Here is a 288,358-nt window from a genome sequence, read left to right as displayed (position 1 = left end):
TTGATTTCCATTTGCATGGAATATCTTTTTCCATCCCCTTACTTTCAGTCTGTATGTATCTCTAGGTCTGAAGTGGGTCTCTTGTAGACAGCATATATATGGGTCTTGTTTTTGTATCCATTCAGCCAATCTGTGTCTTTTGTTGGGAGCATTTAGTCCATTTACAGTTAAGGTAATTAGTGATATGTGTGTTCCTATTCCCATTTTCTTAATTGTTTTGGGTTCGTTATTGTAGGTATTTTCCTTCTGTTGTGTTTCTTGCCTAGAGAAGTTCCTTTAGCATTTGTTGTAAAGCTGGTTTGGTGGTGCTGAACTCTCTCAGCTTTTGCTTGTCTGTAAAGGTTTTAATTTCTCCATCAAATCTGAATGAGATCCTTGGTGGGTAGAGTAATCTTGGTTGTAGGTTTTTCGCCTTCATCACTTTAAATATGTCCTGCCACTCCCTTCTGGCTTGCAGAGTTTCTGCTGAAAGATCAGCTGTTAACCTTATTGGGATTCCCTTGTGTGTTATTTGTTGTTTTTCCCTTGCTGCTTTTAATATGTTTTCTTTGTGTTTAATTTTTGATAGTTTGATTAATATGTGTCTTGTTATGTTTCTCCTTGGATTTATCCTGTATGGGACTCTCTGTGCTTCCTGGACTTGATTAACTGTTTCCTTTCCTATATTAGGGAAGTGTTCAACTATAATCTTTTCAAATATTTTCTCAGTCTCTTTCTTTTTCTCTTTTTCTTCTGGGACCCCTATAATTCGAATGTTGGTGCGTTTAATGTTGTCCCAGAGGTCTCTGAGACTGTCCTCAATTCTTTTCATTCTTTTTTCTTTATTCTGCTCTGCAGTAGTTATTTCCACTATTTTATCTTTCAGGTCACTTATCCGTTCTTTTGCCTCAGTTATTCTGCTATTGATCCCTTCTAGAGAATTTTTTATTTCATTTACTGTGTTGTCCATCACTGTTTGTTTCCTCTTTAGTTCTTCAAGTTCCTTGTTGAACGTTTCTTGTATTTTCTCCATTCTATTTCTAAGATTTTGGATCATCTTTGCTATCATTATTCTGAATTCTTTTTGAGGTAGACTGCGTATTTTCTCTTCATTTGTTAGGTTTGGTGGGTTTTTACCTTGCTCCTTCATTTGCTGTGTGTTTTTCTGTCTTCTCATTTTGCTTATCTTACTGTGTTTGGGGTCTCCTGTTCGCAGGCTGCAGGTTCGTAGTTCCCATTATTTTTGGTGTCTGTCCCCAGTGGCTAAGGTTGGTTCAGTGGGTTGTGTAGGCTTCCTGGTGGAGGGGACTAGTGCCTGTGTTCCGGTGGATGAGGCTGGATCTTGTTTTTCTGGTGGGCAGAACGACGTCTTATGTTGTGTTTTGGGGTGTCTGTGGCCTCATTATGATTTTACACAGCCTCTGTGCTAATCGATGGGATTGTGTTCCTGTCTTGCTAGTTGTTTGTCATAGGGTGTCCAGCACTGTAGCTTGCTGGTCTTAGAGTGAATCTGGGTCTTGGCGTTGATATGGAGGTCTCTGGGAGATTTTCGCCATTTGATATTACGTGGAGCTGGGAGGTCTCTTGTGGACCAGTGTCCTGAGCTTGGCTCTCCCACCTCAGAGGCACAGCCCTGACTCCTGGCTGGAGCACCAAGAGCCTTTCATCCACATGGCTCAGAATAAAAGGGAGAAAAGAAAGAAAGAAAGAAGATAAAATAAAATAAAGTAAAATAAAATAGTTATTAAAATAAAAATAATTATTAAGAAAAAATTTTTAAAAAGTAACAAACAAACACAGACAGACAGCACCCTGGGACAAATGGTAAAAGCAAAGCTATACAGACAAAATCACACAGAGAAGCATACACATACACACTCACAAAAGGAGAAAAAGGGGAAAAAATTATGTATCTTTGCTCCCAAAGTCCACCTCCTCAATTTGGGATGATTCGTTGTCTGTTCAGGTATTCCACAGATGCAGGGTACATCAAGTTGATTGTGGAGATTTAATCCGTTGCTTCTGAGGCTGCTGGGAGAAATTTTCCGTTCTCTTCTTCGTTCCCACAGCTCCTGGGGTTCAGCTTTGGATTTGGCCCCGCCTCTGCATGTAGGTCGCCTGAGGGCGTCTGTTCTTCGCTCAGACAGGACGGGGTTAAAGGAGCAGCTGATTCGGAGGCTCTGGCTCACTCAGACGGGGGGAGGGAGGGGTACGGATGCAGGGCGAGCCTGCGGCGGCAGAGGCTGACATGACGTTGCACCAGCCTGATGCGCACCGTGTGTTCTCCTGGGCAAGTTGTCCCTGGATCACGGGACCCTGGCGGTGGGCTGCATAGGCTCCCGGGAGGGGGTTCTGGATAGTGACCTATCCTTGCATATAGGCTTCTTGGTGGCGGCAGCAGCAGCCTTAGCATCTCATGCCCATCTCTGGTGTCCGCACTGATAGCCGCGTCTCGCGCCCATCTCTTGAGCTTTTTTAAGCGGCGCTCTGAATCCCCTCTCCTTGCGCACCGGGAAACAAAGTGGCAAGAAAAAGTCTCTTTCCTCTTCAGCAGCTTCAGACTTTTTCCCGGACTCCCTCCCAGCTAGCTGTGGCGCACTTGCCTCTTCAGGCTGTGTTAACGCAGCCAACCCCAGTCCTCTCCCTGGGATCTGACCTCTGAAGCCCGAGCCTCAGCTCCCAGCCCCCTCCCGTCCCGGCGGGTGAGCAGACGAGCCTCTCGGGCTGGTGAGTGCTGATCGGCACAGATCCTCTGTGCCGGAATCTCTCCGCTTTGCCCTCCGCACCCCTGTTGCTGTGCTCTCCTCCGCGGCTCCGAAGCTTTCCCCCTTCGCCACCCGCAGTCTCCGCCCGCGAAGGGGCTTCCTAGTGTGTGGAAACCTTTCCTCCTTCACAGCTCCCTCCCACTGGTGCAGGTCCCGTCCCTATTCCTTTGTCTCTGTTTTTTCTTTTTTCTCTTGCCCTGCCCAGGTACGTGGGGGAGTTTCTTGCCTTTTGGGAAGTCTGAGGTCTTCTGCCAGCGTTCAGTAGGTGTTCTGTAGGAGCTGTTCCACATGTAGATGTATTTCTGATGTGTTTGTGGAGAGGAAGGTGATCTCCGCGTCTTACTCTTCCACCGTCTTGAAGCTCCTCCCACTGTAAATGTCTTGACCCTAAACCTAGGAATGGCCAATTTAGTCCTGCTTCTTTGATTTGTAATCCCATTACTATGTTTTGTGCATCCTGCAGTACAAAGTGACAGGTAGCTTTAACTCAATCATATCTGCATGCATGAAATAAGTCTCATCTACAATTACTTTCATTTTAATTAGGTTGTTTCACAGTGCAAAGGTCCTAAAGGTTTTACTTGAATTGTTTATGAATTCAGAAGTAGTCAGTAAAGTTAACTTCTGATTCCATAGAATTACAGTGTTAATCTTAGTTGTATAGGAGCAGACTGCAGCTGCCATCAGCATAATGTGTGTGCATAACTTAGCATAATGCCCTCAAGGTCCATCCATGTTGTCACAAATGGCAGGATTTCCTTCGTTTTTATGCCTGAATAATACTTCATTGTATATATATATATATATATATATATATATATATATATATATATATATACTATTTATTCATTCATTCGTCAGTGGACACTTAAGTTGTTTCCATGTCTTGGGTATTATAAATAGTGCTACAATGAACATGGGGCTGTAGATATCTTTTTGAATTAGTGTTTTCATTTCTTTGGGATAAATACCCAGAAGTGGAATTGCTAAATCATAAGGAAGTTCTGTTTCTAATTTTTAATTTTTTGAGGAGCCTCCATATTGTTTTCCATAGTGGCTGTACCAATTTACATTCCTGTCAGTGATGCACAAGTGTTCTCTTTTCTCCACATCCTCATCAACACTTGTTATTTCTTGTCTTTTTTTTTTTTTTTTTTTTTTTTTTTTTTTTTGTGGTACGCGGGCCTCTCACTGTTGTGGCCTCTCCCATTGCGGAGCACAGGCTCCGGATGCGCAGGCTCAGCAGCCATGGCTCACGGGCCCAGCCGCTCCGCGGCATATGGGATCCTCCCAGACCGGGGCACGAACCCGTATCCCCTGCATCGGCAGGCGGACTCTCAACCACTGCGCCACCAGGGAGGCCCTTCTTGTCTTTTTGATAATAGCTGTCCTAACAGTTGTGATTTTGATTTACATTTCCCTGGTGATTAGTGATGTTGAGCACATTTTCATGTACGTGTTGTCCATCTGTTTGCCTTCTTTGAGAAAATATCTATTTAGATCCTCTGCCCATATTTTAATCAGACTGTTTATTTTTGCAATTGAGTTGTATCATAATTTTTAATTGATTGTCAGACGTGGTATATAGAACAGTAAAAATCAATATAAATATTTACATCTTGAACTAGAAATACCTCTTCTGCTGGTCTGTTAGTGGGGTCAATCTAGTCAAGAGTTGAGCTCATTTTTTTTGTTGTCATTTTTGCTATGGTTATATTCGCTATAATCACCAACTTCAAAATCTTTTGGTGTTACATTGTGTTTAGAAGGAGGTACGTTTGCTAGAGTATTTTTCTCAATGTTCACTTTCCACCCTCAACTTTAGGTCTTCCCTGTGTGCCTGCACATTAGAAAGTGTCTCTTTCCATGTTTTTACACACCCTACATGGTAGACTGTTGTTGCTTGTTACTTGGTGCTCACTAGCCTGGTGGTGGGGAGGTCATGATAGTTTTCTGTTATCCTAGATGAGCCTCAGTCTTTGACAGGCCCTGTGCCCCGCTGTCTGGGGGTGGAGATTTCTCAGTGATCCTGCCCTCTCCAAATGATGAGAGACCTCTAATTATTTGAGTCCAGGATGGTTTCCTGTCCTTCTCCAGGGGTAAGGTTTTTTTTTTGTTTGTTTTGTTTTTTCCCCATTCATTTTTTCCTGCCCCCAGCAACAATAGGTCTCCTGTGCCTTGAGAGTGACAGGACTTGGTGTTCTTTCTCCAGTAGGGTGACCAACTCCTCCTGATTTTTCTGGGACTGTCCCGGTTTTAGCTCTGAAAGTCCTGCATCTTGGGAAATGCTTCAGTCCCAAGAAACTGGCTCAGTTGGTCATCCTCTCTCCCAGTGGCTTAAGGATTTTATTTCTCAGGGAAAAAAGGTTCAGGTGGGGCTTTGTGCCTTTCTTGCAGTGGTGGCTGCTACCCTCCTCCAGGACTGCCCAAGTCCGGAAACATTTTTCCAGTTTCTTGTCCTACCCTAATCTTTCTCATAACCATCTGGTGAGGTACACAAAGAAGAGCCTGTTATTGGGTGCAAACTTCTCTTGAGTCTGCAGCTTCTGGGTGTTTTCTATGTTTATGCTAGCTCACACAGCCTTTAGCAATTCACTGAAAATTTAGCTGAATTCCAATTATCTGCTTGTATGGAGGCCCCATCTTGTGCTCTGCTGCAGGTTTACCAGGTTGTTTCATCATGAAGGCACCCTTCTTTTCTTACATTTCAAGCTAGTTAGTGGCCCTGCAACCTCACCTCTCTGATAGATTCAATATAAGTTATGATTTTCAAGATTATTCACATTTTCTTGTTATTATTGATGGAACAACACTCTTTCTAGCTGCCTACATTCTAAGCAGAAATCAGTACTTGGTTTCTTTAGAAAGAATATATATATTTTAGTTTTGAGGTGTAGTGTTTTATAAATGTCAGTGAGATCAAGTTGGTTGGGAGTGTTGTCCAAATCTTTGGTATCTTACTGAATTTTTAAAATCGACTTGAACTGTCATTTACTGAGAGACAGTTGCTAAACTTCTCAACTATGATCGTGGATTTTTAAAAATTCTTTCAATTTTGCTTCATGTATTTTGAAACTCTGTTATTACAGAGTGTATATACATTTAAAAATATTTTTTCTTGATGACTTGATTTCTTTATTATGAAATATCCACCTTTATCTCTAGTAATACTCTTTGTCTTGACATAAATGGCTATAAATATATATATATATACTTATATATAGTCTTTTAAAAAATATATTTATTTATTTATTTGGCCATGTTGGGTCTCAGTTGCAGCACACAGGATCTTCGTTGTTTCATGTGGGATCTTCATTGCGGCATGCGGGGTCTTTAGTTGCAGCATGTGAACTTCTTAGTTGCAGCATGTGGGATCTAGTTCCCTGACCAGGGATCAAACCCAGGCCACCTGTACTGGGAGTGCAGAGTCTTAGCCACTGGACCACCAGGGAAGTCCTGTATATAGTCTTGATATAAACTGATATAAAGTTGATATACATATAGCCCCACTAGCTTTCTTATGTTCAGTATCTGTGTTGCCTATATTATTCTTCCCTTTTATTTTCAATCTGTGTCTTTTATCTTGACAATACCTTTCTAAAAAACCAGCAATTTGCTTTTTCAATTATTAGTCTGATGATCTGCATCTTTACCTAATTAGTGTTTAGTTCATTTATATTTAATGCAGTTATTAATATGGTTGGATTTAAGTCTCTCATCTTGTTATATGTTTTATATTCATCCCATTTATTATTTACTTATTTATTCCTTCTTTCCTGTTGTGGCAGATTGCATTTCCCAAAGATGGCTACACAAATACACATGTACACACACACATGTCCCATTCCACATTTTTTTTTAACAACGTGAGTAAATTTCTCCAACTGTGAGGAGGGGTCTATGTTCTCTCCACTTGAATTTTGATGAGTACTTGTAACTGGTACAACAATATAAAATGGGAGAAATTATGTCATATGACTTCCAAGGCTAGGATATAAAAAGGATGTAGCCTCTATCCCTCTTGAGATGGTCACCCTTGGAATCTAGCCACCATGCTATGAGGAAGCCCAAACTAGCCCATGCAGAAAGACCACAGTGAGGCGCACATGCAGGGAAAATGATGCCTCCAATTGTGAGCCAGCATCAACTCTCAGACATGTGAAAGAATAAGCGTTCAGGTGATTTTATCCCCCTGCCTTTGATCTTGCAGTTGAATTACCAGACATCATGGTATGGAGACAAGCTGATCCCAGTGAGCCCTGTCCTAATTCCTGACCCATAGAATATATGAGCATAATAAATAACTGTTGCACATCTCTAAATTTTGGAGTAGTTTGTTCACAGCCATAGTAATTGGAACACCTACCTCTTTTGGGGTTAATTAAATGTGTATGTGTGTGTGTGTGTGTGTGCTTTCTTTAGAGATTATAATATGTAACTGAGGAGTCCAGCTCTGGTTAAAAACCTCTATGTGATTTTTCAGGCCTTACCATGGGCAATTACTAAGTCTTTACCTGGCAGGCTTCATGGGGGAAAGCTGCTCTCCCCACATCAGACTTGAGGTACAGACAGTGCATGACAGTCTCTGAAGAAAGTAGCAGTCAAGGACTCAGACCACTCTGGTTCATCATACTCTTCTCATATTTGCCTTCCTTGACCAGGCTTCATCATCTTTTTTTTCTTTGATTTTTATTTTACATTGGAGTATAGTTGATTTACAATGTTGTGTTAGTTTAAGGTGTACAGCGAAGTGGGTCAGTTATACATATACATATGTCTATTCTTTTTCAAATTATTTTCCCATTTACGTTATTACAGAATATTGAGTAGAGTTCCCTGTGCTATACAGTAGGTCCTTGTTGGTTATCTATTTTAAATATCATAGTGTGTATATTTCAATCCCACACTCCCAATTTATCCCTCCCCCCACCCCAACCTTTCCCCTTCGGTAACCATAAGTTTGCTTTTTAAGTCTGTGAGTCTGTTTCTGTTTTGTAAATAAGTTCATTTTGTATCATTTTTTTTAGATTCCGCATATAAGCAATATCATATGATATTTGTCTTTCTCTGTCTGACTTACTTCACTTCGTATGATAATCTCCAGATCCATCCATGTTGCGGCAAGTGCCATTATTTTATTCTTTTTATGGCTGAGTAATATTGTATTACTTTGTATATATGTACCACATCTTCTTAGGTGTCATCATTTTTTTAAATCTTTATCTCAGGCCTTTTTTTAAAGTCTAAGGTCTTCAGACGTCTCTACGGAGGCCTCCTTATGCAAAGAGGAAGGAAACTTCAGGACACTATTTCCCACTCTTAACTCAGCATCCCATTCTTTTTTTACTCCTAGCCCTTTCCCCTTGCTATCTTCTGACTCCAAATTGCTGGGTCCTTTGGGGCTCCCTCAAGGGTGAGACCACTTCCATGTCTGGCTGATCCAACAACCTTCCTTGACCCTTGTCTTGTCCCAGGCACTTTCTCCCATCACAGTAAGTGATCAAAGGCTTAACTCTGCTTTTAGCTTGTTACTTTAATCAGCTACTCTGACACCTGGCAGCTCAGCTCTCTGTCTCCTCCAGCTCAACTGAGCTTCTGACAGTAACTTTAAGTTATTTTAGTCTGCTGGCAAATAATCTTGCATTACTTGAAAAATAGTAATACAGTAATCTTTCAACAATATAATTCTATATTCCAGTCCCACCTTTTTGTCATTATATTTTATTTCTATGTATTCTATAAGCTCCACAGTGCATTTTTATTATTTTTGTTTTAAACAGTCTTTTAATTACATTTAAATACACATACATGTGTGTGCATACATATTAAAGATTTTTAAGGGCTTTTATAATTACCATTTTTGTGGTCTTCATCCTTTCCCACAGATCCAGTTGTCCATCTAGTATCATTTCAACATTTTAACATTTCTTGTAGTGCTGGTCTACTGCAGACATAATCTCTCAGGTTTCTGTTTCTGTTCTTTTTTCCTGGAAAAGTCTTTATTTTGCCTTCATTTTTGAAGTGTATTTTTGTTAGATAAAGAATTTTAGGTTTTTTTTTTTCCTTTAAGCATTTTAAAGATTCATTTTATTGTCTTCTGGCTTACATTGTTTGTGATGGGAAGTCTAATGTTATTTGTGTTGTTTGTTCTCCTGTATATAATGTTTCCGTTTTCCTCTGGCTGCTTTTAAGATTTGCTCTTTATATTTTATTATTATCAGTTTGACTATAATGGCATAGTTGTGGTTTTCTTAGTGTTTGTCTTTGTGGTTTGCTGAGATTCTTGCAATTGTGGCGTGATGTTTTTCAACAGTTGCAAAATTTCAACCATTAGTTTTTTAAACATTTCTTCTGTGCCTGTCTACCTCCTCTCTTTCTAAGGCACCAACTACACATATATTAGAGCATTTGATATTGTCCCACACATCGCAAGTGCTCTGTTCTTCTTTTACACCCTTTTTTCTTTTTGTGATTTCGTTTGGGTACTTTCAATTGAGATGTCCTTAAGTTTGCTCGTCCTTTACTCAGCTGTTTCCATCCTCTGTAAAGTCTATCTAGTGAATTCTTCATTTCTGATATTTTATTTTTTTCTAACTCTTCTCTTTGGTTATTTTTTTCTAGCTTCCATGCTCACATGAAATTCTCAGTCTCTTCATGTATTTTGTCTGCCTTCTCAATAGATCCTTTAGCATTTTTATCATACTTATTATTATTATTATTTTTTAAAAGGCATGTGGAATCTTCCCGGACCAGGGATTGAACCTGTGTCCCCTGCATTGGCAGGTGGACTCTTAACCACTGCGCTGCCAGGGAAGTCCCCATACTTATTATTTATTTATTTTTTTAAAGGACAGTTTATTTATTTATTTATTGCGGTATGCAGGCCCCTCACTGCTGCGGCCTCTCCCGCTGCGGAGCACAGGCTCCGAACGGGCAGGCCCAGCGGCCATGCCCCACGGGCCCAGCCGCTCCGCGGCACATGGGATCCTCCCGGACCGGGGCACGAACCCGCGCCCCCCGCATCGGCAGGCAGACCCCCAACCACTGCGCCACCCGGGAAGTCCCCCCATACTTATTTTTTTTTTTTTTTTTTTTTTTTTTTGCGGTACGCGGGCTTCTCACTGCTGTGGCCTCTCCCGTTGCGGAGCACAGGCTCCGGACGCGCAGGCTCAGCGGCCATGGCTCACGGGCCCAGCCACTCCGCGGCATGTGGGATCTTCCCAGACCGGGGCACGAACCCGCGTCCCCTGCATCAGCAGGCGGACTCGCAACCACTGCGCCACCAGGGAAGCCCCCCATACTTATTTTTTAAATTAACCTTTTACTTTGAGACAATGGTAGATTCACATCAGTTGGAAGAAGTAATATAGAGCGAACACATGACCCTTTACACAGTTTCCCCTATGATAAGATCTTGCAAAATTTTAGAACAATATCGCAACAAGAATATTGACATTGATACAATCAAGATATAGAATATTTCCACCACCACAAGGATTCCCTAATAGTACCCTTGTATAGCCATCTCCCCCCAACCCCAATCCCTGAACCTTAGCCACCACTAGTCTGTTCCCCATAATTCTGTCATTTCAAGACTGTTATATAAACAAAATCATACAGTATCTAACCATTTGGGATTAGCTTTTTAAAATTCATTTCATTCCCCTGTAAATCATCCAAGTTGCATATATCAATAATTCAATCTTTTTTTTTTTTTTTTTTTTTTGCGGTATGTGGGCCTCTCATTGTTGTGGCCTCTCCCGTTGCGAAGCACAGGCTCCGGACGCGCAGGCTCAGCAGCCATGGCTCACGGGCCCAGCCGCTCCGCGGCATGTGGGATCTTCCCAGACCGGGGCACGAACCTGTGTCCCCTGCATCGACTCTCAACCACTGCGCCACCAGGGAAGCCCCAATCTTTTTTTTTAAAAATTGCTGAATAGCATTCTATAGTAGTTGTATCAAAGTTGCTGTCTGATTATTCCACCTTTGGAATATTTCTGAGTCTCCTCCTACTGAATGTTTCCTCTCATGATCATGGGTCAATTTTCTTCCTTCCTTTGTGCCTGTAATTTTTTTTTTTTTTGTATCCTGGATATTTTGCATAAAATAAAAGTAATAGCTAAAATAAGTAATATTTACCTCAAGAAAAGAGCATACTTCTATTTTGTCAAATTGTTAGAATTAGGGGCTGAATCAATCTGATATGTAGTTGAGCTGGCTAGAGATTTTTTTTTGTATTTTATTGTCATGTTGCTAGCTTTTCTAACTGTGGGATATTTCTCCCTGATTTACAATCCTTCTGGAAGGAGTGTCACTAAGGTATTGCTCTGTCATGCCACTCCTGGTTTTCTGAGCCAGGGGAAATCTATTTTGATACTCTGCCTCCATCTTTTGGAAGGCAGCTGCCTTACTTTGTAAAAAGGCCTGCAAAGCCTCAGAGGGATTTCCCTCAGCTCACGTCCCTGCTGTCAGTCTTTGACGTATTTGTCCCTGAGCACATTGTCAAATCCTAGAAAGAGTTGGCAGTTGGAGAAAGACTTACTCTGTGGCTGGAGTTTCTCAGAATTCTAATCTATCAAGCCAGCCCCCACACACCCATTACAAGTGCATTAAATTTTCTATGGATTTCTCTTTATTTTTCTCTATGGGTTTTTGTTGTTATTGTTATTGTTGCTTCGTCATAACTGAAAGTCACCATGTAGGAGTGAAAATTTCTTCTCTTCTATGAGGAGCTTGTCACTTGCTAGAGTTTAATTCATTTAGATTCTTTGCATTCTTGGCAATCTAATGAGTTTAACAAAACAAAAACACTTCTGTATACCTGAAGGGCTTGTCAGTTTCTAGTTTCGCTTAGGACTGGGTAAATCCTAACTACGAAGCTATGAGTATTTTTTTTTCCTAGGGAGCAATATGTCAGCCTTCTTGTTCTCCCTAAAGACTTTATTCTCATTCTTTTGAAAGATCATTCTATTTTTTATGCTCTTGTAGGTAAAATTTTAGATGCCAAGGCATTCTGTTTGCAGGACTCAGGGAGGGGATTAGGAGTATAGTTACCTGTTTCTTACATAGAGACGTTCATCAAGTCCCCCTGTTTTCAACCCCACCTCTCACTCCTATTCTCCATTGTACTTGGTTTTTCAAGGGCTCTAGATGGCAGATTGTGATGTTTTCCTTGGATGTGTTAGTATCATTCATGCATATTTTGACTGCTGCTTCCTCAGCCTTGGATCACTATTGTTATGAAACTTATCATCTTGCTATATATCTTCTAGAAATTTGTTGAACACTCCTAGGAATCTTGAACTTGAAGATTATATCAGGATATTTGCTAACTAACTGGAGAGTTAGAGCTGAATCCCAAGCATCCTGATTCCTGGTCCAGTTTACTTTTCGTTAACCTTATCACTGCCTTATTTCATTCTCCCATATTTCTTTCTGTGTTGAGGTTTACTGAAGGCATTAGTGAAGAATCATCCAAGGAGCCACACTGTAACAAGGATTCAGCTGACAGCTACCCCTGCAAGTGCACTCATGTTGATGAGCCAGCACATAGCTAAAGACCTAACTCCATTTCAGATAGTGCTTCTTTGGACATCACTGGAAGATGAAAAGGAAAACCTGTTTCATTCTCAAGCCTACTCTAGGGCCAATGAAGTTGGTGAGGTGGACCTAGAGCATACATCTTCTCTTGGAGGTGATTATGTAGGAGTCCACCCTATGGGTCTCCTCTGGTCCCTGAAACCTGAGAAGATATTAACTAAACTGCTGAAAAGAGATGTTATGAATAACCCCTTGCAGGTCCAATTAAAACTTTATGATTCAGATGTAACGGTTACCCACATCACCATCACTACTCCAAAGGTCAGCCCGACTTTGGAGAGGTGGTATGTAGCACCTGGTGTCACCCGAATCCAAGTCAAAAAAGGCCACCTTCGGGGAGCCCTCCTTCTCCCTCCAGGTGAGTGGAATTACCCTGGTTATTGTCATCTTTTTTTTTCTTCCTCTTTTAAATCCCTTATCCTCCTAGAAGTTTAGCTTGGATGTGGATAAAATAGAGAGCATTCCTTTCCTGACTTAGAATCAGAGTTAACTTTGGGTCAGAACAAGAACGTGGTGATAACTTCATTCCAACTCTAGTTTTATCTCAGCAATTCTGGAGCCTGTCTAAGGATATAACAGTAGTTTATGGAGTCCCTGCATTATGGGATTTCCATAGCTTTGGATTTATGTGAAATTCATTCACATTGAAGCCTAGCTATCTGAAGACCCACATCCTGATATGGAACTGTATCCCAGCTTCTTTTGAGGGTTCTGTCATGTCTGAGTTTTAATTTAGGCATAGGTCATTGCATGATTGTCACAATAAGCTGATGATATAATGGATTGAAATATGGCAACAAATATAGAGGATGCAAAGAAACTTTATACCCTCTAGTTCCATAAATATTGCATATTTATAGGATATTCCATAAATCAGCAGCTAATATAACATGCTCCCTAATGGCTATAAAACTTTTCAGAACATTCAGTTTCTCATAGTGATCTCAACATACCAAAAAGTGGTTCAAAACATCTATTGGTACATTTCTCAGAGTTTATTGTGGGGACTGAATGAAGCAAAGTTAATTTCCCAGAAGTAGCCCTCAGTAGGTCCAGGTTTCAGGTGTGTCTGAGGTTGCCTTATTCAGACATGTGCTTTGATTTGGGACACAGCCGTCACATCATCAGGAGGTATTCCCCCTCTCTCCCTGCCTTTTTTTTTTTTTTATAGTCACCTTCTAGAACTGAGATGGGTTAAGGAAACCTGAAGTGTTAGAGGTGGTTTCTGACAACATAGAGCGTTAGATGGCGTAAAAGGAAAAAAGCTTCCCTTTGCAAATTCACCATGACCCATGCACCTTTTTGGGTAAATCTGAAAAATTTTTACCCCCAGTATTTAGCATATAGACCACTTTATTGTGTGTAGGGATCAGGAAGTAAGTGGCACAAACCTCCTTGACGCTAATATTCAGTTAAGAATCTGAATATTCAGCTCAGTGCTTTGCGATGACCTAGAGGGGTGGGATAGGGAGGATGGGAGGGAGGCTCAAGAGGGAGGGGATATGGGGACATGTGCATGCTTATGGCTGATTCGCTTTGTTGTACAACAGAAACTAACATAGTATTGTGAAGTAATTATACTCCAATAAAGATCTATTTAAAAAAAAAATCTGAATAGTAGTTCAGGCCTTTCACCTTGGGATGATGTGCTGGTTTAGGGTGTGCTATTTGCGAACCCTCTTAGACATTGTGTGTGCTGGGTCTCCTGATTTGGTGCTTATTCTGTTGGGGTACAGAAAAGGGTTGTGTTCTGTGGAGCCAAAAATGGTTGAGTCAGGTCTCAAAGAAGTTCTTAACAACAACATTTTTCCAGAATAAGAGGCTCAGTAATCTTAAGTACTGTCAATCAGAATATGCAAAAACATCCATTCATGTATTCAAGTGGTATTTTTAAACCAAGATGTATTCAGTATCACTTTATTTCTCCTTTTCTCAAGGTGAGAAAATATAGCAATATTTTGTTTTGACAATTCCCAGTACTCCTTTAAATCAAGTCACTCCTTTCAAATATGGATAGGATCAGGCTTTCTTAGCTAAAATCACTTATACAATAATAGTATATCCCCAATAAGGGTATGATAAATTACTTTCAATATGTGAGCTCTGCTTTATTTTGGAAGCAAGCTGCCTACACAGTGAGTGTAGAATGATACCCTGACCATCCCTATTTTGGTGTAAAATTTCGTCACTGTATAGTCAGATGAGTGTAACAGAGCAGTGTTAAGTCAGGATTTTAGCTAACATAATCATTTCAATACTTTTTTTTTAAAGCCATATACTTCTTTGAGAACCCAATTAAATCTGTGGGTGCTCTCATCAGTAAAATGCACATATAAATGTATAGTCTTGCATGTAATTTCAGGACCTTCGCTGATTTCCTGAAGCCTATTTGTGTAGGTTAAGAAGCCCTTGCCTAATTTCTTTGGCTTTCTTTACTTCAGCGCTATAGATATGACTCATTAAGAGTCCTGAATTCTCTTTGGCTGTAGAAATTAAACATGTCAATGAACATGGTGTCCAGTGAAACTTCTGAATATTATGCTCCATTATATACTCAGTCAGCTTTAATTCTGCCCCAGAAAAAAGGCTGAAAATGTGGAAATTCTATTGAAATTTTATACATTAATTCTAAAATTTGTGATGCATTTCTTCGTGTTGTCATATTTGTCTTCTCTTCTTCTCACCTTCCCTTCTTACTCAATTCTGTGTTTTTTTTTTGTTTGGTTTTGTTTTCAGGAGAGGGCCATTTCCCAGTGGTAATTGATTTGTTTGGTGGTATTGGTGGACTGATTGAAATCCGAGCCAGTCTCCTGACCAGTCATGGCTTTGCTGTCTTGGCCTTGGCTTACTGTGACTATGAAGAACTCCCTTTCCAACTAGAGAAAGTAGATTTGGAATATTTTGAGAAAGATGCCAACTTTCTCCTGAGACATCCTAAGGTAAATTTGACCTTTTCAGTCAGTTTCAATCCCTATTTTTCAATAAGCATGATATTCTGTGACTTCTTTTAACTTCCAAGTATGATTCTCCCTCAGTGAACTTGAAATTCTATTACATATTTGTATTATTCACATGATTTATCTTGTATCCCGTGTCTTCTGCTCAGAAAGATGAAATGCGTAGTTAGCCTGTGTCTGTCATGGAATCAAAGGCATTGGCTTTGGATTCAGACAGAAATGGGTTTCATTTCTGGCTCCATCCCATCTGGTTGTGGGAATCTGGGCAAGTTACTAAGAACCTCTAATCCTCAGTTTCTTCATCTATTAAATAATGTTGTAGTGACACTACTTCATAAGGTTACTGTGAGAATTAAAAGGAATACTAGAAGCCAAGTGCTTATTAGAGTAACAGGCAACACTAAATACTCAATAAATCTGATCAATTATTATTATTATCACCTTCTCTGATAATTATTAAATCACCATACTTAACCAGGTAGATAATCTATTTCTTTGAAGAGTGGGTCAGAATTTTTAGTTACTTGACAGGTCTTAAACATAATGCTATAGTACTTTCTAATCCACATACCTTCTTTAAATTTTAAAATGTGCTTTGCTGCTGTAAGAGGGTTGATGCATGTTAGCCCTTATTTATTGCTAATTTTTTTTCTTAATAAGAAGCAGTCTAAGTAATTAAGAGTCTGTACTGCATCCTTTCTCATATAAGGATCACCAAAGTACTGTGAGAATTGCAATTGTAAGATGAGCAACAATTGCTGACAATCTACTGATGCACTGAATTTTTAAATAGCTTTTTTTTTTTTTTCTTTTTTTTTTTGCGTTATGCGGGCCTCTCACTGTTGTGGCCTCTCCCGTTGCGGAGCACAGGCTCCAAATGCGCAGGCTCAGCGGCCATGGCTCACGGGCCCAGCCGCTCCGCAGCATGTGGGATCTTCCCGGACTGGGGCACGAACCCGTGTCCCCTGCATCGGCAGGTGGACTCTCAACCACTGCGCCACCAGGGAAGCCCTAAATAGCTATTTTTGATGCATATAATGGAATTGTCCTTGGACTATCAAATAGGCATTGTTATCATTGTGCTAGCCCTTTGCTTGGCTTAGATGAGAAATTAAAATGTTATGTGATTCTGCTTTTCACTCTTTTAGCCTGGGTCGCCTTGTAGGTGCTGCGTGACTTTTCTATCATTCTTTCTACCGATATCACACAGATAGCTAGTTAGTGACTAAGCCAGGCCTGGAAACCTGATTTCTTTCCTAGGCTCTGAGTATTTCCATTAAACCTGCTTCACACTGTCTCTTCTGCAGGAGGATAGACCTCAGATACTTCAATTCCTTGAAAGTCTTATTTCTCCATCTGTTGATTTGAAGTGTCTTCTAAGGACTCGAAATTCCCCAATTGAAAATTTGGTGGCAGAAGTTGTAATAAGAGTTAGTGTTCTGCCAAAGGCCAGAAGTAAATTAGATAAAGCCTGCATATATCTGAGTCACCTTTTTTCTGTTCATCCATGTTATACTGGCTTTTACTTTATCTTCCATGGCCAAATCCATTCCGAGTTCTCGTCTCTCCTTGCCATAACTGTGACTATATCTTTTAACTTGATATAGAATTTCAGAGCTTGAAAGTTTCTTTTAACCCAAAGGGCAGGGGGGAGGGTGGTTCAAGCCTCTTCTCTTAATATGCAGGATGAAAAATGGAGTGTATATATGATTCAATTTGTTTCATTTTTTTCCCCTTTACCATAAGAATTTCTCACATTTGTGTCAGCTAGATACAAGTGGTACATTCATTCATATTTTTCTAAATAGTAAAAAAAAAAAAAAACCCCAAACATTACTTAATAAAATGTCTTTTTTTCCTAAGAAAATCTAGGGAATCAGTAAGGCTTTAGAAGAGATGTGACTCTCTGAAACTATCCTTGCATGGGGCCAGTGCTCAAGGAGAATGAAGGCTTTATTTTGTACCATAAAAAACAACAACAAAAACTTTAACTCCTTCTTTTCCTTTGCTCTCCTATACCAAATTGGTAACTAGGAGCTGTATATTCTGCACTCATAACTAACTCATTGTCTTGTTTCCTTTTTATCCCTGCTGGTGCTGCTTAGCTCAGGGCACCATTATTTCTTGCCTGCACCATTGCAATAAGCTTGGCTTTTCTGCCTCCAGTTTTGCAAGTCAGAGTCATAAGACTGGTTTTTTTAGAGCACAGTTATTTTACTCTCTTGCTTAACCATCTCCCAATTTACTAGGCTTCCTAGTCAGGCTTCCTAGCATGTTAGATAAAATTTTCCATAATCTGACTTCTGCGTACTTCTGCCTTATCTTATGCCTCTCCTTAAAATCTGTCCTGATTCCCCTCTGTAGTTAGGAAAAGAGTAAAGGCTGCCTATTAGCATGTTCTTCAAAGACATTCCCTGTCAAGCTGCTGTTTTCTTTTCCAGCCTTATTTTGCTATTTCCCGTCTGATACTCTAAACTCAAGTAATGAAGAGCTACTATGGTTACCTGAATGCACTGCTCCTGAGTTTTAGCATGTGTTCCTCCCATGGTGAATCCATTAGGAATGTTCTGGCTATGTTTCCAGAAAAGTCACTGAGTGTGGCTTAAACAACATCAACATAAGGCATTTTATTCTCTCATGTAACAGATCTGGAGATAGGTGGTTCCAGCTTTAGTTTGGAAACTCAGTGGAGTTTCTTACTGAGGAGACTGGATTGGCATTTCTGTAATTTCCTGGCCTTCTTCTCAAGGTCACAAGATGGCTGTGGCAGTTTCAGACATTAAGTCAACATGCCAGCATTATCAGCAATGTTAAATCCGTAGTATTCAGTCAGTAGAACCTGACATATTCTTGAAGGAGCATTGGACATTAGTTACATATTCCAAAACTCTAGAACTGGGCGCATGGGTGGGATTAGTACGTGCTTTGTTCCCACTGGCCATTGAAGTTCTTTGGTTGTTTGAGATTGTAGGGTTTTGCTAAATGATGGATAGAATCAACATCTCATTTCTATTATTTTCGGGACTAGTGACCTAAAACAAATAGACCTCCAGATATTTCTCTCGCAAAGATGGGTTTATTTGGGATCAGCAGAGAACTGCAATTTGGTGTCTCCACCATGGAGAGCCACGTGCAAGTCCCAACACAGCAAGGGAAAGAGAGCACTTTTATGGAGGGGAAAAGGAAGTGGGAGGGGGAAGAGCTATAGTAAACAGACTCTATGGCTTTTCATTGGCTGAATCATTGCCAGGAAAGAAGAGTATTTCTCCTTCTAGTTGGACTTTGTTGCAGGGCGTGAGAGCTCCCCCTTCTAGTCTCCCAACTCTATTTAATTGAGGTTTCTAGTTTATTTATTTTTTTACATTTCCCCCTTTAGATCAAGATCTTTCTCTGAAAACATCACTGATCAAGAGTCAAGTTTTCCAGTTTCAGCAGCTTTTTGTCCCTCAACGCCAGGAAGGACCTTTCCTGGGTGTAGTGTCTCACACTGGAGGGCAAATGCACAGATTGGAAACCAGTTGAGGCACCATGCAAGTAACAGGGAGGGACAACTGTCAGGCACTTTTAATCTAAAATCCATATGTTATCAAGATCATCTAAAGCATTATGTCATCATCAAAAGTTGGCAAACTTCCAATAGGCCTGGTCTGAATATCTTGGGAAAGTTGTCTCATCAGATGTCACCTGCTTCAATTCTGGGAAATCTTTACTTTCAGGTAACTAGATGATGTGCAGGTCTAGTCAGGGTTTGATGCCTTCTTTAGATGTGTCACATGAATCCAAGAGTCTATTCCTTGGAGTTTGGTGCACAAGGGCCTTTCCTGTGAGGCTGAAGAGAGCTTTTATGGAAGTGTCTTTTCCAGTAGATGAAATCTCCAGGTTACAGAATGTGAATCATAAGGTCCTTGTCTCCCAAGAGTACACTGTGAAAAGATTGCTCTCCCAAAACATAGTTATTTTTAATAGAAGCGATTAGGCCTTTGCAATATTGGAGTATCTCTTCTTTTATCAGCTGTGGGTCAAAAGAAGCAAGAGCCAAAACACTGGGTGTCATTTGACTGTCACAAAGGGTGAGAGTTTATGGGTTCCAAAAAGTATGGATCTGAGATTTAGAAGGACCAATGGCAATGTTTTTGGTCAAAGTACTTAGAGGGCCTATACCAGTTTTGCTAACTGAGTCTTAATAATGCCACTGGTGTGTTCGACTAAGCCAAAGGTTTGAGGGCAGAAAATACAGTGAAATGTGTAAAACCAGCCAAACAGCACAGACTTATCAAAGCACCTGGTCAGTAAAAGGTTTCCTTGATCACTATGAAATTGAAGAGGAGTTCCCCAGGTACAGATAATCTTTTCCAAAAGGGCTTTAGCCACAGAAGAGGCAGTAGCCTGTCTGTAAGGGAAGGCAACAGTCCATTGTGAAAACGTACAGACCATGGCTAAAACATATTTATATCCATGAGGTGGAGAAAGTTGTATGAAACCCATTTGTCAGACCTCGAATGGTCTATTAAGCAGTTAAAAATGTCTGGGAGCAGTATGAACAGGCTTCCCTGGGTTGTATTTTGGGCAAGTGGGACAAGTGAGGTATGCACTTTTCATGGGTTAGTGTTTCTCCCCCAGTATTGATTCATGAATGCTGTCATTTTGTCAGTAGATCAATAGTTTAATGCATGTGCAGTGGTGAGGAGTGGGAATTTTAGAGTCTCTGGTAGGACTGGGTTGTTATTTGGTCTAAACCAGAGCTTTCTCTTTTTATCAAACCAACAATTCTTGAACTTCCAATCTTGTTTTTCCTTTTCTGTGGCCAATTTCTGGACTTCTCTAGCGAGTTTTCTTAAGTTACCACTTGGGGAAATAACGCTTTAGACCATGACAAAGGTTTGGCTGCTGCTGGTCCCTTTAAGACCAGGATTTTTTTGCAGAAATGTCAGCAAGGTGATTTCCTTAGCTTGCAGAGAGTCAGGGTTAGAATGCTCCCAAAGTATTAATAATAGCTAAGGCAGCAGGTAAAAATTTCTGAACATAGGGGCCATTTAAAATTTTATATCTGCTGGAAGTAAGGAAGCCATGTTGCTTCTACAACATTCCAAAATCATGAGCTACTCTGAAAGCATATCTGCTATCAGTATAAATATTGCCAGTTTTGTCCTTGTCTAAAGTACAAGCCCATGTAAGAGTGTATAATTCAGCCTGTTTGGCCAAAGTAGCCATAGGTAAAGATGCTGCCTCAACAACATCAAAAGAGTTGAAGTAGCTTACCCAGCACAGTATTTGCCACTAGCACCTTTTAAATAAGAACCACCAGTGAGCCATGAGAGGTCAGCATTACTCAGAGGATTTTCCTGTAGATCATCATGAGCAGTCAGGAGGTGACCCCTAAAGTTAAGCTGTCAAAAGGGACTTCGTCAGTGATGTAGAGAAGAGTAGCAGGGTTAAGCTTAATACAATATAGAAGAGTTATGTGAGGGGCAGTTAACAAAACGACTTCATGGGGGTGAAGTGGCTGACTGAGAAATGTTGAGAGTGATGAGAATTCAGGAAAGCTTCTAATGCATGAAGTACAAAAAAGGTTAAAGGGGATCCCACAACGATTTTCTCAGTGGTTTTTTTTTTTTAACATCTTTATTGGAGTATAATTGCTTTACAATGGTGAGTTAGTTTTATAACAAAGTGCTTTATAACAAACTGAATCAGTTATACACATACATATGTTCCCATATCTCTTCCCTCATGCGTCTCCCTCCCTCCCACCCTCCCTATCCCACCCCTCTAGGTGGTCACGGACCACCTAGCTGATCGCTCTGTGCTATGCGGCTGCTTCCCACTAGCTATCTATTTTACGTTTGATAGTGTATATATGTCCATGCCACTCTTTCACTTTGTCCCAGCTTCCCCTTCCCCCTCCCCATATCCTCAAGTCCATGCTCTAGTACGTCTGTGTCTTTATTCCCGTCTTACCCCTAGGTTCTTCATGACCTTTTTTTCCCCCTTAGATTCCACATATATGTGTTAGCATATGGTATTTGTTTTACTCTTTCTGACTTACTTCACTCTGTGTGACAGACTCTAGGTCCATCCACCTCACTACAAATAACTCAATTTCGTTTCTTTTTATGGCTGAGTAATATTCCATTGTACATATGTGCCACATCTTCTTTATCCATTCCTCTGTTGATGGACACTTAGGTTGCTCCCATGTCCTGGCTGTTGTAAATAGAGATGCAATGAACATTTTGGTACATGACTCTTTTTGAATTATGGTTTTCTCAGGGTATATGCCCAGTAGCGGGATTGCTGGGTCGTATAGTAGTTCCATTTGTAGTTTTTTAAGGAGCCTCCATACTGTTCTCCATAGTCGCTGTATCAATTTACATTCCCACCAGCAGTGCAAGAGTGTTCCCTTTTATCCACACCTTCTCCAGCATTTATTGTTTCTAGATTTTTTGATGATGGCCATTCTGACTGGTGTGAGATGATATCTCATTGTAGTTTTGATTTGCATTTCTCTAATGATTAATGATGTTGAGCATTCTTTCATGAGTTTGTTGGCAATCTGTATATCTTCTTTGGAGAAATGTCTACTTAGGTCTTCTGCCCATTTTTAGATTGGGTTGTTTGTTTTTTTGTTATTGAGCTGCATGAGCTGCTTGTAAATTTTGGAGATTAATCCTTTGTCAGTTGCTTCATTTGCAAATATTTTCTCCCATTCTGAGGGTTGTCTTTTCATCTTGTTTATGGTTTCCTTTGCTGTGCAAAAGCTTTTAAGTTTCATTAGGTCCCATTTGTTTATTTTTGTTTTTATTTCCATTTCTCTAAGAGGTGGGTCAAAAAGGATCTTGCTGTTGTTTATGTCATAGAGTGTTCTGCCTATGTTTTCCTCTAAGAGTTTGATAGTGTATGGCCTTACATTTAGGTCTTTCATCCATTTTGAGTTTATTTTTGTGTATGGTGTTAGGGAGTGCTCTAATTTCATACTTTTCCATGTAGCTGTCCAGTTTTCACAGCACCACTTATTGAGGAGGCTGTCTTTTCTCCACTATATATTCTTGCCTCCTTTATCAAAGATAAGGTGACCATATGTGTGTGGGTTTATCTCTGGGCTTTCTATCCTGTTCCATTGATCTATATTTCTGTTTTTGTGCCAGTACCATACTGTCTTGATTACTGTAGCTTTGTAGTATAGTCTGAAGTCAGGAAGTCTGATTCCTCCAGCTCCATTTTTCATTCTCAGGATTGCTTTGGCTATTTGTGGTCTTTTGTGTTTCCATAAAAATTGTGAAATTTTTTGTTCTAGTTCTGTGAAAAATGCCATTGGTAGTTTGATAGGGATTGCATTGAATCTGTAGATTGCTTTGTGTAGTAGAGTCATTTTCACAATGTTGATTCTGCCAATCCAAGAACATGGTATATCTCTCCATCTGTTTGTATCATCTTTAATTTCTTTCATCAGTGTCTTATAATTTTCTGCATATAGGTCTTTTGTCTCCTTAGGTAGGTTTATTCCTAGATATTTTATTGTTTTTGTTGCAGTGGTAAGTGGGAGTGTTTTCTTAATTTCACTTTCAGATTTCTCATCACTAGTGTATAGGAATGCCAGAGATTTCTGTGCATTAATTTTGTATCCTGCTACTTTACTAAATTCATTGATTAGCTATAGTAGTTTTCTGTTAGCATCTTTAGGATTCTCTATGAATAGTGTCATGTCATTTGCAAGCAGTGACAACTTTACTCTTTTATTCCAATTTGGATTCCTTTTATTTCTTTTTCTTCTCTGATTGCTGTGGCTAAAACTTCCAAACCTATGTTGAATAAGAGTGGTGAGAGTGTGCAACCTTGTTTTGTTCCTGATCTTAGTGGGAATGGTTTCAGTTTTTCACCATTGAGGAAGATGTTGGCTGTGGGTTTGTCATATATGGCCATTATTATGTTCAGGAAAGTTCCCTCTATGCCTACTTTCTGCAGGGTTTTTATCATAAATGGGTGTTGAATTTTGTCAAAAGTTTTCCCTGCATCTATTGAGATGATCATATGGTTTTTCTCATTCAATTTGTTATTATGGTGTATCACCTTGATTTATTGCGTATATTGAAGAATCCTTGCATTCCTGGAATAAACCCCACTTGATCATGGTGTATAATCCTTTTAATGTGCTATTGGATTCTGTTTGCTAGTATTTTGTTGAGGATTTTTGCATCTATGTTCATCAGTGATATTAGCCTGTAGTTTTCTTCCTTTGTGACATCTGTGTCTGGTTTTGGTATCAGGGTGTTGGTGGCCTCGTAGAATGAATTTAGGAATGTTCCTCCCTCTGCTATATTTTGGAAGAGTTTGAGAAGGATAGGTGTTAGCTCTTCTCTAAATGTTTGATAGAGTTCACCTGTGAAGCCATCTGGTCCTGGGCTTTTGTTTGTCGGAAAATTTTTAATCACAGACTCAATTTCAGTGCCTGTGATTGGTCTGTTCATATTTTCTATTTCTTCCTGGTTCAGTCTCGGCAGGTTGTGCATTTCTAAGAATCTGTCCGTTTCTTCCAGGTTGTCCATTTTATTGGCATAGAGTTACTTGTAGTAATCTCTCATGATCCTTTGTATTTCTGCAGTGTCAGTTGTTACTTCTCCTTTTACATTCTAATTCTATTGATTTGAGTCTTCTCCCTTTTTTTCTTGATGAGTCTGGCTAATGGTTTATCAATTTTGTTTATCTTGTCAAAGAACCAGCTTTTAGTTTTATTGATCTCTGCTATCGTTTCCTTCATTTCTTTTTCATTTATTTCTGCTCTGATCTTTATGATTTCTTTCCTTCTGCTAACTTTGGGTTTTTTTTTTTTCTTTTTTCTCTAAATGCTTTAGGTGCAAGGTTAGGTTGTTTATTTGAGATGCTTCCTGTTTCTTAAGGTAGGATTGTATTTCTATAAACATCCCTCTTAGAACTGCTTTGGCTGCATCCCATAGGTGTTGGGTTGTCATGTCTCCATTGTCATTAGCTTCTAGGAATTTTTTGATTTCCTCTTTGATTTCTTCAGTGATCACTTCGTTATTAAGTAGTGTATTGTTTAGCCTCCATGTGTTTGTATTTTTTTTTTCTTTTTTTGCCGTATGCGGGCCTCTCACTGTTGTGACCTCTCCCGTTGTGGAGCACAGGCTCTGGACACTCAGGCCCAGCGGCCATGGCTCACGGGACCAGCCGCTCCACAGCATGTGGGATCTTCCCGAACTGGGGCACGAACCCGTGTCCCCTGCATCGGCAGGCGGACTCTCAACCACTGTACCACCAGGGAAGCCCTGTTTGTATTTTTTACAGATCTTTTCCTGTAATTGATATCTAGTCTCATAGCGTTGTGGTCGGAAAAGATACTTGATACAATTTCAATTTTCTTAAATTTACCAAGGCTTGATTTGTGACCCAAGATATGATCTATCCTGGAGAATGTTCCATGAGCACTTGAGAAAAATGTGTATTCTGTTGTTTTTGGATGGAATGTCCTATAAATATCAATTAAGTCTATCTTGTTTAATGTATCATTTAAAGCTTGTGTTTCCTTATTTATTTTCATTTTGGATGATCTGTCCATTGGTGAAAGTGGGATGTTAAAGTCCCCTACTATGATTGTGTTACTGTCGATTTCCCCTTTTATGGCTGTTAGTATTTGCCTTATGTATTGAGGTGCTCCTATGTTGGGTGCATAAATATTTACAATTGTTATATCTTCTTGGGTCGATCCCTTGATCATTATGTAGTGTCCTTCTTTGTTACTTGTAGTAGTCTTTATTTTAAAGTCTGTTTTGTCTGATAGGAGAATTGCTACTCCAGCTTTCTTTTGTTTTCCATTTGCATGGAATATCTTTTTCCATCCCCTCACTTTCAGTCTGTATGTGTCCCTAGGTCTGAAGCGCATCTCTTATAGACAGCATGTATACGGGTGTTGTTTCTGTATCCATTCAGCCAGTCAGTTTCTTTTGGTGGAAGCAGTTAATCCATTTACATTTAAGGTAATTATCAATATGTATGTTCCTATTCCCATTTTCTTAATTGTTTTGGGTTCATTATTGTAGGTTTTTCCCTTTTCTTGTGTTTCTTGCCTAGAGAAGTTCCTTTAGCATTTGTTGTAAAGCTGGTGTGGTGGTGCTGAACTCTCTCAGCTTTTGCTTGTCCGTAAAGGTTTTAATTTCTCCATCAAATCTGAATGAGATCCTTGGTGGGTAGAGTAATCTTGGTTGTAGGTTTTTCGCCTTCATCACTTTAAATATGTCCTGCCACTCCCTTCTGGCTTGCAGAGTTTCTGCTGAAAGATCAGCTGTTAACCTTATTGGGATTCCCTTGTGTGTTATTTGTTGTTTTACCCTTGCTGCTTTCAATATGTTTTCTTTGTGTTTAATTTTTGATAGTTTGATTAATATGTGTCTTGGCGTGTTTTTCCTTGGATTTATCCTGTATGGGACTCTCTGTGCTTCCTGGACTTGATTGACTATTTCCTTTCCCATATTAGGGAAGTTTTCAACTATAATCTCTTCAAATATTTTCTCATTCCCTTTCTTTTTCTCTTCGTCTTCTGGACCCCTATAATTCAAATGTTGGTGCGTTTAATTGTCCCCAAGGTCTCTGAGACTGTCTTCAGTTCTTTTCATTCTTTTTTCTTTATTCTGCTCTGCAGTAGTTATTTCCACTATCTTATCTTCCAGGTCACTTATCCTTTCTTCTGCCTCAGTTATTCTGCTATTGATCCATTCTAGAGTTTTTGTTTTTTCTTTTTTTTTGCGGTACGTGGACCTCTCACTGTTGTGACCTCTCCCGTTGCGGAACACAGGCTCCGGACATGCAGACTCAGCGGCCATGGCTCACGGGCCTAGCCATTTCACGGCATGAGGGATCTTCCCGGACCAGGGCACGAACCCATGTCCCCTGCACGGGCAGGCGGACTCTCAACCTCTGCGCCACCAGGGAAGCCCATTCTAGGGTATTTTTAATTTCATTTATTGTGTTGTTCATCATTGCTTGTTTCCTCTTTAGTTCTATGTCCTTGTTAAATGTTTCTTGCATTTTGTCTATTCTATTTCCAAGATTTTGGATCATCTTTACTATCATTATTCTGAATTCTTTTTCAGGTAGACTGCCTATTTCCTCCTCATTTATTAGGTCTGGTGGGTTTTTATCTTGCTCCTTCATCTGCTGTGTGTTTTTCTGTCTTCTCATTTTGCTTATCTTACTGTGTTTGGGGTCTCCTTTTCGCAGGCTGCAGGTTCGTAGTTCCCGTTGTTTTTGGTGTCTGTCCCCAGTGGCTAAGGTTGGTTCAGTGGGTTGTGTAGGTTTCCTGGTGGAGGTGACTAGTGCCTGTGTTTTGGTGGATGAGGCTGAATCTTGTTTTTCTGTTGAGCAGGTCAACGTCTGGTGTTGTGTTTTGGGGTGTCTGTGGCCTTATTATTATTTTAGGCAGCCTCTCTGCTAATGGTTGGGGCTGTGTTCCTGTCTTACTAGCTGTTTGGCATAGGGTGTCCAGCACTGGAGCTTGCTGGTCGTTGAGTGAAGCTGGGTGTTGGAGCTGAGATGGAGATCTCTGGGAGATTTTCACCATTTGATATTATGTGGAGCTGGGAGGTCTCTTGTGGACCAGTGTCCTGAGGTTGGCTCTCCCACCTCAGTGGCACAGCCCTGACACCTGGCTGGAGCACCAAGAGACTGTCCTCCACATGGCTCAGAATAAAAGGGAGAAAAAATAGAAAGAGGATAAAATAAAATAAAGTAAGATAAAATAAAATAAACTTATTAAAATAATTATTAAGGAAACAATTTTAAAAAGTAAAAAAAACAGACAGACAGAACCCTAGGGCAAATGGTGAAAGCAAAGCTATACAGACAAAATCTCGCACAGAAGCATACACATATACACTCACAAAAAGAGGAAAAGGCGAAAAAATAATATATCTTGCCCCCAAAGTTCATCTCCTCAATTTGGGATGATTTGTTGTCTATTCAGGTATTCCACAGATGCAGGGTACATCAAGTTGATTGTGGAGCTTTTTTCCGCTGCTTCTGAGGGTGCTGGGAGAAATTTCCCTTTCTCTTCTCTGTTCGCACAGCTGCCGGGGTTCAGCTTTGGATTTGGCCCTGCCTCTGCATGTAGGTCATCTGAGGGCGCCTGTTCTTTGCTGAGATATGATGGGGTTAAAGGAGCTGCTGATTCGGGGGCTCGGGCTCACTTAGGCCGGGGGGAGGGAGGGGTTCGGATGCGGGGTGAGCCTGCTGCGGCAGAAGCTGGCATGTCGTTGCACCAGCCTGAGGCGCGCCGTGCGTTCTCCCGGGGAAATTGTCCCTGGATCACGGGACCCTGGCAGTGGTGGGCTGCACAGGCTCCCGGCAGGGGAGGTGGGGATAGTGACCTGTGCTCGCACACAGGCTTCTTGGTGGCTGCAGTAGCAGCCTTAGTGTCCCATGCCCGTCTCTGGGGTCCGCTCTGATAGCCGCGGCTTGCGCCCGTCTCTGGAGCTCCTTTAAGCAGCGCTCTTAATCCCCTCTCCTCGCGCACCGGGAAACAAAGAGGCAAGAAAAAGTGTCTTGTCTCTTCGGCAGGTCCAAACTTTTCCCCGGACTCCCTCCCAGCTAGCTGTGGCGCACTAGCCCCCTTCAGGCTGTGTTCACACAGCCAACCCCAGTCCTCTCCTTGGGATCCAAGCTCCAAAGCCCGAGCCTCAGCTCCCCGCCCCTGCCCGTCCTGGCGGGGAGCAGACAAGCCTCTCGGGCTGGTGAGTGCTGGTCGGCACCAATCCTCTGTGCAGGAATCTCTCCGCTTGCTCCTCCGCACCCCTGTTGCTGCGCTCTCCTCCGTGGCTCTGAAGCTTCCCCCCTCTGCCACCCGCAGTCTCCGCCCGCGAAGGGGCTTCTAGTGTGTGGAAACCTTTCCTCCTTCACAGCTCCCTCCCACTGGTACAGGTCTCTTCCCTATTGTTTTGTCTCTGTTTTTTCTTTTTTCTTTTGCCCTACCCAGGTACGTGGGAAGTTTCTGGCCTTTTGGGAGGTCTGAGGTCTTCTGCCAGCATTCAGTGTGTGTTCTATAGGAGCAGTTCCACGTGTAGAGGCATTTCTGATGTATCTGTGGGGAGGAAGGTGATCTCCGTGTCCTACTCTTCTGCCATCTTCTCCTTTCTCTCTCAGTGGTTTTAACTGAAAGAGCTGGGGCCTAATGACTCTAAGGCAAGGCAGGTATCCCCATATTACAGGGTCCAGTTGCTGGCTATAATACCTATGGGTCAATGGTGGTCCCTGTGTTATGGGATGAGTACCCCAAGGGTATTTCCTTCTTTTTCATATACAGAAAGGAAAAAGGGAATCTGATAATTGGGATGCCCCAGGGCAGATAGGTTCTTCAAACTCTCCTTTAAGGCCTTAAAAGCTACGTCATCTGATTTTTCCCATTAAATTGGGCTGGAGTTGTTGTTCTTGAATAAAACATACAGAGGTTTGGCCATAAGAGGGAAATTTGGGATCTCATTTCAGCATAACCAACTAACCCATGAAATAGTCACAGATAGTGTTTAGTTTGGGGTTTTGGGAAACTTAGGACACTATAAAGTCTATCTGGATATAGGTGTAGTTCTTGTTCTGATATCAGATGCCCTAAATATCAAACCTGGGTTTGGACAAACTGCAGTTTTTCTTTGGTAATTTTATGTCCCTTTGAGGCTAAAAGCTTTAGCAAGTGGATGCTGTCTTCCTATGAGGAGGCTTGAGAAGGAGAGCAAAGAAGCAAGTCATCCACATATTGCAACAAAATAGAACCTCTAGGGTAATTTATATCATCCAGATCAGCTTTCAGGATTTGAGAAATAAGGACTCAGTTAAACCTGAGGCATTAGTGTCCCAGTGAATTGTTTTTCTTCCCAAGTGAAGGCAAAAGTTATTGGCTGGCTTCGTCAACTGGGATACTAGAGAATGCACTGCATAAATCAATTACAGTAAAGAATTCACTTCCAGTGAGAATGGATGTTAGTAACATACGAGGGTTAGGAACAACAGGGGGTTGAGGGATAACAGTGTTGTTTATTACTTGGAGGTCCTGGATGAACCTCCATCCTGGGTCCTTAGGTTTTCTCACAGGTTAAATAGAAGTGTTAGAAAGACTAGTACAAGGGATAATGATGTCTTGAGACCTGTAATCTTCTATTATGGGCTTCATGCCTTGAAGGGCTTCTTTACTTATAGGGTATTGATTAATTCTGGGAAGAGGTTTTGAGGGACTTATCTGAATCATGATGGGAGGCATGCTGTAAATTTTGCCAATATCAGGTGGAGATTTTGTCTGTAGGAGGGTGGTAGCTGATTCAATAGGGACAAATAATCAAGAGTTTTCAGAATCAGCTCTAGGACTGTCAGAGCTGAAGCAATTAAAGATGTCAAAGGGTGATTTAAATTACATGTTTGGTTACTTTGATGACTATTGTCAAATCTAGAATTATTACCCCCCTTTGAGATAAAGAAACTCTGCCATGGATACTTCTTTAAGAAGTCTTGACCTAATAAATGGATAAGGGCAGATGAACTAAGGAGAAAAGGGTGTGTATCTCTCAAAGGGCCTAAACAAAAGGGAATATGTTCAGAGATAGGAAGCTCTTGGGGTTCATTAGAGATCCCACTGTTTGAACTGTTTTAGTACTCCAAGGCAGGGACTGCTTTGTAGTAGTGGCGTTGAGTACCAAGATTGTGGTTTCATTGTCAGTTAGGACTGGAAGAGATTCATCCCCAATCTGGAGAAATGTTTCTCCAATTATATTAAGTGGGAAGATTAGGAAGAGCCCCTGTAGTCCCCCTGAGCCCCATTGTTGAGAATTCAGAGGACATTGGAAAGACTGGTTAGAGGGCAGAAGGTGCCTAAAATGCTTAAATTTGTAACAATCTTTTTTCTGACATCCTGGCTCTTTGTGACAATAGCTCTTTGTGGCAAACTGGGAGGGTTTTGGTTTCATTTAGGGACCTTCATTTGGTGGAGTTGAAGATTAAGAATTTAGTGGTTTTTCATTGAGGTGACTCATTTAGAGTGAGAGACAGCTGGTTTGCCAGATTCACTAGACTCTGGAGTGGAAAACTCTAGTTTCCCATCCCATCCTGGTTCTTTTTACTAGAAGGGAATGGTCCTGGTTCAGCCCATTAATAAATATAAAGTTTAAAGCTATCTGAGTGGAATCAACCTCTAAAAGAAGATCAGAATTTTCTTTAAAGATAATCTGAAGTCGATTGTAATAGTCATGAGCAGATTCATCAGGTTTTCAGGTAAAAGCCTGAATTTTGTTCCAATCAACAGGTTTTGAAAAAGTCACCTAGCAATTGCCCAAGCTTGACCATATGTAAGTTAGCAGGTTGGTCTCCATGTTTTACTCTTAGGTGTTGATGGAAATAATCAATAAACAATCTGTAATAGGAATAGAAAAGTTTTATTTGCCAAACTGAGGACTGTAGCCCAGGAGACAGCCTCTCAGATAACTCTAAGAAACTGCTCAGTTGAAGCACGGTTTTTAGCATAGTCATATACCTTATCAGAGCAAAGAACATACATCAAACACGACAGGGGTATATTCCTTCAAGTATCCACAGGAGAGACAGGTTCAGTATATAGAGAGTGAGACAACAGGACCCTGGTGTCTGGGAAGTGAACATTATCTTTGAGGGAGTGTTAATATGTATGTCATAAGAAGGGAGTTTTTTATCCTTATCTTCAAAACAGACATTCTTTACCTTAATGGTTAAAGCAGATGTGTTGTGTGTGTTTGACAGGCTGTTTTAGTTCACACAAAGTTCAAGCTGAACAATGTATAAGCCGAGATGACTTATCCATACCTCAATGTGTGAAAATTTTCTCCATCAGAGGGAACTTTCAGGATTTTCCCAATTAGGAGTTTTCATCTAATGCTGGGCCTGGCCTTCACTGACAAGCATATGAACTAGTAGATATACGTTAGAAAAACCAGGTTGATAAGTTTGAATGACTATATTAAATTACTTACCAAACCTGTGAGGATCTTTGGTTACTTTGGGAAAATCTTTGACTGTGGCTCACAGTTCAGCTTTAGTTCAGGAAATATAAAAAATAAAGCCTTTGCATCCTCAGAAGGCTTAGTTGTAAAGGCACTGGCTCTGATAAGTTCAGAGAAAAAGGGTATGGGGAGAGTTTCAGAAAAAAAGGGAATTTGGTAAGAGAATTCGTATGAATAAATTGAGGGTATAAAGGTGGTGTAGGTGGCTTTGAAGGGAAGGAGGAAGATGGTGCCCGGGGCAGAGTCTGGGCATGAGTGAGGGAGGGAGACAAGACGGCATCAGAGGCAAAGGCTGACACGAAGAAGCCAAAGAAGAGTTTGAGGCTTCAGGATCCATTTTATCTTTTTTAATCATTCATTTGCCTCAGTTAATCTTAAAATCTTATTTTGCAGAGAGGCAATTTTAGACTCCTGATAATGTTAGGAAGTCACTATGGATGAAAAATTAATCAACAGTTGATCTTAAGGAGAAATAGAGAATTTTATTCAAGCCAACCTGAGGATTTTAACCCAGGGGACAGTCTTTCAGAAAGGAAAAGGACTGTTCCTTTTGAGGACTGTTCCGCTTGTTTAGAAGTCAAAGGCACAGTTATATTCTCAAAACAAAGGATCATACATCAAAATGGCACACTGATGTTTTATGTAAAGTTCACCAAAGATATATAGTCCCAAAACTGACACCATTTCTACTAAGATCAGAAACAAGACAAGGTTGCCCACTCTCACCACTATTATTAAACATAGTTTTGGACGTTTCAGTCACAGCAATCAGAGAAGAAAAAGAAATAAAAGGAATCCAAATCAGAAAAGAAGAAGTAAAGCTGTCACTGTTTGCAGATGACATGACACTATTCATAGAGAATCCTAAAGATGCTACCAGAAAACTACTAGAGCTAATCAATGAATTTGGTAAAGTAGCAGGATACAAAATTAATGCACAGAAATCTCTTGCATTCCTATACACTAATGATGAAAAATCTGAAAGAGAGATTAAGGAAACACTCCCATTTACCACTGCAACAAAAACAATAAAATACCTAGGAATAAACCTACCTTTGGAGACAAAAGACCTGTATGCAGAAAACTATAAGACACTGATGAAAGAAATTAAAGATGATACAAACAGATGGAGAGACATACCATGTTCTTGGATTGGAAGAATCAACATTGTGAAAATGACTCTACTACCCAAAGCAATCTACAGATTCAATGCAATCCCTATCAAACTACCACTGGCATTTTTCACAGAACTAGGACAAAAAATTTCACAATTTGTATGGAAACATAAAAGACCCCGAATAGCCAAAGCAATCTTGAGAAAGAAAAATGGAGGTGGAGGGCAGACTCCCTGACTTCAGACTATACTACAGAGCTACAGTAATCAAGACAGTATGGTACTGGCACAAAAATATAGAAATATAGATCAGAACATAGATTTCTGATACAGAATGCAGAAATATAGATCAATGGAACAGGATAGATAGCCCAGAGATAAACCGACGCACCTATGGTCACCATATCTTTTTTTTTTTTTTTTTTTTTTTTTTTTTTTTTTTGGTGGTACGTGGGCCTCTCATTGCTGTGGCCTCTCCCGTTGAGGAGCACAGACTCCGGACGCACAGGCCCAGCAGCCATGGCTCACGGGCCCAGCCGCTCCACGGCATGTGGGATCTTCCCGGACTGGGGCACGAACCCGTGTCCCTTGCATCGGCAGGCGGACTCTCAACCACTGTGCCACCAGGGAAGCCCCTGGTCACCATATCTTTGATAAAGGAGGCAAGAATATACAGTGGAGGAAAGACAGCCTCTTCAATAAGTGGTGCTGGGAAAACTGGACAGGTACATGGAAAACTATGAAATTAGAACACTCCCTAACACTATACACAAAAATAAACTCAAAATGGATTAAAGAACTAAATGTAAGGCCATACACTATCAAACTCTTAGAGGAAAACATAGGCAGAACACTGTATGACATAAACAACAGCAAGATCCTTTTTGACCCACCTCTTAGAGAAATGGAAATAAAAACAAAAATAAACAAATGGGACCTAATGAAACTTAAAAGCTTTTGCACAGCAAAGGAAACCATAAACAAGATGAAAAGACAACCCTCAGAATGGGAGAAAATATTTGCAAATGAAGCAACTGACAAAGGATTAATCTCCAAAATTTACAAGCAGCTCATGCAGCTGAATATCAAGAAAACAAACAACCCAATCCAAAAATGGGTAGAAGACCTAAATAGACATTTCTCCAAAGAAGATATACAGATTGCCAACAAACACATGAAAGGATGCTCAACATCACTAATCATTAGAGAAATGCAAATCAGAACTACAATGAGGTATCACCTCACACCAGTAGAATGTCCATCATCAAAATATCTAGAAACAATAAATGCTGGAGAGGTGTGGAGAAAAGGGAGCCCTCTTGCACTGTTGGTGGGGATGTAAATGGATACAGCCACTATGGAGAACAGTATGGAGGTTCCTTAAAAAACTAAAAATAGAACTACCATATGACACAGCAATCCCACTACTGGGCATATACCCTGAAAAAACCATAATTCAAAAAGAGTCATGTGCCACAATGTTCATTGCAGTGCTATTTACAATAGCCAGGACATGGAAGCAACCTAAGTGTCCATCAACAGATGAATGCATAAAGAAGATGTGGCACATACATACAATGGAATATTACTCAGCCATAAAAAGAAACAAAATTGAGTTATTTGTAGTGAGGTGGATGGACCTAGAGTCTGTCATACCGGCTGAAGTAAGTCAGAAAGAGAAAAACAAATACTGTATGCTAACACATATATATGCAATCTAAAAAAAAAAAAGGTTCTGAAGAACCTAGGAGCAGGACAGAAATAAAGACGCAGACATAGAGAATGGACTTGAGGACACGGGGAGGGGGAAGGGTAAGCTGGGACGAAGTGAGAGAGTGGCATGGACATACATACACTACCAAATGTAAAATAGATAGCTAGTGGGAAGCAGCTGCATCACATGGGGAGACCAGCTCTGTGCTTTGTGACCACCTAGAGGGGTGGGATAGGGATGGTGGGAGGGAGACGCAAGAGGGAGGAGATATGGGGACATATGTATATGTATAGCTTATTCGCTTTGTTATAAAGCAGAAACTAACACACCATTGTAAAGCAATTATACTCCAATAAAGATGTTAAAAAAAAAAAAAAAAGAATGTTATCTTTCAAGGAGTTACATTGCCAGTGTATGAAGAAGGGAAAATGTTGATCTTTATGGTCAAGCAGGAATTCCTGCTTTGAGGCGATTTGCTTAATGTATAATCAGATGCATATTGCACATAGGGAGGGCCCAATACATACAGGGACTATGTTATGCTTGAATTTTCTTGTCTGGACTCAAAACGTAAATTTTATTCCATCACCTCAAAATACCAGTCAGAATAGACATTCCTTTCAGTTCTGTAGATTTTTGAGCTCTTGTAATCCAATTTGGTTTTAAGAAAATTAAGTTCAGGGATTTCAAAATTACCCATAATGGCCATTGATATTCTAAATTGCCTGTGGTCAGGTCAGTCCATTTAGTTAGAAAGTTGCATGAGGAAGAACCAAGGTTTTTAAATATAAAATTGGCTAGAGTCTCAGTGTGGGGGACGGGAGGTGCCCTCAAAATATTTATATAACTGGGATCCCTTTTCTCAGAGATTTTTCTCTAGAGTAAAAGAATAATTTTCCAACAGCTTAAACAATTTACAGCTCAATTTAGACAGCTTGCATTCACAGTGTCTGCAGGCCTAATACCAGCCAGTTCTAAGGGAACAGGTTGGTCCTGGAGGAGCCAGGCCAAAGGCTTCTCAGCTAGTTCCCATGGAACAGCTCCTATTCCAAAGGAAGGGCTGATGGCTGAACTGACTGAGTTTCAGTGAAACAGCCCCTGTACCTGAAGGAACTCAGCTGACAGCTTCTCAGCCAATTTCAGTTGAAACTGTCTGATCTCAGAATCAGATTGAAGTGCCAAAAGAGTACTTGCATACAGAGCAAGGCTTTAACCAGAAAGAATGAAACTTTAAAATAGATCCCGCACACAGCCTGAAGAGCTTCAAATGCAAAGAGGTGTCAACTGAAAAAAAAAAAGAAAAATGAAGAGAAGAAAAAAGAAAAGCACAACCTCAAATTTGAGAATTATGTTTTTGTGGCAGACAAACTGAGGACTTAAGCCCAGGAGCAGTCTCTCAGATAGCTCTAAGGGACTGCTCTGAAGAGGTAAAGGAGAAGCCAGGATATGTAGGAGTTTTGCAACAAAAACCTGGTACATCAAAAGATTACTATTAATTAAAGAAAACCAGACATCTCAAGTTAATGAATTTAGTGCTTTTCTATGTACAGGAAGATGCAAGAGTCTGGGCTCACTGAAATCATTCCTTTGATATGCACCTCAGCTATCTAAAGCCAGCATCCTCTTTGTTTCCATCCCAAGTTCCCTCAGGGCTCTCCATGGGGGGTTGGGGGTGGGCAGGTGCGGCTGTAAATGACTGATGGCTTGATGGCCACAACATCTTTTGTTTACTGATGTGGCAGACAGTGTTCTTATTCCACAGACCACAGGGGCTCGAATCCAGGAGAAAGATGTACCCTCAAACTCCAGGGTCAGCGAGAGAAGCAGTGAGCAATAAAGGGCTCAACCATGGATACTGCAACTCTTTGCTCGCCAGCCCTAGAACCTTTGGGGGTCTCCTCTGGTCCTTGTATGAGCCACCAAATGTTGCTCTAAAACAAATAGAATGCCAGATATTTCTCCAGCAAAGATGGAGTTATTCAGGATCAGCTGAGATTGCAATTTGGGGTCTGGAACCATGGTGAAGCATGTGCAAGTCCCTGCACAGCAAGGGAAGGAGAAGGATTTTCTGGAGGGGAAAAGGAAGATGGGAGGGCTTACAGTAAACAAAGAGCCCAAGGCTTTTCACTGGCTGAGTCCTTGCCTGGAAAGAAGAGCAGTCTTTCTATCTTTTGGGCTCTGCTGTTGTTGCAGGGTGTGAGAGCTCCCCCTTCTGGTCTCCGGATTGTATTTAATTGGGGTTTTTGTTTATTACAGGTTCTTAGCCTGGGTATTAGGGTAGTCTCCATGTCCAAAACAGCAGAGACTGGACTCTCCATGGCTATTCACCTAAAGCAAGTCACAGCTGCTGCACTTATTAACGGGCCCAACTTTATTCTTGACATTCCACAGGTATATCATGGTCACATAAATCAGCTCTGGCCATTCTCTCCTCATTCACTATCCATCAGTACCTTAGGATTAGTAGAGTTACAGCACATTTTTGAGGCTATTAGAGCTGAAGCCAGTGAGACTTTTTTTCTCCCCATTGAAAAGCCCCAGGGACATTTCCTTTTCATTGTGGGAGAAGAAGATATGAATGTCAACAGCAAAGTATACGCAGAGCAAGCCACAGAACATCTGAGGAGACATGGGAAGAATGACTGGACCCTGCTGTCTTACCCAGGGGTAGGCCACCTGATGGAGCCCCCCTACTCCCCACTGTGCTGTGCCTCGAGGATCTCCAACCTCCACCTCTTCATGCACTGGGGAGGAGAGGTGATCCTACATGTAGCTGCACAAGAACGTTCTTGGAAGGAGATCCAGAAGTTTCTCAGGAAACACCTTATTCCAGTTGTTGCCAGTTGTCTCTGAGAAGAGCAGATATTTCTGGAAATACAGAAGCAATAGGATGCTTTACCAGCCTCCACTTGATTTTCATGGAACAATGCTTTTGACCTCTTCTTGTAAGAAGGAAGTTACGGCAAGAGAAGGCAGGAGGACTGCGAATGGTACACTTTGACTTTGGAAAGGGAAAAATGGCTTCCACTTAATCTAATATCATAAACTGAGGCGTTTATATTTTTAGAAATATAAACTTAGAGCTCTGCCTGTTCTAAAATATTTCAGTTTACAATTACAGCAATTCTTAGGGGAAAAAAGTACCAAAAATGAACCACAGAATCCCCTGGCTTGTAAAACAATCATGAATAGAATCAGGTGCTGATGAGTTGATTTCTTCTTTATTTTTAAATTTATTTATTTTATTTTATTTATTTTTGGCTGCATCGTTGCTGTGCATGGGTTTTCTGTAGTTTTGGAGAGCAGGGGCTACTCTTTGTGGTGGTGCACTGGCCTCTCATTGCGGTGGCTTCTCTCACTGCCAGGCACAGGCTCTAAGCACGTGGGCTTCAGTAGTTGTGGCTCACGACCTCTATAGCGCAGGCTCAGTAGTTCTGGCACACAGGCTTAGTTGCTCTGCGGCATGTGGGATCTTCCAGGATTAGTGCTCGAACATGTGTCCCCTGCGTTGGCAGGCGGATTCTTGTTTTTTTTTTTTTATGGTTTTCTACTCTTTTTGTGTGTGTGTGTGTTCACTTTTTTTTAAACATCTTTATTGTAGTATAATTGCTTTACAATGGTGTGTTAGTTTCTGCTTTATAACAAAGTGAATCAGCTATACATATACATATATCCCCATATCTCCTCCCTCTTGCTTCTCCCTCCCACCATCCCTATCCCACCCCTCTAGGTGGTCGCAAAGCACAGAGCTGGTCTCCCCATGTGATGCAGCTGCTTCCCACTAGCTATCTATTTTACATTTGGTAGTGTATATATGTCCATCCCACTCTCTCACTTCGTCCCAGCTTACCCTTCCCCCTCCCCGTGTCCTCAAGTCCATTCTCTATGTCTGTGTCTTTATTTCTGTCCTGCCCCTAGGTTCTTCAGAACCTTTTTTTTTTTTTTAGATTGCATATATATGTGTTAGCATACGGTATTTGTTTTTCTCTTTCTGACTTACTTCAGCCTGTATGACAGACTCTAGGTCCATCCAACTCACTACAAATAACTCAATTTCGTTTCTTTTTATGGCTGAGTAATATTCCATTGTATATATGTGCCACATCTTCTTTATGCATTCATCTGTTGATGGACACTTAGGTTGCTTCCATGTCCTGGCTATTGTAAATAGCACTGCAGTGAACATTTTGGTACATGACTCTTTGAATTACAGTTTTCTCAGGGTATATGCCCAGTAGTGGGATTGCTGTGTCATATGGTAGTTCTATTTTTAGTTTTTTAAGGAACCTCCATACTGTTCTCCATAGTGGCTGTATCAATTTACATTCCCACCAACAGTGAAAGAGTGTTCCCTTTTCTCCACACCCTCTCCAGCATTTATTGTTTGTAGATTTTTTGATGATGACCATTCTGACTGGTGTGAGGTGATACCTTATTGTGGTTTTGATTTGCATTTCTCTAATGATTAGTGATGTTGAGCATCCTTTCATGTGTTTGTTGGCAATCTGTATATCTTCTTTGGAGAAATGTCTATTTAGATCTTCTACCCATTTTTGGATTGGACTGTTTGTTTTTTTGATATTGAGCTGCATGACCTGCTTGTATATTTTGGAGATTAATCCTTTGTCAATTGCGTTGTTTGCAAGTATTTTCTCCCATTCTGAGGGTTGTCTTTTGGTCTTGTTTATGGTTTCCTTTGCTGTGCAAAAGCTTTTAAGTTTCATTAGGTCCCATTTGTTTATTTTTGTTTTTATTTCCATTTCTCTAGGAGGTGGGTCATAAAGGATCTTGCTGTGATTTATGTCATAGAGTGTTCTATGTTTTCCTCTAAGAGTTTTATAGTGTATGGCCTTACATTTAGTTCTTTAATCCATTTTGAGTTTATTTTTGTGTATGGTGTTAGGGAGTGTTCTAATTTCATAGTTTTCCATGTAGCTGTCCAGTTTTCCCAGCACCACTTATTGAAGAGGTTGTCTTTTCTCCATTGTATATTCTTGCCTCTGGCAGGCGGCTTCTTAACCACTGCACCACCAGGGAAGCCCTGAGTTGATTTCTTAAAACTCAAATTAAATATGCTTTTTAACACAACATTGTAAATCAACTATACTTGAATAAAATAAATTTTTTAAAATATTCTTAGATTTCTCATATTTGAAAATATGCTCATGATTCGTGGTTACTTCATTGATTTTGGAAAACTAGACCTGGTAAAAAAATATATTAGTTTAAGACAATATGGAAGCAGGTATGGAGGTAACATTATTGAATCAGCCTACAATCAATAATTCAACAAAAGTTAGCAAAAGAAAATGGTTTTTTGTGTGTCTAAACATATACAGCATTTTGAGAGAGGAGCAATCTGAGATTCACAGAATTTCAATTTAGGATAGTAGTTACGATGGTGTGGATTGTGTGCCTCTAGACTTGGGGCCAGCAGACTCTTTCTAGTAAAGTACTAGATAGTAAATATTTTTGGCTTTGTAGACCATAAGGTCTCTGTCATTATTATTCAGTTCTGCCATTGTAGCACAAAAGCAGCCTTAGATAGGATGTAATGAGTGATTGTGTCTGTGTTCCAGTTAAATTTTATTTATGAACACCAATGTTCATAAATAATTTTTTTTTCCAAGTGTTTACAAATGTAAAAACCATTGTTAGTCCTGGGCAGCAGAAAAAGGGTTGTAGGCTGGATTTTGTTTGCAGGGCATAGTCTGATGACCATGGGTATGGAGCAATGCAAATTACTTTGTCCAAGGTCAAATTTGAGGTATGTTCTCTAAAGGGCAAGTCACAGGCCAAATATTCCTGAGCTACTGAATTGCAGTGGATCGAAGTAGAGGAGATTGATGGATAATCAAGGTGAAAATGAAGCAGTACAAAAGTCTTTTGAATCATTTTGTAGGTATGATGGGGAGCCAATAAATAGAGTAATAGAAGCAACATGAGGACACTTCAGTTTTATCTGCCTAAACTCTTTTTATTTTATCTGCTTTCTGATACCCTCTCTGTTTGGAGTAAAATTATTCCATTCAGTATGTGTGGGGCTGTTAGCCTCCCTCCTCTCTCAGTCACAGAAGTTTTCACATTTCCCAGACCTGGCCAATCAGAATACCTCACTCCTTTAATTATAATAATCATGTAATTGCAATGGCTAGTACCCCCTATGAGTTTTACTATGTATTAGTTATATATGTTACATGCTATATATATTAGTTATATATGCAATATGCTATATAATAGTTATTGTAATGAGTAAAGTCAGTATAATTTTTCTTGTTTACTGTTTTGGACTGTAGGAAGAATGTTGGTGTTTGGCCTGCTGTATATCCTTGATTTATATTTTATGTATTTTTCTTTTAAACCAGGAAGGTTTGGGATTTTTTTAAGTGTTTTTTTCAGCATTGGTAGAAAAGATTATATGGTTTTCTCTGTAGATCTATTAATATGATGAATTATTTTTCTAGTATTGAATCATCTTTACATTTGTAGACTAAAACTCAGTTGGTCATGATGTATTGTTAATTAACAATAAATAAGATCAGACTTTTTTTTGTGGGGTGTTTTTGGTCAAGTATTATATCAATGTTGTACTTGTTTCATAAAAAGAATTAAAAAGTTTTCCTTTTTTCCTATAGCAGTTTAATTAGGACAGAAATTTTCTCTTCTTTAAAAGCTAGTTGCTCTATCCTGGGTATTACATTATTCCTGGCAATTTTTTTAAAAAGACAACCTGGATTTTTATTGATATTTAGTATATTATATCTTTCTATATTATAGTAGATATTTTCAATCCAAATAAATTCTTTATATATGTATGTATACTTTTTTGCATTTTATCAGAAGAATCAGAAACATTTAAGATTTAAATTAAACTATATGATAAAGTCTAAAAAATATAACAAAGTAAAAGAAAAAATCCCAGTTCTGGCATATTAATGTTGCTAGAGTTAAAACAAATGAATTCCACATTAATTTTATTTAATTTTTGAAATTATACAAACAAAACTTTATAGAACATCCTGGCTTTTTTTTTTATTGTGGCAAATAGACAAAACATAAAATTGTCACTTTGACCATTTTTAGGTGAATATATGCTGAATTATACAGTGGTTTTAAGTACATTCATATTGTTGTGCTACCATCACCATTATCCATCTCCAGAAGTTTTTCCTAATTGAAACTCAAAGCCCATTAAACAATAAGTCCCCATTTCCCACTGCCCCAATCTCTGGTAACCATCTTTCTGTTTTTTGTTTCTGTGAATTTAACTACTCTTTATATAAGTGGAAACACACAATATGTGTCCTTTTGTGCCCAGCTTGTTTTACCTTCAAGATTCATTCATACTGTAGCCATGTATCAGAATTTTCTTCCTTTTTAAGACTGAATAATATTCCACTGTATGTATGTATATCAAAATTTTATTTATCCATTCATCCATCAATGGACATTTGGGTTCATGTCACCTTTTGGCTATTGTGAATAATGCTACTATGAATGTTGGTGTATAAATATGTGAGTCCCTCTTTTCAATTCTTTTAGGTATATAAGTGGAACTGCTAGATCATATTGTAATTCTATGTTTAATTTTTTGAGGAACCATCATACTGTTTTCCACTGTGACTACATCATTTTATGCTCCCACTATCAACGCACAGTTGTTTCAACATTTCCACATCCTCACTCACACTTGTTATTTTCTGTTGTTTTGATAGTACCCGTTGTGGCCGGGTATACCTTGAGTGAGGTGGCTTTATTCAGCTGAGGTAATCCCTGAAGAAGGCTGACAGGTAAGATTTATCTCCCAGCAGTACTTCCAGCAACTGGTTTGTAAATCCTTTATTACCGTAGGAGGATCACAGCATCACTGTGTCCACCACATTGGCTTTCTGAGTTGTTACTTATGGATTCCCCCCTCTCTATTTCTGAAATTTCCCTCTCTGCCTCACCTGGAGATTGACCTTCTCAAAGCCATCCCTCTTCTAGTAGGGCTGTCTCTTTCTGAGAGTAAATATTCATAATTTGTTAGATTTATATGTCTTTTAGGTCACTGAAAGTGTGTTTGTTTGTTTTTGTTGTTGTTTCCCATTTGTAATTTACTGATTTTCAGGAGAAGGGAAGATTTAGAACTAAGCAGCCACCATATTCTTATTGAAACTGAAAGTTAGGAAAATTCTTATAATTATCTTCAGGGGTTTTTTCAAGTCTTTGGGACTATTTGGATGTAGCTGGAAGAAGAAAGAGAAATCTAGGGTGATTCCCAGGTTTTGACTCAGGAAACTTGCCGGATGGACAACATTCATTGAGATAAAAAGTGTATATAAAAGAGAATGTCTCAGAAGGTGAAGAATTTGGTTTTGGATATGTTAAATTGGAGATACTTATCTTATGTTCAGGGGGAGATAGAATCTGGTCACAGGAGATATGCCTGAGTTGGAGATATCAATCTGAAGTGCCCAGCATTTAAATAGGAAATCACCCAGGGAGAACATGCAGTATGAGGAGGGATGAGTGTCAAGGAGAGATTGCTGAGAAAACAATAAAATTTAATGGACAGGATAAGAAACCGGAACCTACAGAGAGGGCTAAGCAGGGCTAGTTGGAGAGGGTGAAGACATGCCAGATATGAATCATTTCACAGAAACTAAAGAAAGAAAGTTATAAGAAGCTGGATATGACTACTGTACAGTGTAGGAAACCAAATTCAAGAGGAAGTCTTCAAGAGGAAGACTAAAATGCTTTCATGAGATTTGAAAATTAAAGAATTCGTGGTGAGCTATTTTATTGGGATAGGACAGAAAATAGAGTGCAGCTGGCTGAGTGAATTAGAAAACAGGAGGTAGAGATTATGTGTTGCAAAACTCCCAGGCAAAACAAACTGGCTCATGATTTGTGTTTTGTTTATGGTACATGTTTTGTTTTTCTTATTAATTTTAAGTTAATATTGTTGGCCCTGGAGGTATCTTGGAATGGTAACTGAATCACAAATTAATAAAGAAGAGTTGGTGTGTTAATGTGTATAAGCTTGAGCTAAAAGCATCTGAAATTTAAAAAGCCTTTCTCACTATTGCAGAGATTGGCACTAGCCTTGAGGTACTGTTCAGAAGAAACCCAGATTCCCCAAAGTACACATTTATTACCTCAAAGTCCTATCCCCTAGTTCTTGGTATTTGACCCGAGTCTAAACATCAAGCTCTGTCATTAAAAGATTAACTAAATTGTATTTGTCATTTAGATTTCAATTTCACATGTGTATAAATGACATTATATGAAAAATATTGATCCACATTTTTTCTAATACTTTGGGAAATAACATACTTGTATGTTATTTCAAGTGATCCTTGCCATATTGTCCACTCTATATTTACTAGAGGCTTACGTTTTACTTCTAGAATCAAGAGTCAAAGTTATAATGCCAAGAAAAAAAACCATACTTCCTCTTAGCTTTCAGCAATGGTGGGGTTGTGTGTAAATAAAATCATATTGAGCAGATGCTCACTAAACATTTTTCCTTAAACCCCACAATGCAATATTTTAATTTTTGCTTTAAGGAATCTGATGCATTTTAAAGAAAACTAAAGAGAAAAATGGTCTTTTATATTTACCCATATTTTAATTTTTCTAGTGTTCTTTATTACTGCCTGAATATTTGAGTTTCTGTTTGCTAAGATTTTTCTTCTGTATGAAGAACTTCATTTAACAATTCTGCTGGCAATAAATTCTCAGTTACTTTCATCTGAAAGTCTCTTCATTCTTGAGTGATATTTTCACTAGATAAAGAATTCTGGGTTGACATTACTTTTAAAGATGTAACTCTACTGTCTGTCACCTTACTTCCGTTTCTGATTAGAAGTTAGTCATCAGAATGTTGTTCATCCACATGTAATGTGTCATTTTTCTCTGACTGCTTTCAAAATTTTCTGTTTATCTATGTTTTGGTAGTTAGAATATGATCTTCCTAGGTGTGATTTTCTCTGAACCTGTCTTGCTTGGGGTTCACTTCTTGAGATCTATGAATTAGATCTTTCCCCAAATATTGGGGAATTTCAGGTATGATTTTTTCAAATAATTTCTCTGCTTTATTCTCTTTTCTTCTTCTAGGAATGTGAACACTTGCACTTTAAACTTTTCTCTGGATATTTCCCAGAAATCTCTAATAATGCAAATGGTATTATTTCATTGTTTTTTATGGCTGAGTAATATTCCAGTATGTGTGTGTGTGTGTGTGTGTGTGTGTGTGTGTGTGTATTTTATACTAAGTTTATATATATACACACACACACACATATATATATATATTATATCTTTATCCATTCATCTGTTGATGGACATTTAGTTTGCTTCCATGTCTTGGCTATTGTAAATAGTGCTGCAATGAACATAGGGGGTACATGTATCTTTTTGAATTATGTTTTTTCTCTGGATATATGCCCAAGAGTGGGATTGCAGGATCATATGGTAGCTCTATTTTTAGTTTTTTAAGGGACCTCATTACTGTTCTCCATTGTGGCTGTACCAATTTACATTCCCACCAACAGTGTAGGAAGGTTCCTTTTTCTCCACATCCTCTCCAGCATTTATTATTTGTAGACTTTTTGATGCTGGCCATTCTGGCTGGTGTGAGGTGCTGCCTCATTGTAGTTTTGATTTGCATTTCTATAATAACTAGCGATGTTGAGCATCTTTTCATGTGCCTTTTGGCCATCTGTATGTCTTCTTTGGAGTAATGTCTTTAGAAAGCCCTGAAATAAACCCATGCACATATGGTCAATTAATCTATGACAAAGGAGACAAGAATATACAATGGAGAAATGACAACCTCTTCAATAAGTTGTGCTGGGAAAACTGGACAGCTACATGTAAAACCTACACCATACAAAAAAACTCAAAATGAATTAAAGACCCAAATGTAACACCAGATACTATAACACTCCTAGAGGAAAACATAGGCAGAATATTCTTTGACATAAATTGCAGCAATATCTTTTTCAATCTGTCTCCTAGGATAATGGAAATAAAAACAAAAATAAACAAATAGGACCTAATTAAAAGCTTTTGCCCAGCAAAGGAAATCATAAACAAAACAAAAAGACAGCCTACAGAATGGGAGAAAATATTTGCAAACAATGTGACCAACAAGGGATTAGTCTCCAAAATATATAAACAGCTCATACAGCTCAATATCAAAAAAACAAACAACCCAATCAAAAAATGGGCAGAAGATCCATGTGTCTGTTTTTTGTGCCCGTACCATACTGTTTTGATTATTATAGCCTTGCAGTATAGTCTGAAGTCAGGAAGCATGATAACTCCAGCTTTGTTCTTCTTTCTCTGTTTTGGCTATTTGGAGTCTTTTGTGGTTCCATACAAATTTTAGAATTATTTTTTCTAGATGTGAAAAATGTCACTAGTATTTTGATAGGGATTGCATTGAACCTGTAGATTGCTTTGGATGGTATGGACATTTGAACAATAATAATTCTTTCCATGAGCATTGAATATCTTTCCATTTATTTGTATAAATGTTCAGTTTCTTTCATCAATGTCTTATAGTTTTCAGAGTAGAGGTTTTTCACCTCTTTGGCTAAATTTATTCCTAGGTATCTTATTATTTTTGATGTAATCAAAAATGGGATTGTTTTCTTGATATTACCTTCTTTATAGTTCACTATTAATGTATAGAAATGCAAAATATTTCTGTATATTAATTTTGTATACTGCAACTTTACTGAATTCATCTATTAGTTCTAATAGTTTTTTGGTGGAATCTTTAAGGTTTTCTATATATAGCATCATGTTGTCTGCAAATAAATAGTGATAGTTTTACTTCTTCCCTTACAATTTGGATGACTTTTGTTTCTTTTTCTTGTTTGATTGCTGTCACTAGGCCTTCCAATACTATGTTAGATAAAGTGGCAAGAGTGGGCATACTTATCTTATTCTTTTTTTTTTTTTTTTTTTTTTTTTGCGGTATGTGGGCCTCTCACTGTTGTGGCCTCTCCCATTGCAGAGCACAGGCTCCGGATGCGCAGGCTCGGCATCCATGGCTCACGGGCCCAGCCACTCCGCGGCATGTGGGATCTTCCCGGACCGGGGCACGAACCCGTTTCCCCTGCATCGGCAGGCGGACTCTCAACCACTGCGCCACCAGGGAAGCCCACTTATCTTATTCTTGATCTTAGAGGAAAAGCTTTAACTTTTATTAACTGTGGGTTTGTCATGAATGACTTTTATTATGTTGAGGTATGTTTCCTGTACACCTACTTTGTTGAGAGTTTTTATCATGTATGGATGTTGAATTTTGTCAAATGCTTTTTCTGCATCTATAGAGAAGATAATGTGATTTTTATCCTTCATTTTTTTTAACGTGGGGTATCACATTGACTTGTAGAATTTGAACCATGCTTGCATCCCTGTAGCAAATCCCACTTGATCATAATATTTAATCCTTTTAAAGTATTGTTGAATTCAGTTTGCTAATATTTTGTTGAAGATTTTTGCATCTATGTTCAGGGATATTGGCCTGTAATTTTTTTTTTTTTTTTTTGGTAGTGTCTTTGTCTGGTTTTGGTATCAAGGCAATGCTGGCCTTGTAGAATGAGTTTGGAAGTGTTCCCTCCTCTTCAATTTTTTTGGGAATAGTTTGAGAAGAGAAGGTAGTAAGTCTTCTTTAAATGTTTCATAGAATTCCCTTGTGAAGCTGTCTAGTCTTAAATTTAAAAAAAAATTTGTTTGTTGGGAGGTTTTTTTAAAATTTTTATTGGAGTATAGTTGATATACAATGTTGTGTTAGTTTCAGGTGTACAGCAAAGTGAATCAATTATACACATACATATATCCACGCTTTTGTTGATTCTTTTCCCATATAGGCCTATTGGGAGTTTTTGAATTACTGATTCAATTTCACTAGTGTAGTCAGTATGTTCAGATTTTCTATTTCTCCCTAATTCAGACTTGGAAGATTGCATGTTTCTAGGAATTCATTTGTTTCCTCTAGGTTGTCCAATTCATTGCTGTATAACTGTTTATAATATTCTCTTATGATTGTATTTTTGTGATATCAGTTGTAACTTCTCTTTCATTTGTAATTTTATTTATTGGGTGCTCTCTTTTTTTTATGAGTCTGGCTAAGTTTATCCATTTTGTTTATCCTTTCAAAAAACTAGCTCTTATTTTCATTGATCTTCTCTATTGTTTGTTTTTTTTTTTTTTTTTTTTTTTTTTTTTTTTTTTTTGCGGTATGTGGGCCTCTCACTGTTGTGGCCTCTCCCGTTGCGGAGCACAGGCTCCGGACGCGCAGGCTCAACGGCCATGGCTCACGGGCCCAGCCGCTCCACAGCATGTGGGATCTTCCCGGACCGGGGCACGAACCCGTGTCCCCTGCATCGGCAGGCGGACTCTCAACCACTGCGCCACCAGGGAAGCCCTCTATTGTTTGTTTTTATCTCTATTTTATTTAGTTCTGCTCTGATAGTTATTATTTCCTTCCTTCTGCTAACTTTGGGCTTTCTTTGTTCTTCTTTTTTTTATTCCTCTAGGTAGAAAGTTAGGTTTATTTGAGATTTTTCTTATTTCCTGAGGTAGGCCTGTATTGTTCTTAATTTACCTTTTAGAACTGCTTTTTGCTATGTTCCATAGATTTTGAAACATCATGTTTCTATTTGCATTTGTCTCAAGGTATTTTTTGATTTCCTCTTTGATTTCTTCATGGATCCATTGATTTTTTAGTAGCATGTTGTTTAGTCTCCATGTGTTTGTGTTTTTTCCAGTTTTCTTCCTGTAATTGATATGTAGTTTCATACCATTGTGGTCAGAAAAAAGTGCTTGATATGATTTCAATCTTCTTAAATTTATTTATTTATTTATTATTTTTGACTATGTTGGGTCTTAGTTGTGGCACACGGGATCTTTGCTGAGGCATGCAGGATCTTTCATTGCAGCGTGTGGGCTTCTCTCTAGTTGCGGTGTGTGGGTTTTCTCTTCTCTATTTGTGGCGCGCAGGCTCCAGGGCACATGGGCTCTGTAGTTGTGGCACATGGGCTCCAGAGCACGTGGGCTCTGTAATTTGTGGCATGCAGGCTCTCTAGTTGAGGCGTGCAAGCTCAATAGTTGTGTTGTGCTGGTTTCATTGCCGTATGGCATGTGTGATCTTAGATCCCTGACCAGGGATCAAACCCACATCCCTGCATTGTAAGGCGGATTCTTTACCACTGGACCACCAGGGAAATCCTAATCTTTTTAAATGTATTGAGACTTATTTTGCTGCCTAGCATGTGATCTAGCCTAGAGAATGTGCACTTGAAAAGAATGTGTACTCTGCTGTTTTGGGACGGAATGTTTTGTAGATATCTGTTGAGTCCATCTCGTCTAATGTGTCATTTAAGACCACTGTTTCCCTTCTGTCTGGATGATCTATCCATTGATGTAAGTGGGGTATTAAAGTCCCCTACTATTATTGTATTATTGTCAGTTTCTCCCTTTATGTCTGTTAATATTTGCTTTATATATTTAGGTGCTCCCATCTTAGATGCATCTATGTTTATGAATGTTATATCCTCTTCTTGGATTGACCCTTTTATCATTATATAACGGCCTTTTTTGTCTTTTGTTATATACTTTATTTTAAAGTCTGTTTTGTCTGATAGGAGTATTGCTACCGGAGATTTCTTTTTGTTTTCATTTGCATGGAGTATTTTTTTCCCCTCCTTTAACTTTCAGTCTGTGTGTGTCTTCATTTCTGAAGTGAGTCTCTTGTAGACAGCATATAAATGGGTTTTATTTTTTTAATCCATTTAGCTACCCTATGTCTTTTGATTGGGGCATTTAGTCCATTTACATTTAAAGTGATTTTTTGATAGGTATGTACTTATCGTCGTTTTTTTTTTTTTTTTTTGCGGTACGCGGGCCTCTCACTGCTGTGGCCTTTCCCATCGCGGAGCACAGGCTCCAGACGCGCAGGCCCAGCGGCCATGGCCCACGGGCCCAGCCGCCCCGCGGCATGCAGGACCCTCCCGGACCGGGGCACGAACCCGCATCCCCCACACCGGCAGGCGGACTCTCAACCACTGCGCCACCAGGGAAGCCCCTTATCGTCGTTTTGTTACTTGTTTTATGGTTGTATTTGTAGTTCATTACTCTTCTCCTTTTAGTCTCTTCCCTTGTGGTTTGATTTTCTTTAGTGTTTTGTTTGTGTTTCTTTTTGTTTGTTTGTTTTTGTATCTATTACAGGTTTTTGTTGTGTGGTTACCATGAGATGTGTGTGTGCGTCTCTGTGTGTGTGTGTGTGTATTAAACTGATAGTCATTAAGTTCAAACACATTCTAAAATCTCTATATTTTTACTCCCCCACACCATGTTTTATGTTTTTGATGTCATATTTTACATATTTATATGAATCCCTTCATTGCTTCTTTTAGTTATAGTTGATTTTACAATTTTGTCTTCTAACCTTTGTCCTAGATTTTTAAAGTGGTTGATCTGATGTCTTTATTATATATTTACCTTTACCAGTGAGATTTTTTCCTTCATATATTTTCTTATTTCTTGTTATGGCTTTCCCCCCCACACCCCACTTAAGGAAGACCCTTTAACCTTGCTTTTAAGGCTGGTTTAGTGGTGATGAACTCTTTTAGTTTTTGCTTGTCTGGAAAACTCTCTCTCTCCTTCAATTCTGAATGATAACCTTGCCAGGTAGAATATCCTTGGTTTTATGTTTTTTCCTTTCAGCACTTTAAATATATCAGCCACTCCTTTCTGGCCAGCATAGTTTCTGCTGAAAAGTCAGCTGACAGCCTTATGGGGATTCCCTTAGTATGTGGCCCTTTGTTTTTCTCTTGCTGCCTTTGGAGTTCTACCTTTATCATTAATTTTTGCCATTTTGATTGTGATATGCCTTGATGTGGGTCTCTTTGGGCTCATCTTGTTTGGGACTTTCTGTGATCTTGGAACTTGATACCTGTTTCCTTCTTCAAGTTAGGAAAGTTTTTAGCCAATATTTCATAAAATACATTTTCTGCCCTTTGTTTCTTCTTTTTCTGGGATCTCTATAATGCAAACATTAGCATGTTTGATGTTGTCCCAGAGGTCCCTTAATGTATCCTCATTAAAAACATTTTTTCTTTTTTCTTTTCTGATTGGGTGATTTCCATTATTCTGTCTTCCAGGTCACTTATGCATTCTTCTGTAACACCTAATCTGCTGTTAATTTCCTCTAGCGTATTTTTCATTTCATTTATTGTATTCTTCAGTTCTGGTTGGCTCTTTATAATATTTCCTAGTTCTTTGTTGAAGTTCTCATTGTGTTCTTCTTTTCTCAAGTTTGGTGAGCATTTTTATGACTATTGTTTTGATTTATCAGGTAAATTACTTTTCTCTGTTTCATTAGGATTTTCTTTCCCCCCCTGGGTTTTATTGTGTTCTTTGGTTTGGAACATATTCTTCTGTTTTCTCATTTTGTTTGAATTTCTCTATTTGTCTCTATGAAATTAGGTGAAACGGATACCTCTCTTGGTCTTGAAGGTGTGTTCTTGTGTGAGAGCATCTCTATGCAGTCTGTATGTGCCCAGTGACTTTGGTGGGAGAGCTTGATCTGAAGCAAACACGGGCCAGAGCTTTTTCTGGGGCACACTGAATCCATCACCTTGGTGGGGGTGGGCTGGAGCCTGGGGGATGGGGGGTAGAGCAGGAGCCTGGCATGGGCCAGGGCTTCTCCTGAGTTGCAGTGGTGGCTGCCACCTTGGCCAGGGTGGACTGGAGCCAGGGGGCAGCTAGAGCTAGAGTCCAGTGCAAGCTGCAGCATCTCCTGGGGTGTGCTGGTGGCCATCACCTCGACGGGGGGCAGGACAGGAATTGGAGGGGCTGGGCTGGGGTGTGTGCTGGGGCTGGCGTGGCAGGCCAGCCAGAGCACCAGGCACTTTTCAATCTGCTGCTTCTGTGCTGGGATTGGGGGCAAGCAAGTCTGTGTACATGCCCTTTAAATCAGTCTTGGTTTCCTACAGCCCTTCAAAAAGCCTCAGTGGTTTTCAAAACCAGACAAGGAGGATTGCTGTCTCAGTGCTAGACCCCAGTGTGGGGCTTGAACCCCTTGCTCCTTAGGGAGGATTCCCAAGTTTGTGGTTTCCCCATCCTCTTCTGAGTTGCCCACTGGTGATATGGGTCCTGAGTAGATTGCTTCTCTTCTCCTACCAGTCTCAGTGTGGTTGTTGTCTTTATATGCTCAGTTGTAGAAGAGCTATTCTCCTAGTCTTCAGGTCATTTTTGGAGAGAGTTGTTCTACATGTAGTTGTAGTTTTGTAGGTGAGCTAGGGTTTTCCTATGCCACCACTGATCCTGCCTTCTCTTTAATTTTCTGTAACAGAATCAGGCTTCCTTTCAAACACCTGTTTCCAATGATGATGGAAGGGAAAGAAAACATAAACCAGCTCATTAAAGGTATCTTAATCTTTTCTTGTTTCATACAGCCCATGTTCAGGTAAATAATTAATTTGAAGTTCAGATATTAGCAGAAATGTTTCTATTTCCTTCAAAGATATCCTCTAGGGCCTCCCTGGTGGCGCAGTGGTTGGGAGTCCGCCTGCCGATGCAGGGGATACGGGTTCGTGCCCCGGTCTGGGAGGATCCCATATGCCGCGGAGCGGCTGGGCCCGTGGGCCATGGCCGCTGGGCCTGCGCGTCCGGGGCCTGTGCTCCGCGGCGGGAGAGACCACGGCAGTGAGAGGCCCGCGTACCGCAAAAAAAAAAAAAAAAAAAAAAAAAAAAAAAGATATCCTCTACCCTCTTTTCTAAATCTGGGTGCAAGAGGGCTTGTATAATCTCAGGGCAAGGGTGTGTGGCAGGAACACTAGATCAAATAACTATTCTTGGCCAGCTTCTTAACCTGGTGGAAGTGTAACTCATCTGGTCTCCAGGCATTGACCTTTTGCGTGTATGCATTCGCAGCTCATGGTTGTTCTCTCAGAACGGTCAAGGCCAGGTGGCAAGCTCACTCTCACCCTCTGGGTCAGGTGGTGAAACCACTCAAATCCCCTGGGTTTGCCCCACTTGTCCTTCATTGTCCTTCAAAATTCCCCGAGTGTCAGCTGTGTCCTTTGTAGATCCCTGGTAGAGCTACATACCCCATACCCCGTGCTAAAGAGTCACCTCACACATTGTCATAATGGTCCCCAGGGAGGTTTGATGGCCTTCAACTCTCAGCTGCTTTCCATGCCCATACTTGTGAGAATATGGGAACTTCCTGAACCCTTTCACACAACAGGAGTGCAAAGAGAAACTTATGTGTGCTGTCTTTGCATCTCTCTCTGCTTAAACACACAATATCCTGTTTTACTCTACTTTCCAGAACTCCAAACAGGAAGCAGGACAAAATCTTCCTCTGGGGTTTCCAGTTTCTTGTAATTCATTCTCACTTTTGGTCAAGGCCTAGACCTTTTTTCTAGGCAGGGATGCCTTCTCCCCTAGCACAACAGGTCCAGGGTCTAGGCTTAATGTAATAAAGCTTCAGAGGAAGAATAAAACAATTACTGAGAATATAAACACATTGGGAGGTATTAATAAAGATTTTTCCTTGTAAGTAATAAGTCAGGGTGTACACAGATACGGCTAAACTTATGCAGATGCTACTTAATGACTGAAATATTTTGGAATACTGATCTATGTTAGCCTTCTCATGTTACAGCTAAGTAATAGAGTCTTGGAGAAATTTTTACAATGAATTAAGAGCAGTGCTGGGATCAGAACCTGGGGATGTAGCCCTAAATTTTCTGTTACACTATGTTGAGATTTCTTTCCCATAGGCTGTTAAATTCTAAGGAAATCTGAAATACATTTTGCTGTATTCACTAGCACTGTTTTTGTCTCTGGAGAGCTAGAAACACTTCCATTTCTATGTTTACTCCTATTTAGGGAGTACATTTTTTTAGGTTCTAATGATGATTAGAAATGTTGTTAGGTCTGTCACCAAAAGGGAGTCACAGTTTTCCACTGATTGTGCTGCAGCTCTGCAGAAGCTCAACGAAATCCCTTAAGTACACCTGATGACTTTCACCCACCAGAATGGTCTTCATTCCATAGTCACTTATTTTTGCTGCTTTTCTTTCCTCTCCTTCTAAGGAAACCAGAATATATCATCCCAAAATAGGCCTCTTTGCCATAAAAATACTAGCACTTTAGAAAAACAGCAGCTGCAAGAGAGCCCCTCTGACCCTCCCCCTTTTCTTCCTGAAAGCAGGAGATAAAACTCCCAGATGGAAGGTGTCCTCCCTACACCAGAAGGAAAGAAACATTCTTATCATCAAGGACAAGAAGTTGAGACTGAGATAATTCTGTACAAATAGACCTTGTTAAAAACAATTCTTATCTTCCTTTAGGCTCCCCACATAGTATAATTACTTTTCCACAATTGCCTCTCTTTGTTTAATCTAATATAAAACAGGTAGGTTTCACTATTGCTTTGGGTCTTCATTCCTTGTGAGGGCTGCTGTGTCACATAAAACTTACACTAAATACATGTGTATGCTTTTCTCCTGTTAATCTGCCTTATGTCAGTTAAATTCTACCCTAAAATTATATATTGATGTAATCGAAGAGACAGAGACAGAGAGGGAGAGAGAGGGAAAGAGAGACAGAGACAGAGGGACAGGTATTTTAAGGATTTGACTCATGCGATTGAGGGGACTGGAAATCTGCAGAGTGGGCCAGCAGGCTGGAGACCCAGGGAAGAGTTGATGTTACAGTCCTGGGTCTGAAGGCAGGCTGGAGGTAGATTCCTTCTTCCTCAGAGGACTTCAGTCTTTTCTGCATGGTTCACACCTGCTACTGACAACTGCTAATGCCTCCCTTGTACATGGTTAGCACCTTACTGCCCAGTGCTCCCACCAATGTCCCCACTCTTAATTTGCTATATCCTTTGAGGGTCCATGGAGTGCCAGGTCCCTGGTGTCTTCTGTTCTAGGCAGCAGAGTGAAGAAAGTCTGACTCTGTGCCAGTTTAGCATGCATCTCACTTTATTACCTGGGTGCTGGAGCACCCTTTCCTGTGCTTCTCTTAGAGTCTTACTAAAAACAACACTATTTCTGCTGCGTTCCTCCCCAGCCCACCTCCCATCCTTGGATCAAGTCCTGGGAATTAGTCACTAAGCTGGGAGCCTTGCTAGCCTGCCAAGGTACCTCTCATCCTGTGTAAGAGCTGTGTGCTGAAACAGCCTCCTCTTCTCCCAGACATTCCAATCTGCCCATGACTTCCAATATTGGCCCCTTCTCCTCAAGGCTTATATTTCACTTTTAATACATTTTATTGTACCATTCCCATTTCACAAGTTAGAAAGCTGAAGCCCAAAGAAAGGTAAGTAATTTGCCTGAGGTCAGTCACAATGACAGATGTAAAGGAATCAGGGTTCCAATCTAAGTCTTTCTGATTCCAGAGGCCAGCTACACCTCACTGGCTGCAAGAGATGCAAAAATTAAAAGACATGGTACCTTCCCTCAAGGAGTTCACAACCTGGACGCACAGTCTGCAATTTGTAGCTTGGATCACTTGTAAATTTTGACAATGGACATTGACTGATGGGATTAACAATAGGACAGATTTCAGGGGTTCTGGTCCTGAGGAGGCATTTTTGCATGGGGAGGGCTTTTGCTGTCCTTTCGAAGAGTGGTTTGCAAAACTGGGCTATGCTTTAGAATCTGCTGTTAAAAGTACAGATCCCAGAAACTTAGCCCAAACCTATCAAGTCAGAATCTCCAGCTGAGGGGCCTGGGAATCTTTATTTAACAGACTTGTCAGATGAGTCTGAAACCCAGGCCACTCTGAAGATGGATATTTGGGACTCATCTTAGAAACCACTAAAAAGGCAGCTGCCTAAGAGACCACTGACTTAGAGGAGGAGATAGAGAAGGAATTGAAGCAAAGGAGAAGAGAGCCAGGAGTTGAGAGGAGGAGTCCAGGGAAGAGGTGTAGAAACCAGACCTATGTGAGGAAATAAAAGATTCCTTTATGAAACACCTGGATTGAAAGGCACACCAGCTAAACCGAGCCTCTGCCCAGACACGGTGGCAGCACGTGCTCGTAGCCCTGTCCCTGGGAACTTAAAAAAAAAAAAAAGAAAAAGGAGCAGCTGATGGTTTCTATGGAGACAATTTCAACTTTGAACAGTAGGCTGGGGTATTTTGAACGATATAAATTGGCAAGCAGTAGGCAAGTGTCCAGTGCTTCTAGCCAGCTCAGTAAGCCATCGCGCTCCAGACTGCTTCCTGCAGCTGAATTCAGGGTGAGTCAGGGCTGTCATGGCCAAGTAGAAAAGGTCTGCTTTCTGATTTCAGCAGCAGGGAACCCGGGAAAGCTGCTTTGTCTTTCTGTGTGTGTTTCGCTCACCTCAGTGGGTAGCACAGTTCTCTGAAGAACCAGAAATTACTATCCCAGGTAGTTTATTGTTCAAACACTGATTTATGTCAGATGCATAAACCTAACCAGAAGACTGTTTAGAGGCTATTTTGGAGGTGAAATGCACACTTGGCTGCAAAAGTCAGGGTCCAGCCTAATGTGACTAATGGAGAGATTTTTTTTTAATATACATTTAATTAATTTATTTATTTATTTATTTTTGGCTGCATTGGGTCTTCGTTGCTGCGCATGGGCTTTCACTAGTTGCAGTGAGCAGGGGCTACTCTTCATTGCGGTGTGCGGGCTTCTCATTGCAGTGGCTTCTCTTGTTGTGGAGCACTGGCTCTAGGTGCGTGGGCTCAGTACTGGCTTACGGGCTCTAGAGCGCAGGCTCAGTAGTTGTGGTGCACGGGCTTAGTTGCTCCGTGGCATGTGGGATCTTCCCGGACCAGGGCTCGAATCCGTGTCCCCTGCGTTGGCAGGCGGATTCTTAACCACTGCGCCGCCAGGGAAGTCCCTGGAGAGATGTTTCTTGACTCAAAGAATTTCTCTCTGGGATTTATTGGGAGGAGGAAGTGCTGTGATGAAGGAAGAAAAGCAACAGGATCCTAAAGGAAATGGAATTTTTGTTTCTTGATTGGTAATGGTAATTTTAACTTCCATGGGACCTTGCGCTCTCTTTTATTCTTTGTTTCCTGCCTTCTGATGTGTTGATGTCCCCGCCAGTTCTTGACTGCCCTTCCTCTAACAGGTCAAGGTCTCCCAGGCTTGATCCCCGTCCTTCCCCCTGGGACTCTGGGGAGTCTGAAACCTGCTCAGCAATGTGGCTATCAGCTTTCAGACCCTATCAGGTTGCTTCCATTTTGCTGAGGGCTCCCTCTCCAACCACCAGGAGGCTATGCCTGTGAGAGGCAGCTGAGTTCTTGTTTCTTGCCCTCTGGCTGCTTTCTATCTTTGGTTTCATTGACAGTCTGCAGTGTACATTAACTGTTTCATTGACAGTCCTGCCTTCTGCTGCAAAGAAGTGAGGAACCCTGGAAATTGTATCCCATTGGATTTTGAGGAATTTTCCATCTTCAGAAGTAGCCTATAAATATTCAACTGGGCTTCTGTTCTATCTTCACACTCTCTCTGAGATATGTCACTCAACTTTTTTTTTTTTTTTGCTTTTTTATCTATCATTTATTCTTTCACTTAATTCCTCAAACATTTACTGAACGATCACTATGTGCTGGCACTATTCTAGGAACTGAGAAGTAGAGTGTTGAACAAGGTATAATTCTTGCCCGTGAGGAATACTTTACAATCCAGAGTAGTGCTGTCCAGTAGGATATTCTGTGGTGATGGGAATATTCTATAGCTACATGGTCCAATACAGCAGCCACTAGTAACATGTGGCTACTGAGCAATTAAAATGTGGTTAGCGTGAATGAGAAGCTAAATTTTAAATGTCAATTTCATGCATTTTTAAGTGAATTGAAATTTAAGTAGCTGTACATGGCTAGTGGGTACTATATTGGATAGAGCAGAAAAGGGAGAGACATAAAGAAGCAGATTTTGACAATATCCTCTGCTAGGTTTGTAATGAGATGGTTGCTTAGACTAGTAAATAGGTCGCGGGGTGGTGGTGAAAGACTTTGATTGAATTAGATGATAAAGGGTGTCAAACACAAAGGGAAGTCCAAGTCCAAGACTGACAGGTTCAGCTGGAAAAGAAATAAGGAGCCCCTTTTAGATTCAGACAGTTTATTACTTATATAGGCAGTGAAGGCAAGAGGTGCCAAGGGTGCAGCTCTCTGGGTCCTTGTCTCACCCACCGAAAGGATGGCACTGAAGCAAAAGGAACCAGACGTTTTCAGCAGAGTTGTGAGATATTCAGTGGCTGAGGAGCTGATCCTAGACTGCAGCTCAGTGGTCCTAGAGCCTGCAGCTCTGCCTTAAAAGGGTGTAAGTATGAGACGGAGAGTCCCATGCCTCTCTGGAACCAGGGAGGTGGATGGGAAAGCTGCCTCATGGCAGCCTCCCACAAGATAGGGAGAGACAGATGGGAAAACTGTCTTGTGAAGCCTCTTGTAAAGACTGCTTCTCATGCCATGCTCCTGGGAGGATCACAAGGCATTCCACCCAGATTTAGGTCATATGGTGGTTCAAGCTGTGCCTGTGGAAACATGGAAGATCTCCAGGGTGCTATGGTAGAGCCATTCCCTTGCAAAGAGTCTTAAGTGCTAGGACAAAAGATTTAGACTTTATCCTCAAATGAATCTGGCTGCCACTGGAAGTTTAAAGCACATGAGAAAATTGATTATTTTTGAGTTTTATAAAGATCTGTCTGACAACATTGTCGAGATTAGACTGGGGAGCAAAAACGACTGTCAAGAGAGAGAAAGAATTGGGTAAAAGAATGAGAGTTTATGGGAATGGAGAGGAAAATCCACAATCATTTAATGAATACATGGGATGTGAAGGGCTCCTGTGCAGTGAAAGTGACAAAGACACATCAGACAGGATCCTGCCTTCAAGAAATTTACAGAGTAACAGGAGAGAGTACACACAGCATACATGACTCATTAATATTAGGTTCAGGAATTAGGTGCTCTGAGTGACATGGTAGAGAGAGAGCCCAGAGGAGGGACAGCCCTCTTCAGCTGGGTGTCCCCGTACAGTGTAGGTGCTTCATTGATGATGATGACAATTGAGTGTTGAACAGGATAAGTTTTAAGTCTTCTTACAACTTATTTTGAACATCTGTGAGGGACGGGCCCTGGCAGGCAATAAGCCTTAACAACTAACAAAGATATTAATCCCTATAGCAGTATGTGGATTAGTTGGGATCCAATTAGAATAAGACAATAGAAATGGAACACAGGGAAAGCAGGAAAAAATCATAAAGATTCAGCATGGTGAGAGGTGACAAGGAGAAGGTTTGAGGGCAGGGTTAACTTGCCATATACCACTGGAAATATTAATGGCTGAGTCCTCACTCCCAATTCCCATCCCACATTCTTGTATTTTTATTTTACCTTGTTTTCCTTCTTCCTCCAGAGGGAGATCAGTTGATACTTATTGCTTCAGGAAAGAGAAAAACAAAGATCTTTTCCTGGCCTTTATGTTGCAAAAAGCCTAATAGATGATGTGAATTTCAGAAGTCACAAATGGGTGTATTTCGTTTGGTCCATGCCTTGGGTTGTTTTTTCCTTTGGTTGGTTGGTTGTTGTTGGGTAGTTTTGTGTGTGTGCATTTTTTTTTAATAGAATACATTTGAATGCCTTAGATGGGCAGGTAGTCTTAGGTTCACTGCAGTCTTACATTTTGTTCATCTCTGTCCTGTATCTACAAATTTATATTACCTGCCTGGCCCCTATAGGTATCCGAATTTGGAACCACTGGTATCCATTGTAAAACAGGTTTAGAAGAATGCATAGTAACATATGAACAGGGTCTCCCAACCCCAAGTCTCTGAGCACTGCCACAGTCACAGGGAGCTTCCTTGAGCTCCCAGGAAAAGCAGGATGCTCTGAATTCTGTGATTATATCTCTGCCATCTGGAGGAACAAGGACTCAAAATAGAAATTACTCTGAATCTAGAAAAATAGAAAAAAAATTACATTTCATGCACATGTGGGTTTGTGGACTAAAGTTTACTCCTACTCTTCCATTACTACTCCTGCCACCCTGTACACCAGGGTATATATTTAACTAAAAGCTTCAGAGTTAGGGAAAGGGAAAGATGAAGTTAAGGTCAAAAAAGAAGTAGGAAAGAAAAACAAGAGGGGGAGGCTAGGAAAAGAATGAGGTCTCATATGTCTACCCTCATTTGGGGAAGATAAATAAGGTTTATGTGTAGGGTCAGACGGTACTGGTTAAAATTCTTGCTTCATCATTAACAACATAGGCAAGCTTGGGTAAGTCATTGCACTAGCTGAGCTCAATTTCCTAATTTACAATGTAAGGATAATAATAATTTTTTGTTCCCACAGGTTTTTTGCAAGGGTCAAGAGAAATAATGGTCATAAAAGGGTCCTGAAAAGTGAAAAGGCTTTACTATGTGGATTCATATTACCCAGTGACTAGCCGTTAGTAAGTGCTCAATAGTTGTTTGCTGTTACAGAAAAAAGGGAAATGAGGGGAGAGCTGAATTCCAAAGGCCACTTAAAATTACCAGCCCCTTTACTTGTCAAATAATTGTGATATTTTATTTGTCTTTTCCATTTTCCTGGAGCCATTGCTGCATTTTTTAGTTGTTTGTTAAAGACCATGCCCAATGGAACAGGACAACTTGTATTACCAGCTGATGTAAATTCCACTGATAAGCAGCTTCACGGTAAAGACAGACTTTCTCAGTGTGTGGCCTCTTGTCAAATGACTCAGAAAATGGCAGTTCTCCGTCACTAGTCTTCTGAGTCTTGTCCCTAATCCTGCAATTCCCTTCCTCCAATTTTAAATTTACCTTCAAATTTATCACTCCATTGGACCATCAGACATATTTGTAATGCTTACTGAAATATAAAAGAGTTTCATAATAAGTAACAAAATGAGAAAAATTCCCTAAAAATAATTCTGTATGAAAATTCTCTTCTTACACTATCCACACTTCACAATGTTTACAAATAATGACAAAGTGTCAGGGTGCAGCTGACTACAGTGTGTAAAAATTCATTTTTTGGAATGCCACTTCCCTTCCATATTACACCAATAGAGTTTGTTCACTCCTTTAACTCCGTCCATGGAGCGTAAGGGGAGTTTGGAGGAGGTAATTCAGGAAGGAGAGGCACACATCAGCCCACCATGCTCTTCCCCACATCGAGCTCGCCACTAGCCATCAACAGCCTCCCCTAATCTTGCATCCCAAACTGAGAATGGTCTCAGCCAATTGTACGTGGTCCTTTCACACACCACCCTATGGGGCTGAACAACATGTAAAGGAACAGCTCAGTCACTGTCTCCCTCCATCATTGCATGCACTAGCATCACATCACACTTGAAGTTCAAAAACTGTTTCTCTTCTTTCCAATTAAGAGCTCTTGTGGAAACCCTAGTGACATTTTGCAGAGCCTCAGAGCTCTTCAGAACCCCAGTTGAGAATCCCTGGTGTATAGGTATCAAATCTTCTTTCGTGTATGTGTGTGTGTGTGTGTGTGTGTACATGTGTATGTATGTATGTATTTATTTATTTATTTTTAGCTGCGTTGGGTCTTAGTTGCAGCACGTGGGATCTTTTGTTGCGGCGCTCAGGCTTCTCTCTAGTTGTGGTATGCGGGTTTTTCTCTTCTCTAGCTGTGGTGCGTAGGCTCTGTAGTTTGCAGCACGCGGGCTCTCTAGTTGAGGCTCCCGGGCTCAGAAGTTGTAGCGTGCGGGCTTAGTTGCCCCATGGCATGTGGGATCTTAGTTTCCCAACCAGGGATTGAACCCGTGTCCCCTGCATTGGAACATGGATTCTTTACCACTGGACCATCAGGGAAGTCCCCATGTGTATGTATTTAAATCCTGGATTTTTCTTGTTTCTTGAATATATAAGGGGGTGTTATATAAAGAACAGATGGCACAAGGCTTGAATAAGTCTGAGGTCTGATAGACTTACAATCAATTTCTGAAGAGGTAATCTGTCAAACTTTGCCTTGGATCCCTACCAAATCTTCATGAGGGCACACCCTATCTTGCCAGCCTGTGAAAAGTGACTTTGTTTAGCCCATGTTCCAAAGGCAGTGACTGTGGGATTGCTGATCATGTGGCTGCTTCCTAGTCTTTGGTCAGGAAACCTGAGACACCATTCACAAGCACACACTGGTGACTCATCAAGTGACCTCTCTCTCTCTTTCTCTCTTTGTTTCACGTGCTCTTGGGAGAACGCCTGCTTCTTATAGGAAGTTTCATTATAATCTAACCCCTTGCATATACCTTGGTGCAAATGGCAAAAATCTAGACATAGAATACTAATGACCATTATGGGGAATTTCTGAGAAGTCAGAATCAATAACTTAACACATTTAACAGGAGCTCCAGAAAAATTAGGAGACAAAACAGTAAGCATAGTCAGCTAAGTGCTGAGACCCCAAAATAAAATTCTAGCTCTAAGATAGATACCTTTCAAAGACTGAAGTCTTCTGAAACCTATCTTCTTCCATCTCTCTTTTCTCTGACACTTATTTACATAACACCAGACCTTCTAAATGACCTACCCTTTCTTTCTTCAGGGGTTTCTCAGGATAGGAGCAATCTAATTTCTCTTTGTCCCTGTATCTTTCTCTCTTTCCTCAAACTCCCATACTCTACTGCAAGACTGTCTTTCTGTGATTATCTGGATACAGCTTCTGAATTTTATGGATACAGCCACGTAAAAGGAGTCCAAGGCTAAGACTAGGCTGAGGCAGGAGGACACCTAGAGTGCAAAATTTCAGGACTTCAGGGGCTTGGTCATGCAAGTAAATTTTGCTACCTAGGTGCCTTCTTGCTTCACCTTTAGTCCATACCTTGATAGAGTGACTGGTGACTCTGGGTCTCCATTCCAAATTGGCAAGGGGGGAACATCCCTGGCACATCTTGAATCAGGTATCCAGTCCTGATCCTGTCAGCAACGGTCCCCGGGGTGGAGGTCACATGGTATAAACATAGCTGCTGAGTGTCCATCTCTGGGCTTTAGGGAGCAATTCTCAGATAAAGAGGGACCATGACTTGGGAATAGACTCTAATATTTTATATTACAAAAGCACTATATAAGTAAAGTATTTTAGTTACATTTTTGGTGCTATTTTTTCCTGGCCCTGTTACGAATTTCATAACTCTGAAGCATGTACATTGTATAATTTACTATATGAGTATCAATAGGATTCCTAAAGTTTTAACACATAGTTGCTGCCCTTGAAGAATTTGCAGTCCACCTGGAAGAATAAGACCAGCTGCGGGATGCACGCAGGAATGCAGGAGAGTAGTTATGTTAATTAATTCAATTTGAAAATAAAATCTGTATTGAGTCAATAAATTATATAGAAGTTTTGAGAAGGAAGAAGAATTTGTGGAATAGGGCACGCAAGTACCCCTTCTTAATGATCTCTTTTTGGGAAGAAGGAAACAGAAGATACAGAGAGTTATAGGAAGGACCAGATCAGAAAATACCAAGGGAGCACTGAAATGTCACATGGGACATGGGGTGTTCTTATTCATATTACAGGTCCCATTTCCCTGATACATATGAAAGACCCAGGAAGTTTGAATTGATGACACCTTCTTCTGCCAAGAACTCTGCTGGTATTGAGGGAAAACATTCACAATCATTCTATTTATTCCATATTATTCTATTGACCATGAGTTTTGAAATGGTCAGTAATGCTGGTTGTTGATGGGGGTCAGGTGGGAGGGCGTGCGTCCTTTGCAGAAAATCACTTTCTTAAAAGAAGCACAAAATGCATTTTTCCTTGACCCTCTCTTTCCTCCAAAGACCCCCTTTCAACAGTGAAGAACTGGGCATTAAAACCCCTCTTCTGCCCCTGCACTGCCAGAACCTGTTTATTTTCTCCAGAATCTTTTCTGCTCACAAATCTAAACCCCAAAGCCTTCACTTTGCATTCCTCTGTAAAATAAAATCAAGGATCCCTTGGAGGATCAGGCTTTCTGAGAGGACACGTATTACTACCATTTGTGTGAAGATATTGTTGGAAAAATGATGTATACCTATGTCAAAGTTTCATATGAGAAATTTATTTTAGGAAAATATTGGAAAGGTCTCACTTTTTCCTTTCCCTTGAGAAACTGGTAACCCTTTCTATGAGGCTAATTAGAAAAACACAACTGAGAGATTGCCTTTTTTCCTTTGGCTGTCATTCATTCAGTGTCTCTGATGCTAGTTCATATTTTCCCAGATCCTATTTTATTTTTATTTGTTTATGCCTCCTTTATCTATAAACAGGTTCAAATCCTTTGTGGAATGAGGTATAGAAGAAAGGAGGGAAAGTAAAGAAAGAAGGAATGTACAGGGGGAGGAAGGAGGGAGAGAGTACCCCAAATTTTGCTCCTAAAATGAGGAGAGTGTGAAATAGCGGATCAAATGTATATTTCATTCGCTTTGCTACAAACAATATTTTATATTTATCACTCCGTTGGAAAGCCACAAAAGCAGATCATGAAGTTTTATTTTCCCTTAAAAAGAACAAATAATGGGAACTCTGAAAAGAGCTGGCAGTCCGTCTTACAATGGCAGGGAGGGATTGGAAACTAAAAAAAGAGAAAAGAAAGAAAGAAACAACAGCGTAACATGTTTCTTGTTTATGTAGGTGTGGGAGTTGAAAAGCAGCACTGATCCTTCCAATAAACCCTTAATCATGCATTACCCCCTCGGATCCTAACAAACACCAGTGAAATAGGTCACCTGGGAATGATCTCAACTGAAGATATGAAGCTCAACTTACTCAAAACCACAAAACTAAGATTTCCTACAGTGTTGTAATGGATAAGACAGGAGGCTGTAGTGTCAAACCTAGCTTGAGTTTCAGGTTCTACTATTAATTATTTACAAGACTTTGAGCATGTCACTTAACCTGTTTCCTCATATGTAAAATGAGAATAATGAGTACTGTCTGCACACCCTATTTTCCCTCCTCCAAATGTCCTGTGTATTTTGCACTAGTATCCAGAAATCTGCCTTGGCCAGACCTAATATAAGCCTTGTCTGGGCCTCTTCCTTGGAACTGAAATCTCCAACTCAGAGTTTTCTCTCCCACTGCAGGTCAGGAAATACCACTTGGTCCCTTTGCTGGTTGCCAATGTTCCAGCTGACAGCCACCCCGGCAAGTGCCCTCGTGGATGAGCCCGTGCACATCCGAGTGACAGGCCTGCCCCCACTGCAGATGGTGACCCTCGTGGCATCTATGAAGGATGAGAAGGGGAATCTGTACCAGTCCAGAGCCTTCTACAGGGCCAGCAAGGCTGGTGAGCTGGACCTGAAGCAGGATCCTGCCTTGGGGGGCCACTACGTGGGGGTCCACCCTATGGGCCTCTTCTGGTCTCTGAAGCCTGAGAAGGCTTTTGAGAGGCTGGTTAAGAAAGATGTGATGAACAGCCCCTTTTGGGTCACTCTGGATCTATATGACTCCGTTAATTTACAAAAGTCAGGGGAGATTCAGCCCAGGGCCAGCCAGGTGGTGCAGCGTTGGTTCTCCAGCCCTGAGGTGCAGCGGGTGCAGGTCCAAGAAGGTCGTGTGCGAGGAGCCCTTTTCCTCCCTCCAGGTGAGACTAATCTTTCGTGATCTAGAAGACATGGTTCATGGAAATAAAAACAAAAACAAAGGGCAACAAACTGTTGGAGAACTAGTATTTCCCACAATATTTTTAAAGTAATAAGCCGTTTCGTTGTGCGTGTGAAGGTGGAATTCATTCTGCTGAGCCTGTACTTTTGCTGCTACCTACTTGACCCTCTTGTTACTCTTTCTGATCTCATTCTCTTCTCTTTTTTCTTGCTCTTAGGGGAAGGCCCTTTCCCAGGACTCATTGATTTGTTTGGGGGCATCGGGGGTCTAGTTGAATATCGGGCCAGTCTTCTGGCTACCCGTGGTTTTGCAGTGCTGGCTCTAGCATATTTTGCCTACGAAGACCTGCCCAAGCAGTTGCAGGAGGTGGACCTGGAATATTTTGAGGAAGCTGCCAACTTGCTACTAGCTCATCCCAAGGTATTAAAATACTTTTCATTTTACCTGGCAACATTATAGCCAAAAAAAAACCTCACAAATGTCCGTTCTGCCTATATTACCAGTCTGTTTAGACTTGGGCACAGCACAGTTGAGTTAAAATGCAGATAATAATACATACCGTGTAGGATTGTTGGGTTGATTAGGATCAGCTTAGTGCTTACTGGCACAAAGGAGACAATAAATGGTGGGTATATTATGATTCCCTTCATTTGCTAGTTCAAAAATGTTCAAATATCAGGTATTTCTTAGACTCTATGCTAAATACTTTATATGCACTATCTCATTTAATGCTCATAATTACCGTACGAAGTTAGTACTTTTGACATGGTCCTCATTTTTCAGATGAGAAGGCATACCCATCTCAGTTAAGTAAGAGGCCAACACCCCACGGCCAGTAAGTGACAGAGCCCTTGGGGCAATGTCTTTGCTCCAAACCATTAAGTCATCCTGACTCCCCAACTTACATCGTTCTCTCCTGGAGCCTTGACTCTTCTCAAGAAGAGATAGGAGGTGTTTCCTATTGGAGCATCACCGGTATCCTCATCTTCAGTGTTATCGTCATCATAATCAAATATACGTGTGATTTTCCTAAGCATATTTGGCTCTGTTTAAAGGATTGCCTAGAAGGAATTAAATCCCAGGTAAAATGTTTTCAAGTTAATTTTTTTTTCACTTCAAATTTAACTATTTGTGACATTGTATGAGGAGAAAGGGCAATTGCCAAAATTCAATTTGTAGCTAGATTCCACAGAAGAGGTTCAATTCCCACCTCTGCCCCTTGATACTGTTGTAACCTTGAGTGAGACTTACACTTCCTCAATCCCCGTTTTCTTGTTGGAGGGCCGAGCATATAGTAAACGCTCAATGAATCCACCTTGGGCTTCCCTGGTGGCGCAGTGGTTGACAGTCCACTTGCCGATGCAGGGGACACGGGTTCGTGCCCCGGTCCGGGAAGATCCCACATGCCGCGGAGCGGCTAGGCCCGTGAGCCATGGCCGCTGAGACTGCGCGTCCGGAGCCTGTGCTCCACAATGGGAGAGGCCACAACAGTGAGAGGCCCGCGGACCGCAAAAATAAATAAATAAATAAATAAATAAATAAATCCACCTTGTCACCTGTGCCCATCTGGTTTCTTCCCTCTTCCTTTCCCCACACCATCAACCCATCCCAAAGTGTTTTAGGTTCTTTCTCAGTACATCACACCCTCTTCACCCTCCCTGCCGCTGTCTTAGTCCCTCATCATTGCTCAGCTGTGATGCTGCAATAGTGCATTAATCAATTTCCCGTCTCCAGGTATAGCCCTCCTCCCTCACTTCCCAATCCACTCCTCACGTGGATGGTTCCCAGATGTGGATGCACACTGGATTTCCTTGGGGATATTTTATAGTATCAGATTCTTGGGCCCACTCAGACCTACTGAAGTAGCTCTCAAAAAACTGGATCTCAGAAAGTTCAAATTTTTAAAGTTTTTTTTTTCAGGTGATTCTGATGATAGAAAGGTGCTGGGGATACCACTGTGAGCCAAGTACACACACAGAGTCACTATGTATTTGCTGTTGTTTGTCCAGAATGCCCTTCCTTTCCTCATTCGTCCCTCAGACTTCTTCCCTTCCCTCTGGTCCCTGGGCCCACCACAAAGTTAAGGACTCCCTCCTGTGACCTACTACTTTTCCTAGTGGACTGGGAACTGACATTCAGTTTTTTACAGAATCCAAGTCTTTCATCTTTACACTCCCAATCCTTCCAGGATTAGCCTTTGTTTTAAAGAATATGCAAATCCTTTGTAGCTGTAAAATGCTGTTTAAATATGAATTACACTTACCTAATATTTGAAAGAAACCAGGACACCTCTTTTACTAGCTGGAGAGAAGAATTTGATTCTTCAGAAATCTTACCTGCCTCTGCTCTTGTGATGTCTAATGTTGCTGGTGTATTAGACCCTTTTTGCCTTTATAGAGCTCTGCTTTGGGTGAAGAGTTTTAATTTCTATTTTTTCACTTAATCTTCACAACTGTCCTACAAGGTGGGTAATATTATGACCCCCATAAGACAGTAAGGCTTAGGGAGGGTAAGTAGGTAGTATTCTCTCTCAGTCGCAAAGCTGGTAAACCTTAGTGCCAGGACTCCACCCCACATTTTCAGACTCTTCCCATCATACTAGCTTACTGGCCTGTAGCACAGCTCCTTCTCAGAGAATGTCCTGTAATGGGTTTCCTTTATTTTCTCCTTCAGATCCAAAAGCCAGGAATTGGAGTGATCTCTGTGAGCAAAGGTGCAGAGATCGGGCTGGCCATGGCCTGCCACCTGAAGGAGGTGGCAGCCACTGTCTGCATCAATGGGTCAAATGCCATCTTTGAATTTCCGCTCAGGTACCGGGATCTGGTTATAACACCCGTCCCCTCGCTTCCGGAGCGCATGGTGTTCAACGTCATGGGCGCTTTGAGCCTCCGTAACTACAAGGGGAACCCCCGAGATGCACTGAATCAACACAGTGTGCTTCCTGTTGAAAAGGCCCAGGGTCCGATCCTCTTCATTATAGGGGAGGGTGACGAATGCTTCAAAAGCAGAGAGTACGCTGAGCAAGCCCTGGACCAGCTGCAGAGGCACGGCAGAAGCAGCGGAAAGATGCTGCTCTACCCCGGGGCGGGCCACCTCATAGAGCCGCCCTATTTGCCCCTGTGCTATGCGTCCTGGAGCCGCGGCCTCTTCTGCCCCATGCTCTGGGGTGGGGACCCTGTGGGCCACGCGGCAGCCCAGGAGCACGCCTGGGGAGAGATCCAGAAATTCTTCAGGCAACACCTTGTTCAGAGCAGAAGCACACTCTAAGGGTGATGATAGGGGAGGGGAGACCAAAAAAACTGGATGAGGCAGGGATGTGGGTGGGGGAGGGGACTCCTGATTTCTCTAGATTCACAGTCATCTTGAATCAACTGGAAGGAAATTGGACAAAGTCAAAGAATCAGGTGCATCTGAAATATTTCTAACAAAATTGTATGTGCTTTGAATTTTTGTAAATTGAATCTTGGTTTATATGCACCAGGTACGTTGCTATTTCAAAATTGTGATACCCTTGCAAATTGAATAACCTTTTGTACCCTGGTAAGGGAAACCTTGGATCCAGGTATTGCCAATCTAGATGAATGTCCTGGAACTTGGAAGTCACTTGTGAAATCATTTTCTGTTTAAACCATTGTGAGTTAAATTTGACATTTGATATGAAAAGTTCTGATGCCACCATCAAGGGTAATCCTTGCTAGAGATTTCCAGTAGATACGTTAATTCTTTTTTAGAATAGTGACACTTCTTTTTATTCCTAAAATATATTTCTTTTTTATAATTTTAATCAGGAGTGGGGCTAAATGCTCAAGTGCCTTTGGAGCATTTAGGGAAATTAAATGAGCTATATTTAAAGTGATTAGAAGAGAGCCGGGCACATAGCAATTTCTATATCAGAGTTAGCTATTATCATTTTCATGATGCTTTTCTCCTTTAACCAGTTAATGTGGTGAATTGCATTCACTAATGGACTAATTTTGCTTATTCATCTAATTCTACTAGGTCAGTTTCTCATATTGACTAGTTTGGGCTTTAAAATTTCTTTTGAAGCCAACCTAGTCATTTATATTTTCTCAGAATTTCACCCCTATTTTCTGGAACACATTTTTCTCTTATAATTTTTTACATATCCCCTGTTGTTTATTTGCATGCTTTCTCCTTTTCCTTTCAGTCTGACTTGCTAAATATTTGTCTATTTTATTAATCTTTTCTTAGAATAGCTTTTGGGTTGTTTATTGGTCAAATCTAATTTTTCCTGATTCATCAGCGTATGCTTCTTTGAAATAAGTTCATTCCTTCTGCTGTATTTGTGTTTTCCTGGCTTTTTGATATGCAGTGTTCTCATTTTGTTAATGTCTAAATAGTTTGATTTACTTCCTCCCTCCCCCCACCCTTAAATCCAAGAGTAATTTTACCAAAGTACAAAGTATCATCCTGTAGATAACTTGCTGGTTATAAGGAACCTCACTTTGCAATGGAGAGGTCAGATTGTCTCCACCTGAACCCACTGATCAAACTTAGCATCTCTAAAAATGGTCAATTTGACATGTTGTGTTTCATGACAAGATGTAATGTGGAGTGCCCAGCACTACTTAGAACTATTTCTAACAACACTGTTCAACTTGAAGCTAATCAAGCCCTTAGATCAAACTTCTTATTAATGTGGTAGTTAGTGAACAAGTTAAATGGTACTACAAGGAGACAAACATAGATTGTCCATCATTCTATGACCTGGTCTCTTCACAGGTTAATTACCAACTGACCTTGTCTCTTTTCACAAGTTAATTGCATGAAAAAATTTGGAATTTTTCACTCTGTGGGATTTTGCTTTCCTTTTTACATTGGAGTGAGCTGGGGGATTGTTCAAAATTAAAAGGGACTTAAGAGGCATATCAACCAAATGCTATGTATGGGCCTGGTTTGAACAAAGTAACTGTAAAAAGACATTTAGGGGATAATTAGAGAAATCTGAAATGACTGGATATTAAACGATACTATGAAATTGTTATCTTGTTGGGGTCAAAATGGTATTGGGGTTATGTAAAAAAGTAACTTTTTAGAGATGCATACTGACATATTTAGAGGTGAAGCGTTGCAGTATCTGGGAATTGTTTTAAAATACTACAGGAATATGGCAAATGTGAAAAGTTACTATATCCAGATGATCGGTATAGTGAAGTTTGTTTTCTCTACTTTTATGTATGCTTGCAAAGTTTTCATAATAAAAAAGTAAGAGATATAATCGGTATATTTACTTTTCTGCCCCAACAGACAAGAACTTTAGCATGCATTACATCTTTTCTCCATGACAACCCCATTAATTTCATATTAATTTTTTTGCAATCAATAATTATTATTTTTAAATTAATTTTTATTAGAGTATAGTTGCTTTACAATGTTGTGTTAGTTTCTGCTGTGCAGTAAAGTGAATCAGTCATACGTATACATATATCCTTTTTAGATTTCCTTCCCATTTAGGTCACCCCAGAGCACTGAGTAGAGTTCCTGGTGCTATATATTTGGTTCTCATTAGTTATCTGTTTTATACATAGTAGTGTATAAATGTCAATCCCAATCTCCCAGTTCATCCCACCCTTGGTAACCATAAGTTTGTTCTCTACATCTGTGACTCTATTTCTGCTTTGCAAATAAGTTCATCTGTACCATTTTTCTATATTCCACATATAAGTGATATTATACATTTGTTTTTCTCTTTGACTTGCTTCACTCTGTATGACAATCTCTAGGTCCATCCATGTCTCTGCAAATGGCACTATTTCATTCCTTTATATGGCTGAGTAATATTCCATTGTATATATGTACCACATCTTCTTTATCCATTCCTCTGTTGATGTACATTTAGGTTGCTTTCAGGTCCTGGCTATTGTGAATAGTGCTGCAATGAACATTGGGGTGCATGCATCCTTTTGAATTATGGTTTTCTCCAGATATACACCTAGGAGTGGAATTGCTGGGTCATATAGTAGCTCTATTTTTAGGTTTTTTAAAAATTTATTTAATTTATTTATTTTTGGCTGCATTGGGTCTTCGTTGCTGTGCGCGGGCTTTCTCTGGTTGTGGCGAGCAGGGGGTACTCTTCGTTTCAGTGCACGGGCTTCTCATTGGAGTGGCTTCTCTTGTTGCGGAACACAGGCTGTAGGTGCATGGGCTTCAGTAGTTGTGGCATGCGGGCTCAGTGGTTGTGGCTTGCGGTCTCTAGAGCACAGGATCAGTAGTTATGGCGCGTGGGCTTAGTCGCTCCGCAGCGTGTGGGATCTTCCCGGACCAGGACTTGAACCCATGTCCCCTGCATTGGCAGGTGAATTTTTAACCACTGTGCCACCAGGGAAGTCCCCCTTTGCTTCTTATAAGAGGTTGATGAGGAGTGTCCAGTGGTGATATTTTTCATATCTTCATTTCCAGGTCATGCCATAGACTATCAGTATTCTCCTTACTACTTGAAATAGAGTTATTAGCAACTTTAAATCTAATCAGGTTGAAGAGCCAGTTCCAGAAACGCCAGAACCAATTCAGAAAACTCATCCTTAAAACTCTGTTTCTTTAGAAACACTCTCAGTACCAAAATCTCAGTCAGGGTTCTCTGGAGAAATAGAAGCAACAAGATAAATATACAGAGAGAGAAAGAAATTTATTATAAGGAATTGGCTCAGGCGGTTATGGAGGCTAAGTCCCCAGATCTGCAACCTGCAATCTGGAGACCCAGGAGAGCTGATGCTGTAATTGTAGTCTGAGTCTGAAGTCCTGAGAACCACAATAGTTAATAGTGTAAATTACAGTCCGAAAGCGGGCAGACTCGAGATCCAAGGAGAGCCGATGTTTCAGTATGAGACTGAAGGCAGGAAAAGACAGACGTCTTAGCTCAAACAGTTAGGCAGGAGTTCCCTCTTTTTAAAGGAAGGTCAGCCTTTTTGTTCTATTCAGCTTTCCATTGATTGGGTGAGGGCCACCCATATTAGGGAGGGCAACCTATTTTACTCAGTCTGTTGAATTTAATGTTAATCTCATCCAAAAACACCCTCACAGACATACGCAGAATAACGTTTGACCAAATAACTGGGCTCCCTATGGCTCAGTCAAGTTGATACATAAAATTAACCATCACAGGATAGGTAGTCACTAACTTATTTCCATTTTACAGATGAGTAAACTAAGCCTTGAGGAGTTTTAACATACCTAAGCCCACACAAGTATAGATGACTTTACAATGGGATTGAGTTTATAGTCTTCCTCCAAAACTCATGTAACTATTATTTCACCCACCTGACAGCAGTTATCTACCCAGGCGCAGTAGCTAGGGATGAAATAATCCAATCTTCTCTTGTCTGTTATATTATGGCTTCCACTATAATTGAGGTTGGATGTGATGTCTTTATAATTTTTTAGTTTTGTTAGCTCAACACATAATATTAAAAGACAGACTAGTTCAAAGACAGAGAGCCTTACAATACTTTAACTGATAATACCACACATACAGAAAGAAAAATTCAGACCAACCAGAGGTGTGTTCTGGCCTCAGGGAGAAAGGTTTAGTGAATGTCCATCATTGCCCTGAATGAGAAAAACTGGGTCAGAGAAGAAAATCCACCAATAGAGGAAATATAGATGGGTCAACAATAGAAAAGTTATCTTAGCCATGGGACCAGGACTGTGCAGCAGGCTTTTCCCATGGCTTATTCAATGATCTGTATACACTATTCACCTTAAAAAATTTTTCTTTTCATGCTAACCAAGCAACATTTTAACTAATAAAATGGTTTTCTAGACACCCTGATTACAAGATGGGGTATGGGTAGGGGATGTCAAATTCTGGACACAAATTAGTGATGATTGGGGCCTCCCTGGTGGCGCAGTGGTTGAGAGTCCGCCTGCCGATGCAGGGGATACGGGTTCGTGCCCCGGTCTGGGGGGATCCCATATGCCGCGGAGCGGCTGGGCCCGTGAGCCATGGCTGCTGGGCCTGCGCATCCGGAGCCTGTGCTCCGCAACGGGAGAGGCCACGACAGTGAGAGGCCCGCATACCACAGAAAAAAAAAAAAAAAAAAGAAAAATTAGTGATGATTCCACCATCAATTAATAAATGTTTTTTGAGCTTATATGTGGTGTGATAAAGGTAATATTCGAAAATATATTTACAGGCTTTTCTCATCGCATTTCCTTTTATTTTTCCCCTGGTTCTATCTGAAACTGTGCGTAACGATTAGTCAAATCCATTTCACTTGCCTTCATTAATCAAGGTCGTTTTAACACTTGCATGTCCTCCAAGCAGCTCCTAGCCTAAACAAGATGTTTGCCTAAGTTATTTTCCAGGACCTTGGAGTCTCAGCTGTGTATAGTTCAAGATGAGCTAGTTAAGGGTAGCACCATCGACCCTCCAGCTGGGCAGGTGCTAGTGTCCGCTGGGTGACCTTTTGAACGTGGAGAGGCCTGTAGCTTAGCTACACCTGTGCAGGACCACGATTATCGCACCCTTTCCCAATCACCTTTCACCACTCCCCCCACGCCTCAGCCTTCCCTGCTTCTTTATTGGTCATCCCATAAATAACCCAGCCCCTTGGTTTCTGGGAGGTGGATTTGAGGTTTGTTCTCCGGTTTCTTCTCTTGGCTGCCTTGGGAGTAAAATCTCTGCTTCGAGCCTTGGTGACTCAGCGTTTTGGCTTGCTGTGCCTCCTGAAAAATGAACCTGGCTCAGTAACAAATTTGGTGGGTCAACTAGGAGGTAAGTCCAGATGGGAATTTTGCCTGTTGGTTTGTCGGCCTCTTGCTGGTGCTGAGAGCCTGTGCACGAATCCAAGCAGCTGCCTGGTCCATTTGTAATGGGACCGTCCTTGAGATTTCTCTGGGGAGGTGCCACCAACCTTCAGCACTTAGTTTCGTTTTGCAGTGAAAAAATGGTTTTGGGTGTTTGGGTTTGGAAGATGCCTTTTGGGTAACCTCGTTAAAGAAACACACCTATGCCCAGGTTGTTTGTGCGATCCTGACCCGGTCGTGGGTTGGAGACCCACCTGGTGGGATGTGGGCAGACAGTATAAAAGGTTACAGCCGCTGAGTTACCTGGGTTAAAGGCCCTGGATTTTGTTTTTTGATCTTGTCAGGTGGGGCAAAATCCCTTAAGGCAAGTCCCCACTGGAGGTGTGATTGCTGAAATGGGGTAGCCAATGGGATTGACCTGGGCCCATTCTCGTTTTTCAACTTCAGATTTAATTGGAATTAAACAGTATGTCAACTTATAGAGATGACCCAAAGAGGATGGAAAACTTTCTTTCATCGATTTCTTGCAACCCACAACCTGACCTGGGCCGGTGTTCAAAATTTATTAACCACCCTCCTCACTTCAGAAGCATGTAGAATGGTGCTGGATAGAGCTGGGGAGGAGGCAGGTGAGCTTCATTCAGAAACCCCTGGCGGCCCGATACAGGCTGCTTGCCAGCACAGCCGAACCAACAGTGCATCCTAACTGGGATGTGATGCTGGGGATAGGCCCAAACTTGGACATTATCGAGACTGCATTCTTGCAGGATTGTGAAGAGGGGGCCGAACAGCCTTAATGAAGCACAGAAGGGAATGCAGAAACGGAATGAGGAGCCTTCAGAATTTCTAGAGAGGATCTTTAAAGCCTATGGGCGTATACAGACACAGTCCCTGAGGCCCAGAGAATTTAAAGATGGTTAATATGACTTATTGGTCAGAGGGCCTCTAATACACAAAGGAAAATGCAAAAGGTGGAAGGGGCTTTAGGAAGGGGCTTTAGGAATGCCTATGTCTTAGCTTGCTGAAATTGCCTTTAAAATTTTTAATGGCAGGGACCATGTTTAGGGAAAAGGAACAGTGGAGAATGAAACAACAGGCCACTCTGCTGGAGGCTGCCTTAACACAGAGACGAGCTGGACCCCCACAAAGAACTCAGCAAAAGGTAGGGGGCCCCAGGCCCTAAACTTCTCCTGGAACGGGTTACCCGATAGTGGGTGTCACTCTGGCTTTCTTTCAGTTCTTCACATGTGTAAAACTCGTTTTTGCCCCAGGACCTTTGTACATGCTGTTCTCTTGGCTACTTTCTGTCTATTCATCTCCAACTCATTGTAATGTGTATGTCACTTTAAAGAAGACATAACACTTGCCCTATCTAAATCAGGTCTCCCTTCAAAGCGCTAAATGTTTTGTGGTCCTCCTTTTCTTCCACTTGACCCAAAATTCCATAAGGGTGAGAAGTAGGTCAATTTTGTTGCATATTCCCAGTTCTTGGCATGACTCTTAACACATAATAGATGCTCATTAAATACCTGTTGAATGATTGTATCACTCAATCCTGGGATATTTGGACCAAGAACTAGGATGCAAGCAAGAGATTTGATGTTCATTCCAAAATTCCCATGATAGTAGAAGGGATGACAGTAAATAACAGACAAGTTCTAGTACACATCTTGACTTCAGCAGGGCAAGAATAGTGTAACAGCCTTAAGGCAACCTCCTTAAAACGAACTAGGGCAAGCTGGTATTTGTGTCTGCCTCCAAGACACTTAAACACCCTCGAAGTTCTGGTAGTTGCATATAATAGGGAATTCAAGGCAATTTTTTGGAAACAAAAATGCTATTCCTGTCTCTTCTGCTCTTTAAATCATACCAATAATGTCTGCTTCTCCTCCTGTATATGGGATTATGCCTGCTTGCATTCTGATTCACTGGAGCTACATACAGTCCTTCTGTCTATTATAGTCTAATTAGAGAGATCTCTAGAGTTTACCAAGAGAGGCACCCACATCTTCGTAACCGCTGGGTGCAGTTTCCTCACCCTTATTTCTGTATCTAAATATACTTATCTTTCATTTACCTTCAGGCCCCATGCAAATTCTCTTTATTTCCAAATGAGTCACAGTCTCCTTCAGACAAATTAAGTGGAACCCTGGAACCTGTCTATTTGACAAACTTGGCTCTGTCAGATCCTATTCTGGGTGCAGAATCAAAGAACTGAAAGATGTCATAAATATCCTCAGGGGCTAATAGTCTCATGAGGTTGCTTACGTCCACACTATATCAGCCTTTCTTTTGTTTCTTCCTGCTTCCCTCTCACAGTGAGTCAGACTTCTCAGGCTCCTCTGGGCTTTCTTTAAAAAGAGGAAGAAAAGCTCATTGCAGAATTAATCCTGAGGTGATAGTGACCACTCCTCCTACTTACACAGAGGGCTTTGTCCTGGTTAGAAGGCCCATGTGGGGGGTCTCTAGCCTTAAGAAATGAATCTCAAATGGCAGGCTTCCAAGATCAATATGAAGCCAGTGAAATGACTTGGGGCTAAATCAGGGGTAACACTAAGTTTCCCTTGTCATAATGGGAGGAATCAGACTGGCTCTGTGATCCCAGGGATGTGAGCCCAGAGATGGTCCTTAGTTCCAAGTGCCCCAGTGTCGTGTCCTGTGGAGCATCACTCACTGAAGTCATCAATAACATATCAAGGCCAGGAAATTGGAGTCTGTGGCCAGAGATCTCAGAACACTTCTAATTGGTTCTTCCAGGTCGAAACCAGAGAAAAGAGTAGAAGGGTAACCCTCACTTGGTCAACTTATGTTCTTGGAAATGTGATATCTGGTAGTTACCTATTTAGATGGTCTCCCATTGTGATAAGAAATGGGCAGTGTAAAATCAATAGAGTCTGCCAGTATTTTTCAGAATGTCTTATGAACAATGAAATTGAGCTCTCATTGCCGTTATTAAAAAATTATATATTTAGAAGATGAATCACTCTGAAGTTGGGCAACATTATACTTAGGTAGTTTATACAAGATTGGAAGCCTCAGAACTTGCAAATTATTCCTTCTCATAACTAGAATGCATCTTTCTCATGATGTACTTTGGTCAGCTACACATCTAATTATAGTCTAATACCTAAGTAGGTAGATGACATTGAAAAACCTTTGAAAAGATGTGGACTTGGTTCGCAGACATTTTGGTGTAGTGGAAAGAATGGAATTTGGAGTTGGGCAGACCTGAATTCTAATATCAGTGCTGACGTGTATAGCACTGCCTTGGGGTCATCACAGCTTCTCTGGGTTCCTTGTTTTGAACAACCAGATTATGGTTGTGATGTAGCATCAGGGATGAGTAGGGCTTTCAACACTTTCCTTTCTTGCCCACTTCCCCAACTTTTAGTCAGACTTCACTCAAAAGATGTGTGTGAGTGTATATACATGTAAGTGCAAATAAGTTTAGGCCAGAATGAGATGGGGGATGAGTTTTAGCAGAGGTAACTTTTCCTAAAAATGATTCTGACTTTTTACTGACACCTTAGAAGTATCTATGGGCAAGCTGAAGACAAAGGTAGCTTGCTAGGCATCCAGAATGTGCCTCTGAGTGTCTTAATTTCCAGAATTATTTTGTCTAAACACACACTCCTTCATGAAAGGACATATCAGTCATGCCTCTGTTAGGATTGATCCCATAGGCATGGAACTGAGGAGGATAAACACTTACTGAGGTCACGTCATTGTGACTCTTCAAATACCTTTGCCCAGTGGATGAAGCTTCAAACAAAGGACACGAGCCAAGATACATTTTGTGATAACTTTTTTCTTTAGAAAAAAATATGTACAAAAAAAGCTAAGAAGAACCAACATGGAAGTGTCGAGAAAACGTTCTGATAGATACAGACAAGGGAGCTCCTGCTCTCAAGGAAGTTACACATTAGTTATTACCATGCTAGAAAAATGTGATGCAGTTAAAATTCTAGAACAATTAAAAGCCACAAAGTCAAGCTGTTGCTCTGGGGCTCTAGATTGTAGATGCTCTGATACCCTTTCTGCAAAATAATACTGTGCAAACTGTAAAATATTCATTTTCATATAAAGTCCATACAATATGATCTACAAAACTGAGTTGACAGGGGACGCTGGTACTGGCAGTTTTTTGGAAAGAAGGCTGCAGTGTCACCTGCCAGCCCAAAGACATAATTGCAGAAAGATCTTGAATTTCTTGACCAGGAGAGGCCATTACCTAAGAATCATACCCAACATTCCTGAAATCCAGAATTTCCTGCCATTGTTTATGTAACTTAGGTGATTTTATTAATATGTTACTTTAACTTAGAATGTAATCACATGTTAAGAAATCAGAAAAAGTTCTTTTTCAAAGTAATACTTCTTTCTACACAATTGATTTTGCGATTTACCGTAAACCAACATTGTCTTCCCTGCAACTCAGAAGTTTTTTTATTTTTAAATTCAAAAATTCTGGAGGAGGCAGCAACTGTTATAATAAAAGATTAAACTGAATTATTTCATTTCAGTGTCTATAAAACTGAGAAAAGAAGGTTTGTGTACAAATATCACAAAACAACATCAACCATTGAATAAATGTGGTTCTTCAATGCACACCTGAAGAAGAAGAAAATTTTGTTTAAAATTCTGGCATAAATATATTAAAGCTGACTAAAAAAAAAAAGAAAATCAGGGCAAGCTACATCACTTCCTCATACAAAAAATGTACAAAACATTAGCCTCTAACTAGATAAACATAATACGTGTCTTCACAGTTTGACATCAAGTAACTGTGTGCCTTGAAGTATCGAATTGGAGGGTGATTTAAAAAAAAAAAAAACAGCTTGTGACACGTCAGCCGTTTCAGGTAACTTCGGTCATAGAGGCAGAGTGATTCTGCAAACACAAGCAGATAAAACCTTAGTTGACTCATGCACACACTCTCCCCAGAATATCCTCTTGCTTTCCTGTCTCAAGTTCATTCTGTTCCCACTCCCTGACATGGTCTTCCAAGGACCCTCAAATTGTTACCTCTTCTATTAAAACTTCCCTGATTTTCAACCCAAATAAGACCATGTCTTATATCATGCTTAACTATATTCTATGAAATAGATTTTCAACCCAAATAAGACCATGTCTTATATCATGCTTAACTATATTCTATGAAACATTTGAAGATCTAAAAGTAACTTTAGCTTCATCCCATATCTTTTTTTAACATCGTGGCTTTAATTTTGAACAGTTCTAATCTTTGAAAAATTTCCATATGATATATTCCGAGTCATGAGTTCCAGAGCAATGAGTTTAATATTTTTGGATGCACAAGGGTTTTTGGTTTAAGGTATCTTTGAATTTCTAGAGAATGTGATCTAGATGCTTTTGAAGTTTCTTGATTTGCTTTATAGTCTTGCATGTGGTCTGTTTTCAATGTTTTGTGTGTTTTGAGAAGGATTATATATGTGCCTTAGATCAACTTTATTAATCATCTGTCTTTTACTATATTTCATTTGCTTATTACTGAGAGAAGTGTTAAAATCTATTATTGCAGCTTTGTCCACTTTTCCTTGTAGTTCCATTAATTTTTGTTTATATGGTTTGTTCATAATAACCCTTATCTCTTTTGTTTTATATAACTTATATATAATCCCACCTTTTTTCAGGCCCAAGTCTTTCTCTTTTGTTTGAACTTAAACCTTCCAGTCCATGGGATTGGTAAATACCTTAAGAAATGGTGGCTTTAGATCTAATTTATTATGGGTTTCCAGATTCCTGTTTGTTTTTAGGACACTAGAGATGTATATTCTTGAGAGTTCAACTATGAATTTTAGAAACTGAATATTCCACATTTTTCAAGGTATTTTTATCTCCTATATTTGTGAAAATTGAGGTTTTTATATTTCTTGCCATAATGTGAAAAATTTGTTTTTACTTTTATAATATGCTTTCTTTTTAAATTTTTTGGTCAATAATTTGGTCATTTATATGTTTATAAGAGTCCATTTAAAAGTGGGTGGTAAAGATAAAGTAGTTTAACAGCCTAAGATAACTAACTGGGTGACTTTGGGCAGATTTCTTTAACTCTCTGAGTCTTTTCTTTTTTCTATTTATAATTTGAAGTCTATAATATCACTAGTTCTAAATCAAGGGGTGGTGACCATTAGAATTCCTCTGGGACTATTTTCTTATATGGCTTTGCACCCCAGAATGGCTGAATCAGAATCTTCTGGAATAAGGTCATAGGTATCTGAGTCTTGAGATAGATTGGATCCTCTTTTTTGTTAAAGAAAAAAACATCATCTCCCCCCTATATTGCCCCACCCCCATCAGGAGACTTTATACCACACACAGTGAGTTAACACACTGGCTCATCTCTCATTTCTCTGTTAATATAAACTGTGTTCAGCAAAGACACAGTTGCTCAATGCTAAGCTTGATTACACAGGTGAAAGTTGGTGTGAGGCCACAGGACGAGGATAGCTCGGAGCTTTGGAAACTTGACCATTTTTATTTCATTTGGATTCTGTAATTTTTTACTTTCTGGTTTCTCTTTAGTATTGGGGAAAGATGTTAGAAAATGTACCGTCTCAACCACAGAAGGCAAATACTCAAATTTGAGTTGATCTTTTGGAGAGGAGGAAAGAACACTGAAGCTCTGGGGCTCCCTGTGGCAAAGGGGAAAGGATGTCTCTGGAAGAAGGCAAGGGAGGGTGAGGGCATTCCCTCCCCAGCTAGACAGTCTTCTCCTTGAGGCACTCTGAACAGCTGGATGGATTTCACGTGTGAGAATGTGTGCTTTAAAGGCAGGTTCATATCTTGTCTCAGATCCCACAAGTCCTCCTCCCGGGAAGATGGTTCTATCCCAGAAATTACAAAGGAGCAGCTTCTAGTAGAAGCCATGGCTGCTGCTGTTGCACAGGAAGCTCTCGCCCACAGGGGAAAACACAGGGCATATTTATTTTGGAAGAGCTGTAGCTCAGTGTAAACTCTGCCAGCCCTGTGCAGCTTGGCTCACACACACTGTTCCCTAGAGCATGTTTCCATATTCAATGCTGAGAGTTGTGGATTTCAAAATGGAATTTTCCTCAAACGTCAGGCCGTGTGGTGTACAAGAGCAAGCAGGGCCTTTAGAATTAGATGGGCTGGGGTCTTAATCTTGACTGGGTGACCTTCGGCATGTTACTTAAACTCTTTGTGCCTTACTTCATCTATAAAGTCGAAGAATAATGCAAATTGCAGGATTATTGTAAGGACTGAATGTGGGGGCTTGCAATAATTGCTCATTTTCTCTTCTTGGCCCACAAATAAAGGGTATGTCCTCCTAACTACCCATGTGGAAAGCAGATGCTTGGTTACTTGGATATTGCACAACTAGTATGGAAGGCATCACTTAAGAGGCAATACTTTCCATCCGGCTTCCTGTAGCTTTATTTTGACTAGCCTGCAGAAGTCCTGTTCATCATTACTCATAAACTTCTACTTACCATGGAGTTTCACATATTGACTAGAGCCCAATTGTAGGTTCTCAGTTTTGACTAGAGGGTCTAGTTCAGGTTTTGGTTCTGGCTTGCATCTGTCCATCTATCACATATTTATTTCACCCCTAGTGAATGCCAGGAAATATAGAGAGTAAGAAAGACATGGTTCATATACTTAATCTCTCAGTCCTTGTGGGAGGCAGATATGAGGGGATTACTGACATTAATTGTGAGGGGCAATCACACCTGGGGCCCTGGGGTCCCTTTGACCCAAGCCTGGTATTCACGAAAGGCCTCAAATTGTGCCCAGATGAGAGGATATACATGGAAATAAAGATACATGGACAGATTTGAAAAGTTCAACAACTGCCTGTAGTGAATAATAAACTAAAACATATTTTTAAAGAATTTTAAAAATCTATATTGCGAATAGCAGGTTTTGAAATCAGGTTGGCACTCCATTTTTCAATGTAAGTAGAATCCCCCAAAACATGGCCTGGATGTCTCTTGGCCTGGTCAACTACTACTGGTCCTGAGGGAGAAGAGAGAAGTCTGGAGAAGGCTTCAGACAGAAGGTGATGCTTGAGCAGTGCTGGGTGAAAGGATGGGGCAGAAACAGGGTGCTCTTTGACCAGGACATTCAGGGCAAAGTCGACAGCATTTACAAGGACAGACTGATATGTTTGTGGAACTTGGCAAACATCTCAGCTTGCTTTTTAAATTCACCTTTGTCATTAGTTGCTTCATCTCAAAAAATAGAGGGAACCACTCTGACCTCACCAGGTACAAGAACATAATTAGGGAAGAAAAACTGGGGAGAGTCTATTTCACCATTTCATTACAAGGTTTTATTATTTAGCTAATTCGTCATTCAACCTGCATTAACTGGCTATATATAAACAAACCAGTAGTAAAAATTTCACTATGTTATTTCTAATTGGACCAAGTCAAAATTTTCACCTTAATACAGGTGAAGGGAAAACGAACAAAATACTTGGCACTGGGTTTAATGGAGAGCCCTAAATATTTTTCCCAAGGTGAAAATAGCTTTTTTTTTTTTCTGGTTCATTAATAAAATTAGACTTCATTAAATGTGAAAAGAAGTAGGATAGTTTCTCAGATGTCTGATAGTTACTCTTTAAATAGTGAAATATTTTATACTATATTGATAGGAAGTACATGATAATTCCAGTGGGAGGAGATTTGCTTCTCTTGCGCTGTGTAAAAATGATTTAGTAAGGAAATGCCAAATACAACAAGATTTCAAGATAGACTATTACAGAAAATAAACATTTTAGCAGGATTCAGCTACATGAAAAATGTGTCATGATATAAAAACCCTGTTTTATTATTAGTTATCCCCATTCTGTCTGCTTAAAGAGCCGCTCACCCCAGTTTTCCCACTTGCTGGCCATGTGGCTTGGGGAAGTAATTTACTGTTGCTATTTTCATATTCCTCTCGATCTGTGAAATGGGAATTATACTACTGATTCAGTAAGTTTTTGTTCAAATAAAAATATATTTGTAAAGCACCTAGCAACTGTCTCAGGCAAAAGTCAGTGCTTTATACCATGTTTCAGGGCTCATTTCAGGTGGCAAGTCTTCTCCGTGGCTTTCCCTGCCTTAGAATAAATTTCTTCTTCATCTGTGTTCACAAAGCGCTTCGTGTATCTGATTCAGCATGCCATATTATGGTTACTGATTTATATACACCTTGCCTGATCATCTGTGAGTTCCTTGAGCACAGGACTATGTGGCTAGTTATTCATCTCTGGCATGAAGCAAGGTTCTGGTGTAAATAAGTGATCAGTTAGTACTGTTGCACTGAATTTTTGAGGGTCATCAAAACAGATCCAAAAGGACGCTTAGTTACCTTTTTTAATGTGCTGCCAATTTACATCTATCACTGGATGTACAAAGCATTTCTTTCCAAATGTTGTCCTAGTTACTAAATCAAATGGGCCTCCCCCAAGAGTTGGTGTAAATTTCACAACTGTGTTATTACATTGGAGGTCAAGGTATCCTGAAGCAGTTGGGGTTTAAGTTAGACATGACTAAGAACTTCCTGAGGAAGGGCCAAGCCCTGGAAGGAATTGAGGGAAGCTGTGAAGTTCTTGAGGGCCTTTATGTCAGATTATTATTGTTGCTGGGTGGATTCAGTTATGTCCTGTTTTCAGTAGAGGAATGGATTAGTTGACCTCCAAGATAACAGGCCTGGAGCCTCCAGGTTTGGTTTGCTAAAACCACTTTACTGTACCTGTGCACTTAAGGTTTCCAGAGGGCTTTCTATCCTTGGGAAAGCCATTAGGGGTACTCCACGGGGGTCCTCGGGTTTGGGTTTGGAAGGAGATCCTTGTGTTCCTTTAAAGTTATGGACCACACACATTCCCTGCAGGATGAGGGGAAAAAAGATTGGGGTCAGACTGCAGCCGTCAATGCCTGGCCATCTCTGTGGATGGCAGGCCTTCCCCCTTAGAATGTCGTTGCATAGTGACTTGTGAGCCAGTGGGTAGGGACCATGGAAAGACCTGGGGCATGGTTCAGGCTGTCTGCTGCTGAGCATGTTCTAGGTGCTGAGGAAGCATCTGTTTGATCACCAGATGGCCAGGGATGCTCAGTCTACCCCCACTGAGCTTGTTTCCTCACCTGTAAAAATGGGAGTAATACCTACCTCATAGATTTACAACAATTAAAAGACATGATGAATGTAAAGCACCTCATAATAACAGCTAACATTTACTGAGGGCCACTTATGTGTCTGGTACTGTCCTGAGGGTTTACCTTATTTCATCTAATCCACTCAGCAATCTTATAAGGGAGGTACTATTATCCTCTCCAACTTAGATAAGGAGGCACAGAGAATTTAGATAACTTGCCCAAGGTTACACAGATTTAAACTCCATAGCCTCTAAATCACACCACCGCTGTAGGATTTTGCCACTTAACAAGTGCCAAACATACAGCAAAAATGCAATGTTAGCTAGTCTTTAACTCTTACCTAAGATGATTACCCTTAAGTTCCTTAGCAAATAGTCACATAATTTATTAGTGGCACTTTTATTGCTTCCATTAAAATTCCCTCTCTAAATTACTACCCACTTGTCTTTATTTCCTACTGAGCCCCCTTCATAACTGAGTCTGTTCTAACCATCTTGTCTCTTTCCATACTCTCTTCCATTGTTCTGCATCGTTTTTTCTATATCCAGTGCCTCTGAATCTTTCCTGTAGCTCCTCAAACCCCACAGAACGTTCGCATGAATATTCTCTACCTGGCTCTCCTCTACCTTACTCTCCAGCCCTGCTTAAACTTCCCCCACTCAGGAAATGGGAGAAGTGGAGGGTGTAGGAGCTCTGGGGTTGGAGAGAGCAGGTCAGATTCCTGGCTTACTGCTTGGGTGGCCATTGGGCAAGTCACTTATCTGTGAGCCTCACTTTCCTCTTTTATAAAATGAGGATAAGAATACTGTTAGGGCAAGATAAACAAAACAAACACAGAACTGATTGGTGGTTACCAGAGGGGAAGGGGGGCGGAGGGAGGGCAAAATAGGTTAAGGGGGTCAATTATATGGTGGCAGATGAAAAGTAGACTTTTGGGGGCGAGCATCTGTATACAGATGTCAAATTATAGTGTACACATGAAACATACGTTATAAACCAAAGTTACCTCAGTAAAAAACACTGTTAGGGTTGTCCTGGGAGCACATGATCTGGTGTATATAAAGTGTAGGGCATGTAGGAATTGTTCAACTAACTTCCTTCCCCTTTCCCCCACTTTCCTCTTCATAAGAAACACAAAACCATAATGAACATAGGCCACAAATATGCTCCTGTTCAGACTCTTCTTTTTCGGCCTCCTCCAAGTCTCTGCTTTGGAATGCTTCCGTTCTCTTCTACAAGGTCCGCTCCTCCCATTTCCCAGCTTGGCGAGTGTATATGTGAGGTGTGTACGTGCAGATACAGTGGGGGACAGTGTGGCCTGCCTCCTACCAGACCCGTTCAACAGCAGGTATGGGTCTTACGTAAAGATCATTTGTGGAAAACAAATTTTGACATTCATCATCAATTGGGAAGGCAATACAAGACTTAACAGTAACCAAGTGGTAGGAAAGAGGGCTGCAAGTTACTGAGAGAACACAAGTTGAATGTTAAAGCAGAATTTGTGCATGGGGCCTCGGCAAACACAAAGTTTTTGGATTTCATCCCCTAAAGACCCCATGAAATTGCTTGGAACAGTCAGTACCACTTTTTCTCTTTAGCTGGGGTTGAGCTGGGTCCAGGACTTATGGGAACAGCAAAAGTGTTTCTTTGGAGTCCAAGCCTTCATTTATGTACTATTGATCTCTGTTTGTAAAATCCTCTCTTCTCTTGAAGTCACCTGTATTCTCTCCCCCTTTTAAAAAGCACCCTTAGGGAAATATCTTCTGAGAGCTCAACATCTCAGGATCATCTCAGCACCACTTTTCCTGCTGCTTCATCCAGAGAATTTGCATTTAAGTCCCTCATCTTTCACTTTAGAAAGAAAGACTGGATCCATTAAAAATAATTTTGAATTCAAATGGAGCTTGCCAATTAATGTTCCGAGTAAATGCAAGCATTTTCTGTGTGTGTCTGAGCAGGTAAAAATATTGGGAAACTCTGAGTTAGAGGTTGGGAGAGGCATATGTGCATTTTGTATGTTGGGGAGGACATACATACAGAATCCCCGTATGGAAGGGATAGGACAAGGAGAAGTTAGGTCGTAGGCCTGTGAAATCTATCTGCGTGTGATGTTAGTCTTAACGGGTGCCTTGGACCAGAAAGGGCAGAAGGGGAGGAAGCACATCCAGGCTGTGATGGCATCTGTCTCCTAGGGGAGGCCTGCTGAATGTTATTAGGAGGTTGATTTCATGCACAACATCTGCAGGCCTAGTGATTTACTGTAAATCCTTCTGGGTGTATTTTATTTTATTTTATAAATTTATTTTATTTATTTTTGGCTGCGTTGGGTCTCCGTTGCTGTGCACGGGCTTTCTCTACTTGCAGCGAGTGGGGGGCTACTCTTCATTGCGGTGCGGGGCTTCTCATCGTGGTGGCTTCTCTTGTTGCGGAGCATGGGCTCTAGACATGTGGGCTCAGTAGTTGTGGCATGCAGGCTCAGTAGTTATGGCATGTGGGCTCAGTAGTTGTGGCATGTGGGCTCAGTAGTTGTGGCGCACGGGCTTAGTTGCCCCACAGCATGTGGGATCTTCCCGGACCAGGGCTTGAACCCGTGTCCCTTACATACGCAGGCGGATTCTTAAACACTGCACCACCAGGGAAGTCCCTTCTGGGTATATTTTAAATCCTTGAAGATAATTTTTAAAACTGAACCTCTATGGTATGCCCATGCAATGGAATACTACACAGCAAGAAAAAGGAATTACTGATAACATGCTTACAACATGGATAAATCTCAAAATAATTATGCTGGGTGAAGGATGCCAGGAAAAAAAATACATACTGTATGATTCCATTAATATTAAATCTTAGGGTAATCTAATACAGAAGATCAGTGGTTGCTTAGGAATGAAGGGAAAGGAAGGGTGGGAGAGAAGGATGTATCTGTAGGTCAAAATTGGTCAAATTATACACTTCCTGTGCCATTTATTGTATGCCTGTCATACCTCAAATCTGCAAAAATTTAAAAAAACAATAAAAGTTAACTAGAACCCTTCTCCAGGAAGTATTATGTGGTTGAGAGGCCACTTATAGTGGAAATAAGATGCCCAAGAGGCATGTTCAGATAACAGAGGCCCCCTAAAACGTCTGGGTGTGGTTAGCTGAGGGTTTTCATATTTCTGAGTGGGATATGCAAGTCTGGGCCAGAGTGGAGTTTCTTGAAATGCTGGAGAAGGAGCTGCCTGCTTGCGTCAATACTTCGTTCTCTGTTCTTCCCCCAAGCAACACTTAGCTTATGCTCCCAGTACGTTCTGAACAAGTATTTAGAGAATCATGGTTTGAATGTATGCTAAATTGTGTCTGCCCAGCCCCAAGGCCAGGGTTGAAGCAAGTGGAGCAAGCTGTCCTTCCTGAAGCCATCCTACTCCTGACCCACAGGGGGAATATGCAGTCATATTAATGAAAGAAAGGGCACAGGATACTTGGCGAGTAATTGCAACTCACAAGGTTGGGGCCAGAGGAACTTGGACTTAGACTGGAGTCTGGGGAGCTTGACTTGCCAGGATCTTGGGCAGCATTTCAGAGGGCACCAGAGGGGAAAAAAGTAGAGGGAAGCTGACCTACCAGAAACAGGGCTACAGCAGTGCCCAGGATGAAGCCCGCGATCACATCCGAGCAGTGGTTCCGATACTCAGAGACCCGGTTGAGGCCCATCAGGAAGGCTGTGCAGAGGGTCCCGAGGCACAGCACCGGCTTGGCCAGTCGACTGCTTTTCGTCTTGATTGTGCTTGTGATGTACATCTAGGTTAGGACAGAGACCGGGCAGTGACTGGCAGCCTCTGCATACGGTGTATATACACACATGCACGGACATACACCAGCACACACAAACGGGCCTGCACCAAAGGAAGAACGATGAATGAATGTACATTGGTCTCGGTGCTTTGCATTCTGGTGGGCATGGGAACAGAAATTACAGTGACATGAATGACTGCATAACAATCAGGTTCAGAGCCTGCAGTTTTTATGCAACAAACTAAAGAATCACTTGGGGTATTCGGAAACCCAAGTAAGAATCTCAGATGCCAAATAAATCTTCTATGAGAATTAATTTTATGGAGAAGACCAGGTAGGTGAGTGGCAATACATTTCACTTTTTGTGTCCCCCATAATCCTAGCGGATTCTTCACACTTTCAACGAATATAAAAGCATTGACTGATTAGTTAATTGACTGAATTAGAACTTCCAAACCAGTGTGTCACATAAATGCGTTTCGGTTGTGCTGGGAAATTGATTCTCACAATCCTTGGGATAGCTTGATCAGCCCTATCCATTCATTTACTCCAGCATGTTTTAAAGTAAAATTATCTATGTGGGCCACGACATATAAAAAGTTGGGAAGTCCTGATGTAAGTAAAGGATGATGCAACTTATGACCTGTGAGTTGTAGGTTGTTCTTATTCCATTGTGAGGAGCTGGGTAAGACTCTTAAGTATTTCATAGGCTCAGTTACCAAATGTGTCCCTTGTGGCTTAGAGTTAGGAAGATGTGCCTCTTTCAAACAAGTAAATACTTTGTTACACAACCTTTGGTAATGGTTACAAGAAACCACTAGAGGGCGTAATTGATCTATCATCGCTTCTTAACAAGTGTGCTAAATGAGTTTGCAACCCAGAAAAATAGTCTGCCAATACTTAAATTACAATCTATGGTGTGCTTGTATGGCCTGAGCACATGTAAGTTCACATAGATGCATTTCAAAGTAGTATAGTGGAAACTTAATTTCCTAGAATGATCCTTCAGCGCTGGTGTGAATACAGGAAGATGGGATTTTCTTTGTTACGTGTAATAGATACCTTATAAAACTGTGGTTAGATCAGAGTTACATAAATTAAAGCATATCATTACACCATTCTGAGGCTGTGTAGGAAATGTTACTTAACATCTATACTAGATATATTTAAATTTAGTTTTTTATGCTTCTATATTGTTTTTTAATTATAGCCTTTATAAATCTTTCCTATAAGATTATAAACTTTTTTTTTTTTTTTTTTTGCGGTACATGGGCCCCTCACTGTTGTGGCCTCTCCCGTTGCGGAGCACAGGCTCCGGACACGCAGGCTCAGTGGCCATGGCTCACGGGCCCAGCCACTCTGCAGCATGTGGGATCTTCCCGGACCGGGGCACGAACCCGTGTCCCCTGCATCGGCAGGCGGACTCTCAACCACTGCGCCACCAGGGAAGCCCAAGATTACAAACTATTAATAACATGGGCCAATGGTTAGTTATTATTCTTCACAGCATTAACTAGTACTTAGGAAATCCTTGTTGAGTAATTTCTGAAAGCACACATAATAGGGGCTCGGAAAAATGTTTACACAATTGGAATCTTGTATCAGGGTTTCTGATTATAGTCTGTCTGTGGGACATGATTTGAATTGGATTATATCTGAATCCTTGAAAACGTGCTATATAAGCATCTATTCTGAGTAAGATAACTTCTTTCTTCCCAAGAGAAATTTATATCTCACTTGATGAGACAGTATTTTTTGATGAGTAACAGATTTATTTTTATAATGGTGTTGTAAAAATTGGTTTCAGGGCCTTTCCTGGTGGCGCAGTGGTTGAGAGTCCGCCTGCCGATGCAGGGGACACGGGTTCGTGCCCCTGTCCGGGAAGATCCCACATGCCGCGGAGCAGCTGGGCCCGTGAGCCATGGCCGCTGAGCCTGCGCGTCCGGAGCCTGTGCTCTGCAATGGGAGAGGCCACAACAGTGAGAGGCCCGCGTACCGCAAAAAAAAAAAAAAAAAAGATTTCATACAACGATGACTTGAGTTTGATAAAAATACAGAAAAAGGTGCAAGAATACATTGCTTCATATAACTTAGGTCCTAGATAATCTAGGATACAAAGTGGTATTTTGAAAACTGGTAACTATGCCAAATGCCTGAAAAGACTTTGTTTAAAAAATACCTGGTGTAGATTTTTTTGGGGGGTGGGCAGTAAAGCCAAGAAACCTCACTGAGCTAAACTGGTCTGTTTATAAATCAGACGTCTGTATTATTTATGTTCATGTTTCCTTAATATGGGGGTAGCTGAAATCACTTTTGACATGTATTCATTAAAGAGTAGATCTAAAAGAAATAATTAGGCTTATTTTGGAAAATTGATCCTACAGATGTTATCCTATAAATTGGACAAAAAAGCGCCATTGTTTTAAAGAGAATATTCAGCAATTTCTTTCAAACTCTACTAAGTGGACCAGACCTGTAGTCAGTCACCTTCACTCCACCCTGAATGTACGTATTTGGGGCGATGGCACGGACACACTTCCATCAGAAGCAGACTCAGTAGGGAGTGCAGTGACTGTCGTTGGACGGGAGGGGACATGCTCCGTGGGGGCGGGGCGAGGGCACACTCAGTCTCTGGGAAGACTGCGTAGTTTGAAAGGGGTCTTTCCTCTGCCTTCTCCTACCTCACCTTTCACTGAGAATCACTAGACTAGTCACACCCCGAATATAAAATAAGTTGAAGGAAAAGGGGTGTTTTCAGCCAATAGTCACTCATCCACAGGTAAATACACATGATATCCAGCAGTGGAACCTTTGCACTGATCCCTCTACTTCTATACGCTTGGTTCTAAGGAAACAGAGGTCAGAAAAAGGTCAAATGAGGTCATTTCCAAAGTGGATGCAATTAAAGAGCAGGAAAAAAAGATGGACACCATCATTTCTTCTATTTTAAGATGCGAGACACACTTTGGGCTTTCTCTCTGATGAGAGCACAAAGTTTAGAATATTATACCCCAGTGGGGGCAGTCAAAGCTTGTGTGACCTACGGAACAGTGAGAAGTAAACTTGTGGGTGTTGGGGGTCTTTTAGGATCACCCATCTGTCCTGGCAAAGTGATGAAGAAGAGTATTAGGAGGAGCAGAGGAAAGCCATGTCTTTATCCGGGTTTGCCTCACTGCCCAGGCAGGCGTTCACCCGAGGCACACACCTGCAAATTTGTAGACAAGTGTGAGAAATGTGTGCTGTTCTAGAACCAACCAAAGCTTTGGCAAAGAGTGCTGTTCTGGGCAGTGAAAGAACCCCATACCCGGTGCCAGGAGCCTGGGCCTCCGCTCTGACTCTGTGTTCTTAGCTATTCTCTGGGCCTCAGTCTCTGCATCTGTAAAATGGGAGGATGTGACTAAGTGATTATCAACAGTCTTGCCAGAATTAACATCCTCTGGCAGGTCTTACATTGGGATGTTGAGGGTGGGGGCAACAGCATGATATAATAAAGGAGAAACATATTGTAACATGACTTTAAAAGTCACCAGAAGTAATGAAAGAATGGGGGGGAGGATGGCGGAGAGACCCATCACAGCCAAAACTCCACGTGGGTCATACTCACCGTGGCATATAAGGCGGAGTAAATGCTCAGAGCAGCATGTTTGGAGGGAAAGGACCTCCTAGCCTTCTCTATCACCTCCAGGTCCCCAGTACAGACGTTCCCGTTGTTGATGAACTGGTGGTGCACCCGGCAGTCTGCGCTGGTGTAGTTGGGCTTGCACACCGTCAGAAAGTACGGCGTCAGGTGTCCCGTGACCACTTGTCCGGCGTTTACAAAAATGTCAGTAGCAAAAAGCCCAAAAGCAAATACTCCTATGAGGAGATTTAAAATAATTAGGAAAGGTGACATACCCCATCGATTGGTTTTGTCCCTGAGAGAAAAACAGCGGTGAGAGTCCATGACAACCTATCAGAAAGGTCCTCCCCAGAGTCAAATTGTCCCCTCACCTTTGTCTTTCCAGGGAGTGGTGCCTGCTTCCCAAACCACTGTTTCTTCCAAATTGGTGCAGTCACGCTGCTGTTAGCATTTCATTATTTTGTATAAGTAAATTAGAAGCAGCATGTGCTAATGGAAAGAATTTGAATTTTGGAGTCATGTAGCGCTGGGCTCCAGACCCACCTTTGGTGACTCGTTCACAGTGTAAGTTGTTTACCTTCTCTGAATCTTGGTACCCTTATCACAAAGTGGTTGGGGGGAGTGATACCTCAGAAAGGAGTTGGAAAGATGAAATAAAATATGTGCAAAACACCCGCTGCGTGCCTGGCATTAAGTAGTTACTCAACATTAGTTCTCTTTCCTTCTATAGAAAATACCTTCCCCCTGGTCCTGTTGGAAATGCAGATACTCCTTGGAGGAGTTATCATGGCAGGTGAGAGAATGAGGTTGTTAGGAAGTCGTCCCTAAAAGAGAAAAAGATCACTCTAGAAACCTTGATTTAATTGGATGTTTCATTTGATGTTGGAAACAGAAAATGAGGAGGAAGAGTGTTAAAGATGAATGTTGTTGACTGTATCAAGTTACCACAAACTGAGTGGCTTAAACCAATACAAATGTATTGTTTTACAGTTCTGGAGGTCAGAAGTCCAAAATAGGTTTCACTGGGCTAAAATCAAAGTGTTGGCAGAGCCGTGTTCTTTCTGGAAGCTCCAGAGTGGAATTCATTCCTTGCTTTTTCCAGCTTCTTGCCTTCATTCCTTGACTTGTGCCCCCGCTCTCCCCCTACCTCCCCAGCAATCATATCATACGAGCTCTGCTTCCATTGTCACGTTCCTTTCCGTGACTCACTCTCTTGCTTCTCTCTTATAAGGTTACATTGTCTACCTGAATAATCCAGGATAATCTCAAAACCCTTAATCCAATCACACATATAAATTCCTTTTTGTCATGTAAAGTAATATATCCACAGTTTCTAGGGGTTAGGACATAGACATTTCGGAGCAAGGAAGGTGTTCTTTTACCCACCATGCTGACTTGGCCTGCTTGGCCAAGAACCCCGTGGGTAGGCTATATTTCCTGGATTTTATCTGTTCTCTGGTAAATTCCACAGGAATATAGGATTACCCCCAGCAAGCTTGAACATGAATAAGCAGAATTCCCTATAGGAAGTTTCACTGTGGATCTTTCAAAGCCTATACATACATCTATGGATTCTCTGTGGACTGTTTTCTGTTAAATATATCAAGAGCAGCTGTGCAGAGGCAAGGTACATACAAGTCATTTGAAGAGATAAAGAAGACTTTTCAAGTGTGACTCAATTATGGGAGAAGTTGGCAAGTGTGAGAGGCAGCATTAACCCTTGTAAATGTCAAGGATCTGCTATATTTTCAATTACATTTCTATCCAATTCTGACTTCCATATTCAATGTCTTGAATCTGCAAATTGTGCTGACTTCAGCACCTAAAAGTCAATCCATTAGAGCAGAAGCAAAGACAAGTTTGGCTGAAACCTTCATCCGGTTTCCATTTTGACCTGTATTGATTGTTATAATTTTCTTTTTTGTGGCTTTGCCAGTATGTGCTTTATCAGAATGAGAACTGGCTCTTTTAATACCTTTAGCCGGCTCACATTCATAGCGTCTGACCTCTGAGAGTAGGCATTCACTGGTCATTCGTGGTAATTTTCACCCACAGTTTCTGAAGTCTGGTTAGAAATTTTGTTACATCTTCAAGCAAGATTCTCAAAGACCAGGTCCCTGGCTTTTTCAAGGGGCAGTAAGTCTGTCTAGACATACTTTTCCAGGAAACTAGGGTAACGTGATTTAAAAAGGGAAAAGTGACAGCATTTTCCTCTGGGATTTTATTTGTCAGAATGCTTCCAATTAGGGTGAATTCTTTCTGAGATAGAGGATTTCTAGGCTCCTTGGATAGGTGTCTGAAGTGCCAGGTCCATGGTCACAGTGAATCTGTGACGGGCAAATTTCCACTTTGCTGCCATGTGATATTATTGCTGAAAGTTGCTTTCCCCTCTTCTCTTTGCCTCTCTTGGATTTTGTCTGCTTCTCCTGATGGCTTAACAAGCATTTGCTTTCCAAACATTTCATTCTGGTGTATTTGATTTACCTTCAGAAGGGCAGTCCCGGGGATTCCACTTGCCTGGCATGGGCCATGCCAGCAAAGTGCAGTGGAAGCTGCAGCGGTGATTCACAGACAATGTCAGATCATACGGGGCTTTTGTAAGAAATTCCAGCTATTCCTCTGTTAATCCTGAGCTCCTTGTGTGTATGTTACAAGCTTCAGAAGCCAAACAGAGCTGCTTTTGTCCTCAGAGTCAGGTAGAACACTGTTTATGGTCTCCTGTACTGCAATATATGATTTGAAGGAGATGCTTTTAAAGGGTCTATATATCCTACCTTGGTGTCTAAAATTCTTTAAGTGAGATAATCTTTTTGAAATTTTAACAGATACATTTCTCATTCCTGTAACCCTCCCTAGCTGGTTCTACTTATGGCTCTGCTCCCAATGGTGTTCCTTGTTTCAGCGGAGCTGATCACATTTCTGAATGGATTTATAGCAGACACAAAGTCTAACAGTCAAGCTCTTTTGGCTTGCCAGAGCTATGTGCTTGAGACACGTACTGCTGTTTTTGTTTGGAATTCTGAAAAGACTTGGATGGGAAAACCAAGAGCCATGGTCTATAGAATATGACCATTGAGTTTCTAAAATAAATCCTAGAATGGGGAAGATGGGGCTGAGGGTGTCTCCCAAGGAGACAGAACCCTGCCTGGTCTGGCTGTGAAGGAGTGAAGGGGCACCCCATGCTCCTTGCCACATGCTGGCTGTCAAACCCCAGGGGCAGGGCAATAGAAACCTCCAGAATGATTTTTGGAAATCAAGTTGAAGCATGTCCTGTGCCTCCCAGGAGTGTAGCTCAGGAGCCCTGGACAACTTTTAGAGAAGTTCCACATCCAGCGCAGCATCAGAGCTACAGAAGCCTGCATTAGCAATGTTGGAGGGAGGATCAAGTTGTTTGAGCCCTAGGGTACCTCCATGCCATACATTCTGGCATGGAATGGGCTAAGCACTTGTGAATTCCCACATCCCTAAGGGGTGAGGGGCAGTAGAATGCTGAGAGGACCAGGAGGCTAGAAAAAATGTGGCATTAAGACAGAGACTGGCATCTGTTGATGGTGTTGTCTGTGGTCCCTGTTTTGATGATACAGATCGCTAAGGTAACCTGAGCATGCCTCTTCTTTGTGGCCTAAAAGGATCTGACACCCATCAGGCAAGTCACAGGATGAAGAAAGAGGAAGATGAAAGTGCTTTAAAAAAAAAAAAAAAAAAAAAAAGTCCTTTTTCCCCCCTCTCAGGGTTTTACCAGGATCCCTCTGATCTCAGACAGGACGTCTTTGGACAAATCAGGATCTTTGATCACTAGTAAATTAGGACATGTAGGTGAAACTCTGTGATCTGCCTCTTGCCAAGGAATCAGTGCAGGGTTCTATCCTTTTACTCAACCAAGAATGTAGTAGGGGAAAGCAGTGACATAAGCGGGAAATGTGTATGACAAAGATCTTCTCAGCCAAAGATAACTGGTCAGGATCTCTTTAGGCCTCCCAAACAAAGAGCTGGTCAAAATACAGAAACCAGACTGCTTGTTGCTGAGGAGGAGCCTGTTGCCTTCCACACAGGAGGCCTTCATTAGGAAGCCTAGACCCAGGCCGCAGTGTAATAATTAGCAGGGACTGCTGGGGTGAGCAAAGAAAGGAATAAATTGCTTTTAGCCACAAAGAACCTGTGACTTTAGGTGGAGCCTCTGAACTGAAGGCCAATTATTCCATATTAAATTATAAGTGTATAATTTTCCAGTTTAAAATGGCACTTTGCTAACAGCCTCTAATAGAGCACCTCTCAACTGTCCACTAAAACATAAACAATGACAGTGAAAAAAGATGGAAACTCACAGTGCCAACCTGAAGGGATAATCAGTGAGGGATTTCTGTCTCTCTCTCTCACACACACACACACACACACACACAGTTTTACCTCATGGAAAACCTGAGCTTCTCCTCTGAAGACAAAGATCATGGGAGAAAACCTAGGGAGATTTCCTTTCTCTCCTGTCTTCCCCCTGAATTAGAGATCCAGGATTTAGACTGCTCAGAAAATAAGGATGCTGTCACTCCACTGGATGAGTTCTGCTCTTTGAATTTGCCTGGGACTGTCTCCTCTGCCCCCTTATTCTTCTAACTGTATTTAGAGACACATTGTGGGACAACTAGGAAGGAAGTGGCAGGGGCACTGGCGCTTGTGTCTTGCTCCTGAGAGGAACAGACACGCATGCTGGGCGCCATAGCTTTGCATGCACTGCACTGTCATGGCAGTGGCGGTATGAGGAGATGCCAGTTCACTGGAGCTGAGGCACTCCAGTAGGAAGCCTGCTAATTTGGGATTGGACTTAGCCCTGTGCACACCAACCTGCTCTTAAGCTTAAGCTCTGAAGAGAGGGCCAAGAGCTTCTGTTGAGGAAAACTGAGTGTGTATAGATCTTGCCCCACTTAAGACTGAAGAGGGAGAAATAATCACATATCACATGGGGTCTTGGGGAAAAAAATACTCCTATTTTATTTTTATTTTTTTATTTTTTTACATTGTATGGTCAATTTATATATAATGTCTAAAACAGGTAAATCCACAGATAGAAAGTAGAATAGTGGACATCAGCGTCTGGGGAGAAGGGAAAATAGTGACTGCTAATGGGCATCGGATTTTTTGGGGGGGATGAAGAAATTTTCTGGACTTAAACAGAAAAAAGATGGTTGCTCAACTTTGTGAATATACTAAAACCCACCAAACTGACCACTTTAAAAGGGTGAATTTTGTGGTATGTGAATTGCATCTCAGTAAAAATAAAATAAAAGAAACGATATCTTTGCATATTTGAGATATAGACTTAAATTCATAACTGCTATATATATAAAGCCCTTTTGAGATTATAAAGTTTTTGTTTTTTATTGAAGTATAGTTGATTTACAATGTGTTAGTTTTAGGTTTACAGCAAAGTGATTCAGTTACACATATATACATTTTCAAATTCTTTTCCCTTATAGGTTATTACAAAATATTGAGGCTAGTTCCCTGTGCTATATAGTAGGTCCTTATTGGTTATCTATTTTATATATTAGAAGTGTGTATATGTTAATTCCAAACTCCTGATTTATCTCGCCACTTCCCCTTTGGTAACCATAAATTTGTTTTCTATGTCTGTGGGTCTATTTCTATTTTGTAAATAAGTTCATTGCATCATTTTTTTTTTTTTAGATTCTACATACAAGCAATATCATATGATATTTTTCTTTCTCTGTCTGGCTTACTTAGTATGATAGTCTCTAGATCTATCCATGTTGCCGCAAATGGCATTATAGCATTCTTTTTTATGTCTGAGTAATATTCCATTGTATAAATATACCACATCTTCTTTATCCATTCATCTGTTGATGGACATTTAGGTTGCTGCCATATATTTGTTATTGTAAATAGTGCTACTATGAACATTGGGGTGCATGTATCTTTTCAAATTATGGTTTTCTCAGGGTATATGCCCAGTAGTGGGATTGCTGGGTCATATGGTAGTTCTATTTTTAGTTTTTTAAGGAGCCTCCACACTGTTCTCCGTAGTGGCTGTACCAATTTACATTCCCACAAATAGTGTAGGAGAGTTCCCTTCTCTCCACACCCTCTCCAGCATTTATTGTTTTTAGATTTTTTTTTTTTTTTTTTTTTGCGGTACGCAGGCCTCTCACTGTTGTGGCCTCTCCCGTTGTGGAGCACAGGCTCCGGACCCGCAGGCCCAGCGGCCATGGCTCACGGGCCCAGCCGCTCCGCGGCATGTGGGATCTTCCCGGACCGGGGCACGAACCCGTGTCCCCTGCATCAGCAGGCAGACTCTCAACCACTGCGCCACCAGGGAAGCCCTGTTTTTAGATTTTTTGATGATGGCCATTCTGGCCGGTGTGACGTGTTACCTCATTGTAGTTTTGATTTGCATTTCTCTAATAATGAGCAGCTGAGCATCTTTTTATGTGCCTGTTGACCATCTGTATATCTTCTTAGATCTTCTGCCCATTTTTTAAGTTTTATTTTATATTGGAATATAGTTGATTTACAATATTGTGTTAGTTTCAGGTATACAGCAAAGTGATGCAGTTATGCATATCTTCTGCCCATTTTAAAAAAATTATTTTATTTTTTTAACATCTTTATTGGAGTATAATTGCTTTACAATGATGTGTTACTTTCTGCTTTATAACAAAGTGAATCAGCTATACATATATGTATATCCCCATATCTCCTTCCTCTTGCATCTCCCTCCCACCCTCCCTATCCCACCCCTCTAGGTGGAATATTACTCTGCCAATTATTTTTTAAAATTTATTTATTTTTGGCTGCGTTGGGTCTTTGTTGCTGGGCGTGGGCTTTCTCTAGTTGCGGTGAGCGGGGGCTACTCTTTGTTGCAGTGTGCAGGCTTCTCATTACAGTGGCTTCTCTTGTTGTGGATCACGGGCTCTAGGTGTGCGGGTTTCAGTAGTTGTGGCACATGGGCTCAGTAGTTGTGGCTCGTGGGCTCTAGAGTGCAGGTTCAGTAGTTGTGGCGCACAGGCTTAGTTGCTCTGCGGCATGTGGGATCTTCCCGGACCAGGGCTCAAACCCGTGTCTCCTGCATTGGCAGGTGGATTCTTAACCACTGTGCCACAAGGGAAACCCTCTGCCCATCTTTTTGATTGGGTTGTTTTGGGTTTTTTTGATATTGAGCTGTATGAGCTCTTTGTATATTTTGGAGATTAATCTCTTGTTGGTCGTATCATTTGCAAATATTTTCTCCCATTCTGTAGGTTGTCTTTGTTTTGTTTATGATTTCCTTTGCTGTGCAAAAGCTTTTAAGTTTAATTAGGTCCCATTTGTTTATTTTTGTTTTTATTTCCATTACCCTAGGACACAGATCCAAAAAGATATTGCAGTAATTTATGTCAAAGAGTGTTCTACCTATGTTTTCCTGTAGGAGTTTTATAGTATCTGGTCTTACATTTAGGTCTTTAATCCATTTTGAGTCTATTTTTGTGTATGGTGTTAGAGAATATTCTAATTTCATTCTTTTACATGTAGCTGTCCAGTTTTCCCAGCACCACTTATTGAAGAGACTGTCTTTTCTCCATTGTATATTCTTGCCTCCTTTGTTGTAGATTAATTGACCATAGGTGCGTAGGAAAAAATACTCCTATTTTAGACTAGTATTGTACCGTTATGCTTCTTTTTTGTAACTCTTATCTCAGTAGGAAATTTATATGTGTGATTATTCAGTAATGTCCATCTCTCCCATTAGGATTGTAGAATATGCAAGCTCTAAAGAGCAGAGAACACATCTATTTTTGTTCAACACTGTATCTAAGCACCTAGTATCAAACCTGGTCCATAGCAAACAAATATTTGTGGAATCATGAATCAATTGCTGAAGAAACTTCAGAGAAGATTGACAGAAGAAGAGGGTAAAAGAGCATAGGAGGGCCTCCCTGGTGGTGCAGTGGTTGAGAGTCCGCCTGCCGATGCAGGGGATACGGGTTCGTGCCCCGGTCTGGGAGGATCCCATATGCCGCGGAGCGGCTGGGCCCGTGAGCCATGGCCGCTGAGCCTGCGCATCCGGAGCCTGTGCTCCGCAACGGGAGAGGCCACAACAGTGAGAGGCCCGCATACCGCAAAAAAAAAAAAAAAAGAGCATAGGAACTTGTCCAAATTTTCTAACTCATGTTGGTGTCTCACATCCCTGATTCTGTTGAACATGGGTTTGACATGAAACCACTTGGCATGTATGATGTAGGGACCATTTTTCTTTTTAATAAATGTCACAAAATCCTGCAGGGTGCTAGGTGCCTTAGAAAACAGAGGATAATTGAAAACAGGGGCTTTATAAGTGTCTCAGGAGTCAGAAAACTTGTAAATCGTAATTTGGAAATCAAAGCACTCTCCATTTTCAATGCAGCAAGAATGAGAAAACAACCTTAATTTGGAGTCTGAAGATCCATGCTATATATACAAGAAAGACTTCTTACTGTAGATATTTGTGAAGCACAAGAAATTGGAAATCATGATGCACCTGGGTACAGTTTTATGTAGACATGCACATCTTTGGGACAAATTGCCCCATTTTTGATTCCGAGAAGTTGCAATGGTTGTCAGTTTAAATATTAACACATGGGTACATGAAAGCATGGCTCCTACATATTTTTCATGTGGAGGAACTAACACATAGAATTTAAAAAAAAAAGGATAGGGCTTCCCTGGTGGCGCAGTGGTTGAGAGTCCGCCTGCCGATGCAGGGGACACGGGTTCGTGCCCCGGTCTGGGAAGATCCCACATGCCGCGGAGCGGTTGGGCCCGTGAGCCATGGCCGTTGAGCCTGCGCATCCAGAGCCTGTGCTCCGCAATGGGAGAGGCCACAACAGTGAGAGGCCCACGTACAGAAAAAAAAAAAATAAATAAATAAATAAATAAATAAATAAATAAAATAAAAAAAAAAGGATAGTGGAAAAGACATAAAACAAGTTATCTGGGTTAGGTTGGTAATAGTACTCTCTGAAAAGGGGAGGGGAATCTTACTCCTTCCTCAGCATATGTTCTCAACCTCTTATCAAACATTTCTGAAAGAGGACTGCTCTCCTGTCTATGTTAGCAAAACAATGCAATGAAAGAGAATTCAAGAACTGTGTTGTGTGAGATTAAGTATGGTTGAACGTTTTCTCATTTTCAGAAGTTAATCAGCTTTGTGAATCTTTTGTGTAGTTATTCTACAACGATGTTCAAAAAACATGGAAACACACTCTCAACTCAATTCCTGGCCTTTATTTTAGTGGGAAAATTGATGAAGATCTTATCCCACACAAACAAGTACAAGCAAGTGGCATGTGGTCACCATTTTGACAGCAGAAGGGGGGACATCTAAGGAATTCTTATGTTCACTTTCCTCAAAGTACATTCTGATTCAATCACCAGGTCTTAATTCTAGATCACACCTTTGATCCAAGCACCATTGCAAATGGAATACAAGATACAAAGAAATGAATACAGTTCCTTTTTGCTTTTCTTTTTGCCACATCAAGTTCCCTAGTGGGAAATCTCAGTGGAGAAAGTAATTCTGCTGTTGCAAATGTGCTCTCAATTCAGCTGTGAAGAGCCTTCCTTCAGGAAACAACCATTTCTTTAGAAAAAGAAGACATGGTGAAATGTTTTCTCCGTAACATGTTTTATTCAAACTAGAAGTTTCCTAATGAAGACGTTTTATCTGCAGTTACCATGTTCATCCCATTTCCTAGCAAGGTGTACTGAGCTGATGAGATGTTTAAATAAGACTGCCATGGATACTAGGTAATGATGATAATAATGTAGCCAATACACCGTGGTTAGTATGTACTAGGTATTATTCTAAATGCTTTGAAATATTAGTTCATTTACTTCTCACCACAACTCTGAGGTAGACACCATTATCTCCATTTTACAGATGAGGAAATTGAGGCACAGAGAGGTCAATTAACTTGACCTAGTTCACACAGCTAGTAAGTAGAAGAGCTGGGATTAGACACTAAATAGTTATGGCTCTAAATCCAAACTCTTATTCACGACCCTCTAAGCTTGTATTTTCATGTACTTAAGAAAATATATGGGTAGGCGTCAGGCCATGAAAAAGAGCACTTTAGTTCTCACCCACGCACTGAGAAGAGGCAAGGATTTAGAACATGCTCCTGATGAAATGTTTGCCCTGTCACAACAGAACAAGAATTCCTCAATATCTTAGCCAATAATTTTCCAACAAGAAGATGATAGATTACCTAAGATATGTCATCATTGAATGAGGCACTTTTCTCATCACTTTGAATGAATGAATCTGACTTTGTTTCTATATAATACAAACACCATCAGTGCAAATTGATCTACACACATCAAATATTGTGCTTCAAAAGGAAGTTTCTGACAGAACTAAATACATCAGTTCCTTGGATAGTTAATATTAAGGGTTCACAGAACAAGATTCTTGGGTCTGTCTTTCCTGTATATGTCACAGAAACACCAAAGGCTGACAGCAGTCTACTGGTCTGGATGTCATGGTTTTAATCTGAAGAATAGATTTTATTAAAATCAATCTGAACCTCAGTTACTTTATCTGTAAAAGAGGTTTTAAATAGACCTAAATCACTGGGTTATTAATGCAAATCATAGAAAATAGTTGTAAAAAACATTTTGTAAATTGTGAGATCTATGTAGATATTAGGGACTCATTTTTATAACTGAGGGATGTGGATATCCTCAGTATTTCAAATAAGTTGATTATAAAATTATTCTGAAAACAGGAAAGAGATAAGAGCCCTATAATTCTAACAACCTCAAACATATATTCAACTCTGTGTGTTATTCATCCTTTGTATTAGTAAAGCACCTTTTTTACAATACGATGAGCCAGTGGTGTTTAAAGAATACTGTGTCATTACTATAACTACGCATCGTGGTAAGGGAAGAGGAAGAGTAATCAACCAGAAAAGCCCCCAAATCTTTTTATAAATGAAAGAGCAAACCAATACACTTCTACTCCCCCAAAGCATAAAGTTGCCTGATTTCTTGATAACACGGTTTTATCTCGACAGGAGGGTCTTTACTCTTCAGTCAGGACAGCTCCTGAGGGCTTTCTCTCTCAAGGGTCAGCCTCCTCTCTCCCTCTTGCTGCCTTTCAGTATCTGCTTCTCACTTCCCCTAGGCAGTGTGGATCCAAACGCTGATAGACAAAATCCTGAAAGTTCGCCAGAGGCAATGATAATTTTACAATAAAATGACTGGAGGAGGAGGATACAGATAAGTCTAGAAAGTATACCTAGATACAAACTAAATGTGGAGAGGGAAGATTTTCGATTCCTTACCTACCAAGAAATCTAAAATCAGGCAAGCAAAGCCTGGAGGGCTTCCAAATAACAGCCTTCAAATTCTGCCCTTTCTGATTCACATTTATAAGAATACGAAAATATGAATAAGTATGATTCGTATCAAGCTGTAGATCTGAATCCACCCCCATTCCCACCACCAGACCAGCCTCAGGTTCCATCAGCAGGCAGCTGCCAGCCCTGTTGGTGACCAACCCGTACTGATCTGGTGCTGTTGCCTTCTGCATCAGCATTTCCTGATCACTTTTATTATGTTCTAATGTAATAATTTACATTAGTTTCAAAGCACACACCACTGTATTTTTCTTTTTTAAATTGAGGTGTGAATGACATGTAACGTTATATTAGTTTCAGGTGTACAATGCAATGATTCGATATTTGCATATATTGTGAATTTTATTTTTTTATCGTAGAAGACTTTGAAACTGCCCTTTATCCGTTGTTGGGAGTCATTTCTGATATTCAGACAGTATTTTTGTACCTCGCTGTGCCTGATTTTGGGTATGTAATCTTGCATAACATAAATATTAATAAATCTTTATTAATGCTAATAAATATTAATAAAACACAAATAATAATTTTTTAAAAGTCTTTGAAATACTTTTTAAAACCTTTACAGTAGTGGATTTCGACTGAGGGTGATCCTGTCCCCAGGGGACATTTTGCAATGTTTGGAGACATTTTTGGTTGTCTCTAATGGAGGAGGGGCTGTTACTGGCATCTGGTGGGTAAAGGCCAGGGATGCTACTATGCATCCTACACCCTACAATGTAGGATGTCCCCTCCTCCATACAGAAAAGAATTAACTGGCCCGAGATGTCAATAATGCTGAGGTAGAGAAACTCTGCTTTACAGCAAGTAAGTTCACTGAAATGCCATGAATTTGCACTGGTTAATCTGAAAAGTGCTAGAGAAAGCAGCAATCTTTAGTCCTTTTAGTTAGGCCTTAAGCATCAATCTTTACTTGTCCTTCTAGTTAGTCCTAAGCAGCTCAGTTAGACCTTTTATTTGAGTCCAGCCTCTAAACACTGGTGCTGGGAAGGGCCCTCAGAAAAGCGTCACTTGAGTTTCATGACTAAATAACTTTGCTCTTGACAATTCGAGTAACTTACAGAGTTCTGGGCCAGGAGCCTTGTTTGGGTCTGTAACGCTCTGGTTCAGTGTGGATGACATCCAAAGAGGAGCAGACTCGTTCTCTGCACTGAGCAGAGCAACCAAAAGCAGCCTCATCACAACTTCTTGAGACCTGAGCAGAGCTTGATCCCTGGTTATGCCTTTGAAGTCAGCCAAGGCTCCCAGCCTCAGCATGCCTCCCCTCCCTGCATCCAGAGCCAATCCTGGTCCCTAGTGGGAAGCACCAAACATCTTCGTCTCAAAGTCTCGTGGCTTGGCTGCTCATGGGGTCCAGAAACTGAGGTTCCCTTTATTCCCTAAGATCCATCCTGGCTTTCTCCTCCTCATCTATTTACCTAGGCTTCAAATCTGGTTCTTATTGCTGAGTTCTAGAAATATCTCCACCAACTTATAGGCCCACGCCCTGCCTTGCTTTTGACATTTCTCTTTTAATGTCCAGCCTCTGGACTCGGAACTAAAGTCGGGTGCCTGGGCACTGCAACTGATTTTTAGACTATGCAGCCAAGGTCAACTTCCACAGTTAGCACATGGACCTGGCCTAGTTCACTGGGCACCTAGTTTCCTGGGATGGTCACTGTCCTGCTATGAAGTCGCTGCCAACTCTAGACAATTCTCATTGTAGGGCAGCCTTTCCCTTCCCATTTAAAATTGCATATCTGCCTCCACAAACCCCCTATTTCCTTTTTCTACATGATTTTCCCCCATAACACTTACCTTCTCACAAATACTATGATTTACATATGATTTATGATTTTTAGTTTAATGCCTGGCTTCCCCCACTAGAATATAAATTCAATGAGAGCAAATAAATCTCTGTTTGGTTCAGTAATATGTCCTCAACACCTTAATCAGTGTTTTGCATATGGTACATGGCCAAAAAATTACTTGTTGAAGGTTGAAAATATGATCAGTCCCCCCCATTTATAATTATAAATACAGAATGCAAGTAGAAATGGTCTGATTGAACCAAATGGAGTCTCCTTTTAGATAAAGTACATCTAAATGACTTTCAAAATTGAGAAGGATTTTCTAGTTCTTGAAAAGGCTGAGCTTGTCTCAGGGTATCAATTCTTACAACCATAAAATACTGTGACCTTTGAGGCTGCATTTAAAATATTCATGCTTCATTTAGATCACACTTAATTTATGGCAATTAATTAGCATTACATGAATTAACTGTTTACCATGGTACTTTCTATTCTGTCCAGTGCTACCTAATCCTTAGACCTGACCTAAATGGCCTAAGACTTGCTTGGTATTTAATTAAATTTTTATTGGAAGTAATAACGGAGCAACTGTGTGATCCCAAATGAAAAGCCCATAATAAGCAGTTTCTGGATGACAGGCTATTTTAGGTGCCAAAAGACAATCTAATCTTGGTATATCTGGATCAGTTTTTTCTTTAACTCAAAAGAAATGTATTCAAGAAGTCAAACAAACCAAAAACCCTCATGGAATTCTAATGCTTTTTATTCATACTTTCAGTATTAAATTAAAAAGTTACTATTTCATATTTATAAGAATATGATTACTCAAGTATATTTGTGAATGAAAAAATTTAAATATGACTTCCTTATTTTGTCTTTGTTGCTGAAAAGAGAATGTACAGGTTTATCTCTTTTGAGAACTTAAATCTGTGTATGGTGGTTGTTCCATTTAATGCATACCAAAGGAACTGATGTAGGAAGGGAAGGAATGGAGAGGGAAAAATGAGGAAAAAGAGAAGCCTTAAATATGTATCACTAATTTGACTACATTTGTTTTGATAAAACGTTGGTAAAATTTGTTAGTTCAGGCAATTTCTTTCCTCCCTTCCCACATCATGTAACACAGTGTGAGAAATTATACAACAGTTTAGAAATGGTTACAGAAGTTAACTATGAAGGTTAATAGCTAAAGCCTGGGAGACCAGGCATCCTCTTTTTGTTTGTTTGTTTATTTGTGGAAGTATAGTTGATTTATAATATTGTGTTAGTTTCAGGTATACAGCAAAGGGATTCAGTTTTATATATATATATATTTTTTTCAGATTCTTTTCCATTATCGGTTATTACAAGTTGTTGAATACAGTCCCCTGTGCTCTATAGTAAATCCCTGTTGCTTATTTCGTACGTAGTCGTGTGCATCTGTTCATCCCAACCTCCTAATTTATCCCCCTTGCCCTTCCCCCTTTGGTAACCATAAGTTTGTTTTCTATGTCTGTGAGTCTGTTTCATCCTCCTTATAATGATGAGAACCTTGGGGAAAAAATTTATTGTTGGATTTGTGGATCAGAGGAATTCAATCCTCTCTGTCAAGGTCAACACAATTAGCATTTGTCTACAGGAAGAGATGGTTTAATTTGAATGTTTTCCCTTTGACTTGGCTATTGCCATTTTCTCAGTTAAAAGTGACTTTGACTCTGTGGGGTGGGGTGAGGGGCTATCTGTTCAAGTCCCTGCCACACAGCCTAGAGAAGACAGGGAATTCGAGAGCCGAGGTGCCACTTTCAGCTCTGCTTTCGATGACAAACACTGTGTTAAAGGACTTGGCCATCCTTTGGGATAGCCTCTATTTTTGCCACTCCTCCCAAAATGTCTAGCTCTTTTACTGATTTTAAAATTATACATACTTATGATTTAAAAAAATTGGAAATTACAGAATAAAAAGCAAAATATAAAATTATTCACCTATTAACCTACAACTCAGGAATAACAACACTTAACTTCTACATTTCTTCAATCTCTTTTCTATGGGATACATGTACACACACACAAATACGTACACACACAAATACATGTTCAGATACATATACACACATATGTATCATGTTGCATTCTTTTTATTTAGAAATAATCATAGGTTCCTAGTGTCTTGACTTTTTCCACATAGTGTTACATCATGAATATTTCCCCTTTCATTAAAAATTCTTAAAAAATACCATTTTCTGAGATTGTACCTTATGATGGTTAGCATTATTTGTAAAAATTATATTATTGGATATTTCTAATTTATGTTATGACAAAATAATTTTAGTCCATAAAAATTAATTTACATTTCTGATCATTTCCTTAGGAAAGATTATTTGAAGTAGGATTTGGGGTTAAAAAGGAGGCTTATTTTAAGGCTATTGAAATATACTGTCAAATTGCTGTGCAGAAAGGGTATATCAACTTAGTCTCACTAGAATTGTACTAGAATCCCAAGTTTTTTCTCATCCTTGACAGCATAAAGCATTATTTTTTTAAAAAATATTTTGCTAGTCCACTGACCATTTTTGCAATGCGAAGCTGATTGTATTTGTTGGGTAACACTGTTGATAGTGGGTTCTAGAATAATTACATAAACTGCAAGAGCAAAGTCATGCCATTTCAGCTTAATTAGAATAGTTAGCTGAAACAGTTGTTATTTTCTAATGCCAACTGCATGGTGTGTATTTTGGTGGCTACTGGGCTAGAAAAAAAGACTGTTAAGATCTTTACAATAACATTTCTAATGCATTTTATTACCTTATTTTACTTTAATGTTTTCAAAGGAAACATCTCCATATAAAGGATCTTTACTTCAAGTAATATGTTTTTTTCTCTTATGGAAAAATTTAATCCACAGATACTAAGAAAAAGTTACCCATCTCAAGATAGACCCCTCCTCCCATCTTCAACTCTCCTATATGAAAAGTCAGAATAGGCTTTTGACTTTCTCTTAGAAATTGCCTTATTTATGTACCTTAATCTTTTAGAACTAAGCTGAAGAGAGGTAATAAAGTTAATTAAACAGGAGGCAAGTGAATATTTAAGAATCAGCATTTATGGAAGCAATTTTAGGCAAATCTATGATTTAACAGAGTTTAGTTTTTGCTCTTTACTCCTCCAAAAAAATTATGGAAAACCTACTATGTGCCAGGCATTTTGCAATATGCTGTTGATACAAAGTGAAAAAGATATAGTCCCTGCTCTCCAAGGGATCACAAATTACAGTAGTCCCCCCCTTATCCACGGAGGTATGGTCCAAGACCCCCTCAGTCGATGCCTGAAACTGTGGATCATACCAAATCCTATATATACTATGTTTTTCTAATACATATATACCTATAATAAGGTTTAATTTATAAATTAAGTACAGTAAGATATTAACAATAACTAATAACAAAATAGAACAATTGTAACAATGTACTGTAATTAAAGGTGAATGTAATCTCTCTCTCTCAAAATATCTTGTTGTACAAATTTAATGCCTTTTCTGTCTTAACTAAGCACTTACCATGGCTGTGGCTGTAATTTTTGCAGTTTGAGGTGTGACAGCAGAACTAGCATGTATTACTTTTTTTTTCTTTACGATTTCACAAACAGAAGATTTGTTCTTACTGTTCAACCTCAGCATGTGATATTTTTCTTTCCTTATTGAGAACTTTTACCTTTTCACTTAAAGAAAGTGCTTTACGGCTTCTCTTTCGCATATCCAAATTGCCAGCATCACTACTCTTGCGCTTTGGGGCCATTAATACGTAAAATAAGGATTACTTGAACATAAGCCCTGCCATATCATGACAGTTGATTTGATAACCAGACGGCCTCTAAGTGACCGATGGGTGGGATAATTTGGACAAAGGGATAATTCATGACAGAGCAGGATGGCACAAGATTTCATCATACTCAGAATGGAGCATGATTTAAAACTTATGAACTGTTTATTTCTGTAATTTTTCATTTAATATTTTTGGCTGACTGTGAGTAACTGAAACCACGGAAAGCAAAATCGTGGAATGAAAACTTAAAAGTTAATAATTACCATCATCTATTGAAAACTGGGTGTCAGGCACTTTATTATAGTATTTTTCATGCTTAGAAGATCCCTAATACAGGCATTATTAGCCTTACCCACACACTCACAGTCCTTGGGAACAGTTACTTTATCCCATTTTATATCATATTCTTCATCTGCACAGTTAGAACTATAACCTACCTTATAGGGTGTTGGGTGGATCAAATGAAATTATAAAGTGTCTAGTCCAGTGTTCTGTATAATAAATATTCTCACCTCTCCTCTTGTCTTCCTTGAAGCCACTCTGGTAGCAGGTGACCAAACTCCGGATGTCTTTGAAAGGCATCATTGTTTGGAATGAGTAAACTAGATAGAAGTGACATCATATGGATGAGGGTATACCCAGTGAGCCGACTGCAGACGCCCACAGGTCATTCTGCAAATACCATCAGTAAATGCTGAAGACTATTTTAATGTTAAGGGTTACTTCTTTTAACTTAGGTTTTCTTAGCCCTCCCACTCTACTACTTCCCTAACTCCCATGCCAATGTTAGAAGTTACTGCATATTTTTAAAAAATTTTATTGAAGTATAGTTGATTTACAATGTTGTGTTTAATTTCTGCTGTACAGCAAAGTGATCCAGTTATACATATATATTCTTTTCATATTCTTTTCCATTACGGTTTATCACAGGATATTGAATACAGTTCCCTGTGCTACACAGTAGGACCTTGTTGTGTATCCATCCTACATATACTAGTTTGCATCTGCTAATCCCAAACTCCCAGTCCTTCTCTCCGCCCCCCACCCCACAACCACAAGTCTGTTCTCTATGTCTGTAAGTCTGTTTTTGTTTCATAGATATGTTCATTTGTGTCATATTTTAGATTTCATTTATATGTGATATCATATGGTATTTGTCTTTCTGGCTTAGTAGGATAATCTCTAGGTCTATCCATGTTGCTGCAAATGGCATTATTTCATTCTTTTTAATGGCTGAGTAATATTCCATTGTGTATATGTACCACATCTTTATCTGTTAATCTGTTAATGAACATATAGGTTGTTTTCATGTCTTGGCTATTGTAAATAGTGCTGCTGTGAACATAGGGGTGCATGAAGTTACTGCATATTTGATTTTGATATGATCATTTGCTCATGACTTGAGGAAATTTGACCCTTTTCTATAACAGGAAGAAAAGGATTAAGGATAACCAAAGGAGCTGTGTTCTGGCCCTCACTTTCTCAGTTGTCAGTTCCATATGTTCTAAATGGTATCATGGCTTGTTTTAGCACCATGTTGATACTTTCAGAGTTTTATCCTGGCTCCCATGAACACCTGACCAGTAGGTATTTGCAGGATCTCATTAGAACACTAATAGTTACATACTGAGTACTCACCGTGTAGGAACTCTGAGAGATCTATATTCCTACCTTTACTCACATACACATTCATTCCCATATTTATAATCATTATCCATATATCTTCAGGATTTTTATAAAAGTCCTAGAAGGAGGGTTATAGAAAATGTCTTAATTATTCCTCATCATGAACACTAATAAAACTATGTGTTTTCCAACTTTGGAAAGGCATTCTTTTTAAGACCTGATGGATTAGATTTTCCATACTTTTTAAAGTTCCCTTTATAACAAAGTTACTGGATAGGAAAGTTTTGTCAGGAAAGTTGATTATTTCTAGTTCACTTTACTGGTGTCTCCTGATGCTGTACCCCCTTGCCTGACTCAGCTAAAGGGTATATGGCAATACCCAGTCAATATTAAAATATATGTCCCAAGGGAATCTCAGATAAGTATTGTGTAGGAAAAAAAAATCAAAGTTGAAATCATTTGTAAAACAATAAGTATTGCTTCACTTTAAGGATCAAAAATTTGGCTTGGTACCAGGATCAGGCTCAATTTTGTACTTCCTGGAAAATCCCCCAAACAACTCTTGCTTTTAAAGTTGATGCTTCCATAGCTTAGGTTATTTTATCAAGTGTGTTCATCTTCAGTAAGTTTAGTAAGTTTTACCTATAAGCGAGGGCTTAGTCCAACATGCCCTTGTACTCACCTATGAATCTTATGATCCTTCGGAGTAAGGGGTTCAGGTAACAGCATTCTCCGGTCAGAATTGTTTTCTCCTGGGCAATCAGAGATTCTCTGGTTGACTTTATGAAATACATGGATATCTCACCAATAAAAATCTGGAGAAGGAATGTTGAAGAATTGTCAAGTTGGATAGCTGTCTGATAAAAGAGACCAGTAGCTTAAGAAAAAACTCAAAACTTTTGAGGCTTCACAATTATATTAGAAGATATCATGTTGGAGAGATGGAGAGTTAAATAGTAATTTGTAGTTAACTCTTCAAAAGAATTAGAGAAAGCAATAATTGATGATTTCAGATAGATTTCAGGCTATAATATTAAATTCTAAAGTCATATGAAACCTAAGTTGAAATAATAAATTGAAGAATAGAATCTATGATAAGGCTCACTCAGGCTGGATTTGAATTTTTTTTTTTTTTTTTTTTTTTTTTTTGTGGTACGCGGGCCTGTCACTGTTGTGGCCTCTCCCGTTGCAGAGCACAGGCTCCGGACGCGCAGGCTCAGCGGCCATGGCTCACGGGCCCAGCCGCTCCACGGCATGTGGGATCTTCCCAGACTGGGGCACGAACCCGTGTCCCCTGCATCGGCAGGTGGACTCTCAACCACTGCGCCACCAGGGAAGCCCTTGAATATTTTTAACTGAATGTGTGCATTGCAATGATGCGGAATGACTGGGACAGCCCAGGAGGGCATTATATGCACCCATCACAATATTACTCCATTATGTGGCAATACTGCCATCTTTATTCGAACACATTTGCCTGATCAATATTCTACTCTGAACTGGTTGACTGTCACACTTTTATGATTGGCATCTCTTGTTATCTTGAACTAATACATGTATATTACCATTTAAATCATAATGCCTTTGTGTACATTGTAAGCTTCCTGATGACAGGGACCATATCTTATATTTCTTCATTATGCTTATAGCACTCAGCGCACTGTATTCCCATTTAAAGTAAGGATCTGGCATGAGGGAAGTTGTCACCAACTTTGACACTGTCGCGGCTGAAGACTGAGAACCTTCAGTGAATAAAAAGTTAATAATTACCATAATCTATTGCAAACTGGGTGTCAAGCACTTTATCATAATAGTTTTCATGGTCACAAAATCCCTAGTGTAGGTAGTATTACCTTTGCTTTACTGGTGAAGAATGGAAGTTCAGTGTAGTTAAGTAACTTACCCTCCAGAGCATACAACTGGCATGTGGAGGCCTGGGATTGGTATTCAGTACAACTGGGTTCCAGAGTCCACATTTCCCACCACATCATATGCCACTTTTATTTTCTAAACCCTCATTTCAATATTTCCCCAGAAGAATGTGATCTTATAATTGTTCTTCTTTGCTATGCGTGTGCTTGTGGTTTTAGATAAACTTCATCAATGTTTTAAGAATTCCTATGGGGCTTTCCTGGTGGTGCAGTGGTTGAGAGTCTGCCTGCCGATGCAGGGGACATGGGTTCGTGCCCCAGTCTGGGAAGATCCCACATGCCGCGGAGCGGCTGGGCCCGTGAGCCATGGCCGCTGAGCCTGTGCGTCCAGAGCCTGTACTCCGCAACGGGAGAGGCCACAGCAGTGAGAGGCCAGCATACCGCAAAAAAAAAAAAAAAAAAAAAAAAGAATTCCTATGCCTTATACTCTTCCTATCATTATAGAATATCTGTTTAGATGGATCAAGATGCCAATGTCATGAATGGCACATGAGAGATGGAAGTTAAGCTATAGAATAGTAAAACTGGAATCGTCTACAGATGTTTTCCCCTTCCTTTTATGAGGGAGGAACCCGAAAGTCTCAGGGGCTTGGCCACACACAGCCAGACAGTGTCTGAAGCAGCTCTAGCAGGTGGTCTATAAATAGATACTGTTATCCCATTGTACAGATAAGACACCTGAGGTGTAGAGGGGTTAAATAATTTGTCCAAAGTCGTCACAAATCCCAGCTCTGAAGCCAGGAAAACCTGGCTGCGGAGTCCTTTCTCTTAACTGCTACACTTTTACTCAACAGTGATAAATAAAATATTTGTTGAATTTGTGTTTAATGTTGACAACATAGAAAATAAAACAAATGCAATATGCTTTAAACACTAAAAAATGTAGATGATATTAAAGTACAAGATAGAATGGTGTAATGGAAATAGAACTATGGGCAAGTCAGAATGGTATGGAAGTTGGCAGGAAAAGAATGAGTTCAGGGTCAGACAGACAAATGATGGGCCAGCATGGATCACCTTGGCAGGTGCTGTCTATGTATGTCTAAGAATATTTTGTGCCTGACATCCCTTGGAATTAACAATGAGTTGTTGATCTGTCAGGTGAAAATATTTGAATAGTTTCAAGAACTCAGCCCTCCCTCTTTTCTCGTTAGACCTATCTCTGCCAAAACAAGGTGCCAAGGGGCTTTGTTTGTCCCCACTGCAATGATGGCACTGCATTACTCTTCTTTATCTTAGTGAACAGATAGGGATAAATTCATGCATAGTCGGGTACATGAAATAGTATTTCCTTGAGGGAGCTTTCTCTGCTCCCACAGACTAGCTTAGGCATTCATGTTGTACATGACTCTCTTTCCTTGTGTTTCTCCTTTCCATTTCTATCACAAATTACAATGATAGTACGATTACATACTATCATTGTTATTCCTTGTTATGGGATGTCCCACATGTCTTATTCCAGTTATGTCCCCAGGGCATAGCTCAGTGTAAGGTACATAGTAGTTATTCAATGTTGAATGAATTAAGCATATCAGATTAATGCAGGTTTTTTGGAATACAGGTTTAATGAGGTAGACTGTAAAGAAACTTTGCCAGGTCCCCTCAGGAAAAGGGAGATCCTGCCTTGTCATTGTTCCCACAACATATTACACAGATCTCTATCCTGACATCTACCCAATTAATTGCAATTATTGTCTGTATGTCCCTCTTCATTTGACTATGATGTCCTTATGGGAAAGACTTGCCCTTCCTTGCATGGTAACTAGAACAGGGACTGGTATATAGTAGATTCAATCAATATTTGTTGAATGAACAAAAGACTGAATCTTTAGAGTACCTATGTATGGGTAGAACCCTCTGACCTTAACTTCTCTGAAGATTCCTCTGCAGGAAATTCCCCATATGGACCAGAAAGCATGCAATTTTTGCTGTACTGCTTAGGAATATAGTAAAAAATTAAGGATTAACAAATACAAAGTAAAGTATCTCTTTTAAACTAAATTTACTCATATATGCATTTTACATTCAACAATTTTGGAGAGGGAGCACCTATTCTGCCAGGAATTGTTCTAGCATGGGAGACGTAGCTGTGAACAGAGAATAGTGGGGGAGAGCACAAATAAACCAGTAAGTATATCGTGTAATGTTGTGAAATGACATGATTAGAAAGTAAAGCAGGGAAATGGGATGGAGAGTGGTAAACACATAGGGATAAGAAAAGAAATAAGCAATTCTTGCCTCAGCCATTTCAGAAGCCCAAAATATCCTTACTCTATAAGAAAGAGAGAAGAAAATTCTAGAAGTTCTCCATTTAGTGAAGGTTGTCACTACTCACACAAGAGGCAACAAAGCAAGAAAATGTGAGAGAAAATCTACACAAAACATGTTCTTGTTAAAAATACACGTGTGCACACATACACACAGATCTAAACAAAATAACTCCAAGGCATACCAAACAAAACTTGTCATGTGAAAAGGGTATGGGGCTCAAATAAATCCATAAGTAAAATGTCCTGAGACTCTCATGTCAAAGGTGATAAGCATTATAAGAATTGATACTATTGGGACTTCCCTGATGGTCCAGTGGTTAAGACTCCATGCTCCCAATGCAGGGGGCCCGGGTTCAATCCCTGGTCAGGGAGCTAGATCCCGCATGCTGCAACTAAAAGATCCCCGCAGCCAAAAAAAAAAAAAATCAACAAACAAACAAGGATTGATACTATTGGTCAACAATATTCATATCACAATTGAGGTGTGAAATACAAAAGAAAAAAAGCAGAGCAAGGATATATGCTAACGTATATATCTAATTATCGACATAATACTTTGAGTATATTAAGTAATAATGTTTACATAAAGAAGGAAGGAAGAAAGAAAGGGAGGAAGGGGGTCATTTTATAACTTCAAGGTAGGACAGTATTCCTGGTCCATCCAGTTCAGACTGTGATGGACATAAAGGTTGCTGATAAAATAATCCAGTTCTTAGATCTCAGTGAATGGGCTTCATGGATGTTCATTTCACTGCGTTTCTCTGATCACACACAGGATGCTATTTCTCCATCCAGTGGGTTCCATAGTCTCATACAGGGCCTGATTCTGCTTGGAGAGAGAGACGGAAGGTTCTGCTTGATAAAGGTAGAGGTCTCTTTTCTTTCCTGCCTGGCCCCAGCCGATGTTGGAAGCCGTCTACCCACTTGGCAGATTTATGACTCTGGTTCTGGCAATGGTTGTGTTCCTCCATCTGTATCTTTGCCACACACACTCTGCCTCTATCCACCACTCTTTTCAGAGAGCAGCTGGGACATGTGGGACTCTCCATGTGTTCGGCCCTGGCTGTCCTGCCTATTATGGCCTTTCAAATTGTTGGCTAACAAGCATCCTATCACTCATAGCAAATGAGCATACCCTCTGGTGAGAAATGATCAAGGCCAAACTCTAGACCTGGCCATGAACAAACAGCAAGTGAATTCCATTGGTGCATCTCTCATCCCCCAGCTATGCTGGCTACAATCACAAGTGACATGACCTAAGACACTTAGATAACAGTAAATATACTTTTAGTGAGGATAACTCGATAAATTTGTCTTTCAAATATGGAAACCCAAATGGCAAAAAAACAACCCTGGAATATACTACATCAGTTTGGTGTGTTATCTTGCAGACTTCACTTCTTTACAATCTTTAAAGGAGATCTGTTAAGTCATAAATAAGTGATATAAATGCAAAATATTTAGGGGATAGTGTTCAGATTTCAAAATATAAAATCTGCAGAAAAAGTCACTGGAAGATGTATTATAATTTTATATTGTAAGGGGGACTCACTGCATGTTCTATGTGGCTGTCATCATAAAGTGTGTCTAGAATTCCTGGAATATATGTTTTGGGTTCACACATATGCTAGCTGTAGCTCTGGTACTTGGCAATATCAGAGTCATTGCTGTTTCTTGAATGTGGGCTGTTGAGTTGAAATCTCAGCTCCCTCCCTTCTTGATGTGTGACTTTGGGCAGGTAACTGAAACTTTCTGAGCTTCTGCTTTTCTTTTGTTCATGACTTTGAACGTGAGGAAAATAACTATATCAGAAAATTATTGAGAGTATTAGAAAATGTATGTAAAAACATCTATAGGTGCTCAAAGAATGTTTGTTGCTTTCACTTACTGGTCCGTCTAGGCAAGAATGTGTATTGAAATTGCTTGAAAAATTGTCCTGGATTAAGAAAACGTGGTGTGATTCTAGCTCTGCTCTGCCCCTAACCAGATGTTCGATCTTGGACCACTTGCTTGACCTCTCTGGGCCTAGTTTCTCATCTGTCAGTTTCTTATCTGTTGGACTAGGAGAACTTTAAGTTGCTTTTCCAGCTCCAACATCTTTGCCTTTATGAGAGGAACTGACAAGAGAGGGCTGATTAAGGGAACTGAAACCATGTAACTGGGCTTTAATCTCTCTCCTGTTGGTTAAGCTCTCCAGGGCCAGTGTAGTTTCTTGCAATGCTTCTTCCTTCAGCCTTCATTCACTTGTTTTTTTCTTTTGTGGTATGCAGCCCTCTCACTGCTGTGGCTTCTCCTGTTGCAGAGCTCAGGCTCCAGACGTGCAGGCTCAGCGGCCATGGCTCACGGGCCCAGCCACTTCGCGGCACGTGGGATCCTCCCGGACCGGGGCATGAACCTGTGTCCCCTGCATCGGCAGGCGGACTCTCAACCACTGTGCCACCAGGGAAGCCCAGCCTTCATTCACTTTTAAAATCCCATGGGGCTTTGCCCTCACCAAGTAAGCTTCCCTAAAAGCAAAGTGGACACAGCCTGCTCCAGAGCCGTCACATTCCCTGATACCTCTGTCACCTGTGTGCCTAAGGACAGCAGAGGCTGGCAGCTCTGCCCTGGACTTCAGTGTGTCAGACTCTGAGGAAGAGGAGAGGGTTCTTTGCATACTTCTCAATATGAATGTCTAAGTAGCTTCAGAGCTTTCAGTCCCAGGGATTTTTAGATGCTTCCAATATCCTCCTTGGGAAGATTCTTTACTCATGAGCATTTCCAAGAAAGGCAGGCATGGTTTTTGCCGTAGATTTTGTTTAAAAGTGACCCAGGGGATTTTAAATGGACAGACTATGCTGCCAGTCCTGGCTGCTGACGTCTAAATGCTCTGCTTTCATCTTTCCTGATGAATGCCAGTGACGACTCAGATGTGCAGAGAGGTTCTGGCCCTCTGACCTGCTGAGCTGCGCTTGGTTCAAGAACTCTTGACTTCTGCTTTATCACACCTGAGTGTAAATGAAGGAATTCAGCTCTAGACACTTCCTATGCCTTTCAAAGCTGAACGCTTCAATAGAATCAAGGCCATGTGGATGATGGCATTTTGGAAGTCATTCAGCAAACTCACATAATAAATGTTTTATGGGTTGGAGCGTCATTACTGGTCTTAATCCAGGGGTGGCATCCACCCAATCAAAACGCTCTTAAGTTGACACTTGCTATATAATGCAACACCAAGGTGGGATGCTACATTTCCAAAGCAGGGTATTCTCTTGAGCCTTTTTTTTCCTTTCTGGATGGTGGATGCAAGGGAAATGGGAATTTAAAATGAGTTAGCTAAAAGACTGCTCTTAGTAAAAAGTAAAATGCATTGTGATCACCAAGTAAACTGACCATCACATAATTTTAGGCAAACAGTAGTCTTTTCAAGAAACAAATTATCAAAGCTCCTAACACAATCATCTATTCACCAATCCTTAAAAGGGGCATCTCAAAGGTGGTGAGCAAGTCTCTCCGTGGGATGATGTTAAGAGAAAAAATAATCTGTAAAGGAATTGGGAGCACTCACCGGCCACATGGATAGTAAATAAGGAAATGGATATTTTTCTTCAAGGTTTAAAAAAAAAAATCCACAACAATTAATGAGCCTATCTATAACCCTTTCCCAGAAAAAAATGTAAATTGTAATGACTAAGTACATTTGCAACAAAGAAAATGTGTTCACGGTAAAAAAAAATAAAGTCATGAGATAATGTACAAAAGGGAAAAAGATGTGAATGATGAAGTGTTAAAAAGGGGTTTCAACAGATGAGGTTGTTCAGTACAGGCGCCCACACTGTCTCCTTTGCTCTGGCAGCTGCATCCCTCGCCAGCCAGGCAACAGATGTACATTTACTCAGAGCCCACTCTGATCCACACTGTGCATTGAGCTTTTGTATTCACTGCAAGAGCTTACGGCCCAGAAACCCCCAGGTGAAGAGTCGCAGTTTCCTCCAGATTGTGCCTTTCTATCAAATTATGCTTGTCTCTTCCTTTCCCAGGAAATTCTAGATGAGTCTTGTGTGTGTGCGTGTGCACACTTGCACACAAACTGTGAGCTGTGTCAATTCTCTCAGGCTGGGCATCAAACGTTCTGCTGCTTCAGTTCTAAATACTCCCATTACTTTGTTGTGAGGCCAAAAAAAGGTTTACTAGCTATTTTCTCATGCCTGTGGTGCTGGGGCTGAAATAAAATAAGGGTAAATCAGATTCTCCACCGGGTTAAATCCTCTTCTCCAAACAGGCTCTCTGCCTTTGACTCTGAGTCTGTGAGTTTATTCAGGGCGCCTAAGGCAGTTGTTAGCCAGGGTTTCCACGTTGGTCAGAATGCACCCTGCAGGTTTCCTGGACATGTGGGGCAACACTTTTGGCTAAATCGTTCTGGACACAATAAATCCCCCAAGCTCTAACCTTTCCTCAGTCCCTGTACAGCTTTCTCCTGTGTGGCCTTGCCTCAGCAAGATGCTGATCCTTTCTGACAGTGAAGCACAAAAGGAGAAATAGGAAATGACAGGTCAAACCCACGGCAGTCTTCTCCCTCATGCCTTTCTCGTGTGTCCCTGCAAGCAGCGCCCATCCTTGGAGACACACGGCAGTTTAGGGTGATAGGTTTTTCTATGGTTAATGTGCTAGAGCAGCGGTCCCCAACATTTTTGGCACCAGGGACCAGTTTTGCGGAAGACAGTTTTTCCACGGGTTGGGGGGGGGGAAGTTCAGGCGGTAATGTGAGCGATGGGGAGCGGCAGAGGAAGGTTCGCTGGCTTGCCCTCCGCTAACCTCCTGCTGTGCGGCCCAGTTCCTAACAGGCTGACGACCGATACCGGTCCGCGGCCTGGGGTTTGGGGACCCCTGTGCTAGAGAATACACAGAGCACCAAGGACGAGTCCAGTTGAACTACCTTTTTTGAGAATTGCCATTAGTTTGTGTCACATAAGTCACCCCCGAGGAGTCTTGCCTTCTTTCTACTGCAGGGACACACACACACACACACACACACACACACACACACACACACACACACACACACACACACACACACACACACACACACACACACACACACACACACACACACACACACACACACACACACACACACACACACACACACACACACACACACACACACACCCATTCTGTGAAACACCTGTCCAGGCACAGATTGAACTCCCAAAAGAGCCTAGGGAGCTGGGAATCTGACATTTGGAGTCTTCCAACTAGAAGGTTCTTTTTTCATCTCTCAAGGAATATTAGAACCAGAAAGATCTTGGAGATCATTTAGCCCAACCCCACCTTTTACGGATGAGAAATCGAACCCAAAGAGGGAACATGCCTTATCAGAGGTCACACGATTACTGGGGGCAAAGCCACAACTGGGATCCCTCCCTCTCCTGGCAGATCAGGCCTGAGACAGGATGACTGCAGTGTGAGGATAATGGAGGATGCACACTCAGGGGCGGGGGGTGTGCTGAGCTAGGCACTTGGGATCCGTGTTCAAGTGGCCCAAAAAAGACTGCTCTAGGATACACCATATCTCTCCAGGAAGGGGCAAAAGTAAACATGGCTCCTGGCTCCCAGGAGACGTCCCTGAGCATCAGGGGAGTTCTGCTCTCTGTCCCGCAGCTGCTCACTTATTTTCAGGTCTTGGGGGGAAGATCAAGCACCACAGCAGGGTTTCAAGATCACTCAGCTCTCTGCCATTAACCCATCAGCTGTAATCAGCGCTGGTTCCTAGCAATGCCCCTCATTCGGGAGGAACATAAAAGTAGAACCCAATGGGTGGGTAACTGTCCAATTACATACAGAACTAACTGCGACCTTCAGCAAATCATTTAATGTAGCTAAGTCTCAAGTTACAAGTAACGTAGCTAACAACTGGCCCCCTGAATGAACTCACAGACTCAAAGTCAAAAATGAAGGGAATTGGACCACAAACTCTATGTTCTTTGGGATGTCTCTTTTCTATTTCACTGGGATGCTGTGAGGATAAAGTAGGCAAGGACTGCAGAATACAACTAAATTAAAAGATGTTATTCTTGCCCTTATCATTTATGGAATATTCCTCAGCACGTATCTTGGAGGGCTGCCATCATTATTGGTCACATTTTTCACCCAGAGAAGCAAAGGAATGGAACGGCTGAATCAGGGCTCCATACTTGAAAACTAGAGTAGAACCGTAGGTCCTTAATATTCAGTTCACTATCCATTGGCCATATCCCCATGGCTTCCCATCAGAGCATTTGACCCCATGTCAGTTTGTGTCCCTTGGGGAAAAGGAACTGGTGGAAGATATGTGATCAAAATTTGTAGGCGGGAGAAGAGTTTTTGCTGAAAATCTTAGAATGAAAGATCTATCATTTTTACCCAAAGAGAAGAGAAAATTCATCATAAAGTTCTGTTTTGTTTTTTGGCCATGTGTGTTTTTGTTTATTAGAATTGCTATTTTCAAGTCTTATTAAACATTGGTCATTTCATAATTATGTCAGAACTGGAATGTTTTAAAAATATATCTTTCAATTAGAAAATACTGCATTGATGTAGAATTTAAACATATATATAAAACAGAAGAAAAAAGACTGTACCATTAGCACTCAGAGATAACAGCTATACATTTTTAGTTTATTTCTTACTAGTCTTTTATTTGTAATTATAAATTTGGGATTATACTTGTAACACACATGGTGTCTTGTTAGGGTCTATTAAATATTCAGACCCACAGACAACCACATGCTTCATCTGGCACTGGTCCACTTGGGAGGAACAACAGCTTGCCAACAGGGCAACATCACATGCTCCTCTTTAGCACATGCCCTTGCAGTGGTCCAGTACAGTTCAGGTGCAAGGAGACTGCAGACATATCAGAGGATGCAGGAGCCACCAGCTTAAAAGACTCATCATGTCCCTTAGGAGTCAATATATGGGATAGCAACTCCATAGACATAGCTTCCAAGTTCCCACACTGGACATGCCAAGTGTCCAGAGTCACTGTACTTGGAAGTCACAGCATGGCACCTTTTCAGGTAATTATAGTTCTCTGAGTCCAGATGCAATTCACCAATCAGGGGTTAATTTTGCCTAGTAACACAGCTGATACATATCTTTTTCTAAGGAAACAGAGCTAGAAAACTAAGGGAAGTTCAAATTCTCTTATAGAAGAGAAAAACTTTTATCTGCAATAGTATATACAATTTTTTAGCCTTCATAAAAATCATTTCACTAAATCACAAGCATGTTTCTTTGCTATTAGAGGCTTTTCAGAAACATGACTGCCCAAAATGTGTTTAGACAATCCTCTAGTGCTGTGTATTTAGCCAAGTTTTCCTTCCACTCTTAAAACTATCACTGACATGAACATCCCTATATACAAATCTTTGTATTTATATAAAACTCTGGTTATCTCCTTAACATAAATTCAGGGCATGGAATTAATGACTGAAGTTTATAAAACTCTCAGTACATCTCGACCAGCTGCTCTTCAGAAAGAAAATGTCAGTTTACATTTGAATTGTATGAAAGTATCTGCACCTTTAACAACACGGGTTAAACTTTAAAACATTTGCCAAACTTATATGGAAAAAATACTGTATTTAAAATAATTTTTCTTTGATAATTGATGAGTTTAGAAATGTTTATATGCATATAGTCAATTTATTGTTGTTAATTGTCTATTTTTGTCCTTTCTCATTTTTATTTTGGGAAGCTCATCTTTTTAAGTATTAGGAATATTTACATTGGAGTCTCATGCTGCAAATATTTTTTGCAGTCTTTATTTACTTTTTCTTTTGGTAGGAATGCTTATTTTCAGGTAGACAAATCTATCAATCCTTTTCTATCTGCCTGCAACAACATTCCTAATTGAGGATGCTTTTGTGGGTGTGTATGTAGACTTTCTAAGTGTTTGAAATCCATATTTTTCTCACCTCATAATGTGCGTTGAAAAGCTTTCCACTTACTTTAAGGCTCTGGAACAGTTTACATATTTGTGGGTTTTATTCTTTTTTTTTTGATTAATTAATTTATTTTTGACTGGGTTTTTATATTTGTGTTGAGTCTTCGTTGCTGTGCGCGGGCTTTCTCTAGCTGTGGCGAGCAGGGGCTACTCTTTGTTGTGGTGTGCGGGCTTCTCATCGCAGTAGCTTCTCTTGCTGTGGAGCATGGGCTCTAGGTGCGTGGGCTTCAGTAGATGTGGCACACGGGCTCAGTAGTTGTGGCATGCGGGCTCTAGAGCGCAGGCTCAGTAGTTGTGGCACACGGGCTTAGTTGCTCCGCGGCATGTGGGATCTTCCCGGACCAGGGTTTGAACCTGTGTCCCCTGCGTTGGCAGGTGGACTCTCAACCAATGTGCCACCAGGGAAGCCCAGCTATGGGTTTTCTATCCCTTGAAAGTTTGAAGGAATTTATACTATAGTTATGTGTCCCCAGTACTATTTTGTGCGATAAATTTTAGACATGTTTAAAAATTTGTATTCATTTATTCAGCTTTTCTACATTCTTAAAGGCATTGTTAGTAAGTTATCTTTTCATAGAATATTATCAATTTTATTGAGAAGTAAGCATGTATTGGCATAGAGTTGAATATACAATTTAAATAAAACTACAGTGTAGACTTTAAAGGTTTATATATTTTTGCTTATATATTCTTTTTCTTGACTTTTTCTTTTTTAACTTTTGCCTTTCTTATATTAGACTAACCAGGGGTTGTAAATTTTACTTATTAATCCTATTGTTTTCTGATTCACTGATTTTTCATAATTTTTATTGATCTGTTTCCCTTGCTTTCCTTAGGTGTTTTTGTTTTTTGGGTTTTTTTTTTTAAAGGGAAAAAACTCTCTATAATTACAAAAAGCAATTGCAGGAGAACCTAGGCAATGAATTTTCCTGGGACTGGGAAGAAGAGAGGAAAATATGTTAGTTAGTGGATCACTCAGGGATTTATGTCTGAGTACATGAGAAAATGATATGTTTATGGGACAGGAAGAAACCAGGACCTGATTCCAGACTAATTCTAGGACTAGGCAGAGCTGCCATTAAACCATTACAGACAGAACCCAATGTGGCCTCCAGGTTTTATCTGAGGAGTGAAGTGTGTCACCTTTTAAGGTACTCAGAAGGGTGTCTTTCATGCTTTCTCTTAGTCCTTGGGCTGGTGAGAAAAGAAAAGGGAAAGGTAAGAGGAACATGGAGATCAGCCTTCCTCTGGGAGAGGGCACATCCCCCATCGCTCTAAAGAGGAGGTGATACCAGGGTTTCAGTGGAATCTCCTTCTCTGCAGGGAGAGGAAGTTGGTCTGTGATCCTGAAGAAGGTAAAGATCGGTTTCCAGCCAGGTTCTTTGTTTCCCTGACTTCTAACCATTTAGTCCATGACAGACGCTGTGCCAAGTCATTTGTATGAAGCATCTTATTTAAGTCGTGACAACTCTGTGAAATAGGCAGTCACGTTATCCCCCATTTTGGGGGGAGGGAACAGTAGAGTGACTTGCCTGAAGTCACATAGACAGGATGTGAGCCCTGGAAGGTCGGACTGCAAAGCATGTGTTTTAAACCACTGTAATAGATCATGTTTTATCACTGCTGACCTTAATTCCTATGGCATAGCCTTATTATTTAAGGGGGAGCTTGTCAAGTCTAGGATCAATGATCAAAATGAACTTAAAGTACTACGACTCATTATGTCCATATTATTTCCTCCTCAAAATTCTATTCTATTTCTCATCTTAAAGCAAGTAAAACATTTGCATAGAAAACAATACTCGAACTGAATGTCTGAGCAATCAGTACATTCCTCAGCATGCCAGTCGGTATTTTTATTGCTGCTCCAAGGAGAGGGGAGTGGGAGAGGGCAGGTAGGGGACGGGGGAGAGTTGGGGGGCGGCAGCTTTGGGAGAGAAAGCGGGGAAATAATAACTGAAATTACATCCCAAGTAATCTGACGTTGTAGCATGTTCAGACACAGAAATGTTTATTTTAAAACACTCACAAAGTCATTTTTTAAAAATCAAATTAAGATGTCTAAATGCTAAATCATTTTACCAGACAATATGGATCTGTGAGCTTTAAGCTTTTGAAATAGTCTCCCAAGAGGCCTGTCTGGCCACTTTTTTTTTTTTTTTTTTTTTTTTTGCCTCTTGAGAGAGAAGAATGCAATCAATGAAGGTAAATTTGCAACTTAATTGAATGTGATGTAATGTGAGCAGAGCCAGAGCTGCCCAGAACAATTCACAGCAAACTTCAGGTCAAGCGGTTTCTTTCATCTCTGGCCTCTCTGGAAGTTCAGTCAGAAGAGCAAGAGATACAGGCCTGGGGGATTCTATTCCACTCAGATTGAGGCTTTGTATCAAGGCCAGCATTTACATTCAAGACCTCTTCTGAATACACACAACGCACAGCATATTGTTTCAAGAGTACAGTAGCTGTTCTTAACATGGCAGCCACTCAGGCCTGTTCATTTAAAAAATATATACGTATGACATTCAGATATTCTTTTAAAAAATATATGTATATATACTTAAATTCAGGAACCAAAAAGCAAAAGCCACCTATAAAAGACAAGACCTATTTTAATAAGATTTTATGCACAGCTCTACTCACTCTGTTTGGCTGAAACAGGGCATGCCTGATAAGGCTGCTGGTGAACGCCCAGGAAGAGAGGAAAGAGGAGAAAAGGCAGACAGAAAATGTTGTTTAGGATCCAACAGTAAAGAAGGAAATCCTTTTCTGTACTTACAATAGCAGTTGGGGTGGCAGCCAGCACACAGTAGAGCACCAGAGGGGTGACGAAGCTTTCTTCCTCTGTCCCCGGGTAAGGCTTCATCAAGTCTCCGTCCTGACAGAAGAATCCTTGGATATGCACCTGAAAAGTGTCAGTGCATTCGAAGTAGTAGGCAAGCAGCACTGTCCCAGCCATGATGACAAGCTGAAAATACAGCATGGCCACACAGAGACATTAGCAGGGCTTCGGAGCCGCGCCCGCCCCTCAGAGCACACTCCCTCCATCACCCAGCAGCTCTCCTTGTATTGGTATTGGCACGTGTGTGTGCCTGGCTCCATGGGCTCCGGGCTCAGGGAGTGTGTGCTTACTTGTCTGCCTTGTAACATCTGTTACATAAACCTTCCAGAAAATAATGAACAGCTCCCATCTGAGAAGCAGACCACAGCAAGGCTTGTAGAGAGACCCAGGTTCTGCTGCGCCCCTCTCAGGGGATGCATGGGAACCAAGGCAATACTGCCATTCAGGACAGAGGTGAAAAGTCAAAGGATAGTGGCATATGAATTGGCAAGATGTAGAGTGAGATCTGTTCATGGGCAATTTCATAAAATGTTAGAGAGAGACTTACTTTATTATAAAGTATGAGAGGCAGGTCAATGATGCATGAATGAACAAACAGGAAAGCTAAAGCCTAGAAAGGTTAAGGGAGATCTTCAGAACTTAAATTACCGGCGTGGATGAAAACATTGTACAGGTATCCTAGATCAGTCATAACTTTTATCCTTTTCCAAAAAGATTTTGCCTTTATTCCAAAATGCTTTCTACCAGTAAGTAAAGGACTTTACTGATGATCACATCTTATGATAGATATATATATCTAGAGATATATATATATATATAGATATATATATAGATATAGATATATATATATATAGACATATATCCTTCATAAGGTTTGGACACAAAAAGGGACACAATTATCCTTTCATTTGATTCAGAAATGTCCCAGATACTCACCGAGGTTTAGATGTAGCCTTTAATGGGTATGAGGAGTTGGGGGAGTATGGAAATGCCATTATTTTTCTCATTCCCATTAGGAAACACCAAATGGCAAGATGAGACGGTAATAAAGGTAGACAGAAAAGAGGTCTTTTTTTTTTTTTTTTTTGTGCGGTACACGGGCCTCTCACTGTTGTGGCCTCTCCCGTTGCGGAGCACAGGCTCCGGACGCGCAGGCTCAGTGGCCATGGCTCATGGGCCTAGCCGCTCTGTGGCATGTGGGATCCTCCCAGACCAGGGCACGGACCCATGTCCCCTGCATCGGCAGGCGGACTCTCAACCACTGCGCCACCAGGGAAGCCCAGAAAAGAGGTCTTTGAGGTCACAAAATTACAGAAAGTTAAGATGGAAAAGATCTTGGAGATCTTTCCGTCTAACATCTTTATTTCATAGATGAGAAAACAGAGGCCCAGCAAGGAGAACTGACAACAGCTAGATTATCCAACAAGGAAACCAAACATGTCCTTAGACTGACAATCAGCAAAGCAGGGAAACTAAAATGGGGAAAAATATTTTAAAATGTTGATTTGTTTAAAGGTATCAAAGTAATCATTTTGGGAGAAGAATCAGAACTTGGTAGGGCATCTTTGTACATCCTTTATGGCTTAAAATTGGTTTCTATTTGGAAGTACATAAGGGGCAGGGAGGGGGGAACTATAATCTTTTAGGTTTTAGTCTCAAGTTCTTATTCCAGCCCTGGAATGACTAACCTAAGGTCACATAGTTAGTTAGTGTTAGACCCAGGACTAGAATCCCACATTTTCTGATCCCCAGGGGGCAAAACACCTGGGTCACAGCATCAAAATCACATCATACACAAAAGTGTGGAGAGTTATGGGGAGAGGCAAAGTAGCTCAACTCCAATGAAGAGAGTTGGCATCTTTATCCACGTTCACCATTTGGCATCTTTATCCACGTTCATATCCATTTCTTTAGCCACCACACTGAAGCAGAGCCTTGCACTTTGGCCACTCTCTCACACCTGCTTCTGGTACGTTAGCTCTGCAATTCCTCCTCACTCTAGCAGAAGCCATCATTTTCTTTAAGGGTCATTTGGATTAAGAATCTTCCCCCAGGACTTCCTGGTGGCACACTGGTTAAGAATCTACCTGCCAATGCAGAGGACATGGGTTCAATCCTTAGTCCGGGAAGATCCCACGTGCTGTGGAGCAACTAAGCCCGCAAGCCACAACTACCAAGCCCGCGTGCTGCAACTACTGAAGCCAGCACACCTAGAGCCCGTGCTCCGCAACAAGAGAAGCCACTGCAGTGAGAAGCCCGTGCACCACAACGAAGAGTAGCCCCCACTCGCCACAACCAGAGAAAGCTCACGCACAGCGACGAAGACCCAGTGCAGCACTCCCCAACCAAAAAAAAAAAAAAATCTCCCTCAACCCTCCATTTTCTCTCTTTGGTTAGAAGGCTTTCCTCTTTGGTTCAGAAGCCTCGAGTATCTCCAGCGTTAACGTGTCGAAAGTACAAACGCCTAACCATCCTGTTATAAAGGTCTTTACCTTTCGGCTGTATCCATCACCACCTTTATCTCCAGGTAGGCTCCAAATCATACTTTGCAATCACTCTCTCTCACACATGACTTGTTTCTGGCTCTACAAGGATTTTGTTCCATTATCTGACATTTTCTACCCCTTCTCCCCCGGTGGACCTTCTGGCACAACTTCTGACCATCCAGTAATCTCTAGACATTCGCGTGTGTTTCTCTGTGCCTGAAGTTGTTTATTGGCACGTGTAAATTACCAATGCTCATGCCTGCCATCTCTACTGTTTCAAGCATTTTGTTTATTTCTTTTCTCTTGAGCAATAGAGAAGAGACTTGGACAAGGATGTTTCCTATAGGAATGAGAGATAGGTGCTCCCAAGCTGCCCCACTGATTGGTGCTCTTTCTAGTAGCTAGTTTATAAAGTCAAGGCCATGAAGTTTCTGTTTCTTTTGTGCTGCACTAGTCAATTGAGTCGACCTGACAGGAGGGAACCTAGCCAGCTGACCCGAATGTTTTGGAGCTAACACTAGGATTCCAACAGTTTGGGGGCTCTGCCTCTGGGGCTGTTTCTGTCTCCTGCACAGGCTTGATCTGATTTCTCTGTATCTCATCCATGTGGCAGGAAACACATTTCTCTCTCTCAGCTTCATCAGCCCTTAGGAGAAATAAGCTTGGAGAACAGGCAGGATCGATGGGGGCTTTTTGGATAAAACAAAAACAAAAATGGCATCTAGCTTCCTCTATTGAGGAAGAATATTATATTTTACAAGGGACATTTGTGCTACCACTTCCATTTAAAAGAGAAAAAGGTGAAAATGAAGGCAAAATAATGTGTGTGCGTGTATATATATGTATGATCTCTCTATATACGATCTGTGTGTATACATATTATATATGTATATATATTATATATATGTATATATGTGTATATATATGTAAGAGGACTCAGAAAAATGAAGAATAGAAACTTTTAAAACAGAATTGTCTTAACATCAAATATGTCAAAATCAACAGTAACAATAAAAAAGCCAAGGTCAATATATCTAAATTTGCTATACATAGAAAAAATCTTGAATAGCTGCTTGGCCAATTTAACTATGGAAACAGCATTCAGAGAGAAGTGGATGAATGCATGAATCAAGTGCAGGACATAAAGAACAGAGAACCTTGGAGACGCAGGGTGGTAGAGGTAGATGGGAACTTCCACAGCCTACGGGACAGAACTGACCCATCAGCATGAGTCACCTTGGCCTTGGTTCCTCCCCTGAGCAGCCAGAAACCCCTTCCTGTCATTTTAAAGCCATCCTCAAGCGCCCCGGAGAGTCCTCAATAAAATACCAGTTAGAGTTGCACGGAAGCAAATATAGAACCATTTGGATCTTGATTTCTAGGTTTCTTTTCTATTGAACATTCTCTTGCGACCATATATGAAAAAGAAGCTTATGCATTTACTGCAGGAACAGAAACAGCACGTTGATTCTGCTTCCACAGGCAGAGAGCTCTGCCTTGCAGCACTGATGACACACAATTAGCCGTGGGTGTCCTCCCTTCCTCCACCCTGCCCTGGCCCACAATTCATCACTGTCTAGGTTTGTGTCACTCGTGCCAGCTGGCACACTTGCCGTCTCCGCTGCCTTCTCCAGCCCCATTTAGGGAGGCATGGAGGGAGGCCATAATGTTGGTGTCACATGAGCAGATGGTGAGGCTGTGCTGGACCCAAGTGCTGGTGGAAGGGTTGATGGTATTAGTGTGAAAAAAGCAATTACGGCTGTGGGGAGATAATGAGGTAGAAGGAGCTCATGTACCAGGGATTTTCCTCAGCTGTCGCTTTCTAAGAATGACAACCCGATATATGAAAATGCATTAAATCCTGATCATTCCACAAAGATTCAGAAGGCAGAAGCCAGCAATATCTGAAATCCAGCCTCTCAGAGTTGAGAGTGCTGTGTTTCTACCCAGGTTCTCTGCTGATTGGAGAAAAATGAATGTCACGGAGGGATAAGTGGGGAGGTCACAAAGCTGAGAGAAGAGGCTGAGATGACAAGTACATTTTTCTTTGGTCGGTAAAGTCTGAAGCAATTGTGGACCACTAATTTATATGACAGGATACAAGCTGGGAGAGCAGGGGATAGATAAATGGTGCTGTGACTCATGTTATGTATATGTATCCAGGGATGTAGGGGCAGACACATGACGTGGAAATGAGAGGACTGGTAGCTGGTCTGGAGTGTAAAGGGCGTGGTTTGAACTGGGGACTCCTGGGGCTGGGTGACCAACCATCTCAGTTTGCCCAGGACCAAGGGGTTTCCTGGGGCATGGGACTTTTCAGTGCTAAAATGGAGGTAGTCTTGAACAAACTGGGGTGCTAGGTCACTCTACCTGAGACAATGTTTCCCTCCCCAAAGAGCTTTCTTATTCTGGTCTGGCCAGGAGCTATCAAGACCAATGCCAATTAATCAGCCAACCAACAACTGTTTCCGAAAACCGCCTCTGTGTTCAGTTCTGAACTAAGTGCTGTGAAGGTGAGGAATTCTCAGACGTGCTCTCTAACCTCAAGCAATTTGTGATCAAGCTAAGTGGGGAGCGCTCGCCAATACAGGAAACAGACAGTGATCTGTAGGAGGGTGTCAGTTGATCCCAAGCTGGGTTTCACACATGGCTGCATGGGTTTGGGGAGGGATGGGTATTGGCAGAAGGAGAACAAGGGAAGGGGCTCCTGCGTGGAGAAGGGGTGAGGGCAAGGGGATGGAGAGGGCAGCGTGGCGTGCGTTCAGGATACTGGTTTGGACTAAGCCTCAAGGACATATGTTCAATTCCATAGCGAGATGGGCTAAAGGAAACTCAGCAGGAGGAACGCTGCATCAGAGCTTAGGTGATAAGATTTGGCATGGCTGTGATGCAGAAGCAAAGTCTTAGGACTCCAGGGGATCGTACACGTTAAAGATTTCCATGTTGTTCAGTATTGAGGAAGCATGTTAGGCACAAGGGTCAGTAGCTGCACGAAAGGGCTGGGCTGGGAAACCCTCAAGTGGCACTGATGGAAGTGGGAAACAAGGTAGTAAGTTAGAGGGGAAACACCTGAGAAAACTGACAGTGGAAACACCTGAGACCTCACTGGGGACCCTTAGAAATAAGGATAACACTTTGAGAGGGGCTGAAAGTTCTCCATAAACAATATGGGCAAGATCCAAGGAGAAGAGGAAGGAGTAGGAGATGGAGGGGGACGAGATGGTGAAGGTAAAGGCGATGACCTATATTATGCATGTGTCCTCGGAACTGTTGTAAGCACTTGACATAAATTAACTCTTCTTCTGCCCAGCCACTCTCTATGTGGCACATATATTATTTCCATTTTATAGAAGAGGAAACAGGCGCAGAGAGATTACATGAATTGCATTAAAGTCACACAACTCGGGTGAACCTAGGATGATTACTATAATTATGGTGTATTTCTCCACACAAACTTGGGCAGCCTGGGGAAAATCAGGTTACAAATACGTCAGCATAATATTAAGGGCTAAACTATGCGCTACAGACTTGAGTACTTTATTCAAATGTCTCCTAGTATCAATTTCATCTGTATGAAGGTTAATAATAACTCATAAATATGCACTGAGGCATGTTTATGTATTCTCATTTTGTTCCAAAAAGACGTTATACCAACTTCCACCAAATAAAGTAAGCAAGCATCAAAGAGCAGTTGGAACAGAAGAAGAAATAAATATGGAGATAGGAGTTACATCCTTGAGTATAAGTTGTCTAATAGTCAACACAATAAGGAAATACTGGTCATTTTCACATTTCACAGTAGCTATATGATAAAAACCAACCAACGGTTGAAGAGTAGAATCTTTCTGATATAGTGACTGGATAGGAATTCAGCCTGAGTTCTCATAAGGGACATGATAAACAATGACAATACGGAGTATGTTGGTGCTGTTCTTTATATGGGACCTCATATCAACTCTTAACATAGGCCGATGACATCACATCAAAGCTAAATTCACAAAAACAATAGTGTGAGATAGAAGGGAGGAGGTCGGCATCATGATTCGGTCTAGGTTGAACTTGAGAGATACAGCACAATGAAAGGTTAAGACTGCTAGGCTGGAAACCTGCTCTGCTGCTTTTACTAGGTGTGACTTAAATTCCCATGCCTCTGTTTCTTCGTTAGTAAAGTGGGGCTAATAATGCTACAGCACCTACCTCTTCAGGTCATCATGAGGATTAAGTGAGGATTGTGTAGTACTTAGAACAGGATCTGACTCATCATAGTAAGCATGCTCTAAAAGAATGGGTAGACCATATATTCTTCACTCCTTCCTAATTACAGTTTCTCTCAGGTTAGCTTATTAAAAACTACTGGGTAGCAGTGAATTAGATACTACCTTTTAATAAGTTTCCTGCTAGTGAAATACAGACCTGCATCTTTTTTAAAAAATGGATTTCATTGTTTAATAATACTACAATGTTATTAGTAGAGTAGACTAGCGGAAGGAACCTTTGCTCAGGCTACTCTCTGTAGGACAAATCTTTTAACCTTTCCTCATACCGGTTTCTTCTGTGAAAAAAGATTGAGTTACTTTTCAGGGTTGTAATGAGAATTGAGGATATTATACATAAATATCAATGACACTATTTTGGCACATAGTAGATGCTTAATAAATGACATCCCTAGTTATTAGTAGCTTCATTTAGTGTTACTGTGTCTTATATATGTCCCTTATTGTGGTTTTCCAAACTGCAGGTCTCAAATCATTAGTCGATTGTGAAACAAATGTACACAAAGTAGGGTTCAACTAGAATTTTTTAGTGAAAAAGAATGGAACAGAATTGAATATATTAGAGTTTTATACATAGTAAGGACAAGTGTTTTCTTTTTAATTTTATTGAAGTATAGTTGGTTTGCAATGTTGTGTTAATATCTGCTGTACGGTAAAGTGACTCAGTTATACATATATACATATTCTTTTTCATAGTCTTTTCCACTTTGGTTTATCACAGGATATTGAATATAGTTCCCTGTGCTATACAGTAGGACCTCGTTGTTTATTCATCCTGTATATACTAGTTTGCATCTGCTAATCCCAAACTCCCAATCCTAAGGACAAGTGTTTTTATGTGAAACTTTTGTTGAGTATGTAACATGTAGGCAGAGGGAGAATGCATAATACAAAGTGAAATATATTTCTTCCTATGGGTTGTATTTAAAAATCCTTCAATAAAACGTGATTTTATTAGATACTTGTCTCATCATAAGCAATTTATTATACTTTAGTGCCTATGGCACGTAGGTTCAAATCCCAAATCCACTAATTACTACTGTATGTCTTTGAACTTAACCTGTCTATGCCTTAGTTTCCTCACCTGTGAAATGAGTTCTCATAAGAGTGGTATGAGAACTATATGATTAAGTATATCAGAATCACTAAGCAGGCACTCAATAACTGTTAGCTGTTATTTTATTAAGACTTAAGTAGAATATATATATTTTTCTGAATAAGCAAATAATACCACATGCACTATACATAAGAGAATATGAAGTCATCGCATTAGCCAGGACTGAATAATCAACTAGTTTTTCCATCTATAAAATGATGCTTCTTGACAAGCATCTTATTTCCACAAATATGAATTTTCAAGAGTCAAACTATTCTTAGTTTTGCTATTTGCAAATGATATTATCTCAAGATATGAAGGAATAAAAGTAAAATATTAAGCAATCAATTAGTCCTCTTTTGTCAATGTATTTGATCATTGATTGTCTATTATATTTTTGTATTTTATGAAAGATTTTAAAAAATTATTTTATTGTGGTAAGAACACTTAAAATGAGATCTATCCTCTTAACAAATATTTTAGTACCATCTGTTATTGTTGACTATAGGTCCAATGTACAGCAGATTTCTAGAGCTTCTTCCTTTTGCTTAACTAAAACCTCATGCCTATTGATTAGTAACTCTCTATTTCCCCCTCATTTTGGGATCTTTTAACTAATAGGCAAGTAAAGTGTGGTTAAGAATGACATCCTCCTGTGAAAACTGAAAAACCTACAATGGACCAGTGCATGTATATGAGAATTCATTCCTTCTTTAAGGAGAACCAAAGGTGTACCCATAGGCAAGGATATGTAGATGAAATGAGATTGTTCAGTTATTCAGCTAGTATTTATTGAGTGCCTACTACTTGCAGACATTGGAGATTTTCAGTCATTGACAAAACTGAGTAACAAATAACAAATAACACAAAACACATGATTTTTGGGCTCATGGGGATTTCTGTGGGGGAGACAGATATCATAAAAGAAAACCCAAGGGAATAATAATAATGACTCTCATTGACCACATAACCAGCTACATACCTTGAAATGCATCCTGTTACACGATCCTCATGCCACCCTGTGAGATGATGAGTCACCCTCATTTAAAGCAGAGTACGTTTATCCAAGCTCACAGAACTAGTGAACAGTGGAGCCAGGATTTGAACCTCTGGTATCAATTAAGCATAAAGAGATGATGCCTGTAAAATGCTTAGCCTAATGCCTACTTAGTAAGTGCTCAGTCCTTTCTCTTACTCTTTGATTTCTGTTCACTTGTCCTTTTCAATGCTTCTTGACATGGCTCTGGGGTAAGACTGATCACCACCCCCATCACTTTCCTTTCTTGGTATTTAAGAGCACTACTTTCGCCTGCCTCTGACTATTCTGGCTCCTTTCATTTTTCCTTTTCTTCTACCTGGTCTGTAAATGGTAGTGCTCTCCTAGGACCTATCCTTTCCCCTCTTTTCATTTTCTTTCCATGTATTCTTCTTGGGAGATCTCATCTTCCTATGGCTTCCACTCTTATATTGATTCCATTGACCCTCATATTATCATTCTTGGTCCTGTTTACTCTCCTGACCCCCAACCTGTCTGTGCTCCACAGACACTCCAAATACCACAAGTCTGAAATGAAATTCAGCAGGTCTCCTCCCCTCAATGTGCAACCTCTAGAGTTCACTATCCTGGTAAATCCAACCAACATCTTCTCAGTCACCCAGGCTAGAAATCTCAACGTCATCTTAGACACTTCCTCCAGCTTTCTTTTCTTCCCACCCCATACCTGGTCAGCTCCCATGTCTTTCTTACTGTAGTGCCCGTCCTGTGTATCTCATTTTTCCTATGCCAACTGCCATGTTCTTATGCAGGCCTCCATGTTCTCTCATCTACACTACTGAAATCTTGTCCTACCTGCTCCTGCTGCCTTCGAGATCTCAACCCCTTTATGCCATAAGTTACCCTGCTACTAAAGAGTTATGATTCTAAGGCACAGCTATGATTGTGTCTTTCTACTCCAAAATCTTCAGTGATAACTATTTCAGATAAAACAAGCAATTTTCTGTGTATTTTAACACACTGGGGTCTGTTCCACTCATGTTTTTGATAATGTAGAGAAGCCCGCCATTTGAATAGAGACCAACCCAGGAAAAACCCCATCAGGCATTGCTCCTCAGGTAGCAGAAAATACACAGGTCTACCTCTCAGCCTCGGCTGACTACATGTCCCTATTTGGCCACTTCTTAAAGAACAAATGCAAATACCATAACCTTGTCTTTGCGTGTGTGTGTTTCCATCCTCCAGCATCCTGTTGGTTATTTATTAGTGAATGATATGAAGAAATGTAGAGTGTATGATAATATTTTCAGGTAGATTAACAGCTACACTGAGGAAGGGATTATTATTGGATCTAAGTCAAGCTAAATTGGGCCACAAAATTTTCTCTTTGATCTTCTGCTGTTAGGGATATGTATATTTTTAATTCAAAGACACAGATGAATACATATAAGGAATGTTAAATGTATAGTGACACAAAACTGGCAGGCATAGCTAATATTAGAGAAAGCAGAAAAAAATTCAAAATGATTTTGGTGTTTGAGAACATTGCTTGGGGACAAATGTAAAGTCCTACAGCAAGGCTTTGCTATTCCTTAACTTCAGGGGCTGGTAGAGTGGAAAGCCGAGAACTCTGACCTGAGAGGCTCACCAGCCTTGGCCTTCACTGACCCTGACCTTCCTCAGGGATGCTTCAGACTCAGAGACCAGGAAGGTCAGAGCTCAGTAGATGTTACATGTGTGGGAAAATGAGTGATGAGATGAGGAGTCAAGAGAAGTCTTTGCAAAGCAAGTCCTGGATGACTTTGATGCACATTTTATTTACTTACTTAGTAAGAGAGGTGTATGGAAGCAGTTTGCAAATGATCCCTATGGTCTAAATGGCTGCAGTCCTACTACCTTTAAAAAAAAAAAATTTATCTGGTGCACCGGGTCTTAGTTGCAGCTCGCCAGCTCCTTAGTTGCAGCATGTGGGCTCCTTAGTGGCAGCATGCGAACTCTTAGTTGTAGCATGCATGTGGGATCTAGTTCCCTGACCAGGGATCGAACCTGGGCCCCCTGCATTGGGAGCGCAGAGCCTTATCCACTGTGCCACCAGGGAAGTCCCACCTACTAGCTTTTTGTTAACAAACTAAATTGATTTGGGTGATAATCTAAGGTTTCTCAGCAGAATCATTAGAAGTCAGCAAACTACTATGAACACCAACTATGTGCCAAATCCTTCAGCTAGTTGGTAGGAACTTAAAGATGAAGGAGTTCTTAGTTTTTCAAGATATGAGCAAGTGACAAATTGATGGGTGTTTTTTAAAAAATTTATTATTTTTTATTTTAATTTTATTGGGGTATAGTTGATTTACAGTGTTGTGTTAACTTTAGGTGTACAGCACAGTGATTCAGTTATACATATACATATATTCATTCTTTTTCAAATTCTTTTCTCATATAAGTTATCACAGAACACTGAGTAGAGTTCCTTGTGCTATACAGCAGGTCCTTGTTGGTTATCTATCTTATACATAGTAGTGTGTGTATGTTCATTCCAAGCTCCTGATTTATCCCTCTCCAACACATTTCACCTTTGGTAACCATAAGTTTGTTTTTGATACCTGTAATTCTGTTTCTGTTTTGTAAATAAGTTCATCTGTATCATTTTTTAAAATCAGATTCCACATATGAGTAATATCATATGATATTTGTCTTTCTCTGTCCAACTTATTTCACTTAGTATGATAATCTCTAGGCCCATCCATGTTGCTGCAATGGCATTATCTCATTCTTTTTTATGGCTGAGTAATATTCCATTGCACATATGTACCACATCTTCTTTATCCATTCATCTGTCGATGGCCATTTAGGTTGCTTCCATTGTCTTGGCTATTGTAAATAGTGTTGCAATGAACACTGGGGTGCATGTATCTTTTCAGATTATGGTCTTCTCCGGATATGTGCCCAGGAGTGGGATTGCTGGATCATATGGTAGTTCTATTTTTAGTTTTCTCAGGAACCTCCATACTGTTCCCCATAGTGGCTGTACCAATTTACATTCCCACCAACAGTGTTAGGAGGGTTCCCTTTTCTCCACACCCTCTCCAGCATTTATTGTTTGTAGATTTTTTGATGATGGTCATTCTGAATGGTGTAAGGTGATATCTCATTGTAGTTTTGATTTGCATTTCCCTAATAATCAGCAATGTTGAGCATCTTTTTGCGTGCCTCTTGGCCATCTGTATGTCTTCTTTGGAGAAATGTCTATTTAGATCTTCTGCCCATTTTTTGATCGGGTTGTTTGCTTTTTTGACATAGAGCTGCATGAGCTGTTTGTATATTTTGGAGATTAATCCCTTGTTGGTCGCTTCATCTGCAAATATTTTCTCCCATTCTGTGGGTTGTCTTTCATTTTGTTTATGGTTTCCTTTGCTGTGCAGAAGATTTTAAGTTTAATTAGGTCCCATTTGTTTGTTTTTGTTTTTACTTTCATTACTCTAGGAGTTGGACCAAAAAAGATACTGCTGCCATTTATGTCTAAAAGTGTTCTGCCTATGTTTTTCTGTAGGAGTTTTATAGTATCCAGTCTTATATTTAGATCTTCAACCCATTTTGAGTTTATTTTTGTGTGTGGTATTAGAGAATGTTCTATTTTCATTCTTTTACGTGTATTGATAGCAGTCCAGTTTTTCCAGCACCACTTACTGAAAAGACTGTCTTTTCTCCATTGTATATTCTTGCCTCCTTTGTCATAGACTAATTGACCATCGGTGTGTGGGTTTATTTCTGGGCTTTCTATTCTATTCTATTCCCCCCTGCTCCCACCTCTGGTAGCCACAACTCTGATCTCTTTCTCTATGAGTTTGTGAACCTTTTCAAAAATAAAACACTAATACATATTGGTATAAATTGAAAATCTTTATCATTGGAATTAATATGTGGTATGTCTTTATTTTTCTAGACTTTAAAGTACATAAAGTAGAATCATACCGTACATGCTGTTCCACAGCTTGTATTTCTCCTGACATATTTTGACCATCTTTCTATGTTAGTACATAGAGATCTTTACAGTTATGTGAGCTAATATGTTCTGATTGACACAGGTGTATTCAGGAACCAGAATAAAAGAGGAGAAGTAGGTGCAAACTCAAAAGAGGAGAGCTCTGCGTGGCAGGCAGAGGAAATCAACCTTTTATTATATACTCAGAAGGAAATAACTGAAGGATTTTGAGCAGAAAAGTGGCACCATCAAACATGTCATTGAAGAGGGTGACCTTGATAGGAATCTGTATTAGATTATAGCAGAGACCCTTAGCAGAGAAATCAGAGTTGGTATTGTACAAAGGTTAGTTTACAGGTCAGTTACCAGGTACTCGAATACCAGTAATAGTGCAGTGCTATCACATTTCCAGAGCAAGCTCACAAAATCCTATTTAGCTTTCTCCCTCACATTGGAGTAGGAGTAAAATATTGTCTGTTATACATTTAGTTTTCAACTACCATTGTGAATATAAAGTAAATGCATTCATTAAACTTTTATTGATAAACTACTACATGATAGGCATTAGGGAAACAGCAGTGCACAAAATAAAGTCTCTGTCCACATGGGGGAGGCAATAGAAAAGAGTAGATTTGGGGGCTGGGGAAAATAAGTTTAATTTCGAACATATAAATTTTGAGGTGCCTATTAGACATTCAACAGAAATGTCAAGGAGGCAGTTGTTATATAAGTTGGAGACATATTTGGGGAGTCATCAGAGTATGTGATCGCCTAGTTAGCGAGCATACACAGAGGAAAGGGGGAGTCCAGGAGATGTGATGAATGAGCAAAGGTGAATGAAGAAGCTGGTGACAAGATATGGGTTGGTGGGAAAGTAACAGTGAGCCCAGAACAAGAATCTCCAAAGATGGGAGATGGGGTGGTCCAAGACTTCATATAAGGGCACCAAGCAGGCAGAGTGAGTGGTACTGACTGATGGTATGAGTCTTCAAGCTAAGTGACTTTTTTATTTTTTAATTGAAGTATAGTTGATTTACAATGTTGTGTTAGTTTCTGGTATGCAGCAAAGTGATTTAGTTATGTATACATATATATATACATACATATATATATACATTATTTTTCATATTCTTTTCCATTATGGTTTATCACAGGATATTGAATATAGTTCCCTGTGCTATACAGTAGGATCTTGTTGTTTATCCATTCTACATATGCCAGTTTGCATCTGCTGATCCTAAACTCCCAGTCCTTCCCCCACCCACCTTCCTCCCCCTTGGCAACCACCAGTCTATTCTCTATGTCCCTGATTCTGTTTCTGTTTCATAGATAGGTTCATTTGTGTCATATTTTAGATTCCACATATAAGTGATATCATACGGTATTTGTCTTTCTCTTTCTGACTTACTTTGCTTAGTATGATAATCTCTAGGTCCATCCACGTAGCTGCAAATGGCATTATTTTATTCTTTTTTATGGTTGAATAATATTCCATTTTATATATGTACCACATCTACTTTATCCCTTCATGTGTCGATGGACATTTAGGTTGTTTCCATGCCTTGGCTATCGTAAATAGAGCTGCTGTGAACATAGAGGGGCATGTATCTTTTTGAATTATATGTCTGGGTATATGCCCAGTAGTGGGATTTCTGGATCATATTGTAGTTCTAGTTTTAGTTTTTTGAGGAACCTCCATACTGTTCTCCATAGTGGCTGCACCAATTTACATTCCCACCAACAGTGTAGGAGGGTTCCCTTTTCTCCACACCCTCTCCAGCATTTGTTATTTGTAGACTTTTTTATGATGGCCATTCTGACCGGTGCAAGGTGGTACCTCATTGTAGTTCTGATTTGCATTTATCTGATAACTACAAGCTGAGTGACTTTTAAGGAGAGTCTACAAGAGGCAATGAGGAGCAAGGAAAACACCCACCCTGTCTCTAAGTCCAGTAGCACAAGGGGTGTAGGAAATAAAACTTGGCCAATTGGGAGGGCTGCAGGGAAGCAATATAATTAAGAAAGCCAAGTTCACGGTAAGAAGAAGAAGGAATTGTTCAGACAAGGTTAAGAAGATAAGGGGCTTTACTGATGACAGACCTGTGAGTTTTGGAATTTGTAGGGCAGCAATGTAGGGGCTGAGGAAGGTGGGTGATGGGATCAATTAGAGATGCATGGAGCTGTGTGGGCATGAGAGACCACAGGGTGAGAGGTGATGATGTGGAGTCCTTGTCTTCTAATTGTGGTTAAGACAGACAGGGACGAAGGGCAGGACAGAATTAGCCCTGATGTTCTCTGAGGCAGATTAGTGGGGATGTACTGAGAAGGCAGGAAGAGACAGAGGAAGCTCCTCTGCATTGTGTTGTGAGTTAAAAAAAAAAAAAAAAAAAAGCCTGTGCGTGCTAATCCAGGAATGTGACCATTTAAAAAATGTTTTCTGAGTTGTGGCAGTTTCGCGCATCTCTAGGCAGCATGGATTCCACCCTTATCTCAACAAATAACATGTTGAATATCCACTATGGTACCAGGCATGGAAAAGAATGGAGAGAAAGGAAAGCAGCCACATCTCCAGGAAACGTCAGTCCTCAAGTGCAGCTGTGCCTGTTGTCTAGCAGGTGATAAGAAGAGACCTGGCGGTTTCAAAACCTTTTCTTGCTCTTTGGGATTCCAGGAGGTACATTTCCCTCCCTGTCTCCAGAACAGAAAGGGCCAGTGGTCCACTTCTCCAAGTATTCCCATGCTGGAGACTGTGGTTCAGAAATGCCTGTACCATTTTATAATAAGCATCTAACAAACTGTCAGAGAATGACACAAATATAGGACCACCATCTTCATTCTTCAAACTGCAGAGGACCTAAACCCACGCCCCCACCCCCAACCAGGTTTCCTTTCCCCTGTGTTTTTAAAGAAATGAGAAAATGCAAGGAAAAATCGTAGTTTGAAGTCAACAGAACTAGAAATGACAAAATCATGCCAAATGTGCCATAATTATGACTGACAGCACCAGTTGTCAGAGAGTTGGGTCTTCAAATCACTTTCCACATGGCACTTCAGACAGTCATTACCAATCGATTAGAACTAGGCGACCCCTGATGACATAGGGGTACCACCTTTTCAGATGTATGACATGGGTCCTAAAACAGGTTAGGCTGCCATGAGGCTTTCAGTACATGCTTGAATGGTTCCTGTGCTCCTTCAAAGTACTCCACATTCCTGAGACAAGAAAACTCTGGTTCCAGAGTTTCTTCTCCAGAGGAGAGGCACATGACAGGCAATCCAGCACGGGGTACTGCCAGACATTTGCTCATCAATGGTTTCTTTCAATTTTGGAGGAAGCCAGTAACTTCAGTAAAGACGGTTACCTCTTGCCCTAGGTAAGAACCCCAATTCTGTCAGCTGAGAATGCTGACTGATGAAATCATGTGATTCAATTAAGTCCAGAACATTGAATGGAACAAAGATTTTTTCTTCCCTCTAATATTAGGTTAAGTTGTCCCCAAACATATTTCATTAGGAAGAGGTTATTATACCCCTCTAACAATCCTAGGACCACTTCTCAATTTGATTCTTAGCCTGGGAGAGGCTTTCTTCACCGTGTCTTTGGAAAGAATGTCCAGCTATGTGGTCAGCCACATAAGCCCAGAGCGTTGGGGTTACTTAAACAATTTTTAAAAATTAATTAATTTATTTATTTTGGCTGTATTGGATCTTCATTGCTGCGCACAGGCTTTCTCTAGTTGCAGCAAGTGGGGGCTACTCTTCGTTGCAGTGCGCTGGCTTCTCATTGCGGTGGCTTCTCTTGTTGCGGAGCACGGGCTCTAGGCTCATGGGCTTCAGTAGTTGTGGCATGTGGGCTCAGTAGTTGTGGCTCGCAGTCTCTAGAGCGCAGGCTCAGTAGTTGTGGTGCACGGGCTTAGTTGCTCCACTGCATGTGAGATCTTCCCGGACCAGGGCTCGACCCGTGTCCCTTGCATTGGCAGGCGGATTCTTTCTTTTTTTTTTTTTTTTTTTTGCAGTATGTGGGCCTCTCACTGTTGTGGCCTCTCCCGTTGCAGAGCACAGGCTCCGGACGCGCAGGCCCAGCCATGGCTCACGGGCCCAGCTGCTCCGCAGCATGTGGGATCTTCCCAGACTGGGGCACGAACCCGCGTCCCCTGCATCGGCAGGCAGACTTTCAACCACTGCGCCACCAGGGAAGCCCGGCAGGCGGATTCTTAACCACTGTGCCACCAGGGAAGTCCCTAAACAATTTCATTTAGAGAAGCAGATACTGAACAGATACAGCATTTTTGTTCTTATGTTCTCTCTAAATTGAACTAAGATAAGAACAGGCATTAAGCTGCTTAGAGATTTGAATTAGAGAAACAATTATTTTAATACACGATAGGAGAAAGGCTTTCAGAGCCCTTAATCTCCGGATTCTTATGAAAAACTGTTACTCTTTGGATATCCATGCCTGACTGGAGGTTCTGCAAAGCAATCTAAGCCTCCTTTTCTCATTTTTATCCTCTTGGGTTGATTTTTGTTCCTTGAAAATGATTGTTCCATTTTAAAACTTTCTGAACATGGCACAATGCATAATCTGTATCATTTAGCCCTTTAAATACTCTGCCATTATACTAGGGTACTTATGACTGAGCATGCCTTTTCAATGGAAATTTATTCACTGAGATGTGAAATTACTTTAGAAGACACATTTAGAGCATTTTTTTTTTAAGAGGAGGGAACACTTCTTTTTACTTATTTATTTATTTATTGGTTGCATTGGGTCTTCTGCGTGCAGGCTTTCTCTAGTTGAGGCGAGCGGGGGCTGCTCTTGGTTGAGGTGCGCGGGCTTCTCATTGCAGTGGCTTCTCTTGCTGTGGAACACGGGCTTTAGGTGCATGGGCTTCAGTAGTTGTGGCATGTGGGCTCAGTAGTTGTGGCTCGCGGGCTTTAGAGTGCAGGCTCAGTAGTTGTGGCACATGGGCTTAGTTGCTCCGTGGCATGTGGGATCTTCAGGAGCAGGGCTCGAACCCGTGTCCTCTGCATTGGCAGGTGGATTCTTAACCACTGCGCCACCAGGGAAGTCCACATTTAGAGCATTTGATTTGAGCCAGGCATGCTGAGCTGAAAACGTTCAGGAAGTTAGTTATATTCTTAAGTAGTTAATAATTGTTCATCATAAGCTATCTTTTCATTCTTGACTGCTGCCTCTGCCTTCTGACCTCACAAAACAGCCAGTAGAAGGTAGGGAATCCAGTATATGAAAGAACATCTCAATGGTGTCTTCACATTTTCACATCATCTTTGAGGTCAGAACTGTTTTAACTAGAGTGTGCAGTCAGGGTGCTGGTTTGAGCCCTACCAACTGACACCTTACACCTCACATCATCTGCCTCTTACTGTGTCCAAAAGTAGTTTCTGAAAACTGTCAGTACCAGTGTATGAGCTAACTCAGGCTTAGCCCCACCCCTTCCTAGGCACAGGCTCTCTGCTTTCTATGAAGTAGGATAGGATCTCTGTTCTCTAGGGATCAGGAAATATATTTTTCGCCAGATATGTTGAAGAGGAGGTTATATTCACTCATAAAGACAGAGAGGTGTGGGAGACAGAATAGTAATAATCATGCTACTTTAATTCCTAAAGGTAGTCCAATGAGCACTCTGGGTCTGGAAGACACATCCTTCCACCTGGGAGCCTGTGAAAAATCAGGGCAGCAGGCTAAGAGGTCCCCAGGGATTGTGAACACAGAACAGCTATTGTGTTCCCAGAGCCTCGTGTAGGTGCTCCATGCGTCCTTGTTCAATCAATGAATGAAAACCAGAGGACAATTGTAAGACCCAGATGCCAGCCAGATGGGTGCCAGTCCACAGACGACCGTACCTACAGTTCACATTCTCTCAGGTGCCTCAAGGCAACTATTAGCAGCAAGCAGTGCCCTGGAAATTGCCACGTAGTAAATCTAAACCCTAGTAGAAACTGAAAACACTTTCCTGCATAAATATCTCTTTAGATTCCCTTCCTCTCCCTGTGACAGCTGTAAAAATCCTCCTCTCAGACGTTGCAGTGAAGGACAGGTTGATATTAGTACCCAGTTAGGTCATCTAGAAGCCTGAGAGGGGAGGAATGAGAGGGAGTTGGAGTTGACTTTGTGTTGCTTCTTTGAGTTTTCTCTCTTCTTGGAGAATCTTCTCTGGAGGTCAGATTTCTGAATCCAGTTGTCTGAAGGGCTTGGCTCCAGAGGACATGTTGTTGGGACCTCCCTCCTTTTGGGAGCCGCTGCCCGTGGCCTCAGGGAAGAACCCTGACACAAGTGGAGAGGCCTTGTCATTGCAGCAAAAGCTTCTTTTTTGGTACCTCTCAGTAGATACTGTGGTCAGTGAATGGCCCCAATTCTTCTCCTCTCCCTGTGTCCATATCCTTTCTTGTTGTTCCTCATACTGAAAAGCAGTGACTTACTTTGGCCAAGAGGATGTGTGCAGATGTGACTACAAGCAGAGGTGTGAAAAGCACTTGTGTGTCCCCATTTGCTCTTGCACCTCTGCCTCTGCCAGGAGAACATGCCTGGGTTAGGCTGCCGGAGGGATGCCTAAACTACATGGAAGAGGGCCAAGTCACCCCAGATGACAGCCAACTAACCTCAGGATGTGTGAGCCCCTGACAATAGCTGGTCAGCTCACCTATGAGTGAGCCCAGCCAAGACCAGAACCGCCCAGTAAGGTCTAAGCAGCCATCCCATGAACTCGTAAGCTAAATAATACCCACTGTTATATACCACGGAATTTTGAAGTAGTTTTTAATGCATCATGCAATAGACATCAGACACAGATACTTTTTCTTTTTTTGCTGTTGAGGAGTAGTATAGTTCAGTGTTAAGTGGACCAGACTCTAGAAGCCAAGAGGTCAGATTTAAATTTTGCCTCAGCCACTCACTGACCCTGGGGACAGTCGCTTAAACTTTCTATACCTGTTTCTTCACCTGTAAAATGGAGACAATAGTACTTACCAACAGGGGCTGATGTGAAGATTAAGTGAACTACTTATATATGCTGGCATATAGTAAGCACTATCAATGTGCTATTATCATTTGCTACTATGTTGATTTGCATTGGTGAAAAGAGAACCAAGTAGTTTGATCCTGCATGTCTGAAAGCCTGCTCCTGTCCTAATTAAGGAATGTCAGTGGGATTTTTCCAATTATTATTATTATTATTATTATTTTGCTTTACATGACGCTGCTGGTTTCTCTGGATGGTCAAGAGGTTTTATAAGTTGGCCGCAGTTTCTTTTCCCTTCTTCTGAGTCAATCTGTACCACATCTGTGGATATTTATTGAGATTTTTGTCATTGAATGTCATTTTCCTCTAGATTTCAGTGTTCATACAAACTTTTCCTTGTTTTTAAAAATTTGAAAGGGATATGGGAAGGGTGATTAGGAGGCTTGTGCACAAGTAGCTATTTGATCCAGAGGTAAGACAGTATAGTTTCAAATAATCTAATGCAATCTTGTTTATTTAGTCTTTCCTTGTTTGAATTTTTCATTTATTTATAATAACTTAGCCGATTAATATTCCTTGTCCCTTTCCTCATATTTTGAGTCTGTGTCAACATGTGTAAATTGAAAACTAACTGGGGAAGTTCCTTGGTTTACCTACTGTGTTATTTCTCTGGATCATGGGATTAGAGACTGTGGGAATTGGAAGACACTTTGCAGATTAGCCAGTCTCTTTACTGATGAGGGAACTCAGGCTCAGACAAGCTAAGTCCCTTGTTTGAGGTACCAGAATAATTTAGCCAAAGACCCTGGATCAGAATATAGTGCCCTCCCAAGTCCAGTGGGTTCTTATTGTTCAGTATTTGATATATGTAAAATTAAGAGTTTGGGATTAACATATACACACAACTATATATAAAATACACACTACTATATATAAAACAGATAAACAACAAGGACCTACTGTATAGCACAGGGAACTATATTCAATCTTGTAATAACCTATAATGTAAAAGAATCAGAAAAAAAATGTATAATTGAATCACTTTGCTGTACACCTGAAACTAACACAGCATTGTAAATTCACTATATATATATCTATATTTATTGAATTATAGTTTAAATTAGATACATAATAAGTACCTGAACATATCACCTCATGCCATAGACACTTCCTGTATACAGCTGACCCTTGAACAACCTGGGTTTGAACTAAATACATGGGTCCACTTAAATCCAAATTTTTGTCATTACACAATCCATGGGTTGGTTGAATCCTCAGAAATGGAACTGCAGATAGAGAGGAAGCACTGATGCAGAGTGCCTACTGTAATTTATACTATACTTTTATCATTTAGAATTTTCAACCATTTGGAGAGTTGGCATCTCCAACCCCTGCATTGCTCAAGGGTTAACTGCATGTGCTCTAATCTCAACCTACTGGATCCTACAGCAACCCCAACCTAAGGCATCTCCCAAAGAGGCCACCATTTTCCCGAATTTTATATTTTTCATTTCCTTGCATGTTTGTATGTGTCCCTTAAAATAAAGAAATACATGTATGTATGTATGTGTGAATGCGTGTAAACACACACACACAGCCTACTTATGTCTTTTTTGCACTGTCTTAGAAGTAATTTTTAATAAACTCTGGACACTAATCTTATCAGATACACAGGTAACAAATATTCTCACACATTAATTTATCTTTTTACTTTTTTAAAGACATCTTTTGATGAAGACAACTTCTTGGTTTTAGCATTTTCTTTAGTATGGATTTTAACTACATCAAAGGTGTATTCTATTGTATGTCAACATAGAAAACAGACTGTCTCCAAATTAGAGGGATTTGATATGTACAAACGTTTGTCCTAGTCGATCATATATCAAAAATAAGCTAAAGCAATTACTTCATCAGTTATAACCTCTTTCTGATAATTAATTCAAGCCACATTGGTAGTTGAGAAATATAATTTTGTGTACCTATTATGCCACATAACTTTTATTTTCCATTTGCCCCACAATTCACATGCAATATTTATCAAATTTGCAGTTAATTTTGATATTCTTATAAAATAAGGCAGTGGATTATTTATAGGTAACCTATCAGATCAATATGCTGTAATCCATGAAAAATAATTAGATCAAAAATAAATTGCCTGAAGTGGACGTAGTAGGAAAACCCTGACCATGTAACTTAGGAGCTCAGTGTATCTAAGAAAGGAAAGGTTGAGTTTGGTCAGACTCGTGAACTCATGAAATAAAAAATTAAGAGATCTCAAGATGAAGCAGACACGGGTCTAAGACATGAGAACCTAAAAGAGAAATCAGTCTAGATCATTAAAATTCTCACAAATGAAGTTCTAATGAGAAAGAAGAGGAGAAACAACTGAAAGAAACTCTCTGGGCTGTATGGGGAGCTCTATGATGAGGCCAGATTTGGCAACTGGATGTATATAAGATGAAAGGAAAGAGACAGCCAACTGAGACCAACATAAGACAGGGGGTTCTCTTTTATAGTGTGTTCAGGTGTCTAAAATCCAGAGTGTAAACAGTGGTTAACAAAAACGCTACAATTAAATTTGATGTAACAAGACAGAATGATGATGTGAATTGATAGATGATATTGATGGATGGATGAGAAAGATGCTTTATTTAATATTTATTTGTCTGTCTTCCCTGTCTAGAGAAAACATCTTTAGATTTAAAAAGTGAGAATGGCATTGGTCCCAAATGTAGGGAGTGATCAAAGAAAGAACAAAGTTGCTTTAAATGAGTTTAAATATGCTTTACAACAGAAATCACATTCAGGACACTGAGCAACTTGCAAATGAGAGTTTTAAGAAATTACTGAGAGTAAAAGAGAAGCAGGAAGGTTAGATATGGGCAAACATTATTTCCAAATTTCAAAAAATGAAGTATATAGACTTAAAAGCATTGCTAATGATGATGACTGAATTTTATAGTTATCCGGGGCATGACTGTAGAATGTTACAGGGCAACTTTCTTTTCTCTTAGAGGAGGAAGCACTGATCTCTCTGAGCCAGGATGGGTTCACTAAGCATGAGTTGGGTCATCTTAGGCTGATCTTATTTCACTCTTTAACAGAACTACTCGATTGGCATAGAAGGGAGATGAGTTATTTGTGGTCTATCTTGGCTACATCCAAGAATCTGGCAAAAGTTGACCTTGAGAAACCTGATGGGCAAGATAGGAATGTGAACTGGATGACATGTATATTGAATATTGGATGAACTCAAAATGAGTTTATTAATGAATCAGTAGTAATACTAATGGAAGAATCTAGGTTGTGTGCATTTCTCAGTCTTATGTCAATGAGTTAGAAGTCAGCCTTACCAAATCTGTGAATGATGAATGTGAACTTTGAAGGGATAGCATCTATACCAAAAGAAAAATCAGAATCCAGAAAGTCCTCAGCAGCCTGGAATGAGAAACTGAAGTTAACTCAAAGAAATTTCATAGAGATAGAAAACAGAAGGCCTAACACTTGGGTCTAAAATAATCTATTGCTCAAATATTGGGTGGTGGATATGAGAGGGGCATAAATGTAACTTAACGGAACAGCAATAAAGAAACAAGACTGAGGAAAAAAGCTTTAAAAAACCTTTCCCCTCAGCTGTTAACTAATTTGTCTTTCTTGAAAACTCTGCTCCCATTATTTTTCTTCTTTCTGCATCTTGAACCTCTCCATCCTCACTGCTTTTGAGCACATCTTAAACATTAAAAACAAAATAAGGGGCTTCCCTGGTGGCGCAGTGGTTGAGAGTCCGCCTGCCTATGCAGGGGACACGGGTTCGTGCCCCGGTCCGGGAAGATCCCACATGCCGCGGAGCGGCTGGGCCTGTGAGCCATGGCCGCTGAGCCTGCGCGTCTGGAGCCTGTGCTCCGCAACGGGAGAGGCCACAACAGTGAGAGGCCCGCGTACCGCAAAAAAAAAAAAAAAAAAAAAAACAAAAAAAAAACAAAATAAAACATAACACAGAACAAAAAATAAAACTCTCCCTTGATCTTATTACTGCCTTTAGCTACCAGACACTTTTTTTTTTTTTTTTTTTTGTGGACGCGGGCCTCTCACCGTTGTGGCCTCTCCCGCTGCGGAGCACAGGCTCTGGACGTGCAGGCTCAGTGGCCATGGCTCACGGGCCCAGCCGCTCCGCGGCACGTGGGATCCCCCCAGACCCGGGCACGAACCCGCGTCCCCCGCATCGGCAGGCGGACTCTCAACCACTGCGCCACCAGGGAAGCCCCCAGACACTCTTTTTACTTTTCTACAGGGCAAAGCTACTCAGGGGTTAACTTCACTTGCTCTGGCCAGTCTTCTCAAATTGGCCTCACTTAAGTCATCAATGACATCCTAATTGAAAAACTCAAACACTCTTCAGTCCTAAGCTTATTTGATTGATGCCTCTGCAGCATTTGACACTCCCAGTCACTTTTTTTATTCTTGAATTTCTCTCTTCCTTTAGTTTCCTTTCTTTTGTGGTTATTTTCCTGGTCTCATAATTCCATTTCAAGTCTCTTTTGCCACCTCTCTTCAAGGGCACACCTCATTCTACCACTGGCTCTGTACTTTCTTCTCATTGTTTGTTGCTGGGGGATCTCGTACTCCCAGGGTTTCAACTGCCTCATATGCTGAGATCTTTATTTCTTACATAACCCCTTTCTTGAGTTCTAGACTTTACTTTCTCCTCAACTTCTCTAATGGCTTCAATTACCACCTATACTTTGATTATTCACAGAAACTCTAACCCAGACCTCTCTCTTGAACTCTAAACCCTTATTTCTATATCCATACTCAACACCTTCCTCTAGATGTTTCTTAGGCATCTTACACTCAAGATTTTCAATCGGAATCATATCTGTCCTCCCTCCACCTCCTAAAACCTCTTCTTGCAGTATTTCCTTCTCTAAAAAATCACACACACACACACACACACCGCCATACAAGCCAGAAAATGAAGCATTGTGCCTGATTCTTCCTTCTTTCTTTTTTTCCCCTCCATGTTCAGGCAGACTCCAAGTCTGGTCGATTCTATTTCATTAATATCACACTGCCACTAGAGCACTTTTCCTCAAACTCAAGTCTATTTATTTCCTTTTCTGGAGGATAATAATCCCAACTTCTTAGCATGTCACCCAAGATCTGATGAGCTGGGTCTTCTCCCTACCTTTCCAATCCCATCTCATAGTTCTCCCCTGCAAGTAGCCAATAGACTAACCATCCATTTCTACTAAAAGTAAGGTTACCTACGTATGTCTTTCTTCTGTTATACTTCTGTGCCTATTCGTACGCTTTTCCCTTTGCTTCAATTGTTCCTTCTTCCATTTTTTTTGCCTGATGAAATTCTTTGAGGCATAATTCCTTGTTTTCTCTAGGCAGCGTTTGAAACTTTCTCTTCTGTATTCCCATAGAGCCTCATTTTCCTATTACAGTGCAAAACACAGAGCAGTAATTACTTGTTTTGCATGACAATCTTTACCACTAAACTGTGAGCTCCTCAAGGAAGTGACTATTTATCTTTGTAGCCCCAGCACTTAGCATAGTTCCTGGTACACAGTGAACACTTAATTCATGTTTATGAAATAGATTAACCCAATGTGCGTGAATACTACAGTGTCACTTCCACAAATTTGTTCTCCCCTGGCTCTGTTAACAGTTCTAGAACTTATAGACAGTGATAGTGCTGCTTTTCTCTGGGTGCATATTTAGAATATTTTGCTTTGATGTGATGCTGCACTTACATTGAGGCAGCAATAAACTAAAAAACATTAAAGAAGTACAATAAGAAATCTAACACCATGTCAAAGAGGCAATGATTGAAGAAATGGGAAATATTTGTGTGAGGCACAACAAAAAGAAAATTAACAGTACCTATTGCAGTAGTAGGTGATTGAGAGCAAGGCGCTTTTTTTTAAATTGAGGTATAATTGACAGATGACATCATATTAGTTTCAGGTGTACAGTATAATTCAATATTTGTATGCACTGAAACTATCACAGCTGACACTATATGTAGTTACAAATTTTTTTTCTTGTGATAAGGACTTTTAAGATTTACTCTCTTAGCAACTTTCAAATATTATGATACTTTCAGTATTGTTCACCATGCTGTACATTACATCCCCAGGACTTATTTTTTTTTAAATAAATTATTTATTTTTGGCTGCATTGGGTCTTCGTTGCTGTGCATGGGCTTTTCTCTAGTTGTGGCGAGCAGGGGCTACTCTTCATTGAGGTGCATGGGCTTTTCATTGCGGTGGCTTCTCTTATTGCGGAGCACAGGCTCTAGGTGCCCAGGCTTCAGTAGTTGTGGCGTGTGGGCTCAGTAGTTGTGGCTCGTGGGCTCTAGAGAGCAGGCTCAGTTGTTGTGGTGCACAGGCTTAGTTGCTCCGAGGCATGTGGGATCCTCTCAGACCTGGGCCTGAATCAGTGTCCCCTGCATTGGCAGGTGGATTTTTAGCCACTGTGCCACCAGGGATGTCCCTCCCAGGACTTATTTATTTTACAGCTGGAAGTTTGTACTTACTGACCCCCTTCACTCATTTTGCCCACTCCCACCCCCTCAAGCCACTCCTTTTCTTTCTTTCTTTTTTTTTTGCAGTGCGCGGGCCTCTCACTGTTGTGGCCTCTCCCGTTGCGGAGCCCAGGCTCTGGACGCGCAGGCTCAGTGGCCATGGCTCACGGGCCCAGCCGCTCCGCGGCATGTGGGATCCTCCCGGACCGGGGCACGAACCCACGTCCCCTGCATCGGCAGGCAGACTCTCAACCACTGCGCCACCAGGGAAGCCCACTCCTTTTCTAATAAAACACAACTATGGCAGATTAAATATGATGACAGATTGTTTGCTGCTTTTCTCACTAAGAAGTGGAGTCAAATTATCCTACCCTTGAAGGTGGTTTGCTTGACCAACAGAATGAAAGAAAGGGACACAAATGTATTTAATATAAGTTTTATATTAAATACAAATATGAGAGCCTTCATAAGGAAATGAAGACCCAAAGAAACAGACCTGAGTATTTTATGCTAGGCTTGGTGAGGTGCACAGCAGTGGAGGAATCTGATAGATTAAGGAGTATGAGGTAATTGCAGTGAACTGGGGGAAACTTAGCAAGACATGTTAAGATTCTTAGCATCCCTTTGTCTTCAGAGGTAAGGATGTTCCTTTTCTCTGGGTGTAGGGAGAGCATCTCTCACATGAGCATTTCTTGGCCTGTTTCAGGGAAGAAGCGTGATGGACGGGAGGTCAGTTAGGTCAGAAGAAACCTTGCAGTTTCTGCCTTGGTCTCTTGTAATGTTTCTTCTTGGGGTGTTTCCACTCCAAAATCAAGACGCCCAAGGCACATAAACAGGCCCCATGAAGGTGATGGTGGTGCCAGTAGAACTCCTGGCTGACAGCCGGCGGCAACTGCCATCAATGAGTGAAGCATGCTGGACACCAACCCGAATGAGCCTTCAGAGAACTGCAGCCTCCACCAACATCTAACTGCAACCACATAAGACACTTAAGCAAGAAAGACCCTTTTCAAATTTCTGATTCACAAATTAAAAAATTTTAATCACTAAATTTGGAGTTTTAAACCATTAAAATATGTATTGCTGTACAACAGCCAACTCTAAACCTAAAACAACAACTACAGATGTTGATTGACTTAAGAGTGATCTGGTAACAAACCATAAACCACTGTGGCAAAAATGGAGATGGATCGGGCTTCCCTGGTGGCACAGTGGTTGAGAGTCTGCCTGCTGATGCAGGGGACACAGGTTCGTGCCCCGGTCCGGGAAGATCCCACATGCTGTGGAGCGGCTGGGCCCGTGAGCCATGGCTGCTGAGCCTGCGCGTCCGGAGCCTGTGCTCCGCAATGCAAGAGGCCACAGCAGTGAGAGGCCCGCGTACCGCAAAAAAAAAAAAAAAAAAAAAAAAAAAATGGAGGTGGATCACTCAGCTCTCTCCCTGCCAGAAGCACTTGCTGCCCAGCCTCAAGGAATGTGATTAGCGGGCAGCCTCCAGCAGTGAGCTCCTTCAGGGCCTACCTCATATTCTGAGCTGTGGTCTTGCTCTTTTCAGGACAGGCCCCAGCCAGTGACTGCGCAAGACAGTTGTAGCCAAAGCCGTGTTCTTGGAGTGTTCCCAGTCAATGGCTGAAAAAGATGTGGTACAAAGGCCTAGCTGCTTCTGTCCAACTGTGGGGCCTCCTTAAATGAGCAACCTTTGCTCTCGCGCTCCCCCCTGGGCTGGCAGAGGCCTCCTCTGGTCTGTCCCGTAAGATGATGCCTCCACCTGTCCAATACTGCGCCCGCCTTTTCACAGGTCTTACGCCCCAATGAACTTTTCTCATGCCTCTTCCATCTCAGTGTCTGCTTCCTAGAGAATATAACATACACAACCATCTTGCATTCTCTTAGGAACATTGTAACAACAAAGAGCAACTCATTAGGACTCAGTGGCAGAACAAGCCCAGCGATACAAATGTGGCAGTTGGTTCTCGGCTTAAGGTCATCGCTCGTTTTATGATTAAGTACAACATAGCAATACCCTTGATGACTGGCTACCCAGACAGCAAAATTAAGGCTGCAGATAAAAGGAGGGGAGGAGTGAGTTATACTGAGAGCACCAGGCATCTTGGTCATGTATCTGCCTGGAGAGAAGGGGCAGAACTCGGTGGGATGACAAACATCTTACAAAGATCCAGTGGTCCTGTGAGATATTCGCTACTTAAAAAACCACAGTCTAAGTTTCAAACCTTGTTGGAAACCCTCATCTAACACTGCTTGCTTAAGTGTATGTGGACTGAGCAGGGACGTCTAACAATTTCCAGGCACTTATGAAGGTAGCTTTGAGATTGGATCTTCTTAGAAACATTCAAATCACAGAAGCCGAATTGTTCTCCTGCTTCCTTTACCAAGTTCAAAGATGGCCATTTTTAAAGTATATTATGGTAACCGTGAGATGTGTGTGTGTGTGAGAGAAAGTAACAATTAGTACATCATTTGAAAATAGGAATTTTATACCCTACTGGCATTCTGTCCTAAACCTTTGCCCCTTCGATCTCACCTTTATAGAAATATTTGCCTTTTCTCTAACAGTTGACATTATTCTTCCTGGGGAAAAGAATGCCAGGGGAAGAGCATGATCTTTCTGTTCAAATATTGAAGAATTAAGAGGAATTATAGTTGTTATATAGCAATCAAAGGGTAGAAATTGCCCAATATTTTATTTTACTTATTTTTTTTTTGCGGTACGTGGGACTCTCACTGTTGTGGCCCCTCCCGTGGCGGAGCACAGGCTCCAGATGCGCAGGCCCAGCGGCCATGGCTCACGGGCCCAGCCACTCCACGGCACGTGGGATCTTCCCGGACCGGGGCACGAACCCGTGTCCCCTGCATCGGCAAGTGGACTCTCAACCACTGCGCCACCAGGGAAGCCCTGCCCAATATTTTAGAAGCCGAAGAGAAAAAATTTTTCCATGAAGTTTTTGCCAGAATTGTTCAAAGATGCAACGGGTTGCTTCGATAGGTGGTGTGTTCTCTGTCACTAGGGGAAACCAAGCAGTTACTTGATGGAGATGACATTAGAAGGGATTCCAGTAAATCTGGAACATTAGGTATTAAAGCCTTTCTATGCCTGAATTCTATAAATACTGAAGATACAGGAAGACAAATATGAAGCAATTTGGAGGGACTTCCCCCATTAAATATAAACACAATGTAACAGGAATTACATTACCATAATCGAATGTTAGTTCTGGTTTGCATTTTGTCAGGTATAAAGCTCTGCTGATACCTTTAAAATTGTTTTTCTAATAAAGTCAGCCAAGCATGAAATAACTTCTTGCTGCTTTAGTAAAGACTAATTAGAGGAAGTTACACTAATGAAACGCTAATAAAGCAGACTAAGATGACCCCAGAAGTACTCGTCCTTTTCAGATAAGGCCAGTGAATAGCATGCCTGTGAGGGATTTCTGTTCTCATTCTCCAAAGGAAGGTTTTGGGAAATTTACCAGTAGGGGGCATTGGTGTTCTATCAGCAGGAGACCTTGACTCAGAGAATAAGTGCTCTTGGTAATTCTGAGCATTTTATAATGAAATCAAAGCAGAGAGGGAAACTATTTTTCTTAGAAAAATCCACATAGAAATGTCATCTGTTCTAAATGAACAGCATGTACATATTTGGTTTTTCCAATATAAATGAAAGATGCTGGAGGCCTTAAATTTTTTTTTTTTTTTGAGAGTGAAAAAAATATCCCAGCAGCTGCAGATTCAGCATTTCCAAGTCCTAGGAATTGGGAAGACAGATGAATTGCCATCGTGGTAAACTAGTATCACTAGTGCTTACAGCTCTCATTTAGCTGTAATGAGACTGAAATTAAACAGTTCTTTCTGTGTTAGAAACTTCTCTAATACAACAAATACTGATCTGTTTTTCTCTCTCCCCTTTTACTGGCACAGGCAAAAGCACGTGCATGAAAGGAATTGGGGGAAAAGGAAAATACTTAGATTTGGAATGCACAGTATATGAGATAAAGAGCTGCCTTTCTTTAACACATACACAAGCCCCACATTTGGTCACGGATAGAAAGATTATTAAACAACAATAAAAATAAATGCAAATTTTCCACAACTACCATAACATAAATGCTAGATGGCAGATATAATTACTTAGGAATTATTACACTTTCTAGGAAAGTCTGATATCCCATCTTTCTGGCCCCTCTACCCTCAAAATTCTTTTAGCTTTATATCTTAGAATTCTGGGACTTCAAATTGGAGATCTTAAGGAATAACACAAAGGAAGGATACATCAAAACACACATATACATATCTATAGCTTTCTCTAATTCAATTCTATTTCAAGCAGGGGAAGACTGCCTAATTCCCACCCACCCTTAATGCTCATCCAGCTTTTTACCTTCATGCAACCCCTTCTAGGTATATGGCAGCACTGGCTAGGTACTCCTCTATAAAACTTTCCTTGACCTCTGGGGCCATACTCTGAACTCCTGGAACATGCATTTCTAGTTGGGCATATTTTTCTCAATTTAATAAACCCTTATAGCATTTCTTCCCAATGCTGTCTACAGTAACAGAAAGGAAAACAGCACAACTCTAAAAGAGAGTGGTGTTTTTGCTTCACTTTTGTTTTTGAATCACCAGCTTTTGTGTTTTGTAAATAGAACCTGTTTTAGCCCTCCAAGTGTTTTGATCAATTAAGAGAGAGAGAAGGTGTCAGATCCAGACAGTCCCTTGTTACTTCTAACGGTTGGGTTGGAGGATGTGGCTTAATTGAATCTCCTGATACTGAGCCATAGACTTAGGTGGACTTACCTACTCAGTCACAGAGAGCTAGAAAACCACAGTCCTTCCCCACATAGGAGGAACAGACTAGAACGCATGTTTCCTGTGGTACCTGGCTCCCACGGCAAAGGAAGAAGAAGCTGAGCTACGCACGCCCAGGTCTTCTTCCAAACCCACCAACAGGGAAACTTCCACCCCAGGGGAGGGGCAACTGAAGGGGTAGAGAGAGAGGGGCCAGACATTGTTCCCTTATAGGTATCTCTCCACCCAAAAGGAAGTACCAGGAGTGGGGAATATGATTCTGAGAGCAAAATGATCTCAATTCATTCCCGTTTGGCAGGATGAATTGGATTTTTACAATAATGACATTTATTATAAGTAACAGAACTCTGTGTCCATATCCTTAATCTTTAAACAGACCACATTTCATCACCCTGATGAATACATCTTGGTTTTATTCTGGAATGGCTTGAAATGAGACATGCTATGTCTGGATTTTCCTTTTCTTTATTGAACTTTTAAGGCATTTAATTTCCAGAGATAAATGGATCCTTAGCAGGGGAGGGAGGGGAGAAGTACGCTTGCATCTGTAATGATCTCTGACAGCGTGACATGGAGCACTGATTTTTACAGCAGTCACCAAAATTACAGTAATTAGAGAAAATATCCACATCTTTATAAACAGGGTGTTAACTCATTCAAAAGGAACTTAATGAGAATTTACAAGAGGAAGCTCACTTTTGCTGATCAGTATTAAACATTAATTAAAGTCAGAACGCAATAGTCAAATTGCCTCTCCACTTCAGTCACTTGGCAAGGCACAGAAATTGGAGAGGCTTTAGAATCTGCTGACTTTGCTGGCTGTGACCCTCCAAATAGGTTCTCTAAATTTACATTCAGATTTGATGCTGAATTTTACTTCCTGTTAAAGATTTTGTTAAAATCTTACTGCAGAAACTGAGAGATGAAAACTTTCAAATGCATAGCATTTTAGATTTAGGCATCTTATTTTTAAAAAGCATTTTTAAATGCCCTCTTTATTATTAAGATAAGTAAATGAAGCCATATATGAAATAGAGAATGACCCCAACTATGAAATAAAATATGCATGGAAAATACTGGAAGGACATACATCACATTATTAGCAGTAGGTTGCTTTAAATGATTGAACAATGGATGATTTTTTTCTCCTTTTTCTTTTCTGTATTTTGTATGCATTGCTTTTATAAATAGAAAAAAATAAGTTTTAATTACTAAAAGTCTGCTTGTTCTCATGGAAGAGCTAAATCAGTGCCCCCAAATTAGCCATAAGATACTTAGGAGAAGCAGCTTTTATTTCTAAGATCTTGGGGGTGGCAAATTTGACGAACTGCAAAATAATAAACAGATTGATTGATCCTTACACTGTACTGTTTTATGACTGAATGATTGCCAATAGACTTTATTTTCATTTCAATACAAAATTATGCTTAAGAACCAATGTGTAATTGTGGCTTTGATCCAATATCAAACCTCTGACCCAATAACAAACAAGACAAACTTCTTGAAGCAGACCTAATCATTTTTTCATTCTGAGTTAAGAACTGGCTGACTTTGACAGGGCGGGTCATGGAAATGGCCTATTTGGTCACATGAATCTCCTTGGAGGCTGCAGCTCAAAACACTTTATATTGATTCCTAGGTAAATAATATAGTGACTTGGGGGGGAGGGATTTTTCCTCATTTGATTCTTTCAGCTCACTTATTTTGTACTTCTCCCCTGAAATTTTCCATTAACTTCCTATTTTTCCTCCCCAGCTAACTCACTCTCCCAAAGAGAGTGCAACCCTATCCAATCACCTTCTACCGCTACACTGAATTTACTATTTTACTCTTTTAGATAATGACTTGCCCATTTTCTGGCTGGCATCTATGATAAACTTAATTGGTTCTGCTTTTAAATAATCTCCTGAGTATATCATGTCACCAACAGTCCCACTGTAATTTAATAAATTTAAATGAGGAATAAATTTAAATTTAATAAGTTTACTGTCAATAACTGTCAACCTCTGTCCAGTTTCTCTTCTTTTGTGTTTAAATTTGTTGATTAAATAGGCTTTATTTACCCTTTCTACTTCCTTATAAAACTTTTTTTTACACTGCACTTTTAAGCATATTGTCACCAAGCCTCTGAGGCAAATATTACATCCACTTACAGGTGAAAAAATTGAAGAAACTAAGATCTGAGTAAGGGATTAGAACCTAACTCCTTGCTTTCAAAATCCAGAGTTCGTATGACTGCCCCCTAACTGCGTGTGACTGGCCTGGATTGGCATTTGTATCAGAGCTTCAGTCAGATGGGCTTATGTTAGGCCTGGAAGAGGGTCCTACAGGGGGTATGAAGGAAAGGGAATTAGCAACATGATTATTTTTCACCATTTACATTGGTTTTGCCTGCACTCTCCAGTAGGCTGGGAGCTGGAGTGTGTGTTTGTGCGCACGCGTGTGTGACTTCCTCATGGAACAAAGTGCTCCAAACATACTAGGTATTCCCCTTGAGTTTGTTGAATTGACCCAAGTTGAAAGCAGAAGCAGCACCAAGATTGAAAAGCTAGAAACCTCACACCTTCTAAATAAATTTGGGCTCTCCTGTTTCCATTCGGTCAAATGAAGAATGCACGGGTTTGGGGTGTTTTGTTTTTAATCTCAAAATGAAATTATGTGTTGCCTGAGCTCCTGACCCATAATTTACTCTGAAACTCTTTTGAGGGAAAACGCTATAGGAAAGCCACAGCTCTGACTGCAGCATAATATAGATTTACTGATGGTCTCTTACATGCCTGCATTTGTGCTGGTTTGAAGGGACACATAGTCCTATACACAAGTAATCATACACAGAGGGTCAAGTGCAATTAGAGATGCATTTACAAGATACAGTAGTAGTAGCCCAGAGAAGGGTATGTCTGGTCAGGAAAGGCTTCACAGGGCAGACAAAACCTCCACCACACCATAAACCTTTCCAGGGGCAAATCATTACTTTTTTTTTTTTCTTTTTTTGGTACGCGGGCCTCTCACTGTTGTGGCCTCTCCCGTTGTGGAGCACAGGTTCCGGACGCGCAGGCTCAGCGGCCATGGCTCACGGGCCCATCCGCTCCACGGCATGTGGGATCCTCCCGGATCGGGGCACGAACCCGTGTCCCCTGCATCGGCAGGCGGACTCTCAACCACTGCGCCACCAGGGAAGCCCCAAATCATTACTTTTGAAGTTGGGTCTTTTCACACACTGAAAATAATGTTGCCAGGATTCCAGTTGTTGAGGCAAATGTAATACCCATGCTTTGATAAGATTTTAAATACAAACGTAGAGGTAAAAATCTTGGCTATAAACTAAGTTGTTAAAAAAAAGAATCCCACCTTGGGGCTTCCCTGGTGGCACAGTGGTTGAGAGACCGCCTGCCGATGCAGGGGACACGGGTTCGTGCCCCGGTCCAGGAAGATCCCACATGCTGTGGAGAGGCTGGTCCAGTGAGCCATGGCCGCTGAGCCTGCGCGTCTGGAGCCTGTGCTCCGCAACGGGAGAGGCCGTAACAGTGAGAGCCCCGCGTACCACAAAAAAAAAAAAAAGAGAATCCCATCTCTTTTTTTTTTTAAGTCAATATCTGAGTTTGAGCCACCATCACACTGGGCCACAGGAAATTTATTTGTTGTAACTCCTAGGACTCCCCTACAGGATCTTAGTGTATCAGGTAGGCCCTTGGGATGATGGTCTATACTGGGTAGCCCTGAAGCTCACAATATCCAGCTCACATAGTTCCTTTAAGCTCCAGGGGCTCTGCTGCTTCTGTGTCACAGTTGGGGCACAGGCATCTCTGCTGGGCTCGGAACCCCCGGGCCCAAGTTCTAGCCTCCTTTGGTGTCCCAAGTGGTCATCACCTGTGAGGTCTTGCCAACTCACAGAAGTTCTGCCACCCAGCAGGATATATGTCCTATTAGTTGAAAGACCCATCCATTTTGTTCCTCTTTTCTAGTCTTGGGGAATATCCTCCTCCTCCCTCTCTCTGAGGGCCCTCAAAGACCCACCTTCTTCCCAGTCCCTCCAGGTCTCCTAGCATAATTGCTTTAAGGAGTATAAGCTTTGATAAAAGATAAATCAGTAAGTTTAAGTAGCTTCAGCTCTTTTTCCCTGGCATATACCTCTGCGATTAACAAAGAACACAGAGCCCCTGGCTGCTTGCTTGGTGTTGGAACAATGCAATGGGGTGAGGAGGGGTATATGTGTGTGTAGGGTAAACATCCCAGTACATTGCTCTACCACATGAGCAACAATTTTTCCAAGAAATTCACTTTCAGAAAAAGCTACCATGACACCTGCCCAGTAGTACAAACATTTGACCCATCAGGTCAGAGAGTAAACTTGGGAAATGAGATTGTAAGAGATGAAAAGCAGTTGTGGTCTCTTTGGTCCTGGAGGAAGAGCACTAAACTGAGAGTAGGCACCATGGGTTTGGGTCTCACTTCTCTCACTAAACTTACTGCGTGACCCTGGACAAGTGACTTTCTCCCTCTGGGCCTCAGCTTCCCCAGCTACAAAAAATGCGTTGATCCTAAACACCCTCCAAGCCCCAAGATTTGCATCTGGTTTGGTGTAACAGGAGTGGATCTATCATTTTTATAAAAGCATCTTAATAATCATCATCTATACTATTTGGCACTTTTAAGTTATATGGTTTGGCTAGACAGGTACAGGGGACAATGAGGGAACCATGTGAAGTGGGGCTGTATGAAGCGTCCAAAGGTGAATGTAGCATGTAAATAAGCATAGGGTGTGACAGGTTGTGCCAGAAGCGTCTCACTCCCACTGATGCTGTGAGCCTTTCTATTACTGCTCACTTCTAGCTGTCTGCATCGTATGCTCCTCTTTAGGTTCAGCTGCACAGGCAAATTTTGCAACTGGGATGAGAAGTTCTGGAAATCTGGGAGTTTGTGGGTGGAATCCTTGTGTGGTTGTGGTTTGGCTCTTTCTTCGGGTGGGCTGTGTGGGGCCAGAACGAGCCAATCAGTGCTGCACAGCCAGGTGAGGCATGGTCCTTGTTAAATCTGTCTACAGGGCCCTCTATTTTGGGGAAGCAGCAATGTGAGCAGTGATAATATTTCACTCCACAAATGGCCCATAAGAAACATGAAAGATGTCATGTGCTCGAAAGGAATTGACAATGATTCTTTTCACTTAAGGAGGAATTGCTGGTAAAATTCATTCCTCAAATGACTCCAAAAGACAGATTCTTCAACAGGCACAAATTCAGGCCCAATGTGCTAACACAGTCTTTTACACCCACAGATCTTCTCCACGGTGTCTGTAAACGCCCGCCCTCGGCTGTCTACAGGCCCTTGGAAAGAGCCCACAGTGTATTTTCTCTCCCAAGTAAAACTGCCACCAGAATGCCCTCTTTGTAAAGAAGTAAAACACTCCCTCAAAGACTCAGTGACGGAGGCCTGAACATCAGTAACTTTGGGTTCAGTGAGAAAGGAAAAAAAATTCAGTCGTCAAAATGGAAGCTTTTAATTATGCTTCCCTCCATGAACGAAAATAAATGCTCAAAATTCAATAGTGGATTGTATCTTCCTGGATATGGTGCTGGAATCCTCACTATTTTCCTAGCAGAACACTTTTAACTCTTGTTAGTGTGTAACCATTAACAATAGCAAAGAAATTTACCACCTGATTTGTAGAGAAAATTCTTTTTGCAGCGTCTTTCTCCTTTATCCAGCTTCTTACATTTGTCAATTGTCAGAGGCTAAAAGCACAATGGCAACTTTTTACTATTCCTCAAAATAGCTCTTCTAAGGAGGTAAGAGGCTTTGTTATTTCATCCTCATAAGACAGATGGAGGTTTAGACCCAGATACCAAGCTGCAGGTTCCAACACATTAAGAGGAACAGGAGAGGAATTCGGGGAGGGGTTTCATCATCTTATGTAAGTCGTTGAAAAATTTTAAAAATACAAACTAAAAACAGACTACCTGTTTTCTGCAATGATGAAGTACTGGTTTGGTTATATACATTTAGATATTATATGTATATGTTTCACATATATTCATATATAATTTTCTTTAAATGGACAGAACTGGGTGTTTCATTTTACACCCAGTAAAATTTAGAATCGTCATGTGATTTCTCAGAGGAGCTGAGAAAATACTGCAAAAGTTTCCCACTCTTTGTCTTAAATGCATTTCCCAATACTCCTAGGTGGCAGGTCAGGTGGAAAATAGGCTGTAGCCTCCTTTCACTGCCCCACCAGTCGGGATGGACAATTAATTCAAAGGCTTAAGGCCCTGATGCTTTACTTAGAACTTACTATAGGTTCTTGTTGGGCGAAGGTGAATTAGTAAAAGGATTTAATAATTGGGGAAGGAGGTATCTCAGACTATGATGGATGGTCTTCACAAAGTTCTGGAAATTCTATTTTCTGGATGTCATGCCCAGCACTATTATATACCAACCACTTGTTCCCATGCAAATTCAGGAGACACTTGCCCCCAATAGCTGGTGTCCTCCAGAGCTGTTGACTTCCATATTGTTTTAGGAACTGTCATTCTGAGAATAACTCAGACATTTCAGAGGCAGAAATATGGTGTTTCCTTCTAGGACTGTGGCTTGTAAACCTTTGTTAGTGGTGAAATATTCGCAGACACAATCTCATGTAGAGCTCCAATATTAGAAGCGGGTGCAGTGGAGGTGCCAGGGGGAAGGGGAGGAGGGAGGAAGCACACAGGCTTCCCCCTGGTCCCACCCCTTGCCATCTTAGAGACCCTCTCTCAGAGGCCTAGTTCTCCACAGAACCCAATCTGAGGGCCCCTGCTCTAGGCTATCTGCAGAACAAGCCAAGTCATATACAATAGCCCGTAATCTTAAGACACATAATGGAGAAAAATGACTATCTGTTTTTGTGTCATCCTGCTGTGTATTACAAATCATGGGCAAAGGAATGAGTTTAACTCACAACCTGTCCAAGTTTTACATGGGTTTAGGATGACAGGTATAAGGTACACAGAGACTGAGTTGGGTAGAAAGTTTGTTGCATTTTGATGCGGCTAAAAGCGATATTCTTGCCAGAGCCGAAAGAGATCCACATAATACCCTATCAGGTGGAGAGTACACACAAATGTTATAGCTATGTTAGCTTTTCAAGCTAAGCCAGGAATGAGCAACGTCTCTTCCTGCTTGTTCTATTTCAGACTGCAGAGTTTGAATTTTAGCAAAACCCATGTTTCCTGTGTATTGCTGTACCACCTTTCTCTAGCAGGAATCCCCTTAGGGCACACCAATCTCGGGGCAGAGCTGAAAGACTTTATGATGGGACTGGCATCCATACTGCCCACTTGCCCTCTTTCTCAAATGCTGCTTTGATTCCCACATTGCTGCAGGGCTGCCCCAGCCACTGCTAATTTCTCTGGGGACTCGGTGTCACTGCCTAAAGAAGTCTCACCCTGCACTTCTGCTGAAGAAATTGCTTCACTATTGCTTCAGATGCTCTTGTTATTACACATTGGTTGCTGATTTTCTAGGCACTGTGTGTACCCCTGGGATGGCTAAGGATCTTCTCATTACACAAGGGTTTGCTCTTTCCTGTTTTCTCTCTTTCCCCCTTCCATTCATTCATTCCTGGGGAAAAGGGGAAATGTTTTATATTTACTCATACGTAAATAACGTTGAGCATCTTTCTTGATAGACAATAGATTTTAAATAAATACATATTCATTGATTTTCTTGAGGGTTCATGAAAAGCACAGGCTTTGGGATGAAAGACGTATCAGTGAATCCACTTTCTGCTTCTTATAGGGGGTGTGACTTTGGACCAGCTGCTTCACCTCCCCGAGCTTCCGTTTCCTCATTTTTAAAGTGGGATAATAATACCTACCTCACAGGGTGGCTGTAGGAAGACATGATACAGCATGTGGCACTTGCTTAGTACACAGTTGGTGCTCAAAAACAGTAAGTCCCTTTCCTTTGCTTGAGGAATGAAGTGCTATCCTACTTGCAGTGAGAACAGTCTTGCCCTGGAGTCCCCATGATCGAGAGAGGTTGTGATTGAATGATAGGGACTGGCTGGGAGGCCTCACCAAGAAGCAAGAGCCCTGATCTGGCCCTGTCCTAGGCTAAGACCTGCTCTGTGGGTGTCAGTTCACCAGACTGTCTACTTACGGTACCTGGGCACTTGTCAAGGAGTTTCCAACAATGCCAGGTAAAGGAAACATGTCTATGGTAAAAGCTCTGTGATAGAAGTGGGTGGGATGGGGGTTGTGAAATAATGAAAACTACTAACTGTAGCAGGCATGTTAACAGAATTGGTGTAGAAGCATATCATTGGGTCCTCCCTAGCAACCATTTCCCCATCTTCTGGAAACAAATTCCTAACTTTCCTTGAGGAACCACTGGTTCTCAATTTTGGCTCTATTAAGTTAAAGGGAATGGACCCCACAACTAGTCCAGAGCTGAGCCTTGAGGAGCTAAAGCAAATTACACATCCAACCTTCTGGCTGCACCGATTGGTTCAGGGGTGGGCATATGACTCAGTGAGAGCCAAATATTTTCTGGGGCTTAGAGAATCCATTCCTTTTTCTCTTTTCTCTTGGGCTACCACAAAAGAATCTCTCCTCTTTTTGGATGGTGTAAAATGAAGCTGTGAAGCCTGAACTACTACCATAAAGGGAGAGCCTTGTTCTCCTGTGTAGAAGCTGAGAATGAAGTTAGCATTAAGAAAGGCAGCTGAACGATGGAGGGGAAAATGTCTTTGGTGAAAGTGTTTGAAACCCGGATCAAGCCTTACCTGAGGTCAGTATAATATCTGGATTTTTCAGTTATGTGAACCAATCAGTTTGAAATCTGTAATGTAAAGCTTCAACTGAGAGACCCAATATGTTGGGAAAAGAAAACTTCTATGAATCTAATTACCCTCAAAGATAAATTACTTTCCATTTAACTAGAAGGCAGAATTATAAGAAAATTATTTACTCTAAAAGATATTTGGTATTTTAATAATGTAATAACAGCTGAACTGATGTAGATCTTTGATGTTTTTCTTTGTTACTTTACTGCTCCATGTGTTATATGTATATTGTTATAAACTGAAGGTTTGTGTCCCTCCCAAATTCATATGTTGAAACCCTAAACCCCACTATGATAGTACTCGGAGGTGGGGTGTTTGGGAGGTGATTAGGTCATGAGGGTGGAGCCCTCATGAATGGGATTAGTGCCCTTATAAAAGAGACCCCACAGAGCTTTCTTGCTCCTTCTGCCATGTGAGGACAAAGGCAGAACACAAGCTATCTATGAACCGGGAAGTAGGCCCCCACCAGACACCGAATCTGCCAGTGCCTTGACTTCCCAACGTCTAGAACTAAGAAAAATAAATTTTTGTTGTTTAAGCCACCCACTCTGTGGGTTGTCAAGGTGGCCCAAACTAAGATATACATATATAGTTAAATAATACTCTGGTTTGCACTGTTAAGTAGTAGAAAGAACATGAGAGTTGTCGTTGGAGAGAATTGTGTTCAAATCCAGATAGTACCACTTATTAGCTGTATTAACATTTGGCGAATAGAAACTCAATTTCCTCACCTGAAAAATGGGTTTGTTTAATAATTCCCTTTTAAATTATAGGTGATGAATAATGATATTTAAATCACTGTGGTCATTTAAGTGGAATTTGTACATAAGAGTGGTCAGGAGGTCATACAGAAGTACCATCTAGAAGAGTGGCTTTTAACTAGGAGCTATTTCACACACACACACACACCCCAGCGGACATTTGGCAAACTCTACAAGCATTTCTGGTTGCCACAGCTGGAGGGGAGCTGCGGCTGGCACTTGGTAGGTAGAGACCAGGGATGCTGCTGAACATCTCATAATTCACAGCACAACAAAGAACCAGCTGGTCAAAAATGTCACGAGTGCCAAGGTTAAGAAACTCAGATCTAGGAGATAGGTCTACTGGTGTCAGGAGAGTGCTCAGATTGGGCCTGGATTTGCATTATTTCTGCCAAAACACTTTGGGGAAATGAAGGAGGAAAAAAGAGTGAGCACGTGAGGTAGTAGCACTGGGAGTGAAAACAGAGGGATTCCCTGCCCCTGTGCCAAGGCTGGGGGACTTCTACATGTGACTGATGGGTTTCAGAGTAAACGAGGGAGCTAAGGGCCCAGCTGAGGAAACACAGAGGTTATGGAGCACTGGAGAGTGCAAACGGGAGTGCCCAGCTAGGGCTCATGATAGTGCCACAGCAAGAGGATGAATGTCGTCCCTGTGGGTAGGGGCATGGCAAAGCTCTAGACTGGAGTGCTCCCTGCATCTGTAAGTGTTGTGAGGTGAAGCACAGTTAAAACGCTGAGAACTTGGAGTTAGGAGGAATAAGCCATCTTACTTTCATTAACCAGCTACTGAGCTTCTCTAGGTTATGTATTGTTTTATACTCCTTAAACAGATTAGATTACATTACATTATATATGTGTATACACGCTGAGGATGTTTGAAAATTCTGGCATGGTGAGGAAACAGAACACTGCCTGGTTCAGTCTAACAGATATTCCCAGGCATGACAGAGAGAAAAAAGGTGGGGAAGTCCTATAAGTCATAACCTGGCCCTTTGGGGCAATGATCATCATCACGAGGCTGAAGAATAAGAAGTCCAGATTTACTGTGTTAAATGCTTCTTTTCTCACGAAGCTTCTTGGCACCAAGTGACTAGAGTAAATTCAGTGTCATGCCAACCCTGAGACCTGGGCAGAGTTGCTGAGAGTAACCCAACTGGGAATCCCCCCCGCCAGACCATCCAGCTACATACATGGTGTCTTGAAGCCCCATTCATCTACAGTGAGAGGTGAGGACAGGGGCACGGACCAGGTGTGAACAGCAAAGCTTCCCAGCAGTAATGTGATGATGTGACTTCTCTTGCTCTCTCACCATGAGGGAGAAGCTGGGTGAAGGAGAGTGTTCACATGACTGGTTTAATAATTACCCCTTTCTCTGCTCCTCTGTTGACTTAATCAGCTTCCCTAAAGGACACAGAGATGTGTGTGAGTTTGCATGTATCTGGTGGCAGCTTTAATTATCGCCACTCGTTATCCTTCCCTGTGCTCATTCCAATTGTCTTTGTGACTTGTCTTACATAAGTTGCTAAGCAATTTCAGCAATTCTTTTCTCTTTTCTATTGGTGAAATCTTTAAAATAGTCTTTTTATTGTCCCTGCTTTAATAGTTTTAGTTTGCTACCTGCTGAGATTGCTGTAGTCTTAATCATTACATTTTAAAAGACAGCTGTTAGAAGTTCCTTTAACTGCACAAATAACATCATAACAACTGAACTAAGAATGAAATAAACTGTTTTAATTTCCCATGCTTTGCTAATAGTAATAATAGCTAACATTTGAAAGCTTCCCATGTGCAAAGTACCGTGCTATATACCATATCTATCTTTTCACTTAAGTCATGCAACATCCTCATGAGATAGTATAATGTTATTACATCTATTTTGAAGAAAAGGAAATTGTCTTAGAGAAGTTAAGTAACTTGTCCACAGTCATGCCACATGGGGCCCTGCTGAACACCACAGGCCCAGGACTCCAGCTCAGCACTAGCCTGAGCTGGAACTCAAAGACTGTGTTCTAGTTGCTCTCTTGTTGGTTCCTTCCAGAATTTATCATTATCCATGCACAATTTTTACATTTCTGCAAACACAGCATTGACTGACTTTGCTCTTTTCACTTAGCAGAATACTAAAAACACTTTCCAAGTAGCTGTCTCATATTTATTGATAGGGAATATATTATTTCAAAAAATCAATAGATCATACTTGACCTACGCATGCTTCCATTGTAGCATATTTATATTGTTTTCAGTTTTTCACCTTTTTACAATAAATCTCTAGTAAACATCTTCATGTATGGCATGTAGTATTTTCTAATTTTGACTTATTTCTTGGGATAAATTCCTAGGAGTGAAGGTACTGAGTCAAAGGCTAGGTGCCTTTTTATAATTCTTCAAACATATTCTTCAAAAAGTTTTCTGAGTTATGCCCCTGTGAGTGCTTTTTGAGGCTACCAGGTTTACCATGATTTCATCAGTATGGAAATTCATCATTATTAAGTTTGTATTAATTCAGCAGTTGTCTTTTTGTTAATAATCATTTCTTTGAAAATCACTGAAGTAGGACATTCATTTATGCGTCTTTTTATCAGTTTCTATATACTTTATGTATAGTATAGACAAGGGCAAACTATGGCTCAGGAGCCAAATCTGGCCCACTGCCTGTTTTTATAAATAAAGTTTTATTCAAGTATGACCACATTCATTCATGTATTGTCTATGACTGCTTTTATGCTACAACTGCAGAGTTGAGTAGTTTCAACAGAGAACATGTGGCCTGCAAATAGAACTGGCTACATAATTTGAAGGGTAAAAAAATGAAAATGTGTGGAGCCCATTGTTAAAAGATTATTAAGAATTTCGAAATGGCAATGACAGAGCATTAAGTCAAGTGAAGGTCATATGCCCATGAAGCTGGCCCTGCCCATGCAGTCAGAAATATTTATTATCTAGCCCTTTGCTGATCCCTGGTATACATACTAATCTTAAATCTGTTATAATGTGTTTAAATGTTTTTCCTTGTCTGTAATTTTGTTTTTTTAAATTATGTCACTTGTGTCAAAACACTGATGTTTGTTTTTATATATGATAGACTTTTTAGATGGTTTCCTTCAACAACCACTGCCCCAGAGATCAGATACATAGTTAATTCTATTCACAATGTTAATTTTAATGTGTAGTATGAAATCTGATTGTGCAAATCTATTTTAAAATTGTTACTCACAATTCTAATCATAAACATTTTTCTTATTCATTGCCTAGTGATGCCTACTTTATCATAAATAAATTTATCTATAATTGGACAATTTTTGAACTTTTAAACCTGTTTCATTAATTTCTGATTGTATTTTTTGTTCTTTAGCTCAGTGGTTCTCAACCAGGAATGATTTTGCCCCCCATGGGACATTGGTCAGTATCCAGAGATGTTTTTGGTTATCATAACCGAAGGAGGAGGTACTACTCATCTAATGAGTAGAGGCCAGGGGTGCTGCTAACCATCTTAAAATCTCAGGACAGCCCCCATAACAAAGAATTACCTGGCCCAAGTGTCAGTATGATTGAGAAATCCTACTTTAGCTTTGTACTTTATTTAGTGATGCTTTATAGTGACATGCAGCCAGCTACCTCCCCCATTTCTGCTTCTTTTCAAAATATCAATTGGTCTTCCTGATTGCTTATTTTTACAAATGAATTTTAGAATAGCCTCTGTCGGGCTTCCCTGGTGGCACAGTGGTTGAGAGTCCGCCTGCCGATGCGGGGGACACGGGTTCGTGCCCCGGTCCGGGAAGATCCCACATGCTGCGGAGCGGCTGGGCCCGTGAGCCATGGCCACTGAGCCTGCGCATCTGGAGCCTGTGCTCCTCAATGGGAGAGGCCAGAACAGTGAGAGGCCCGTGTACCAAAAAATAAAATAAAATAGAATAGCCTCTGTCAAGGAAAAAGAAAATTCTTTTCAGATTTTGGCCAGAATTGAACTAGTGCTACAAATTAACTTATATTCCTAATCAATCAGCCTCCTATTATAGCTCCGGTTTGTAAGTAAGTCTTTACCAAGTAAAATTTCCAGTCAAACTTTCTAGCTTTCTTACTTTGTCATAAACATCTCTCAGGTTTATTCCTAAGTATTTTACAAGTTTCTTGCTCTGAAATGGGACCTCTTTGTTATTAAATGGCTATTTCTGGATACTACTTTTTATTTCAAACAATTTTACTAAAACTCATAATTTGAGTAGAGTTTGCCTGGTTTGTTTCAATTTTCAAGCCATAAAGTAATATAATTTGTAGATTCTTTCCAATGCTTATCTTATTTTTGTTTGGTTCATATAGCATAGGCTTGGACTTCCAAACTAATTTTAATAAATTATGTTGATAGAATTAAAAATGTAAAATATTTCAGAAGTAAGTAAATATTCTTGACTTTAACTTAAAATGATAAATGTTTAAACAGCTTACGGGACTTCCCTGGTGGCGCAGTGGTTAAGAGTCCTCCTGCCAATTCAGGGGACACAGGTTCGAGCCCTGGTCTGGGAAGATCTCACATGCTGCGGAGCAACTAAGCCCATGTGCCACAACAACCGACGCCCTCGCGCCTAGAGCCCATGCTCCACAATGAGAAACCACCGCGATGAGAAGCCCGTGCACCACAACAAAGAGTAGCCCCTGCTCGACGCAACTAGAGAAAGCCCGTGCACAGTAATGAAGACCCAACACAGCCAAAAATAAATAAACAAACAACTTACAATGATCCTCTATATGAAAAATTTAAGCTACAGATCTGTGTTTGAAAGTAGTTATTACTGGTCTTTTGATTTTATTATATAGTAAGTATATGTGTATGTATATATGTGTGTGTAGGTGTACATATACACACATACACACATAATAGACCTCTAAAAATATTAATGTGACATGGCAAAGTACTGCTGTGCTAGCTGGGTCAGGATATGTTGGCAGTTCAATGATGTGCTTAAGCTCCTTGAAGAACAAGGAGCTATTCAGAGGCCATCAAGGGTAAAAGATTCCTCTGCAGCAGGTCAAATTGTAATTTTCCCCAGCACCCCTGCAGAATAAAATGATTGATTCTTGAATGAACTTGAACAAAAATATTTCTGACCTAATCTTTAGTGCTTCAGTGATAGCAATCCCTAAACCCTTCTTTACCAGGATCTGTTTTGTCACCTCATCCATCTCCACAGATTTTTCTGGAGGCCTCACAGAATAGTCAAGAGTGACTCAGCTATACATTCTCTTCACAGATCAAAACTGTAGACAAACACATCTCTCCAAACCGACCTACATTTGTAATTTTCTCTATGAATATATACAGTCATAGGTGTTTAGAATTAGAGATACAATACTGAGGAGATGAATTATTTAATTAAATTATCACATACTTTTTTTCTGTCCGTATTTAACCTTCTGTGAATACTATAAAAAGAATAGTGCATTTGCATCTGAGGTGCTTATGACTAAACTTTTTCCTTCACTTTTTCACAATATGCTTCCCTTCTTAGGTACAGAGCATTAGACTTAGAACCTGTTTGGCAATAAGGAGAAATGGAAGGATTGTGAAAATGAATTGCAACCCTAATGATATTAGGTAGGAACTGATGAACGTTCTACATACAAAATGCTGAGAAATATTTCCCCAAGGCTCAGGAGGTCATAGGTTTTCCCATGATTGCTCCAGATAACAGACAGAAAAGCATACTATAATCATGTCTAAACCATGACTTTTAATTAATAAAGTTGACATTAAGGGACAGGAAGGTAATATCTGTTTATAAACTTTATTTTTCTGCATATTTACTATTTTAATATTAACCTTAGAATTTCTACAGTGTATCAATGATGTTAAGCATATGCTTTATTTTGAATATAGTGCTTAGTAAAAGTATTTGTAAGGATTATACCTTTTTCTGAGTGCTTACTCAAAATATTTTATGCATTTTTGGATATTCAAATAAGCTCTTGATTTATTACCTAACATTAATAGAAGACTTAAAGGTTTGAAGAGTTGTAAAAATGGCTAAACCATTATAAAAGTTCTGACAAGTGGTAGAAGAAATGGTAAGTTAGCATTAAAGGAGTGATCAAGTAAACTATGAGAGTAATAAAATCCCTCATGACTAAGATGGACAAAAAACATGAGACTGAAAATAATGGTTGGAAAAAAGAAGAGGTGAAACACCGTACAACAAATCAAGTAGTACCTCTCACTATAAATACCCAAAAAGCTGTTACCAACAAGGAAACACTGGGAAACACTCATTACAATTGACACCACCATAATATACCTGTACTCAGTACTCATGTTACACATATTTCTCATTCCTTCTGTCTACCTTATTCAAAGAAGACAGTTTCCTAAATATTTATATCAATATTTTACAATGACCCTCGATAACACAGAGGAATACACTTTTAACAATATTTGCTCATACATTCCGAAACCTATAGTTATATATGATGATAGTATCTGACTCTCAAAAATTTGATCACTGGACTCATTAACTATTGTAACTGAGAAGAATGAGGCTAATAATTACACTTACTATAAAATAAAATACGCCAACATTTTAATAACTATTATTATGCCTTCCTAGAATTACATATGTTACTCCAGGTAATAGCATTCTGAATTACTACTGTCTAGATTCTGGGAAATAGAGGAGATATCTCAAAGGCAGTAAAATGTAAAAGTTAAAGCAAAGGGTGGGGAGTTAGACAACTTAAATTTGAACCTTAGCTGTGTAATCTTGGGCAAGTTAATTCACCTGTGTTTCAGTTTGCTCATCTATAAAATGGGGTAATAACAGCATCTACCTCACAGGCTTGTCTCAGGATTAAAACAAGCTAATTTATGTAAAGCACTTAACAGTTCCTAACATGCAGTAAATATTAGATGTTTAATATAATAATACGTACCCCATCCATCCACCCATCCAACTGGTTCTGTTTCTCTAGAGAACCCTGACTAATACACATTTTCACTTTAGATTCTAAGGTGACTCTTTCTGCTCAAAGGACTAAAATCTTTTCAGCATATGAACCCATTAAGAATGAATCTCCCAAAAGAATTGAAGTCAGAGAAGGATAGAGCTGCTGCCTTGGTAAGCCATGCCCAGGGTTAAGGAGGTACAATTCAGATTTATTGTCCAGAATGGACATAAGCAAATAATCAACGAACTTATAGAATATTCTCTGGCCAAAGACTACCAGGAACACACCTGTGGCTGAACAAGTTGGGTTTGTTACTCACTGCAGTGAGAGACTGCACACCATGGGTAATCATGGGTTGTCTCAGAAAGAGGGTGTTACATTTATGATAAAAACTCTTCAGAAAGTGGGCATAGAGGGAAGCTACTTCAACATAATAAAGGCCATATACAACAAGCCCACAGCAAACATCATTCTCAACAGTGAAAAAATGAAAGGATTTCCTCTAAGATCAATAAAAAAGACAAGGATGTCCACTCTCGCTACTATTATTCAACAGAGTTTTGGAAGTCCTAGCTATGGCAATCAGAGAAGAGAAAGAAGTAAAAAGAATCCAAATTGGACAAGAAGAAGTAAAACTGTCACTGTTTGCAGATGACATGATACTATACATAGAAAATCCTAAAGATGCTGCCAGAAAACTACTAGAGCTCATCAATGAATTTGTTAACATTTCAGGATACAAAATTAATACACAGAAATCTCTTGCATTCCTATACGCTAACAACAAAAGAAAGAAAGAAGGAAAACAATCCAATTTACCATTGCAACAAAAAGAATAAAATACCTAGGAATAAACTCACCTAAGGAGGCAAAAGACCTGTGTTCAGAAAACTATAAGATACCAATGAATGAAATCAAAGATGGCACAGGTGGAGAGATATACCATGTTCTTGGATTGGAAGAATCAGCATTGTCAAAATGAATATACTATGCAGAGTAATCTACAGATTCAGTGCAATCCTTATCAAATTACCAATAGCATTTTTCACAGAATTAGAACAAAAATTTTTACAATATGTATGGAAACAAAAGACCCTGATTAGCCAAAGCAATCTTGAGAAAGAAAAATGGAGCTGGAGGAATCAGGTGCCCTGAATTCAGACTATATTACAGAGCTATATTACAGTATATATATTACAGTATGGTACTGGCACAGAAACAGAAATATAGATCAATGGAACAGGATAGAAAGTCCAGAGATAAACCCACACACCTATGGTCACCTAATCTATGGCAAAGGAGGCAAGAATATAGAGTGGAGAAAAGAGTCTCTTCAATAAGTGGTGCTGGGAAAACTGGATAGCTACATGTAAAAGAACGAAATTAGAACATTTTCTTACAACATACACAAAAATACACTCACAACGTGTTAAAGACCTAAATGTAAGACCGATACTATAAAACCCTTAGAGGAAAACATACGCAGAATACTCTCTGACAAAAATTGCAGCAAGATCTTTTTTGACCTATCTCCTAGAGTAATGAAAATAAAAACAAAATAAACAAATGGGACCTACTTAAACTTAAAAGCTTCTTCACAGCAAAGGAAACCATAAGCAAAATGAAAAGACAACCCACAGAATGGGATAAAATATTTGCAAATGAAGCAACTGACAAGGGATTAATCTCCAAATTATACAAACAGCTCATGCAGCTCAATATCAAAAAAAACAAACACCCCGATCAAAAAGTGGGCAGAAGATCTAAATAGACATTTCTCCAAAGAAGACATACAGATGGCCAAGAGGCACGTGAAAAGATGCTCAACATCACTAATTATTAGAGAAATGCAAATCAAAACTACAATGAGGTACCACCTCACACAGGTTAGAATGGCCATCATCAAAAAATCTACAAACAATGCTGGAGAGGGTGTGGAGAAAAGGGAACCCTCCTACACTGTTGGTGGGAATGTAAGCTGGTACAGCCACTATGGGGAACAGTATGGAGGTCCCTTAAACTAAAAATAGAGCTACCATATGATCCAGCAATCCCAATCCTGGGCATATATCTGGAGAAAACCATAATTCGAAAAGATACATGCACCCCAAAGTTCATTGTAGCATTATTTTCAATAGTCAGCACATGGAAGCAACCTAAAATGTCCATCAATGGATGAATGGATAAAGAAGATGTGGTACATATATACAATGGTATATTAGCCACAAAAAAGAACAAAATAATGCCATTTACAGCGACATGGGTGGACCTAGAGATTGTCATACTGAGTGACGTAAGTCAGATAGAGAAAGACAAGTATCATATGATATTGCTTATACATGAAATCTAAAAAATGGTACAAATGAACTTTTTTACAAGACAGAAATAGGATGTACACAGATGTAGGAAACAAACTTATGGTTACCAAGGGGAAAAGAGGTGGGGGAGGGATAAACTGGGAGATTGGGATTGACATATACACACTACTATATATAAAAAAGATAAGCAACTAGGACCTACTGCGTAGCACAGGGAACTATATTCAATACTCTGTAATGACCTATATGGGAAAAAAAATCCAAAAAAGGAGTAGATATATGTATATATATAACTGATTCACTTTGCTGGACAGCAGAAACTAACAATATTGTAAATCAACTCTATCCCAATAAAAATTAATTAAAAAAAGAATACTGACTATAGATTTTCTTATATGGTTTATATCTAAGCAGGTCTACTTTAAATCCCCATAGCATAATAGTAACAATAATAATATAAGAATATGAAAAAGAATATATATGTATAACTGAATCACTTTGTTGTACAGCAGAAATTAACACATTATAAATCAATTATACTTCAATAAATTTTTTTTTAAACTGTAAAAAAAAAAAAAGGGTGTTAGCAAGGTTTAGGATTGGGGCTTTGACTGAGTGCTTTGAGGAGCATCCAAGGAAGTGGGCTTCTATCTCTGCTGGGTACTTTCAGAAAGCAGGGATAATTTTTTAATTACTTGATGAATCTTATCTGAGGGCAGGGCAGACTAACCCTATAATTGATAGGGAAACAGCAGTCACTCCTACCAGCTGAGAGGGAGGATGTTGGTGTTTTGTCTGTATTCAGATGTGAATTCAGAGTGGTCTTGTTTTCGTCTTGATCCATCATACTCACAGAATGGCCTTGTCTGATGTTGATGTCCATGAAATTGTCTGTGTGCAGCAGGAGAATGCCAAAACCTCACTGAAAGCACTCTGCCAGCTCATGGGTGTCAGGGTTCTTTTTTCTCTTTCTCACTGTCTTAATGAAGCTCATTTCTGACTGGTGTGGATGACCCTTTGTGAAATCTCCAGTCCTGTCTGTTCAATTATTACTTCCAGCAGCAACATCTGAATCCTGAAATTAACCAGGGGCTCATAAAACCATAATTATGATTACAGCATGAATATAAAATTAAATTTAATTAAGATTAAAAATGGAAGGATGACCAACTCAATTGTGAAGATAGATAAAGAAGAAAATTGCATTCTTCTTTTAAATTCTAGGTTTTAAATGTCTATTTTTACAAGCAAAACTGGCCAACAGTAATGTGTAAATTTCATCATATTCATAGGATACAAGGCCAAATTTGGGAAAAAATTGATGGGAGACTATGAATCCTCTTATACTCTAAGCCCATTATAAAGAACCAGAGGAAGAAAGATGCCAAGTCAAGTAGCCCCTGCAGAGGCCTCCGGAGAAAGGGGTGGGGATGAGTACACAGACTCCTTCCCTGTCTGTTCCTAACCACTGGTCACTACCCACACGAACCTCACAGGGCCCAGGGAGCCCCTGTGCCCTGGAATTGGAATCTGGAGGCCTCCAAGCTACTTGTGTCATAACCTACACATATCTTTATCTTCTCCCAGATGACCCTGCAGTGCTCTGAAGAAGTACCACAGGTCACATTAATTTCTGGGAGGTGCATACAATTCTTATCCCACTACCTCAAAGTCAGCAGTATTTTTGCCTATGACAGAATGCCATAGTATATGGGATTGCGGCACTAACCATTGTTTGCAGTGTTAGCAAGCACAGCTGATGAATGCAGCTTAAAGCAATTGTCAGGACATAGCAATTGTACATAACATTTGGTTTTATAATTCTAAAAATAATTCTACTCCTGATGGAAATGTAAGTGATTATGAAACTAATTCCTATACTTCTAGGAAGTACTGCTCATTTTTCACATCTAAGTCTCCATTATTCCTGAGCTCAAACCCAGATTAACAGTCACTGTACAAACTGCCTGCAAGAATCAGTGTTAACCTTGAGAACAGAACTAATGATTAGATCAGTGAGTCTATGATGCAGAAGATAGCTGATGTGCTATTTTTAAAACTCATCACTGGTATAAATCAACTATACCCCAATAAAATTAAAAAACAAAAACTTCTCACTGGTAAAAGAATCCACATTTGCAGAAATTCCTTAGAGGGACTATCTCAGTAGCTGAAAAATGGACAAACCTGGAATGGTCAGATTCCTTCACATTCATTTGATGTGGAAATCAAATACTTTGGCTAGCAAGAAAACTGCACTGTCAAAAACTGCTCAAGGGCCTCCCTGGTGGCGCAGTGGTTGAGAGTCCGCCTGCCGATGCAGGGGATACGGGTTCGTGCCCCGGTCTGGGAGGATCCCATATACCGCGGAGCGGCTGGGCCCGTGAGCCATGGCTGCTGAGCCTGTGCATCCGGAGCCTGTGCTCCGCAACGGGAGAGGCCACAACAGTGAGAGGCCCGCGTACCACAAAAAAAAAAAAAAAAAAAAACTGCTCAAAATATGTTGCTGATTTTACCCTATGCATCTTCATGGTTTGGACCAAACATAAGTCCCTCTTTGTGAATTCTTCGATTCTATGTCTGATCAATCGACAGTGGAAAGGAGATTGTGTAAAGGGAAGAAGCACAGATTATTGGGCCGTGGAGGTGCTGGTGGGCTGAAGATGCCCAAGAAATCTGAGAAAGGACCCTAAACAGAGAGACAGACAAGGAGCAGGTGATTCATTCACTCCACAATTACCTTAAAGGTTGATCCTGTCTATAACATATCTATGCTTAAATAGCCACACAGCACACAGCTCTACTAGATAGGAAAAACTCACAGAGGAAAAAATTCTGCCTCTTTGGATACCATGGACCTCATGCCTTAGCTTATTTGTTTCGCTTCTGAGGAAGCTTTGTGAAGAAACCTGGAGTATAATTTATGTGAATGGAACACAAGACACTTGGGTTCTCAAAGGTTTATGTATGTCAGAATCACCTGGAGGGCTTGTTAACACATTGATTTCGGGGCCCACTCCTCGACTTTCTGGTTCATTACATCTGGAGTGGGAGTTGTGAAATTGCATTTCTAACAAGCTGCAAGGACACTGAGGCTACACGTTGGGGCCTGCCCCTCGAGACCCACAGGTCTAATTCTTCACTTGATTATTAGTTTCTGAGTTCTCTGAGGGCAGGCCTCTTTCCTCACCCGAGGCCTTAGTGGGTTTGCTCAATAAATGATTGTTAGGGAGTGAATGAGGAAGCAGAGAGACCAAGCGGCAGGCCCAAACTGGATGTTCCTCTTTGTTTAGCCAGGCCAAAGTGGGGAACTATTAAGGAGGATGACAGTGGCCAGAGAGGTCTATCATTGTAAATGTGAAGGGTACCAAATTACAGTTTATGACTAATTAGAATTTGTATGAGTGTTTTACAAAACCACTCCAAAGGATTCATTAGAATTTTTCTATATCCTTTTTTCTGACTGCTGTGGCAAAAGTACTTAATGGAATTACCTTTACAAGTGTATTAATTTATTCTACCCTGAGGATATTATATTCAGTGATTTGGCAAAACTAATCTGAATAACAGACACACATTTACTAAGATTAAGCAATTTTTCCAGGAGAGAGATACTTAGCCATTTGGAACAAATGAAGGTTGAGGTATAAAGATTAAAGAATGGCTGTAATGTCCAAAAGAGGTGCTAGCAAGTGTTTACAGACAGAGCAGCACAAATTGACTAAAATGCAAAGCTAAAATTTGTGCTGACAAAGAAAACTGTCACAAGGGGGCAGAAAGCCCACCACCACCACTACCAAGAAGTCTTCAACCACCAACAGATGCTCAGGTTCAAGAGATGTTCTCCATACATGTGTCTCCTAAGGATGTATAAGCAAGAAACACACCTTCTCAGAGCCTTTGGTTCTCTCTGGTGGAGTCAGGCAGTGACTGCCATTCACTTCCATTCTGCCAATGAAATATCCAGTGTGTACTGTCCCTTTGAAAATCCTAAAATCTACCCCACAGACCAGAGTTGAAATCTCGCAGCCTACAGGGACCAATATAAGTGAGTGAAATTGAGAGAATATAAGGTAACAGGTAGTAATGGGTCTTGGTTAACCAAAAACTCTATGTTCTGTTTAAAGGGGAAGCTCTTTCCCAGCTCCAGGAGATTGCTGCATTATGGGATGTGATCCCAGTGTTACCAGATCTCCCAATTTTCCAAAAGGGATCAGAACTTGGAATTTCATGTAAGTTTCCTATTAAAATACTGTGTGACCCAAACAAAATATGTTTTCAGGTAGGATGAGGCTGCCATCCTTCCATTCAGGACCTCTCCTTAGACTATAGGAAGCCCTGTTTCCCTAGTTATGTCACTGCTTACTTCTGGATATGTATTCTGTCCCCTCCCTGAAGAGCATTCCTTCCATTTTCAAACTCTCTCATAGGCTCAGAATTCTTCCCCTAATTCCTGGAGGACAAGAGGTAGATCATGGTTCCATCAGAAATTCTTTGATCACTTCATATGTTGAGATACTGTCCATTACTGAGGTATTCGCCATTGGTGGTGAGTGGGGGGGGCCTGATGTCACACAGCCTGAAGCTGACTTAAGGGGTAGAGAAGCTTGGGTTCTGTTCCCCATGCTTCCCCTCACTTTCTCCTCACCCCCATCATTCCATCTCAGGCTGCTGGAACAATATTCTGAAAATGCATGCAGGCTCCAAGAAAGAAAGCACTTTACCTAATTACTTAGAGTATGAAGACTATCAAACCACAGCTGGAGAAAACCAGAGTACCGGAAAAAAATTTAAAAACTGAATCAAAGAATTAGAAGGTTTGAAGACAACTCCGCTTAATTCTTCCAGGCCAGGTGCAATTAAAAGATAGACAGCAGCGCTTGTACTAATCCTGCAGGTCAGTGTGGTCTAATGTTTCTAGTTCCTTCTCTATCTCATTCCTCTTCATTTCTCGGAAAAGGAACAAGTGAGGGGAAAGGAAGGGGGTTGGATATATTTTTCTTGAGGGTTTATTTACCTGTCTATTCACTGAACCAATATTTATTACCTTCATTTGTTATGCATGGAGCTTACAGTCTACTGAGCGAGACACAGAATAAAAAAGCAAATTTAAAAAATCACACACAGGGCCTCCCTGGTGGCGCAGTGGTTGAAAGTCTGCTTGCTAATGCAGGGACACAGGTTCGAGCCCTGGTCTGGGAAGATCCCAAATGCCACGGAGCAACTAGGCCCATGAGCCACAACTACTGAGCCTGCGCGTCTGGAGCCTGTGCTCCACCACGAGAGGCCACGACAGTGAGAGGCCCGCACACCGCGATGAAGAGTGGCCCCTGCTTGCCACAACTAGAGAAAGCCCTTGCACAGAAACGAAGACCCAACACAGCCAAAAATAAAAATAAATAAATTAAAAGAAGGCTCAACATTAAAAAAAAATCACACACAAAAAAACAAACAACTTATAGATTGTAAAAAGTGTAATCTGGCAAATAATCAAGATAATGCGAATAATCACATTTAGCTCACATGTATATTTTGTGTGTCCATACTCCCTACCTAGGGTAGGAGGGGGTAGGTGATGTCCTTTTTTGGAGGGATTCCAACAGGGAGGGGTTATGTTTGCTCTAAGTCCTGGGCAGGCAATGGTGGGGTTACTCTGGTGGTCTACTTTATGCTCTTACAGGGGATGTCAAACCCCAAGGCCCTGTAGACCTAGTGATGCTGGGATGCACTTCTTCCCTGGTGGGTTCCTGGAGCAGTTCTGAGTTCCTGGAGGAAAGAGGGACTCCAGGTGCCGGTGGAAGTTCCAGAGAAAATATAATTATCCCACAGAAAGTCCTAGACTCAGCAGTTTAGCAGGAAAACCTGGGTGTCCTAGCTAGAAGCTGAATCAATGTTCCTTTCCAACACCTTTCAAGAAGATAATCTGCTGGCAAAGGATCCAAGTTTAAACCTTCTCTTTTCCTGTACCCACCTCTGCCCCTTTGCTGTAGAGCAAGAGAACCCTGTGTGCTTGTAACACAAAAGGACAGAAGAAGAAAGGTTGTTCTGTTCTATGCAGAGAGCTCAGACCCTGGGAGAAAGCTCAGGCTGCAGACTGGAGCCATGGAATCTCGGGTTGGTATGTCAAAGCAGTGGGCATTTACTAAACATCCCCAGATATACTACCTTGAGAACCATTGGATAATGTCTACACTCAAAGTGGACTTCCAGAAAGTTAATGAGAAGGCTAAGGGTGTGTGCCTGGACATCGCATGTGTTTATTGTGTGTGTGTGGCCAAGTCTGTTCTACTATCTTCCTTTCCAGAGTATGGATTCAGACATTCACGGAGTCTTTTTGTTGTACTGACAGAGTCTTAAGTCAAAAAGGCTTCCAGGCAATCATAGTTTTTAAACCTTTTTCAACCTCACTTTTGAGATATAGTCTAGCTCCTATAAATCGTTTGGTCACTGTGACTTTAATTCTCACATTTGCCCAGTCCCTGAGGAAATATGTTGGTGTAATTTGTGGTCACACTCCAGCTCCCACCCACATGACCATCTTACCCTCTCTTCCAACCATCAGCCGAGGTGCTCTATAAGGGTACATAGAGCACTCCTCTGTGTCTTTCTCACAATTACAGGAAAGGTTATGATTCCTAAACTGAGCAAAACTAAGTAAGCGGCACCAAGTAGTCTTAAACAAAACTTATGTTTGACTGAGCCTGTGTATTGTACACAAGCCCCAAATTTGTAGGACAGTCATATAACATTCACGGGAGAGTGCAAATGTGGCATCACTTCAGTGCCAGCATAGGGCCCAGCACCAAGAAAACTTATAATAAATATGTATTTAATAAATGTTAAGTAAATCATTTGAATATTTTTAAGGTCAAAGACTAGTCCATGATATGATAGATCTTTTAAGTGGCTATATTTGTCATGTTCAAAGTGAATTGTCAATGAGAACTCAATAAATGTCAAAAAAAATAGGTGAAAATATAAAACAAAATGCTTAAATGCATATATGCCCCCAATAACAACAATGACTTTCGGGTGTGCATTCATACCTATTGGCTATTTTCCTATAGATGACAAAGCACTACTTATCCATGACTTACTTCTGTTTAGAAACACCCAATTTCTGGCAATGACAAGACCTCTTCTTGGAAAAGAGAGTTTTCAAAAACACTTGTCATATGAGCGTCTCTAAAAGAGTTTTTCTTAAAGTAAGATCCACCTGCCAATTGCATTTAGCATTACATGGAGTAATTGTTTAAAATGCAGATTCCTAATCAACCATCTTATCTGAATCTAATCTCTGAGGAGTCACAAATCTACATTTCTAACCCTTCTATTGATTCTCATACACTTTGAAGTTTTAGAACCACTGCACTAAGACCTTGAGGGTAGAGAAAGATAATTTCCAAAAAGAAACAAAAACATGCCTTGAACTTATGAAGCCTCTTTGTAGATACAGAAGGATTTTGCAAGCATTAATGGCTCCATTTTTCTTTCGACGGACATTTAAACATAACCATTACCCACTCTAAGGTTTGTGCTAGACTAGACTGAACTGGGGTGAGCATGGGCTCCTACATTGTCCCCAGCTGTTAAACAGTTCCAAAGTTGAATTTGACTCAAAGGTCTGCTGGGAACTCAGACATACTGATTAGCCCAGTAAGAAAATATCAGCCCTACTAGAGAAGCTAGAGAATCTCAGAAACCCATTCTGTACTTCCAGGGCTCTGAAGACCCAGTCTGGAGTGGGGTTGGTCTCCAGGGAGATGAACAGGCATGCACAGTGGCAAAGCACTAACAGAAGGGCCTGGCTGTGGCTTTGCTTTCCCAATACATGGGGGCAGCAGTGGCAGAGTGTCCATAAACGTGGCTGGACCTCAAAACCGGAGTGAATCACATTCTGCATCCTCAGCTGATCAGCAGCCAAGCCCAGGCCCACTCTCTTAAAGGAACCAAATGGGAAGGTCAGAATCAGGGGTGATTAGCTGTGGTGCTAGCATAGAACGTGAACTTCCTTCTCTTTGACATCTCCGTCACAACATAATGTTCATCTTTATCTCGAAATACTGGATTTCCCTATTCATAGTATGATATGAAGTCCTCGAAGAGATAGGGGTTGGGGTACGTGAGCTCTACTAGTGGGTTTGAACTGGTTGCTCCCAGCCCTTCACACACCACTCTGTATCTCTTGGGAACAAATGGGATAAAACCTTACATTTATTAGGGTACAAAACCAACACTTAGGCTAAATTAGCAAAACAAAAACAAAAACTGCAAGGTTGGGTTTTTTTTTTTTAACATTTAGAAATAGGGAATCCTTCTATACTGGTATAATCCTGCTGAGTTTATGAAGACAGATGGGAAATTAAGAGAAACTTACATTACCTGGGGAAGCAACCTTAGGTTATTTTAACACAATTTGCAACCAACATTCATCTTTGTAGACCACTTAATCATGTCAGTCACAAGAAAACAAAGATAGAATTCTCATTCTCAAATTCCCTTTCCTGTTGTGATCCTACGTGGAAAATATATTCTCATTTGTAAGTGGGAGGAGAAATCATTTGCTTTCAGAGGAAAGAATTATTAGAATAGGATATATTCTGAATGCCATAACAATTTGTTCTCTCATTTTTGGAATAAAAGTAACTACAGAATAAAGACACACACGTTACAGAAATAAATATGTGTAATTTGCACATATGTGTAAGTCTGTATTTTTGTCTCCCAGTCTCTACTTCATCCACATAATATATACGAGTCCCATTGCCTTATTTCATAGGACAATCATACTTGAAGCTGGAAGAAACCTTAGTGTTCAATCTATCCATTTCACATGTCAGCAAATGAGGCTAGAAGGTTCAATGTGATTTCTGCAAGGCCACATGCCTATAAGGTCATTCAAGAAAGAATATAAAAGCCTAAACTCCCCAACTCCTGGCCCAGTACTGTTTCCAAAGGACCATAGAGTCTTTCTTCCCTAGGGTCTCTACTGAGATCCCATACTGTTCCAGTCAGAATGGCCATCATCAAAAAATCTACGAACAATAAATGTTGGAGAGTGTGTGGAGAAAAGGGAACCCTCTTGCACTGTTGGTGGGAATGTAAATTGATACAGCCACTATGGAGAACAGTATGGAGGTTCCTGAAAAAACTAAAAATAGAATTACCATATGACCCAGCAATCCCACTCCTGGGCATACACTCTGAGAAAACCATAATTCAGAGAGAGTCATGTACCACAATGCTCATTGCAGCTCTATTTACAATAGCCAGGACATGGAAGCAACCTAAGTGTCCATCAACAGATGAATGGATAAAGAAGATGTGGCACATATATACAATGGAATATTACTCAGCCATAAAAAGAAACGAAATTAAGTTATTTGTAGTGAGGTGGATGGACCTAGAGTCTGTCATACAGGGTGAAGTAAGTCAGAAAGAGAAAAATAAATATCGTATGCTAACACATATATACGTAATCTTAAAAAAAAGGATTCTGAAGAACATAGGGGCAGGACAGGAATAAAGACACAGATGTAGAGAATGGACTTGAGGACACGGGGAGGGGGAAGGGTAAGCTGAAATGAAGTGAGAGAGTAGCATTGACATATATACACTACTAAATGTAAAATAGATAGCTAGTGGGAAGCAGCTGCATAGCACAGGGAGATCAGCTCGGTGCTTTGTGACCACCTAGAGGGGTGGGATAGGATGGGTGGGAAGGAGACACAAGAGGGAGGGGATATGGGGATATATGTACACATATAGCTGATTCACTTTGTTATACAGCAGAAACTAACACAACATTGTAAAGCAATTATACTCCAATAAAGATGTTTAAAAAAAGTATATAAAAAAAAGAATGTAAAAAAGCATAAAAAGTACTTTCATTGCTCCATCTGTAACATAGCCTGGGTATGGAAGACATCCCAACGGTGTGATGGAGTTAGAATAAACACTGCCCTCCTGCTGCTTTTAGAGATGGCACTGCTCCCAAATCATTCAGCCCTGACAAAGTTGATACTGTTGAAAACATGCATCTGCAGGAGGTGAGTAAAAATCAGTGATTTCAGATCTTAGAGTCATTTGACATTCCTTATAGCTCTTGGCAAATTCCATTCAGTTCTGTACAATAAGAGTTTACTGAGCCTTACAGCAGAGGCAGCCGGTGCCCTGCCCACAGTCTCTTGGCACTCACTGTTTTCTCACAAACTGATCCTCTGCCTGAGGGATTTCTGAGATGTGGGAGTGTGCTGGATGCGTGCAGGGCTGGCCAGAGCGCCCAGGAATCAATGTCCCTTGGAGTAAACCTCAAACAACAATGCAGCTACCATATGATAAATACTCCAGCTTCCTCATCCCTCCATTGAGATAACTCTGAGGCATCTCCTAGGCAGCCTCCTAGGAGTCTCCAGCATGCACAGAGCCCGGTGCTTCACCCTGGACACCTGCTCTCACCATGTCTTGGCTTCATTCCTTTCCCATTCCTAACAGGTACTTTCAAACTACTTGCACTCAAATCTTTATTTTAGGGTCTGTTCTGGAGGAATCCAACCTAAGACAAGCATATATGCTCTGTACAAATCACTTTTCTATAATAGGTATCAGAGATATGAAGAGGAAAAATATACCACCCTAGCCCTCAAAAGGTAAGACCTCTAAGAATGTAACCACAAAGGTAAGACAAGAGAAGACAGAGTACACAGAGTACTTTGGGAGAAGACTGGGGATATATATAATACAACAAAAATATGTTCACTAATGAAAGACTCTCACAATAAAAAGTGGAATTTGCCGTTAAGGACTCAGCACGAAATTCTCTACAGCAGGAAGGCATCAAACAACTTAAGTAGTAACATTACACACATCAAAGAAAAAACCAAGGTGCTGATTTCACTTGGAAATACGTGTTGGAGGATTTGTCATTACTTACAACGCAAGCTTGAATGATCAATCTAAAAGGAAAGATTTTATACAACCCAGGGTTGTTTCTTTTTTTGTTTTTTTTTTTGCGGTACGCGGGCCTCTCAATGTTGTGGCCTCTCCCGTTGCGGAGCACAGGCTCCGGACGCGCAGGCTCAGCGGCCATGGCTCACGGGCCCAGCCGCTCCGCGGCATGTGGGATCCTCCCGGACCGGGGCACGAACCTGCATCTCCTGCATCGGCAGGCGGACTCTCAACCACTGCGCCACCAGGGAAGCCCCCCAGGGTTGTTTTTTAGTGGCAAGGGCAGGTACATAAACCCCTAAACTGGCTGGACAAGATCAATTGGCTATTTTGCATCTTGTGTTTGAAGAGTGTCAGAACTATCTGTCTTTCCCTTCAGTTCTGTCAAAATAGACTAATTTCCGTGGAGGGCAAACAGTTAACTTTTGTGTATGTCACTAGGCTGAAAGTCAGCCATTTGGATTTTCACTTGAGCTAGAGACTATGCCAAAGTCAGCCAAATGTTTGCAGGTTGCAGACACCAGCTACACAGCATCCTATAAATAACTCTCCTTCAGCCCAAGACAGTTACTAAGTAAAAATGACAGAACAGAGCGAGTTGAATAAAAGTAGATAAGAAACCTTCGGGCATTCCTGAGCTGATAAATGCTGGCTGTTTCATGGTATGTGGTTCTAGCTGGGCTGTCTTGTGAGCTAATGAGTAGTAAAGCATCTACCTGCCATGTGCCAGGCACCTTAAAAACACTATTTCAGGGCTTCCCTGGTGGCGCAGTGGTTGAGAGTCCGCCTGCCGATGCAGGGGACGTGGGTTCGTGCCCCGGTCCGGGAGGATCCCACATGCCGCGGAGCAGCTGGGCCCGTGAGCCATGGCCGCTGGGCCTGCGCGTCTGGAGCCTGTGCTCCACAATGGGAGAGGCCACAACAGTGAGAGGCCCGCGTACCGCAAAAAAACAAAAAAACAAAAAAAACCACTATTTCAGCCTTAAAACAATCTAATGAACCAGGTATTATTACCCTTTAACAAGTGAGAAAACTGCAACTTGGAGATGCTTAGTAAGGTCTGACAGCTGTTTTGTCAGACCCTCAAATTCAAACTTCTCCCAAAATACCATGTTTTAGGGCTGGAAAGAAAGCACACCAAATTTTAGCTTCAAAGTGTCTTGTCTTAGGACATGCCAAAGATAAGTTTGAACAATTGAGCCCTCAACTGTTTGGTCAAATAACATGTAGTTCCAGTGAAAATGAGTGTTTAAATTTTTTTTTTTGTTTTTTTTGGCTAAGCATTCTTTTGTCTACTATCAAAAGAAAATTAATTCCTCAGTTATCTAAATTACATGTAGTATACACAGAATTAATATTTATCTCCAGAAAAATCTGAAGATTTTCAAGAAAAAGCTACAGGATTTAATATCAAGTGATTAGGATACTTTCGGAAGGATGTTGAACACATTAAACTTCATAAGGGGATGCACATCCACACAAAAATAATAGCAAACAGTGTGAAAAATAAAATTGCCTGAATTGACTCAATTTTAATTAGGTGGATTTAATAAAATTTCCTTTATCAAATCTCTTAAAAAATTTTTTTCACCCTCCATTCTTCAAATCTTATCCCCTAATTTAGCTGGAATAAAGTTGTTCTACTCCACATACAGTATATTCTCTGCCTTAGTTTGAGATCTGCTTCCCCCCACCAAAGTGGACCTTGAGACAGTGATGTGGGTGCAAGTAGTTTATTTGTGAAGTGATCCAGGAAGCACCTGACGGAGGGGGAAGGGAGACAAGGAAGGGAGGGAAGCCAATGAAGGTGCATTAGTGAATAGGTTACCACTAGGGGCAACTGGCATTCTACCTCGCTGGGAACCTCTCAGAGACTATATGAAACTCCCTTCAGAATAGTCCTGCTGAGGAGTGAGTAAGGTAGACAGTTTATCCACCATCATGCCTTCTTCACTGGTCAAGGGGAACTGAAGGTAACCCCCCAGCAATCATGGCCTCCTTAACTTGTTAGGCCTAGCATGTTTCTACAGCTAGAGAATGGCCCCTAGACAGAGGACAGAGAAACCTGTATGTCTGTTCAGGACTGTTTGCAAGTGTCCTGGGTCAAGGAAAAATGGGCAGGGTGTTGCCCGCATTTGCTGCACTGTGTCTGTCCACAATGAATTGCTTTACTGATCGACTTAGTTTTCAACTTTACTGGACATAATGACCAGAAAGACATAGAAAAATACATACCTCTAGCCCCCTGCCCCCATTCTGATTAAGATCAGTAGTTGGGTTCAGGAACCTGAATTTTAACAAGTGCCCAATTGTTCCAAAGCAAGTGGTCCCTGGGCCACTGTGTGAAAATACTGTGCTAGTATCGCCAAAGACCATAAATTCATCCCATGTGTGTTAACCAGTGTCTGGGAGAGAAAAATCTCTAAATTGGCCACAGATGGATCTTACTTTCCTATGTCCCATTTTTTCAAATATGAGCTGTTGCTTGTAAGGGGACTATAATGAGAGTATGTGGATGGTTAGCACTTTGGAAGTCTAATTCTGGAAAATCACTTTAAATATAGATGCATCCAACTGATCACGGGTCAGGAGCAAAATTACCAGATACCCTTATGGTGGAGTGACCATGCTTTTCCAACAAGATGGTGTGATGACTAGGAGTGAATATAGGGGGAACTAAGAAGAGTTGACACTGAAAACAGAAAATGAAGTCATTGTACCTACATGTGTTGGTCAGGATTCTTAGGAAAAAAATATCTTTAAGTCTTTGTTACAGGGAGCTTGCATATAAACCAGTGCAGCTTTGGGAAGCGTCAAAGCCAGACCAATTGTTGAAACCATCTTTTTCAAAGTTTCCTGGGTTATGATAAAGGGTGACATGGTACTTCTAAAAGCAATTGGCTATGCTTAGAATTTTTTTGATGAAGTATTGTTCCTTTCACATTCTTCTCATGTGTCTGATACGTATTATGGAGAGAGGGCAATGAGGGCCCTAGGGCCATGACACTTGTTCATCTCTCTAAGAATGATATTCTACAGTCTGGAGAGAGATGGTATCTATTGTAAATAGTGCAAATTTGAGCTCATGTCTCCTCTTCTTGGCTCCAGGTTCTCATCATCACTTCTCCCTGACATTTCCTGTTATCAGATAAGGTATAAACTTAAAATATCCAGAAGTATCCTGGTTTCCCAAAGCCTTTCGGATAAATACATTGCTTAATATGGCCTGCAAGGTACTTCATGACCTGGCCTCTGTCTGCCTTGCCAGTCTCCTCTGTCACTAATCCCTGTTTTATCTTTTTTTTTTTTTTTTTTTTGCGGTACGAGGGCCTCTCACTGTTGTGGCCTCTCCCGTTGCGGAGCACAGGCTCTGGATGCGCAGGCTCAATGGCCATGGCTCACAGGCCCAGCCACTCCGCGGCATGTGGGATCTTCCCGGACCGGGGCACGAACCCGTGTCCCCTGCATTGGTAGGCGGAGTCTCAACCACTCTGCCACCAGGGAAGCCCCCTGTTTTATCTTTTAAGCTCCAGCCTTATTAAAACTCTTTCAGCTTTTCAATTCTCTGTAGATCCTTAGTTCTGGCTCATGCCAAGCTGTCTCTTCCTCCTAGAAGACTCCCCCCTCCTCCTCTTCCTTAAGTTGAGTGAACACTCACTAGTCTTCAGGTATCGCTCTAAATGAACTTTCTCTGGGATGCTTCCCCCGCCCCTTTGGAAGGTGAGTCAGAGGTGTTACAGGAATCTTTGTAGGCCTTGGGATCTAACACTTTTGAAGGCTCCTCCTCACATCACATTCAAGTAGATTCAGATATAATACATTATACATTAAATAATTGTTCTTGCTATAAATATTAGGAGATGATTTTTATATTTCTACTTTTGAAATTATTTGGCTATGAATAATTTAATTTGCTATTGATTATGGCAGGGTCAAGAGTTACAGGTTTGGTTGCTAACTCAGTTAATAACCAGCTGTATGACCTTAGACAAGTCACTAAACCTCTCTAAATCTCAATTATCTGATCTGAAACAAGAGAGATTTGCAAAGTGATCTAGGCCCCCATTTAGCACTAAGAGCCTTTATTCTTAACTGTGAGGAGAGATGTTTTTGGTGCTGGTAAATGTCTGGGGGTAGGAGTGGGACAAGGATTCTTTACTCCACTGACATAACAGGCAACAAGGAGATACAGCCACTGGTAGGCACTCTGGCCAGAGCTGCCAGTTGAGTAGAAAAAGACAGTTCCACAAATATGTGTAGAAAAGACAGTACTTCTAAAACTGAAAATAAGAACAATCATTATTTTATATAATGAACAATCTAATATACCAACCTATAACCAGAGAAAAATCCAGAGCACTCAAATATATTTTCCTAAATATGTTTTTCTAAACAAGACTGACAATTGAAGCATGATTATAAATATTTATAGTAATGCCCCCAAAGCTTCTGTTGGTGACAAACATATAGTATGTGCTGTAAAAAACAACAGTGTTAGAAAGAGCAACCCTCACTATTGTTTCAATTAATTCTACACTGAGAAATGATATGAGACTGCAGATTTTTTGTGAATGAGTTAAAGTTACAGAAGAAGTAGCCTGTTTCTATCTTTGTACAAAGGTATTTTCATATTTCATACTATACACATCAATAACTTAGCGTAATTTTAAAAGGAAGTTATTTTTTCTCTGATAGAAAAAGTAATCAAGTTCTTTGCAAAAAATGTACTACTAATCCCAACACCCAGAGATGAACACTGATTTCTGCACATACCTTTTCTTTCTAGGCAGCTATATAGCCACATATGCATATTTTCAAAATAGCATCACGTTTTACAGCTGTGCTGCAGAATTTGAATGGAGAGGTTATCTGGCTTGGAGGCTACAATATCTACTGCCATGACCCGAACACACCTGGCATGTCTGAGAAGTCAACGCAGCAGATGGTCCACAAAACAACATTTTCCATGAACTAATATGCATGGAAAAAGGGGAAGGAAAAACACGAATAGAGGAGACAAGTGTGTCTGCCTTAGGTTTTGGTCCTTCCACAAGTACATGGATTCAGTCAGGTCTGAGTCCTGTGAACAGAAGGCTGTAGAGACAGAGCAGCGCCCCCTGATGTTCAGGTGACCAAGTGAAACATCAGGTTGGGAGCAGGGTTTTTTTCCTATCTGTGTAGACAAAGTACCAGTGGCTGAGATATTAGCATCCCCCATGGGAGCAAAGCCAGCAGTGGTAGGGATGAGGCACCTTTATGTGGCTTCTTTGCTTGAGAAAATGGATATGCATGGCTGGAGCTGATGAACAAAATTCTCTAATTCTCTGGGTAACAAGAGCCCAGAGACTGCTTCATGAGCACTGGTATCAATCCCAGGCTTAACCAGGGAAGACTGGAGAGCTTCTGGAATCCTCCATGAGCAGGTGTGAGCAATAGACAGTAGAGAACAGACTTGTGGTTGCCAAGGGGGAGGGAAGGATTGAGAGTTTGGGATTCGCAGATGCAAACTAGTATATATAGGATGGATAAACAACAAGGTTCTACTGTATAGCACAGGGAGCGATATTCAATATCCTGTGATAAACCATAATGGAAAAGAACATAAAAAGGAATGTATATATATGTCTAACTGAATCACTTTGCTGTACAGCAGAAATTAACAGAACATTGTAAATCAACTATGCTTCAATAAAAAAAGTGTGCTTTGGGGGTCAAAAAGGGAGTATAAAGTCGAAGATTTTAGGACACAGTGCCAAGCTGCTTCTCCCTACAGACTGCTATTTCAACATTCCTATAAATTATAATTTTTATATGCTGTGAGATAGATTTGAATTTGAGGGATTTTTGTCGTCGTTGTTGTTGTTTTAGAATAAATGATCATAACATTGCATTGGTTTAAAAATTAGGCTTGAATCCTAATTCCAAGATTACATCAAGAGAAATACAAAGAGTTTGGCCAGCCACATATATCAGTGACAATTTAGACTGCTTCATATTATATTTAAAGGATGAATTTTATAAGAAAAATGCATCACAAAGCAAAGAATGAATTCACCTGCAGCCTGTGCAAAATAATATACTGCAGTAGGGACAAGATGTTTTTATAGTTCTTGAAGAATATAACTGTTCAATCCAGAGTCTGTCATTATTTTGGCATGATTGTCTGGGCTCGTGACCCATAAGGTAGAATGTAAAATTCTATGAGGATAAGCGTATTGGTGCATTCATTCAACATTATGAAGAATGCTTTAAGGTGCTATGTCAATTATTAGGGAAACTGATAGGAAGCATGCTGCCACATTGTATACAGCATGGGAATAAGGTGGTCTGGAAAACGACACAAAGTAGGTGGCTGAATTAAGGAAAGCATTCTTGGGTAGAACCTGGGAAACGGCACTTGGGTGTGGATGGTTCTCGACATTGGTATTTTGATAATATGAAAAATAGATACCTAAATGTTGGCATCGCCCTTTTGCTCCAGTACTGCAAACAGTAGTCAAAATGATGATTAAATAAGGAAATGCATGGGAAAGTACTTTATAACGTGCATTTGTCATTGCAAGTTTTAAAAGACCACAGATTTTTCATTACTTTGTTTGAAACCTTACCCGATAACATCTCAATATATTCTAAAAACATTATCCCCCTAAAGCCAGGAATGTTGCATATCTGAGGATTAAACTGCCAGAGTTCCTCTCTAATTGTCATGTGTTTGGTGTCCATGTATATATGTGTGTGAGTATGTGTTTGGTTAGCTTTATTTTTCATCTTTGTTGATTTTGTTTTATATTGGGTAGAATCTGTTATTTTAAATTATTTTTATGCTAACATTTGTTAACCACTTATTACTTGACAAGCACTTTCAGGCGCATTACCTCATTTCTCCAAAGTGCTCAGAAAGAAGCTGTTTTTATTTCCACTTCACAGATGAAGCAACTGAGGTTCAAAGAAGGTGCGCAAGTTACTAGCAGCAGTAAATGGCAGAGCCAGGACTCAAAGCCAGTGCTTCTGACACCAAGTTATTTTCTCATTCTACGCTACTATGTATGACGATAAGATTTTGATACTTTCTCCTTACAAGAACCAGCAGTGTTTTTTTCTTTTTTTTTTAAAGGAGAAAAAGATCTCAATGTGACTTAAATATAAATGCAATCTAAGTCTCAGAAACAAGGCAATCAGAGCTGCTAAATCTTAGCAGCTGCAAGTAAAGAGCAGAAAGCAAGGCCAAGCAACTCTTCTTTTAAAGTTTGAGGCGCATGAAACAAAGATACTGAAATGGCACTCATTGTCCAAAAATGATGAGGTGGAATTCCTTAATTTCTGGCCCTGGAGAAAGACACTCAGAATCACCGAGTTCTTGCAGAACATTATGAGATTATTTACCTTCAGGCTGGGATTTATAACAATCACCTTGTAGGTTACAGCAGAGAAAAATGAGTTGTCAAAAAAGGCAATAACAATTGCAAGTACAAGCAACTGTCAAAATGATAAAACTGTCACATCTCTACATACCAAGCAACAGTTGCATTCATTATGTACAACTCCTGGTACTTAATACGGTCTGCCAAGGCAGCTAAGTTCCATTTAGAGTTTTGCTGTTAGCACAAATATATTTGAAAGAGACTTGACTGAGTTTTTCATGATTTTACAGGGAATGCAGTGAAACTGGCTTGAGAGGAATCCACTGATATCTGGGAAGATTTGTCAAAAGGGATATCTCAGCCTTAAGTATTTTGCAAAAGTACACCAGTATTGATTTTGGGGACATGTGAGATCTCAAACAGCTTGTATTCTTATTTTTAGGGAAAACAATTATACTTCAATGACCAATTTGAGTGTGTTTTCCCTCAGGGAAATTCTCCATTTGTAGATCTTCAAGCATGAGAGGTATTGCTGAAATGACAGAGAAAAGGAGAGAGAGAAGGAAAGCATGGAGAGAGGGAGAGGGGATCAGAAATATAGTAAAAGGGAGAGACAGAGGTAGGGAAGGCGGAGGGAGAGAAAGAGCAACATGGACTAAGGATGAAAACCACAAAGAATATTTGATTATTTTGATCACTTTTTTGAAGAGACTTTGTTGTACATTTATCCTCACCAAAAATTAATATTATTGATTTCAAGGAGTAAAAATGAGGATGAGGAAGTTAATGTCCTCATGTTCATTTATAGGTTGATAACTTTCTACCACTTTACCTACACCCTCTGACTTTTCTAGCTTTTGTCTAGTTCAGCATTTGCTCTTTTTTTACTTGTTCTAGTAGAACCAGATCAGTGAAGAGATGAAAGCTGGCCAGAAATATTGTTGTGGGCCATATTGGAATTTTAGTGATTCTGAAGTTCCCTCTCATTAGTGATAGAAAAGTTTATATTCTGGCCCTTAAAGTCATTATTCTCTTGTCAAGGGCCTTCCATTTAAGAGGATTAAGCCAGCATGGAAAGGTACATTTTAAGGATTAGCTGACACTGGGAGATGTATACGAGACGTTTTTCTGAATATCTAACATTCGAGGGCTTGGTTTCTGGAAGCACCTGCATTACCCATTGCATATCATACTTCTCAATCTGTTCTGCTGTCCTCCCACTGTTAATCCCCTCCTTTCAGCCCATTACCTTCTATATGTACTCTCTTAATCTACAAACTTTGCTCTCTCTCCAATGACATCTTAACCTTTATTTTGGTTTGTGACATTCAAGGATTACCTAGATTAATGCTCTCCTGACTTGTTACCATCATGAGACCTTTCCTGCTGCATACTGCTTTGTCAGATAGCCTCTCTAGCACTGTTTCAGCCTTCTGGGTGAAAAATTCACCCAGAAGGCAGGCTTCTGCTTTGTCAGCACATTTGAATTTTAGAGACTGGTTGGCATCTATTCTCTTCACCAATTGCCACAAATAAAACACCCCCCACCCCCCAGTCAAAATTTTGTGCTCATATAGTTGAAATCACCAAGAAAATACACATCAGTGTTCCAACTGTGGGCACTTTGTGTCTCTCATCCCCACTCTCCATCCCCCACACATGTTAAACATGGCCCAACAACCATGGACCTGCAAAAAGCTTGGTGAGATCCAAGTTACAGAAACCTAGTTAGTATGTAAAGTATGCAAAAAGAGCAAAAACACTTAATGACTTGGGAGAGAAAAATAAGTTCTAAAAAAGTGAGTGTTGAATGAATGAATGCATTCATGGAACAAAGATGGCATGAAAACATTCTAATGCAAACATCTACAAGCAATGGTTAGCGTTTTTCTTTCTTTTTAATTCACAGGTGAGCTCAATCAAAAAGCATACTGAAAATAAGAGTGGTAACTGAGTAAACTGATGATAGGTGAACCTAAATGGGACTAGAGAAAGGGGTACATGTCAATCTTAGTAACAAGGTTTGGGTTTTAATGTCCATGAGGATAGGACATCCTGAAGACTTGAGTTGGAACTGAGACTCCTATGTAAAAACCAGAATTTCTGAAAGCTTGCTTTTCACTTCGGAGAAGAAGTGTTCTATGTAAATCCACCTGCTGGCACAGGAAGACTATAAGGAAGATAAACTTTGATTAATTATACTTTGGGATTGTGCAAATTTGACTTATGAATATAGTAGCGTAAACCCAAGAGAAACATGCATGTAAAAACTTTCCAAAGAGATACTCTTAAAACCTAAGGCTCAGAAGAATTCTATAGAGGAAGCAAGCTCTGCCAAAAATGAGCTAAGAATAATTAAAAATATAAATAAACAATCCACCATGAGCTAGAGACAACAGACACAACATACGGGAGGATTACAATATCAGTAATTTCAGAAAAGAGAATAATCTGAAAGAATAAAAAATAAAAACCATAAGCATAGAAATACTATAAAACAGATTTTTTTAAATGCACCTAGACCTTCTAGATATTAAAAAAAGATGGGTTAAGAGACATGGACTATAGAAAGAATGAGAAGATCCAACATACATCAAATAGAAAAAGAGAACAGAGAATGGAGGAAGAGAATATTTGAAGATGTGATGTCTGAGAGTTTTATAGAATTGGTATAAACATGGCTTCATATTCAAGATGTAAAACAAGTCCTAGCCAGTACAAATACACACTTAGACATGTTATACTGAATTTCAGGACACCAAAGAAAAATGTAAAAGCAACTGGAGAGAAAAAGTGGATTACCTATTAAGAACAGTAATAAGAGAAAAGAGTTTTTATAGCAATAATAAAGACATGGGATGGAAGGAGAGTGAAATGGATTAACATTATGAAAGTTCTGAGAGTAGAAAATAAACTAGTCAGTCTAGAATTCAATGCCAAGATAGATCACCATTCCAGATTAATTGTAATGTAAAGATGACTTCAGATAAATATTAAGAAGTTTTACAATTCACTAGATCCTTGCTGAAACAACTACTAAAGGATAAATTTCATGAGGGAATTAAATCCTGAAGGAGAAGAATAAAAGGAGGAATGGTAAACAAAAAACCTCCAAACTGATGAATATGCGGGTAAAGTCACTGAAGCCCTGACTGAAAAATTAATGAAAAATTTAAGGAAGATATAAAAATCATGAATGACACTCAAGGTCCTGAAGTGACCTAAAAATAGCATTAAAAGAAGCATAGAGCTATTGATTAACCTCAATTTTTGTTGTTTATATATTTAAAATTTAGGACTAAGCTTTAAAAGAATAGAAATAAAATCTATAATTTGTAACATAAAGGGGGATTCAAACAAGGAATCTAATTTAGAAGGCAGAACAGAAAAAAAAGTCCATGCTTATTTATAATTTAATATTGAAACACTTGAAGTATTTCCTTTAAAGTCAGCAACAAGGTAAGGATGTCCTCTACCATTGCCTTTATCCAATATTACACTGGGGGCCTTAGCCAAAGCAATAAGACAAGAAAAACAAGTTAATCGTAACAATCAGAAAAGAAAAAAAACAGATCTGCTACTGCTTGCAGATTATGTAACTGAAAAAAATCTAAGAAATATACAGATACTAGTAAAACCAATAATCAAGTTTAACAAAGTTTTTTCAAGAAAATTGATTTAAAATATTAATATTGTTTCTATAATGAAGCAACAAACAACTGGAAAATGTAATCATCTCCCCACAATTCCACCACTAGGCAATCCAAGGAAAGCCCTTGCACACACGTGCATAGAGACAGAAATAAGACTATTTCCTGAAAAAAAATAAAAATAAAAAAGCTGTAAGAGTATAAAACTTAAAAAACAACAACAACAACAAAGAATCAACCAAACCATCTCTCAGTAGGCATAGTCACACAATGGGATAAAATGCAACAATTAAAAAGAATGAATTGCCAATCTGGACAAATCTCAGAAACATAATGTTGAATGAAAAGGTAAGTTGCAAAAAGAAAGTTCATTATGGTATCATTTATGTAAAAGCTCCCTAAAATATAATTTATGAATATATGGACCTGTAGGGAAAATATGCGTAAGAATCACGCAGGGGAATGAAGCCTCTAACTTCACATACATACAACTGACCCTTGAACAATGCAGGGGTTAATCCACATGTAACTTACACTCAGCACTCCAGATCTGTGGTTCCTCCACATCCACAGATTCAACCAACCATGGACTGTGTAGCACTGTAGTGTTTACTACTGAAAAACATCTGCATATAAGTGGAATTGTGAAGTTCAAATCAACATTGTTCAAGGGTCAACTGTAGTTACTTCTGGGTCTAGGACAATAGGACTTCAGCCATAGCTGTAATGTTTTATATTCCTTGAGAAAATATTTGAAGCACATATGGCATAATTTTAAGATTTGGTCTTGATGGTAGGTGCAATGATGTCTGTTATATTATTTTCTCTGTTTGAATCTTTTCATAATTAAAAAGCAATGTGAAGAGATATTTATTGATCATATTGACATTTTAACCAAGTTTTTTTTTTTTCCGGTATGCGGGCCTCTCACTGTTGTGGCCTCTCCCGTTGTGGAGCACAGGCTCCGGACGTGCAGGCTCAGCGGCCATGGCTCACGGGCCTAGCCGCTCCGTGGCATGTGGGATCTTCCCAGACCGGGGCACGAACCCGTGTCCCCTGCTTCGGCAGGCGGACTCTCAACCACTGCGCCACCAGGGAAGCCCCAAGAGAAAGGGTTTTAACATTGAAAAATATAGTGTTACAGCCTTCTACAATTTCCCCCATGAGCAGTGGGAGAAAGGACTCCTTTTTCTACATTACAATTTCAATATGAACAATAGTAACTAGAACCCACAATATATATAATGTATAGTTATTGTCTGAAAGGAGTTATTCTTGGCCTTGTACAGCAAGATAAGAGTATTAAGAATATGTGTTTATGTTGAGAGATGAGTTCTTTGTTTACCCTTTCAGAGATATAGCTTGAGTCTGAGTATCTTAACTTGTATCAACACCTCTGTCCCCACCTAATCTCCTATATTTCCACCTGGTTCTGCAATACAAACAGGTTCACAAATATCACCAGAAAATATATCATCTAGTAACATTTGTTCATCTAAACTACAAGGGATATCTATAAGGTGAAACTCAGGGATCAGCCAAACATATATACTTGGCCCCAAAATCAGAATGCTCAAAATGACCCAACTGACTATGTAAACAGCTAAAGTTGTTTCAAGAGCTAGAAGATAAAAACAAAACAAAACAAAACAAAAAACAAATTTGTTTCATTGATTCATAGGCTGTGTTTAAATAACATATGTACTGAAAGTACATTTTTGCTAATATCAGTAGTGGTTTAATTCAAGTGTCTGTTTTCACACAGGTAATAAAATGGATCAATGTGCATAGTCCTCCCATACTCAGCCAAAAAGATCCCCTGCCCCATAACATAAGAACAAGCTACAGCTGATCCTTGGGATGGAAAGACTATAGGGGTAGTTACCCAGAAAGGAAACTTAGGACATTTACTTTTCAGCTCTTTATATCATCATACTTGAAACACAATTTTCAGGATAAAAACCAATCTGTTAGATGCTCTATCTCTTGGAGAAGGCAGATATAATATCATCTCTGGCAAATAAACATCTTATTTTGAGATAACCTGGAGTAGCTTTTTTTTTCATCATATTATTCCAAATTTCCTAAAATTTCCATGTCTTTGTCTCTTCCATAGCAAACACTATAGAAAGGGAGGTACGGGTAAGCTGTGACAAAGCGAGAGGGAGGCATGGACATATATATACTACCAAAGGTAAGGTAGATAGCTAGTGGGAAGCAGCCGCATAGCACAGGGAGATCAGCTCGGTGCTTTGTGACCACTTAGAGGGGTGGGATAGGGAGGGTGGGAGGGAGGGAGACGCAAGAGGGAAGGGATATGGGAACAGATGTATATGCGTAACTGATTCACTTTGTTATAAAGCAGAAACTAATACACCATTGTGAAGCAATTATACTCCAATAAAGTTGTAAAAAAAAAAAAAAGAAAGGGAGGTACAGTGGGGAAAGGGTGCAGGAAGTTTAACCCAAAAGATGCTGGAGAAATTGTTTGCTGGTACAAAGTTGGAGCAACTCAACAAAATCATTTATGAACAAAAGAAGTTGCACACTATACAAGTTCTCAATATCCCACTAAAGAAAACTGCCCAGTGGAGAGAGTCAACTCTAAGCTTTCTTTTTCTCTATATGGGCTCCAAGGCAAAAGGCCATCAACTAACATCATCTGTAAACCTCATTTATTGAATTCCTAAAACATGATATTGATTTTTAAAAAAATAATTTAATCAAAATGCTGCATTCATAATTAATAATATATTCAAGTCACCACTGAAAATAAAAGAAATCTAATAAAACACAATTATATTGTACCCCATACATTAACCTTGTTCTATGGCTTCCTATTCAAGAAACACTTGGCATATCTCATTAATTCTTTACCAATATTTGTGCTATCAAAATTTCATTATCATAAGATTAAATAATTTTACAAAATAATCCAAGTTCTCAGCATAAAAACTGCTACAATTATTCCAATTTGTCTGTAAAGGCAAATAAATACACCTACCTCAACAAATATAAAACACGGGATGATGGAATAACTTCGTTGAGTGTTGTTTCCTACAGCCATTTCTTACAACATGTAGCAAGGCTGCACCGTCTTAAACTGTCCAGGCTGAAATAGAAATAGATGGCATGGTGTTAAGAACCATATGTTTAGCAGTCCTTTAGGTATTTACATAAAAATACCAGCTACCCTCTAGATAAGCAAGCTGTGTACAAACAGTGCAAAATACTAATCTACAACACAGTCAAGTCAGACTAATAATCAGTCCAGAGGGGGGAAAAAAAAATGTATACTGGCCATGAACAGTCTTTGAGCCTAAATGACCAGGTAGGGAGCTCCTGTGCACACAGTTATAGTGAAGAGAATTCTAATCGCCTGGTGCTGCACAGTACCTTAACCCAGTAGATTGTGCTCATGCCATGAACGCAGTTTTTGCGACAAACCATTTGTTATTGTCCATTCTGTATGGATCTCCCCTTTCTGTGCCTGATCCTTGCAGTTTGCAATCTAGGGACTCCTTTATTTCTGCCTTTGCCTCTCCCTTTGGAGCTGACATTTAGCACTGAGGCACTAATCCCTGACTTCCTTCCTTGACCACTCTTTGCCCTTGCTCCCTTGACTGCAGGGCTATTAACTACTCTGGATTAATACATCACTGATCCCTCTCACTGGGTTCCCTCAGGTGTGTGTGTGTGTGTGTGTGTGTGTGTGTGCGCGCGCGCGCGTGTGTGTGTGTGTGTTCCAAACACAAAACATTGACACCATAAACATTCTCCTATAAGAATGGAGTAGCTGGGCTATAGCAGAGTATTTTAAATATTTGTTAGAACTCTTCTGTCCTACTTTGAACTGAGAATATTCCTGTATTAAAAGATCAGTTAATTTTGGTTCTTCTTAAAACAATAACAACAAATAGAGATTTTAGACTTTTCTGAAACTTCCACAGCCCAGTAAAAAGAATTTTCCACTATACCTTTTATTCTCTATCCAAAGCAATACTTGACATGTTTCAGGTATCTGCTTTCAAGAGTCATTATTTTTTGTTTGTTCTGTTTCTGTGTCAGACTTCCCAATAGTTCTTTTTTTTTTTTTTTTTTTTATTTATTTTTTTATTTTATTTATTTATTTATTTATTTTTATTAGTTTCTGCTTTATAACAAAGTGAATCAGTCATACATATACATCTGTTCCCACATCCCCTCCCTCATGCATCTCCCTCCCTCCCACCCTCCCCATCCCACCCCTCCAGGCGGTCACAAAGCACCGAGCTGATCTCCCTGTGCTCTGCGGCTGCTTCCCACTATCTATCTACCTTACGTTTGGTAGTGTATATATGTCCATGCCTCTCTTTCCCTTTGTCACAGCTTACCCTTCCCCTTCCCCATATCCTCAAGTCCATTCTCAAGTAGGTCTGTGTCTTTATTCCCGTTTTACCCCTAGGTTCTTCATGACATTTTTTTTTTTAATTCCATATATATGTGTTAGCATACGGTATTTGTCTTTCTCTTTCTGACTTACTTCACTCTGTATGACAGACTCTAGGTCTATCCACCTCATTACAAATAGCTCAGTTTCGTTTCTTTTTATGGCTGAGTAATATTCCATTGTATATATGTGCCACATCTTCTTTATCCATTCATCCGATGATGGACACTTAGGTTGTTTCCAGCTCCGGGCTATTGTGAATAGAGCTGCAATGAACATTTTGGTACATGTCTCTTTTTGAATTATGGTTGTCTCAGGGTATATGCCTAGTAGTGGGATTGCTGGGTCATATGGTAGTTCTATTTTTAGTTTTTTAAGGAACCTCCATACTGTTCTCCATAGTGGCTGTACCAATTCACATTCTCACCAGCAGTGCAAGAGTGTTCCCTTTTCTCCACACCCTCTCCAGCATTTATTGTTTCTAGATTTCTTGATGATGGCCATTCTGACTGGTGTGAGATGATATCTCATTGTAGTTTTGATTTGCATTTCTCTAATGATTAATGATGTTGAGCATTCTTTCATGTGTTTGTTGGCAGTCAGTATATCTTCTTTGGAGAAATGCCTATTTAAGTCTTCTGCCCATTTTTGGATTGGGTTGTTTGTTTTTTTGCTATTGAGCTGCATGAGCTGTTTATAAATTTTGGAGATTAATCCTTTGTCAGTTGCTTCATTTGCAAATATTTTCTCCCATTCTGAGGGTTGTCTTTTGGTCTTGTTTATGGTTTCCTTTGCTGTGCAAAAGCTTTGAAGTTTCATTAGGTCCCATTTGTTTATCTTTGTTTTTATTTCCATTTCTCTAGGAGGTGGGTCCAAAAGGATCTTGCTGTGATTTATGTCATAGAGTGTTCTACCTATGTTTTCCTCTAAGAGTTTGATAGTTTCTGGCCTTACATTTAGGTCTTTAATCCATTTTGAGCTTATTTTTGTGTATGGTGTTAGGGAGTGTTCTAATCTCATACTTTTACATGTCCCTGTCCAGTTTTCCCAGCACCACTTATTGAAGAGGCTGTCCTTTCTCCACTGTACATTCCTGCCTCCTTTATCAAAGATAAGTTGGCCATATGTGCGTGGGTTTATCTCTGGGCTTTCTATCCTGATCCACTGATCTATCTTTCTGTTTTTATGCCAGTACCACACTGTCTTAATTACTGTAGCTTTGTAGTATAGTCTGAAGTCAGGCAGCCTGATTCCTCCAGCTCCGTTTTTCGTTCTCAAGATTGCTTTGGCTATTCGGGGTCTTTTGTTTTTCCAAACAAATTTTGAAATTTTTTGTTCTAGTTCTGTGAAAAATGCCAGTGGTAGTTTGATAGGGATTGCATTGAATCTGTAGATTGCTTTGGGTAGTAGAGTCATTTTCACAATATTGATTCTTCCAATCCAGGAGCATGGTATATCTCTCCATCTATTTATATCATCTTTAATTTCTTTCATCAGTGTCTTATAATTTTCTGCATACAGGTCTTTTGTCTCCCTAGGTAGGTTTATTCCTAGATATTTTATTCTTTTTGTTGCAATGGTAAATGGGAGTGTTTTCTTGATTTCATTTTCAGATTTTTCATCATTAGTGTACAGGAATGCCAGAGATTTCTGTGCATTAATTTTGTATCCTGCTACTTTACCAAATTCATTGATTAGCTCTAGTAGTTTTTCGGTAGCATCTTTAGGATTCTCTATGTATAGTATCATGTCATCTGCAAACAGTGACAGCTTTACTTCTTCTTTTCCAATTTGGATTCCTTTTATTTCCTTTTCTTCTCTGATTGCTGTGGCTAAAACTTCCAAAACTAGGTTGAATAAGAGTGGTGAGAGTGGGCAGCCTTGTCTTGTTCCTGATCTTAGTGGAAATGGTTTCAGTTTTTCACCATTGAGGACAATGTTGGCTGTGGGTTTGTCATATATGGCCTTCATTATGTTGAGGAAAGTTCCCTCTATGCCTACTTTCTGCAGGGTTTTTATCATAAATGGGTGTTGAATTTTGTCGAAAGCTTTCTCTGCATCTATTGAGATGATCATATGGTTTTTCTCCTTCAACTTGTTAATATGGTGTATCACATTGATTGATTTGCGTATATTGAAGAATCCTTGCATTCCTGGAATAAACCCCACTTGATCATGGTGTATGATCCTTTTAATGTGCTGTTGGATTCTGTTTGCTAGTATTTTGTTGAGGATTTCTGCATCTATGTTCATCAGTGATATTGGCCTGTAGTTTTCTTTCTTTGTGACATCCTTGCCTGGTTTTGGTATCAAGGTGATGGTGGCCTCGTAGAATGAGTTTGGGAGTGTTCCTTCCTCTGATATTGTTTGGAAGAGTTTGAGAAGGATGGGTGTTAGCTCTTCTCTAAATGTTTGACAGAATTCGCCTGTGAAGCCATCTGGTCCTGGGCTTTTGTTTGATGGAAGATTTTTAATCACAGTTTCAATTTCAGTGCTTGTGATTGGTCTATTCATATTTTCTATTTCTTCCTGAGTCAGTCTTGGTAGGTTGTGCATTTCTAAGAATTTGTCCATTTCTTCCAGGTTGTCCATTTTATTGGCATAGAGTTGCTTATAGTAATCTCTCATGATCTTTTGTATTTCTGCAGTGTCAGTTGTTACTTCTCCTTTTTCATTTCTAATTCTACTGATATGAGTCTTCTCCCTTCTTTTCTTGATGAGTCTGGCTAATGGTTTGTCAATTTTGTTTATCTTCTCAAAGAACCAGCTTTTAGTTTGGTTGATCTTTGCTATCGTTTCCTTCATTTCTTTTTCATTTATTTCTGATCTGATCTTTATGATTTCTTTCCTTCTGCTAACTTTGGGGGTTTTTTGTTCTTCTTTCTCTAATTGCTTTAGGTGCAGGGTCAGGTTGTTTACTCGAAATGTTTCCTGTTTCTTAAGGTGGGATTGTATTGCTATAAACTTCCCCCTTAGAACTGCTTTTGCTGCGTCCCATAGGTTTTGGGTCATCGTGTCTCCATTGTCATTTGTTTCTAAGTATTTCTTAATTTCCTCTTTGATTTCTTCAGTGATCACTTCATTATTGAGTAGTGTATTGTTTAGCCTCCATGTGTTTGTATTTTTTACAGATCTTTTCCTGTAATTGATGTCTAGTCTCATAGCATTGTGGTCGGAAAAGATACTTGATACAATTTCAATTTTCTTAAATTTACCAAGGCTTGATTTGTGACCCAAGATATGATCTATCCTGGAGAATGTTCCATGAGCACTTGAGAAAAATGTGTATTCTGTTGTTTTTGGGTGGAATGTCCTATAAATATCAATTAAGTCCATCTTGTTTAATGTATCATTTAAAGCTTGTGTTTCCTTATTTATTTTCATTTTGGATGATCTGTCCATTGGTGAAAGTGGGGTGTTAAAGTCCCCTACTATGATTGTGTTACTGTCGATTTCCCCTTTTATGGCCATTAGTATTTGCCTTATGTATTGAGGTGCTCCTATGTTGGGTGCATAAATATTTACAATTGTTATATCTTCTTCTTCGATCGATCCCTTTATCGTTATGTAGTGTCCTTCTTTGTCTCTTCTAATAGTCTTTATTTTAAAGTCTATTTTGTCTGATATAAGAATTGCTACTCCAGCTTTCTTTTGATTTCCATTTGCATGGAATATCTTTTTCCATCCCCTTACTTTCAATCTGTATGTGTCTCTAGGTCTGAAGTGGGTCTCTTGTAGACAGCATATATATGGGTCTTGTTTTTGTATCCATTCAGCCACTCTGTGTCTTTTGGTGGGAGCATTTAGTCCATTTACATTTAAGGTAATTATTGATATGTATGTTCCTATTCCCATTTCCTTAATGGCTTTGGGTTCGTTATTGTAGGTATAGTCCTTCTGTTGTGTTTCTTGCCTAGAGAAGTTCCTTTAGCATTTGTTGTAAAGCTGGTTTGGTGGTGCTGAACTCTCTCAGCTTTTGCTTGTCTGTAAACGTTTTAATTTCTCCATCAAATCTGAATGAGATCCTTGCTGGGTAGAGTAATCTTGGTTGCAGGTTTCTCTCCTTCATCACTTTAATTATGTCCTGCCACTCCCTTCTGGCTTGTAGAGTTTCTGCTGAGAGATCAGCTGTTAACCTGATGGGGATTCCCTTGTGTGTTATTTGTTGTTTTTCCCTTGCTGCTTTTAATATGATTTCTTTGTGTTTAATTTTTGACAGTTTGATTAATATGTGTCTTGGTGTATTTCTTCTTGGATTTATTCTGTATGGGACTCTCTGTGCCTCCTGGACTTGATTAACTATTTCCTTTCCCATATTAGGGAAGTTTTCAACTATAATCTCTTCAAATATTTTCTCAGTCCCTTTCTTTTTCTCTTCTTCTTCTGGAACCCCTATAATTCGAATGTTGGTGCGTTTAATGTTGTCCCAGAGGTCTCTGAGACTGTCCTCTGTTCTTTTCATTCTTTTTTTTTTTTTTTCTCTGCATCAGTTATTTCCACTATTTTATCTTCCACCTCACTTATCCGTTCTTCTGCCTCAGTTATTCTGCTATTGATCCCATCTAGAGTATTTTTCATTTCATTTATTGTGTTTTTAATCGATGCTTGATTCATCTTTAGTTCTTCTAGGTCCTTGTTAACTGTTTCTTGCATATTGTCTATTCTATTTCCAAGATTTTGGATCTGGGAAATAGAATCTTGGATCAGCTTTACTATCATTATTCTGAATTCTTTTTCAGGTAGACTGCCTATTACCTCTTCATTTGTTAGGTCTGGTAGGTTTTTATCTTGCCCCTTCACCTGCTGTGTGTTTTTCTGCTTTCTCATTTTGCTTATGTTACTGTGTTTGGGGTCTCCTTTTTGCAGGCTGCAGATTCGTAGTTCCCGTTGTTTTTGGTGTCTGTCCCCCGTGGCTAAGGTTGTTTCAGTAGGTTGTGTAGGCTTCCTGGTGGGGGGGACTAATGCCTGTGTTCTGGTGGTTGAAGCTCGATCTTGTCTTTCTGGTGGACAGGTCCACGTCTGGTGGTGTGTTTTGGGGTGCCTGTGGCCTTATTATGTTTTTAGGTATCCTCTCTGCTAATGGGTGGGGTTGTGTTCCTGCCTTGCTAGTTGCTTGGCATAGGGTGACCAGCACTGTAGCTTGCTGGTCATTGACTGAAGCTGGGTGCTGGTGTTGAGATGGAGATCCCTGGGAGATTTTCGCTGCTTGATATTATGTGGAGCTGGGAGGTCTCTTGTGGACCCGTGTCCTGAAGTTGGCTCTCCCACTTCAGAGGCACAGCACTAACTCCTGGCTGCAGCACCAAGAGCCTTTCATCCACCCGGCTCAGAATAACAGTGAGAAAAAGTAGAAAGAAATAATTAGTAGAAGAAAGAAAGAGAGATTGAAAGAAAGGAAGAAGGGAAGTAAGTAAGGAAGGAAGGAAGAAAGAAAGAAAGGAGGGAGGGAGGAAGGATGGAAAGAAAGGAAAGAAAGGAAGGAGGGAGGGAGGAATGAAAGCAAAAGGAAGAGTGAATGGAAGAAGAGAGGGAGGGAGGGAGGAAGGAAAGAAAGAAAGAAAGACAGGAGGGAGGGAGGGAGGGAGGAAGGAAAGAAAAAGAAAGTGGAAAGAAGAAGGGTGGGAGGGAGGGAGGGATGGAGGAAAGAAAAAGAAAGAAGGAAAGGAGGAGCGGAGGGAGGGAGGGAGGAAGGGAAGGGAGGAAAAAAAGAAAGAGCAGGTAAAGTAAAATAGAATAAAGTATGAAATATAGTAGCGTTATTAAAATTAAAAAGTAATTATTGAAAAAAAACACGGACCGAAAGAACCCTGGGACATATGGTGGAAGCAAAGCTATACAGAGAGAATCTTACACAGAAGATTACACATACACATTCACAAAAAGAGAGCAGGGGGAAAAATCAAAAATCTTGCTCTCCAAGTCCACCTCCTCGATTTGGGATAATTCGTTGTAAAAAGAGGAAAAGGGCGAAAAGTCTGAAATCTTGCTAAGTGCACCTCCTTAATTTGAGATAATTCGTTGTAAAAAGAGGAAAAAAAAAGGGGGGGGGGAAGTCTTAAATCTTGTCCTCAAGGTCCACTTCCTCAATTTGGGATGATTCGCTGTCCGTTCATGCACTCCACAGACGCAGGGCACATCAAATGGACCGTGGAGCTTTAATCCGCTGCCTCGGAGGCTGCACAGAGAGATTTCCCTGTCTCTGCTCTCACAGCTCCCGGGTCTCAGCCTTGGACCTGGCCCCGCCTCTGCGCGTAGGTCGCCGGAGGGCGTCCGTTCTTCGCTCAGACAGGACGGGTTTAAAGGAGCCGCTGATTCGGGGGCTCTGGCTCACTCAGGCAGAGGGGAGGGAGGGGAATGCCCTCTCCTCGCGCACCAGGCAACAAAAGGGAAAAAAGTCTCTTGCCTCTCCGGTAGCTCCAGACCCTTTCCCCGGACTCCCTCCGGGCTAGCACTAACCCCTTCAGGGTCTCTTCCTGCCGCCAGCCCCAGACCTCTCCCTGCGCTCCGACTGAAAGCCGATACCCGAGCCTCAGCTCCCAGCCCCGCCCGCCCTGGCGGCCGAGCAGACAAGTCTCTCGGGCTGGTGTGTGCCTGAGGGCACCGATCCTCTGTGCCAAAATCTCTCTGCTTTGCCCTCCACACCCCTGTTGCTGTGCTCTCCTCCGCTACTCCGAAGCTTTCCCCCTCCGCCACCTGCAGTCTCCGCCCTCGAAGGGGCTTGTAGTGTGTAGAAACCTTCCCTCCTTCACGGCTCCCTCCCACTGGTGCAGGTCCCGTCCATATCCTATTGTCTCTGTTTATTCTTTTTTTCTTTTGACCTACCCAGGTATGTGGGGAGTTTCTTGCCTTTTGGGGGGTCTGAGGTCTTCTGTCAGCGTTCAGTAGGTGTTCTGTTGGAGTTGTTCCACGTGTAGATGAATTTCTGATGTATCTGTGGGGAGGAAGGTGATCTCCGCGTCTTACTCTTCCGCCATCTTCCTCCGGCTTCCCAATAGTTCTTATGGATTGTGATACGAAGACTGTCATGGGGACTGCTAGTCTATGCAACTGGCCAACCGCATTTTTTCTTAAAGGTCATGAATTAATGTTTTTAACTTAATTCTGTCTTTAAGTCCGTCCTTATGTTTTTCCAAAATAAAACTTTAAAATACATTTCCTGGGCTTCCCTGGTGGCGCAGTGGTTGAGAGTCCGCCTGCCGATGCAGGGGACACGGGTTCGTGCCCCGGTCTGGGAAGATCCCACATGCCGCGGAGCGGCTGGGCCTGTGAGCCATGGCCTCTGGGCCTGCGCGTCCGGAGCCTGTGCTCCACAATGGGAGGGGCCACAGCAGTGATAGGCCCGCGTACCGCAAAAAAAAAAAAAAAAAAGAATGAGGTAAAATACATTTCCTTCTCTTTTTGAAATGCCAGCTTCTCACGTGTCAACTAAAACTTTCTCTGATCAAATGTAGCATTATGTGTAGTATTAAGTCCATACCAATCATAGTGTTTAAATTATCTAATTTTTAGGCAACTTAATTTTTTCAATTAAAATTGGATATTATCTGTTATAAAATACCCATAATATATCTGTTATTTCATCATCTATTTCATGATTTAGGAATAAATAATATTTTTTTACAATTAGAAAGGAACCCATACATAGAACACACATTGAGTTGACTTGGCAACCATGTACTTGTTTCATTTTATCCTTACTTAATCCAACTATCTTAGAATTCACTTATCAGTATTTATGATTTAGATGAGTCCTACTGTTAGCGTCAACTAAACACAGAACCATACATCTGAAAAGAAAATTAAATTTTTAATCACCTTGAAGTAGGTAGGGGCACCAGAAAAAACAAAGGCATTAGACATACCTAGTATTTTAGATGGCTTCTCCATACAATTAATAAAAAATAGCAATGAAATGGAGAATACAAGACAGGCTTTGGATATCAGATAAAATTCTCCTTTCTATTCACTCTTCTGGTTCAAAACACAAACTAGCTTTTTATATGTGTATGGAGACTACATATGTACATATATATACACACATATATGTATCTATGTATGTGTATTATACATAATCAGTAACTATAGTAAGGTATATTTCACATATAATTCACCCATTTCAAGTGTACAATTCAATGATCTTTTAGTAAATTTACCAAGTTGTACAATGATCATAAAACAATTTTAGCACTTTTTCCTTCACCCCCCAAAATAATTGTCATCCCCATCATCACCTCCCTCACCACCCCTCCAGCCCAGCTAGTCACTATTCTCTCTGTCTCTACAGATTTGCTTTTTCTGGATATTTCAAATAAATATAATCATACAATATGTGGTCTTTTGACCTGGATTCTTAGCATAATGTTTTTGAAGTTTATTCATGTTATAGTGCACATATCAGTAATTTTTCCTTTTTATTACTGAATGTATTTCATCGTATGGCAATAGAACCTTTACCAATTGGTGGAAATGTAGGTAGTTTCTAATTTTTGCTGTATCCAATATTAGGTTGTATCCAGTATTATGGATAATGATGCTAAGAACATCTGTATACTTTCATTTATTGTGGATGTATACCTAAGAGTGGAATTACTGGGCCATACGCTAAATTGTTTAATTTTTTAAAGGAAACTGCAGAAGTGTTCTCCAAAGTGGTTGTGTCATTTTACACTGCCGCCAGCAACAATAAGGGTTCTCCTTTCTCCACATCCTAACATTTTTATTGCCTATCTTTTTTATTATAGTCATTCAAGTGGGTGTGAGATAATACCTCATTGTAGTTTTCAGTTTGTAAATAACAAATGATATCGAGCATCCTTTCAGGTGCTTATTGCCCATTATTCTATCTTCTTTTGTGAAATAATCAAATCAAAAAACCCAAAAGATTTGGATATTTTCAAGATATAAGTGTTCTTTGTATTATTCTGGAATCAAGTCCCTTATCAGATGTATATTTTGTCTTTTGACTATTAATGTGCCTTGGTGTGGATTCCTTTAGGTTTATGCTGCTTAGAGATTTCTTACTACTTGAATCTATGGGTTTATATTTTTTTCCCAAATTTGGGAACATGTTAAGCCATTATTCCTGGAAAACTTTTTAACCCACTCTCTCATCTCTTTCTGGGACTCCCGTGACATGAATATTAGATCTTTTGTTATAGTCCATCATGTCCCTGACACTCTTAATCACCCCTCCCCAAGTCTATTTTCTCTCTTTTGTTCAGATTGTATATTTTCTATTATTCTATCCTCAAGTTCACTGACTCTTTCCTCTATCATCCCCATTATGGTGTTGAGCCAAGTCCATCCATTGAGTTTATTTTAGTTGTTATATTTCTTAGTTCTAAAATTTATATTTGCTTTTTCTTTATATTTTCTATTTCTTTGCTGAAACCCTATTTCTTTGCTGAGACTATTTTTTCATGTTTCAAGCATGTCTGTAAGTATTTATTAAAGTACTTTTATGATGGCCACTTAAATTATTGTCAGATAATTTTATATCATCTTGGTTTTGGTGTCTGTCGATGGTCTTTTCTAATTCAGTTTGCGATCTTCCTGGTTCTTGGTATGAAGAGTGATTTTTGATTGACCTTGGGTTGTTACATTACAAGACTCAGGATCCTGTTTAAAGCTTATGTTTTATCATACTTCCTCTGACACTCCCCTAGTAGGTACGGGGAATGTCACCTTGTTAGTGCCATGTGAAGGTAGAAGTCCGGGCTCCGCACTTGGCTTCCTATGACAGCTAGTTGTGGGGGGACCCCTTTTGCTGGGCAGCAGTAGAGTTCAGGCTCCTCAACAGGCCCCACTGATACCACCCTGGCTGGGGAGGGGGTTAGGTACTTCTTTGCGGCTCCCCACATGGCCTCCACTGACACTATGGCCTTGCTATTGTTGTGTAATGATAAAACTGAATTTCCACTAGTCCCCCTCTGATACCACTCCAGGGAGGAGGAGGTAGGGATGCCTCATTACTGCCTAAAGGGGGTAAAAGTCTAGGTTCCCCACCATGTTTTCCCCTGATACTGTAGAGCAGGGATGGGGGCCTACTCATTACTGCCCAGCATGAACTAAAGTCCTGGCTCCCTACTTGGCCTTCTCTGATATGACCCCAGCAGGAGTCTAGGGGAGCCTCCTTATAGCGTGGTAAGGGTAGAAGTCCAGGGTCCCCACTTGGTCTTTGCTGACAGAGACAGAGATGGGACTGCAGTTTTTCTGTGGTTTTTGGATATAGTCAAAGGGTTATTTTCTAAAAGTTTGCTGCATTGCTAGGCTGCCCTTTTCCAGGCCCTTTGGCTAGAGAGGTGGCAGGCTTTCTTGGGGCTGTTTTTTCTGCAAGTATCAATATCCCAGGTTGTCAGCTTCTCCAATATCCAGTCTGAGATATGAGGTAAAAAGAAATCCTGGGAACTCAATATTGTGTTGGTTGTTATGTGAAGTCCCCAGCCAGTCCACCTTTTCCTTGTCTGAGCTTTGTTTACATGTAACATCCAAGATTTTTGGTTGATTTAGTGGGAGGGATGGAGAACGTACATCTTACTCCATCCTCTCAGAAGCAAAAGCCTCCAGAAGTCTTTTTAAAAGAGTACCAAACGGCAGTGACCAAGGTTCTTGAATAGGCTAGCCCCGCTGTGTTCTCATGAATCTGAGTCTTTTGGTGCCCAAGGTTTCAAAATACCAGAATAGCATTATTTGCTTGTTCATTTGTGAGTCCCTAATTCATGCCAGGTATCCCATTAGACACAACTAGAAGCAATGAATTAGCCAAATACCCTGTGTTTAAGAGACTAATAGTCATTAAGAAAAGACTGTTATACTTGTTTGTATATTTGTTTTTCAATAGCAGCACAAATGACCAATTCTAACTCTTGAGGTCAGGGATCTCTTATCCAACTGATGTAGTAGATACACTGTCTAGGACCCATAATACTTTTAGGGGCCTATGAAAACATTAAAATTTTTTTTAAATAATAAATTTTTAGGTTAGGTACAAAAATATTTTAATATATTATTAAATTCAGTTTTATACTAATTCAACTATAAAAGATAAATTTTAACTTTAATAGAGAAAAGGGTCCACAAAGGCAAAATTTCTTAAAGTCTACAAAAGTAATAAGACAGTCCTAGCTGGGAGAAAGTTAAGGAAAGGTTTCTTAGAGGAGATAGCTATTCAAATTGATTAAAATAGAGGTAGCTTCTCCCCTATAAGAGGAGGACAAGAGAAGCATTTCAGCTAAAGGGAACAGCAAGAGCTAAGGTTCCAAAGATATAAGCTGGCCTAACATATGTTTGGGAAACTAAAAACACTACCAGCTCAAATGTATGAAAACATTTGAGGATAAGTATAGATGTTACCAAAATTTGTTTATGTATAATACACATAGCATTTTATACACAAACTCAGAAGCAGAACACCTCAAGGATAAGAAATACAAGGTTGGTTCATTTCCGTATCAGATAAGAACATAGGAAAAAAAAGAGAATATTGACAGACAGTACTGTTTCCTAGTAATTAACTCAGACAGAACTCTTCATTTCTAGGCAGGTAAGTATATTATAAATCAGACCTGTCCAATAAAGGAGTTAATGACATCTCATGTATTTCCATTGGATTTTCCATGTAATCCCCTCTTGTTCATAAGAAGTGTAACAATTCCTACTCAGCCCAGAATACAAAAATAATTGCTGATTATAAAGTATCTGTTTTAGTGAGAATGAAAATGGATGGTGATGGAGCATGGTCATAGCTAGATGGGGACAAACTTCATTGATTTCTAAGTTATGCAAAGTTGGCTCTAGCTGAGCAGTCAATGAAGTAGCAAGGAACAAAAATGCCCTTGAGAAAGAGTCACCATGTTTCAGTGGATATTCTGCCCAGCCTTGGTATGAATCTATTATTTCCAGTGGCCAAAGTCACAGCCTGTGGTCCTCCTCAGGGACCCAGAGTCTATGATTTTAGGGAAGCTAGAGCTTGCTCTTTTTATAGAATATTTTGAGCTAATTTTGCTAAAAATACCATGGTGGTTCTCTTCAAAGTTAGAATGATATGAATTAATCGAGTTCACTAAGACAAAAATCTAAAAAACAAATAGGTAACAAGGCCACCAGAAATGGTGCTTTTCTGAGTAAGCCCAAGAATTCTGCATTCTGAGGCCACATTGATTTAGGACAGTGTTTCTCAACCCCATCACTGTAGACACAGTGGGCTGGAAGATTCTTTGTTGTGAGGGGCTGTCCTGAGTACCGTTGGATGTTTAGTTACATCCCTGGCCTCTACCCACAAGACACCAATAGCAGCAACCCTCCTCCCCCAATATTGTGACAACTAAAAATGTCTCCAGACATTGCCAGATACTCCCCTTCAAGGTGGGAAACAGGGGATGGGGATAGCCTTGGGGGAGAACCACTAATTTTAAAGGATTGAAAGCAGAGGCCCTAGGACATGAGAATTTTTGAGCTGGTGAAGAACTTGCTTCACCAAGGATAAAGGCCACAGTTTTGCCCAAGGGGACAAACCTATTCCTGCTTAGTACCTAACAGAGGAAAATATGGAAATTGTCGAGATGCCTTATTGGCATTTGGGGAAACAAAGAGCATCTCATGCTCAGAGACCATGATTGGGGTGATAGTAAAGGTACTATAAGTAGTAGTTACTACCACTTTGAACCTCAAAAGAAAGCAGGGCTGTTTTACCCACTGGGGACTATAGGCCCAATTCCTAGGGGCTGTGAGCTATTTAACAGCCCATGAAAATATATAAGAAATTTAAAAAAGGCAGCAAAACTATGTAAAACCAAATGAATAAATATGTAAGTGTATACCTAAAAATGTAAAATTCTTGCAATTTCATTACTCAATTTAGTGTTAACAATTTGAAAGTGATTTGTAGGTGAAATTCTTAATTCTAAAAATTCCTTTGCTAAGAAGCTTTAAATAATTGTAAATTAATAGTTTCAAAAGAAAAGTCATAAAAATCTTTTCATGCAAAACAAAGATTTACTGTCAGATCACTCATTATGTATTTATCTTCATATGGATTGGGGCCTCAAAAAATGAGTGTCAAAAACAAGGTTAAACAACCTTAAAATAGCCCTGGAGGGATTTTGCTTTCAGCCAAGTGAAAGTAACTAAGACTGGATTTCATGCCTGGCACAACTAAAAGATACAGACAAAATAAATGAGCTGATGGTATTCAAGGCACTGGATGTGAAGCAGTAAAGGGCAGTGATCCCTGAAAGATGGGAACAAACAGAGGCAAGCCCTACAATTGCCCTAGCTTACTGCCTGGAGAGAGTCTCCGGTCCACAGCACAGACAGGGGAACCCAGAAGAATGGCCCATGGCCTCCCTGAGTTGAGTAGACAGAGATGGGAATGTGGGGAGGCCCAAGGGACTGTAGTTCACAAGGCAGAGAACCAGAGAGAATTCTGCACAGATGGAGCTGGGCTGCCCTGCAGAGAGTCCCCTCGAGTCTTCATCAGAGTACTGATGAGCATGGGAGAAACTAGCTAAGGCCGGGAGTGAAACCATCCAAAAAGATTAGAGAAAAATCATCATCAGGGCTCACAGGAGACTAAGAATACTTTCTGTTCCCACCAACCCAAGTTAAAAGACACCTAACTCACCAGATAGCAGGCAGAAGACTTTAGCTTGGGTTAACTAATAACTCCAATATTAAAACATTTCTCATCCAGGGACCAGAAGTATTTCTAGAAAGTTGTTTTTTCTTTGTCTGTTGCAGGATACTGAGTATTTATTGAGATTCTGGGCCACTGAGTGATGTGCTTTCCCCTGGTGTCAGGAGGCCCCAGAAGCAAGAATATGTTGCACAATCCATGACCCAGGGCACATCAAAGGCAACTCTGACATGAGTTTTACAACACAAACTTTCTAGGATTTCCTCAAAATTGGGTTGGTGTAAGATTGAAATGAGATTATGTCTAGCAAGGGGAAAAATAGGGCTTATTTCTATGTGATCCACATCTTAATTGGAGGTAAGGGGGGTGGGGATTGGAGTAGAAAAGGGAAAGTTAAAAGGTGAAAAATGAGTTGTGAGAGTTAACACTTCATTTTGTTCCCCAGTACTCAGGGTGAGCCGTAATCCCCAAATCCAGCTCATCTTTTTTTTTTTTTTTATTAGTTTCTACTTTATAACAAAGTGAATCAGTCATACATATACATCTGTTCCCACATCCCTTCCCTCATGCATCTCCCTCCCTCCCACCCTCCCCATCCCACCCCTCCAGGCGGTCACAAAGCACCGAGCTGATCTCCCTGTGCTCTGCTGCTGCTTCCCACTATCTATCTACCTTACGTTTGGTAGTGTATATATGTCCATGCCTCTCTTTCGCTTTGTCACATCTTTAACACATGTTAAATAGGCATTAACTTCCTCGGTGGCACTGACCTACCCCTCACTGTTCTGGATCATTTCTATTCAGTGCATTACCTCCAACCAGGATCACAGTGTGCATTTAATTTCCCAAAGCTGGGAAACCTAACTATGTATTTTTTTTAAAGCAACTAAGACATTAAGAGATAGGAAAAAATCGAAAGAGATTGTAGATGAGTGCAAAAGAGATTTCATCACAAGATGGTGTGGGATTTAGGACTGTACCACTCAGGCTTTCAAGAGAAATGCTTTACTCTGTTCAATTTCAGAGATGCTTTTCAAAGCTTGTAAAGATGCTTTTCAAAGCTTGTAAAGAATGACAGTGTGAAAGCCCCACATTATAGGAGAGTAGCATTGACACCTCCCCCTTTTTTTTGGTCCAGTCTCTCCCCTCCACAGTGTCTCACAGCTAGATCCATGGCCCAGCCCTTGAGTCAGCCCAGAATAAGGCAGAGAGATACAAAGAGCATGAGACCCATGATCCAGGGAAATCTAGACTTTAGTGAAATCTTTACAAAATAAAGACTCAGGGGCCCTGTGAAGATACCAGGGCCCCACATTGTTCTTGAGTCGCTTTTCAGACCCGAGGATAGTTCCAGGTGCCCTCTGGGCTCCCATATTACATTGGCCTGGTCTGTATGACCAGCCATTAGCTTTGTTCCTACTGCTTAAATCTGATGGCTCACTCTCATACCTCAGTCTCTTTCCAAGCCTGCAGTCCTATGTGGACTGCACTCAGTAACTAGAACTCAGATAGATGCTCATTTATCTAGGTGAGTCCTTTGAACCTACAAGTATGCCTGGTTCACACTTCAGCCCTAAGCCTGAATGGATAGTCTGCAGATAGCCATTTCCCCTTGCATCTAGGATCCCTGTTGCTGGACCTCTCACAACTAAGGCACAAGATTGCCTGGCTAATGTCTGAGCTTGTTATAACTTTTAGACTGTGTTAAACCTTTCCAGTCCCATTTTGCAACAATCTCCACCCCGTGCCCATCCCCAGCCTCTTGGCACTCCAGCCACTCGCTCAGTTTCTGCAACATGCCAAGCTCTTTCTCACCTCTGGGCCTTCTCATGTACTACATCTTGGAGAACCCTTTCCTCCTCCATTATTTGCTCTTCCTTCAGATCTGCAGTTAAATGCCATTTTCAATGGGTAAGTTTCCTTAATTGCCCTGACTGGTTCAGTTCTATTACACACTATCATGCTCCTTCAGAGTATTTATTGTGTAATTGTTTAATATCTATTCCTTTTCTAGGAATGTTTGTCTGTCTTGCTCAGCACTGCAACTTTAGTACTTTGCACAGTGCCAAGCACATAGTAGGTATACAGTAAATGTTGACACTAACAGTGTGCCTCAGCCACTCAGCTCCATCATTTGATTTCACATTTGCTCTGTGTCCATTCCTTACTCCTGACGCAGTCCTAATCGAGGTCTTGGTCAATCCTTTCCAGGTCGTGCATGAACTGAACAATATGGTACTAATGTAGGTCTTGGGTCAAGTCCTTCTGCCCATCCCAACCAGTTAAGACCCACTATACCTTGGACCCAAAGAACAATGAAAAGTGAAGTGTCTGAAAGTCCTAGAAATCAAAATGTAAGCCAGAACACATTTCAAAATGTAAAATTGAAAGGGGAAGTTATTCAGCTGGATTCTACCTCTGAGGTCTTTTGACTGTAAAAAAAAATTGCTTTAGATTGTTGCTTTAAAAGGTATATGCCTTAAAGTTAAAAGTTTAAATTGGAAAAAAAAAGTCCAAGTCTATCTAAAAGTAAGCTGTCTCTGTTAGAGACTGATCTTCTATAAACAAAGAGCAGAAGGATGACGCAGACTACAAAGCTCAGCAGGTGACCTGAGACAGTTGGAAGAAAGCAGAAAGCATATGAATGTCAAAATAGCTGATGGGAAGGAGTACCTAGGACCATCTGATGGGCCACGACCAGAACTACTTAATAGGAAGACAGTGCCCAAACCAGCAGGGTGTTTCCCTAATTTCTTTTTCAATTGTTGATATTGTTTACCCCTAATTTTACATCAGGAAAAAGAAAAAAACAAAGCAGGAAGTAGCAGGCACAAAGAGCTTTTCTTAATTATAAAGCAGTGAGTTAATGTTTCTTTCAATAAAATCAAAGGCTAGAAGGAAATGAGGTTTTGATGCTCCGTGAAACTGAAACCTTGAAGCATGGGAGCAAGAACCAGAAGTATGCGTGCGCGCGCACAAACACACACACACAGCGACTGGGATGGACACCCACACACACCCCTCCCCCTCAGAAATGCTTAAAGGTAGTAAACATTGCCCCTCAGGCAGTGTTGTGCTCAGCTTAAAGTCTGGGGAGAAAATAGGCAGAGAATATGCTGAATTGCTCTTAATTAAAAAGTAGTGAATGTGATCTTAAATATAATTAAGTACAGGTCTTCCTTGCTTTATGGTAGAATTCCATCCTGTTAAACCCATCGTAAACTGAAAATATCCAAAGTCAAAAATGCATTTAATTCACCTAACCTACTGAACATTGTAGCTTAGCTTAGCCTACCTTAAACACGCTCAGAACACTTACAATTAGCCTACAGTTGGGCAAAGTCACTTAACACAAAGCCTATTTTATAATAAAGTGTTGACTATCTCAGGTAATTTATTTAATACTGTACTGACTGTGAAAAACAGAATGGTTGTATGGGTACAAAATGGTTATAAGTGTATCAGTTGTTTACCCTTGTGATCACGTGGCCCGCTGCGAGCTGCAGCTCAGTACCCTGCCCGGTATCACAAGAGTACTATACCTCATATGTTAGCCCAGGAAAAGATCACAATTCGAAGTACGGTTTCTGCTGAATGGCTTTCACACCACTGTAAAGTCGAAAAATCTTAAGTCCAACCACATTAAGTTGGGGACTGAGTGTTTCTCCTGTATCTGGCCCTGGTTATAAAATTTCAACTATAATTTCAAAAGTAATTGCAGTTAACAAAATTTATAATGATGTTATGATCTGTGTTATAGGACTGACTATATTAAAGGTAAAGATTGTCTTATTATGGTCTTTCACACCGTTCCAGTGAAAAATGCCCATTGATAAGATTTAAGGTAAACTTGTACTATGTAAAAGTCTGTTCTAAAATGAGCCATATTTTGGAAAGGCTCTGATGTACCTAGTACCATAATGCCTTTTTACTAAACTATTTTGAAGACAGGCATTGAGAAGAGGTGCCATTTTGTCCATTCACCCATCAATGAGGTTTTATTAAATACTAAGTGCAAAGCCTTAGGCTTTGAGTGATGCAAATACAAGTCAAACAGTCATTGACAGCCAGTAGCTTACAACCTAGTAAGAATGCAAATGCAGTCAAATGCAGTCTATTTATAAAATGATATAATTGATGAGAATTCATAGGAAGGAAAGACTGTTTCCATTGATGATATCTGAGGTGGACCAGTGAGGACAGGTAAGTGATCAACATGCCCAGGATGGATTTCTAGGCATTAGGACTGGAATGAGCAAAGTATGGAGTAGAACAGCCCCAACGATACCTATGGTCTGGAATTACAGTTAGACAAGTTTGGCCAGCATGTAGGAGATGAAAATAGCATTGGGTATCGCTAGAGGACTGGGGCTGGGTTGTTGAATGCAAGCTAAGGATTTTAGATTCTCTCCGTTTGGTTTGGCTTACAGGATGTAAAATGGGTGTGGGTGGGTGAAACTAGAGTTAGCAAGACTTATGAGGGGCCACCATCATCCAGGTGAGACATAATCAGAACCATGCAAGAGCTGGCTTCAATCTAGTTTTTTTTTTTTAAGTTTGAGATGAACAGGGAGAAGAGGTAAATAGGAGCACCTGTTTGAATTGGGGCCTCTGTAAAGTGGCCTAGAAGGGAACTTGTTATGTTACTAAGGTCAGAGGGACTAGAGTGCTCTTTCAGACTTCCAAGTCATTGGTTCCTCTATTTCCCTTTGAATTCTGTTCTGATTGGCATCTCCAGGGCCACCGTGGGTTTCTAATGATCCCTTCTAAGAGATGGGGTCACTAATTACATGGAGAGAAATGAAGCAAAAGTTCAAGTCCAGGGTGAGAAACTGCCGGAGAAGAGAAGATAGGTCCCACAGACTAGAATTCTAAAGAAGTTGCACAGGAAAGTCCTTTTGGGGATGGTGGTTCCAGGATGTTAGACAGCCCTTTATGGTCCTGCCTGCAGGGATGTATGTCACAAGCTGTTCTGAGCAGTGGGGAGGCTGTGATACTGTTGTTTCGCCAAGCAAGGCTGCATTTTCCAATTTAAAGCTAAGCTGCCCAGGAGCCAAGCGGTTTGTTTTGCAGAAGACAAGGAGAGAGAGAAAGAGAATGTGCGTGTGTGCGTGTGCGTGTGCGTGTGTGTGTGTGTGAGAGAGAGAGAGAGAGAGAGACAGACACAGACAGAAACATCCAAGAGTTGAGATACCAAATCTATCCTCATATCAACTCTCTGGAACAGAGTGATTCTGTTTTTGTCATTAGATCCTCAATCCTCGGGCGCCCTCAGAAATCACAGCCAGGAAGTCCCTATGCCCTCATGACAGGGTAATTAATTAGCTCTGTTGGACCCTGCTAGAGTCTCACAGGAGACAGGAAAAAACAGTGAAAGGAATTCCCTTTCACCACAGGAGATTTCAGAGAAGGATTAGACAACCCTGGCGTAAGCCTTGGTTTGCCTGCTGTGCAACCAAGGGAGGACTGCATGTATTCTGTGACTGACCCAAACTTAGAATTTTGCATGCATATAATAATAATGATAATATTGTCCACTAGTCGCCTTGATAAATATGTATTGAGGACTTTCCCATGCCAGGCTTTATACAGGGTTATGGTTTTAGTTTTTACATTTAACACTATAATATTTCTTGAGTTAATTTGCATATGGTATGGAGATATGCCCACCAGTCTTTTCAGTATTGCAGCATGCTTCCTTCATCCAGCATCCCTGATCCTCCTTACTCTAGTCTACTTTCTCTTTTATCTATACCACTTATCATCCCGCATACTATGATTTATTTATTGTGCTTATTATCTTCCTCCAATGGCCAGAATGTAAGTTTCATGAGCCTTGCCTATTGTGTTCACCAATTGTACCCCAAGTGTCTCTTGGAAAGATGACATCAAATAATTACAAGTGAGATAAAAATAGTCTCTCTGGGACCTAATGGGGGACCTAACATCGTCTAGGGGGCCAGGAAAGTCTTCCCTGAGGAAGCAATCTTTGGCTACATAAAAGAGAGGGGAACTGTATTCGTGTCAAAGGGAACAGCATATGGGAAGTTCCTGAAATGAGAGAAAGCAGTAACACATATGGCTGCAACATACAGAGCACGGGCAATAGACACATATTGAGGCCTGGGAAGAGAGGGCTTACAATGCAGGGCCAGGTGGGTCACGTTAAAAAGTTTGGGAGGGCTTCCCTGGTGGCGCAGTGGTTGAGAGTCTGCCTGCCGATGCAGGGGACACAGGTTCGTGCCCCGGTCCCGGAGGATCCCACATGCCGCAGAGCGGCTAGGCCCGTGAGCCATGGCCGCTGAGCCTGCGCGTCCGGAGCCTGTGCTCCGCAACGGGAGAGGCCACAACAGTGAGAGGCCCGCGTACAGCAAAAAAAAAAAAAAAAAAAAATTTGGGATTAGTTCTAAGAACAATAGTAACCTATTGAAAGGCTTTAAGGAACAAACCTGCCACGCCCTGATTTGCTTTTATTAAAGACTGTTCAGGATATACAGAGTGGTTTGGGAGGGTGGGACAAGAATGAATATGGTGAGGTGGCCAGTTGAAGGGTCCTGTTATCATCTAGGCAAGAGGAGAAGGTGGCTTGGGTTAAGGCTAAGGCAATAGAGACAGACAGGTCAGTGAATTCAAAAGATTAGAAGAGCAAATAATATTCAGTAATTGATTAAAGTAGGAGTGGGGGGAATATTAAAATGTCTTTTCTTATTTATTTAAATCCCTCAAACTAAACCGTATATCTTACTTGTGCTATCTCCAGTAGTGATGAATAGCTTTCTGTTTACTCTCCTGTTAAATCACCTGCAGCCTCCCCTTTAATCTTTCCTCATGACTCCCAGCCATGTCCTCTCATCCTTCAACTGGCCCAGAATTAGGCACAGCGTGGAACAGACTATTCTTGAGAATCACCTCACAGTATCTCCTTTTGAAATGCTGTGTTTAAAGAAAAATAACAAAACCAGTATCTTATTGTAAATTCATTCCTCAAATAAGTTGGGATCCTTTAACATACACAAATACCCTTCCTTCTTATCTTTTTTTTTTTTTTTTTTTTTGCGGCACGTGGGATCTTCCCGGACCGGAGCACGAACCCGTGTCCCCAGCATCGGCAGGCGGACTCTCAACCACTGCGCCACCAGGGAAGCCCCCTTATTTTCTTTTTGCCTTTCCAATTCCTAGGTATCCTTCAGAACACAATTCAGTTTCTGCCTCTGCCAGGAAACTGCCTTAGTTTAGTCATTCACAACAATCTGCTTTGATCTGCCCATAGGCTGTGCATGCTTACTATCTGAGCCATTGATTTAGTGTTTAGTCACAGGCAACATTAGGACATCAATGGTAGGATAGGGTAAGGCGATGTCTTAGACCCTTCCCAGCCCACGATTCCCTTTTGTATTCTCATTTTCATCTTTCAAACTCCAAAGTTCTTAGTTAACTTTCTATGGACAAATGGGTTATCTTTTCTTCCAGATCATAAACTACAAGAGTGATCTGACTTTTAAGTTTTTGTGTCCCTCACAGCATCTAGCCCAGTGCTAAATGACAATATATGGAAAGTATTTATGGTTATTTCAAAGAGAATTGTGCAGGAGTTGACTACTACTTAGCTCCAGCTACGTCTCCTCTCACATCCCGGACCTCTACAATAATGCCCAGCTGGGCATCGAGTGGGCAGGCAGCACATGCTGGCTGTAATAACACTGTCAGATCTTCTGTGAAGACTAGATGATTAAAGCAGAGTCAATTCATGAATATTCATATTAGAAGGGAAATGAATGAACTCAAGCTATTGATCTAATTTCAGATCAATAGACTCACCTGTCCTTTTGCTAAAATTACTTAAAAAAACAAAACACTAAGTACTTTGAGTTTTCCTTCCTTTTTGCCTTTCCATTTTTTAGTGGAAACATTTATAAAGGTGTCAAAAGGCCAGGATCAAAGGGATGAAGGCAATAGCAAAATGTATATACCATTTACTTAACACTCATACATCCTATGAAATATTTAGATCCAATTGTGAATTGTATTTTGGGAAGAAAACAGACAGAGAATTTAAGCGGAGTGCCCAGGATCCCATAGGTGGTGAGTGTCCAAGCTGGGATTTATAACCTAGGCACCTGACCCTAAAGTTTTTGTACTCAGTCACTGCATCACTTCCTTCTCCAGAAAAATGAAAAAGGAAGCAAGGGCTTAATCTACACCCCTGGTCCCAGCCTGCTAGCTAATGGTCAGTTTGCTCTCTGATGCACTGGTTCTTTTTAGCGTCCAATAAACATCCAAGGATTGTGATTCCCTGATGTGATTCCCTGTGATTCCCAAGTTTTCCCTAATTTTAAATGAACTTCCACAAGTTGTGGACCAAGACACCTTCAATGACTGTACTTAGGAGACCTCTCATTCTTTTCTGTCTCACTGAAATTCCACACTTCAGAGGATCGTAAAATTATTCCAGGGACTTGATGTTACTTTGTGGCCCAATCTAAAGTTGCCTAAGAATAAATGTTAGCCCCTCAAAGGTACCTGTTTGCTGATGAACCATTCAGTATCTACAAACAAGCTCTGGGATGAAGTGAACACCTGTTCCAGTGTTCTCACCAAGTGTCCTCCTTTCTCTCTACACTTTGCTGGCATGTACCCTACAGAGTGAAACCTGGGCAGGTTCATTACCAACCTCCCCAGTAGAATGCCACCAGAACAGGAATTTCCTTCCTGGGACAGCACCAACTGTCATCACACGAGTAAATGTAACTCTGCATCTAGATGAAAAAGCCCCAGTTCCATGGCCTTGAGCACTAGCTTTAGAGTCTGATGGGTGTGGATCTGGACCCAGGTCACAAGGAACCAAAGTAAGTAAATTAGAATAAGTCCCTATGGCTTGCCGTGTTTTCTATGCCTTGGTATTGTTGTGGTTGCACTGGGGTAATTGTTGTGAGGGGTAATTACGTGATGTGTGCAGTGGTTAGCATATGCCAGGTGTTCTGTAAACATCTGTTGAATGAAAGCTCGCTACATCCCTTACTCATAGTCACTTTTCTACTTTTGTCCTTCAGTGCCAGACATCACCAATTAGGGAAACACTGCTATACTGTTCCGCTTAATGAGAAGGGACTATTTGTAGACAACATTAGCCATACTATTATATCCTTTTTTTTTTTTTTTTTTTTTTTTTTTTTTTTTTTTTGCGGTACGCGGGCCTCTCACTGTTGTGGTCTCTCCCGTTGCGGAGCACAGGCTCCGGACGCGGAGGCTCAGCGGCCATGGCTCATGGGCCCAGCTGCTCCGCGGCATGTGGGATCTTCCCGGACCGGGGCACGAACCCGTGTCCCCTGCATCGGCAGGCGGACGCTCAACCACTGCGCCACCAGGGAAGCCCAGCCATACTATTAAAAATTCTCCTTATTCACCCAGATAAAAAGGTTATTAATTGCTGAGCTTTGGCTAATTCCCAGGACACCTAATTTGTTCACATCTATTTTCAGAAAACCTTCAGATTTGAATGAGTTAATTTCACTATTTTTCTTTGCCCTCATAGAGAAACCACAGGGCAGTCAAGCAGGTAGCAGTACGCAGGCTACATCTCAGCCAGTGGGGCTTTATAAGGAGGAAATTCAGTCATGAGATCGGAGGAGAAATGTGGGTAATGAGAGAAGGGAAGCGATGGGAGGAGACCTTCAAGATGGCAGAGGGTAAGACATGGAGATCACCCTCCTCCCCACAAATAAATCAGAAATATATCTACATGTGGAACAGCTCCTACAGAGCACCTACTGAACGCTGGCAGAAGACCTCAGACTTCCCCAAAGGCAAGAAACTCCCCACGTACCTGGGTAGGGCAAGAGAAAAAAGAAAAACAGAGACAAAAGGATAGGGACGGGACCTGCACCTCGGGGAGGGAGCTGTGAAGGAGTAAAGGTTTCCACACACTAGGAAGCCCCTTCGCGGGCGGAGGCTGCAGGTGGCGGAGGGTGGGAGCTTCGGTGCTGCGGAGGAGAGCGCAGCCACAGGGGTGCGGAGGAGAGCGCAGCCACAGGGGTGCGGAGGGCAAAACAGAGGGATTCCCGCACAGAGGATCGGTGCCGACCAGCACTCACCAGCCCGAGAGGCTTGTCTGCTCTCCCGCCTGGACGGGAGGGGCCTGGGAGCTGAGGCTCGGGCTTCGGAGGTCGGATCCCAGGGAGAGGACTGGGGTTGGCGGCGTGAACACAGCCTGAAGGGGGCAAGTGCGCCACAGCTAGCCGGGAGGGAGTCCGGGAAAAAGTCTGGACCTGCCGAACAGGCAAGAGGCCATTGTTTTGGGGTGCGCGAGGAGAGGGGATTCAGAGCACTGCCTAAACGAGCTCCAGAGATGGGAGTGAGCCCTGGCTATCAGCGCGGACCCCAGAGATGGGCATGAGACGCTAAGACTGCTGTTGTCGCCACCAAGAAGCCTGTGTTCGAGCACAGGTCACTATCCACACCCGCCTCCCGGGAGCCTGTGCAGTACGCCACTGCCAGGGTCACACGAGCCAGGGACAACTTCCCCGGGAGAACGCATGGCACGCCTCAGGCTGGTGCAACGTCACGCTGGGCTCTGCTGCCGCAGGCTCACCCCGCATCCGTACCCCTCCCTCCCCCCAGCCTGAGTGAGCCAGAGCCCCCTAATCAGCTGCTACTTTAACCCCGTCTTGCCTGAGCGAATAACAGATGCCCTCAGGCGACCTACACGCAGAGGCAGGTCCAAATCCAAAGCTGAACTCCAGGAGCTGTGCAAAGAAAGAAGAAAAAGGGAAATCTCTCCCAGCAGCCTCAGGAGCGGCGGATTAAATCTCCACAATCAACTTGATGTACCCTGCATCTGTGGAATATCTGAATAGACAACGAATCATCCCAAATTGAGGAGGTGGACTTTGGGAGCAAAGATATATATATTTTTTTCCTTTTTCCTCCTTTTCTGAGTGCGTATGTGTATGCTTCTCTGTGTGATTTTGTCTGTATAGCTTTGCTTTTACCATTTGTCCTAGGGTTCTGTCTGTCCATTTTTTTTTTAACTTCAAAAATTTTTTTCTTAAGAATTATTTTTTATTTTAATAACTTTATTTTATTTTATTTTATTTTTTCCTTCCTTCCTTCCTTCCTCCCTTCCTCCCTTCCTTCCCTCCTTCCTTTTCTCCCTTTTATTCTGAGCCATGTGGATGAAAGGCTCTTGGTGCTGCAGCCAGGAGTCAGTGCTGTGCCTCTGAGGTGGGAGAGCCAACTTCAGGACACGGGTCCACAAGAGACCTCCCAGCTCCACGTACTATCAAACGGTGAAAATCTCCCAGAGACCTCCATCTCAACACCGGCACCCAGCTTCACTCAATGACCAGCAAGCTACAGTGCTGGACACCCTATACCAAACAACTAGCAAGACAGGAACACAATCCCATCCATTACCAGAGAGGCTGCCTAAAATCATAATAAGGCCACAGACACCCCAAAACACAACACCAGATGTGGACCTGCCCACCAGAAAGACAAGACCCAGCCTCATCCACCAGAACACAGGCACTAGTCCCCTCCACCAGGAAGCCTACACAAACCCACTGAACCAACCTTACCCACTGGGACAGACACCAAAAATAACGGGAACTACGAACTTGCAGCCTACGAAAAGGAGACCCCAAACACAGTAACTTAAGCAAAATGAAAAGACAGAGAAACACACAGCAGATGAAGGAGCAAGATAAAAACCCACCAGACCAAACAAATAAAGAGGAAATAGGCAGTCTACCTGTACAAGAATTCAGAGTAATGATAGTAAAGATGATCCAAAATCTTGGAAATAGAATGGAGAAAACACAAAAAACGTTTAACAAGGACCTAGAAGAATTAAAGAGCAAAAAGACAATGATGAACAACACAATAAATGAAATTAAAAATTCTCTAGAAGGAACCAATAGCAGAATAACTGAGGCAGAAGAATGGAAAAGTGACCTGGAAGCTAAAACAGTGGAAATTACTACCACAGAGCAGAATAAAGAAAACAGAATGGAAAGAATTGAGGACAGTCTCAGAGACCTCTGTGACAACATTAAATGCACCAACGTTCAAATTATAGGGGTGCCAGAAGAAGAAGAGAAAAAGAAAGGGGCTGAGAAAATATTTGAAGAGATTACGGTTGAAAACTTCCCTAATATGGGAAAGGAAATAGTCAATCAAGTCCAGGAAGTGCAATTGTCCCATACAGGATAAATCCAAGGAGAAACACGCCAAGACACATATTAATCAAACTCTCAAAAATTAAATACAAGGAAAAAATATTAAAAGCAGCAAGGGAAAAACAAGAAATGACATACAAGGGAATCCCCATAACGTGAAGAGCTGATATTTCAGCAGAAACTCTGCAAGCCAGAAGGGAGTGGCAGGACATATTTAAAATGATGAAAGGGAAGAATCTAAAACCAAGATTACTCTATCCACCAAGGATCTCATTCAGATTCGATGGAGAAATTAAAACCTTCACAGACAAGCAAAAGCTAAGAGAATTCAGCACCACCAATCCAGCTTTACAACAAATGCTAAAGGGGCTTCTCTAGGCAGGAAACACAAGAGAAGGAGAAGACCTACAATAACAAACCCAAAACAATTAAGAAAATGGTAATAGGAACCTACATATCAATAACTACCTTAAATGTAAATGGATTAAATGCTCCAACCAAAACACACAGGCTGGCTGAATGGATACAAAAACAAGACCTGTATATATGCTGTCTACAAGAGACCCACTTCAGACCTAGGGACACATACAAACTGAAAGTGAGGGGATGGAAAAAGATATTCCATGCAAATGGAAATCAAAAGAAACCTGGAGTAGCAATTCTCATATCAGACAAAATAGACTTTAAAATAAAGACTATTACACGAGACAAAGAAGGATACTACATAATGATCAAGGGATCCATCCAAGAAGAAGATATAACAATTGTAAATATTTATGCATCCTACATAGGAGCACCTCAATACATAAGGCAAATGCTAACAGCCATAAAAGGGGAAATTGACAGTAACACAATCATAGTAGGGGACTTTAACATCTCACTTTCACCAATGGACAGATCATCCAAAATGAAAATAAATAAGGAAACACAAGCTTTAAATGACACATTAAACAAGATGGACTTAATTGATATTTATACGACATTCATTCCAAAAACAACAGAATACACTTTCTTCTCAAGTGCTCATGGAACATTATGCAGGACAGATCATATCTTGGGTCACAAATCAAGCCTTGGTAAATTTAAGAAAACTGAATTCATATCAAGTATGTTTTCTGACCACAACACTATGAGACTAGATATCAATTACAGGAAAAAATCTGTAAAAAATACAAACACATGGAAGCTAAACAATACACTACTAAATAACCAAGAGATCACTGAAAAAATCAAAGAGGAAATCAAAAAATACCTAGAAACAAATGACAATGAAAACACGATGACCCAAAATCTACAGGATACAGCAAAAGCAGTTCTAACAGGGAAGTTCATAGCAGTATGATCCTACCTCAAGAAACAAGAAACATCTCAAATAAACAACCTAACCTTACACCTAAAGCAGTTAGAGAAAGAAGAACAAAAAACCCCCCAAAGTCAGCAGAAGGAAAGAAATCATAAAGATCAGATCAGAAATAAATGCAAAAGAAATGAAGGAAACAATAACAAATATCAATAAAACTAAAAGCTGGTTCTTTGAGAAGATAAACAAAATTGATAAACCATTAGCCAGACTCATCAAGAAAAAAAGGGAGAAGACTCAAATCAACAGAATTAGAAATGAAAAAGGAGAAGTAACAACTGACACTGCAGAATACAAAGGATCATGAGAGATTACTACAAGCAACTATAGGCCAATAAAATGGACAACCTGTAAGAAATGGACACATTCTTAGGAAAGCACAACCTTCTGAGACTGAACCAGGAAGAAACAGAAAATATAAACGGACCAATCACAAGCACTGAAATTGAAACTGTGATTAAAAATCTTCCAACAAACAAAAGCCCAAGACCAGATGGCTTCACAGGCGAATTCTATCAAACATTTAGAGAAGAGCTAACACCTATCCTTCTCAAACTCTTCCAAAATATAGCAGAGGGAGGAACACTCCCAAACTTATTCTACGAGGCCACCATCACCAGGAAACCAAAACCAGACAAAGATGTCACAAAGAAAGAAAACTACAGGCCAATATCACTGATGAACATACATGCAAAAATCCTCAACAAAATACTAGCAAACAGAATCCAACAGCACATTAAAAGGATCATACACCATGATCAAGTGGGATTATCCCAGGAATGCAAGGACTCTTCAATACATGCAAGTCAATCAATGTGATACACCATATTAATGTATTGAAGGAGAAAAACCATATGATCATCTCAATAGATGCAGTAAAAGCTTTCAAAAAATTCAGCACCCATTTATGATTTAAAAAAAACCCTCCAAAGTGTAGGCATAGAGGGAATTTACCTCAACATAATAAAGGCCATATATGACACACCCACAGCCAACATTGTTCACAATGGTGAAAAACTGAAACCATTTCCACTAAGATCAGGGACAAGACAAGGTTGTCCACTCTCACCACTATTATTCAACATAGTTTTGGAAGCTGTAGCCACAGCAATCAGAGTTGAAAAAGAAATAAAAGGAATCCAAATCAGAAAAGAAGAAGTAAAGCTGTCACTGTTTGCAGATGACATGATACTATATCGAGAGAATCCTAAAGGTGGTACCAGAAAACTGCTAGAGCTAATCAATGAATTTGGTAAAGTAGCAGGATACAGAATTAATGCACAGAAATCTCTTGCATTCCTATACACTAATGATGAAAAATCTGTAAGAGAAATTAAGGAAACACTTCCATTTACCATTGCAACAAAAAGAATAAAATACCTAGGAATAAACTTACCTAGGGAGAAAAAAGACCTGTATGCAGAAAACAATGAGACACTGATGAAAGAAATTAAAGATGATACAAACAGATGGAGAGATATACCATGTTTTTGGATTGGAAGAATCAACATTGTGAAAATGACTATACTACCCAAAGCAATCTACAGATTCAATGCAATCCCTATCAAACTACCAATGGCATTTTTCACAGAACTGAAACAAAACATTTCACAATTTGTATGGCAACACAAAAGACCCCGAATAGCTAAAGCAATCTTGAGAAAGAAAAACAGAGCTGGTGGAATCAGGCTCCCAAACTTCAGACTATACTACAAAGCTACAGGAATCAAGACAGTATGGTACAGGCACAAAAACAGAAATATAGATCAATGGAACAGGATAGATAGCCCAGAGATAATCCCACGCACCTATGGTCACCTTATTTTTGATAAACGAGGCAAGAATATACAATGGAGAAAAGACAGCCTCTTCAATAAGTGGTGCTGGGAAAACTGGACAACTACATGTAAAAGAATGAAATCAGAACACTGCCTAACATCATACAAATAATAAACTCAAAATGGATTAAAGACCTAAATGTAATGCCAGACACTATAAAACTCTCAGAGGAAAACATAGGCAGAACACTCTATGACATAAATCACAGCAAGATCCTTTTTGACCCACCTCCTAGAGAAATGGAAGTAAAAACAAAAATAAGCAAATGGGACCTAAGCTTTTCACAGAAAAGGAAATCATAAACAAGATGAAAAGATAACCCTCAGAATGGGCCAAAATATTTGCTAATGAAGCAACTGACAAAGGATTAATCTCCAAAATATATAAGCAGCCCATGCAGCTCAATATCAAAAAAACAAACAACCCAATCCAAAAATGGGCAGAAATCTAAATAGACATTTCTCCAAAGAAGATATACAGATTGCCAACAAACACATGAAAGGATGCTCAACATCACTAATCGTTAGAGAAATGCAAATCAAAATTATAATGAGGTATCACCTCACACCAGTCAGAATGGCCATCATCAAAAAATTTACAAACAATAAATGCTGGAGAGGGTGTGGAGAAAGGGGAACCCTCTTGCACTTGGTGGGAATGTAAATTGATACAGCCACTATGGAGAACAGTATGGAGGTTCCTTAAAAAACTAAAAATAGAACTACCATACGACCCAACAATCCCACTACTGGGCATATACCCTGAGAAAACCATAATTCAAAAAGAGTTGTGTATCACAATGTTCACGGCAACTCTATTTACAATAGCCAGGACTTGGAAGCAACTTAAGTGTTTATCAACAGATGAATGGATAAAGAAGATGTGGCACATATATACAATGGAATATGACTCAGCCATAAAAAGAAATGAAATTGGGTTATTTTCAGTGAGGTGGATGGACCTAGAGTCTGTCATACAGAGTGAAGTAAGTCAGAAAGTGAAAAACAAATACCACATGTTGAGACATACACATGGAATCTAAAACAAATGGTTCTGAAGAACCTAGGGGCAGGACAGGAATAAAGACACAGACGTAGAGAATGGACTTGAGGATACAGGTAGGGGGAAGGGGGGTTAGCTGGGACGAAGTGAGAGATTGGCATGGACATATATACACTAGCAAATGTAAAATAGATAATTAGTGGGAAGCAGCCACATTGCACAGGGAAATCAGCTCGGTGCTTTTTGTCCACCTTGAGGGGTGGAATAGGGAGTGTGGGAGGAAGATGCAAGAGGGAGGATATATGGGGATATATGTATATGTATAGCTGATTCACTTTGTTATATAGCAGAAACTAACACACCATTTTAAAGCAATTATACTCCAATAAAGATGTGGAAAAAAAAAGGAAGCGATGAACCAAACAGCAAGAAAAATTAAAAAGCACTTGCAGGTTGTGCCTGAAGCTCTTAATTAACCACATTCTCCACAACACAGAGCAAACCCATCTGGGCAACCCAGGAAATAAAAACATAGCATGTAGAGCTCAGTGACGGGTCAATGCTGGCAAAGTGGTAGGTTAAACCCTGAAGATAATAGAAGCTCCCCAAACTCCCAAAGCAAAAGCAGTGGTGAGGCTGAAGCTAGGATGCACTCAACTTCATGAACTAATACATCCATTTCTTCAAATTCAGCACATCGTGCTAAGATAACCTTGCCACCACAGCTCTACAAAACGGGAAGCGAAAGCCACAGCAACATGTATTTAAGCTGTTGGCAGAAAATTTCACAAGTTCTTACCTAAGCAAAGAAAGCCAGTCACATAATCATTTGCTTTGCCCTTGGGATGCCAGGCACTTTTGTCGCTGAGTTGTGGACGAGCCAAAACTGATTCTAACCAAAGCATTTTATTTAAGGCCTTTATATTAACACAAACTGGGTGCAATCTCAAAATCTTACATCCTAACATTTGGGCAAGGTAGAAGATATTCCTACTGTTTAGAGAGTGGGAATAAAATACTGTCGGGCTGTGTTTAATCATGCAGGCACACCTGGCTAAAAAGTGAAAATTGTAGTCAGCAGAAAAATCATTTCCTGGATACCCAGTAGTATATGATATAACATGGACTAATTCATTACATCTTCATTCCAGATATTCTGGATATTATTTTATCCTCATTTTACAGTTGTGGATATTGAGGCTCAGAGAGGTTAAGTAACTTGCCTCAGGTGGTTACCAGCTAACAGGTATTGGAAGCCAGGATATAAACTAGGTCCACAGGGCTCCAAAGTCCACTGAATTCCACTCCACCACGCTAGCTCCTCATCCTACACAATGCTTAGTCAGGATAGCCAGGCTATTGATATTTGGTGAAAATAAATATTGAAATGTTTACCCTAAGTGAATACTATGAATCAAATATTCAAAATAACAGAGTCTCAGAGTAGGAAGCTACCTCATGAGTCATCTAGTCCAAGAACCCATCCTATGCTTAGAATTTCAGAAGAGGACTTTTACATACTTTGAAATAAGATAGTAACTTTCCAGAGAGATGAGTAGTCTTGGGGCTTGGGAAAATCCCCTTATGAGACACTCTTTTCTCCTCCTTTTAATAAATAATATATTTTGAATGCCTCCCATGTGCTAGGCTGCGCTAAGCTCCAACATTGCCTTCAGAATTCCCACGATGATCTTATAAAGCAGTCTATCATTGATATCCCCATTTTACAGATATGAAACAGGTTTAGAACCATAGTATAACTTGTTGCACAACAAGTAAGCCTTAGTACAAGGATACAAACCTAGTTTATTCATGGGGTCTTCAAGGTATGTGGAGACACACACTGACACACAGAAGTAAACCTAATGACTTGTTACTATTCTCTAGCTTGATATCAGTAGACAGTTGTGCTTATTTGCAAGTTTGTGGACAGGTGGCAAATAACCCAATACTTTCTTCCATCTAAGGCATGTCCAAATACTTCTCTCTGGTTTCCTAGGGTCAAAACACCTTGGGGTAACTGCGCTAACATGTTAACTACCACTTACTGAGCCTGTATTTGAACATCTCCAGTGAACAAAAACACTTATAGCTTGTTCCATCTATGAGCAGCTCTGATGATCAGAAAATCATACTTATATTCAGCTGACAATACAATTCAGTTAGGAACCTCTCACTTGTATCTCTCATTGGGTCAAGGGCAAAAAATCATGCTGATGAAGTGACATTACCAAAGCAAAGAGGTTTAATACATTCATTGAAGCACAAGTGATCTTGAAGGAAATTGAGAGAGATTCTTTTTCAAGAACAGCTTTAATAGCTGAAGGGGAATAATGTTTTATATCCAGTCAACCATCCAGCTACAGACAACTTGTCACACCAAAGTGGTTAAATTTTTTTTTTTTTTTTTTTTAGTATTTCAATGACATTTTGAATGCACATAAGAGGTTAGAATGAACAAGGAAATTAAGGACTTTTTTAGAAATCACATTTGCATTTAACTTGAAAATCTCTCCAGTCCTATGACTTTTGCATAAACACTTATGGACTCCTGACAGCTAATTGGATTATAAGCCTTTTGTCTAGGAATTTGTCCAATTTTATGCTCTCCATGAAACCTGAGCTCTTTGCTGATCTTGGTTTTGTCCATGTTAAATAAGAAATTGTTTTTAACATCCTTAAAGGCTATATTTTAAATTCTCACATTTGTTATGCATACTACATCATGAAATTTATAATCCTTATTTTTGGACAAATGTTTGAAGACCAAAATACCATGATAAAATGGATTTCTCATGTGAAAGCATTCATTCTGATCAAAGAGTAATAAAGTACCAACTGCCCCCCCCCCAAAAAAAGAGCAAAAAGCACAAATCAGCACTTGATATCATCAGCCAGGCAGCCTTTTGCATAGATGACTTCATGTGATTCCCCACAACCACCCCTGGAAGTGGAGATTACCATTCTATTTTACTGTGAAAGAAACAAAGGAGTAGAAAGCCTGAGTAACCTATTCAGTATCATGTGGCAACTAAGCAGAAACAGTTCTCGAGCCAGTTCTCAGATGCAACACCATTGCTTTATAGTTACAGAGAAAGGCAGCTCACAACTACCCAGAAGGGAATAGATGGTTCTGTCCTTGTTCTGCCTATTTCTAGAAGGCTCATGCTCTCCCCAGGCATACACTTTAGAAATCTCAACAGGTTCTCAGGAGGCCTTTTCATTGATGCTTAGCACCCTCACTCCAACTTCTTATCCCTTAAGGGTAATGCTCCCACCACCACCACATTTTTCTTGGCCCAAAAGACTTGCATTTTGTTTGGGTACCATTATGTTACAAGAAGCAAAATAATACCATTTTGAGGAAGAATCTTAAGTTACAGTCTGAAAAGTGAGATGTAAAGGCTATAATATCAACACACAGCTTGGAACACGAGGCCTGTTCATTTTAACCAGCTCAGTCCCCACCAATGCCCTCTTCCCCTCTGTGGATGTGTTTCACATGATGTTCCTTTGTGCTTGTGTGTGGAAGCGGCCACTTTATCATCCTCACCTCCCAGAACTTTGTTCTTCTGCACTACAGTTCTGGTACACCACCTCTTTCCACTCATCTCTTTTAGCCTCTTTGTTCCACAAAATATTTTTTAAAGTTTCTATGAAAAAATAAATGTATGTGCCAAGTTTAAAAGGTCAAGTAAAACTAGCAATTTATGACCCCATTAGCAGTCTCCTATTTTGCCGTTCTTCACCCCGATGTCCCATCCTTGAGAGGCAATTACTTTGAAACATTTTAGTTGTTTCTGCTCATATTTAGTGACTAGATTCACACATTAAAGGGAAAATAAAGTGATTAGTATCATTATGTATGGGAAAAATCATTTTCAGTTTGATCAAAATCTAAGAGAAGTCTAGAAGAAACATATCACCACAGCCTAAACTGCCACTCATATCTTTCACAGCAAGACAACTCAAAATAAAATAAATCTGAGGTCAATGCCTAGGTTTGTCTCTATAATAAGAGAGCCCAAATATTATATGACTTATCTTAAGCTTATGAAGTCTGTGGGTTTTTTTGCACCTTCAATTTCACTCCTTAAATACCTAGCCCACCTCATTGATGATTTTGAATTTCTATGTACTTAGGCACAAACTTGATTTTTCACAGTAGAATTCCATTTCCAGGTGCTCTTGCAAGATCAGTTACAATAAATCAAATAACATCTTATATGGATTGAGAATGGAGTCTTACATCAAGATTTTTAATTATCTATATAAGACATAGGAAAAAGTTTTTACCTTATAGATTACTATTCAAACATAATTTTAACTCTTAAAATTGCTATATGATGAAGATATTAGCTAAATTTAGCATACACACACCAATTACATGAAATGTAATGGAGAATCCACTCAATCCCATGCCTTCATTTACTCAGCAAAGAGTCAATCTTCCAAGCTGTAGGAGAAGCTGTTGTTGCCCAGCACATACCTCCTGAGTAATACTATTTCAGTTGACCTGGCCCAACTCACAACCTGCAGTACCTACAACATCTCTTCACCTGGGGATATTTTACCAGAAGTAGAAGATAACTGCTCAGCCACCTGCAATGCAGGCTGGAAGTGCCAGGGAATTAAAACTCCTGGAAGCAGCAATTCCTCAACCAATGTCTGATGGTAGTCAGAGTTAAATGCCCAAGATTCCCCCATCCCTTAGGATGAGAAAACTCTGTGGCACGCACTTCACCCTGTTTCCTAGACTTTCTCCATGGGGTTAAGCTCCAGTCACCCACAATGGTAGCTGGTTTGAGAGTTTATCCTTTATTGGCTGTCTTCCTTCCCTGTCCCACTTTTTACCTTCCTGTTATTTCCTGAACTCTTGAAGAAACTACTTGCCCTTGCACTCTTGTCTCAGCATGTTTCTAGAGAGATCCAAACTAAGATGAAGGCCAGCTCCTTCACTTGAATTCTGTTCCTATCACTTCCCATCTTACTCTGTGCTCCACTGACTTCCTCTTCTTCCTAGGAGCCAATTTTCTCTCGTGCTATGAAGAAACCTTCTGGCATCCCCTTCTGGTTGTTATCCTAATTTCCCCTCCCCTTTCTTTTTCATCCAATCTAAAGAGTGCCTTATATGTTGTAACTTTCTCATCTTCACCAACTGCAATCTGCCTTCTTTATCCATCTCTATTGAAGCTCTTTTCACCAAATGTCAGCAGTGACCTTATAAATGCCAAACCTAACACTTTTATGCCCCTATTTCACTTCTCTACATTACAAAAACCATCTTCTGGACTTCCCTGGTGGTGCAGTGGTTAAGAATCCACCTGCCAATGTAGGGGACATGGGTTCGAGCCCTGGTCCAGGAAGATCCCACATGCCACACAGCAACTAAGCCCGTGAGCCACAACTACTGAGCCCGTGTGCCACAACTACTGAAGCCGGTGTGCCTAGAGCCTGTGGTCTGCAACAAAGAGAAGCCACCACAATGAGAAGCCCGCACACCACATTGAAGAGTAGCCCCTGCTCACCTCGACTAGAGAAAGCCCATGCACAGCAACGAAAACCAAACACAGCCAAAAATAAATTAAAAAAAAAAAAGAAACCATCTTCTTTAAATTTCATTAACCTTCACTTTTGTGACCTCACGCTCTTGATTTTTCTCTTATATTATATATGACTACTCCTTTGCAGACTGCTTTGGATTCTATTCTTCTGCAAACTAAATGTTGATGCTCCCCAGGGCTCTCTTCTCAGGTTCTCTTTTTACCACACATGCTCTTGCTGGGTAATTTCATTTATCCCCCTGGTTTTAACCATCATAATATGCCAACAATGCTGAAATCCGTAATTTTTAGGATTGACAACTCTCTTGAATTTAGATCCATATATCCCTTTGGACATATTTACTGAATGTTCACAGGCATCTAGATTTCATACATCCAACACTGAGTTCATCATTTTTTTAGCCCAAACCTCCTACAATATGCATCTTACTCAGTAAAACCTGCATAAGCTCAATCATCCGTCTTCTCTCCCAGGGATCATGACCTAAAAATTAACAAGTCCTGTGAATTTTACCTCCTAAATATTTCTCAAATGTGTTCTCCCCTTTTCTTCTCCATTATCACAGAAAAAGTAAAGTGGAAACAAAAAGTGTAAAATGGATTAGGTATTTGGATTTGGGCATTTTGAATCTGTCATTATAATATTCCTCATTAGCTGCCTCACGTGGTATCATAACCTCCTATTTGCGTTCCTTATCTCCAGGCTTTACTTCACCCACCAATCCATCCTCAATACTGCCACGAAATGATCTTTCTGTAACAAGTGGGACTATGTCAATGTCGGTCTAATCAGTACAAAAAACAATAATAAAGTTTAAGGTTCTTTATATATCATAGAGGGATCTTTATTGTGTTAAAGCTATCACTTGCCACTCAGAATAGCTCTCTGCAAACACTAGGCAGAGGCTCTCCTTTGCTTTCGAATTCTGGCTATTTCCTCCATCTGGCAAGCCTCCCTCCCTGTGTGTACCTGCCTACTCACACCCTATTCAACCCATTACAGCCTCCCTCGGGTATTCCCTATGTGTTCTTCCCTGACTCCACAAAATGGAATTAATCATTCTGTCTTTAGCGCAGCTTCTATTCCTTGTACATTACTATTCTATTGTTCGTGTCATATCAAGTTCTACTTGCTTGCTTCTGTGGCTATTTCTATTACTAGATGGCAAACCCCTTCACCCACGACAAACTCAGAGCCCCCATCAAATACCAAGAGTAGTGCCCTTCTACAACTCTGAGGAACTTTATGTACTTGTAATTAGCTAACCATTATATGTTTTGATTTCCCATCTTCCCTTCTAGACTATGTGTTCCATGAGGGCAAGGTCAGGGTTTGTTTTGTTCACTGCCGTAACCCTAGCACCAGGCATTGCATCTGCCAAAGGAAGCGTTTAATAAGTATTTGGACTAATTGGCTAACTTCTTGAAGACAGGGTCTAAATTTTATTCATCTCACCCCAGTTCAAATAGCACCCAGAGTAGGCATCAGTAAGTTTTTGAACTGAATTCCAGTCACCCTATCCAAACATCATAGAAAACAAGCATATGGAATGTTTTCTGATAGTTAGGAAATCTCATTTTCTTCACATAATTTCACATTTCTGCCTGCTCATTATTTTGGGAATATCATCAAATCGAGAAGACCAGCGGTGAGTTAGAGCAGGGGTGGTAAGGAGACTGCTTCTGTCTTGCCATCTTGAATAAATTCATAGTAGATGCTTTTGTGATGGGAAGGATTGATGCCATGTTTGATCTCAGTGTAAGGTGTAAAATGATAAATTAGCACTCAGTCAGGGGCTCAGCAAGAGGGGAGCAGCAGCATGTGTGCTACATAGTTGCCATCCCTTTGTAAACCAAAGAAGGGGTAACAATAATACAGCCACACAAAAGGCTTCACTGTACACGCTCAAGCATTCATCCAGAATGTCAGAGAATCTGACAATTAACTCATTACTTATTAGGATGTTGCTGTGCTATGTGGTCTGATTGAATAATATTTTAAAGCAACAAGTCCTTATCTCTTATTTCTGCAAGAACTGATGCCTTCCCCTGCTTAAAGAACACTAACATAGTTTCCTTTTAAAATAAATACAAATATTTGATGCCAAATCAATAAAAAGGCCTTAGGGTATTCCAACCAGTAAATTTCTTAAAATGACCTAGATTTGTATAAACTCTGTTCTATAATGAATATTACCTTACACTTAAACACTGTCTAATATTTTTAAAGTTGTTTCCCATCCATTATTTCATGTGAGAAGGGTTCCAAAGAATTACACAGCCAACTCATAATGGCAGCAAACACCCATTACTTTGGTGTTATCTAATTAATAGAATATTTTTTATTAGCCACACATGGCTTTCTTTTCATCTGATTTGGTCTTTAAAGACATTATCTGGACCTTTGCTTAAAGATGTAGAAGTGTTTCCATTTGACTCTATTCTCTCAAATACTACACACACACACACACACAAAAAGCTATCAAGGAAAAAAATTCCATTTATTTGGAAATGGCAATGCTGTCCCAACTATAAAGCATTGCTGATCAATACTGTGAAATCTGTATGTGTGAGAATGAATACACCTCCTCAGAATGCAAGCAGGAAGTGGATTTCACCAAGAGCAGGAGGTATGGCCATAAAGACTCCTTGAGAAGTCATTTTGTTGAAGCAATGAGATTTGGGAGCCCAGGCAGGTCAAATCACTGCAGATCTGCAAGGAAGGGAATCTGAAGATGAACCAAACCTGAGTGGCTCTTTCTACACGCCACAGTATCACCATCTAGTTGATAGGGACCATCAGAGAAGAACAGGGTAGTGGATGCAAAAGAGGCAGCAGTCCTCGGATCATGACACTGACAGCCTGTCAAGAGGTTTCGCTAAAAATGACACCAGCTTTTGGAATGACAAAAACTTAAATTTAGTCAGAGCCCTGAGTGTAAGATAAACAAGCATAAAGCATAACAGATTTTGTGGAAAGGTATTTGAGACAAGTCTCAACCAAAATTGTACAATGCTCCAACTTAAAAGCTCTCTTTCGGGCTTCCCTGGTGGCGCAGTGGTTGAGAGTCCGCCTGCCAATGCAGGGGATGCGGGTTTGTGCCCCGGTCCGGGAAGATCCCACATGGCGTGGAGCGGCTGGGCCCGTGAGCCATGGCCGCTGAGCCTGCGCGTCCGGAGCCTGTGCTCCGCAACGCGAGAGGCCACAACAGTGAGAGGCCCGCGTACCGCAAAAAAAAACAAGAAACAAAAAAAAAACCCTCTCTTTTACTCCACTCTGAAATATTCTTCTGAAACTAGTAGCCCAAATCAAAGATAATAATCAGAAATGAGACCTATGCATAAAATCTATAAAACTAAAGTAAGCAATTAAACACTAAAACCCCACAACAGGAAGAGAGGGAAAAATGAGATTAATACCATTTTACAGAAAAAGAAACCAACAAAATGTTTAGACAAATGAATCTCAGTAGACACAAAAATATTAGAGAGCTGTAGAAAGAGCTCAAAGAAGAGATACAGGATTTTAAGTAGGCAATTATTATTGAGATTATAGAAGATTTTAAAAGTTGGCAGTGCTCAAGAAAGAAATGCAGGGGACTTCCCTGATGGCACAGTGGTTAAGAATCCGCCTGCCAATGCAGGGGACATGGGTTCGATCCCTGCTCTGGGAAGATCCCACATGCCGCAAGCAGCCAAGCCCATGCGCCACAGCTACCGAGCCTGTGCTCTAGAGCCCACGAGCCACAACTACTGAGCCCGTGTGCCACAACTACTAAAGCCCATGTGCCTAGAGCCCGTGCTCTGCAACAAGAGAAGCCACCGCAGTGAGAAGCCCACGCACTGCAAGGAAGAGTAGCCTCTGCTCTCCACAACTAGAGAAAGCCAGGGCGCAGCAAAGAAGACCAAACGCAGCCAAAAATAAATAAATTTAAAAAAAAGAAATGCAAAAGTAAAGTAGAAGCTTGACAAATGAAAGCTTCATTAAAAGAACAAATATAAAATAAACAACTGAAAACAGAGCTAGGGATATAGTGGAGAGGCTTCAAATGACATAAGACAAGAACAAAGATATTAACATGATTATAAGGAAGATGATGGATTAGAAGGCAAAGGAAATCTGACATCCCTAAAACTAGTGTTCCTGAAAGAGAGTACAGAAAAAAAATGGAATAAAAACAAAGATATTAAAGAAGAAAGCAATCCTGGATTAAAGATTTGAAGCTGCAGATAAAAAGACATACCACTTCCTAAGAAAACCTGATCAAATACTAGGGAAGCTGCTGAACTCCAAAGATAAAAAAAAATTCTACAGATATCCAGCTGTGAAAAACAGCATAAAAAAAATTATGTTGGCTCTGACTTCTTTCTAACAACATTAAATATGGAATAGTGAAATGATATGGACAAAATTCTAAAGCAAATGTGACCTAAGAATTTCATAACCAGTCAAACTGTTCTTGTTTTCCTAACTGCCTCTAGGACAAGCCATAGGGACTCACTGTGGGTCCAAGACTGTATACACGAAGATGTAACCCCAGATAACTGGAATACTGTGTGGCCTTCTAGAATTCTGAGGACTCATAGATAAGCCCAAGAAGTGTATGAAGTGGTAACGGTCACGAGTAGGGTCAGGGTTTTTTCCTACTTAAAAGCTGAGCTTAAGAAATTTTAATTTGCCTATTTTAGCCATTCATTTATCCAACAGATATTCATCAAGTCCCTGTCATACTCCAGTGTCTATACTCTACATGCTTTATTTTAAGTATATGATCAGTCGTCCTTCATAGCAATCACGGCTTTTAACCATAACTCTGGTGAGTGTCTCCCCATTATCTGAGAACTGTGGAGGAAACATGGGAAGCATATGTCAGCTGGTCAATTCTATGAAGCAAATTCCCAGAAGGGTACATAACACAGGTACTTATTACCTAAATATTTCTAATACAAAATTTTAAATGTAAAGACGCCTAAAACGGTTTAATGCTCTGTGATGGGAGTTCAGTGATGGGAGATAGTCATCTCAGGCAGAAAGGGGGAGGAGGACTTTTACAGAAGGTTTTTGTGGTAACTGGTACTTGAACCAGGCTTTAAATTACAGATGGATTTTGACCTTTGGGGATGAGGGAGAATGACTTCCAAGTAGGGGGACTGTGGGAATGAAGGCACAGAAGTGGGAAAAGTTCTGGATGTGTTCTGGAATTGAGAATATTGTGTGGGGACCCTAGAAAGTAAGGTGGGGTGAGTCTCTGTGGGACCCAGTAGAGGGCCATGAAGGCCAGACCATGGCATTGGAGTTTCATCCTGTGATCAGTGAGGTGCTACTGTGTCAACATAGAGCAAAACCAACATTGCACCTAGGGACGATTAATCTGGCAGAAAATCTGTACAATGAATAGAGAGAACACAGGCGGGGGGCCATTTACAGGGCTAAAGGAGGGTTTAGCAAAAGACTGGGAGGACTTGGCCTGACACAGTGGAAGTAGGAACACAGTGCTGGAGAGAATGTTAGAGATTCATTCCGGGGGTGAAGCAGCAGAGAACCAAGTTGGGCAAATGGCTGAACATGAAAATGCCAAATGAGAGGAAGTAGGGGCAGAACCCAAACCTCAAGTGGTTTCTTGGGAGCTGCTAGCAGTTTCCTCACGAGGCAAGTGAGCCCATGACAGGGTTTACAGTCAGATCAGGAGCACCTTAGACTCTCCTAATCCAGAGGCAATGAAATACAAGACTGGAGAAAAGATCTGAGAATTTACTCTATGAGGGCCCCTGAGGAGAGAGAATGGAAGACACTACCCCCTTCGAAGTTACACCAAGGGAGGGAGCCTGGACACCTGGCACTCTGTCAGTCCACTCCAAGCAGAGGTCACTTGGGGACTGTGAGGCAGCTTGGTGCCAGCCTAACTGCACGTGTAGAGGATCCTCTCCCAACACGCACTCTCAGGTGAGTGGGCATCCAAATCTGACTGCCTTTATGACCATGGTTTGCAGAGCACCCTGAGCCAGGAAAAAGATGGTGCCTCAGATTTGGTTACCTTAGGAATGGGCTGTGGGGTCAAAACACACTTGGGCTTAAATTCCCTTTCTGCCACTTAGTGACATTAGGTAAGTGATGTAACTTCACTGAGCTAGCTTGGATAGTAACACCTCACAGGGTTCTTATGGGGATGTCACAAGATAATAAAAGTGGACGGTAAAGAGCCTGAGACGTTCCAACACTTAGCAGGTGAGCGCCCTGTTCCCCTCACCCCATGCTTCCCAGTGTACCTGCTGCATCAGCTGCTGGTTTTCTGCAAAGTCACCCCCAGTTCCTGAAGCTGCATCTTCTGTCTTCTTCCTGTACGTCCTCCACTCTCCCTCTCCTTCCCTGGGACACTTTTCTCTCTGTCCTGTTTCCTAGGAATTCGGTCTCTCTTCCTCCTCCTAAGTCTTGCTCTTCTTTATTCTTTTCTTGAGTATCTGTCTCTTTATGCTTTTTGCTATTCTTCTCCTCCCTCCTAAGGGGTTACGACTGACTCAGGAGGAGCCCCAAAGGCACTTAGTATAGAAACTCATCTCCTTCTTGATTTGCAGAGCAGTTGTGAATATCATACCACAGTATTAGGAAGAAATGGGCGTCTTGCAGGGACAGAGAGTGACTGTTTTTCTAAAGCCCACCCAAAGACACAAAACTGTGGTAATTCCCACAGAAAGCCTTACTGTGGATGAATACAAGACATTCCTCACAAATTATAAATATGCAGACATGAGAAATATACTAGACCACTAGGCACTGGGTAGGATTCTGCTCTGAGCCACAGAGCTATGTTTGAGTGAAGTTCACATGAGGCCGTTGAACCAACCAAAAGGTAATTCCAGGCACAGAACCTATTCTGTGGGGTGAGGATGGCAGCCACTCTGAGCCACACACGCGGCTCCTATTTAGTTCTAAAGTTATCAGGTGGCTGGACTGTGACCACACTGTCAGAACTGCTGAAGTGACCTTTTGCCCAACAACGTGATCTTACAATATCCTAGTCCTTTCTTATTAAGCAAGATAAACCAGAAACAGAAGTCTCTTTTAATTCTTAATGCCGCGTGGAATTGAAACAGGGCTTGAAAATCGCAAAATATCAGTTTTAACAAATAAAGCATCTGTCTTCTCTATGTGCTAATGCCAAGTGTTCTGGGCAGCATTTTAAGTTTCTTGAAGGCGCAGACCTTGCCTGCTGGCCCTATGATAAGGGCTTGTCATCACTGTGAGCCCAGAGCTTACAATGGGTTTTGTCCTAGTTTGGGGGAGGGGAGGTTTAGGAAGAGATTCTTCGGTCCTCTGCTGGGGAGGAAGGGAATTCACTCCTTTGAGGCCTCAGGCTCAGAAACTGTTTCCCCAGGTTATTCAGCGGTACCTTCACTGGTGATGTTTTCCTGGTTTCGGTTGATGTAATGTCTAGGCAATTCAAGCTTGGATTTGCAAACATTTCTTTCTGCATAATCAATAGATCTCTTCTCTTTAATTGGCCTGGCTGGCTGGGTGGGCTAACCGGTGCGGTCTTCTGAGGGAACTTCATTTTCTGCCTCACAGGCTCCTGTCCAGCAAGGCTTAATATTGGCACATTATCAGGTATTCTTCCTACTTTTATTCAAGACTGCTCTGAGGGGCCTTCTCTGACCACTATAAGCATCCACCTACTTAACCAGTCATTTGCCAGCAAATGATTCTTGAGCATCTGCTATGTGCCAGGACCTGTGCTGGTCACTGGGGGTACAGAGATAAATAAACTGTGGTTTCTCAAAGCAAGAGACATATAAAGAGTCATGTTATGCTATGAGAAAGAGAGAAAATTGTGGGAAGATGGCGGAAGAGTAAGACGCGGAGATCACCTTCCTCCCCACAGATATATCAGAAATTCATCTACACGTGGAACAACTCCTACAGAACACCTACTGAACGCTGACAGAAGACCTCAGATCCCCCAAAAGGCAAGAAACTCCCCACGTACCTGGGTAGGGCAAAAGAAAAAAGAATAAACAGTGACAAAAGGATAGGGACGGGACCTGCACGAGTGGGAGGGAGCTTTGAAGGAGGAAAGGTTTCCACACACGAGGAAGCCCCTTCGCGGGCGGAGACTGCAGGTGGCGGAGGGAGAAAGCTTTTGAGTCGTGGAGGAGAGCGCAGCAACAGGGGTGCGGAGGGCAAAGCGGAGAGATTCCCGCACAGAGGATAGGTGCCGACTGGCACTCACCAGCCCGAGAAGCTTGTCTGCTCACCCGCCGGGGCAGGCGGGGGCTGGGAGCTGAGGCTCGGGCTTCGGTCAGAGCGCAGGGAGAGGACTGGGGTTGGTGGTGTGAATACAGCCTGAAGGGGTTAGTGCACCACGGCTAGCTGGGAGGGAGTCGGGGGAAAACTCTGGAGCTGCCGAAGAGGCAAGAGACTTTTTCTTCCCTCTTTGTTTCCTGGTGCGTGAGGAGAGGGGATTAAGAGCGCTGCTTAAAGGAGCTCCAGAGACTGGCGCGAGCCGCGGCTATCAGCGCGGACCCCAGAGATGGGCATGAGACGCTAAGGCTGCTGCTGCCGCCACCAAGAAGCCTGTGTTCGAGCACAGGTCACTCTCCATACCTCCCCTCCCGGAAATCTGTGCAGCCCGCCACTGCCAGGGTCCCGTGATCCAGGGACAACTTCCCTGGGAGAACACACGGCGTGCCTCAGGCTGGTGCAATGTCACGCCGGCCTCTGCCGCGCAGGCTCGCCCCACACTCCGTACCCCTCCCTCCCCCCGGCCTGAGTGAGCCAGAGCCCCCGAATCAGCGGCTCCTTTAACCCCGTCCTTTCGGAGCGAAGAACAGACGCCCTCAGGTGACCTACACGCAGAGGCAGGGCCAAATCCAAAGCTGAGCCCCGGGAGCTGTGCAAACAAAGAAGAGAAAGGGAAATCTCTCCCAGCAGCAACAGGAGCAGCGGATTAAATCTCCACAATCAACTTTATGTACCTGCATCTCTGGAATACCTGAGTAGACAATGAATCATCCCAAATTGAGGAGGTGGACTTTGAGAGCAAGATTTATTATTTTTTCCCCTTTTCCTCCTTTTGTGAGTGTGAATGTGTATGCTTCTGTGTGAGATTTTGTCTGTATAGCTTTGCTTTCAGCATTTTCCCTAGGGTTCTGTCCATTTTCTTTTTTTTTTTCTTTTTAAAAACATTTTTTTCTTAATAATTAGTTTTTTGTTTTTTTTTTTTTTTTTTTTGCGTTATGTGGGCCTCTCACTGTTGTGGCCTCTCCCGTTGCGGAGCACAGGCTCCGGACGCACAGGCCCAGCGGCCATGGCTCACGGGCCCAGCCGCTCCGCGGCATGTGGGATCTTCCCAGACCGGGGCACGAACCTGTGTCCCCTGCATCGGCAGGCGGACTCTCAACCACTGCGCCACCAGGGAAGCCCAGTTTTTATTTTAATAACTTTATTTTATCTTACTTTATTTTATTTTCTCCTCTTTCTTTCTTTCTTTCTACTTTTTCTCCCTTTTATTCTGAGCCCTGTGGATGAAAGGCTCTTTGGTGCTCCAGCCAGGCGTCAGAGCTGTGCCTCTGAGGTGGGAGAGCCAACTTCAGGACACTGGTCCACAAGAGACCTCCCAGCTCCACGTAATATCAAACAGCAAAAACCTCCCAGAGATCTCCACCTCAACACCAACGACCAGCAAGCTATAGTGCTGGACACCCTATGCCAAACAACTAGCAAGACAGGAACACAACCCCACCTATTGGCAGAGAGGCTGCCTAAAATCATAATAAGGCCACAGACACCCCAATACACAACACCAGATGTGGACCTGCCCACTAGAAAGACAAGATACAGCCTCATCCACCAGAACAAAGGCACTAGTCCCCTCCAACAGGAAGCCTACACAACCCACTGAACCAACTTTAGCCACTAGGGACAGACACCAAAAACAATGGGAACTACGAACCTGCAGCCTGCAAAAAGGAGACCCCAAACACAGTAAGATAAGCAAAATGAGAAGACAGAAAAACACACAGCAGATGAAGGAGCAAGATAAAAACCCACCAGACCTACCAAATGAAGAGGAAATAGGCAGTCTACCTGAAAAAGAATTCAGAATAATGATAGTAAAGATGATCCAAAATCTTGGAAATAGAACAGAGAAAATGCAAGAAACATTTAACAAGGGCGTAGAAGAACCAAAGAGGAAACAAGCAACAATGAACAACACAATAAATGAAATTAAAAATACTCTAGAAGGGATCAATAGCAGAATAACTGAGGCAGAAGAAAGGATCAGTGACCTGGAAGATAAAATAGTGGAAATAACTACTGCAGGGCAGAATAAAGAAAAAAGAATGAAAAGAGCTGAGGACAGTCTCAGAGACCTCTGGGACAACATTAAACACACCAACATTCAGATTATAGGGGTCCCAGAAGAAGAAGAGAAAAAAAAAGGGGCTGAGAAAATATTTGAAGAGATTATAGTTGAAAACTTCCCTAATATGGGAAAGGAAATAGTTAATCAAGTCCAGGAAGTACAGAGAGTCCCATTATGGATAAATCCGAGGAGAAACATGCCAAGACATATTAATCAAACGATCAAAAATTAAATACAAAGAAAACATATTAAAAGCAGCAAGGGAACAACAACAAATAACACACAAGGGAATCCCCATAAGTTTAAGAGCTGATCTTTCAGCAGAAACTCTGCAAGCCAGAAGGGAGTGGCAGTGCATATTTAAAGTGACGAAGGAGAAAAACTTACAACCAAGATGACTCTACCCAGCAAGGATCTCATTCAGATTTGATGGAGAAATTAAAATCTTTACAGACAAGCAAAAGCTGAGAGAGTTCAGCACCACCAAACCAGCTTTACAACAAGTGCTAAAGGAACTTCTCTGGCAAGAAACAGAAGAAAAGGAAAAGACCTACAATAACAAACGCAAAACAATTAAGAAAATGGGAATAGGAACATACATATCGATAATTATCTTAAATGTAAATGGATTAAGTGCTCCCACCAAAAGACACAAACTGGCTGAATGGATACAAAAACAAGACCCATTTACATGCTGTCTACAAGAGACCCACTTCTGACCTAGGGACACATACAAACTGAAAGTGAGGGGATGGAAAAAGATATTCCATGCAAATGGAAACCAAAAGAAAGCTGGAGTAGCAATTCTCATATCAGACAAAATAGACTTTAAAATAAAGACTATTACAAGAGACAAAGAAGGACACTACATAATGATCAAGGGATCGATCCAAGAAGAAGATATAACAATTGTAAATATTTATGCACCCAACATAGGAGCACCTCAATACATAAGGCAAATACTAACAGCCATAAAAGGGGAAATCAACAGTAATACACTCATAGTAGGGGACATTAACATCCTACTTTCACCAATGGACAGATCATCCAAAATGAAAATAAATAAGGAAACACAAGCTTTAAATGATACACTAAACAAGATGGACTTAATTGATATTCATAGGACATTCCATCCAAAAACAACAGAATACACATTTTTCTCAATGGCTCATGGAACATTCTCTAGGATAGATCATATCTTGGGTCACAAATCAAACCTTGGTAAATTTAAGAATATTGAAATCATATCAAGTATCTTTTCCGACCACAACGCTATGAGACTAGATATTAATTACAGGAAAAGATCTGTAAAAAATACAAACACATGGAGGCCAAACAATACACTACTTAATAACGAAATGATCACTGAAGAAATCAAAGAGGAAATCAAAAAATACCTAGAAACAAATGACAATGGAGACACGACGACCCAAAACCTATGGGATGCAGCAAAAACAGTTCTAAGAGGGAAGTTTATAGCAATACAATCCTACCTTAAGAAACAGGAAACATCTCGAATAAACCACCTGACCTTGCACCTAAAGCAATTAAAGAAAGAAGAACAAAAAAACCCCAAAGTTAGCAGAAGGAAAGAAATCATAAAGATCAGATCAGAAATAAATGAAAAAGAAATGAAGGAAACGATAGCAAAGATCAATAAAACTAAAAGCTGGTTCTTTGAGAAGATAAACAACATTGATAAACCATTAGCCCAACTCATCAAGAAAAAAAGGGAGAAGACTCAGATCAATAGAATTAGAAATGAAAAAGTAGAAGTAACAAGTGACACTGCAGAAATACAAAAGATCATGAGAGATTACTACAAGCAACTCTATGCCAATAAAATGGACAACCTGGAAGAAACGGACAAATTCTTAGAAATGCACAAACTTCCTATTTCAGGAAGAAATAGAAAATATGAACAGACCGATCACAAGCACTGAAATTGAAACTGTGATTAAAAATCTTCCAACAAACAAAAGCCCAGGGCCAGATGCCTTCTCAGGCGAATTCTATCATTTAGAGAAGAGCTAACACCTATCCATCTCAAACTCTTCCAAAATATAGCAGAGGGTGGAACACTCCCAAACTCATTCTACGAGGCCACCATCACCCTGATATCAAAACCAGACAAGGATGTCACAAAGAAAGGAAACTACAGGCCAATATCACTGATGAACATAGATGCAAAAATCCTCAACAAAATACTAGCAAACAGAATCCAAAAGCACATTAAAAGGATCATACACCATGATCAAGTGGGGTTTATCCCAGGGATGCAAGGATTCTTCAATATATGCAAATCAATCAACGTGATACACCGTACTAACAAACTGAAGGAGAAAAACCATATGATCATCTCAATAGATGCAGAGAAAGCCTTTGACAAAATTCAACACCCATTTATGATAAAAACCCTGCAGAAAGTAGGCATAGAGGGAACTTTCCTCAACATAATGAAGGCCATATATGACAAACCCACAGCCAACATCGTCCTCAATGGTGAAAAACTGAAACCATTTCCACTAAGATCAAGAGCAAGACAAGGTTGCCCACTCTCACCACTCGTGTTCAACATAGTTTTGGAATTTTTAGCCACAGCAGAGAATAAAAAGAAGTAAAAGGAATCCAAATCAGGAAAGAAGAAGTAAAGCTGTTTGCAGATGACATGATACTGTACATAGAGAATCCTAAAGATGCTACCAGAAAACTACTATAGTTAATCAATGAATTTAGTAAAGTAGCAGGATACAAAAGTAATGCACAGAAATCTCTTGCATTCCTATACACTAATGATGAAAAATCTGAAAGTGAAATTAAGAAAACTCTCCCATTTACCATTGCAAAGAAAAGAATAAAATATCTAGGAATAAACCTACCTAAGGAGACAAAAGACCTGTATGCAGAAAACTACAAGACACTGATGAAAGAAAATAAAGATAATACAAATAGATGGAGAGATATACCATGTTCTTGGATTGGAAGAATCAACATTGTGAAACTGACTCTACTACCCAAAGCAATCTACAGATTCAATGCAATCCCTATCAAACTACCACTGGCATTCTTCACAGAACTAGAACAAAAAAATTCACAATTTGTATGGAAACACAAAAGACCCAGAATAGCCAAAGCAATCTTGAGAACGAAAAACAGAGCTGGAGGAATCAGGCTCCCTGACTTCAGACTATACTACAAAGCTACAGTAATCAAGACAGTATGGTACAGGCACAGAAACAGAAATATAGATCAATGGAACAGGATAGAAAGCCCAGAGATAAACCCACACACATATGGTCACCTTATCTTTGATAAAGGAGGCAGGAATGTACAGTGGAGAAAGGACAGCCTCTTCAATAAGTGGTGCTGGGAAAACTGGACAGGGACATGTAAAAGTATGAGATTAGAACACTCCCTAACACCATACACAAAAATAAGCTCAAAATGGATTAAAGACCTAAATGTAAGGCCAGACACTATCAAACTCTTAGAGGAAAACATAGGGAGAACACTCTATGACGTAAATCACAGCAAGATCCTTTTTGACGTACCTCCTAGAGAAATGGAAATAAAAACAAAAATAAACAAATGGGACCTAATGAAACTTCAAAGCTTTTGCACAGCAAAGGAAACCATAAACAACGTGAAAAGACAGCCCTCAGAATGGGAGAAAATATTTGCAAATGAAGCATCTGACAAAGGATTAATCTCCAAAATTTACAAGCAGCTCAGTAACAAAAAAACAAACAACCCAATCCAGAAATGGGCAGAAGACCTAAGTAGACATTTCTCCAAAGAAGATATACAGATTGCCACCAAACACATGAAAGAATGCTCAACATCATTAATCATTAGAGAAATGCAAATCAAAACTACAATGAGATATCATCTCACACCAGTCAGAATGGCCATTATCAAAAAATCTAGAAGCAATAAATAATGTAGAGGGTGTGGAGAAAACGGAACACTGTTGCACTGCTGGTGGGAATGTGAATTGGTACAGCCACTATGGAGAACGGTATGGAGGTTCCTTAAAAAACTACAAATAGGGCTTCCCTGGTGGCGCAGTGGTTGAGAGTCCGCCTGCCGATGCAGGGGACGCGGGTTCGTGCCCCGGTCCGGGAAGATCCCACGTGCCGCAGAGCGGCTGGGCCCGTGAGCCATGGCCGCTGAGCCTGAGCATCCAGAGCCTGTGCTCCGCAAGGGGAGAGGCCACAACAGTGAGAGGCCCACGTACCGCAAAAAAAAAAACAAAAAAAAAAACTACAAATAGAACTACCATATGACCCAGCAATCCCACTACTGGGCATATACCCTGAGAAAACCATAATTCAAAAAGAGTCATGTACCAAAATGTTCATTGCAGATCTATTTACAATAGCCAGGAGATGGAAGCAACCTAAGTGTCCATCATTGGATGAATGGATAAAGTAGATGTGGCACATATATACAGTGGAATATTACTCAGCCATAAAAAGAAACGAAATTGCGTTATTTGTAGTGAGGTGGATGGACCTAGAGTCTGTCATACAGAGTGAAGTAAGTCAGAAAGAGAAAGACAAATACCGTATGCTAACACATATATATGGAATCTAAGAAAAAAAAATGTCATGAAGAACCTAGGGTTAAGACGGGAATAAAGACACAGACCTACTAGAGAATGGACTTGAGGATATGGGGAGGGGGAAGGGTAAGCTGTGACAAAGTGAAAGAGTGGCAATGGACATATATACACTACCAGACGTAAAATAGATAGCTAGTGGGAAGCAGCCACATAGCATAGGGAGATCAGCTCGGTGCTATGTGACCACCTAGAGCGGTGGGATAGGGAAGATGGGAGGGAGGGAGATGCAAGAGGGAAGAGATATGGGAACATATGTATATGTATAACTGATTCACTTTGTTATAAAGCAGAAACTAACACACCATTGTAAAGCAATAATACTCCAATAAAGATGTAAAAAAAAAAAAAAGAAAGAAGAAAAGAGATATCATGAACGTGCTATGGGAGCTCAGAGGAAGCAGTCATTAGTTTCACTGAAGTGGTGGGATAAGGGAAGGATTCCCAGCGGCGGTTGTGTTTAGGCGGGGACCCGAAGGATGAGGAGTTCACCAAGGAGAGAAAAGAAAGAGCGTTCAAGGCAAGAGAAACAGCATGAGCAGAGGTAACAGATGATGAAGCATTTGGCATGTTGAAAGTGCTGCAAATAGTCTGGCTAGAACACTATCTAAATGAATGAGAGAGTGGAGAGGTGAAGTTGGAAATAGGCTGCCTTACTTTATGAAGGAGTTAGCAAACTGTTCTTCAGGACAGTGGTTTTCAAAGTGTGGTCTCCAGACCATCAGCATTAACTGAAAACTTGTTAGAAATGCAAATTCTCAGACCCCACCCCAGACCTATCCCCAGACCTATGGCATCAGAAACTTTGGTAGGGAGGTGATGAGAGTGAGGGAGGAGACGGCAGTCAGTGTGGTTAACTCTCCAGGTGATTGTGATACATTAAGGATTGAGAATCACTGTTAGGCAGAGGGGGCATCAGAGATCTCTAGTCAGAGCAACAGTATAACACCCCTATGTTTACAGAGAACATGCTAGCATCGATATGGAGTTGGATAGAGGTGAGAACTGGAGGTAAGGGGAACCACTCAGCAGGCTTTTGCAGTGACCTGCATAAGAGATGAGGAAGAAGTGAAGAAAGTCATCCATCCACCTTGCCCATGCCTCATCCAAGCAGGCAAGTTACAGGAGAAAAAAAAATACCCAACTGGGATCACTGGTTTCACAATAGATTCATGAGCACCCACTTCACAGATGCTTTAGATACCATCAGACCGCCCCACTATGCTCTCTACCCCAAGTTTGATTCTTTTCATTTATCACAATCTGGATCTTGGTTAGAATCTCTTTCCCTACAATGAGAACTTCTTGAGGTTTGAGCCTTGTAAGTTGTGTTCCTCACTGAAATCTTAATGCCAAAAAAATGGGCTACATGAAGGAATTAAAGAAGTGACAACAGAAAATTAGAGGAGACAGAGTCAAGAGGTAAAGTTTTAGGAGGGTATGGGAAGGATTCTAGGCTATTCTTGGATTCCATCTGGAAGACTGTCCTTAAGGGCAACAGGGAATATAGGAGAAGAGCTAGCTGAGGCCAGGAAAGAGTCAGTGGGGCAGCCACTCTGGCCACGTAGGATGCTGGGGCAAAGGGAAAACTAAGTCATGGAGGAAGTTCCTGGTAGGAGTGCCTGTGGTCTCAGGGGAAGAACCAGCCCAGTAAAACCAAGTCCAAAGGCATGTGGAGTCAGGCCACGTTTAGTACAAGCCTAATGTCAAGTGACAAAACTAAAACAAGTTAGGAGTCCGATGTCCTTTATTCAAGAGAAAATACTCCATGGACTGGGGGAGTGCAGTGCCTCAGAAGCAGTGGAGCATTCTTCCCAAGGGATTTGGGGCAAGAGTGAGTTTATAGAGCATTAGAAAAGGCAATGTGGAAACAGGGCATGAGTGGCTAGGAGGTCAGGGATTTCCTTACAAGGCCGGTAGGTCCTATTTTCTAGGGTAAGGTGAGCTAGCTAAAGCCAAGTTGGAGGATTGTGATTGGTGTATGTCAGGTTTCCTTGACAGGCATTCCTTGTAAGTACAGGCTGGCTTAGGTTTACTTTTGTGACATGAACCAGGCTACTAAGGTGGCCTCCATTTAGTGGGCCCCAATACAAAAGTTAACCTTATCAGTAGCTTCAGAAGTACAAGCAGAGCCGGTCTGGCTACTATGGGCCAGGAGCAGGCCAAGTTTCAAATTCTGGTCTTGAATCCATCCATTCGTTGATTAATTGACTCATCCAAAGTATATGACCAGAGAGGCAATATGGCATAGTGGTTAATAGGGCAAAGTCTATAGCCAGACTGAGAAGGTTTGAAACTGAGAACTGCCATCACTAGCAGTGAGACTTGGGGCAAGTTACTTAAGCTTTCTGTGCCTCAGTTTACTTCTATGTAAGAAACTCTACAAGGTATTCTCTTGGTGAAGGAGGAAGCTTGGATCATCTAGTGAGAGGGATGTTCAGATAGAGTTGGACTGAGGAATGTGGTAAAGGTTTGGAAGAGCCACTGCAGGACAAAGAACAGAAGTGCTGACCAATCGGGAGAAACAAGTCGGGGCTGCGAATGATAAATATGCAGTGATGGGGCCAATTAGCCGGGTTATGCTTTTCTTCCGCCTGTACTGTTAGGTATCAAAGGAACAGGAGCGGAGAAAGTCAGCAATGAAGTTGATCTGATGTGGGGAATCACGGAGTAGGTAGAGGAACTGAAATTCCAGAGCACATAGGGATAAAGGATGTTGCCGATGGAAGTTCAAGAACCAGGTAAGGATACGTGTCCTAATGCAGTTTCCCAATTTCAGTTACTTACATACTTATTCATGTCTTTCCCATGTCCATCCTATTGCTAGATAATTACCTTTAAGTCTACCATTTTTACTTAGTCTCATTCTAAGAACAAGAACAATGAAATCATGGGTTAGATTCTTTCAAAATCCTCGTTCAGTAAATATATGTTTTAAAATTGTTCATCCATATACAACCAAGAATCCTCTTGCTCATTCTGTGCTAGGAAAAATCCATCAAGATTTTGTTAAGAACTTGGGCTTTGACCTGAGTTCAATTTCATCTAATAGGAGTAGTGAGATTTTCCACGTAAAGTGTGATTTTTTTGGCAATGTACTTAATCTCTCTAATCCTCAAGTTTCTAATCTGAAAACTGGCAAGGACACTATCTACTTCAGAAATCATCATGAGAATTAAATAAGGTAATTCACACAAAAGACTTACCCCCACTCACCTCCCCCAAGTGATAGGCACAGAGTAGATGCTCAATAAAGTATGGCTATATTTGCTATATCAACTCCCATAGTGCCTAAGCACTTATGACGTTAATGATTAAATGAGACAGTACAGCTAACACTTTCACGGACTAGAATCTTCCCTGTTGCCAGAGGAGATTCCCATAGGTTCTCCTACGAGACCCATCTGTCCTCCCAATGTCTAACAGGACGCCATGTCCTTTGTGGTTGGAAATTAATGCTTATTTTCTATTCAAAGAATCCTTATTCCTTATGACACTCCTACACAGGGATACAGGAGTGCCATTTTCTTCCAGACAGAAACTTCCATAGTTGGATCATTTTCTCATGGGATTCCTGCCAGGTGTCATCCCTGTGACACCTCTAAGCAGAATATTACCTACTGACAGGCTTTGAGGTCACTCACCTGTGGAGCACACTCTCCACCTCTTCTCACGTTTGCCTGGGTCTTGTGTTGCTGCTTATTTTATTCTCTCATCCTAGTACTGAGTTATTCCTGCTGTTTGGCTAGCAAGAGGACACACATATCAAACTGTGGGGTTCAGTATGTCTTATTACACAGTCCACCAAGACAATCTTCCCTACAACACGTGGGCCAAATTCTACTGTAGGTAACTGGCTGCTATCTTCTGACCCGTTTTCCCTCACTGTCTCTAAGGGGTATGACAATCTTGTTGGTTTCTTCTGTTATGTCATATGTCATTAAACAGCTGTCATACTGTACCCTCTAGAAGGAGCCATTTATCCCACAGCAGATGAGGATGGGGAGCTATTTAAATGAGGGCAAGTCCCTGAAGAAAGCGGCTGTTCTGTAAATATATAAGGTACCCTCCTTCTGACTTTTAAGCACTTGCCAATGCACATAGAATGCAAAGAACATTTTACAGGGTGTGTAACCCAGTGATTTCTGTGCTAACAGGGTCAATGCTGTTTCGTTTTGGCTGGTGTTTAAAATACCTGTTTCTCCTATGTGCAGTACTAAGTGAAGATTCTGGTATACAGTAGACCTCAAACACTTGAATGAATGAAACTTAAACTCAGCTTTAATCCATATGGGGAATCTATTTTTTTCCTATCTCTTAACCTTGTCTTTGTGTCTCTAGGAAAAGCCAAACCCATTCAGCAAAAGTAATTTTTAGGAGAATGTATACAGTCTTAGCCCTTTCGGGTAAAAAGGAGGGGGCAATGACCCCCTTCTAACTCCTTCTGTACTCACATTATCCCTCTCATTTGGGATACCACAACTTCACAGGTTTTGCCTCATTCATTCTATTAAGCGGTCTATGTGTAGTAGATGTTTACTCCATTTGTTAGGGGAGCAATTGAGGCACAGGGCAGGGGAAAGCTCTCCAGCCGATACAGATCTGGATCTAGATTCCAGTTCCTCAGCCCTTGATTCTGGCCTGACACCCACCTATTTTACTTCAAAGTAGCCATTTTATTAACCAACTATAATTATATTATCATCTTTAGTTTACATTTCCATGCCTACAAAAATTAATACAACGATGCCACTTCTAATGTGAGTACAACACACTGTCTTCACTCTGCAGTCACCTCCCGCATGTTCTCCGACTAACCCCTTCGCTGCACTGTCAACCCTGAGAGGGAAGACGAACTCATCTTGGAGGAGCTCCCATGCATGCCAGGCACTCTGCTAGGTCTGCTCCATCTGCGGTCTCCTTTCGTCCTCACGGAGTGCCTGCGAAGCAGGAATTCTCACCCTCCTGTGAGAGCAAGGCCAAGGCTCAGTGAAGATAACACCTCACCTAGAACAATAAACCTAGGAAGTGACAAAGCTAGGATCTAAACCCGTGTATTTATTTTTCTTTCAAAGTTCACATTTTGCAGGCGATCTCTGTAGTGGGGTTTGGTAGGATGGGAGCTGCCTCTATTAACTGTGACCACATCTGGGTGCCTATTCTATTGCTGGCACCCAGTCACCTGCATTTCATATTAAGCAGGGGTGGCGGGGGTGGGGGGGCTCCAGCAACTCTATTTTTATTAGAACTCATTATAACTATTTATTGTTTTCTAAATATTTTTCCTGTTTCTGAAAGGTGAAGAAATATAGCTTTCACAACAAATAGAGAAAAAACCCCTACCCACCGCAATATTAATTGCTTTACCATGAGGCCTTTTGGGATGACTACATCATAAAGACAGAACTGTGTTCACCACCATATGGGACGTTAGTCACTTTTGGCTGCCCCTCTACATCCTTGGAAAGAAGCCAGCATCAATGTCTCTCGTGCTGCGAGACCTGTGAGAACATGCATCGCCAGAGCTAATGAGGGGTGTGTTTAAAGGAGAAAAAATCATCTATTGGTGCCCTAAGAAATTGTCATCACTGAAAGCATGATGGGGCAAAGAAGCTGGTTAGTCAGTCTTCAGAAATTAGGCTTCCAGTTATTTATCAACTGAAACCTTTATATGATATTTATTCTTGAGACATTTTGAAAGTGGTCATGAATTTTGGATTTACAATTGGAAGAGGAAATTCTCATTGATCAAGCATCTGTGTTACATACTGTGCTAGGTCCAGTACCTACTTTTATTTAGTCCTTACAACAATTCTTTTTTTTTTATTTAAAAACACTTTTATTTATGCATATATAATTACATACTGATACCAACTTTTCTACTAACATGAAGAATTAATCAGAATCTGAATCTCCTCTATCTCCCAGAGCAGACAAATCCTTAGCTTACTTTCTCTTTAACAATGCACTGCATCACCAATTTACATTTGAAGATTTTTTGGAATCCTTTTGGATTGATTTGGGTGTATTTGCATCCTCTTCTATCACTGTGTTTCCGATTGCTGATGAATCATTTCTTGGCAATTGAATTAACTTTAGAGTCAATTGTCAATTGCTACTTGAACTTAACTGCAGGCTTTATCTTTTATTTGCTCACAGTTTTTCCTTATATGAGCCTCTTTCTTAAATTCTGTTTTTAGTTATAGTACATTATTTTGTATTTTTTCATAAAGATTATTGGTGTTCAACTCTTAGACTTTTCATATTATTATTTGCCCTGACTTTTAAATGATAGTTTACTTCTCACAACAATTTTAGTAGCTGTGAGCATAAGCTTTAGGATCAGACAATCCTGTGTTTGAATCCCAGCTCTGCTGTGTGACCTCTCATAAGTTACTTCACTCTCTGTGCCTTGATTTCCTCACCTGTAAAATGGATGTCATCAGACCCGGCCTGCAGCTCTGTGGTGAGGAATAAGTCATGTTTACAAAGCACTTAGCCCAGCCTAGCACCCAACATTCAGTAAACTGTAATATCCATTCATTCTTTCAAAAAATATACATTGGGCAGCTATTTGTGCCAGGTGTTGTTTTCGTCTTTGGAGACACAGTGGTATATGAAATAGACAGAAGCCCTGTCTTGTGGTAATCAATATTCAGAATCATAATTATGATTCTTAACAACCTAGTGTGTTATGGGGTAGATATTACTGGCCTCAGTTTACATGTGAGGAAACTGAGGCACAGGAATTCATTTCTCCAAGTTACCTTGGTGGCAAGAATCTACCAGCTCTACTGGTACAGACAAGATGACACAGGTGTCTTAATGACTGCATATGCACGAGGAGTGGTCATGGTAATTCACAAACGCAGCCTCATTTATTCTGTATGCAGTCAATGTGGGTAGCCTGACACAGCAGGAAAGCTCAGGATTTACAGTCAGAGGGTTTGATTTAAATCATGACTCTGCCACTTACTTGATGTCATGTATCCTCTGTGAGCAACTTGATCTCTTTGAACCCGTCCATCTACACAGTGGGGATAACAGTATACTCAGGGCTATGTGAGGGATCAAATGAGGCAGGGAGATTCAGGAACTTTGTAAATCCTACTACATTATTGAAAGGAATATTAGAATATGACCATTTCAGAGCAGACTGTTTTCTCTTCAGAGGTAATACATACTAAAAGTTGTACCACTGCTTTTTAGAGGATATTCTTGTCCTACACTCAGAGTTGCCATGGACAGTAGGCAGGCTGTGCCTTGCCCAAGGGCACTGAACCAAGGAGGCAAACAGTGACTAAAATTCAGCCTACTCTCTGTTCGGCAAGCCATGCACCCAAATACAGGACCACCTTTACCCAGAGGAACCAGCACCTTCTTCTAATGTTGCCCCAAGGCAGAGTTATGGGCTAGCAGTGTCCTTGCTTAAACTCTGTTCTCCTTTAATCATCTTCCATCTACTTCTCTCCAAATAATTCTTATTTCTTATCCCTCCAACTTCTATTCCTTCTGGCCTGTGCTCTTCTCTCTTTACCCTGACTTTTTTTTCTCACTGGGAAGTCCTTCCAACAGCTTGTTTAAACCAACACAGCACTTCTCCCTGCCAGTCACTTTTCTTGCCTGTATGTATTTACCAAGCCCGATATGCAGAACATCCCTCCATCCCATCTGCCACCCAGTCTGCCAAAGAATGTCACCTCTCAGACTGCCCTTCAGGCCTAAAGGAACGGGTGCTATGAGGAGAGCCAGGCACTATCACTAAGAAACCCAGTAACCACATTCAAATCCTCACCATGCAATTGTGACATAAAAATAACCACACAACCCATTTTCACACACAGAAGTACATAAAGCCCTTAAAAGCAAATATAACAGAATAAATGCAATTCATAAAGAAAGACACGTACACCTAAGTGACTAAAAACTGAGTGTGTGTGTGGGGGGGCTTCCATGGTGGCGCAGTGGGTAAGAATCCGCCTGCCAATGCAGGGCATACAGGTTGGAGCCCTGGTCCAGGAAGATCCCACATGCAGCAGAGCAACTAAGCCCGTGCACCACATTCACTAGAGCAATAAAAGCAGCTTAATGTCAGAGGAAAAGAGAACATCGTCATGCAAAGCACTTGTTGAATGGCGTCAAATACGATCAGCAAAGGAGAACCCAGAAGACTATTTTTGTTCCCAGATTTTAACTCATCCAGTGAGATAGGTCTCCAATTTGACGAACAGACCTGCACTTATTCTCTCAACTCTAATGCCGGCAGTAAAAGCTGTTCCTATAAACATGCTTCTTCAGGGCGCTCTGGGTACTTTGCAACCTGCAAGCAGTATCTCAGGTTTTAAAGGGAAGTGGGCTGGTGATAAATGGTGCTAGAGAACATAATTATTCCCCCACTAATTCTGATTCACCTGCCCCTAAGGGCTGTGAAAGGAAATAGAGGGAAGGGGAAGAGGAGGAGGAGGTGAGGGTGGGAAAAGAACTCTGAAGTAATTTACACCCACTCAAAGGTGAAGGGGAGGAATTGAAGCTGATTAAAAAAATAGCAGAGAAACTTCCCTAAATCCCTGCACCCTCAGTCACAGCACATATACTTTGTATTTTATGTGCAGAGTTTCTGGCCTGTCTCCTCTTCCCTGAACAGCCATCTGAAATAAACCACGGCTGTGTTAACGTACATGATTGACTTGACTTCCCTGCTGCTCCTTTCCTCATTGACAGCCTGCTGGGCACACAGTGGCTGGAGGGGGAAACTGAAAAATGGGAAGGTGACAACAACTGCACCAGACGTAGAGAATGGACTTGAGGACACGGGGAGGGGAAAGGGTAAGCTGGGACGAAGTGAGAGAGTAGCATGGACATATATACACTACCAAATGTAAAATAGATAGCTAGTGGGAAGCAGCTGCATAACACAGGGAGATCAGCTCGGTGCTTTGTGACCACCTAGGGGGTGGGATAGGGTGGGAGGGAGGGAGACGCAAGAGGGAGGAGATACGGGGATATATGTATATGTATAGCTGATTCACTTTGTTATACAGCAGAAACTAACACACCATTGTAAAGCAATTATACTCCAATAAAGATGTTAAGAAAAAAAAAAACAACTGCACCTGCATGTAATGGCAAACAGGGATCTCCCAAGGATGTATGTGTCGGCTTTTATCAAGAAAGGACTCCCACAGCAATAGGACCTGCAACCTTCAAGCCAGAGATAACTCAGAGGAGGAGGAAAACATCATTCTAATCTAATGACCTACATGATTCAGGAACACAATGACAGAATATAGACTCCAGCTCAGCAGATCTCAGGAAGCGACAGGCAGAGCAATCCTAGAGGCTCCATTTAGGTAGATGATAACATTTCATTGATCTTAAGGGGGTTGGTAAAAGTGAAAAAATGAAACACACTCTGTAGAGGAAAAGAACAAAAACAAAAACCTGAGTCATTTAGCCTGGCAGGGATCGAAATAAGGAGATCCTTAAGAGAAGGGTTTGAAATCATAGTAAATTAGTACAAGTTGTGGGATACAGCAGAAAGCACTTTGCCCTGGGAATCGGATCTGGGTTCTAAGACAACGCTTCAATAATCAAATTACCTATTTAGGGTGGGTGTTCAAGTGGAAACTGATGAAGCCCTCGTTTCAGTGGCCTGTGAATTAATATTTGCTTTTTCCACTCTAGGAAAAATGGACAGAAAAAAGGGCATCAATTAATCTACAAAATTAGAATTGTGACCATGTGGGAAGCATCTAGGGAATTTTTCAGTCCTTTTAAGGATCTCTGTCATCTGACCCTGCAGAGTGATGCAGTTGCAAGTTCACTAGCCAAGGAGTCAGGGCTGATGGGGTGTCATACTAATTAGTAAGCGTAACTTGGTGTTCTTTATACCTCAGTTACCTCATCTATAAAACGAGGGGTGCAAGTTAAACCATAAACTTGACTCTTTAGAGGTCTTGTTACCTGGTGTGCCATACTCAGTTCTCACTGTTTGCTCACAGACACCGTCTGGGGTTTTCATTCCTCTGCTTCTCCCCTCCACAAATGCCATGCCCAGTCCCACCACCTCCCCTTTGCTTTTGCTGTTCTCTTGAACTAGAACTTGAACTACTCCCTTCCAAACTCTACCATAAGAGTAAGTTATTCCCAGCTCCTCTGATACCTGTCATTCTTTGCAATTTTCCTCTTCTTGCAGACCACAACATATCACTTAGCACTTGATTATATTATCTGATGCTGTCTTCAAATTATTTTCTATGACTTAGGCTTGTCTCTTTAACAATATATCAAATTCCTTAATTCTTCAATTTCTAATTCTTTATGGTACATAACTAGTCAATAAGGCTTAATACAGAGATATTGTCTACCTAGCTTGACACAAGTAGAAACTCTGAATGGATACCAACTTAATTTTCATAGAGTAGAACAAAACTGCACATTTCCTAGAACTCCAGACCTAAACTTGACTTTAGTTTTGTTGTTTACACTCTGCAATTTCCTTGACTATTCTTGAATATTAGTAATTCAAATATTTTGAACGTTTTCTATATTCTAAATGCCTTATATATATCATCTCACTTAATTATCACAGCCACCCAGTAAAGTAGTATATTACTGATCCAGTTTTGTAGATGGAGAAAATGAAGCACAGCAAGGTTAAGCAGCTTGCCCAAACCCACAGAGAAATAAAGGGTAGAGCTGGGGCTTGAACCCAGCTTGTCTAAATTCAGAGCCTGGTTTATAACCACCATACAATACTACTGTGTGGCTTCAGTATGATTTTGCTTTGCCGTAGTTTCCTTCACTTCCTTACAGGGATAAACTTGAGAACAGTAGGCATAAAATAGTCACCTTTCTTCGAGTATGAACATTTCCTATTATTTAAGCTGAAAACATTGAATAACAGTGATTTACTATTTGCTGCTCACTCTATGCCAGGCACGAGTATAAGCATTCACATATGTCATATTATTTAATCCTGATTGCCTAAGGCTAATATGTAAATATCATGTATAGTAGATCCAAATATGATTCCTTTTTAAAAAAACAGATAAAATAATTGAAGCTTAAGTTCAATAATTTATCCAAAGTCAAAAGTTTTTAGATGGTAAAGTTAGAATTCAAACTCAGTCCCTTTTGATCCTGCTTTCTCCTATTATCTATTATAGTGCTTACATGATTTAACACAAGTGTTCCTTTATAATGAACATAAAATCAGGGGAAAATAGTTAAATCCATTCCACCTGGCAGTAAACACTACACTTCTTAAAGGTAATGGTATAAAGTATAGGATAGTTTTATATTTTAAAAGCATGTGTTACATAAGGAGACAGGTGCCATGTGTTGTAAAGGGTATTGGTGGAGACAATTCATATAGATGAAAATAAAGGAACACTTTTGTTATTTCTAAGACTGTTACTCAAGCTTATCTTTCTGTAAGTTTCCTAAGTGAAGCTTGATCCCAAGGGATTTATACCACAGCTAAACACTAGTTCAGTTACATGGTTTTGTAGCATGATTGAATCTATCCAGTCGTCAAACTTAGACGTGAAATAACACGAACCATAATCCTTGGTTAATCATTCAAGACAAGAAAACATTCCAGAGACTGATGGAAAAAGAGTGAAAAAAAGCCACCTAAGTACTAGAATTCCCCATTGCATTTTTCATTCTTTAGGGCCTGTGCCCCGCTCATTTCTAGGGATTTAGTGGTGCTGATTGATCTTAATCTCTTACGACTTTCAGGTGTTGTCTGTGTACAGCCCCCTCAGTTTCCAAACTATCTCTGTTTTCAAAACTCTGTTTAAAAAGCTGCAGTGTCGGGCATCCCTGGTGGCGCAGTGGTTGAGAGTCTGCCTGCCAATGCAGAGGACATGGGTTCATGCCCCAGTCCGGGAAGATCCCACATGCTGCGAAGCGGCTGGGCCGTGAGCCATGGCCGTTGAGCCTGCGCGTCCGGAGCCTGTGCTCCGCAACAGAAGAGGCCACAACAGTGAGAGGCCCGCGTACCGCAAAAAAAAAAAAAAAAAAAAAAAAAAAAAGCTGCAGTGTCTTAAGATGCTACTGGCCAAATAGTCTAGGAGGAATAGAGTTATGGAAAGCCAGAACAATCCACTACACCAAATCTTTTCTTATGAAACCGACTAAGCAACGGTTCAAAAAATAATAATCAACATCGACACAGCACTTCCTATAAGCCAGGTACTGTTTTGAGCACTTTGCTTTGACTCATTCTATCAACAACCCTATGAAGCAGGTACTATTACTATTCATTTTACACATAGGGAAACCAAGACAACGTGAGGTTAAGTAACGTGTCCCAGATCACACAGCTAGTAAGTAGCAGAGATAAAAGTTAAGCCCCAGGTAACCTGAGTACAGAGTCTATAGTTTTAATCTCTTGGCTAAAAATTTCTTTCGAAGCAAAGTTCTTCACTACTTGTTTCTCTAGGACTTGGCTCCCCATTTGCAAAATTAGATTAAAATGCGTACCTTTCTCAGACTTTCAAGACCCCATGGAAAGTGAGTTAAGAAACAGAAAATAAGTGGTGACGAACCTTTCATACCCAGGAGCAGACGCTGGTGTCTGAGGGAGAACGCTCACAGCGTAGGTCACAGGGCTTCCCGCCCGGAGAAGAGTCCACATCCCTGCTCCTCCAGCCTCCCTTCTGCTTCCACCTTCCCAACTGAGCTTCTGAAGGCTGTTCCTCCTCAGGTGGTCCCTTTAAACCTGATGGCGCTATGCAGATACACCTGGGCCACGGAACGTGAGCAAGCCTTGGGAATTAGAGGCTTGGCTTGGGCACCTGCCTTCACTGCTTTGAACCAAAAATGCTGCTTTAGTTGCCTTCCTGCACTTAGAAGGTTTTAATGTGATAAAATTTTCTCCTTAAAAGAAATATTAATGGAAGGATTCAAGCGATCTGGTAATCACATTTACACACACACACACACACACACACACACACACACAATTATCCCAGAATGAGTTTACAAAGGGCTTTTAATAGGTATTGTTTTTAAACTACCATTAAGGCCAGGTTATATCACTTGTTTATCATTAGTACACACAGTTGGCCTTATCCAGAATGAGAAGGGGAATAGGGACCATTACACATATATTTATTCCTGAAATTATTTCTGATTATCAGTATAAATATTGTCACTACAAATTTGTGATGTGTGAACTGTTTATCTACATTTTTCAAATGAATAAACTGAGGATCACAGAAGTTTAATAACCTATCCACGGCTTCACATATAAATGGTAAGTGGCTGAGCTCACATTTAAGGTCAGACTGTGTAAACAAAAACCCACACTCTTTCAAGTACCTCTCCATGCTGTTCAGTTTATCAATTCCTACTTTGCCCCCGATACACATTTTCTGTATTATCCTATTCTCCACTTAGAACATCTGAACACACTTACACATATGCTGGTAATTCAGCTTAGCACAAATGATGGAGGATTAAGTGGATAGGTGCCCAGAAGTGATTTTGTATTATTTATATTTTCTAGCATAATCTGCTCTCTCTTTGCCAGTTGCTTTATTCTTAGTAATTGGTTAGGCATCAGCAAGAATTAAATCAAGCTGAGAAAGGTCTCAATAAATGTGTGCCAGTCTTGTAAAAAAAAAAGGTTCTTAACAATATATAATAAATAGTAGCTACCATTTATGAAGTGCCAGGCCTTTTATCTAATTTAATATTTATAACATTCCTCTGAGGTTGGTATATTATTCGTTCCATTTTCTAGAAGAGGAAGAAAATGAGGTCTAAGGACACTGAGTAGCTTGCCCAGGGTTATACGGCTGGTAAGAGGCACATTTTGGCTCACACCAGCTCTGTCTGACCTAAATGCCCCGATCTGCTTCATGTCATCTTGCATGCTGGTCTCAAAGAGGAAGCTTCCTGCCATGGAAACACAGCAGTGAGATACTGAAGGGAAAATGATGCATGTAGAATAATTTCGGTAATTTCAGTACTTTTTTAGCTTCCTGAGGCATAACTGACAATAAACCAGGCATATTTAGAATGTAAATTTGACGACATTTGACATATGTATATATCTATTAAACCATCACCATAATCAAGATAATGAGTATATTCATCACACCCAAAAGTTTCCTCACTGCCTTTATAATCTCCGCACCCTGCTCTCCCATCCCCAGGCAACAACATGATATGTTGTCATTATACATTACTTGGCACTTCCTAGAATTTTATATAAATGGAACCATACAGTATGTACTCTTTTTTTGGTGAGGCTTTTTGCATTCAGTATAATTATTTTCAAATTTAGCCATGTTGTATATATCAACAGTTTGTTCCTTTTTATTTCTAAGTAGTACTCCATTGTGTGGATATACCACAATTTGCTTTTCCATTGCGTTTTTCATCTAATGGACATACATTTTGGTTGTTTCCAGTTTGGGGCTATTACAAATAAAGCTGCTATGAGTATTTTTGTACAAATTTTTGTGTGGATGTATGCTTTCATTTCTCTTGAATAAATAATTAGGAATGGAATGGTTAGGTCATATGGTAGATGTATGTTTAACTTAAAAAAAAAACCTCCCAGACTCTCTTCTAAAGTGGTTGTAGTACCTTATATTCTCACCAGTAGTGAATGAGAGTTACAGTTGCTCCATACCTTTAACAACATTTGGTATAGTCAGTCTTCTATATTTTCAACAAGGAATTATTGGGTCCCTAGGGTGTTTTCTGCACTGTGCAAGAGGGCATGGGGGGTTAAGGAATTAGAGGACTAGCGACTCTATCTCATAGAGCTCAAAGTCTACCTGGGGAGACAATGAAGTAGTTAGAGCACGATTAGTATAATTGCATATCTAGCTAGCTAGCTATCTATCTAATAAGAAGGATCAATATGATAGGATAGGATATCTAAATATGATTAAAAGTATTCAAACGGGAATATAAAATAAGAGCATAACATTATTATGTATAGTTGGTCAGGTGCTGCTTCTGGTAAAAGATAACTTTTGTATCAATCTTGAGAGAACCACAGGACTTATATTGTTAGAAGAAAAAGATGGTGTTTCAGAATCCTCTATTGACAGGCTAACATGGGTCACTTATTTAACTTCTCTGTTCCTCGTAACAGGGAGTTATCATGCGAGACCCAAATTAAACCACAAGACAAAGGACTACAAAATCATCTCCTTCCAAAGTTCTCATCAAAGAAGTGCGTCAACCCTGCAGATTACATGGGCTCAGGCAAAGAAATGAATAATTACCTACATATTTTGAGAGATAGCACTGATTAACTTGGGCACATCAACAGAAAAAAATGCCACCCTCCCGTCACATTAAACTTGTGCTGTACTGCATGCCAAAAACTATCCAGTCACTGCTTTGAAGGGAGTGTGGGTTTTCCATGGAAACTGAATTTGGCACTCAGTAAACTGTCTACCACAGACTGACCCAAATAATATAAATATATTGGCAGGAGTAAATAAGATCATCATTACATCGCAAAGGAAAAATGATTTCTTCACTTAAAAAAAAAGCATTCATTCTTTTAAGGAAACAACTTCTCAGAATTTAAACAAAAGGCTATAATGGTAGGTTGGGATGAATCATGATTCCAGTGGGGAATTTTTTCCTTGGAATATCTCTACAACTGGATGTTTTGGTGGTTGTATCATGTGAGCTGCAGACCTCTTGGTTCTTCAATAATAGAGGTCTCAGGTTTTCCTTTAATGTGTCTCCAGACATAGCACCCAGGTTCTCAAAGAAACTTCCCACTATCCCAAAGTACCTATTCTTTTCTAGGTCCCCTGAACTACTCTTTCTAGGAATTCTGTCAACCTTAATCTCCACCCACATCCCAGCCCAATATCCCCTACATTGCCTGATGTGATTTAATTCTTCCTCCTCTCCCTCCCTAAGTGATTCTCTTGAAATGATCCTCCAACTACCTACTTGCTCTCACTCCACTCACACCCCACCCCGCCCCTCACGTGCACCAGCCATCACCAGGCACATTACATTTATGGTACCCGCATTTGTCCTTACTGGTGGGACCAGACCCGAGCTGTCTGATTTCAAAATTTGGAGGCCTCACTGTGAAGAGGTTCTATTTCTTAGTGTCTCAAAAGCCTTGTGATGGACTTAAAGGTAGAGCTATTCAACATTTCTAATTTGGGGGACTTTCAGATTTATAATGTTTGGTCTCAATTTTAGAGTCTGGACCCCTAATTTAGGGATTTAGAAATATATAGATACATTGATTTGGCTTACAGGGAACCATCCACAACAAAGTCTTGGAGGAGCTTCAGGAACACCAGTTATTGGGCATAAGCCCAGGTGAATCTACTGTACTGAAACTAAATTCAGGTCTAAGGGAAAGAATGCTATTATGAGGCCCTTAACCATTGCACTTAAGATAAAGCCATTTATATTCAATGTTACTTTGCAATTGTGGAAACAGATATAGAAGAATTCTGACCTAACTTCTACGGACAGACCTGAAAGCCAGCAGTCTCTGAGAGTAACCAGGTGCTGACTAGGTACTAGAAGGAATACAGTTTAGGGGTTGGCAGTGATGGAAGTAGTATACAAAAGGCAACAACTCCAATTCAGAGTTTACCCTGGGTCTGTTTTCAAAAAGGCTATTTTTTCATAGGGATACCAACTGTCTCAAATATATTTAATTAAGTAGAGCTATTGACTCTTATTAACTACAGAAATTATTAAACAAGATTGAATAGTAAAAAATATGACTACAAATAACTTCTAGAATACACATCTTTGAAACTGATTGTGTTTTGTTTAGTTTTAAATTGAATATCTACTTTAAAGCTGGCAGGGATTCTTATTTCAACTTTTTATTTTTTTCCTAGTCTATTAAGAAAAAAAAAGCCGGATGTAGTTTCTATCTCTGTAAGATGAGAATCATCACAAAGTTGTTGTAAGATAAAAAGCTCTTAAAGCAGTGCTGGGCACATAGCAAGTGCAATTAAGTGTTTGCTAGTAGTATTATGAAAACCAACAGTTGTCGACAATGGCAGTGTTTGTACAACAATGGGAAGATGAACAAGTTTTTAAATGCCTGGAAAGGGTATATATCTTTATGATGTATGACAGTGTTCCTATAGTGAGATTAGCTTTCAGTGACAGATCAGGGAAGACTGCCAGATAAGATTCCTTGTTATGGTTCAGATGCTACCTCTGAAAAATCCTTCTCTGCACATTCAAAGAGAATTGCAAGAGCAAACCTGGAAAACAAATGAGTACAAAGCAAGTTCAATGTCTGTTTTTATATGAAGGAAATAAATACCAAAAGGCTGACTGTTTGGATGGCTCCAGCCTTCCAGAGCATTGGGAAATGCTCCAGCCATGTTCCTGGGGGTGACTCTGGTCTTAGTTCTGCAAACCACGAATTAATGGACTCAACCGTACTGTCATGGTCACATGTGTGATCAGCCCTCAAGCAGCTAGCTGAGTGCATGTCCTATATCTAAAAAAGAGGAGATGGACTCAGCCGGTATAACAGCAAGGGGAAAAGCTGCTACCTTCTGGAAGAATTCACTGTTCTCACCTGCCCACACTCACAATTCTCACAGCATAACCAGTTATAAAAATCTTGTGACTCCTGTCAATCTAAGGCATTCAATCATTTTTCACCTTCCTTGAGCACCACATCCACTGCACTTGCTGACATGAAATGTGAGAACAAACCGACAGTGTACATGTTGTGAGGTGAATGTAGAATGAAGCTGAGCTATGTTTACCCTGCAGTCACTTATAAAAAATTACAAACTGCTCCTTGATCATAAATTACTGTTGTAAATGTTGTTACTTGTGACTAAAATGCATGGTATACTCAGAAGGACAGAGCCTTGGCAAGCGTAGCTTTCAATTCTTTATTAAAGGTGGCCTGCTGTATTGAAAAGACAGACTTTCAGACAGACCTGGCTCCAGATTTGGGCTCTGCTATGATGTGAACTTGATCAAGTGACTTAAACCCTCTGGGTCTCAGTTTCCTTACCTGTGGAATGAAAAGAATAAAAAGAAAAGTGCTTGACACAGTATATAGTAACTCAATGAATGCAAATTTATTATTCGTCTGCTAAAAAGAAGCTAGATACTGTTTCTAAGATGCACTGCACTATTCCACTGGCTAAGACTCAGGAATCAATAGGAACTTGTAAGAAACCCATTCTAGAAGGCCATGATCATTATGTGTCCTGAAGGCTATAAACAATCTGAGCATGAGAGAGAACCGGTGTTAACAAGTGGCCTTCCACCCTCTGCCTAAAACCCCAGTGACTGGTGTTCATCCCCTGTGAATCAGCTTCATTTATCTTTGGGAGATTCAACTGTTAGAAAATGCTTATTTAAACTGAGTCCATATTTGTTTCTCTGCAATAATCACCCACTGATGGATTTTGATTCTGTCTTCTAAGCCACCAAGAATAATTCCAGTAACTCCAATGCCAGGGATGTGATTGTGGCGATGAGAGGGAAGAGCCACTAAATCCTGGAACTAAGAGAGCAGGAAGGGTCTCACAGGGTCATATTCTTTCCCAGGGTACAGAGATTCTGAAGCCAAGAGAGATTGGTGGCTGAGCTAACTGATTCTCAAACGTTTCCTTTGGTGATGACCCTACACATATCTATTTAAAGAGGGAAGAATATGACCGTAACTATTTCCTTTGTTCAGCTTAAAAAACAGAATGGTCCTAGGATAAAATAAGGGGATGGTACTTAGCATATAATAGGCAATCACTCAACCATTCATTCAGTAGCACCTATTGCTAACTGAATAGCACGTGTTAACTGACTATGTAAAGAAGAGCATGAGTAAGTCACTTAGAAAGATACCAGGCAATGAAGTTCTAGCCAGTAAGGATATTTATGATGCTTCTTTGAGGAACAATAAATTTAGATGATAAAAACACAGACATTGATAAGATACATTGGCCACTGAACTTGGAAAAAACCAAACGGAACATTCAAACATTATCTCTTCTAAATAAGTCAAAAAGCCTACAGTCAGTAATTCTAACCATCAAAACTAACAAAAGGAATTCACAATTGGTTCCATTGGCTGTTAGGTGGGTAGGGTAAAAGAAAAAAAAAAGGAAAAGAGGAATTTCGAGAGAGTGAGTACACCTCATTCCCTATCTCTTTTCTCACACTCTGTGGATGATTATTTTTATTCTTGTGTGTGTAAAGACATTTTTTCTCCTGGGAAGCCATAGTAGGAGGAGGCTGGAACACTACGTTAGGGGTGAAAATGTGGGTAAACCAGCCACCAGAAAGAACCCAGAGATCTTGCCTAGCCAGTAAGCAGAAACTCAGTAAAGCACAGGCTAAAAGAAGGGAAGAACATCTCCTAAATTCTGCTAGTCATGGCAGTAAACTGACGTAGACTGCCCCTAGTGAGGCTGTAGAGATGCCAAGGAAAGCCCAGGTTTTTCCTTCAGTGTAGGACCAGCCTCCTCAGCCAGCTAAAGAACAAACACACGAGACAGAAATGAGTGGTTTAGGTGGGAGGGATGTGGAAAGAATATGGGGAGGGAATTTTTCCAGAGCCACTGCATTCTCCAAGGAAGTAAAGGGCCTAGAGGTCATCTGCGGTTCTCTTTGAGATCCTCTGGAAAATGTGCCTCATCCAGCTCACCAAGGACTCTGGTGGTCTTCAGAACACAAAGGGATTGTACAATGGTGCTAGCTGTGCCTTTCTCCACGTGCTCAGCTAAGGTTTTTAGTTTCCCATTGGTAGTCCCCAGCCTAGCTCAAGGCTTTCAAGGGGCAGCTTCTCAGTTTCCCTACAGCCCAACCTTGCTCCCAAGGTGCTACTGACTCTTCCTCTTGGTTGTTTATGAGCCCTTCCCTGTCACCTGTGCACTCTCAGTTCCCCTGCCCAGAGACATCTGGTGGTTCAGTGGGCTCTAGAGGGAAGTTCCCTTGAGAAGCTTGACCTGGCTCTGTTGCCTGTTGCTGCCCTCCACCGGCCACACGTGATGTCCAGGGTTTGTGCCTCAGCTCCGGGCAGTACAACGTGAAGTGGTTTTACTCCAAGCATCTCCCAGGAGACCAGGAGGGCTGCCACACTGCCAAAGCAGCACACCACCAAGGATACCATAACACTGGGGAAAGCACCACTCTGAAGTCCCCATCTATGGCCATCCTTCAAAGAAGAGGTACCAGTCTTTCACCTAGTAAACACATGTTGAGGGCTGTGTGCCAAGCATATGGTAAGACTGGGAAGACATGAAAAAGAGAAAAAGGACTCTCAGGAAGCTTCCAGTGCTGCAGGCCCAATTACAGCTTGCCCTACCTGAGCCCCAAGCCCAAGCCCTTCAGGAGTTTCTGGAAACAAACTTCTCATGGGATGTCATCCAAATCCGCACTTTATCTTTGTGTCCTTGTCCCTTTTTATTTTTGAAGGGATCAAAGTCTAAGACACAGGTCTTCTTCCTTCAAGGAATTTCACAATTGGGAGGAAGACAGTCATGGAAAAAAATAACTATAACATAAATCATGATGTGGCAACAACCAAGCTGCATGAGAGTGAGGAGGGAGAGGCAATTAGGGCTGTGGGTATAAGCAGACTGTGGCCTTCCTAAAACAGAAATCTCATCACACCACTTGCTTGTTTAAAAAGCAAGAGAAAATAAGAAAGGAATTTTATGACTCTCCATCGTCCATAGGCTCAGACTGAACTCCCCTGGAATGTCTAGAGCAGGCTTCATAATCTTCCCCCTACCTGCCCTAGAGCCTCTCATCACTCCCTAACATCTGCTGCTCCAGCTGCAGTCGCATCTTTACCTCAAACCGCTTGAAGCTGGAATCCAGAGAGAGGGTCAGGCATCCCCTTGCAGTTCATGGGACAAGTCCTAGATCCTCTGTGCTTCACTCCTCCTCAACTTCACTTCGTCTCATGTTCCATTCAGCTCTCTCTTTTCGACCCTGTTTCCCAGAAAGCAAATTTATTCTCTAACATGTGAGTCCAGACACTTTCACTCTTGGACAGTTATGTTCTTTGTCTCCCTCGTATCAGCCCCACTAAACCCAGATTCCCCAGAACCCCAGCGAGCAGCACCTGTGTCCTGTCTGTGAGGTGGCATTTAAGATTCTTGACCATTACTGCCCAGGGCAGGTCATGCTTGCTTCTATTGGCTTCTTGCCCATCCATGTCCTAGGATGTTAGTAATGAATCAAAACTGATACAGCTACACTGTCTTAGGTAATTTCTCTGGACTCAGCCTCTAACTTCTCCTCTGAACACTTGATCTTATCTGTTTTTTTTCTCCATTGGCTGCCCTCTGGATTGTTCCTTTATGCTTTCCCCCTTGAAACCACTGCTGATATAAAATTTGTCTCTGTTGATGGCATCTGACAAAGCAGCCCCTGGGTAGGAAATCCCCAATATCCTGGAGCCCTACTTATTTAAGAAGAGGGAATCAGATATAACAAAAGTAATGATGAGAATACTGGTAGGATTAGGTGATGTCTACTGAGTGCTCACCTGTGCCAGGCGCCATACAAGGTATGTCATTTCATCCTCACAACTAAATTTTGAAGATGTTCTTATTATCTCCATTTAAAGAGGAGGAAACTGAGACTTCGGAGATTAAATAACCTCCCTAAGGTTTTGACACATCTGATTTCAGAGCCTGCACTCTTAACCACATGTTTTTTCCTGGTTCCCTGCCTTACAGATAGTAAACGTTCCATAGCCGTTTATTAGATTGTCTACATGATATTGGCATTTGGCCACAGAGCCACATTGAGATTTGTGATCTTTCCTAGAGAATCTTCAAAGTTTTGTGTTTCTACAGAAGCTTCCTTTTCATTTTCTGGAAAACTGGGAGGACTTGAGTAAATTCCAAGAGCCACTGCTAAGTAGTGAGAATGATGCGAAACTCAGCAAAAAGTGATTGTCCTTAATGAGGTGACTTACTATTACTGTTGCTATTATTAGCTCTCCTAGCTAAACCTGAGGGAATTCTATGAGTACAAAGAAAGCAAGAAATCCCTCTCATTAAGATGGGATGCAGCTAAGTGTACATTCAAGTTGTATGATAAAAAACATAATGCACACATGCCATATGGAATATATGCATAACTTACCATCAGGTTTTATGTAATGGTTGTTTAAAAGGCTATTATGCAATATGGTTTTTTATGTCTCTCACATCTATGATTGTTTTAAGCTCTATTCTTTGCCCTCTCTTATATTCCCTAAGGGAGGGAAAGACACATCCTTCAATCTCAACTGGCAATTTGTATTTTTAAAAGTGAGATTCTGAAAGTACAATGACACCATGTCTGTTTTGTTCATCATAGTAGCCCCAAGTGTTTGTCCCCTGGTAAGCACTTGATAAATAATTGCATAATTGAAATCAGTCACTGTTCAGTCCCACAACTATCACAGCTGCCCTCGTAGGCTAAATTTATGCAGGTTGCTGATCCTCTATGTGAATCAGCCTTGGAGCACAGATATATGCAAATGTTTAGGCTGCCTCTTTTCCCATATGTTCCTGAAGCTCCCTTTGGAAAGAAGAAAAAGACCTTCTAGGAGTGAGCTGGGCACTTTGTCTCACTGGGGCTCTGTTGGGAGAATGGAATGAGGTCTCCTACATGAATGTCCTTCCCGTTCTGCGGGCATTGGACAGAACGTGATGAGGCAGCAGAATCAAACACAGGCTGGCCCCAGAGCGTGATGCTGAAATTACCTGGAGGGTCATCTCCAGCAGCTGCAAGACTCAGACTATTCTAAGAAACATAATTAACTCCAAGAGGTAGCAAAATAAAAAGGAGACCTCTCCTCCACCTCTGAAAAGCACTAAGTTAATTAATAAATGGTCCTTAGCTCTCCCCTATAGAGAAGGATGCTCAGCAACATCCACCTACTCTGCTTTTCAATGAGTGCAGGAAAAACAGTAACCTCTCGCTGATCTTTCAGGTCTTCATTACCTCAGGACCAGCCCTGATTAAGCACTTTGTACCAGAGAGAGAAACATGCGTCATTGTTAAGAGCATCTGTTACAGAACCAGATTAAGTTCAAATCCCTGTTCCATTGCTGCTTGCCTCCACATGGACCTTTCTTATCCTGTTCTGTGTCCCTAAGGGCTGATCTATGCAGATCACATCACTGGCTCCCTTGCTTTCCTGCTTCCCAGCAGGGAGCGCTATAGCAGGAGATAAAGGAGAAAGGAGAGTGTGGTATGGTTTCCTCCCCTCCTGCCTCCATCTCCGCTACATCCCTCACCTGTGTCTCAGCCTTTTACAGATGACCCTTTCCACACAGCCCTATCTATTTCCTGGATCTTTAAGCTGAAGGGCTCCTTAAATCAGGCAAATCCAAGTGTACTGTCTCTCCCTTGCTGGGATCCTGGCTGATATACCCTTTGCTAGTATGTGTTGATAGTTTGGGCAACTTACTCGACCTCTCTGGGTCTCAGGTAGCCATTTATGTTGGGGAGGATGGTAGGACCTCAGTCACACAGGTGACAGGTAGAGGGCTCCAGATGACTGTGACATGGTGTAACTGGGCAAGGGTCCTATAAATTAGAAAGTCAGGAAAGACCTCTCTGAAGGAGGTCACACTGAAGCAGAAACTTGAAGAAATAGAAGTCAGCCATGTTGAGGACAGTGGATGGGAAGTATTGGGACAAACAGGATTCCAGGCAGAGGAAACAGCATGTAGAGAGGCCATGAGTAGGGAAAAAGCTTGAAATGTTGGAAGAACCACAGGCAGGTGAATTTGCTGGAGCACAGCAAGCAACAGGGGAGTGGAGAGAAAGATGGGGCTTGAGGGGAAAGTGAGAGCTGAATTTCGTAAGACTTTGCAGACCTGGTAAAGACTGGATTTTTTTTTTCCCATGGGCGATGGGAAGGCATTGCTAGACGCTCAACCCTTGCTCTTGATGCTGCTGTTTGCTTTGCTGATTTTGTCAACAGTACTGATTTCAGGCTCCTGTCCACTTTTCAGGACACGTCCATGATGCCTTACTTGATCTCCTGTGGTGACACCTAAATTGCCCCTATTGTCTGTCATCTTACCCCCTCCCCTGCTGCCCCCCACCCCCAGCTGCGGCACCTCCCACCTTCTACTAAGGGGCCTGCCTCCAGGCCCCAGGCCTTCCTCTCCCTGCAGCCCGTGCAGCTCACCTGTACTGCTGGGCAGACACCATGCCACAATTCTGCCGTGGATCTAAAAGAGCCATAGGGGCTCAAGTTTCTGTAGAAATATGTAAATTATATTTTTTAAGTTTCTTGTGGAAAAAAAATTGCATTTGTCTATCAACAGTGCAGAGGTTTGCTTGATTTTTTTGTTTTATCTTTTCATGTGAAAAAGCTTCAGTGTCAGCATAAAATAGTCTGATTTTTGCTCTTCTTTCTTACCACCGCATTCCCCCCAAGCATATGGAATACTGGCACATTTAAGAAGCTGTAAAAAATTCCCATTAAGAATGCAAATTGAGATTCCATGGGTACATCTGAACTCTGATTTGTAAAGATCTTGGGATGATACATTTTCTAGTTCACCTTATAGGAAAGCGAATGATCCATTTCTTGCAGGAAAATTAAAAACATAATAGTCCTATAACCTTTATGTATATCACTTTCTTGTTGCTTCTCTAAAACAAACATAACTTACAGAGTATGAAGGCAAAAATGTACAAGAATACTGACCTGGTTTCTCTACATTTTGTTTGGGTTTGGTTTGGTTTAGCATAGTTTTGATTTGACTAAATCAGAACCAATACTGAGGGTTCTCACTGGAGGCTACTACGACATCGTCCAGGGTAAGAGGCATTAAAATGTTTAAGGATTCAGCGAAAGAATAAAATTCTTATCTCTCGCACTTCCGATTATCATTCTAGCACCTCCTAAACTTGACTGTCTATATCTAAAAGAACAAAGCAGTCAAAGTGGAGGTTCCAGGCTTATACAATTGCCCCCCAAACAGGAATTATCTCTAGGGATCTGTCAGCTCCCAAAAAACGAAGTAAAAAACTGGAGGAAAGGATCCATCTTTCAAGCTCCAAACCATGTTCATTGCAAACAGGCAACAATTGGAGGCAGACATCTGAATGGTGAGGTCAGTTTACTGCCTCATCCCATGAGAACTGACATGGACTCGTTTCTGCTGGGTTTCTCTCAACACAAAACATAAGCAAACAAACAAGCAAGCGCCACGACCTGGCATTTGACAGTGTGAGGATGAAGTTCTAACCTGCTTAGATGTTTCGTGGATAGACAGCTGCCAGCAGCACTTCCTATCTCATTTTGGAAGAAAGAAAGTGTGCTCTCAGCATTCCTCACTCCCACATTTCCCCCAGTGTGATGAGCCATATGGAAACTGTCAAGCTCAGTGCTGCACTGCTTGGGGTAACCAAGTAACGATGCAGGGCTCCTGTGTGCAGGGGGAGACAATGATTAAATGCAGGAGCAGATAGTTTCTGTACTAAAGCACTCAAATTACTGCTAACAACACTGGTGGTATTTGAAGCTGTTCATCTGAGATATTTTTAGATGAGAATAGTAGATGAGAATAGTAGCCAAATTCCTAAGTTCCAAAATTGCATCCTATGGGAATGTGAACCCTATATTAAATGGTAAGGATTGCATAAATAGGCAATCTCAGCTAAATGGTATTTGGGAAAGTGGGCTTGTATTTCCACCTGTACTCACTTTTAAATTCTATGTGTGAAATACCTGTTGCCTGTATGAGTAAATATAAATAAAGCCATATATGCATATGCTTCATAATATAATATAGAAATGACAGTATCTGAAAAGTTGTCCTTACCACCTTGAATGCCTTTGTGGTATAAGTGATGAACTAGGTGTTAAGCTAATATGCAGGTAGGGTGTCCAAATAGGACTGTAAAACTGCATTGTCTTTGAGTATGATTATCAATTTACTTACTGGAAAGTAACGGTGAGTGGAGAATATTGGATTTCAATTGATATGAAACATGTAGCCCACACCTCATATTTCTGTGCAAAAACTGTAGATCTGAAGGCAAATATCATTCTCAGAGAACTGACAAGATGGCCACCAGAGATTCTGCAATAGAAATGATCTTATCACAGAATATTGAGTGATAGAGTACGTACATGTGGGCAGAGAAACGCCAAATTATTCTCTGAGCTTAAATTTGTTTAAATAAAGCATGTTATGGGCTTCCCTGGTGGCGCAGTGGTTGAGAGTCCGCCTGCCGATGCAGGGGACATGGGCTCGTGCCCCGGTCCGGGAAGATCCCACATGCCGCGGAGCGGCTAGGCCCATGAGCCATGGCCGCTGAGCCTGTGCGTCCGCAGCCTGTGCTCCGCAACGGGAGAGGCCACAACAGTGAGAGGCCCGCGTACCGCAAAAAAAAAATAAGTAAATAAAAAAAAATAAAGCACCTTATGAAGTTGGGAGGGAGGAGCTAAGGTTGAAGCAAAGTTGTATGTATTTTAAAAGATTATTTGAGAGAATAAATTCTATTCATTTCTTCTACTACAAAGACTTTCTAATATTTAGGTGCCCTTCTAAATGTATCTTTATCAGTGGTGGGTTGGGTTGGCAGATGCCTTAAAATGATACAGTTCAGTTCAGCCAAGCAGAGAGCAGCTCATGCATTGGCCATGCTCTGTGGTCAGGGAGACTCAGAAAGTCATAATGTACAGTTTTTGTAACTGTGAAATTAAGGTTTTACCACCTAGTATCTGAATTTTCACAAAGTAAATGACAGTGCTTCATAGTTTTTCTATCTAACCAAAAAAAAAAATCTATTTATAAAATGCCACAGTATCATCAACAGAATATTGACAAACCATATCGAATCTCATTGCTCATTTAATATAGCTTAGATACACAAATACAGGTATAACAGGAAAATACTGTCCCCCAAATATTTCACTATACAAGCTCCAACATACTTTTATGAAAGGAACTGACTGCTGAATAGACAGGTCTTATGAATGCATCACTTATATGGGAATTCCACTGCATGTAAGCCAAGCAGTAAGTAGCATTACTAAGCTAAGAAAATAGTTGGGTTATGAAAATATGGAATCACATGTTCTAACAATGCTAAGAGGAGATTAATTTACTCTTAGCAGGAATATCTAAATGTCTTAGCCTTTATTTTTATTTTCTTAAAATGACCTGGGTTGTGTTTTTTTTAAAGCACTTAGGAACTAGATTTTTTTTTTTTAAAAAAAAGAAAATAAAAATCACTCATTATTCCACCACTAGTCACGTTTTGATACATCTCATCCCAGATATCTGAGTTATACTGTACATACTTTAAGGAGCACCATCTAACAATATAGTATAAATATTCTCTCACAGTATCATTTTTAATAACACACTATAATTCATGTAACCCATTTTCTGTGACTGGTCACTTAGTGCTTCTAATCCTTTACTTATTAACAATGCCAAAAGACCATCTTAGGACCAGGGCTCTGCATACATACATAATTATTTCCATAAGATTAATTCCTTAAATTTGTATTGCTGGATCAAAAAAGATAAGAATTTTAAGGCTTTTTATTAAAATGTTTTTAATTATAGAAGTAACACTTGAACATAATCTATCAAAAAGCAAAAGTCTCTTTTACCTCCTTCCCTGACTCCAACCTACAGTCCACCCTTCAGATGTAACTACTGCAAACAATTTCTTATTTATTCTCCCAGAAATTTTATATTCATACACAGAGATATATGCAATTTATACATATACCCTGCACCATTACACAATGGAAGCATGCTATATCTTAGCAAGATATCTTGGAGATCAGTGCCTATATCTCTACCTCAGTCCTTTTAATGATTTCATTAGATTTGGTTGCCTGAATATATCAGAGCTTACTAAAAAAATGGTCCCCATTGATGCATATTTCCATCATTTAATTTTTGCTATTACAAACAATGATATACCATCCTTGTACATGTATTTTGCAAACTTACATAGATGTTTCGGTGTAGAGGGAATTTGTTAAGTAAATGGATATATGCCTTTTAATTTTTCTAGACATCATCATATTGCCTTTTCTAAATGGTTATTTTTATTTACATTTCTTAGCAACACTATTATGCAGTCTTTTAATCCTTGCTACCCTGGAAGCTAAGACCCTGCATTATTTATGTTGTATTTTCATTTGTATTTCTTTAATTATGAGTGAGATCAATCACTTATTCAATTTGGACCTCAAATTCTAAATTCCAAGTGAATCATCATATGGATTCTGAAGACTGGGGAAAATCTTGCCCCTGCTGTTCTTCAACTAACTAATTCACTAGCTAAAAAACTGTATTGTGATTTATAGCCTTCACTTCACATTCATATTCTCCTGCTTTTTTTTTTTTTTTTGCGGTTCGCAGGCCCCTCATTGTTGTGGCCTCTCCTGTTGCTGAGCACAGGCTCCGGACGCGCAGGCTCAGCGGCCATGGCTTACGGGCCCAGCCGCTCCGTGGCATGTGGGATCTTCCCGGACCGGGGGACGAACCCGTGTCCCCTGCATCGGCAGGCGGACTCTCAACCACTGCGCCACCAGGGAAGCCCCCTCTCCTGCTTTTATATATGATAAGTTAAAACAATAACAAAAGCTATTGTGTCTTGGCACTGTTAACAATGGCCAAACTGTTCACATGTTTGGGATACTTTGCTGGGAGAATCATTTAACACAGAGTCTTCCCACTTTTCCCACCCCAAAGCAGAGTCACTCAGCTCCACATAATGGCCGTTTGCGTGTGCCAAGATTTCAAAGTAACTTTGAAAGTGCTGTCACGAATAAACCACCATATATATTATATATGGCTAGTTAATTATGATTAAAACTCATTAAAATATAGGGTAGTACTCAAATTCTCAAAACCACACCTAAAAAAATAAGAATTACTCAAAAATGTTCACAGTGATTATGCCTGGGTAGTAGGATTGCAGATTACTAACTTAATCTTTCTGTGGAAATGCTAAAACATCAACACCAAGTGCTCTGGGTAGAAAACTCCTACCTATACCCCTTGAAGAACATACTAGAAGGATTTCTAAAAATTCATAATAACCATTGATTCAATGAGTATATCTGAATACTTTCTGTGAAGCTATGACTGTGCTCCAGACCAGAAGTACATATGGCAGCGCCATAGATACATATCTGCAAGAGAAATGATTAGCAATGTCAAAAGATAGATGAGAAAAAAATGCTGATTTAAATGCAACAACTACACCCTTGAGGAAGTCTAGGTCTCCACTTCTTTACTGCAAAATGATGGCATTAAGCTAAAGTAGATGAAAGTTTCTCCCCCTTTTTTTTTTTTTTTGTCTCAGGATCCCATTACACTCTTAAAAATTATTAAGGACCCAAAAGAGCTTTTGTTCTGTGGGTTATTTCAATCACTTTTACTATGTTGGTAATTAAAACTGAGAAAATTTTAAACTATTTATTAATTCAAGGGTAACATTAATAAACACAATGCAGGTTAACATAAAAACATATTATTGAAAAATAACTAGATTTTCCAAAACAGAAAACAATTATAAGAGCAGCTCTCCTACATTGCTGCAAATCTTCTTTATGTTTAGTAAGTGGGAGACAGCTGGATTCTCTTGTCTATGTCTACATTCCATCTGTTGTGATAACACATGTCATGTAGCCTCTGAGAAACTCACTTTACACTAGTGAGAGTGAAGATGCAGGTAGCATCTTGGTATTATTACGAAAATAATTTTTACCTTGTGGACCCCTTACAAAGGTCTTGTGGATCCACGAATTATACTTTGAGGATCTCTGAATGAGAAGATTTCTAAGGTCTCATTCAGTTCTGACATGTTATGACTGTATGATTCTCCTCATTTAAAAAATGCCAGAATGAAAAATATAGAAAAAAACTGCAGCAAACTAAGATCTAACAGGAAAAACACGGAAATTTTTCTCTAAGCTTTGGTCTTCTGGAATTTGCTCTCTCTCCCAAAATTCAACTGACCTTCCTGAAAAGGAAGGTTATACATATATTACAAATCTCCAATTTAATGGCCAATTAAGATTTTATTTTATTCTACATGTTTTTGTGGGTGGAGTAAGGTGTATAAAAGGTATAAAAAATGTTACTTAGCCGTAATAACTGAACCAGAGGCAGGAATTCTGTGTGTGTGTGTGTGTGTGTGTGTGTGTGTACACAAAAGTATACGAACATTCAGATTTTATTTATAGGGCACATTTTAGTCATTTCATAAACAGATGAGATCTCTCTAAATAGAAAACAATCCTAGTGATCAGGCATTTCCTCTACAGGTGGAATTTCTATAATAAAGAAATTCTGGTGTCCAGTGGGGCTTTTAGACATATGTTACATTGAATATACCAGCCTTAGGTTGAAATGAATACATTAAATACATTTTTAATTATCACCTATGTTAAAAATAATAGTAAAGCCCTATAAAGCTGACTGGATCACCCGATTGCAGGCGTTAAGAAGCACATTCATTTAATGTAACTGTGATTAATAATAAATAGTTTTTCTTCATTCCTTACATGAATTTACATCAGAGAATGGTCTGTTTGCACAGTTGAATGAATGCATTAACCCTTATAAAAGGAGTAGATTCTGGCAAAATACTCCATAAAAAGCTTTTTGAGATGGCATGGCAGGAGCAGAGGTGAGCAGGAAGTGTGCTTATAATCATTTTCCCAACTGTCTTTGAAATAAAGTTTAAAGCTTCAAAAAGGCATTTTAAAAACTCAGCGTTTTTGGATTTTCTTTGGAGTATAGTTGCTTTACAATATTGTGTTAGTTTATACTGTACAGCAAAGTGAATCATCTGTACGTATACATATATCCCCTCTTTTTTGGATTTCCTTCTCATTTAGGTCACCACAGAGCACTGGGTAGAGTTCCCTGCACTATACAGTAGGTTCTCAACAGATAACTAATGAAAACTCAGGGTTTTAAGGATACATTCTGGTTTCTCAAACCAAAATGGTGCCTTGCAAAATAAACAAGTCTTTCATATAGAGTTCATTGCTAGTCTCTACTCCTTAGTAGGAAAAGCTGATTACTTAATTTATATAATTCATGTATGATATTCAGTTTACTCATCAGTAAAATGGGGATAAAACGAATAGTGCCCACCAATCGCAACAGGATTATTTGAAGGGCAAATAAAACAATGCATACAAACAGCTTTTAGCAGAGTTCCTAGCCCGAACTAAGCTCTCAGTAAATGAGAGCTTCAGTGAGGACGATTCTGTTTCTCTTTTTAAAATGCTACTTGGAAATACAGACCCACAGACACATGGAAATCTGAGCCTGCACTGAAAATCTATAGAAAAGAATGGCCTTTCCATAAAACAGGCATTTGGACTAGTTATCCACAGGAAAAATTAAATTAAATTTGTCCCATCTCATATCATACACCATAATTAATTCCAAGTAGATTTAAGACTTAAATGCAAAAGGCAAAATTCTACAGTTTTTAGAGGACAATACAGGAGAATATTTTGAGCCAAGGCAGTATATGTTTTCTTAAATATGACACAAATGGGTTGACAATTAAAAGAAATAGTTAAATTTGATCACACAGGGGGGAAAAAACAACTTCTTCCGACATAAAAATTTTTTTAAAATGCGCTGAAACTCAAACCACAAGTTGAGAGAAGATATTTGCCACACATATAACTAACAATTCATTAGTGCACCAAAAATATAAAGAATACCAACAAATCAATAAGAAAAAGACAATCAAGTAGAAAAATAGGCAGAAGATGTGACTAGGTACTTCAGAGCAGGGAATCCAAATAGTGGATAAATGTATTAAATAATAATTACCCTCTTTGTAATCAGGAAAGTACAAATTGAAACCATAATACGGTACCATTTATAACCACCAGATTAGCAAATATTTAAAAGCTGAACAATATCAAGTGTTGGCTAGGATATGTAGGTATTAGAAAATTCACATGCTCCTAGTGGTATTTCAATTTATTTTACCCATTGAAGAAAATAATTAGACATAACCTAGTAAAACTAAAGATGTGAATTATTTATAACTCAAAATTTTCCCTTAAATTCTTGCAGTTTCACACAAGGACACAAGTAAAAGAATGTTCATAGGACTATTGTGTGTAATAACAATAACAAAAAAGAAAACAAAGTCATGAAATACTTAATAGCATTGAAGGGTGAATTTTGGGCATACAGAGCAATATAAAATATAATTAAATTACAGGAATATTACAGTAAAGAGAAATAAAATCCAAGAATATGTACAGTATAATTTCATTAATGTCAAGTTAAAAAAGAGGCAAAATTAACTTATTGGACTTCACTGACATTATTAACTGTTTTCTGAAGAGAAGGACAAACAGTAGTGTAGAACCTGGCAGCATCCTAATGTTATCACTGATGATGTCCAGAGCAGCTACAAGATGTGTATCTGTTTATCTGTTTAGGCCTTCACAGTTTCTGTACTGTCCCTTACAGTTTATAAAGCACCTTCACATTAAGGTTCCCTTAATATTGTAACCTTCACAACATAACCTCTTTTCATAGGAGTAAAAAGGGGCTCAGAAAAGTTACATGAATTCCTCAGGTTCACACAGACATCTGAAGAGCAGAGTATGACTTTAGCCCACAGCCTTTTCTTCTAACTCTAAAGTCACTCTTCCACGCTGCCTGAAAGTTAGTTTGACCAGAGGATTCTGCAACCCACAAACAGGAGATGAAGCCCATAAACCAGAATGCAATTGTAGCCCCAGTTCATTCCCAACACCACGGGCTCTGGAGATTAGCTAGTTCTAGTCTGAGCTACATAAATGGATCTAATCTAAAGTGGATAGAAGTGAAGGCTGCACTACGGTCCAGAGATGCCTTAGGCAGAAACTTCAGACCAAAGCAGGCTGGGAACATTTGCGGTAAGCAAGAGGGTTAGGAGAGCAGTATTCCCAGGGGAATGTTTATTCTCTTTCCATAGGTTAAAAAAGCAAAAATGCAAATCATTACAACAATTTACCCCTCCGGCCAGCAGGCAAATGCCCAATTGCTCTCTGGGATGTTTTGAGCCTGCCCTCCAGTTTTTAGGACCTCTTGGAGATAGGAAGGATCTTGGGATTTCCAAAGTAAATAATATGTGTAGCTTAATTATTTAGAGTTAATTTATGGCATGGGGTGGTATTTAAAAAATGTTCAGGGGAACTGCACTGCAATGAATTGGCTTTTATTTTCCCTAAACAAAAATCTACTTTGTTGGTATCATCTTGATCCATAGGGTGATCAAATTTCCCAGTGTGTCTGGGAAGTTCTGGTCTATGCCTGATATCCTGGCATAATTACAAATGGTGCCTGCCTTCAGGAACAAAGAGTCCCAAGTTGGACAATAAATTATCGAATCACACTACTTATCCAAGACTGTCATTTATGCGTGTGTTTATTTCATTCAAGAAGCATCTATCGAACACCTACTCTGTGCCAGATTCTATGGTATAGGTCAGGAATACAAAATGGAATAAGCCTTTGCAAGATGTTTACAATCTAAGTCAACCCATGGTTCATGGATGGATCAACTGGTTGATTTAATCATCCATTCATTGATGCAATTAATCTCCCTCAACAAATATTTATTATCTCCATCTAAAACCTGGAAATACAATGGTATACAGATAAAAGTGGTTCCTACCCTCATCAAGTTTATAAGCTTATAGTCTATGGAAAAGATAGAATAACTAGAAATGTGATAAGTGGGAAAGAGTGGTACTCTATAAACAGCATTAAAGAGGTGATGGCATAATTCTCTTTGGGAGGAATAATGCTCTTGTATTTGGAAATATTCTTTTAAGGGCTTCTAGCCTGGTTTTAAAGGAAGAAGTTTAAAAAAGAGGAGATAATCTTCTCTTTAGTGTACCAATGTACGTGGGTTCGTGGATTTATTCTATTAATATATTTAACAAATAGTTTTTGAGCATCAGTTTTTGGGTATAAAGTGGTGAAGAATGTAGAAAAAAATCTTTGCCCTTAAGGACCTTACAGTCTTGTGTAAGGGTCTGTTGGAACTACCCAGTTCATTAATATCTAAAGGGTCTATAGATTTATTCTTTCATTCATCCATTTATTCTGAATACTCAACAAGATGGCCATATATCAGGTAAAGTATCCAATAAGAAATTTGAGGAAGAGTTGTGTCTGATGCCCAACTATTAGTTTTTCCTTTTTGTCCCTTCTTAAATTACCTCAAACTATCCTCAGGTCCTTACTAAGCATGTCAACCATTCTCCAAAGCTGATTCTGGAGCTGCATGCAGCTGGACCCAGAGGTAACATATGACAACAAAAACTCAGAAGCATTTACAGCAAACACTCAGATGTTTTCAGAAGGGGACTAGATTTCCTTTATGAAGTATTTAGTATTAAGATACTAAATAAAAGAGTGATCTCATAGGTCTGGAAAATCTAAGAACACTCAAATTATATTTTGATGGGGGAAATATATGTTACATAAGTAATCACTAGAGCATTAACCCAGTCTAAATGCACACACATTTTGATTGAGAGAGTTCCTAACATTGGTAAGTCCTCAAAGGGGTTCATGACTGCCACTACCATCCCTTATCACACAAGAAAAGTCAAGAACCACCAGTAAAGAATGAAAGAAACATAAACTAATTATAATACAAAGTAATAAGTATTATAATAAAGGAATGCACAAAGTGGCTGCAGCAAGCTAAGCAAAACACAAGCAGCAATGGGTAAAAGGATGTGCATTTCTTAAGGTTTAATTTACTTGCATGTGCTTTTTTGTAAACACAAGTACTGTGCAGTGGCTCAAAGAGTGGGTTTGGGAATCAGGCAGACCTGTGTTCAAATCCTACTCCATCACTATCTAGCTATGTGACTTTGGGTGAATAACTTTGCATCACTAACCTCAGTTCTCTCAACTACAGAATGAGGGAATAATTGTCCTAATTGTGGGCTCTAACAGTATCCAAGGAGTCTTAAGAATGGGGTCCTATGTAGAGAATGGACTTGAGGACACAGGGGCGGGGGAAGGGTAAGCTGGGACAAAGTGAGAGAGTGGCATGGACATATATACACTACCAAATGTAAAATAGATAGCTAGTGGGAAGCAGCCGCATAGCACAGGGAGATCAGCTCGGTGCTTTGTGACCACCTCTGTGACCAGCTAAGAACTAGGGTGGGATAGGAAGGGTAAGAGGGAGGTGCAAGAGGGAGGGGTTATGGGGATATATGTATACATATAGCTGATTCACTCTGTTATACAGCAGAAATTAACACAACATTGTAAAGCAATTATACTCCAATAAAGATGTAAGGAAAAAAAAAAAAAAAGAATGGGGTCCTATCTGTGAGGATTAAATGATAAAGAACTTGGAAAAGCACCGGGATTCAAAATGCTCAATAAATGTGAACTATGATCAAAACTAAACACAGACACACACACACACACACACACAGAACAAAGAGTAAATTATCTCTGACAAACTGTCTTTAAGTCTATCCCATATATTATCAGACAATAGTTCCTTAAAATTTCCTAAATGCTAGCATATAAAAATGTGTGTTCCAAAATACATTTACATAATAATTATACTGTTTTCAGGGTTTGAGAGCAAGGAGGTTGTATTTCAAGCAGGTAAGCTGGGCAAAGTGTGAGGAATTAGGGTGGAGGGCTTATACAGAGGCAAGCAACTCAAATAATACCTTGAAATGAAATTCTAGGTTTTTTTACAAATAAAAATAAAATGAGCAGAATGTAAAACCCAACTCTTACTCCTTTCCTGGGTGCAGCCTTTAATCCACTTGGTCTCTTTAGCCTCCCTTTTCATGGAGGTGAGGATGATTTGCATTGCAAAATAGACACTGTCACCACAAAGGTGAGATCTCATCTTCTCAATTTCCCTGCTCCACAGACTTTGAGTCAGACTTCTTTATCTTTCCACCTTGCTGGGTCCTAAATTTAGTCGGGGATCCATGTTAATAACCCACTTTTTGTCTATCTCATATTTTTCTAGATAATGTACATACGAAAAAATACCAACCATGCGACTCTCATAAAGAAAGTAATGAGACGCTCTGACCAGGTGTGATAAAAGGAAGAGGAATACAGCACAATACTAGCAAACAGAATCCAACAGCACATTAAAAGGATCATACACCATGATCAAGTGGGGCTTATCCCAGGAATGCAAGGATTCTTCAATATAGGCAAATCAATCAATGTGATACACAATATTAACAAATTGAAGAATAAAAACCATATGATCATCTCAATAGATGCAGGAAAAGCTTTCAACAAAATTCAACACTGATTTATGATAAAAAATCTCCAGAAAGTAGGCATAGAGGGGACCTAACTCAACATAATAAAGACCATATATGACACACCCACAGCCAACATCGTTCTTAATGGTAAAAAACTGAAACCATTTCCTCTAAAACCAGGAACAAGACAAGGATGCCCATTCTCACCACTATTATTCAATATAGTTTTGGAATTTTTAGCCACAGAAATCAGAGAAGAAAAAGAAATAAAAGCAATCCAAATCGGAAAAGAAGAAGTAAAGCTGTCACTGTTTGCAGATGACATGATACTATTCATACAGAATCCTAAAGATGCTACCAGAAAACTACTAGAGCTAGTCAATGAATCTGGTAAAGTAGCAGGATAAAAAATTAATGCACAGAAATCTCTTGCATTCCTATACACTAATGATGAAAAATCTGAAAGAGAAATTAAGGAAACACTCCCATTTACCACTGCAACAA

The 288,358-nt window shown here is 40.6% G+C and overlaps 3 protein-coding genes across 3 annotated transcripts; 2 read left to right on the top strand and 1 right to left on the bottom strand.

Annotated features, from left to right (window-relative positions):
* Positions 1–11,625: 11,625 nt before the first annotated feature.
* Positions 11,626–37,001, top strand: LOC307054795 (bile acid-CoA:amino acid N-acyltransferase-like; the record flags this gene model as incomplete). Its single annotated transcript, XM_079706685.1, has 4 exons — positions 11,626–11,629; positions 12,190–12,702; positions 15,081–15,283; positions 36,405–37,001. The coding sequence occupies 4 exons, from the start codon at positions 11,626–11,628 to the stop codon at positions 36,999–37,001; spliced, it is 1,317 nt and encodes a 438-aa protein (XP_079562811.1).
* Positions 37,002–64,276: 27,275 nt separating this feature from the next.
* Positions 64,277–68,026, top strand: BAAT (bile acid-CoA:amino acid N-acyltransferase; the record flags this gene model as incomplete). Its single annotated transcript, XM_079706625.1, has 3 exons — positions 64,277–64,739; positions 64,977–65,179; positions 67,433–68,026. The coding sequence occupies 3 exons, from the start codon at positions 64,277–64,279 to the stop codon at positions 68,024–68,026; spliced, it is 1,260 nt and encodes a 419-aa protein (XP_079562751.1).
* Positions 68,027–78,382: 10,356 nt separating this feature from the next.
* PLPPR1 (phospholipid phosphatase related 1) lies at positions 78,383–199,680 on the bottom strand (the record flags this gene model as incomplete). The annotated part of the gene is made up of 7 exons (XM_079706330.1): positions 78,383–78,415; positions 83,252–83,383; positions 87,256–87,432; positions 91,031–91,281; positions 110,331–110,463; positions 124,592–124,780; positions 199,618–199,680. The coding sequence occupies 7 exons, from the start codon at positions 199,678–199,680 to the stop codon at positions 78,383–78,385; spliced, it is 978 nt and encodes a 325-aa protein (XP_079562456.1).
* Between the last annotated feature and the right edge of the window lie 88,678 nt (positions 199,681–288,358).

This window comes from Hyperoodon ampullatus (assembly GCF_949752795.1).
Source record: "Hyperoodon ampullatus genome assembly, chromosome: 6".
Classification (NCBI taxonomy): Eukaryota; Metazoa; Chordata; class Mammalia; order Artiodactyla; family Ziphiidae; genus Hyperoodon; species Hyperoodon ampullatus.
This window is presented reverse-complemented; position numbering and strand designations above follow the sequence as displayed.